The sequence below is a fragment of the Simochromis diagramma genome, unplaced genomic scaffold, assembly GCF_900408965.1.
Source record: "Simochromis diagramma unplaced genomic scaffold, fSimDia1.1 OVJJ01000585.1, whole genome shotgun sequence".
In the NCBI taxonomy this organism is placed as follows: Eukaryota; Metazoa; Chordata; class Actinopteri; order Cichliformes; family Cichlidae; genus Simochromis; species Simochromis diagramma.
Window position 1 is genome coordinate 7717305 of NW_024387398.1, and position 288181 is coordinate 8005485.

Consider the following 288181-nt stretch of genomic DNA (forward strand, 5'->3'; position numbering starts at 1 on the left):
ACAGGACCTGGAAAAACTAGTCCATGCATTCATCTTTAGTAGGCTTGATTACTGTAACAGCATCTTTACAGGTCTACCTAAAAAATCAGTCAGACAACTACAGCTCATTCAGAACTCTGCTGCTCGAGTCCTCACTAAGACCAAAAAAGCGGACCACATCAGTCCAGCTCTGAGGTCCTTACACTGGCTGCCTGTCCGTCAGAGGATAGACTTTAAAGTTCTGATGCTGGTCTATAAAGCTCTGAAAGGTTTAGGACCAAAATACATCAGTGACCTCCTGACCCAGTATGAACCTTCCAGATCCCTCAGGTCATCTGGATCCGGTCTTTTATCAGTTCCCAGAGTCAGAACCAGACACGGAGAAGCTGCATTCAGCTTTTATGCTCCTTATATCTGGAACAAACTCCCAGAAAGCCTCAGATCAGCTGAAACACTCAGTTTATTTAAATCCAGGTTGAAGACTCACCTGTTCTCAGCTGCATTTGAATAAAGCACCAAATCCACACTTTAAGCTTAAATTTCAAAACTTACATTTAACTACTGATTTTATCTACTGTTCTGATTTTATCTGTTTTGATTTTATATACTGTTGTTTGTTTGTTTGTTTGTTAATTAGTTAGTTAGTTTGTTTGCTTGTTTTAATCAATTTTAAATCATGCTTTTTATTTGTTCTTGTTTCTAATGTCTCTGTAAAGCACTTTGAATCACCTTGTTGTTGAATTGTGCTATACAAATAAACTTGCCTTGCCTTGCCTTGCCTTTAGAGCAACATTTTGGCGACAACCAAAAATGCGTACATTTTTGAAACATGGTGGACATCACAGTGGTTGTGTCACATGTATATTTATTATTGCGTATGGGTTCAACTGTGTTAATGACATTTGAGAGAATGGGATTAGCACACTATATATCTATAAAAATCCCTCTGCTTCACTTTTAACTCGCTGTAGTATCACAGTAATATTCAAATATCTACACGATTACCAAAATCAGACAACTAAAAAGCTGTTTCATTCAACACTCACTTAACAGTCTTGACATGCAATTGAAGCTTTGAAAAACTGGAAACAATGCACCAGGGGGCTGACTAAAACCTGCTAACACAGCACAGCAAACATGGCTCGTGTCCCAACATGAATACTTTTAGAATATAAAGATGAGCTTTCATGGCAAATCCTGAAAAATAAAGAGTGAATAATTCCCACCTCTGCATCTCTACTGCAGCTTAATCTGCATGGTTATTTTCTCAAGGCTTTCCCGCTATCATTTTTCAGAACATGGTGACTGACTGCTTTGAAAGCACCTGTCCAAGCATGACTAAAACCAAGGCACTCCTAACAGAAAAAAACTTTCCTTCTGCGTCATTATTATGTTTTTCTCTGCACTGCTGTTCTCTAATAAGCAGACACTGACTCATTTAGCAAACCAGCTATTGTGACGATCTTCCTACAAAGTAAAAACATCCTGATTTCAGATGATAGAAACTGTAAATACAGGCCTGATAAATGCTCCCATATCCTCAACACACAGCACGCAGAGTCTCTTGCGGTTCTATTTTTGGATTTTGATTAGACCCATAATTATGTGGTACTCTCACTGAAAAGCTTGCTGGGTGACTTTCCTGCACAAATACATGCAATCATGCAAAGCAGATCCCATTAGACTCTAAGAGTTTATATATATCCTTTAATACAGACATATATCCAGTATTCGTTTAAGCTTTCTGGACATCTACAGGCATGTTCAGTGTGCTTGAAGATACGGAGGCTCAGATTCACTTAAAATGAGGCTACAGGAAAAAAAATTTATTGTGAAAACATAATCTAAACCAAAGAGAGGAAGTGACCCCAATGTTCAATGTTTAACTTGCGTGAAGAAACCAAAGGAGATATCTGATAACCTGCAGGCCCTTGGGCTTAAAAAGCTGAGAAAGGCGAAATAAAGAAGGTGTTTCTTTGTTGTCTTTGTATCCATAAGATACAGATTCCAAAGAAGGATATGAGTTCTAGGAGTGAGCGTCCATGCACTGACTTCAGCTGTGCTTGTCAAGGAACTTTCAGGGTTTCCTCACAGTGTTACACGAAGCCAAGATAATGCCAGTCAGAGGAAGTATTTGGTGATGGCACTAATGCAAACCAAAACAGCCTTCAAAACAGATTATGTACAATTAGCACTAATTTTCCATGTCTGACTTGCAATTAAAATGGATTAAATGCACTATTTATTGAAAACAGACAAGAATGTTCCATCCATGCATCTTAACAATAAAATAATTGCCTTGCTAACCCTTCAGTCAACAGCTATATATCTCTAACGTCTATTTATCTAACAAATTTTGATCTCAAACAATAACAAAACTGTATTTCGCCTTGCTTTCTGAATAGGAGTTGAATTAGGCGCTTAGTTGAGGAGCTCAATAAGATGAGGGCTGTCGAGCTGGCAGAGAAAATGGGATGTTTTTTTTCTGTTAATGGGTTCCCAACAGTGCTTTAAATATGGTTAAAGATATGAAAGATATTGGACATTAACAACAGGTCCACACCAAAACACACCATTGTGCATGGAGATACTTTGATCTTCAGATGCATCATCAGGACTCAAGTTATAGATGATCAAAAGACACAAATGAGTATTTAAAGAGGAGGATACACCTTGAACTAAACAACTCAAAGACAGATATCCGGAAATGCACAAAGAATTCAAGGCTTTACTTTACACTGTTTACATTTGTCACACTGTTTATATCCTAATATATTAATGAAGCTTATGTGCAAGTTCAATCACTTCCACTTTCCCATGCTGTCAGACTCAGTGTTGACTTCGAGTTTGTTGTTGCCCCCGTCCTCCGAGACAATCGGCCTCCACTCTGCGTACTTTGAATCTGTCATTCTGCATTTCATATTCTCATTAATGCAACCCAGCTCCTCCCCATCTTTGCTTTATCCTGGTCACTCAGAGCTCCATCCAGCCTCCATCTTCATCTACACCACCACCAGTGTACAACTTTCCAAATTCCTATTACCCCTGGGAATCTGCTCTGTTATGATGGGTCACCACAGTCTAATCTCCAAACAGCTTAACTGAATTCTGTATCTGTAACTGTATCTCAATGAATCATGTTCAAAAAAAAATATGAGGAACTAAAGCATTTTTTAACACAATCAATTCATTTCAGGGACTTAAAATTAGTTGGACAAATTAAATAACTAAAAATAAAATGTTCATTTCTAATACTTGGCTGAAAACCCTTTGCTGACAAACTGAAGTCTTGAGCCCATCGTCATCAGCAGATGCTGGGTTTCCTCTTTTTTAATGCTCTGTGAACCCTCTGTGTTTACTTTCATGTAGCCTTCTCTTTATGGTAGACTTTGGATATCAATACTCATTCCTCCTGAAGAGTGCTGTTTGCTTGGTTGGCTGTTGTGGAGGGGTTTCTCCTCACCATGGAAATGATTCTGCGATCATCTGCCACTAGTTGTCTTCCGCAGACTTCCAGGTCTTTTTCCTTTGCTGAGTTCACCGATGCTTGCCTTCTTCCAGTATTGTAGCAATTTCTCAGATGGGTTTTTTCTGGTTTCGCAGCTTAAGGGTGGCTCGTTTCACTTGCACACAGAGCTCCTTTGACCACATGTTGCCTGTTCACAGCAAAATCTTCCAAATGCAAGCAGTACCCCTCAAATCAACTCCAGGCCTTTTATCTGCCTAATTAATAATGACATAACGAAGCCCATGAAATAACCTTTGAGTCAATTGTCTAATTACTTTAAGAGGGTGGCGCATGTTAAAAAGCTGAAACTCCTAAACCCTTTTTTCCAGTCTGAATGTGGATACCCTCAAATGAAAGCTCAGAGTCTACACATTATATCCATGTCCATTATATATGTATAACTGGAATATATTTCACTAAACAGGTAACAAAACAAAACTTGTGTCAGTTTCCAATTGGACATATATATGGTACAATTCTACGGGCTCAAAGATCAATATTTAGCATGACTACCTTTATTCTTTAAACCAGCTTTCTTTAACTGGTTTTTGGGAATAGTTCTTCATGCATCTTGGAAGACATTCAAGGCTCATCTTTGGATGTTGGCTGTCTTTTTTTCTAATGTCTATCAGCAGGACCCCACCCTGCTAATGTAATGTATGGGCTCTGGGGAAGCCAATCCATGACTGATAGAAAAATATACAGTGAAACACTATGAAGGTTGTTGTTCCTCTCTTGATCTTCTCCATATCTACTGAAGACAATTTCAACCAAACATTTCAAATTTAGATTCATGGCTAGATGTCAGGAAAACACTGCCAACCGACGGTTACTAAATGCTGAAATGTGTGCCTGAAAATGGCTTATAATTTTAACTGCTCACAACCACATCAATATTAGAGGGTTTCATTTTAGAGTAAAAAGTATTTCCAATAAATTTACTGACTATGAAGAGGAAAATCAGAGCAGCAGTCATTGATTCCAGTGACATGTTTCATAAGTAACATACCATGAATACTTGTCTCCACCCTGTTTGCTTGCTTTACTCAGATATTACTTTACTCTTTACTTAACTGCAGATAGGGCTGAACAAAATCAAACAACACTAAAAAATAAGAAAAGCTTTTGATACTGGACAACATATAGTGAGATACAAGTGACAGCCTAATAACAGAGAACTGGATCTTTGAATTTTAAAAAAATGTATGAAAGATCTTAACAAAAGCATTACAGAATAAACACAAAGCAGCACTGAAGTATCTCCTGCACGAGACTGGCACATGTGGAAACTGTCAGATTCCTTTTAAGAAGCAGATGCATGATCCTTGATTGTTATCCTTGCCTGACAGTAAAGCATATGATAAACCTGCTATCAAGGTTTATGATGGACAAACAGTATACAGATGTGTTGAAATGTCACTGTACATTATATAGTCAGAGATGATTGGCTGCTATTGATAGTGAAGGTTGTATTCAGTGATAAGAGAAGAAAATGGCAGCAGAGAGGTCCAAAGTTCGCTCTGAGTGCCTGTAAACGTGACCACCTGCCTCGGTTGTGTTTGAAAGTGATATAACCTGCAGCAGTACAAATAGTTATAAATAACAACCTTTGTCCAGTGTGATCAATTCAAGAAATTATACAGGGAAACGTGTGCATAGTATCTATGACTTGTTTGAAACCACATCTTGTTGTGTGTCGGCTGTGTGCAGGCAGGATAGGAGGAATGATGGACCTGAAAGTGCACTCAAAAACAAAGATTTATTACTAAATGACAAAAACAGAAAACTGGGAATACAGAAACTAAACTGGCAGGCAGCTGGACAGATGACACAGCATGGGATGACAACAGAGCACAACACAGACAATGGAAAACACAGGGCTTAAATACACAGAGGGAGCAATCAGTGAATGAGAGACAGAAGGGAAGCACAGCTGGGGCAAATCAGGGCTAACGAGACAGGGGAAGCAAAACCTGATACAAAAACCTGAGACACGGACTTCAAAGTAAAACAGGAAACATAACACAGAGACGCGGACTTAACAAGGGGATACAGCAGACAGGAGAGACAGAGCGACTAAGGAACACTAACAAAGAAACCAAAAGACTAGAAATGATAAATAATATCAAAATCAAAGTTCAATAATAATGCAAAAATGAAAACTCTGGGGAAAATGTCTGTAATTCCAAAACATTACATATAACACTTTTGTTAAACTCCTTGAATTAAAGCTGCAAGTCTCTACTTCACACACGTTGACTGTTTGATTTAAAATCCACAGTGATGGTGTACAAAAAATATCACAACACTTGAACCAGACTGTATCTATTTAAAATATATTTGATTAAAAGGGCAGATTTAAAAGATCTGGAAATATTTAGCACAATTTTTTTTTTAATGGTGAATTTATGGTTTATTTATCGTTAATTTATGATCAGGCGGTAATATGCTGAGAATTTGTGGATGTTTATTTTGAAAGGCTTGAAAGTTATTTTATTAATGATGTTATCTGCATTACAGTTTTGTTTGGAAATCCAGCATTAAATTACTTAAAGACTCAAATATTTCTTTTGTAGAGCTGCATCTAATAATATCAAGCTTATATTATCTTGAAAGAGTTAATTGGACAAACAAATGTTAATAACTGTAATATGCCAATTAATAATAATTGAGCCACTCTAACTGCACCAAAGTGAACTTACTCATCATCATGAATCGTGACTTATATTTCTATGTTAATAAAAGCTATAAATGTGAAAGAACATATTATTTTTGTTATGTTGTTACTGTTTGATCACACAGGAGTTCATTCCCCTACAAACAAATGTCCAAAAAGTTACTGAGGGCAAACAATACGGTGTAGGATAACAGGACTTACAAAGAGCTTAAAATAGAGCAACACTGTGATAAAAGTGAGTGGCTGTGAGTCTGTAACAGATATCAGACCAGCCAAAGCAAAAATATCACAGGTTGTCATGCTTTAATTTGGAGGCAGTGCAGATGACAGACAGTAGCTGTTAATGAGGGATGAACGGGTGCTGTAAAACCAAGAGCAGAAACATCAAGAGTATTTCATAAAATATTACATGCATTCACTTGGCAAGCCAAAGGTTGCTGGTTCAATTCCAGACACACAAATCCACTTTGGGGCTGCGTCAGGAAGGGTATATCCAAACTAAAACTCAGATTTTACTCAGTCTTTTTGCATAGTAAAAAGGATAACACCTGTGGTCAGCTGTTTTACAGATTTACTATCATGTACCCCTGAATTTGTTTGGGCTTAGATATTGGAAACAGTCAAAAAGTGAAGACTTGTCATTGACAACATGATAAGATCAAGACGCCAAGAGAAACTACAGCTTTAATGGATCATTGAGTTCATAGACAACCCTAAAGAGGACTAATAGGAACATGATCCCGTGAAATATACTCACAAAGAAACACTCACAGAAAGACAGAATTTTAAGGAAGTGTTTCGGAGGTTTATTTTTAAAAATTGGGTGGAAACATTTCGGGGATTTGGCAGCACGGTGGCACGGTGGTTAGCACTGTTGCCGCACAGCAAGAAGGTCCTGAGTTCAATTCCACCATCAGGCCGGGGTCTTTCTGTGTGGAGTTTGCATGTTCTCCCCGTGTTTGCGTGGGTTCCCTCCGGGTACTCCGGCTTCCTCCCACCGTCCAAAGACATGCAGCTTGTGGGGATAGGTTAATTGGATAATCCAAATTGCCACTAGGTGTGAATGTGAGTGTGAATGGTTGTCTGTCTCTGTGTGTTGGCCCTGCGACAGACTGGTGACCTGTCCAGGGTGTACCCTGCCTCTCGCCCTATGACAGCTGGGATAGGCTCCAGCGCCCCCCGCGACCCTGAAAAGGATAAGTGAATGGATGGACATTTTGGGGACTGTTTGCTGGTGTAGCGGTAGGAATTAAATTAATCATAGCTAATTAAACAACATTCAAATGCTGGTTTACTTTGCACTGAGAAAGCTGTGGCAGGCTGGAGCAAAGAAGTCTTCTTGACTAACTGTCCAGATAAGGCTCTGTACTGTACTCACAGCAGTCCAGGCTTCACTCATCACCTGCAGATAAGAAATGTTCTGAGTTATTTAGTATCTGGAAGTTTCTCTGCTTCAGAGTAGCATAACAAAGCTCAATAAAAGAACATCGGAGTTGGTTTTGTGTGGGTTTAAAGCTTTCTGTTGCTTCACAGTGGGATTAGCACTAGAAAAATAAAACAAACATGATGTAATGGTGCTCGTGACAAAAGTTGAATCATGACGCTCCGGTGAGGCATTCCCGCACCGAGACGTGGGACGACCTCCTCCCACTCTGTCAGTGAGACGGCTCATCGGAATCAGACAGACATGCAGTAAAATGTTGTTTTTACAACTTCGACACTTGTAATTAGAGTCAAACGTGTCAAGGTCCCAAAACAAATGCTTATCAAAGAGCTCCCTGATATGAGACACTGATATTCACAGCTGTTTGCTGCTGAGTCACAGGATGATGTCATCATAGAAGACAGACGACTGATTAAAGTATGATGGAGGGCATTGGAAAAAATTAATAAAGCAAAACAAAACAAAGACTTTCAAAGCTGAGAAATGGAGTATATCAGTGGTGTCAAACATAAGGCCTGGGGACCATAATTGGCCTGCCAAAAACTCCAATGCGGTCAACTGAACTGCATTGGAAAATGTGAAGGAGGGCATAAATTCTGGACTTTTTATGTGTTTTTATAAGTTTTACGGCTTTTCCTACTGAAAAACTGATTTATCATTTTATATTTTTCTAATAATAATAATAATAATAATAATAATAATAATGGATTGGATTTATATAGCGCTTTTCTAGGCACCCAAAGCGCTTTACAATACCACTATTCATTCACTCTCACATTCATACACATACATAATGAATTGCTCATCGTACAACACTAAAGTGAATATAGATGAACAACTGTGATTATCTGTATTATTTACACATTTATTTCTTAACCATTTAAGCCCAGAGTCATGCTGACAGATGTCTTTCATTTACCACAGAAACATCTCTTTATCATATGGAAAAAACTGAGCTGTGTTGTTGAAATTGCACTTCTTTTTCTTATATTAAAATATTTCACGGATTCAATGTGTAGCTAAGGTTCTTTAAAGCGTAGTTTCACTGGTCAAAGTTGGCTCTACGTGGCCCACCGTGTAAACTGAGTTTGTCGTACCTGCTCTAGATGGAAGTGACAGCTCCGATGTTGAATAATCATCATTTATGGAAATAAACTTGCTACGTCTAAATGATTTCTATCCAACATTCACACACCAACATTGATGAACACATCGGGAGCAACCCAGCAAAGCCAGAAGCTTCCTGTTGTGATGTAACCGAGGTTAGTGATGATGAAGGCTTATTGTGTCAGTCTATGAGTTGTTACAGAAGGCCGTGTGCCAAATAAGGCAGCAAAAATATATTGTGCTGACTATACTGATGAATTCTGAAAATGAAACCTTTAAAAAAATAGAACCTTTTATAAATGCTGTGCAATAAAGAAAGGATTACCTTTGTGTTAATTGAATTACGACTGGAGGAAATTAAGATCATATAAGTGCACATAGTGTCAAACTTATGAATGTGTTGAAATCATGATATGGTTAACACTGGTGGATACCACTGGTTAATTAGATGTAACAAATGTAACAAATGTTTTTATTGTGGAACCACATTTGAATGAAGATCTAAACTATGGATTCTTTCATTGAATGCTGAAACAGGGTACATATAGTAGCACTGTTTACACTTTAAATTCTCTTCCCTGTCAATTTTAAGCAACTTACATACAAGGAGGATGTTTAGTTCACTGTGAAGAAAGGGGAAAGGGACAAACACTTAGAAACGGAACCTCATCCTCCTCTTAAGACCGTTAATCCACAGAGAATCAGATATGTGCCGTGGATCAATCTTCGGACCCTGTGAGAAACAGGGAAACAGGGAAACCGATTCTCCTGTATTCTAAGCAGTCATGTCGTGTCCCAGCCTCACCTTTTGGCCCTCGTAATTCACGCTGCGTTGTTTTCATTAAAGGGAGGCTGCGAGTTATTACGGATGCTTGGAAGACAGCGTTTGTATGTAAGGCCACGTGGCCCTTACATAAGTCTGAGCTCCCACCCATTCGCTCCCTCATCAAACAGAAACATCTGGGAATAAAGAATCTAATTCACGCTGACCTGCGAGGGGCGGAAACATGGCACGTGTGCCGACGATGGATCATTAGATACACGGGGCTTGACTGATGATTTTCAGGAAATTGCACAGTTTGGGATACAAACATTTATCTGAGGAGCAAATATTTTTGAAGACCATTAACCCCAACTGACAAAACACTGACATACATGCAGTGTGATGGTTCAGGACACAACAGAGCAAATATCAATAACATAACACGATTGTTAAAATAGTCATTAAAGACAAAATGCGATTACTTGCAAGTCATCTAAAGCCTAAATTCAATTAAAAGTAGCACATTTTAAAAAACCTTTTTGAATGTAAAATGCTGGTTTTGAATCTCATGTCATTGGACATGTTTAAAAATAAAAAGTTGCAACACGGGCACGTTTGCCACTGTGTTGCATCACTTATTCTTTCAACAGCTCTCTGCTAACTTCAGGGAACTGAGAAGACCAGTTTCTGTGTTGAAAGAGATATGGTTTACCATTGTTGCTTAACATAATATTTCAGCAGTTTAACAGTTCAGGGCCTCCTTTTTCATTTTTCAAAAGTAACACTCCAAATGTTTTAGCGGCTGGTTTCAGGCCTGGGTAGGAGGAAAGCTGTGATTCGGCATCAACCTGCTAAGATTAACAAGGCCTTCCCTGAAAGAGATCATCATGCTAAAAAAAAAAAAATCTGGACATGTATTTTTAGAATTAGTGCCTGATAACAAGCAGGATGGTCCCTCTTCTTTAAAGCTCAGAGGATATAGTACCCAGCTTATCTTTAAAAAGCTTAGGCCCAGAGAAAGTAGTAATCCCATCGAATTTTGCAATCTATGGAGAATTTTAACTTGCAATTTGTGTTTTGTAGCAACAAGCTGTGCTGTAAGTTTTGTTGAGCACATACAGTGATTTCCACGACTGAAACAACCATTTCTTTTGCAGTTTTACTTTCTTCTTCTTCAGGGTGTCAAAAGCCTAGTGCCAGTCCCCAGTAGGGACAACAGGAAGGGCATCCATAAACATATTTGCAAAAATTAACTCATATTTTTCCAAACAAAGCAGAATTTTCCAGTTTCAACATTATATTAAATTGAATCTTAAATTAAATACAGGTTTGTAACCAAAACAAGCGCCTAAAAGAAGGGTGAAACTCTTCTGATACAAAAGTTGGAATCTATATAAACTACACTGATAAGAGAAATTGTGACCCGTGCATATGAAAGCTATCAGCAAGCTCGTGTCTGTGCATTAACCCTCATTAGCTGCTTTGCATTGACCACTTATGGCTGAATGGGAGCATGTCAAAAGCAGGATAAAGGATAAAAGTCTGATTCACATTTCCATGTGAGCTGTGATTTATTAAGGGAACATTGCTTGCAGATGTGAGCATGGCTTTATAAAATGGATTATTTTTTCAGCGCATAGCTTTTAGTTTTTGTATGGATCCTGCTTCCTTATCTGAGCTGGTTTCCAACAGAAGTTGTGGATACATTTTTAGCACTTGATTGCTGAAGCATGTCCCAAGTTGAGCATCAAGTTGAAGTCATACAGGCACATGGACGGCGACAGAGAGATTTCTATCAGGATATTTTTGGTTTGGTGCAGGGCCATTGTAGAGGAAGTGCTAAAGACATTTCAAACTGCCAGAAAGGGAAGCCAAGACATGACAGCAGGAAACAACTTCCTGAAGCAGAATGGAGATCCAACCATTACAGAGGAAGCAAAAGGCTTTGAGGAGCTGGACTTCAGGCAGAATAAGAGAAGCGCTTCTTACATAACTGGGTGGATTTTTTATGTTCTACATCAAACACTGGGGGCCCTCAGTAAGTAAATACTCTAGGGAAGGGGTTGAGTTTGAAACCCAACCGGTTTCCTTGGCCAAATACAACAGTCCAAAGGAGCAGACTGAAGAACTGCCACTTTCTATGGTTGAGTATTGAAGAGCTCAACTGTACTCAAAGCTTTTAAACTGGCTTTTTGTTCATTTTGGCTGTTTTGGAAGTGCAAATCCTCTGGAAACAGAAGATTTGCTCAGTGCTGAAAGGAACAAAGACAGACAGTTATTCACACCTACGGCCAGTTTAGACTCATCCAGCCTAATCTCACAGAGTTTCCAGTGAAAATGCACGCAAGCATTGGGAGAACATATGAAGTCCCCTGCTGGCTGGTGGATAACAACATTGGTAACCACTGCCCCACTGAGCTGCCTTAAAAAACAGTGAGAGAGAGAAAGAACATCTGTGTGCTCATAAATTAATGACTGTTAATTACGCTGATTGTGAGTCAGTGGCTGCAGCAGGATATCATCATTTTCACTTTACAACACTGGACCTTTAATAAAAGTGCCAGCAATACCTCCTTTCAACATTATGATCTGTTACGACAGCTGTTTTCTGGGGGAGTTTTTTGTATTAAGTTTAGGTTTGAGCCAGCCGTTAGACGATTAGCACCACCGCCTGCCTTCCTTCACGTCTTCCTTTCCCCCCTCTGAAATCAAAACGAGATAGTCAGACACATGCGCAGCTCCGGTCTGGTGTTCTCTGAGGTTATCTGCCCGTGATATGCGGCTCAGCAGTCTTTGGGACTTTTCTGTGGGGGTGCAGTCTTGGCTTCACTCAAAAGCAGTTTCTGTGGTTGTCCTGTAAGCAAACAATGGGGTATTGTGGTACCGGATATAGTTCAGATAGACTCATTCAGGAGTCAAAATAGAGAGAAAAGTTCTTTTTGTAGTCTGTGAGGGAAAACATTGGAGTGTAAGGCCTGATAAGGACCTCAAATGCCTTGTTTTTAGTCTCCTGCTAAGAACAGAGGTTTGCTCAAATATGCCTGCACTTTGAGTCTTTTTGAGGCAGATCTGTTTGATTTTCCAACGATTTATTTAGAAGAGTTCATTTTTCACAGTTGAAGGCCAGAGGATATTACAAATAACCACCAACAAAAGCCTGCTATCATTACACCTGTCTGTAAAAGCATCATCAATATTTTCGGCTGTCAACGCGTCTTTTTATGGCCACGCCGCTTTGGGACTCACAAACACTCACTGTTTGCTCAGCTTTCCGGGAGCTTGACACACCACCGTGCCAGCCCTCTGCAGGCTATCTGTCAGGCTTCTTAGCTGTCAGGGGGAAGAAAAAGGAGTTCAGCTGAGTTTATTATGATGAGCATTCCTCCTTAGACGGATCCTCAACTTGAACCACATGCACAACGACTGAAGAGAAAATGAATACAGTCTGTTAAAGCTGGTTAGACTTTCTCTCTGACAGTGAGCCTTAAACAGGTCATCTTTGGGCCTTGAAAAATCTTTAACACAGATTTGAGATCCTAAAATCTTTAATAAGCGTTTCAAGCCAACCATGGGATATATCAGAATTGGCATAAAAAACATGAAAGGGTGTATTTATCCCACCTCGTATTAACAGTTCAGGGTGGCAGTGGTGTAACGCTGTGGCAGCACACTTTGGGCTACTTAGTACCGCCGAGGATCGTTTAAACGTGCATTACCTGAGTAATGTTGCCGACCATCTCCATCCCTTTATGATCAGAGTGTACCCATCTGTTGATCGCTGCTTCCAGCAGAATAATCCATGTCACAAAGCTCAAATCATCTCATGTTTCCTTAACGTGACAGTGAGTTCACTGTACTCAAACAACCTCAACAATCAACAGATCTCAGTTCAACACCTTCGAGATCTGGTGAAATGGGGAGATTCCCATCATTGATGTGCAGCAAGTCTGAGACGCTGTCGTGTCAATATGGTCCAAAAATCAGAGAAATGTTTCCAGCAAGTTGTTAAATCTCTGCAATGAAGAACTGAGGCAGCTCTGAAGGCAAAAGGGGGGGGGGACCAAATCAGTAGCAGAAAGATGTTGCTAATGAAGTGACCATTGAAGATATCAGAGTGGCTGTAGCTCAGGAGGTAGAGCAGGTCATCTACTAATCGAAAGGTTAGTGGCTCAATTCCTGTCTGCTCCAGTCTGCAAGCCGAACATCCTTGAGCAAGATACTAGACCCAAGTTGCTCTCCAAGGTTACACAGAAAGCACTTATGTAGAAAAAGCATAGATAAAAGTGAATGAGGGGAGTAGTTTAATGTGCTTTGTGTGCTCAGGTAGAATAGAAAAGCCATATATAAGAAACAGTCCATTTACCCTGTTTTTTTTAAAGAACGTATTATTGTTAGGGATTATTCTATCATTGCTTTTTAACCTCCCTACGTGTCATTTCTGATAATAACTACTGTAGCAAAAGTAAAGGTACAGCTGTGAGGGGAAACTGTGACTTCATGGTTTTGAATATATCAAAGAGGGTCTGTTGTAAAAAAGGTGGGATGGAGCTGAAGCGGGGTTTAGAGGGGAGTGGGGTTGGACAGTTGGAGGTGGGCGTGTGAAAGGCTGGACCAGTCAAAGCTGGAGTTTAAATATAGGCATCAGAACAGCAGTCACTTGTTGTTTGGCTCTTTTTTTCCCCCCCAGCCACCAAACGGACCAGTTTGTGTTGTTGACTGGTTTAAAAACCTCTAGTTCTGAATGTTCATGGCGCAAAACAGCAAACATCTGGCATCACAAATCAAACTGCTTTTAGACTGACTAAAAAACCTATATAAAATACGGCTGCTTTGAAGTGCTCTACATGACTTTCCAACGCCCCTTTCCAGCCGGGTGTGGCCTTTTTTCTTCTTCCCAACAAGCTTTCTCATATCTTAGACTGAACTATGTTTTTTAAAAGTCAAAAACAAAAATGTGAGGCCACTTAAGACAACTTTTTCGACTTCTTCTGGTCTTAAAATATTTGAGATTTCCCGGGTCCAGTTTTCCATGAGAACAGCAGCAGTCAGACCATATGGGAGCCAGATCTGTTTGAGAACAGTTCACGGGCTGTTTGTGTGTTTGCTGCCAGCATTTCACAGCTCCGTCTAAAAGCACCTCACTTACGGAAAACAAATTCTCACACAGGGGCCCCTTTAATGGACTGACGAGGCTAAAAAAACAAGTGAAAACTGATTTGATATTTTCCAGCTCGGGAGAATAACAGCACAAGGAAAGCAGTGTTTGCCCATTCAGACGTAGTCTTGATTTAAATGCAGGTTGTTAACATCTCATGGGATTTACTCCAATTTCAACCCTGGTGCTAAAAATACAAAAAGACTGAAAATGGTCAAATTTAGAAATACTGAGTGCCAGCTGTTTGCATGACGTCCTTCATGTATAATAACTTTGTACATTTAATGAAGCAATGCAATATTTCACATTTATATAATTAAAATTATGTTTCAAGAGTACAGAGGTGTGAAATTAATGCTCTTTTTCAGCATTAGTTTATTAGTCCAAGACCTATTCACATGAAATTTTCAGGGTTCAAAAACACGTCAAATCTCTGTTCAAAACTGCAGAAAAATGAATTTTACTCCAACTCTGAAGCTAAAATCTGTTTTTTGTTTACTTAAAGTGCACATAGATGAGGATCGACACCCTGGATGTGTGATCGGAATTCTGATTTATTAGAGAGAAAGGATCATGAAATTCCAGATACCGTAAGTTTCTGGACACATGAGCCAAAACTCAGACCAAGAAACTCTACGACCTTCCTTGAACCACTCACACAGTAGAAAACTAGAAATCACAGATGCTCAATCTGTGATTGGATGGTTGCACATCTGTAAAGGAGACTGAACGTTGTATACAAGCTTTGGGCAAACAGACAGCTTCTTACTTATTTCAGGAAGACAAAGCCAAAAATGCATCGTGCACTTGTTCCAACAGCATGACTTCAAAGTAAAGGAACATCTAGAACTAAACTGATCAGTCTTCATTCCAGACTCGTCACCTACCAGAAAAACCTGGAGCATAACCAAAGAGGAAACCCAAGAGAGGACGCCCGGAACGGCGAAGCAGGTGAAATCATCAAGTAAGAATGGGGAAACACTCTGTTTTTCATGTTGCAACAGAGTGTTACACTTTGATAAATTTGCACCCATCTTCTTGTTCTTTCTTAAATAAACACGTTGTTGAGCAGATATTTAAAAGGCAATCACATTTTTCACCTCTCTGATTTTATTTGTTGTTTTGCACCCAGCGTTTCAGGAAACAGAGTCCACGGCATGATGCAGAGAAGAGATAAAAACTAAAGTTACACTGTGTTAGGCACACTGGGCATTTTGATGAAGGATGCTGCAAATAAAGCTTATAGGAAATCAAAATTAAAATGTCCATCACACAGACTTGGAAGCAAACACAGTCGAGCGTAAGCGGATTTGTAGCACAGGCTGTTTCTATATCAGAGCACAAAACGGAAATTTGTATCCTGTTGGGAATGGTGAGAAAGGAAAGACAACGCCAAAGTCAACCCCAAACCTCCACAAATAGCCTCTAAACGTATTAAGAGCTTGCTGTTTTTTGCTTTCTTTTTTAGAGATGATTTAATTTTATGTTTGCACGAGAGGAAATGCCCTGCTGCTCGGTGTTTGTAGCAAAAGAGTAAAATCAGTAAATACAAAAACCTGCCTCCAAACAACATTGTTTTAAAATAAAAGCTTGGACACATACAGTAAATATTGACTGTAAACCACAAGTTCAAATGTCCTGAAGGAAATCCTTTCATAACCGTTCCTACAAAAACATTGCTGCTTAAATCTAACACACTCAAAAGTTGAAGATGCAGTAAGAGCAAAAACATAGAAACAAAGCTTTTATCTGGTTACCTGCTGAAGTTTTTCCTCAGAAATATCACATCAGCCTAAACCAAGCGTGCCTCAAGAACACACTGATCCTGAAACCAATCATCTGTTTCATGACGAGCACAGACAAAGTGATTAACTAAAAAGAACAGTCTGTGGCCATTAAGGCCATTTTGTTCACATAAGAAAATAACTATCACTCTCATTTTTTTTTTTTAGATACCTACGACAAAATATTACTTCCTTTGTTTCCGAATCACTTCAGCTTCACCCCAGAAATAAAAGGTGCATCTTATTTCACCCCAGTTTGGTTAAATATGTGTACTTACTGTGTTGCTTCATGTAGATCACTTTAATAAGAGCCACTGGTGAAAAACATAACAGTGAACACAAATCTAAGTTCTTCACACGATTTATGGGACAACATTATTTCCTCTGCATTCACAAAGGACGGTTAAACTCGCTTTACATTATACAGCCTGCTTTGATCATAAGATATTCCACTTCCTGTCAGTGTGAAGAAGTTTAACCGAGACATCTTAATGTGAGAAAAGCACATCGCAGTATTTATAAATGATTAACACATGCTGCTAGAGTAAATGAAAGAAATCCTTCAGTGTGAGTAAATTAATGTGTAAAATTAGGTCTGGTAACTAATTTCGCAGACTTTGCAACAATTATAAAATCTCAGAAAGCTTTTATTTTATTCCACTTTTAGGCTAGTTTAGTATTTAAAAGAAAAAAGTAAAAAAAAGAATTACCTGTTTTGAAAAGCCCGGGAAGTCTTTATCATTACCAAAAGTTGTAAAACTTATGAAAACATAAAGTCCGACATTTATGGGGTCCAGATTGGAGTCTTCACCTGGCTAATTCTGTGGCTAACCCTGCTGTAATATTTCCATTTGACCACAAGGTCTGGGTTACTTCACCCAAATTCTTGAGAAAATTAGATGAAAGCTGTGGAAACACCAGCACAACCAGTCTGGAATGATATGAGATGCTGTCCAAAAAGGTTTTGCAACTCTGCCAAGAAAATAAATCTAAATTTTAAAACAGTGACCAATTTGAATTAGGCCTCTTCCTTATTCAAGGTCGTCTCCTTGTGTCATTTCAAGATCACGTCACTGGGTGACTTCTTCCTTTTCCCTTAAATGAAATTCATGTTGAAGGATCCCCTTTTTGAAGAAACCGAGTGCTTAGTCATTGGGCTGATGGGGTAATATCAATAATCACGTCACACGAAACAAGCAGAGTTCTGTTTTTGTCTTTATTTAATAAGCTGGTTCATAAATAATCACACATAAAAGATTCTTTCAGTAGTTACAAAGTGGGTAGCAACTTAGTTAGCGCCTGGAGAAAAAAAGATAAAACAAATGAAGAGAAGACTGCCGGCGGGGGGAGAGTTTATGGAGAGCGATCTCAACAACTCGGGAGTTCATAAAGCGGAGCAGAGAAGACTGAGCCGACGGGAGGGTTAAACATCCGACTGGTGTCCCATCACGTTCCCGGCAGCCGTCGCTCATCAGCAGACTAGCAGCAGACAAAAAGGCGGCATGCGTGTCGCCGTTCAAAGCACATGCCCGATTTTTGTTTCTGTTCTCCAGTGTTTTCAAAACAGTCTTGAAATGAAACAAAGGGAAGGGAATGTATCGGGAAATTTAAAAAAAAAAGGGGGGGGGGAAGAAAGAAAAAGCACAAGCTACATTTTAGGCTCACAAAACAAACTGAAATAAAAGATGTTGAAGTGGCATCTTCTTGGCTCGACTTTCTCCTCCTCCTCTCGGGAGCGATGGATTTACGAGAAGGTTAAAATGTTTGACAGTGGTTAAAGAAGCGGCAAGAGCCGCTGCAGGATGTTTGTTTTTTAGCAATTTCATTCGTTCATTCATTATTTTCGGTAACTCGTTATTCTTTTCTAAAACTACCTCTTCCCTCCCCTTCTGCTGGTCTAATCGCAGGTGACCAACAAGCTTTGATTTGAATGAGACCGTTTAAAAGAAGGGGAGGAAACTCGCCTCGCTAAAACTGGTCTGACGCAGCGATGGGTGTCCATTGCTGGCTAACACTAGCTTTCACTCTATCAGGTTACAAGTCCTTTCACGCTCTTGTTTAAGGAATCTAGTGGTCAAACTTTTTCTCAGCGTGATGGGAGTCTACTTGGACACTTGCTGCTGAATGTGCTGCAGGAATTCATGATAGGAAGAAGCCCACTCTGACCGGTCCTCCACCAGGTGCTGGAACAAAGTGGCTTTAGCCGAGGCATCATCTCTGCGGGAAGGGAGGGAAAAATGCATTAAAGGGAAAGAAGAAACTGGTTTGTACATTTTAATGCTCTGTAAGTCTAAGAAGTGTTGGAATCTATTCCACATAACTTGAAGCATTGCTGACATGTCAGCTCTTAAACACAACACTCTCCTGCATCTTCTACCTCACTGACTCTGAACTGACAGCTGTTCGTACAAATCCCCAGCATGAGAGTTTTTCTCTAAGAGAGTTTGCGGAGCCACCTCCTCAGGACCACCTATTCAGCAGTCAGAGCCAAAGCCCTCCCTGCCTGTTTTTTTCATCTTCTTTTTTTTTTTTTAAATGTCTGTCTTTAATTTCAAAAAGACATCCATGAAGGACGAGTTCCCAGGCTGGGCGAGACGTTGCTGGCTTCTCTAACCCGACTTACAAGAGCAGAAACTGAACGTCTGATCTGACGTCTGGTTTCTCTCTCAGAGCTCGCAACTGCTTGTAGTCAGACCTTGGCTTTACTTTGAGAAATATATTCCCAATGCAAAAAAAAAAAACAAAAAAAACAAAACAAAACTGAGATTTGCCAGAATGAAATGTTATAAAAGTGACAAAACAAGAGCTATTAAGGAGCCGCCTTGAGCTCTGGAGATAATGTGATGTGATATTTTTATTTATTTGACATTTAACAGGCTTTAGAAAGTCCCGCATAAACAATAAAGATGTAGCTCTCTGCTGCTTAGCCCTCTGCCTCTTTCGCCCCTTTGTTGGTATGCTTATAAACAGCTCATTGCGCACCTCTGCATTGTTTAACTGATACCTACAGTGTGTCTAAAAAAAACAGATGACGGTCTTACGAGTAAATGTCATTCTGCCACGTAAGCGCTCTGGCAGTAACAGGCACACAGCTTTGATGTCTGGACCAAAAAAGGGGGAAACACCATCAACAAGGCTCAGACGGAGCAGAACATGAGCTCAGTCACACCAGGACATACTTGTACATATACGCAGAAATACAGGGGTCGATGCTTTAAATGTACTTTTTATGCTGTAGTAATCTCTCTGAGCCAAAAGTTCAGGTTGCAAACGACCCTAAAAGCTGTTTTCTTCTACTCTTTGCTCTGTATGATCTCACAGAGAGCAGGATTGGCTAACAGTCACCTCAGGCAAAGTTCTGGCCAGTCAGAAAAAACTGGCTGAAAGGGAGAAAACCTTAAACAGTTTGTGTCCCCCTGGGAATAAACTGGGTGCATGTCCATGAGATGAAGTCTTTAAATGCTTTGTCCCTTCCTTCACGGAGCATCAAATAACACCAGGAGTCTTTCAGAAACATGGTGTTAATTCTTAAGGCTTTTAATCTGAAAAGTGACGTATTTTTTATGCCATTCTAGTGTCCGACTTCCTGTCCACATCATTCTGAATGATGTCGAGTTGAGAGCTGCTTCTGGGACACTTCTGAAATGTTGAAGTACAATCTGATAGAACTGCAAGCCATCATTTCATGTAGAACGGTGGATTATTGTGAACTATGACTCATGCAGAGCTACTCTAGCAGAGATCAAGTCCAAACACGGAGGTGGAAATGAGGAGAATAGATGCCCTTTAACTATACATCCATTGGCTTCTCTGTCAGGTGCCCATCCGCTTTTTCAAATATTCGAACATTGCTTCCTTGAATATTTTAGCCACTCTTTAAAGTTCTTGCACTTTTAATATCATTAAAAAAATAACAAATCAACAACTGAGAGGTTCGAGGTCACAGAGAACTTGAAACCACTTCAAGAGCCAATTTTAATTCTTTTGTCAAATCTCTCTCGTAGTTCCTGTCACTTCAGATCATTAAGTCCTGTCATCACGCAAACATCTGTTCAAATACCACTCAGTGCATTTTTACTAACATGTCATGTAAACATGTGGCTAAGCAACAATGCCGTACCACCAAGAGGAGGAGAGAGAGGAAACCGAAACAATGCGTTCCCTGCGGATGACTTTACCGCCGCTGTCAATCTGTGACCTCAATGCTCACTTTGTCTTTGTGTTTACACTTCGGAAATACTTTTCCGTCAACCTCGTGCCGATCTCTTCTATATGAAACTGTCCACACCTAGTTTCTGTTCAATGCCAATCAGAGCAGCTCACTATCTGGATTTACGAGATTCCAGGGAGGTGACGAAGCAGAAGGGCGAACTCGGAGAGGATGTGCAGTATCAGACAATCGTAATGTTCTTTATTTGCTTTATTTCCTCATGAACCTCAACAGAACGTCAGATTTAATTTGGCCAAGTAGCCGACAGATATAAAAAGGCACCTATCACATGACTGGAACATTAAACTTAACGCTGAACCCGGAGGTTCACAGGAATGAGAGATGATTCTTTTTAATTTGAAGTTTATTACTTCCAAAAATTATTAAATTGTCTACTTTTTTCTGTCAGTAATAAGCCAGCTCAGTGTCCAGTAGTAATGGCTCACTGTGCAGCTGTCCTGACACAGCATCCACAGAGCCTGTGCTCCAGTTTAAGTCAAGTTTTAGGATTTCGTCAGTCTGTTAGTTCGTACTCATTAGCAGGTGTCTTTGTGTACAGTTTAAAAACACAGGTTCAGGCTAACATGGCGGTGGCCAAAACACTAATGCTGAACCTTCAAAATGAGTCCAAAACCAGTGGTTGATGCCACGATAAGCTGCCCTGTTAGGAATTATATTTCAAATCAGGGATGTCAAAGTTATGTTGCAGTCATCAGATGGTGTGAGGCTCTGCATCAAGGTCTGTGTGCCTGCAATCTTTTATGACATGTGAGGCCCTGAGGCGACTTTAAACAAGTAAAACAGAAATGACTGCTCGCTTGGGGTCAGCAACTCTCTGTGTTCCCAACAGAGCACAATCCCTGCTTTACACTTCAAACCTCAGTTTTCTGCAGTTCCGTCTTTGGCGACAGAGCAACTCAACACTTTTTCCTTCAGTGACCTCAGATTTTGTATTAAAGCAATATGTGAGATCCATTTCACGCAATTAAAAAAAAAGAACAAAACAAGCTGTCTATGTATATCTGTGACTGCCCTGAAGAAGAAGCACAGTTTCCAGTGTGTTTGCAAACAGTCAGATATGAGTCCAGATGTGCGGCAGTGCTTACTTGACGACATGTATCGTGGAGCTGAACACTCGGTTGTCGTGGAGCCAGTCGAGGAAAGCTCGCACCCTCTCAGAGAGAGGAGTCTCCAGCTCCGGAATGTGACTCTAGGAACCAAAGAGGACAAGAGGGGAAACAAAACAACAACGCTGTTGTTAGTGGCGTGTTTCAGATAGCGCAGATTCACACAGTCAACCCCAGCCATACAATGTGGTTAACGGGAACATGCCTGTGGTGGGGAGTGTGGGCTTGTAGGTGGATCTATGAGGCACTGACCCCTTGCTAGAAAGATAAAATAAGCATAAACAAGTGCTGACTCGCCGTTTGCTCTGGGTGTTGCCATCACGCCCTCGGCGTGGTAATGACAGAACTTTCTAGGTGGCTGCACAGTTTGTTAAAAAAGCAGAAAAGCTACATCAGCAAGTCTGTTCTGCTGGACAAGTTGTTTTTTTCTAACTAAGTGAACAGAAACACAGCTCCTTCACTGTGGAGCTCAACTGTGAGTCATTTTCAGGGGAAACAAAATGTCGCATTGCATCATTCAGCCAGCAACTGGGCGGCGCACACACACACACACGTGTGTGTGTCAGTACAGACATTTCCCTAATCACACTTCTCTGTAACGTCCTGATGTGCTGGATGTAGAGGGAAAATAAAAGCTTCATTGTACTTCAAAAGATTAATCGTCTCTTTGAACTGTTTGCATGTGTACTTCTACTCAAATGAGTCTTACTGACCATGTTGGGGGGAATTGAAGCGTAGTTCGGGCAGCCCAAAACATCTCGGATGAACATTTCGTTGCAGCATTTGCCGATCCACAGATAAAACACCTGGACAGGCAGAAGAGAAGAGGAGCATTACCGCACAGTATACTTTCTACACACTCTGACATGTGTGCGTCTTAATCTGCCATAATTAAAGAGCCAGCAGGGCCAATGTTATTAATATCACCACTCTAAACTATGACAGTGAAGAAGAAGAAAAAAATAACAAAACAATTGTAACAATAATTTTCTCTTTTAGTTTTTTTCTAGGGTTTTTCCCATAAATTTCTATTTCTTATCAATTCCCCCCTTCATATGCATCCTCCCATAAATTTGACTGTTTTTCTCATAAATGTTTTTTCCTCATAGATTATAAATTTATAATTCTTTCTCTTAAGCTTGAGTTTTTTCTTGTAAGTTTTTTTTATTTTCAATAAATGTGTGGCTTTATGTTTTGCCTTGTTTGTTTGTTTTTTGTAATATTAAAACCCTCCCACCTTTTTAAAAAAAATCTTTATTGGCACCAAATACGCCATTGCACTAGTGAGAAGTTCACTCAGAAATTAGATTTGGTACCAAGTTTAAACTTCAAACATCTAACTACCCTCCATTTATTACTGATACTTTCCAGTGATAGTCTGAAGATTGGAGTGTTTCGGTTTCTTTCTGTATTTAATTTGCTGCAGTGGAAAATCCCTTTAAATTAAATTATGTGACATTAAACTTAATGAAAACTGGGCTCCAGTGCTGCTGCTGATGTTACTCCGAGGCAAATAATGAGACGATAAATCCCAACTCCAGTCCTCAAGCCATCACATATTATTTCGGGCAAAGACAACTTCTCTTTGATTTGCTCTAAATCATGACCTAAGGTTTATTGCATTTTATTAAAGGACTAGATGGTGAGAAGACAGAGACGTGAAAAATATAAACGAGGTGAAATAAAGACTTCTCGGAGCTTACGTTGCCACAGTCCATGAGGAAAGCTCCATCTCTGCTCAGCCTCTCAGCAGACAGGTGGAGCAGATGAGGCTGAGGGACTACGGTATCGTTCAGATGAAGCGCCCCCTGCAGGTCAGACAACTTGTGAGCAGAGTATAAAAACAGCTTTACTATATACATGTGCCGACAACATATACATAATAATTACATAGTGTCACAGGTAAAGCTCCCAAAGCTTCAAACAGAGAGCATACAAACATTAAAGTCTGATATTACCTCATTTAAAATATGTCTCCACTATAATATAATCTTCATAATTCTTGTTATTACAAGTGTTTAAAAGTAAATGTTACACGTGAGACTATTTTCACATTTTTAAATACAACTTTAAAAGAAACATTCAGTGAAAAAAAAGCTGATGCATATAATGCAAATTAAAAAATAAACACTAAAATAAAAGATTTAATCACGTTTATTATGACATTTCTGTCATTGAGTTAAATCCTTGTTGTTCTAAAAGATACCACAAGCTTAAAAACACAGTTTCCTCATAAACATTTCAAGTCATCTGTTTTAACTAGCAAAAGCAATCCCAATGATCCCAAACCAATTTTCACCAAACTTTTTGTGAATTTCCAGAGAAAACAAGCAGACTGGCTTTGCTCTTAGTCATCATAATGTTCAGGATTAAGGCTCTGATGTGACACCTTACCAGACGCTGGGATTCCAGTGTTTTTAGGCAAGACATCTAAGTTATCTAATGTATCTTATCAGCTCACTGTTACATTTAACCACTTCGCCAGGTATAAAAAACAACCTAAAAGAGTGAGTCAAGCCATTAAGCACAGGTTTAATAATAAAGTTGCACTGCATACAGAGATATACATGTTAACGATGTTATGTTAATGGCTTAAACAGTAGTCATTTTGTTTTTCCCTCTCTCTACTATTCTTTAGTGCACTGAGTTATGAGAAAAGCCATCTGCATCCCACCTGGTCAGAGATGTTGTCCAGTCGGTAGAGGTCAGGATGAACCATTCGCATCAGCTGCTGCAGCGGCTGAGTCTTGAATTCGCACATGGCAAAGACCCGCTCGTCCAGCCTCGTGCTGGTGCCCGTCCGCAGGGCTTTCTGAAAGCAAACGCACATCACATCAGCAGTGTTGGATTTGATTTCTCTGATTTATTACGTCAAGAATAAGAATAAAGTTCAAAGATCTATAAAAATTAAAAATGCAGAGTAAAGCTTTAGCCCCATTTGCAGAGTAAAACAAATCCTTTTGCTAAAAATGGAGAATTAAACTGCAACAAGTTCAGACAAAAACATTGTGGTAACAGTTTAACCTTTAATCACCAGGAATAATAGGCCATAATGTGCTTCTTTCAATTAAACAGTGATGTTTCCGAAGTTTATTCTCTGATTCATCAAAGGAACACACTGTTAGAGTCCCACAAACACCTACAGGGAGGATATGTCTCAGAAACAGGGTGTGTATGTGCTTCTGAACATACACACCCTGGATGTATGAATGCACACATGCCGGGTGGATTAATAGTCTTTAACCCAGGCATTGTGACTGTGAGCTCACACTTTTCTACTGTGTAACATTTGGTCAGAGGGTGTTTTGTTTTTAGGGTTTGTACTCAACTACATCTTAAAATGCGTAATAACGTTTTGCAGGTTTAGTCAGTAAAACAAAACTCTCTCCTTTTACCTCAAAGTGAATTTAAAAAATAAAAACTTTACAGAAGAAGTCTGCTAACAGGGAAAAGTGGAGGGCTGCATGCTTAAACACACATTCACAGCCTTTTCTTCTCTTTCTTTTTAGTGTATGTCATGCTGTGTGACGCGTGTGTGACGCGTGTGTGTTCATGTGCCGATGACAGTCAGGCAGCCGCACCTGTTTAAGGAGAGCAAGGATGTAGAGGGGGAAGAGACGCATGGCTGCAGGGAGGACAAGTCCAGACTGCTGAAGGTTGGAGACGTTGCTCTTGTAGGCGCTCCCCAAGTCCACCACCGCATTCACCAGTGCGTCCCGGGCGTCCGACAGGCTGGATGATATCGATCGATCGATGGCTGGATTGAAAAGACCAAATGAAGACTAGTTTACCTCCAAGACAGCATTTTAATCAGTTCTGAACACAAAGTTAAGTTAACAAAAGCCCAGAGTACGTCCTGATGAGACATGTTTACAAACTAGGGCTGTGCGATATGATGAAATATATCACATGACAAAGTGAAAACATCGTTTCAAATTATTCGCTATCATTTGTTTCGTGGTGGCGCAAACTACGCTGTTTTTCATTGTTGCACAGAGAATACCAGCATAGCCAGTGAAGATGAGGCAGAACCAGGTAGCTCCAAACAGAAGGACCAGTCAAAACAAATCCAGGACCTTATTCCTAAACGAGGTTCTACCTCTGTAGTATGGACATGGTTTGGTTACGGAAAGTCTGACACAGACTAGAAAATTGTACCATGCAAATTATGGCGCAAACCAGTCCCCACCACAGACTCAAACACAACAAACCTCTTCTACCACCTACACAATAACCACGTGAAAGAGTGTGGAGAGAGTTTGCAGATGAGAAGCAAAACAGAGCCGACAGGTGCACAAAATAAACCTTAGACTCAAATGTTAGAACAGGCTTTTCCCCGCAGCACGCCGTGTAATAAATACTCAAAGAAAATGGCGGCTGTTGCAACTTCTATCTAAAAATATATAGTTTTATGCATCGGTCAAAACACTCAACTCCAGGTACACGACGCCAAGCTGAAAACATTTCACACAAGTCGAGTTGCCCGAGTTCGAAAACGTAAAATTTTTGCGAGATATCTCGTTATCAGGATGAGAAATGTCTCATATTGGGATATGAGATTTTGGTCATATCGCACAGCCCTATTGCAAACATTTTCATATTTATGTGGACATTGTGTGTCTGTGGGACAGGCAAACTTTGCACTCTTCAGCTCCAATGCACAACCTCTAGGGAAACAGCGGTGGTCAACATGACCCATAAAGCCACTCTGCACAGACTGAATAAAACCTTTTAATCATTAATATAAAATGCAAATGTATACGAATGTGACTCTTGAAACAGGAAAGACCTGGCTTACAAAAAGCTCTCTGTGGGTTATATACCACCACACAGGTATCGCTACATTTCCACCCAGGGTTGATATTTAATTCCAACTGACTGCGTGTTTTATGAAACCCGATGGAAACTTATTCGATACATTTTGATGCACTTTTTTCTGCCAACTTTTCTGGAAAAAAACACTGACAATATCACTTTATCACTCTAATATTTTTAACATGTTATTGGATTTGTGTCAACCACGGGGAGGCTAGAGGCCAACTGTCATAAATGTGTAAAAAGTCTTAGGTTAAAGGTACTGCACATGAAAAGGCGTGAAAGCCAAGGATTTAAGCTACACACTTACCCATGTTGGCTAACAGACAAGTGATGGCTTGGACGTCAGCACCGGCATACACATCACTCAGCTGACTGACCACCGGCAGACACAGAGTGTGGACCCTGATACGTCTCTTTCCTACAGATGAATTAATAACAGTCCCGTTTTCAAGATCTTTAAAGAATTTCAACCTAAATGTGTTACCATGAAAATGAGTCATTCTTGTGTATACCTTTACTCGACGTGTACAGCAGAGCAGCCTGGAAGCAGGCCAGAGACGAGTCTGCCAGAGAGTCTTCGACTGACATCTGGACAGCGAAGGCAGAGTCTGGGTTCACATTGGCCAGGGACAGCAGGTCAGTGGAGCGCACAAAGAAGTTACCGTGAAACGTGTGGATGGATAAACCTGAAGAGGAAAAAGGCAGGGACAAAACTTGTGTTTGACACAGAAACATTAAAACGTGCATGAAGCTGCATCTAATCCGATTACCTTTAGTGCATCTTATTCTCATGACCGCCTCAAAGCCGATCTTCCTGGTGAGGTAGCGCTCGAGGTCTCTCTGGAACTTTTCCAGCTGGGCCGGGTTGTGGATGTAATGAAAGGAGGGGTAGTAAAAGACGCTGCCTGCTGAATACCTGGAGATACATGCTGAGAAATAAGAAAAACAGGAGAGGATCGACATTAAGAGAATTACATGTGATTATCTTCAGTCTGTGAAGACTGGGAAGAAGAGTTCAAATACATCATTATGTTGTGTGTGATTTGTAAATAATGCCTTAATCCCACACTGGACTGAATTAAAGATTAAATAATTCAATACACAGATAATATAATATTAAATATGACATAAAGATGAAGAAAGCAAATAGGTCGATGATGGCGAGAAAGCAGTTTAGAATAGGTTTCTCCTTTATTAGCCAGAAATAAGCTGTTAGGAGATTTGGTATCCGTGTCAACAGATGACCTGGTGTGTGGTTTAACAGATAAAACAAGGTTGATAACACTGGTAACACACTTTCTGGATGTTATCACTTGAGCCGAGGCCTCAGCTTCTGCAGGACATTTTCCTCGAGGCAAATTATTTCCAGTCTCCTGAACCACATGTTAGCTGCTACTACTACTACTACTACTACTACTACTACTACTACTACTGCAGCAACAGCAAAACAACAAGCTCTGACGATGATAAGCTGAAGAACCTGAGTGCAGCAGCAGTACACACTCAGAAATTTGAACCAAACCACAAAATGCTCCTACAGGGTTATTTTAAAGCGATCGGGTTTAAAGTCTACGTTTACAAATCTGCACAAAAAAGGAAATATATTATTAAAAAAAAAATAAAAATAGAATATAAAGAATACTGGGAGCCGATTCGCTCATTAGCATTCATAACATAAGCAAAAATGTTGACACTTTGGATACATGGACAACATGAAAGATGCCAACAGCTGACTCAATCATGCTCTCACCTAATGAGGCGAGGTCGGCGTACTGGGAGCTGAGGAGGAAGAGATCCACTCCTATCTGTTGTCCTGAGCAATCCAGTGCAAGTTTCTTGTAGAAGTCAGTGGCAGGACCGAGGTGGTGGGCTCCCTGAAAGATATGAGAGTTATTACCAGCAACTCCTCCTTTTGATCACAGGACTGAGGGAAGGGGGACCTTCCTGACAGCAAAAAAAGACAATATAATATCTTTTTCCCCCGAGCAAACCAAGCACATCTGTTATTTGTCATTTTCTTTTTGGAAACTCTTATCATGACTTGTTGGCAGTTTATTCAGAATAAAAAAAGAAGATGCTAAACTTGAATAAATCACAATCCTGGGATGACAATAACAGTGGTGTTTAATCTGAGATGAAATGTGAGACAACGTTGGGACAGGTAAGAAAAGTGAGCTGTTGCAGGAAAGTATAAATACAACTCAGCTGTGAAAATGCCAGGACACAAAGTACTAATCTTTGGCTGTACTTCATCTGTCATATGGTTCAATTTAAGCTTCACAAGTCACAATGCAGCCATGATTTAAAATTCCCATTTGAGGTGAAAAATATAAAAATTAAAATAGGGCACCCGCAGGCACTCCAACTTCATGATCATGAAACAAAGTCAAAAAATACGCATGAAAAACAAACACCATGAACATACCGCACAGAGGTAGGAAATAAGGATGTTTCTATTTATGTCTCACTTATCAATAAATATCTAAATAAATAAAATAAATATATAATTAAATAAGGATCTGGCAGTTCAGGGTGGTGATTATTAGCCGTTACAGATGAAGCACAGCAGCCCACTTTACACTAAAACAATCTGTTCATTAAACATTCGACGGCTTGCTGTGTCCAAACTTTTCACTGTTAACATCCAAATAAAGACAGAAATAAGAAAAAGGATGCTGTTTAACTCCAAATAAGGAAGATATGATAAAATCCTGCATCTGCTCTTGCTCCCACTTTCTCTGGATAGTTGTTTTTTCTCATTATAATCACAAATAAAAGAAAATATAATTACTTTGGAGCTCGAACGCTGATTGGGGTCTTCTCTCGACTGCAGCTTCCCGGCTCCCAGCGTCGGCAGCTGAGTCTGGAACACCGTGATGCGGCCTCCGGTGGGTGACATGAGCTTGAAAGCGGCCTGTAAGGCAGGACCGAGGGCGCTGTGGGTCTCTCTGTTCTGGCTGAACAGCGCCGGCAGAGACTTCAGCAAGTCCTTCACCAGCTGGAGGATGGAGAAACAATACATGAGAAAATTAAAAAGAAAACCGTTTCAGAAACATCAAGAAGCAGGCACGAACATGACAGAAGAGATGCAAGGGAACAAAGCAGCACGCTCTACCTCGTTGCTCTCCTTTAGATTCACCATCAGGCTGTCATGAGATGGTATGAAGACATCTGCAAAGAAAGCAGGAAAGACTATTAATGTGGCTATAGATGACACATTTCTATCAAATACACTGGAAAGGGTCATTGGTCACTCTAATAGACCACCACCTCTGGTCTTAACTGTGTGGCAACAACTTTTGATCGTGGGTCACTGCCACAGCTCTCATGTGTCATTTTGAAGTAACTTATATTTACCATCGATGTCTGACACCACCAGCATCTGTGGCTGGGACAGCCCCTCCTGGAGATTGTAAAAGTGGATGGTGCTATCAAAGGTGAGGAAGCCCACTCTGGTACGCGAGTCCCCAGGCAACCTGCAGCAGGAAACATTGTGTCAGCCTGGTTTCTGCCTGTGACAGACGTTAATAATCAGCTTGATTAAATAGCTAACTGACAAACTCATGAAGCAGCAACATCAGGACTCACTTATCCAAGTTCTCAAGAAGTGATTCACAGAAGTACTTCAGGTATCCTGCTTCCACAGCGTTGTGAGACACGTCGAGTACAAACAGGTAGGCCGCCGGCTGAGGAGGTCGCAACTGAAAAGGAACAAAAACATCAAAGATCCCTGAAGGTTTGAAAATAATAATAAATATCTGTTTTTATATGACCTTTGCAGGTGTCACTTCTTATGCATGAGCCTTCTTTTTTCCCCTCTGTTTACTAAACACAACACTGCCCTCTAGTGGACAGAGAAGCAAAGTACGTGTAATATGAATAAGAGGCGTGTTTACCATGTAGTCTGAGGAGGCGATGAACTCCACAGTGGAATTCTGGACCTCTGGCCTCTTGTGTGGTTCACCGTATGACCTTGTGACTGGATTGTACATGAACTCATCTGGTACTGAACAAGAATTAAAATGGCATAAAACATTAAGGCTGCAAAACATGATTCAGCAGTAAAGAAATTGCAGGGACAATATATAAATAGCTTGACTGGACTTGTACCATCATTGACCCGGTAACACAGGTTGCACTTCCACCTGCGCTGGTCCAGAAAGGTGACGAATGGATTGATGTAGGTGCGGCAGGAGCGACAGCGCACGATCGTGTTTGATGTGATCACCGGTAACTGCTGCAGAGAGGCAAACGGGGAAAAAAGGCTTAGAGAAAGATGGACTAACTTCCAATAAAAAAAAATACAAAAGACGTGTTTATGAACTTTTCATCTGTCATGCCTCAATTTTTTGGCCTCCACTTTCTTTCTCCATCCCATGACCCTTTCAAAACAATCTTCTATTTATATCTCAGCAGATGGCTGAATAGCACTTTGTTTCCTTTTCTGTGAGCGTGGTTGAAAAAAAAACCAAAAAAACAAAACTGCAGTTCTTTTCTCCTCTTTTTTTTTGGTGTCAATCCATTCTTATGACTTCCGCTGAAGCACCAGAGTCACCCAAAATTTCTCCACCTTTTCCTTAGAACAAAGTCTGTTTATCCTCGGGTACACCTGAAGGCCACAACGGAGGTTTTGGGACTACTTTCTTTCTCTGCAATTTACTAAAAACAGCTAAAAATTATTATCAGATCAAATGCTAACATAACTATAAAATAATTGACATCTATGTTGATAAACAGTTGAGTTGAGCTGCAGTAATTAAATAAAACATGACACTGATAGACAAGATTTTGAAAACTTGTAATTTCACACTTGGGTTGGATCGCAACAGTAATGTGTTACTTTCACAGGCGAAGTAAACACAGATGTCGAGAAAAACGCCTCAGTAGTGAAACCAAAATATCTTAATCACCTCTGTTTGCTGGTTCAGCTGTAAGGTTAAGCAAAAACTAAGAATTTCCACCTCTCTGGGTATTCGAGTAAATGGGTGCCAATGCTGCTGCTGTAGTGCAAAAAATTTAAATGTAGCTTCATTTTTCTTGTGCCATTTTCCATCATGATCAAATACATCCTCCCTTTCTTTCTTCTCATATCTGGATCCATGCAAAGAGACATCAGTCTAAGAAGAGATGCCCAAACCATCCCCGCTTCTCCCACTTCGTCTAGGTGGTGCTTTTCAAAACAGGCAATGAATGTTAATGTTAGAGCGCAGACAGCCTTTGGGGAAAGAACAATTTCTACTAGTTGGTTAGACCATTAAACTAGACGATACCAAAGTATCCTTGGGAGATCAGAGAAGACGAGGGACATGAAGTTCCTCATGATGGGGCATACACCCATATTTGGGCTGCATAAGAAGGGAGGACCTCGATGTAATACAGTCTCCTCAGAGACCACAAACAATGTCACAAGCTGAAGATTTAAATGCATCATAAAGCCTCACTAAACCACCTCCAAGAAGAAAAATTCTTTAAAACTATTCGTTGACAGTCAGGATGCTCTGACGTATCTGACACCAAACTGCAGGCTCACTCCAGACTACACCAAACAGCTCACAGCTGTTTACTGAGACACTGTAGACTTGACTGACTCAGAGGAAACGCCAAATTACATTCAAAATCAGGAAATACTGTGTAGGTGTAGCATATGATTCCAAAAATACATTTTCATAACATATCCTTAAACTATCAGAGTTGCCAAAATTAAAGCTGTAGGCAGAAACTGCAGAGGAGCATGAATGTCTGTTTCACACGTCCACAGGATCCACACACCTCTGCAGTCATCTACTGTAAAAGCAACACAGCCTGGGCAATTCTGAGATATCCTTTTGAAATACACACTCACAAAAACGACGAGCCAACAACTGACGCTCTGTCAAACATTCAGTTATTTAACCGTTAGTCCAGGAAGTCAGTGCCAGCCTGTCTTTCAAGCACTTTCCTATTGTCTGTCACTTCACATCTACTGACACGTCTTCACCTCACAGCTCTATAAATACCCTCCCTTATCTTTCCTGCACCTCTTCATCGTTGTCATTCTGCTCCTCCTGCTGACTGGTCACGAGTGGAAAAAGACAGCTACAAAGGACCCAGATAGTATTTAAACACTATGTTCCACCTTTCTTTAATGTAAAACTGTGTCGACTAATGTGAAATACCTCTGTCAGGGAAAAAACACCCTGCTCTGCACAACATATTTTGCATTTCACAGAATGAATCGATCACACCTGTTTGCTTTAACAAAAAAGTATCAGAATAAAATGACTCTTGATGAAGAAACTCAAACTATTGTCTGCTAAAAGGTACAGCAGCGTTTGTGCCCTAAACAAAGCTTTTGTATGTTCAATAAATAAATAAATAGCAGAACAGCTTCATGCAGTGTTTGAGAAGGCAATGAAAAAAAAAAAAAAAAAGACCACACACTGCTTAAAAACAGAACTAAACATTTGCCGACATCTTAACTCCATAATACCAAAATCTGAGAAAAATGTTCTTTGAGGGGAATTTTGATGTACCTGTAGATCTCTGAAGGGGTGGAGGAGGAGGCCCAGAGGGAGTCTGGCTTTGTTGAGTAAAGCCTGGGTCTGGGGAATGCTGGTCAGAGTACACCTGAATGTCCTGATTTAAAAAAAAAAAAAAAGAAGAAAAAAAAAGACAAACGAATGACAAAATATACTCACAGATAAAAATATACGAAATGAAAAAAGGTTGAAATAATGCAGTAAGAAAACAAAAACCATGAGCTTAGAAGTTGAAAAAAAAAAAAAAACAACAACCCATAATTGTATGCTACTGTTGTACTATTTTAAGAATTTATTTATTTTACTACTCTAAAGTTTCTGTGATACACTGAAAGTAAATGGCTAAATTTAAGGACTCAGCTGCCACTCAAAATTTCCCTACACCAGACTTACTGTGGACTGCAGTTGACTTTCTTAAGGTCGGGGCTGAGGTTGGGTTCTGGAGCTTCCAAAGGTCTGGGGGGCAGCAAGTTTCTCTCCTGCAGCAGGTTGATTGGCCTCAGGGCCTCGACCTCCAGCTCTGGCACACCACTCAGCCCGCCGAGGGCTGCGGACAGCTCAGAGAGACTAGGGAAGGGCTGCAGAGAGGGACGGATGGTTTCCACACCGCGAACAAACAAACAGCTCAGCTTACAGCCAAAATTCATCAGGTGGGCTATTTTATAAAATAATGTCTGTGTAGTGACACCTTAAACATTTATTTATTAAGTCTGACCAGTCAGTCAGTTGTGGATTATGATCAAGTCTAGAAGTCTGGCAAAGTCCAGGGTCAGAATCCTGAACAGGTCTCTGACTCTGTTATAAGCCAGCTCATAAAACTAGAGCCTATCACCAGAATTGGTCAAAGCATAGGTGAAATTTAAAAGCCTACATATGCTTACTTAAAATCTAGTGGGGGCAACAGACAGTCGCTCTAAGTGATGGGTATCAAACGCAGGTTGGGTTTGCCTTTATCCAAACTTTTTACACACGAAAAATTAGACAATTTAATATAAAATCTGAGAAAATAGCCTGAAAAAAACTTTCAAACAATCCATAGATGTGCAAAATATTAATCAACATTCCTGTTGCAGGCTCACCTGTGAGTACTGCTGGTAGTTTGACTGGCCATACAGGTCGTGGGAGGGGGAGGCGTCAGTGTGGGACGCTGGTCCCTGCCGATAACCTGACTGCATGCCAGGGTAACCGTAACTACCGTAGGGCTGAGCCTGGTTGGTCACATTGCTGGATGGTGGCATGGATTCTGGAAAGAGAGACAGTGCAGGAGTACAGTAGTGTGATGTTAAGAAGACAGAACATTTTTAAGGTGTTTTAACATGACCAGAAAAATAAGATCACTGTGTTAATGTTGATTTTAGAATAAGTGCAAAATTATCCCTAAACAACAAAAAAAAGCCTTTTCAAGTAGCATTTGCTGTCTCCATTAGCTTTGGTCAAACTACACAATATTGTTATCAGATTAGATGAATAAAGAGCCATAAGAGATGAGACGGTAGTATAAACATCAGGAACACTGTACCAGTAACAAACTAACAACAATCACATTTAAAGCGTTGTGAATGACACTGCTGTCTTCTGCTTAGAAAAGCTGGGTCGCATCAAAGGGAATATGTGGATTGTCTTAAAGCGCGTTTTTCCTCTCTCTGCTGTGAAAAGTTGTCACTAGATAACAGAAGACCCAAGTCTTTTTTGCCACATCAGCTGTCAGCAAATATAGCTGTGTTAACACTGCAGGAACCTTCCTCAGGGATAAGGAAAAGGATCTAAATTCAGTTCACGGAGAATTATTTTATCCTCTAAGAGTCCCTGCTTAGGAGGCAGCACTTTCTTTATATTCAAGAATATTTTCATCCGGTCATTCTCACATCTGTTTTCCAGCACTGACCTAAGACCCTAAAATTCAGCTTTAACAATTGATTAAGGTTTTATAACAGATTTCATTTTATGTAAATGCCAAGTTATAAAAATATTGTGCACTGTACATATTGTGAAAGAAAAGTTGATTTACAGTTTAGACAAAGCTGTGATTTTACTGAGAGTTGCATGAGGTGCATGAGGTGCAGTCTGTCTGTGATGAACACGTACCTGGATAGCTGCCACCTTCGAGGGAATCGTAGCTGTTGGGCACCGGAGAGGCACTGCCAGTAGAAGAAGAGGATGTGTCACCGCCTGCGAGAGGCAGAGAGGGGAAAAATGAAACTCAAAAGGCATTAAAAACTGTTATTATGAAGGAAAAGACAGCTTGCAAATATTACTCTGTTCAAATAAATAATGGCACAATAAAAAAAATCTAAAGACAAATGAAGTGAAACGGGGAGGAAGGACAGAGTGTTGGGATAAAAATGAAAGACAACATTAAAGTGAATAAAAATCAGATTTTCTGGTTTGGTCGTGCATGGACTCCCTTTGGCCTCACAGAAAGAAAACGAAAGAGAAGAGGCAGACTGAAAGATGGAAAGAAAACATAAAAAGGAAGCACTTAAGTTTTGAGTATATGCAAGTTGCTGTGTGGGGGAGAGGACGTCTGAGGACAGGACATGTGTAGAGAACTGGGGGGGGGGGAAAGAAGATATGGGTGTGTGCGATGGGTACAGAACGAAAGACATTTTCAGCATGTTCAATAAAACCAAACTGTAGTTAGCTACAGGCCATTAGTGAGGACAAACCACTGGAAGCTACAGGGTGGTGCCCTGATCAGAGAAAGGTGGTTTACCAGATGTGGATTAGTCAAGCCTTATCTTTTTTGTAATCTAAAAACCAAAATGAAATAAATTCTTTTTTGGAGAACTTTTATATTAACATCTACCATCCGAATTCAGCTTTCTGACAAAAAGGCTCCCAGTGTCCTCACAAACAGGCGGGTTAGAAAACACATGCCTCAGATTCCTCTGTTCAGCCAGCAAAACTAAAGAAATGCATTAAATTAATAGCAGAGTCATTTATATTTAACACCTGGAACAAGTTTATCACCATCATCAAAACTCTGAACTTGCTTTTTTTCCCCCCCTAGTAACCAAGTTTTTATTCCTTTTTACAATTTCTATATCTTTTCTAAACTTTTCATTTTATTACTGCCCATTTTATTTATTTTGTAGTACAGTACTCATTTAGTTTTATGCCCTTTTTAAAATGTTATCTTGTGACTGACTACTTTTTGTCATAAACTAATCTGTGTTCTCTTAAAGCACTTTGTGACTATGTCAAAGTATCTGGAAAAAAAAAAAATCACTACTACTACTACCATCATCATTTTCAGTTTAACTGTTTCAGTGATCAAACACTAGGCATGCCCAAATCACCCCACCTAGGAAGTGTCCAGGACACATTTTTCCTCAGAGGTCCGTGTCACGGCTCAACTCTGAGCTCCACCCAAATGACCGAGCTTCTCACCCAATCTAGGGAAACTCATTTCTTGTGTTTATGATGTCATTCTTTTCGTCTCTATCCACCGCTCATGGACATAGAGGAGGGTAAGGCTGGCAGCTAACTCGAAAGCTTCACGTTACGTTATTTAAAAAAAAAAAAAAAAAAAAAAAAAAAAAAAAAAAAAAAAAAAGCATGAAGGCTTTTAAAATTATTTTTCAAATCCCTCAGTAGGCTGCCATAACCTTTCAAGAATTAATGCTGCAGTCAAAATAGCGTGTGGATTCATTTAGTGCACTGCAACACTCCCGGTTCAAATCCAACATTGGTTGCATGTTATCCAACTCCATCATATCGCTTTTCTAATTTGCTTCAGTGCCTATGAGGTAAAATATCCACAAAATAATCTTAATAAAAAAAACAACAGCAAGCAAAAGGATCTTTTCGTTTTTGTCTGTTTATTCCTTGCATGTCATGTAATGAATAGGTTTTCCCCAAAGGATTACATGGGCAGTAATATTTGAATGGATCCACTAATCCATGTGTGCCAAAAGGAGGGATCAACAGCAGCAAACCAAGATGTGACAGGCCTCAGGGACAGAGCTCATTGGACAGGGCAAGATCCAATTATCTCAGACTAAATCGGACCAGCAGACTACTGGATTAAGCACTAGGGATGACGAAGACACCAGGAGAGCCAAGCCTTCTCCTCCTCCTTCAAGAAAATGGATACTACCAAGACTATATAGAGCTCATTGTAGCCACTGTTGATTTGCAGTTGATCTTAAAAGTTTTAATACGAGTCCAGTTTGGACTCCACATACATTTATATTCTATTACTGCACCAGTACATGTGTAACTTAATGGTTACTGAGCCGACTAAGGCCTATTTCAAACCAGGACAAACCTTGCATGTATTTGAATACTTGATTCACACTCAGCAGTAAGACTATGACAACAAGTGCATCTTATGTCATTCACTTGAGACAATTTTGGCACGAGTGCTGAGGTGACTCAGCAGCTCGGACAGAGATGACACAGCAACACAAACCAAAGAAACCAAAACGCCGTCCCTGACTCCAGAGACTTAATTAGTGATTAAACAAACAGCCAACTAAGTAACGCCTTAAACTCTAGTCGTGGACAACTTTTGTTATGTGAACAGTTACAAAATAAAGATAAATTGATCAAACATTTTGGCATATAATCAATAAGAAAAACTTGTCGTGTATCTGTATACAGATAACAAAAATGAATGGCCATACACAACTCTGAAATAAAACAGCTGTAAATAAATAAATATTAGGCAATCCATTTGTAAAGTAAGCAAGATTAAAATTCAGAACTACTACTGCTATTACAAATATTAGTGTTGCTGTTGGTTGTGGTTGCCATTAGCTGCGAGGCTGGTTGTTGCTGCTGGTGTTATAGTCGGTTATTTTGGTTGGCGACTGCTGTTGGCTACAGTTGTTGATAGTAGGTGATGGCAGTATTATCTAAATGTGACAGGTGATGAATTGATTCATCCTGATAACATACGTCTGCTGTTAGACTTGTGTTATAAATTAGTTTAATCAAGTTTTGCTTATAATGTTCATTTTTAAATGTATTTAAACTATTTTTCAACTAATAACTTGCAAGCTTTGTCCTACAAAAGTCTAAAATGCACTGGTTGTTTTCTGCTTTACTTGTGACTCTGAACCAATTTTGTTCGGGAAAATATTTTCAATATCATGATTCTGGTAAGCGTGGCTTCCTTGAATCAACAAGTGCTATTTTGCTGCAACAGACAACCTGTAAGACAGCAACACTGTGGGGAATTGATGACAGCACGAGGGATAAACAGAAAGCTAAACCAAGCTCCTCATTTTATTAGGCAGTGCGCTAATGAGTTGTAGCAGTGCTAACAATGCTCTCTTGTGAGAAGCAGGAGAGTCAGCAAACGCATGCATAGACAGCGGGACCTATCGGCAGGGGAGTGGTTATATTTAAACATCTGTTAACCTCTGGCTGATGACACACGTCTCAGAGGATCTTTAAAGCAGAACATCTGAGAGAGACATCACACAGGTGCATGACAACAATCAGTATCATGCTGACCGGACATTTAAATTATTAAATGTAAAATAAGTTATTTCAAAAAAAGTTACACCAAGCATTTTAGCCTTTTTAATACAATGCAAGGTTTTTTAGTACAGTGAGATTCAAGATTCAAGCGTGAGGGTCAATCAGTAGCCCCATGGACCAATAAACTTGTCAAAAAAAAAAATCAAACAGTGTACAAACAGCTAACTTCTCCGTAATAAACCAATGTTTTTTCTCCATGTAAAAACTTCCCCCTGCAAAACAAAACAAAATTACCAGGCATGTAATAAAAAAAAAAAAAAAAAAAAAATTATAATAAACCTATACTGACGTTTAACCTACTCACGCATGAAACACATTTCTGTTCATCAGCAATACTAAAAAGTTACTTCGTAACAGACCCCTTGCATGAACAAAGTATACTGGAGTCATTTTTTTAGTTATTTGCTTCTAAATGATTTAAAAGTCCCAAAACTCACCTGAATTAAATACAAAAACAAATCTAAAACATGCAGTACATAAACCAATCCCCCCTACATCTTAATGCTTTCCCTTTAATAGAGAATGAAAGAAAACTCTTGACATTTACGTTAGAAAATATATTTAAATTCACTTAGATTATTTAAAACCTTCATACCTTTTTCCAATTTTTAAACCCAAAGATATTAGATTATATTAATATTTCCTCTCAATACATTTTTATGTCATAAGTGCTCATCTTACATCTAGGACTCATGACCACATCTAATTCAAACTCATTCCCGAGGCTATCCAGTTTACTATCAAGAGCCGTGAACAGAGTGGAAAGAAAAACACAAAATATTGATTTTTTTTTTCCATCAGCATGGATAACTGCTGATAAGTGGAGGGTCCACTACAGCTGGACGATCACACCCTGAACATTACTGAGAGACAGCAAGAGCGCTGCTGAGAGCTAGACAGCAGGCAAAGAGGACGTCGTCCTGTATATGACAACGAGCACTACTTACCTGCCACCTTTCTGAGGGAAAAAAATTTCATGTTAGCTTTCAGTGATGGAACAACAGAACAGTGTGCACACAGACTGAGGAGATGAAATCAATATTTTGAAAGAGGACTGATGAATGCGAGGGGGGGAAATGTTGCGCGCAGCGAGTGAACTCTGCAAGGCTGGTGACGAGGACCAACAGGGAGAAATATGATTAGCCTATTAGAAAGGAGATGGTGCTGATGATGAGCAGTGAACTGATTACAAGCGTTGGCAGGTAGAGTAGACGTGACAGATGGTAGCCAGACAGGGAAGAGGAAAATGGCGGTTATCAGAAGTGATACCGGATAGGCGGGACAGTGGAGGTGTCTAAAGAGACGTGTACACTTTAGGTTTAAGATTACTAAAAAAATAAGGAGTGGATAAGGTAGTAGCAAAAAGGTTATGGGGGAGGTAAAAGCTAGAGCAGACCTGCTTCCTCATCCTCCTCCTCCTCCTCATCGTCATCATCAGAGCTGGATGATGAGGGGGCTGCTGCTGCTGGGCCTGAGGTGTTGGCAGAGGAAGAGCTAGCGCCACTATTAGCAACATATCCATACTGCATGCCTGTTGGAAGGGGGTGGAGTGGGAAAGGTACATAAGAGAACTGTCAGGATGAGATGCATGTCATCAGACAGGGCTGTGGTAATCAGGCAGCTGGCTTCCAGTCATGTGATACGTGTTTAAGCAAAGAACAGAGTTGCTGATGGCTGGCCGCATATTTTGTCAGGAAAAACAATTAATACTACACACAGGAAAATAGGTCAGGATGATAAAAATTTAAAGCCAATGATTACAAAGGTGGAAGTCAAAGAAGGAATTTTGTTTAGATGGAATTTAACATCTACATTTAGCCTTTCTCCACCGGAGGAACCAGCATCCAAATTATGGCCTCATCGAACTGTTTTCAGGGGAGTTTTTTAGGGTTTTGGTTAGATAATGTAAACAGTTTTGATGCATTAGAGACAGACATAAGTGAAACTACTACGCAGTTGGACATATTTGACTGACCATCCAGGAATAGAGCAGGAAACTGTCTGGTGAATTCACAGTTCCCAATAGTGAGAAATGCATCTGTTGCTGCATGCAGCAGCAGGAGAGAAAGGTCAACCTTGGACAATGTCCAAATTACAGAAGTCTGAATAGTCTAAAAGGCAGAAAATAGTCAAAACTGAGTGCAGTTTTTGACTATTTTCTGAAACGAAACATTAAGCCATCAAAACACTGTGTGTGTGTGTGTGTGTGTGTGTGTGTGTGTGTGTGTGTGTGTATTTAAAAGCAATATGAAACTGTTAAATTCATTCACTGATGATCAAACTTAATGTTGTTAAAATGTGTGACTGCTTGTGAGGTGTATAATACTGCACAAATGCAATGTTTGATTAGTTAGCAGAAACGCTCATTTTTCCATTAAGTACCATCTGTTTTAGACCAAGTGTTTACCTTTCACCTCGTTCATTTACTCGTATTAATCTTTTGAACTATCAGGTTACCGTCTGATGCTGTACTTTAATAAAATAGGAATAATTTGTTTAACAGAATAATATTTCTGATATGATCAAGGAAAGGTCTTTTAAACGTCTAGTCGACTGGTCACCCCCATCCTTCATCTTCAATTGTTTCACCTGACACTGTCCTTGGTTCATGTGTGACAACAGCTCAAGTCTCTCTGTGGATCTTGAGTTCACCTACACTGCACTGGAAGCAGAGAGAAAGGGCTGATGATTAGGGGAAACTTCCAGTAAAGGTTCACACCACATTGTGCTTGCCCAAAGTTCCTTCAGTGGAAGAATGTCTACTTTGAAATTAACGAGTCCCTAGAAATTTAAAACTTAAAAAAAACGCAACTAGGCGTCACAGTTCAGGGCAGAAAGTAAACTTGCAGGGGTAAAGGCACATTCAAGCCAATTAAAAACAACTGAACCTTCGTCAAAAGTTAGCTTGATGCTTGCTGTATTGCTAAAGCCTTTCCGCTACAATGTTCTCATAGAATCCATCGACAACTGGAGAGCATTTCCTTTGCCTTAATGTATTCCATGGTCTAACTGTGTGCTTTCATTTTAAAATCTCAAGCAGGTAAGATGATGCCGTAATTTTGCCAGAGGTTGTAACTGACCACAAAAGCGTGCAATCAAAAATATGTACTCGTTTTAATACCAGTTAACTGGTTGAAAACCAAAAATAAAACATGTCTCCATTGACTTTCTCAAACGAGAAAGCAACTCTTTGAAATGCTGTGTATTTGGTCTAAATGCATTGTAAATCTTTAAACATGGCTCAGTTGAAAAAGTGTTTGGATCAAAATTATATCAATTTATTCTGTCGAAGTAAGAGTCAAATTTTTGCAACCCAAATCAACATTACAGGAAAGAGTCTAATTATCCTGACCAGCCACTTAAAGTTAAGAGTGAAAAACATTCACAGGAAAAATAAACCAGCAGCACGTTGCTAAAAGCAAACCTGAAACCCCCAAATTTGTATACAGACCCACACCTGCACATCGGAAAGCGTGTGTGTGTTTGCAGCTAATTATGTGTGCTATATTCCCAAAGTGCAGCTGTAACCCATTCACGTGCAGTGTGCATCTAAACAAGCTGCATCAGAAGACACAAAAACAGTCACTATAGTACAGGAAAAAACCAAGATAAGAATGTTGTTCAAACATCGAATGCAGCAGGTGGAGAAAATAGGTCTCCAATCATAAAAAAAAAAAAAACCCAAAACATTTTAAAGAACACAGTTTTAATGTAAGGTACACAGTGTGGTGCTTCTTCTCCGAGCAGCGAAAAAATAAACAGGAAACTGATTTCATGCAGACTTTCAAACTACAAAACGCTTTCATCTTATTTTTTGGCAGGTTATCTGCACAGGCACAGATTTTCAGTTTTCAGCTTCCACACATACCATATTTTTCGGAACATAAGGCGCACTGTCGATGAGCTGGTCTGTTTTCATACATAAGGCACACCGGATTATAAGGCACACTGTCGATTTTTGAGAAAATTAAAGGATTTTAAGTGCGCCTTATAGTGCGAAAAATATGGTACACAAACATAAAAATCTTCATGTTTACAATACATAATGAAGATTTACTCTCATTCTTACCTTGACGGTGGCCCGGTGAGGAATGGACTGAAGCGGAAGGGGTTCCTGAGGGTGGTCCGTCTGCCTCAGCACCACCACTGCTTTGAGTGACCCCACCATAGGAGTTGTAGCTCAGAGAAGCCTGATTGGTTTGGCTGTAGTGGGAATGGACTGCGTTTTGGGCTGCAGTGGAAAAAAAACACAAACAGCCACTGAAACAGCACAAGGACAGTGCTTTCTAAGGATACTGAGGGATAGCTTTGGGTTCAAAAATGCAAACATGTTAATTTATTCCCTTCTTTAAACATAAAAATGCATACAATGCACAAACAGTCAAAATATGCTTTATTTTGGAAACTTACAGCAACAAAAAAACTATGCAGAAAAAATTTAATTTGCCCACCAAACACTGACAAAAAAAACACAAAGCATTTTCCGCCAACATCCACCAGATTTTCTTAGCCTATAAAACTCCACCTGCATTTTCAGAGAATTCACAATTGCAGAGTCTAGCAGCATTAAAGTGTGACTTCACTGGGTACCTGTGCTTCCTTGACCATTCACTGTTGGTGCCACTTGGCTGGGAGGAGCCATGCCATACCCAGAATGCCCTGATGCTGAGGAGGCTGGAGGCTCAGCACCGTACTGATGTAAAGGTGCGCCCATCTGGGTGGTGCTCTGGGAGGAACTCAGAGTGCCATACTGGCTGCTTCCTGGAGCAGACGGGTATGAAACAATGGGGTAGAGAGGACCTCCAGGCCCACTCGCCGCCATTGGGACCAAACTGGGTTGTTGTTGCTGCTGCTGAGACTGCTGTGCTGGAGAAGCATGGTATGACTGTGGTCCATAGTAGGATGCCGGAGTGGTGTAGGGTGGATGCTGCTGCTGGAATGGCTGTAGGTTGTACTGGGCATTTGACGGTGGAGGTGCTGAAGAAGGATGTGTGGCATATGGCTGAGAAGGAGGGGCAGAGCTCAGTGGAGCACTGTAAGGTGCTACATGATGCTGAGGGAGGTGGTGCTGTTGCAGCTGCTGTGGATGGTTGTTCTGGTAGTAGTTAGCACTGTGGGCACTGTTCGTGATGGGTGCTTTGCTGGAAACTGGGGTAGCTTGGGACGGGATGGTGGGGTAGCTCTGTTGCTGTTGAGCTGGAGCTCCATAGTAGCCTGTAATTGGATACATGGAAGGGTAGCTCTGTACCGGACCTGGAAGGAGGCGGGGCAAGATAGTAAAGCACATGGTTAATAAGCATAAATGTCGACTCTCACTATTATACTCCAATTACAGAGTAAAAATAAACAGAAACAAGAACAACTCCATTTAAGTTTTTAAGTTTTAGAGTTCTTCTTGCAGAGTGAAACATTTCCAATTTGCTCACCAGGCAGCGCTTTTTAAAATATTGACATCTGGCTCAGGATCATACTTTTATTTTGAAGGGCCAACTAGAACAGGATTGTGTGGTTTTAATGTCACAAAACACCATTTTAGATCTTAAGCCTCCCAGAAAGTTGGCATTTCAAAGACAAGGCACAAGAGTCAACTACAAGACCACGAGGATTCTAACTTCTCTCTGACATTTGTTTTCAATGGCTAAAAAGGTTTGGGGCACCAAACCCCTGAACTTCCACAATCACAGTTTGAACGAATATAGGGAATATCTCAGAAACACAAAACTACTGAATTATCTCCCTCTGTAGTAATTTAACAAATTAAAGTGTGGGCTCTAGAAAGAAAGACAGCTTCCAGAACTGCACCTCACATTCATATTTAGCTACAGAATGAATGCATTCTCACACATTTTTGAACATTCAACTTTAAAGACGACTAAAATGTAAAAAACATAAAAATAAAAAATAGAAATGATCTCTAAGAACACGCCCATTGTCCCCACCATCTTTAATACATAAATACACATGCAAAAATAGAATTAAGCTCTATTATCTCTATTTAAAAATGCAGTATAAAGCCTACGACATACCTCCACACACACTTTTCCAATATGCAAAATGAATATTGGCTAATGTCTACTTCATAGCTACGACAAATTAGAAATAATGGACCACAAAGTACAAAACACGCTTTATTTTGAGCCAAACTGCAGCCTGATTTTAAGATTTTATCCCCTCTTATTTGTTTACTTAAGAAGGAAATGAGTTGGTTGTATTCCTTCTCTTTTGAGATAAATATTTTTGCGAAGCTCTGTCCTGAAAACTGAACCATTTATTAGAGACGATTGTCTTTCCTACTTTACCCCCCACAAATTAGTTTGTTCACATGTGTTTAGATATTCTTGTGAAGCTTAATACACGTGCACGAATATATGTTAAATATGAAAATCTGATCACAGGTTATCATTTACTGCAAACACGCTTGAGCAGCCTTCCTTGAAAGGCTAACTCTCAGTTGAAATAAGCAGCCTTCTATTAATAGAAAGTAAATTGTTTTAACGCAACTTCTATTAAGTCGTTAGTTATTGGAGATTTAATAAAAACAAGAGGCTATGGAGAGGTGGTGCGCAATCTGTCAAACAGCTATTTTCATGCTAACAGTTAGCTACCGTTACCATCCGTTTTCAATACCCACATTAGCTTTTAAGTTAGCTACCTTTAGCAAGTGCTTAGCTTCAGCTAAAATCATCACAGTCTTTTAATAATTCATGCCCATAATTTACAGCTAATGCCAGCATCGCGACTGACAGTAAATGACAGTTCCAGTGTATAAAATGCAAAAAGTAAAGCGAAGGACCAACAAATAGCCCGCCAATGGGGTGTTAGCATGCTAACGAACCATTCTGATAGGGTGGCGCTGCTCCGCCGTTCGCCGCAGAGTTCTGGCTGTAGCTGACGGAGCTGTTCAGGTTAGTGAAACCGGGCGCAGACATCGCTCGGTCTTCCCGTCCTTATGCCCGCGAACACACAGCTGACCGAATATACATGAGCGTCACTTTCTCGGACCCAGCCTTCCCCGAGAGAAGCGATTCAGAGGCTGCTACTGCTCAGAAGAGACCCGGGCAGCCTGGCCAGGTCCGTTCGGCTGAAAGCTGAAGCCTCCAGTCGGGATGTTGAGGAGCTTAGCAGCCTCCAGGATGTTGTCCTCTCGCTCCCTCTGGTGGAGTTTCATTTTGCATGTTTCGTTTTCTATAATGTGCACTTTTGTTCTACAAGTATCTTGGCAAATAAAGTACACATGCTTTAATTTCTGTATAAACAGCTATTTTCCGACTGCTGTTCCTTCTCTTTTTGATGGATACCTCCACACATGTTAGTAATCTCACATACACCTTCAACAGTTATTTACAAATAAATACCTGAAACATGTTAACACCTGCAACCAGACTGGTCTCATCTCTATATTCTGTGTTTTTCTCTTCCTTAACGTCTGTCAACACTACCCCTGTATATCTGTAAAAAAAAATGTCTTGCTGCTGCAGTATCTCCCTATTCTCTGCTAGTGTACTTTCTCTTCCCCTTTGTTTTTTGGGGTTTTTTTTGGGGGGGGGGGGGGGGGGGGGTTGCGCCTGTCCCACTTGGTTCTTTAGCCATCATAACTGTTGTCTGATGCCATTGTGGCAGGATGAATGTTATTCCTCAGTTCAACCCACTTTCGGTCTGGCGCATTAGGGGGGCGCTAGTATAAATAGTGGCCATTTGAGCAGTCCTGGATCGCTTACCTGTGATCTCCTTTTTGGTCACCTGGCTGACTTCCCTTGGGGTTTATTAACCCCGATTCTTTTGTCCCCGTGATAGAACAGAGAAAACAGACTCATAGTGTGTTAAAACATTTATATTTCTTTTTATTCAATCATCTTCCGGAAGAGAGAGACCCCTGCACAGCCCAAACGCCAGTTGCAAGAGCTCTAACATTTTTAGCTCCACATATGTCTTATATGGTGTTATTTCTGTACTTTGCACGTCACACAGTTTCAAACATTGCTTATATGGCAAAGTTCCTCTTTTCTGTGTCTTATCTATTAATATGCCTGTGCACTAAAACTCCCTGTTTTTCAGTCTGGCTGAGCACTTAGTTTGTGAGTCAAAAGTGGCCTTGCTCTACAAGCCTTCATTATTAAAGTACATAAAACAATATAATAGGAAAATAAGGATACTAAGGATATTGATTTCATGACAGGTTGCAGAGATCATTTGCGGGTTACCCTTCTGAAGCCTCCATCGCGGCTGGTAGGTGTTTACTCATTGTAGTGTGTAATTTACCTTACTTGGTGGTAAACAGATGTTGTTTTTAGGTCGTAGCTGTAGAAGCCTCCTATGAGCCACTCTGCTCATGTTTCATGACGCGGTTTACTCGGTAATTCAATTTTGTTACGATCTCTGCCTTTTATTGTTCTTTTATACTTATTATGCTTTGCAGGAAGTGTGGGCCTTAGTTTTACGCAACGCTACGCTACGTGAAGTGCTGCTGCTTTGCTTTTACTGTCTGTTCCTGTTGCGAGGTTTTCTTTTCCTACTGCTGCCAGCCTTTAAAGTGGACAACGGCCATATGCATGCTACGCGAGTCGGCTGGCGTGCATATTGATTGGAAGAGTAACTTATAGTCGGGCAGACGGCAAGTTGGAGCAATACCAATTCCGTCTGCCCCATATTTTAAAGTTTTATTTAGGCTGTATGTTTGTTCTTTTTTCCGTCGTTTGATTTGTAGTTTGGGTTTTTGTTACGCCACTGGTGGGAGGCCTTTTTTCTAGATGCGGATCACCAGTGTGTTCCTGCAGTTGGGCTATCCCCAGCGTGTGAATATTAGTTTTGTTGTAATATATTAAAATTTTCTTTGTTTCTTTTATTCAGATGCGGAGTGCCGACGTGGAGGAGACTATGGGTGCCTTGGTGGTGGGATCCTTTGAGTGTACACCAGTGGCGGCTGGCCCATAGGGGGCGCTCGGGCTCCGCCCCCCCAAATGTGGAGGAGTAAAAATATATATTTTTAAAAAATTCATCAATGATAGTTTTACTATGTGTGTGCCCATATACAGCCAGGCGTATTTTAACATTTTCACCAGCTGACTCATTAAAGTTCAACCAACAAACGGTGTTTTTCTTCTTCTTGATATGCAGCGAAATAGCCTATCATTAAATGGTTGCCAGGGGAAAATAATAAATATTTGACCTATCAGCGTCGCTGAATTAAATGGTTTGGGGGCGCTTAAAATTGCGCCCCTGCAGAAAACGCGCGAAGATTTGTACACTGTACACACCTGCCTTTCTTAGTTTATTAGTGTGAGTGTGTGTTTTATCATTGAACCTCGTCTCTGTACTGAGTATAACAAACCTAACTGCCTTCTTGGTGATTAGTGTTACTTCCAGTATTCTCTGGGTGAAATTCCCAGGGTGGCGTTGTCTTTTAAACTGTGAAGAGTATTTACTTTATTCTCACCTCGTGCTGCTACACCAACAAAGATATCTAACGGGTTTACTTTGCCAAGTGGATCATCACGGCTTTGCCGTATTGGTCCGTTCGATCGACCTTTGTTGTTATTATTTATTTATTAATTTATTTTTTCAGCTGTTACAGACAAGAGAGACATGGCTGGGGGATGGAAAAGGGAGGGAAAAAAGATGAAAGAACAGAAAAATAAAGGGGAAGGGGGACAGTGAGAAAGAAGGGCACTTAAACAGAAAGAAAATCTCCCCGGATCACCTGTTGAGAGAGGAAAAAAAGAGAAAACAAGCAACAACAAAAAAAAGAGAGCCGCATAATAAACACAACACCATTGCATTCATCTAGCTAAGTGTAAATAAAATTAAATACTAAATACTGAATGTTGTTGTGCAGCACGCAGGACCGACAGCGCACAATGTGATTTGAGGTAGCAGCCAAGAAAGGTGTGGTTTGTGTCCATGAATAGAGAACACCCGTGTGCACACCGACCGAGCCACGGGCGCCAGGCCCCGCCAAGCAGCCACTGGGAGTGAGCCGATACATACCTGAGCGCCCAGCCCCTTACATTTACATAAAAAAAAAACTACCAACGCACCGACGCCTGAGGGCATCAACCACCGGCAGGGAGTATGGTGAGGGGAGATAGGCCTCCACACTTTGGAGGGCCTGAAATGTTCCCAGAGAGGTGGAGTCTAAGACCTGACCTGACAATATAGACACAAACGTGCATTCCCACCCTCATGCACGCATATACAAATACTCAGCACTTACCCAACGTAAAGACAGACACAAATGGACACTGTACACACACAATCACCCCCCCCCCCCCCAAACATACTCTATACCCCAGGTCCAGGTACCCTCACCCCCAGAGGGAAACCGCACCAAGACTCAGGAGATGTTACCCTTTCCCCGGGGTTTGAGGCAAGCAGACCGCCCCCGGCTCCGCAGCAGCAGGGAGGCTCCGCATCCCAGACCCCAAACGGACAGCCAGCACCTCCTTCCAGCCCCTCCGCCCCGATGGCTAACAGAGAACGGGGGTGTGTGAAGACCCCATACCTCCCTCCTCCCGCTCATGCACAGTGTTGTTCTAAAGTGCATTTAAAACACGGGAGGGCATGGTGCTTCCTGCCAGAGAGCAGCAGGTGTCAGCACGGCCCCTCCCGAGAACCCTCAGTGTCTACATGCATTTAAAATTGAGAGATGGGCACCGGCACCAGAGGTGAGGTTGAATACACAGACCGTCCTTCCTCTTCCCCCTTGAGAAACACGTCAACACCTGCAACCAAACTGTTCTCATCTCTTTATACTGTCTTATCTTCTTCCTTAATGTCTGTCAACACTACCCCTGTATATCTTTTTAAAAATGTCTTCACACTTTGACCTTGAAAGTTAGACTCTTAATTAAAGACACTTTTTGTCATTTCCCACTGTAGAATCGAACACTTTCACCACCAGGGGATGTGTTGAGATATTTTGGATGTCAACTTGTTTGAAATTTCTCTTTGTTTCTCAGCATTTCTTCAACAGACTTTGTCTTTTGCAGAATAGCATTATAAGAACATGCTCTTACATGCCTGACCACCTTCTGGTAGATATTAGTATTACACAGCACAAAAGCATAGTCTCAGATCATCTCCAGCTTGGGGTTTTGGAGAGAAATTTATACTGTAGTGGATGTTTCTGCATATCCTGCTGATGGTTTTAGTTTATTTTTGGAAAGGAATGATAGTGTAACCACACATGCTATGTCTCCTTGCACAGTCTTGAGAGTGTAGATACATCCTGTTCCAGTCTTGAGATACTGGGCCTTTATAGAGAGGAGAGTTGAACAGGTCCACATACAGGCATATACCCAGTAGAATCGATATCTGCTCCTTAGTCTGAGTAGGAACAGGGTGAAGAATACCTCCTCCATCTGCCTATTAATTTGCATGTCTCTGACCAAATTGTTAGAAAACAAAACATTCCCCAAGCATCAATTGGGCCCAGCCTCCTTTAATGAGACATGTCCTCACAGCCCAGCCCTGTGCAGCTTGACTAGCCTACCAGAACAGGCAGGTACCCCACTCCTTCATGTCTGTCACATCACGTTTTCTTAAAAGCTTTATTTTAGTTACTGCTTTCATTTACTGCTTCTGTTGCTGTAACTTTCATGCTATGACCTGCTAAACCTATTATGTAACTGCATACTTTGGCGCTGTTTTTGACATGCATCTATTATTACATATGTTAAAGGGACATTCTGCCACGAGGCAAACAGATGCACTACTGCTTGTGGTTTCTTTAAACAACACCTGCAGTCTCAGTGAGCTACACTAGCCAGAGTTTGCAGAGTTTGGAAAGCAAACGTGCATAGATCCTAGTAATGCATGCATATCTTGGCTACACACGGAGCACTAAATAATGATGCATCTGTTTGTTAAACAGCTTGAAAACACAAGAGACAAAATATATGTCACAGTTTAAAAGTACGAAACAGAAACATTTATACATACAATAAGTTGAAGTTGAGCTTTCATTAGTGACAAAATGTTCACAATATTCACATGATAAAAACAGATTCAGCAGATATTTTCTTCAATTTCTTCAATAGATTTTCATTAGTTAAAATGTATCTGACTTAATTTCCCACATACATAAGTATAAAAATTCCTATTTTGAAAATCTGTCACACACATTTTACACTATGTTTATGTTATTTTTAAGCACTGAAATCTGATCATTTTACACATCCTGAGGGATTCTGGGGCGTACGTCAGTGCACTCGCACTCCTCTTTGTGATGTGAGGTCTCCTCGGACTGAGCCTGACCTTTGGTCCGACATGTGGGGCAGCAAGCGGTGTGGCCGTCCTGTCTGCAGCTTGGACAGGACAGAACCAGCTGGCAGCAGTACTGGGTGGAGCAGAGCTTGTACTGGTCCCACGGATGGCCGCAGTACCTGCAATCTAAACAGAGTCTGTTATTTTATTTAAAAAATACATGTATATTAAGAGAATATTAGAGCTTATGGATGCTTTCTGGTACTTCTAACATGCAGAGAATGGGCTCTGTTTACACACTAACCTGAGATGATGTCACTGTTTGAGGAGATGGCGTAGCGTTCATCAAACACAAAAAGCTTTCCACGATAGAACCCCTCGGGGAAACGCTCCAGGTACTTATGAATTCCACCTTTCAGCTGGTAAACCTCCTTACACACATCCTGGTACCAGATTTAAGAGATAAATATGAACAAGAACTTAAAATATTTGATGCAAACATTTCAGAAATATGCATTTCTCAATACCTAAACTACTAGTACAAGGCTCCCCCTTGTGGAGAATCAGCAACCTGCAACAAGTGAGCGAGTGAACCCAGCTCCACTAAAAGCTTTCCAGACTGATGACTGAACAGCTTACTTTGGAGCGGAGGTAGGCGGAGCCACGCTCACAGCGGATCCCTCCTGTGCAGTACATCAGAACCTTCTTGTCTCTGAACAGCTCAAGGTTCTGGTCCACGTAGTCTGGGAAGTAGCTGAACTTACGGATATTTGGCGCCAGGCACTGAGTGAACTGCCCCTGAAGGCAAAAAAACCCAGCAATTATTAACTGTTACAGCCTTTGCACATTACTCTCTAATAGCACAACCTCAGTACCGCTGCTTCTGGCTAAAATATTGAGGCTTATGAAATTGATCCCAGTCATGCTTTTCTGTTTGGATACAGACTCATTATTTCCAGCTACAAATATCAGTGTTCTGCCCATCCTTACTATTTGCTCACGGTAGCTTGTGTAGATGGTGCACCACAAAAAACTTAAATTACAACATAAATCTCTGGGCATGTCACAAGTATGCCAAGATCATACATTACCCTGAAACCACCAAAATGATCAGATTACAGTTGAATGAAGTCAACAATCTCCTAAAGAAAACAAATTTACTACTCACAATTTTACTCTCATAATAGTTGCGGCAGTCCAGGAGGACCGTGTCATTGCATGAATCTCCTTTAGTCAGAAGAGCCTCCACTTCTTTATGAAACTCGTCGGGCTCCAGATGAACTCCTGAGAGGCAAAACAGACACATACCTGACATTATATACAAGCACAGCATAGAGTTTCTCATCAGCTGGTACAAGAGCACAGCTATGGCTGCAGAGCAGCAATCAAAGCAGACATTTTGCACCTTATTATGATAATAAAGGCAATGATATTAGTAAATCAGCTACAGGTGTCACTTACATTATTAATAATTTCTGTAGGCTTACAGTGTCAGTACAAATAGTACCTGCCAGCTGGTAAGATATAAGATCTGGGTCCACTCCCATTGGGACAATCTCCTTGTAGACCCCAACCTTCAACTCTGTAAAACACTCTGCGCCACCGTCACTGGTCTGAACAAACCCACAAAAACAGCACCATTAATATTCAAAGATTAACAAAAATAAATTAATAACTGCTTAAAGTCTGATTATGGACAAACCACACCCTGATGGAGCCTATAACAGAGTCCTATGATCCTATGAAGCAATATTAAGAGGGGGAGGTGACACTAGTATATAAAATTTCCCTTTATCTGATTCTGACCTTAAAATCCTCCTCAGCCATCTCGAACAGCAGATGTGAACGCATTGCTTCTATGTAAATGTCAGTGGCCAAGTTTGTGCCACCAACTGTTCCGTTGATGCCTTCAGTCGCCACCCTCACCTGAAGAAAAAGATCAACACATATTTTAATGGCACGGTTTCACTGAAATTAAGAGAAAAGCCTTTTTTCTTTGCTCTTTCATAGAAGTGTTCCTCAACCCAAGACTGGATGGGACAATTCATTCACCTTGCCCGTTAAGTGGAGCTTCTCACACAGAGCTTTCTGCCAAGCACAGATGACATGTGGCTCCTCGACGCGACAGTAGTGATAGTAAAGCAGAACCCTGCCTGGACCGCTGATGGAGAACGAGAGAACAAAGAACAAAAATAAAACATCAAATTCAAAAATTAAAACGGGACACATTAATAATCTACATATATAGATTAGAAATATAGAATATAGTGAAATAACTGTATTGAGATTGTCTTTACTTTTTAAGTTGCTCCTCAGAGATGTGGCTGATATCGGGAATCCACACAGAGACGTCCACCGTTTCTCCACTGTGCTCATTCACCTGCGCTGCTTCGGGCTCTTCTTCCAGTTGGCTAAACAAATGCTCATACTCGTCCTGTGCGAGCTGCTGTATTTCAGCATTGTGCACTCTGGCCACGTGTTTGTGAATGGCGGCGTGCTCGATGAACGTCTGGCCGCAGCAGCACCACAAAGGGCTTCCTTCCTCGTGACTACCGTCCTTCTTGGATGCCACAAAGGCAGCAAATGACTGAGGGGATAACATAAAAAACAATTAAAGAGTTAAATCTTTAACATGGTCAAACAGATGTTTAAGATTATAAGACAGTGGCTGTGTGATCGTATGCCACAGTTTGGTGCATATGTTGCCCAATATGCGATAATATTGAAATTTGTCCAGAGTAGTTTAGAAACTGTATCCGTTTCTAAAATAAATGACTCAAAAGTTGGTAAATAATGACCCTTCCTTCTTAACAATATATTACTATTGTATTATTATATATCAATTAGTGTGGGCCGAATAGCCTATCCGTACATTGAAGGTAGGTGCACACCCATCTTCCTAAGACGTTGGGAGCATATCAAGTACAAGGGTGGGGGGGTGGGAAGAAACTTACTCAAAAAGTACTTCCCCATAACCTTCTGTAAGACTGTGACCAGCCAATGTGGCCAAGAATAAGGGGGGGACATATGACCGAATTTTTAAATCTGTAGCCAGCCTCCGCGTAATTCAACAACAACAACAAAAGTGATAATATGGAACATATAGTGTTTTAGGAAGACACCATGCTATCCCAGCACACAGTAGAACCACTGATTAAAATCACGATGCAAACAATCAGACGTTTTTTTTAAAATATGTTGAAATTGTAACTGTCACCAATGGTGTTTGCAATTTGAAGTTTTTTTTCATGAGTGTGCTCAAATGTGTATGTATTTTCAGATTTTAAATAGAAAATACAGATTACAGATCAGATTCATTTACGATGCTTAGAGAGGCCAGGGACAATTTAAGGCTTTTATCTTTCTTAGATTTTGAGATATTAATGTTCAAACATTGCCTCAGACTTCAATGTGCGAAAAACAAAATTAAATATCTTGAAATTTCACAATAATCGTTATATATGTCCAACAATTGAACCATAAAACAGGGATTCCAGTCAGTGTGTCCTGATGCTCACCTTTCTCCTGCAGAAGCTGTAGTATCTCCTTTGTGGGGCAGAAAGTTGCTTCTCCTGTTTGAATCCATTACAAATTGAAGAGTCAACCTCCCAGTTTATAAACTCTGAGCAGGGTGTATCATCCGCCGCCATTGTGTTTTTAAAAGAGCTTTTAAAACAGTTGGCGACTAACCCGTCTCACCAGAATTAAAGATAAATTCTAACATATTATTTTAAGGAAACAAACAAACACATCCTCCAAACGTGCACCGGAAAACTCAGCACAAAACTCCGGACACCAAAGACGGGTGCACTTTCCGGGTTAGCCGGATGTGCTTCACTTGAATCAGACCGCTTTTATTTTTCTCTGAGCGGCTGGCTGCTGAATGATCCATAGATAAACTCGTTTAACGGACTCATTGTTTTGTTTCTCGTTCAACACATATTTTGGCTTTGTTACATTCACATCGAAGCGGGGTGAAACATGTCCAGGAGGCGGCACAGCGATGAGAACGACGGTGAGTCGGTGCACGTTAACGGCGTGTTATTCACACCGTTAGGCTAACCAGCGGTGGCTAGCTGGCGTTAGCGAGCTTTTCATGCGTCCCCTACGCACTGTTGGGAGGGTTATTTTACTAGTTTAATGTTTGGGTTTTATCAGCGAGATCCAAAAAGTTCAAAACCAGTGATGACCGCAGTATTCAGTCACATTGTGGCGCACTGAAAGCGAGAAAAGTGCTCAAACAGTCGCATGCAGCCGCAAAATGAACCGGTGCAGCTAGCTGCAGGATTAGCTGGCGTTAATCAGTGTAGTCAGCGACTATGGGGGCGGTAACCAAACACTTCAAAACATGCACGAGATTTAGTGTTAACATCTGATTGAAAGTTTAACTATGGATCTGGATTTATGGGCGGGGAAAATCACCTAAAAATATCAAATATTTTCCCGCAGAGTGCAAGATCCTGAAATTAAATGGGACCTGGTCTGTTTAAAGATTAAATCAGATCTCCTCTCTTAATCTGGGACTATGGTAACTTTGCATATGTACATGGGCAAAGCAAGTTTCTTAATATAGCACTTTTCAAATACTACAGTCAGTCAAGATGCTTTACAAGATTAAGATTAAAACAGAAAAGAAGGGAAATGCAGAAATAGTAGTAATATTCATAGCAACCACAATAATAGCAATGATGGTAATAAAAAGCAGAGATGTCAAAAGTTATTTTGTGTCATGGCTCACACACAGCCGCACATACAGTTTGAATTATAAAACAGTTTTTGTTAATTCACAGAAAATACTTTTTTTTTTTTGTCACGTCTCTCTTAAAAATTATACATTTGTACAGTAAACGGAAACATATCTGTCATTTAATTGTTCACCTGTTGCTTAATTACTTTGGCATAGGATCAGTGGCCATGGAGTTCTTTATCTGTATAAAAACCTATAAAAGTTATGAAAATACAATCAAGAAGCCAGAATTAATGCCCTCCTTCACACTTTTGAAAGCTGCCCATGGAGGCCAGACTGGAGTATTTCCTGGGCCGATTGTGGCCCCTGGCCCTTATGTTTGACACCCCTGGTTAACAGCATAGCAGCTAAGTGCTTTATTAGCCTGTTTTGTTTCAGATTCAAGCAGTATTAGGTGACCAGATCTTGCAAACCTTAGGGTTTGTATCTATAAAACAACTCAGATATATATTTAGGGCTGAAGCCCTTTAATGAGTTGTGTAGTGTGATGTGTAGTTTCTTTTCCAGGAAGGTGCACATCAGGTTAAGTCATCAGATTTCGAAGGAGTTTGCTAGTATGAAGTACCTACGCTGTGCACTTAAAACAAGTATAGAACTGCTGTTAGGTGTGGCAGTCTGCATGCGACACCAGGAAAATAACTTATTAATCCCAGAAAGAGAACGCTGTTGATACAGTGCTGTTTGGTTTGATAAGACATAACGAACAACCACTCGAGACTACATCCTTACTTTTAATATATTAACAGTGTTAATAAACCTTTATATAAATAACAGAAAATAAAGAAAAGAATAATGTAAAAATAATTTGGTCCCCTTTAAATGTTCAATTCAATTGCTGGATTCATGTTTTGTTAATGCTCTTATTCTTTAAATGACAGTGTAAGTGTGCTTTTCTGAACTTCACATAGCTTTATTTTATCAGACCATTGTTTAATTCATAGTCCTGTGCTGTCTGAAAACCACTGAACATGACATGACAGTGTAACTGATGAACACAGCGGAGAATTTATCATCCTAACTTTGAAAAGACTCATTGAGATTAAAAATCTCTTTTTAAGAGTGCACTAGCTAAGAGAAACTGACAGATAATTCCTACAGGAGCTGGTTGAGCCTCTTCTGGCTCTGATTATTGTGTTACTCTTTCACCTTTCCAGGAGGTCAAGCCCATAAGAGGAGGAGAACATCGGAGCCGATTGAGATCGAAGACCGTCTGGAGTCACTGATATGTCGTGTTGGGGAAAAGGTAAGGAGACTCTACAGGAAGGACACATTTTTATTTTTAGGATGAGTAGCTTCATTTTCCACTCTAGAGAGATGAGCCTCACAAGTTCAGTGCAAAACTTTGCTTCTAAAAGTAAATGCCAGAATGTTCTTTTTAGGTCTTCTTTGCTTTGTGTTAAATTGCTTTCTAGTGACAAATTGCTCTTGTGCGAAAATATTTCCTTACAGAGCACATCATCCCTCGAGAGCAACCTGGAGGGCCTCGCTGGCGTCTTAGAGGCAGACCTCCCAAACTACAAAAGCAAAATTCTGCGCATTTTATGTGCTGTGTACGTTCACACCTCTCACCCTTTGATTTCTAATAAATTTTCCAAGTGTGTTTTGTGTGGCGGCAGTCATTATATGTTGTCATTTGTTGACAGTGCCCGCCTCCTGCCCGAGAAGCTGACAGTTTATACGACCTTAGTCGGCCTCCTTAACGCCAGGAACTACAACTTTGGGGGCGAGTTCGTTGAGGCCATGATCAGGCAGTTGAAGGAGACGTTAAAAAACAACTTGTACAGTGAAGCTGTTTACTTGGTATGCTGGCTTTTATAATAATCCTTCAGATTGCTTTTAAACTAATTAACATGGCCACTTTGTATTTATTTTTCATAATGACATCTCTTTCTTTAGGTGCGTTTTCTGTCTGATTTGGTCAACTGCCACGTGATTGCTGCTCCCTCTATGGTGGCCATGTTTGAAAACTTTGTCAGTGTTACTCAGGAGGAAGATGTGCCACAGGTAGGCAGATGGTTTATGGTGTGAAACAAGCTGCATGGTACCCAAAAGCAATTTAAATAATTTGTAATGTTCACATTTGAGCCAGACCTTACATTAAAATAGTAATTATTTGATTTATCTGTTTCTTTCTTTCTTTTAATTTTGGTGAGTCTTTATCATTATGGAGCACATTTTGATCTTTTTTTCACTAGCCCATGGCTGTGTCACAGTCCACACTGTGGTGGATTATGATCCAGTCCTTTAACTGGTCTCTTTTTTTGTCAGGTTCGGTCAGACTGGTTTGTGTACGTCGTTCTGTCCTGTCTGCCCTGGGTCGGGAAGGAGCTCTATGAGAAGAAGGACGTGGAGATGGACCGGCTCCTCAGCCAGATCGAAGGCTACCTCAAGTACGTTCCCCGGTTTGGTTAGATTTTAATTAAGCAATCATCGTTTGCTGCCGTTGTTTCGTTTTTATTCTTGGCTACATCCACATTTTTCAGGAGGAGAGTAAAGACCCATGTCCCCATGCTGCAGGTGTGGACTGCAGATAAACCCCATCCACAAGAGGAGGTGAGAGTCTTGCAGTCGGTTAAACAACAGCAAATATGTGCAATGGTCAAAACAGTAAAAGTGTCTCCTTATGGCCTCATGTTTACTAGAGCTTGCTGTTTGAATACAGCAATGTTTGTTTTCGTCTGAGTAAACGGATCGTATCTTCCTTCCTCCAGTACCTGGACTGCCTTTGGGCTCAGATTCAGAAGCTGAAGAAAGACCGCTGGCAGGAGCGTCACATTCTTCGTCCCTACATCGCCTTTGACAGCGTGCTCTGCGAGGCGCTGCAACACAACCTGCCCCCCTTCACCCCACCGGGCCACATGCCCGACGCCCAGTACCCCATGCCCCGGGTCATCTTCCGCATGTTTGACTACACCGACGCCCCAGAGGTTCATTACAGATAAAACGCTGTCTGTCAAACTCTTCTTCTGCAACTTTTTACATATTCATCTCTTTCTGTTCAGGGACCTGTTATGCCCGGCAGCCATTCTGTGGAGAGATTTGTTATAGAGGAAAACCTGCACTGCATTATCAAAACTCACTGGAAAGAGAGGAAAACATGGTGAGCAATGAGGGCTTTTTGTTTTTTGTTTAAACCTGAATGTGTGAATAAATAGTCACTCGTATAATTTTTTTACTAAAATGCTTAAACAAATTTTTTGTTGTTCTATTCCTAACGCTCAGCGCTGCCCAGCTCCTCAGCTACCCAGGGAAAAATAAGATCCCACTCAACTATCATATCGTCGAGGTATATTTTCTTTCTTGTTTCTGGCATCAAAAAGTAGAAACAGTGCAGAGCTGTTTTAGTCTAATCTGCTGGCTTATTGGCTTTTTTTTTCTCTTTTAGGTGATCTTTGGGGAACTTTTCCAGCTGCCCTCGCCGCCTCACATCGATGTCATGTACACCACACTGCTGATCGAGCTCTGCAAACTGCAGCCCGGATCGTTGCCTCAAGTCGTATCCTTGATTATTTTATCTTAAAAAATAACCTTTAGCTGCTCCTTTGAAAAATTTGAACACTTGTTTGAATTAAATACACCAAACTGTTGCAAAAGGCAACCGTGGCCATCTTTAATTTAGATTAGTTTTAGAGATTAACAGGGCCTAAGTATTTTAGCAGTCGGTCTTATGTAATCCATGTTCAAACCCCAGGATTCAATACTGAGACGCTGAGAGTTTGGTGAAATAGTTTATCGTGGGTAACCTTGGCTGTGGGGCTAAAAGGTTAGCATTTGAGTCAAATGTGTGACTGGATTCTCCTCTCTGTTGTTCCTGTGACATTTTCTTCATAATAATTTAATACAGGCAGCAAAAATATGCACCAGATAATGCAAAAACACATATTTGCCATGTCGCGATCAAATTGAATAATTCTTCTAGGGCATCCATTCTCATCCGCTTATCCTTGTCAGGGTCACAGGGGGGCTGGAGCCTATCCCAGCTACCATACAGCGAGAGGTGGGGTACGCCCCGGGACAGGTTGCCAGCCTGATTAAGGGCTGGCAACAGAGAGACAGACAACCATTCACACACATTCACTCACACACATTCACTCCTATGGGCAGTTCAGTTAACTTGAACTCACTAACTGTAACACAACAAGGAGCTTAATGAGTAGAAGTGTCTGTGAAAGGACACAAATGGAGATCAGATTTGACTTGTCTTAATGAGCACATATGTAGAAAACACACTATAGTTGGAAAATTGTTAAAGGTTTAACAATTAGAAGTTGTTATTGGAGCCTTAACACCTGCCCGTTAGTTGGCCCAAGCCACAGAGATGCTTTACATGAGACTGGACACCATGAACACCACCTGCATAGACCGGTAATGTTTCTGTGTCTTAACTTTAACAGTACAAAGAGAAGGTTTCCTGACTCTCATTTAACTCTAATGTGATCACACTGCTAATTTTTGCAGACTAATCAACTGGTTTTCTCATCATTTGAGCAACTTCCAGTTCCGATGGAGCTGGGATGACTGGTGAGTGACTGACTGGGAGCATTTAAAGTGGCTGTATTTATGTTTTGCCTTTTTAATATTATAACCTAAATCATGCTCTGTCTTAAAGGTCTGACTGCTTGACCGTGGATCTAGAGAAACCCAAGCCCAAGTTTGTCAAAGAGGTTCTGGAGAAGTGCATGAGGTATTGGGGCACTATTTATGCTTTCTTTGAGTTTTCCAGTCCTGTAGAGGAGATCAGGACATGAGAGTCAGGTGTAGTAATATAGTTAGAGAGGGTTTATCTTCTTTATCTTGAGTGTTTGTGACGGTGTATCAGGGCCACTATAGGGAAGAAGTAAGGCTGGGAAGAGAGTACAATAACAAGAAAACATTTAAAAATCCCTTTGGATTAGAAAATTGTAGGGGAAAGAACGTCTGTGTTTTTGCTCATTTCTCTGCTGTTCTCTGTTGTGCTGCTTTAATCGCAGACTTTCATACCACCAGAGGATAGTGGACATCGTGCCTCCAACCTTTTCGGCCCTCATTCCTGCTGACCCCATCTTTACATATAAATATCCAGACGAGAGCGCCTGTAAGACTGCCAGACATGTTTTCTTGTTACTTAAAAACAAAAAGGAGCAGACTGATAACTAAATACTGGACTCTGCTGCTTCATAGCCTCGTTACCGGGTTACCCCATGTCCATCACCGTCAGTAACGCCATCAAGAACAGAGCATCTAACGAAGAGATCCTCACCGTCCTCAAAGAGGTCCCCAACCCCAACCAGGAAGATGATGATGGTTTGTTTCCTGTTTCGTTTTACTTGCTCCTGCATGAAAAGTTCATTTGTGCAGTGCTGTCTTTCTCCTACACTTCTCCCTTCTTTGATTACATTTCTTTCTCGGTCCCTCCAGACGAGGGCGAGAGCTTCAATCCTCTGAAGATCGACGTGTTCCTGCAGACTCTGCTCAACCTAGCAGCCAAATCCTTCAGCCACTCGTTCAGTGCACTCGGCAAGTAAGGAACATCTGTTGCCACCAAAATGTTGTATTGTATTCATCTATGATACAGAGAGATGTATCAGATGTTTTTCTGCTGTTATACAAAGTGCCAGAAACTATTATTTGTTAAGAGCTGAAATAAAAGGAAAATGATTTAATTTAGTTGCTTTTTATGCTCTGAATGCACATGCAGTGACTGGAGAGCTGCTGGCCTCACCTGCGTCTGATTGCTTTCAGGTTTCACGAGATCCTGAAGACTCTGGCCAACAGTGACGAGGGAAAGCTGCACCTCCTCAAAGTGTTGTATGAAGTGTGGAGGAACCACCCGCAGGTACAACAAACAGACCCACGAGCATGTAAATGAAGCCAGTTCTTTTTTTTTTTTTTTTTTTTTTTTTTTTTTTTTTGTGGTTCATGTCAACTCTGCTGATTGGCAGATGATCGCCGTGTTGGTGGACAAATTGATTCGGACGCAGGTTGTGGACTGTGCTGCAGTCGCCAACTGGCTCTTCTCTCAGGACATGGCCCACGAGTTCACCAGGTGGGACACGCAGATGTTTAGGTTTTAGCTGTCATGACGCAAGCGCAGCGTCTTCTCTGTAAACTGAAAGACTTTGTGCCTCATCTAGACTTTTCATCTGGGAGATCCTGCACTCGACCATCCGAAAGATGAACAAACACGTGCAGAAGATCCAGAAGGAGCTGGAGGAGGCCAAAGACAAACTGGAGAAACAGCAGCACAAGAGGGTAACCCTCCCCCCAATATGCAATCATCGTTATTTTAACGTTAAACTTAAAATAATGAACAAATTGTGTAAAATGAATTCAAATTTTTGTTCACTACTAGCGCGACAGCGGGGACGACGAGGATATGGACAAGAACAGTGAAGATGAGGAGGGTCAGCTGGAGGAGCAGATCGAGAGGCTCCAGGAGAAGGTGGAGTCTGCTCAGAGCGAGCAGAAAAACCTCTTCCTTGTCATCTTCCAGGTACGGAAGACTACAGTTTGTTCTTAACTACTTAACCAGTTTCAAGGTTGCAGCGCTGCTGGTGCCAGCTCTCCAACTTATGCAACTCCTGCAGGTGGAAGTAAACAAGGGATTTAATCATCTTTAGTGCCCTCTAGTGGCCCTGTGTCAGTGTTAAATCTGAGCAGATCCCCACATCACTGCAGCTGATTGCTCCTTAGAAGGTAAACATTGTGTGCTAACAGCACTGTAGAAAGGGTTAGATCTATATCATCACAAGTGAAGACACATGAAACAACTGCTGGGTTTGAATCTGACCTGCCTCCTCCGGCTCAGTCAAATGTCGGTGAAGGAAGAATGAGGGGACGGATTAAATTCTGGGATTAGACGACAAAAAAAAAAAAAAAAAATCTCAGAACAGAATTGATTTTCTACCAGGGTTGTGTTCCAGAAAGTGGAATCAGTAAAAACTGAGGTTCTCAGTTTCCCAACAACGGAAGTTAAACTCTGGTTCAGTTTCTGGTTTTGGCCTCCTCTCGTCACCAAAGCAGCTGACTGCCACTTTATTTCATTTCCTCATTAGAGAGACAAGGTCAAAGCTCATATCGGACCACAGTAACAGACGATGTTTTAAAAGATAAATGCGATCACTTAGAGTGAACACACTCAGAGCTGACTGATCAGTTTTTCTGGAACTGAAATCTCCAAGGTTGTTAAACTTCCTGGATTCGTGTAGGCTAAAATGGTTGCCAGCGTCATGACAGTCACCACTGCCGACTCCTTCTTCTTTCTCGAGCTGAAGAGATTAAAATGCAAAGATAAAAGCTTGCTCCATAAAAGCATTTTTAAATGAGGCTTTTCCCCATCCTTAGCGGTTCATCATGCTGTTGACGGAGCACCTGGTTCGCTGTGAAACGGGCAGCGTTGACATCAGCACGCCCTGGTACAAAAACTGCATCGAGCGGCTGCAGCAAATCTTCCTCATGGTAAAAGCACAAAACACTCTCTCTCTCACACACACACACACACACACACACACACACACACACACACACACACATCATTAGATTTCTTTTATTAATGCCCACTTAGTCTGATTTTAGTTTTCTTTGGATGAGTAAAAATTTTGACTTTCTTTACTCCTCTGGAAAAGGACAAGCAATTACTTTCTTTGTAGTTTTAAGACTTTTGAGACAAACACAAATTTCACACACATTATTAGGTTCAATGGGACTTACGGCATCCATAAAGCTACTTGGAAAATCAGAAAAATATAAATGACGAAGTTGTCTGCCACATTTTCATAAAAAAAAAAAAAAAAGAAAAACTAAATAAAAAAATTATGTAATTTCAAGCATGCATAGCACACTGCATGCAGGCCAGTAGTGCTTACATGCAAAGTGAGCCACTCTGACTCTAAAAATCTTAAATATCTGCTAGAGCAGAGAGGCTGGAATCTCATTTATAAAGGCTACTTTGTCTTCTATTATCCAATTTATTTTTTTCTTATTTAATTAACAACATAGGGGTTCCTTATATTATAAACCAGGGGTGGGCAACTCCAGGCCTCGAGGGCCGGTGTCCTGCAGGTTTTAGATCTCACCCTGGGTCTACACACCTGAATCAAATGATTAGTTCATTACCAGGCCTCTAGAGAACTTCAAGACATGCTGAGGAGGTAATTTAGCCATTTAAATCAGCTGTGTTGGATCAAGGACACATGGAAAACCTGCAGGACACCGGCCCTTGAGGCCTGGAGTTGCCCACCCCTGCTATAAACTAAAGGCCCTTCATTTTGAGGGACCTAGCAGCACTTGGCAAGTGGGGGAAGGAACAACTCTTAACAGGAAGAGATGTCCAGCAGAACCTCAGGCTCAGATGCATGCTTTAAGATGCTAAGAGTAGCACTGTAAACATGAGGCAAATACTGCTGTGCTGGACATGAGCCAATATAAACATGCCAGCTTTATGTAATTCACTCAGTTCCAGTTGGCTTTTGGTTCAACAGGAGAACGGGCTGGAACCCTTTACTACCAAAAGAGACATTTTGGGGGGGGGAGAAAAATCTTTCCACACACTGCTAAGTTCTGTACCTTTAATGTATCTGAATATGGAAACCAAGGCTAGCTTTACCTTAAACTCACTCTGTGAACTCTATTGTGACGTCTCCCCCTCGTTCTGCAGCACCACGCGACCATCCAGCAGTACATGGGAACCCTGGAGAACCTGCTGTTCACCGCCGAGCTCGACCACCACATCCTGGCCGTGTACCAGCAGTTCTGCGCCCTGCAGCTTTGAGACGCACGATCCCGATGAAATGTGTACTTGTGTTCACCCGATGTGATGAAGCGACACATTAGAAAAACCAGCTCTTGCATCAAGAATCTCCTCTTCAGTTTTATTTTTATTTTCCTGTCTGGTGCCATTCATTTCACTCATGTGCAGCCACATCAGAGGATGTCTGTTGAGAGAATCTTTAATTTGTGGTAGCGCTCCTTTTTTTTTTTTTTTTGGATGTATTTCTTTGTTTTCTCTTCAGTTTATTTTTACCTCCTGGCCGTATTGTTATGAATGGATCTTTTTAAAAACTGTATGAAGACGGAGCTACAGAAATAATCTTCATAGGAAGGGAGGTTCCAGGTCGGTTCTGACCGATTCTGAATCTAGAGAGTGCTCTACTTTTTTATATTTGTTTTATGTGGAATTGGGAAGTAATTAAAGCTCTACAGAGTCTTTATCCATCCACTCGTTTGTGTTATTGAGTCTTCATGAAAATACAGAATGGGGGGGAGCATCCAGTTTGAGGTTATCTGAACATACCAATGTAAATAAAAATTGAAATATTGTTATAAATGCCTAAAAAGGACAAGTAAACATTTACACAACATCTAGTGCTTAAGTGCATAAGTACAGCCTTACTGCTTTCATAGAACTTAAGAGGTACTGCTAATTTAATCCACTTCATTTATCATCAGCAAGCTTGAGCACCTCTATAAATGCAGAAGCTTTGTCAGTTTGCCGCTCTGGAGCAATTGGGTGTGTATTCAGACAATTCCACAATCATCACAGGAGCAGAAATTCACCCCAGAGATTTGAGCAAGCAGACCGAGTCAGTAACTCCAGAAAGCTCATGACTCCTCAGACTCTACAGGCCTCGGTTAGCATGTTATTTGATAACAGTACAATTAGACAAAGACTGATCAAGTATTGCGTGTTAGGAAGAGTTTGAGGACACAGCCTCTTGTCTCTAAAAAGAACATGGCAGTGCAGTTTAGTTTTGCAAAGCTGAATCTGAATAAACAATAAGAAACTGTTGTAGGACTTTAAGAGAACTGCATGAATTAATGCCATAAAACTTGATGAATCAAATGAATTTTATTGTAGAGACAGGGGATTCTGCAAGGTACTCAAACATAGTGTGTACTGCACAGTCCTGTCAACCTTTGCACAAAATGAGGCAAAGCATCAGTATCCTGTCCTGTTGCCTCTTAGCTCAAAGAAAGCATCAAATTTGAACTCAGTAACATGAACAAACTCAAGTAGGAAAGATTAACAAATTTAATGGTAAAAAAAATCAAATTTACATGATTTAGAAAAGTGTTCTTATTTACTGTGTACATGTTTTTTGTCATAAAGTGCCCCACAGCTGAAACACTGTTTTCTTTTATTGCACAAAGCCCACATGTCTCACCTGTGAGGTTTCAACATTATTCAAGGGTTTTAAAACATCTGCAGTCCTTAAGAAGGCCACACATTTACAAAAAGAAAGCATTAAAGTGGTTAAAACACTTTTTAGGGTTTTTTTTTTTATTTTTATTTTTTTTATTTCTAAATTTTATTTTTTACAGCGGTAGAAAGATATTGTTATATTTTTAACAACATTCAGGTAGTCATGTTTGAAAAACAGTTTTCAGAAACCTGCAGAAAACCCATTTAACACGTAAAGTTAAGACATGATATCTGGAGAATATTTGTGGTTTTTACAGTGATTTTTCAAAAATGTATGCAAGTTTCCTTCCTACGATCTATAAAGTCAAGTCTCACTGTAATAGGATGGCATCAGGAGTTATTTCAAGCAGCACGAGTGCTGACTGACGGCACAAAGTCAGTCCCTGAGAGGCAAAATGAATCTGCACACGAACGAGTGTGCTGAGTCATGTGACTCACAGTTTATGACCTTTACATGTTTGCTGTTCAAAGGAAGACTGTAAGACTAAAGTGGAGTGCACTGAAGGACAGTGGATACATGAATGCTGACACATGTGGTCTACATGTGAAATCTAACTTAATCCATAAAAGCAGGTTTTGTAACAAAGCACCGAACTCCCATTACCATTTACTCTACTGTACCTGGTCAGGTGTGGGTGGGTGTTTTATACCCGTGTACACAACGAACTTCATTTTGAGGTAACATTTCTTCACCTTTATATTAAATCTGAGAGAGTAAAAGTGCAGTGTCCTGTATTAAAATAGTTTCCTTCTTTTTCTTCTCATATTATTATTATTATTATTATTATTATTATTATTATTATTATTATTATTATTATTATTATTATTATTATTATTATTAGAAGAAGAAGAAAAAGAAGATGGAAATTATTTTAATGTATTGACACAGATTATTTACATGCCAAAGTGGCTGGAAAATAATAATTTAAACTTTCTTTTGAGGATTGGAAATTTGGATTATTTACTTGTTACATCCAACAATGTACCAAAAGTTTGTGACTTAATCAAACTACACACAAACATCTTTATTTAAAAAACAAAAACAAAACAAAAAAAGATCATCTGTTCGAGTACCTTTCTGCTCTCACTCATAGTGGCATGTTTCCTCTGTATTGTCAGCAGCTTTACGCCTCCACGGAGGGTGCTCATTCCTGTATAGATGCTGGCTCTCTCTGGTCCCGTAAGTCGCTTGTTCTTCGGCCTCCAGTCGCCTGTAGCGGGTGTTGAAGAAGACGAGGAAGCAGCAGGTGAACAGAGTGCACAGCCCTGCCATCACCATCATGGGCACTGAGGGTAGGAGACGACAGGAAGGTCGAGTTTTAGTCCAAACACTCTCCTCAAAGACACTACGCGTCTATTACAAAACATTTCCACTTTCATGGAGGCTTCTTGTGTACGTGGCTCTAGGTTCATACAGCTCCAAAGTCAAAACTGGCCCACCCAAGGGTTCAATGTGAGCATTATGTGTGAAAATTGGAGTAAAGTGCTTTAATGACTTTTTTTTTTTTTTTTTTTTTTTTAAATGTGCTGTAATTCCCACTGTGATTCCCACTCTTATTATTAATCTCTGGCTCTCTTCCACGGCGTGTCTTTTGCCCCGTCTTCCTCCCCTCACCGCCATTCGTTGCAGCAGATGGCCTCCTCCTGCCGGAGGTTTCTTCCTATTAAAAAGGGTGTTTGCTCATAGAATGGTCTTTCTAAGATTGCAGTCCCTATCATAGAGTATGAAGTGTCCTGTTGTGAAATCGGCGCTTTGTTAATAGAACTGAAATTTAATTTGATTATTTTTCTTCCGACAGCTCAGCTTGTTCTTTTATTTTTTTTTAAATGAATCCCTCATCAAATGAGAAAAATAATACTCTTCTTGTCTGGCAATATTTTTTTTTATTTTTTTTATTTTTTAAATTTAAACAGGAACTGATTAGTCTTATATAGTCTTATGGACTTCATACCCCTGATAATCTCTGAGCTACAAAAAGGAAATAAAAACTAAAAATATTTTCTGGATACATTTGTTTCTTAGAAATGAGTTTATCCCAATTATGAATGTTTTGAATTGTTGATCAAGTAAAATGACATTTAAAAGACTAAAAGACTTTAAAAAGAATTTCAGTCAGTAACAGAAAATTATCATTAAATGGATCATGATATTTGAAAGATGAGCTGGGACGTCAGCTTTGAACAGTGACTGCAGCAGGGTGGATCTGCTAAATATTAAAACTGGAAACTTGGTTTAACCTCCTAGGACCTTGTGTCCACATATGTGGACATCACATGTTGGGTTGTCTAGACCAAAATACTAAATTTTGCTCTACAAGGGCCTGATATCCACTTACAAGGACGTTATACTGTCACTGTTCTATCAAAATTTCAAGCGAATGTCCTCATATGTGGATCTCATTTTTCTCAGAAACCAACAAAATCAGGTACAAAAAACCCCCCAAAAAACCAAAATCAGGTAAATCTTTGTTTTTACATTCATCAGGTCGCAATCAGCCCAAATAGCAAAGAGAAATTAGAAATGCATGCCATGAAAGAGTTTGGGACTGACTCGATCCAGCACGGACCTCAGATTAAACTAATGCACATCAATAAACTTTAAACCGACCAGCAGCAGACAGAGGTTTGATGTAGCATCGTGCGACCTACCCTTCCAGCTCAAGGCTGCTTCCCCGCAGGTGGACAGGGGAGAGTCTGCGAGCCGTGTGGTCAGAGCTTGAAGGAGGACGATGTAGACAACAGATTGAACCTGTCTGGAAGAAGAAAACGGTCACATCAGTCTCAGTAATGCAACTTCACATTTTTCTATTTACTATCTAATCTCTGAGGCACATAGTCGACTACAGGCACACCTGATATAACATGATCTGTCAACAGCAGCACAAACTTTTTAAATGGGTCATGAAAAGCTGAAAGCCTTTGAGTGCATCTCCAGGTGACGTCAGGCTACATTTTACTTAAACACCTACAACAGTGACCCAAAACATTTTGCAGGTGACAGCACAAATATGAAAGCCATTTGTTATGATGTCAGCTAAGCAGCTGATTTTTACAGTAAGCAATGTCCTGCAAAATTAAAGCCAAAAAAAAAAAAAAAAAAAAAAAAAAAAAAAACTAGACAAAGATTTTCTAAGATGACTCTGTGCATCATTTGAAGATTTAGTGAAAATTTAGTTCCCCCCATTCTTTAATAAGACTTTAAGACACAATTAGATGATAAATACATTCCTCATATTGTCTCTGAAGTGGTTTTACAATCTTCAGGATAATTTACAGCAGAATTTTGCAAGAAGTCCAGTATTTTTAAAAAATGAGATAAAACCATAAGTATGTGTTGCTCAGACATTAGTACCCCGATACAAAGACGAGTCCAGCTGACGTGGCCTCTCCAACGGGATACGAACACTCCACCGACAGCTCCATGGCAACCGGGTAGATGGAAAAACCGAAAAAGCCGAAGAAAGAGCAGACGGCGGCCACGGCGACTTTCTGCTGCGGCATCAGAGACACCTGAGAGGCCGGGACCAGAAAGAAAGGGGGTCTTTTAGGCTTTGATACAATATAATATGTTTTTTCCACATATTAAAGTACATCAACAGAGTCACCTGAGTCTTTTTGTTTTAACGCTCAGGTGAAGGTTTACTATAATACTGGATGGCCACTCTTGGTCACTCTCAAGTGTTCTTAATATTCTGCCACCCTCGTGTATTTAAACAGGGGTTGTTTAACTGCGTTTACAATCAATAAACTACAGACTTGTTTATTTTGGGGCTCGCTGGCACCCACAGCTTTTTAATTTCTTTCTATTAAGTCAGACACATTAGAAGTGAGAGTCAGTGGGAGACGAATTAAAACCTGTGAGGGAAAAAGCTTTTTAAAACTTTTCATCACCTCTCACTGACGACACGCAGCCTTCTTGATGACCACTGACCGTCAATGCTTCAGAATAAATACCCAAATAAAGTCCTGGAGATTCTCGAAGCTTGTTTTCAAGTGTTTATAGGAGAGCTTTGATTAAATTCAGTCACTGATTCATACCAGTCGCTCGTCTTCTAGTGCCTAAATTTTAATGCATATCCAACTCTGTACATTTAGATGTATTTACATACAGGCTGTATTTATTATTATTTTTAAATATTTATATTTAATTTATAAGCTACACATTTCGTTGTTCCCTTCCTCGCACCTGCAAATGTGTGAGAGCATATGCCAGAGTCATTTTACTGATGAACCAAAGTGGCTCCTCAGTGGATTTTTCTAATGTTAGTTCAGTTTCCTGTGATGAAAACATGCCTTTCCATAAAATTTAAAATGTGAGCTCCAAGGAGGGCAAAAAACCCCCCAAAAAAAACAAAAAACAGACTACTATATTCATAACATAACATTTTCCTGACTTTCAAGTTTATTTTTTCAATTTATGTAACACACATTAGTTGGTGTGAGACTTTCACCTTCACATCACTGTTTTTTTGTCTTTTATACCAGTTAACGATCATTTTAAAAGTTCATTATTTTGTCCATAACACTGGAGAAGAAGGGTTTTGAGCATTTAAGAAAGTATATGGAGTAAATTATTTGTGTTTATTTGAGTTACTGTCTGCTGCATATAAATCCAGCGTCTGAAGACAGTTTTCTTTATGTAGTGGATGTCCTCTCAATAACCTGATATAGAATTTTAATTTATGCTGTATTTTACTGAAACACTGCATTAACATAACAGAGCTGTCAGCATAACCTGATAAAAAGACCAAACAAGCCTTCTCTTCAAAGTGTTTGCACATCAAACACTGACTCTTTCCATTTCCTTTAAGCGCCCTCAACTTCTGTCTGACATACACTTCACGCAAATATAAACGTCTGCCTGGAAAAAAAAACAAAACTGTACGTTAGTCTGCAAGAGGCGTTTACCAGTTTTAATATAGACAAAAAATTAACTTCAAGAATCTGCAGCACATTTCTGACAGCATGGTTTGTGTGTCAGCACACAAAAAATACTTTAGATTAAGAAATAATCATTACAATCTGTCGTGAAATGAATACAATCCTGCTGAAAAGAGTTCAGCATTAATGTTCATATTAAATATCAAAATCAGAGGAGAAAAAGGAAAATATCCATAATTTCCTAGATTTCCATTGCAGCAGTCTCTAAAACTCAGAACAACAGCAGAAGACTGGCGACTGACTCACCTTTGGAGCCAGCTTCAGTGGCGAATGGCCGTTTTGAGATCTATCAATCAGTCCAATGGTTTTTATGCCATAGATTATTCCTGCTCACTATGCGCCCGTCTTTATGGTCACAGTTTACACTCCATATCATAACGAAAGGCTTAATAGTTTCATAAACTTGACAGTCGCTTGATTTGATCCAGGACCAAGACTTTTTTTAGGATAAACAGTACCCAGTATTACGTCATTCTCACATTAGCCGATCTGTAGCATCCAAAGTCTAGTTTATATGCTGTGCCCGGGAACAGTTGTGTGAACTGGAAGAGGACTCTTAATCAATGACAGCTGTATCCATGAAAATCACTGTAAGTAATTAACAAATCTATACAGCATGTGAGAGGACAGCTTGTTACTGCTTCACAAATAAAGCCACAAAATGCTTACAAACAAGAACATCGTGCTCTGCAAGAGTGCTTTGTGCATGAAAGAGAAAATGAAGGAGGCTGAGGTGGAGCTGAAATGCTGAGATGGACTGAAACATACTTAAGCCAAGATCATCAGAGGTAGTATTAGCAGTGGTCAGTGGGAAAGCAGACAGGAGGGATGATCATGAAACACTGGCTAGTGTGAATACACTTGATAATTTATCAAAACACGTTATATAAAAATTCAAATGAAGACATCACATGCAAGCTTTAAATCTGCAGTTTATCAAACACCACTGAGCAGTCCTTGCCTTTAAATCTAACCTCTCGTCTTCCTCTCCTGTCCTCCTACATCTTTTTCCATCTCTAAGTTACCTCACTCTCGTTTCTCTCCGTGTGAAGTGCAGATACCTGAAAATTCTATTTAAGTAAAGTAACGAAGTATTTGTACTTCATTACTTTCTACCTTTGCCCCTCAGTGAGCGTGACTATCAAAAGTCTTAATGCAGAGCCTTCTTCCTGGCCTGACGAACAGTCAGGGACCAGCTACGTTTCTTTGTGTAATAAATGAATGTTCTCACCACTGAGAAGGCGATGCACGCCACAGCACAGAAGCTCATGTTGATCTTTGTGGCTTCCATGAACTTCTTGGTTTTGTCGACATAGAGACCCAGAATACCAGCGCCGATGATGCCAAACACAATGAAGAGGGCGCCGCACAACCCAGCAAAGTCCTGCAGTGGTCAGATTTGATAGGTTCAGTAGGTAAATAACTGTTATAAGTCATGTTTTCTACAGCAAATAGCATCTATGCAAGACTGGGAAAAGCTTTCTTTCACTTCGTTCAATAAGATGTTAGATTACTGTGCAAAGAAATTACACATTCATCAACCTTTTTCTTAATTTATTCAGTTTGAGAGCTGTAACATCACCACCATCTAGTCTCAAATATACTGTCTGGGTTGCTTTTTTTTTCCCCGTTTATCCTTCGATGACATTGATTTGGAGTCTTTCTCCTGGCATATACTTACGTTGGTGTATCCTTTTACACACAGGATCTGATCCAGCAGCGTGGAGAAGCAGGTGAAAACGGCGATCCCTGAGCCGAAGCAAAGCAGCAGGACGAGGTAGGCTCTGTTCGTCAGTAACTACAGAAGAAACAGACCGGACGATTTGTAAGAGAAGCCTCAGGGGAAAACAAGCGCACTGCGGCAACATCAACAAGGGAAACATGTGCAAAGAAAACGAAATGAAGCGGTGAAACAACAGCGTGCTGGCTGCTGTTTACTCTGCGACTCCACGCTCACCTGGCACAGGTAATGCAAACACATTTGTGCAGAGCCTGCAGACATAGCGCACAAACTGTGTTGTTGGGAAATAAGATGCTAAAATCAGCACTGTGCAACTCGCATTAATAACAAAAGCTGTGTACTGTATAGAGAGATAATCACAGCAGGTGCAGGGAACGTATGAGCGGCACGTTTGGGGGGAAATGTCACGGATGCAGAGAGAACATCCTCACTTCAGAGACACTCATCGCCGCCTCTGTTAGAGACGTCACTGCTGCCGATGGAAATGTCAGTTGCTGCAGGAAGAAACGGCATCAGTGCAGCCAGACGAGCGCTCGCAAATGTCACTGTCAGCGAAATCACTGCTGCTGCTGGAAATGTCAGTGGGGTTTGAAATTGATCGTTATTTTCATTATCATTTATTATTTATGTCAATGTCAGATGCCGCAAGTGTTGGTCATTAACTTTTGTCTTCTCTCCTGCAGTTTGTATTTTGTTGAGTTTGTTGTTCGTGGTCTCTCCATGCTCCTCTTAGATGCAGATGCCAACCCCCTCCCCAAGCCTGGTTTCTGCTGAAGGTCTCTTCCTGTTAAAATGGGGCTCTTCCTCTCCGCTATCGCTAAGCTCCTAGGTGTTTGCTCATGTGGAATAGTCTGATTGTTGGCTATTGTTATTAGTGCTATATAAATTAAGAAAATAAACTAAATTATGAGTTTTTCTATTAATTTATTTTGTGTTATCACCTCCAACCAGTCACGGCAGATGGCCCCGCCCCTCCCTGAGCCTGGTTCTGCTGCAGGTTTCTTCCTGTTAAAAGGGAGTTTTTCCTTCCCACTGTTGCCAAGAGCTCACCCAAAAGAGGGTGTTTGATTGTTTGGGTTTTCTTGCTGTTATTGAAGGTTCTTTACTTTATGACATACTACTCCTTGAGGTGAGTGCTGTTGTGTCTGGTGTTATATAAATCAAATTAAATAGAAATTTTTAAAAAAAAGGTATCAAAAAAGCAAAATTTGCTTTATCCGAGTTTATCATTACATTTGCTGAAGTGTACCAGTAATGACAGAGGTAGATACTTCAGGTTTTGTTGTCACGTCATTTAGGAGCTTGTTTGATTGGTTTTGACATTTTAGCTTAAAGAATAATATAACTCCAGTTTGGCGTCACTCTGTACAAAAATGACATGCAGAGAAATTAAGGCGAGTAATTACACTGCAGGAGCATGCAGGTGGATGCTGGAGTGGTGGTGGGGTTAAACCATCAGACGGAGATGCAGAACAGGCTAATGATCACTTATAATCGCTGTCTATTCTAAACACATGTATGGAAAGAATATTATATAGTTATGTAATTAAATATTTTAGACATTTGAGTTTTTAAAATTCATAATCACTTACAGCAAAAAAAGAAAAGAAAATCTCACATGAAGAGTGCTAAGCTACATTTTCACCAGAAATAAATCAGCCGAGCAGCTGAAGTTATAACATTTACCTGGATTGTGTTTTTTTAATATCTTTAATTCGACTCTTAACCTTTTCACGTTGTTTTTATCTGCTTAAATACTGACTAACTGTAACAGTAAGATAATTACAGGCAGGACTAGCTTAACAGTTGTAGGATATGTCTAAAAACATCTTAAACACCCCTCCATGGTTAGGCTCACAGGAAGCGGAGGTCTTTAGTTTGTTATTCATGATACTAGGCCAGTTTTGACCACACTAATAACAGATCCAAAGTGTGAAACAACAGTAAAGTTGAGGGCCAGAACTGAACAGAACTGTGAACTGAAATTCACTCTAAAGCCAAATGAATCTTCAGTTTCAGAGATTAGAATAACTGAAATATCAGTTAACCAGGAAATCAGTAAATATGGCTCGATGAGACACCTCAGGCTCTGTTTGCACTCAAATGTTTAGAAGTGTTTTTCTGCTTTGTGTTTTCTTACCAGCTTGATCCCTTGTACAAACGGCTCAGAGTTGGAGGTCTCTGCGCTGGCTGAGGGCGGCGTCGGGGGGGCACTGCTGCGTATCCCCACTGTTGCTAGGACACAGATGATGCATGTCGGTATTGCATAGGCTAGAAGCTGGAAGAGGAGAGAAACACACATAACGTAAAGAATAATGGGTGATTGCACCTTATCTGACACAATTTATCATCATTAGAAGGTGAGGAGATCAGAAGCAGAGTGCAGGGTGAGAAGGTGCAGTCACACAGTTCTCTGTAGCAATCACCTAAATCCAAAACAAGAGCTTTTTAAAGGTTTTAATAATTTCGCCCATACCAGACAGTTACCAGTCAAGAAGGGTTAGCGAAAGAAAAGGAAAAACAAATATTGTGATGATAAATGGGTGACTGCAGCTTAAATCAAACACCATTTATCATCGTTAGCAGCCGAGGTGACCAGAGCCATATTTCAGTTTTATGTACACTGACAAGCCACAACATTAAAAGCAGTGACAGGTGAAATGAATAACATTAATCATTTTCTATTAATACAATTTTATGCTTGGGACACAAACTGTATATAAATGATGGACATTTCGCATTTTTGATGACTCGAGCTGAGCGTTTTAGCCGTTGCCATCCAAGTTTTGATCTGAGAAACTGAAGAGTGGTTTACGCTTCTATGGTAACGATTCATGAATCACAACAATAAAGCTACCCCGTTTAATGCCTGCTTTGACTTAAATTTACAGAATGAACAGCCGTGTGTAACTACAAACTATAATAACCTATAAAATAACCTGGCTAGACTAGAGGACATGCCCCCTGCTGGCTATAGTGCATAATCCACGCTCTGGTTGCCTAATGTAACTGCCACCTGCATATATATATATATATATAAGTAGTCACTTCAATTTGCTCGCCTCAAAGCTGAGAAAAATGTAAATCAGGAACCCCCCACTCGCCGGCAGTTATGTTAACCATCGTCATTTGAAGTTGGTTGCCATCATTGACTTTCTGTTGTCTGAGTGGATGCTAGGAGGTTCCATCATCTTTAATATACAGTGTAGATCTGGGTTTTAAAAAAAAAAAAAAAAAAAAAAAAAAAAGCAGCACTCCCCGAGGACAGGAGTCTCTTTGAATGTTGTGGCTAATCAGTGTATTGGAGCACTTGTCTTGTAATATTCTGGGGATCTGTCACAACCACCAATGTCCTTCACACTCACAAATCTTTTTATGAACCAGCCAAACCCGGTTGTCCGATTACTGGTGTTCTCATTTATTATAAGCATCACAGACTACTCTGCTTTCTGAACACCAAAGGTTTCTTTGTTAAACTCACCAGCTTTGGGATCTGTGCAGATGTTTCAGCCATCACAGGAGAGATGATGTTAGCGAGGAGGATTCCCAGGGGATTAGCTGAGGACAAAAAAGAGAAGTGGAGTTTTACTGCTGTCCTATATCACTTTCTGTTCCCTGTTTAATTCACAACACAACATCTGAGCAACATATCTGACCTTTAATCACCCTTTAACATCAGCTTCCCATTTTAATGTCTTTAACAGGCATACATATCAATAGACCTTGTTAGCAGTCATTTTAATAATGTAACAGCTGCGTCCACACAGGAGTTTGCTGACATGCTAAAATGAAAGCGCTTTGTGTGCAAACCTTCAGGGAGCATAAGCACAACGCAAAAAATAAGAATGACCATGATGATCAAACCAGCCTTTATTTAACTACAGTAGTTTTACCCATTAAAACTCCAAAAGGATTAAGAAACATGACAACTTTTGAAGTCTCCCTGTCCTTAATTGTGTATTTTCTATTTATTGCATATTAAAATTTAAAAATAAATAAATAAAGAAAATAAAAAATGGTGGTGGTGGCTAGAATGTTACGTAGCCTTGTTCTCAAGTTCATGCATTCACAAGAGTTATGTTGAGTTATCGCAGTTACAAACTTGGGTGTCCTGCCCGCATCACATTACCCCATCGGCCGTTTACAGGTGAGGGGTAAAAACTCACCATCAGCAGCCCTCACATTTCTAAAACTGCCCAGTTAGCAGGTGGCCAACAAAGAAAAAATTAGCTCTGTTATTCCTGCTGTCAAGAAATTCCATGAAAGCTGGAAAAAAAATTCCCTCAGGAATAAATCATGTGAAAAGTAAAAGTGTTAATGATGAAAAATTATCACCCAACAAGTTAGAACAGATCCTAGGACCTGTTCTATGAGGAAATCTAGACTTTTTTTCTGTCTATATGCTGTGCTGTAACATAAAGCAATCCATTTAAATGCTGTATGAAGGTTTCATTTATATGTATTTACCACTAGAGCAAATGCATTTATCTCATTGCAGAAAACACACGAGGGTTGAGGTTGTTTAGTTTTGCTTTGTGAACATTAGAGCCCAGACTGAGATGTCCACAGCCCGGTTCTGGCCCTCGGGCCATAGTTTGCCCAAATGTTACATGAGAACACTAGAACCACCACAATCAGGAGCCACAACTCAGTGCCCACAGACTCCAGTGTTAAAGATCTGACCTTCATAGATAACTTCCAGCTTCATAACAGCTGTAGCCAGGGTTTGGTTCAAAAAGGCTCAAAGTTTGGTGTTTGGCTGCTTTGATTGATGTTTTTTTGGTAGTTATTTTAAGCATCCAAGAAGATTAGATTAGATTAGATTGTTACTCAGCATTTTTAACAGGTATTTATCAGTTTGATGCAGTCATTCAATTTATGCCGATCCATCATCAAAACTGGTCATTTTTATTCCAGAAAACCAACGTGGAGAGAAACATAAAAATAAAGTGGTTTCTAATTAAACCTCCATCTTTGTACAGACTATTATCCTTTATATTTCTATACCTTATATCTCTGTCTGTTTCCTTTTCACTGGCTTTATTTACACTCTAGAATTTCAAACTAACTTTGGAAAAAAGTCTACATTTATTTATCAAATTCAAAAATATTTGAATTTTTTTTTTTTTTTTGTGAATTTGCCTGAAAGTATAAACTTAAAAATGCTTCAAAAGCCAAATTCTGTGAACTCCTTAATTAAAACTGCCATAACAGATTTTTTTTGGCATAAAAATAAAATAAAAAAAGTATTGCTCCTTTGTTGTTTGACATGCACATGACTAACACACAGCAGAACATCTGCACAGGTTTGTAGGTGCTGTACTGAAGGTGTGAAAGGTAAAATCACTCACCCATCGAGGCGATCATGTTAGCTGTGGCCCGCTGATGGTCAGGGAACCACAGGGCTGCCAGCTTGGTGGGAGCGAAAACGATGAGGGGCTGAGCCAAGGCGCCGAGGGTCTGTCCCAACATCACTATCGGGTACTGGATTTTAAAACTCTCACCTGGAAGCGTGCCGAGGAACCGCAGCACGGCTCCGAGCATGTTCAGCCAGGCACCCAGGATCAGCTGTGACAGTCAGAGGACAGAAGGGTGAAAGTTTACGAGAAAATCCCTTCATATCTGGGAGTGAAATAACTGTCAGACAGTTTCAGAAGGTCTTCTCAAAGATCAGTCCAAGACAGTGGGAGGTCTTCATCTTTAAAAAGGTGCAATTAATCTCAGATTCACGAAGTAAAACTAGCTTGCATGGTGTGGTCAGAAGCAGGTGGGACAGGATGTCATGTGGGTGAAGTGACAAATATAAATGGTAGGGGTTTGCATGCCTTCTGGGCTAAAAACAGCAGTCCACAACATTTTCAATTACTCATAGTTTTATTAATCATGCCACTATAACTAACCGGTGTCAGAGTCATTGCACTCACTGGCGCTCAGTTGCAGCTCACCTACTCTGTATTATGTGTCACTAGATTCTGAGAAAAAGAATAAATTCCTTCATGAACACCTCGTCTCCAAAGTTTCCTGCAGTTTCTGCATAATCTCGTTATCAGACATGCTAACAAACATTACCGCTGCCAATGGCCTGCGTGCTTATTGGAGGTAGCGATCCATTTTTCCTGACTCAGAGGTCATCCGCCTCCTCTCCCTCTCCTATGGCTGGTTGAACTGGTTATTGGGAAGCTGAATCCGGTCTGACTGCTGCGTTTATCAGTTCACTTCATCTTCTGTTTACTTTAAACAAATCAAATTTGCAGGACAATTTCCTGTACAGCATTTTTCCTGGGAGATGACTCCAGGATGAAAGGAGCATATAATGGCCATATCTCAGTCTTCATTCATTTTTAACTTGTACCCATTTCCATCAAGCCTATGTTTATATGCACGCATACAGCACTAACTCTAAACTATTAAAATCCTCCCCTGGACGGTTTCTTCTCTCTTCTAAAATCATTCACTGCTCACTTAAAACTTTGTGTTCCAGAGTTTAGAATAAACCTCACACTGTGCTCTGATACTAAAACATATAATATTAAAAAAAAAAAAACCAAGCAGTTGGTACCGTTATCCTCAGTCCAAGAGTATCCAGCATCCAAGTGGTTGCAAAGCTGAGCGGTATGGCCACCACCATGTAGACCAGTGATAGCCAGTTGATCTCGTCCAGAGTAACTTTCAGGTACTGGGCAGACTGGTTCGCCACTGGTGCAAAGGTAAGCCATATCTGAGGAGACACCAATATTATTTCTTTTTTTGGCAGGCAGGCAGGCATCTATCTATCTATCTATATACATATATATATAGTCCCTCATCCTATTCATGTAGCCCCTTCCGCCGGGGTTACTTGCGTATGACAGCAATATCAGGAAGAAGGAACACGAGAAGCTGGAGAAACACCAAGGGCTCAGAGAAGAGCTCGAGAGGATGTGGAGGGTGAAGGTAACGGTGGTCCCCGTGGTAATCTGAGCACTAGGTGCGGTGACTCCAAGCTAGGCGAGTGGCTCCAGCAGATCCCGGGAATAACATCGGAGATCTCTGTCCAGAAGAGCGCAGTCCTGGGAACAGCTAAGATACTGCGCAGGACCCTCAAGCTCCCAGGCCTCTGGTAGAGGACCCGAGCTTGAAGGATAAACCGCCCGCAGGGGCGTGCTGGGTGTTATATTTGTGTGAGGACAGCAATACAAAAAAACAAAATCACTTAAATAAAAGAAGTGTATAAAAATACATATATACTTAAAGAAATTAAGGAGTAAATATAACTGATAATACATTAGACCTGATAGATCTGGCTGTGTTCCTGATATAAATATGATCAGTGCATTTCCATATATTCATATATGATAAGTATGGCATATGAGACCAGGCTGCGTGTTTAGATCCATCGTAGAAAAACCACAGCAGACGGGGCAAAGCCTGAACGACCTTTTGTAAATCTGCATTGTGTAAAGGTTTGCAGTGACTCCAGCCAGCAACTTAAAATGTCAGCTCTGTCAAAAAAGGTAAAACCGAAGGTTTACTTCAGCAGCGTGCCAACATGGATATTTCAGAAGCTGCTTTCCATTCAGTGCTGTCAGCTTAGTTTTGTGCAGGTGGACAATAATTACACTAAAGTGCTTTATCACAGTGCCAGTCAGGTACAAATCATTTAGGTGGATATTTAACAACCACTCTGTTAGACATCATCGATTACATGACATATACAAAGCATCCCTATTTCAGTACATCATCTTAGTGGTCACTCCTCCTAAAGCAGGTGCACTTTAGTGATCAGATTCCTGGAGCCTGTTTTAGTCTTGTGATCTGGACACAACTTTAGAAAAAGAAAGGAAGTGACAAGACACGCTCATCTCACATGAGAAGGAGATGATTTCTATTGTTTAGGTTCCTAGTGTCATGTGTCTGCCCTCACATGACACCACTTAGCATGCATGAGACAGGAAATAATAGGACACTTTCATCATACTCTACAAGCTGGACAAAGCTACAATTCTGTGCTGAGCTGGTGAAAAGACATGTTCAACAAAAAGACTTCAGCCTTTAGAAAATTCTCTCATATTTCACCTTGATTGTGGATGAATAAGAGTGAGTTTATCAATAGAGGCCTACAACATTTATTCAAGAACAATTTTGAAGCACTTACATTTGTGGAGAGAAGGTTATATATGCACCCATCATGGGCATGAATGTCATGTTCATTTTGGGCTGTCAGTGATTTCTCTGAACTGTTCTTTTTCCAGGATGAAATGATTCTACAGCATAAATATTTGATGGCTTTAAAAAATTATGAACTTGGTGCACAAGTTTGAATTTATTTTGGATTTTCTCTAATCTACACAGGCTCACATATACACTTATACTCACTCAAATCTTTTAATAAGTGGTGCTGAAGGTTTTACAATTTCGTTTAACTTGAACTTAACAATTGACTTCAACTGGTAGTTTCTATTTTCTCTACTTTTTTGACAACACTTATGGGATTGACCAACACTCAGAACAATGGCAAAGTCCAAGGAACTGAGTGAAGACCTGAGGTTTGTAACTTCTAGTTGAATGTAAAGTAGGTAAATTATATTAGTCTTTGCAGTTTTGCTGTCGATCAAAAGCGGAGACATGAGTGGGAAAATCCTCATGGATGAAAAATACTTCAAAAAAAGAGCTGCGGTTGTGTAAGCCGGTTATAAGCTACGACTAAAACCACATGCTGTGCTGACAAAAAGGAAACAACAGCTGCTCTCCTGCTAGATAGTAAACCAATGTAATAAATGTAATAAATAAACTCATTGTAAATGTAGGAGCTGTATGTATTCACATAATAATGACATCTTTGATTATTTAAAATTTTACTGTGAAAAGTCTTGAATGTGAATTTATCTGCAGAAGAAGAAGAAGCTGAAACTTTAATGTGCACACGTACTAAGCAGTAGGAGCTACCCACACTCCCGCTGAGATTTTGCCAGACTTGTGCGTCAGACTACACCGTGTTACATGACAAGAATTGTACCTGATAAACATCACCATGTTGTCACTGTAACTGATGATTTTCGTGTAGAGCAACTAAAAAGTGCACTAAAAATAGCTGAAATATCTCGAATCTAACCTGAATTTGTATAAAGAAGTCCTATTTTCATGACAAACATATAAAATACTTAATAATTGTAGCTTCTTAGGACAAACCAGGACATGTTTATACTTCTATTGCTTAAAAGGTTTAAATTATCCGTGTGTGTGTAACACCTTTTCAGACAGAATCCAATGTCACGCTTATTTAAACATGTTTAAAAAGGAACGTATCCATGATTTTTTTTTACTACACATATGACCTATAATTCACCTGGAAACAGGCAGCACATGTGTATGTGTGTATTTTTGGCCTGATGCACAAACAAACTGAATGAATTTGACCTGTAAACTCTACACCGAGACCACAAAGGCAGTACCAGTCCTGTCCTCTATTGTGTGGACGGTGAACAAATCCTAATTCATGCCGAGCTGGCGGGAGCTGGTCAGCTGATTTGAACACACAATGCTAGTCTTGTCCCCAGCAGGGAGGAATGCTTCTAGAAACGGTTTTCACACATGCCCCTGTTTTGTTATTTCACAGGTCGTATCAGATCAGAGTATCGCTTCCTCTCAATCCCACACGCTTCCATGTTTCAAACTGTGCTAAATTTAGATTTCATGCAGACTCAGACACCTAAAAAGCATCAAGGCGTGCACTATAACTGTAGGCAACATTAGGGGTGGGGGAAAAAAATCGATACTGTGTAGTATCGTGATATTTTGTTTGCTAATAATGTATCGATACAGGGACAGCAGAAATCGATATTTTGTTACAAAAAAGGTTTTTGTGCTCTGACTTCAGAGCATGTTGATCCTTTTTCTGAGCAAGAATCCTGACATTCCTTCACTGTCCAAATGTGTTTAACTTTTTTTTGGCAGCAATAAACATGACAGTTTACTTATTTTAATTTAAGACATGTTTTATTTTAATTAAGTTTAAAACTTTTTTTATTTTATGTAAAATTATATTTTGTTTTAATTTACTTTCAAATTCTTCAGTTGCTGAAGGGGCTGCATAGTTTTCATAAATTGCATAGTTCAGAATAGCTATAATTGTACCAGATGGTTGCATTCAGTTAAGTTGGACTAGACTGTAATACAAACCGTTCAGTTTGTCAACAATAAAACTGACTGAAATGAGAGAAAGACTGAGTGCGAGACTTTGTTATTAGATAAAATTAATATTGATAAAGTTTACCTTTATGTACAGAATCTGAATATCGCAAAATATTTTTAAAAAATTGCAATAATATCGTATCATGCGTTAAGTATTGTGATAATATCGTATCGTGGGATGTATGGCGATTCCCACCTCTAGGCAACATGCGATGCTAACACGCTAAAAATGAAAAATCCTAAATTATCTGCAGAGATTACAGTTAATGCAATCTTGTCACAAGTGAAACTTTAATTTCAATATTTAAAATGTTTTAATTTAAATATGTTAACAAATTTTTTATCTGCAATTTGTAAAAACTGTTAGATGATAAAATAAAATTGCTTAGATTTGTGATTATTCATGACTTGGGATTTTGTTTTTCCATGTTTGTAGCACCTTTTAAGGTCTGTTAGAATAAACTAACAAAACAGAAATAAACTGCATTAGAAGAACTGGTTTATGACCTTCTGTTTTCTAAGTATTATTATTAATATAATTTGAACTTTAACTTAAGAGGGACTTACTTTGCAGGCCCAGCACGTTGATATTTGATTGATCATTCTAGTAAGCTCTTAAGCAACAAACTCTATTCTTTGTCATGACACCGTGGGCAGAAACGTTCACCTGTTAACTCTGTAAAGACTCCAACAGCAGCTCCGTCAGGCTTACAGATCACTTCTCTTTCAGTACCTGCTTAAGAGAAGCCACAGCTTATGTGCACACTTTATGAATGACTGCAGGAAGACAACAACCGCTAACAGCTTTCACTTTTCTGTCACTGTGGAAACTTCGCTGACACGCTGAGTAAAAACTCACTTCCCACAATAAACCCACTAAGGTAGTCTGAGTCACAGCTGTTGTTATGTCGTGGAATAAAACACCAGACAAGGTTGTAAAATTAATTCTTAATGCAATTACAGATTTTCCATCTTCTCTACTTTAAAAAGAAACTGTGATATCGCACCCTGCACATTGACTCACAGGCTCCTTCTCTAGTTTGTTGCTGTTCTTTTCTTTATTATTTGTCTTATTAGGGACAATAATTAATTAATAAAGTTAAGAAAATGAAATAAATAATGTTAGGGAATATTAGGATTCCTAGTTTCATTTAATTTTATCAGATTTTTTATAGATACCACAACATATCATCAATTCTCATCTCCACTGTCATCATATAGGGAAAACATGATATAATGAAAATAGAAACATGGGAGCAAACATTTTTCTAACACATATAAATGCACTGGTCAGGGTCTGTAACATAAGTTTCAGGTGTACACTCTGCACAGATATGTGGATGCTTATATTAAAGGAAAAAGGGCTTTATGCAACATTTAATTACTGAAAACATGATTAACATTTTCAAACTCCCCTTTAATTACCGTGCAAGACTAAATGAAGACGTTGAAGTGGTTTGGGCATCTGATTAGTCCTTTATCCATGGTTGCATTGACGTGTGGTTGGGGTGGGGGTACAAAAGGATGTCAGTGCCACCCCATGTGTCCCTTTTAGCTCCGCCTCTGGCACACTGTACTTATAAATCTGTGCAACAGGGTTGACATCTTGTTTGCTTATCAGCCTTATTTATCAGCCACGGAATGACTCTCTATGGCCTGAGGGCCTTAAACGGGAAGTGGGGACACCTGTTCCTCGGAACAATAGCTCCCATAGGGAAGACGAGTCCCGTGGAAGCAGGAAGTAGGAGAACGATTGCGGGAGGAGCTCAGCACACCCTGTTTAACACTAACATCACCACCGGGGAGTTATACCAAGTCAAACAAACATATAGGGGGAACACCACATGTCCCGTGTCTACCTGTATTCATAAACACACCTGGTTTCACCTTTCACAGACTCACCGTTGCGTTGGAGCAGTTTAGGAGACACAACACCAGCAGCACAAACCACCTCCTCTTGTAAAGTTTGAAAAGCTGTCCATTCTTCAGGTCAGAGTTTGGTTCTCTGGATACAGCAGCGTAAACAGTCCGAATGTCGTTGGAGACTTCGCCGCTATTATCCATTATTATTATTATTATTATTATTATTACTAGTATTATGACAAGTTAACTGGTCAAGCCAAACAGCTGCTTAGCTCCCAGAAGTTGAACAAACACCGAAGTTTCGGTCGCTTTTGGTCAAAAAATCCCAGAAACCTGAGAAATGGTGTATGTCTACTAAAGTAAACAAGATATAAATCCATCCTGCTGTCTCCCGACAGACTGTAAGGACATTTTGTGTCTCACACAGAAGCCGGTAACTCAGTTTGAAGCCTGGAAAAAGTCAGCAATCGTCTGAACATTAATCAGGGAGCTACAAAGATCTTCGACTGAGAGGATGAACCACTCCGCCCTGAAGAAAGGCGCTGTCAGCATGCAGAACTTAAAAAAAGGTTCTTCAAACTGAATGAGTCTTGCCTTCATAAACGATAAATAAATAATAAATCACTTCTAATAATTTCGGAAACATTGATCTGTGTGTTTTTTTCTCAATACATTTCAAGTCTAGAAAAAATCTAAAAGATTCAATTAAGCAAAATTTTGGACTGCGTTTATCATTTAATAAAGGATAAACACAGATAAATTAAACGTTAATGTGTACTGGTGTAATAGACTAAACCAAGGGTGTCAAAGGCCAAGATCGGCCTGCCAAAGCGGCCAACCCAGCTCACCAAGTGGCTTTGCAAAATTTCCAAATTGCAGAGAAGTCATTAATAACTCAATGCAGTGTTACTTTTGCTGTGGGGTGTACTAGCATTCCACATCCATCCATCCACCCACCCTTCTTAAATACTTGTGCAGTTAGGGGTTGCAGGAGGAGCCTGTTCTAGATGGCATAGGGCAAAAGGTGGGGTGCACCTTGGGCAGGTAAGCAGTTCATCACAGGGCTAATACAGAGAGACAGTTAATCTGCATGTATGTTTGGACAGTATAAGGAAACTGTAGAAAACGCGTGCAGCCACAAGGAGAGCATGCAAACTAACTCCGAAAGGCCCCAAGTGGCCAGGTGGTTTAAACCAGTTAGTTGTTTTTGCTGTGATGAAACAGTGCTAAACTGCACCCTGCATCGGTGTTAAAATATATGTAAATTTAAGATATTTCCAGAGCTAAGGTTGAATCATAAGGAAGTAATGATGTTGTTCGTTACTGTTGAGGGTTTTGAGGGATTTTCTCCATCCTCTGTAATCCATACATTTTAGCATACATGTGCATGCAATGGTTTTGCTGGTCTCACCCATGGACTTGATCAGCTTGGCAGATGTGACCAGTCTACATGAACCACACTAAGTTTGTAGCCGGGGGGGACTATTAAGTGGCGACAGTTAAATTTGTGTCAACAAGATTAAAAAATGAGCATGCACACAACGATTCCACATATTGCACCACAGCATAAACTGGCAAAGGTCACTTCTTCAGGCTTCAAGTGTCGTTCACATTGCACCTGCGGAATGTGTAACACTTGCCATCAAAAAGCAGCGCTGACATGCAGATTATGTTATTTTATTATTTTATTTATGAGTGATCAGAAATATGACTAACATGACAGAAAAGAATGAATGCAGAACTAAAATGTAGTACTCTAATTTGTTATTCAAAGTGACAAAGACTGTCTTTTTTAGCTATTTATTCTAAAAAAAACTGATGTAAAAATCAAACAACACACAGTGAAAAAACTTCCATTCACTGAAAACATTTTTAAAATCATAGCACTGAAATTATAATGTATTTAACTCAGTCTTGAGATACAACTTATTGTCTTTTGTATGTTGATGAAGCGAATTAGACTAATCAAACTAATCAAAAGTGTTGTAAAATGTATGGTTGTCTTGGAGTCTTTGCCATTTACGTGTCTAAATGAAGGTGTAAAGCAGTTTTATATGAAGGTAAATTTGTAATTTCGGGGTTTTTTTTTGCATGCACAAAATAAATGTGCCGTGCTGTAACAAGTTTGTGTGCCCAGGAATGTCTTTGCGTCAGCAAATCAGTCGACGTGACTCACCATTGCACTACTGCAAACTTTTTTTCTTTTAGCAGGAGCAGAGTGAGAACTCTTCACTCTTTTGTCCTTATTGACGGCATATGACCACAGGCTCCGCCCTCTCTTTAACCCTCTGTGACTCAGTGTGGCAGTTCTGCAGCTCTGATTCACAGGAAAGTCGCGTGGAAAGAAAGTGAGAAATCAGATCAGATCAGTTCTGCTTTCATTTATTTCACCTGGTGTAAATTGCAGAGGTGTTATGTTATCCATTAACCTGAAGACATTTGTAAGTTCAGGGACAGTTTTGATCAGCTGTTATCATGACTAAAATGAAATGCAGTTAAAAATGTGGGTGAACCAATAATAAGTGTTTAGTTATATAAATGCAAATGGGCAATTTGTATGTTTATGACTTTGTTTGTTTTTTATAAATAATAAACAGCTATTTATGATCTTGTACAGATCATCGTTGAAGTCTGCTGTTGTAAATCTCAAGCGATTTGACAAACAGATTTTGATCCAGATTTCTGGTAGGTGTTTAAGAGAGCAGGTGGTCTCACTTATGAATTTAAAAACAAAAGGGCTGTAAAGAAGAAGGATTTTCCACAATTTGGCATCCCCAAAACTTATTCTTATTACTGGCTTATTTCCATGGCTGGATTAGCCTCTTTTTAGAGAAATGTGCAGGGTCCCTTTTGGCTTCCAGCTTCATCATTTCTGTGCTAGAAGAAGACGACCCTACATTAATCAACAGACAGAAAAAAAATTAAAACCATACAATATTTTAAAGAATTGTCTATTAAATTTTAATATGATGGAGGTTTATTTGTTTACATAGAGAAATTAAAGAACAATTTTACAACCTCAACAGATTTTCTACTGAGAACTGATTAGACTATTTTATATAGAACCCAAAATAAAGGAAGCTTCAAAAGTAATTTGACCAAGAACAATTGGAAAAATTGGTGGTTTGCTGCCCCGGAACCAGTTTTGGATGCTGGAGAACACAGGATGAGGGCCACTGCCTGATCCACATAGCACCTAACCTTCTGTGGGAAGAGGGCCCCCATAAAGATGGGCTCCTGTGCTTCACTTAAGGCCATATGAAGTCCTGGTGGAGTTTCCCTAAGGAGAACCTACCAGAAACAAATTGCTTTTGACAACACAGCTCATGGGAGCTGTCAAGTATCACAAACCCCTCTGATGCAATAAGGTGACAATCCAAAAGGAACCATTTTTCAGTTTGCTGATGATGCCTACATGGTGAGGTGATTTGGGCATATCTTAGCAGGAGGAGGCCCCCAAGCAGAACCAGGATACGCTGGAGAGAATATGTCTCTCAGCTGGTTTAGTTAATGTCCTGGTGTCCTTCCAAAAGAGCTGGAGGCAAACAAAATCTTCAAATTCAACTTACTGATTTATTGGTCAAAAACCTCTTATAACTTACAAACTATGAGTCTTAGAAGCGCAATGTGCATCAACAATACATAGAAATACATATATAAAGATTTAAAATATCACATGACTTCTGACCTCTCCTTAAAGGTCAAGAATTCACCTGATGGTCAAAGTGATAATGATGATAATAATGCTACATGGAGCTATTTATCTTTCTCACTGACCTTGTTTGTGCTGACAACAGAGAATGCTATATGAGGATGATAACGATTATGTTATTTTATTAGAATTTGTTATTTACATTACAGTAAGAGGTTATAATTGTTTAAATATTATAATAATAAATAAAAACATTTTTAATACACTCATAATTTTCCTGAACGATTGGAAAGTTTTAGAAAATACCCAAAACTGTGTCCTAAAGACTTTTGTCACTTAATAGTCATTACTAAATAATTAAATGAATGCGATGTATGTGCTACATAATGATTTAAAGTATATTAAAATAGATTTCAGCACATCAGATAACAAAAGCTTGGACTTTGCACTTGTTTTTACTGCACTGCTGACTTCTTAAATAAAAATAACATTAAAAATAAAAAATAAAAAGTGAACATATACAAAATTCTAAACTATTCCCACTTTTATCTTTTATCACTTTTATTATTTTTTAAGTGGAATGGACCACTGAAACTCTGCGTTCTGTCAATGTAAAGACATTAAACTATACATTTAATCCCCGTGATTTCTTATGATAAGAAAGAAGAAGTGTTTCAACAGCAGGTCTCAGTTTTTCTACATGATAAATGTGTCAGTTACAGAAAACGTTCTGTTAGCTCATTGACCAGACTATCTTGTATTTATAAACCATGAAGTTAGGTAATTCAAAGGAAATGTTCCTGTTTTTTAAACCGAAATTTCTAAAGCAGGTAGTGTAAAACATAATAATAAATGCCATAAAACTTAGAAGTCCAAAATCCATGCACTCCTTTACATTTTCAAAAGCCTTCCACTGACCCGCCTGTAGTCTTTGACGGACCGATTCTGGCCCCCGGTCCTTATGTTTGACACCTATGAAGTGCAACCTGGTGTTGCTATAAATTTTTATTGATTAATATGAAAGAATTCAAATAAATAAAGTATTTACAGCTTATAAACCCATAATAAAGAAAATGGTGCCAACTCGATAATCAATAACAGAATCAGCGGATCGATTTTCAGAAATTTGCCGCCCTCGTTCAACTCGCGCCCCTCTTCCCCCCCTCCCCCTCCCCCGACTCTACCGCCTCCGGCTCGGTCGCTTGGCCGCTCTGCGCATGCGTTCTGCCGCTTCGAGAGAACAGTTTCGGCCTGTTCCGCGACCGCTCGGTCATTTTCGCCTCTTTGTTTTACTGATAGTGGATTTAACTCGGATTCAACCTAACATCCAACGGACCGTGCTGCTCCCAAACAGGTTAGTTCGTCTACCTGCACTTCTCCTCCTCATATGTCCGTGCTCGGCGGGTGTGTGGCCGGTTTACGGTCCCGGTTTGCACCCCCTCCTCTACATTTTTCGCTTGTCTCTTTCCGCTTGGTGCTACGGGGCACGCTATACGTGTTGTGTTATGTGCCTGTGTGTGTGGTAGTGGTGGTGGTGTATGACCGGGCCCTGCAGTTGCAGACCGGGGATGGGGGTTATTTTTGAGGGGGTAAAGTGTGCCGTAAAGGTGGCTTTAATGCTATCCAGGATGCACACGGTTAGCCGTCCCGGAGTGGAGGCTCTGGCAGCAGCCTGTCTGCCTGTCTCGTCATGTTTAAATGCTGTTGTTCTTCTAAACCAAACACCAGTTTTTGCTTTCCAGTGAACTGGAATGTTCTTGAAGGAAACAGCTCATGGTCCACCATTAGGCTCACCACCTCCAACACCTCCTCCCTCTCCTTCTCCTTCTGCTGTTGTTGCTGTCCAAAGTTCAGAGGAGGATCTGTGTGAGGTTCGGATTAAATGGAGACACAAAGTTAATGCCTTTTCTTTTCCCTCTGGGTGGATGTCGCCCCTCACAACCCTGCTCCTCCTGTTCCTGCTGCAGCAAACCCTGGGTGACATTGTGAGGGGGAAGGCGTGCAGCCAACAAGTCTGTGCAGCGCTTTTATTTGTACGTACATATGTGTATGTGTGTGTAGGGGGAGATGCGGATAAAGATCAGCTTTACACAAGCCTTTTAGTATGGTGGAGTCAGTTGGACTGAATCCAGGTTTAGATGCGAGGGTTTCCCTTAACTTTACACCACGAGGGGAATCTGCAGCCTGGGAAGCATGCTGTGGGTGATTGCAGGTTGTGTCTAGGTGAGAAGTGGGTCCAGTTTTGTTAGGAATTAATATGCACGGTCACAGACAAAGTTTTTGTGTCAAAACCTGTCAAATCAAGCCGTTTTTAAGTGTAACCAACCATCTTATTGTCAGAAAATGTGCTCTTAAATTGGATGCTAGCAGTGAGATTTATGTGCACATGCCTGTTGTCAGAATTTGGTTGAAAAATCAAAAAGCATGATCACATTTTCTTACATACATATGCCATATTTAGTTACAGTTAAAAGTTTGGTTAGTATTTAAAAAGAATGGTAAATGGCCTGTATTTGTATAGCGCCTTACTAGTCCCTAAGGACCCCAAAGTGCTTTACACATCCAGTCAACCACCCATTCACACACTGGTGATGGCAAGCTACATTGTAGCCACAGCCACCCTGGGGTGCACTGACAGGCAAATTCATTTTGAGAAATCTGCTCATGGTTCGGATGTTTGAGCAGAAATGCACGTGCACATTCCAGTATTCACAGTTTAGATAAGGGTCAAAAAAAGGTTCAAAAGTCTGTGAAATCATGCCTTCGTTTTGTCTGCATTGGAGCCACCCTACTGTCAAAAAACCCACTCCTCACTTGCTGTTCGCACTAAGAGCTTTATGTGCACAAGCCTGTTGTCGTCTTCATCTGCTGGAGGGGAAACTTTGTCCTTTCTTACTTTAAATCTGAATTGAAAAGCAGGATTTTGCCTCTTTAAGAACAGATGAAGGCTGTCTTGGTCCAATATGCATCCTATGGCTAAGTGTAATGTAGTGTATAAAGTCTAGAATGGGAGAAATTGTTTATATTAAATTCTGAGAAGGTCATTTAACTTCTTTTTAAAACAGAAGTTATGAAAGACTGAATATTTGTTCATTTCTGTAAATGGTGTAAACAATCCTGTACAGCAGTCAGACGGAGAGTTTTGTAGTTTAACGTTTAAATGTGACGTCGCTGTCTCACAGTGGAATAAGGTCATCACAGAAACCACTGTTACACACAGCGGCACATTTTTAAAATCGCTAAACAAACAAAAGCCAAAAAACCAAATTCAGCCTCCCTCTTGCATCGACGTCTAGACATCTTTTGATCTGCAGGTTACCAAATCAATGCTCATGCTCACTGTAAACCACAGGCCGTCAGACTGAGCAGACTTTTGTTGCACGGAAACCAGGGTGCTCATCATGCCAGTGATGAATTCAAGCTGCACCTTACAGCAACAGAAAGTCGACCTCCATAACCTCACTGATGCCATTTGATTCAAAACGTTGCCTGATGTTGGATGGGTGAATAATTTCGCTGCTTTTCGGAGTCTCCATAGCTTTGATTCGCCTGAGATGTCTCTTCTAACCTGCAGCCAGCGTGCTTGTGTTTAAACAGCTGAGCTGCTTTCTGATGCTTTACATCATCACAGAGGGAAGAGATGCAGCATTTGGCAAGGCCAGGTTCTCCTTGATGGGGCTTTCACTCACTCTTTTTGTTTTTTTCTGCACTTCAGTTTAAAGTGAGTTGCTGCTATTGTCTGTCACAGCTCCAGCTTTTAATTTAGGTTGTAAAACACTTTGATTCACTTTAAATTAACTTCACTGAGCCTCTCAAACTGTGCTTGCATTTATCACATGGTATAGTTGCTTCATAGCACTCCACATATCCTCTTAGTGTCTACTTTCATATCGAGTTTCTGCTGACTTTGCAGGGGAACCCTAAATTACCTGCAGCTTTTCTTTAGCGCCGACCTCTGACCTGGATTCAATGACACCTAACGAGGTTTTCTAACGTTACAGTGAAATTTCTGCATTTTCATCAGTGGTTAATGGATACAAATGGCCAAAAGAACACGAAGCTTGACCTCTTTACCCCGAAACATGCATCTCTGCACTGTTTTAACAATGTTAATGGTCCCACTGGGCAGTCTGATAAAACTGTCCGCCCTGCAGGACAGGCGAGCAGTATACGACCTCTTAAAGCATAACGCTTCTTGATAATGAGAAAACTCAATAGTAAGTGAAGCTCCGGTAGATATAGCATTTGTCTCTTTCCTTGGACAGGAAATGATCTCGGGCAGCTCTCTAAATGAGCTGCTGAACGACCGTGGAGAATCCCTCGCCTGCAAATCATGCTGCAGCTCAGCGAGGCTGATCCCACCCGCTTCAGCGCTACTTTCGCTTTTTCCTCCTTCACACGGTTTCTTTGAACATTCAGTAATGGGAAATGGACACAGTATCACCCCTTTGGTTCAGTCCTTGCCCATCTTTACAGGTCATATACCGGCAGCAGTCCTAATAGTGTGTGTGTGCAAGGTTCTACAGATACTGATAAGATGATGTGATACTGTTGGAATTTCAGGAAAAATTAAATTAGCGGTATCAGATGGGTGCAAAGCAGGATTGTGTGATTAGTTGATGATTTTTGAAGTAGCAGAAGTTGAGGGAGGCTTACATTCTTTACAGGACAGCACCTCCTTTTTAGCTGCAGCTGTGTGCTTCATGGATGCCTCTGTGTCAAGGCAGAGGTGTCATTGAAATTAATGATCGCTGGGAGGGGAGCTGTCTTTTTATAATGCAGCAGTTGTCAGTCTGATGTGGCCTGAAGGCGCGGTCATGTCACCATTTAAACCTGCAAAATAACTTCCTAATTTTTAAGTTGAGAGAACGCTGATGTAGTCCATGAAATCCTTATGAATTTGTCACATTCTGCTGTGGTTAACATGCACATTGGAGCCACACTGAAGTCTTCTTGATTGTAGTACCAACTGGCGATTTTGCTCTTTAGGGAAAGGTGCAGAACGAGCTGGTTGACCTGCTGGCTCAGGATGTTTCTGGCAGCTCATTAATGTGGCACTGTCATTTTCCGGTGCAGCTGTCTAACTGGTGTTGTACATTAATGAAACAAGAATCAATTATTTAACTGACTGGTATTTTTGGTGCCTACTAGCAAGGGCAGCCAAATGTAAACTTGAGGTTGTTATTATGGCCTATAATTATTTTTTTTAAAGTAGTGCTGCCTCCTTGTAGTAGAGTGGAATTTGGGACAGGTCTAACCTGAGCAGTTTTCACTCATCAGCTTTGGGCTTTTTTCCAGGAATCAGGTTGGGATGCTTTTCCCAGTATCACATGTAGTATGCAGCAGGAAATAATCCACTTCAGCCATGCTCCATGCTCCATGTGGTTTAGGTGAGGGGAGGAGCCTGGATGGAGCATGCAGGTGACTGCTTACTTTTCACCCGCTTGCTAGTGGTGAATGTGCCGGTCTATTAGCTGTGCTTTTTGCACACTGACTCATCCCAATATGGACTATGTGGTAGGAAGCTGGCAGGTTAGATACCAGCTAATGTCCAACCCGACTGCACCGAACATCTGCGCTTTCACAACCACTCCAGTCATTAATTCCTGGAAAGACTCAGGGCTGCAGCGCATGTGTGCAAATGGCTCCAGAAAATTGAGTTTTCTAGTTTCTGTTTAATATTGAAAAACAGTACATTTAGCTTTAAACCAGGATTTCTTTGACCACAAGTCAAAACCAGTGTCTAGACACAAAAAATGAAACCAAATGAGATCGAAACTCAAGATGAAAGTTGAGGGTGTGTTTGTGCTTCAACTGCTTTATATTCTTCAACTAAGGGTTTTATTTTTCTCTTCTTTTATTGCTTTTTAAAAAGTCTTGCATAGGTCGTTTCACACAACAGGAGCTGTTGTTGTCACTTAATCACTAACAGCATCTTTTTCTAGTGTGATCAGATCTTAGAGTGATTACAAGCTGCTTTCACACATGAAGAGGAGGCACACACATCACACACATCAACAATCTCCTGCCAGGAATCTGCTGATATTTGTCAGTACTTATATTAATGCTATGATTTTTTTTGATTTTTTTTTACTCATACTGAGGCGATCATTGTTATTCTTTCGCTAATAAACTAAAAAGCTGAGACAAAAATGTAACGCGAAATCAACACGAGGAATTGATGGTGCTGAACAGGCCAATCATAATTGCTGTGGGCTTCTTGGGAGGTGCACGTCAGGGTACGATGTACAGTTCCTGCTGAAAATTGGACATGATGAGGAATGAGAATAGTAGTTTTGAATCCACATGTCTTGTCTCCTGGATACTCTACCCAGCAGAAGCCTCAAGTAAACCTAATGAGCTTTATAGTAGTGAGAAAGTCAGCTGTGACCAATAACCTGGCTATGTTCTCCTGACCTTGTCCAGATTTCAAGTCTGAAAGCAGCTTTATTGTAGCAACAGAATGGGACGCAGCGTCTGACATTCCCATGTTATTCTCCATAGATAACGTTAGCCAATGCAAACAGCAGCCAGATTCTTTGAAGAAAATTTAACATTTCCAACAAACCCAGGGTGGAACCAGGTGGAATTATCTATTTTGCAACACAATTTAGAAAGTAGTTTGTTTTCCTGTGTTGTTATTTACATAAGGGCACATAAAAAAATCTCAGTAGACTTTCTGGCAGACTTTTTCATTTATTGCATAAACACAGTGGGTTATCTGAAGCAGCCATAAGGCCAGAGGACAGAAGGAGACACTTAAAATCAGTACAGACTTGCAGTGAATGTTTTTGAAGCAGCTCGGTCTGCACTGGCTCTGCTGATAAGATTCATGGCTGTGCTCAGGCTTTCGCAGATCCTATCTGTTCTATGTCAACATCTCAAATAGCTGGTTGTCAACAGGTGGTGTGAATTTAAATGGTTTGCTCTGCCTTTGTGTTGACATTAAAAACATTCCCTGACATGCTAAGTGCTGCATTCAGGTGGATGAAACGGCAAACAAAAGACGGGGCGCCTGTGTTTCACGTCCTCATTCTCCTTTTTGTCTTTAGTTATCTGCTTAAATGTAGATGACACGATCGCAAGTTTGTTTGTGTTAGAATAATTGGTTAAGTCGTTTGTAGTATTTCAGGTTGCATGTAGCATAGTGACAGGGTAATAAACAAGCACAGCGTGGCTTCCAGACTCACTTGTTAGTTCAGCCAGTTTAATGAAGACAGGAAGACGGTGTACGTTAACAGCTCGGATGCACAGAGCTGCTCTGGAAAGGTTTCTCTTTCTGTGCTTTCAGTTGATGTCACCTTCCCTCTGGCAGCCATACTGCAGCTCTCCAGCTGCAGCTGACTGATTTTCAGAATATTTGGTAAATCTGCTGCACTTGTTTTCACTTGTAAATTATATTTTGGCACTCTGAGAGTGCAGACTTTGTATTGAGATCGAGTTCCTTTTGGATACGGGCTTGTGGCTCAAAGTTAGGAGTAACTAGCAAATGGTTTGCAAGGTTAGGCAGCCAAAAAATGCTAAACATTATATCCAACCAAGATCAATATTTGAGATGCTTGCTACACACCGAACAGGACTTTCTATGGTTAAAATATAAAGATGGCGATGCAGCTTTCCGGTTCACAAACCCAACTTTTATCTAAAGGTGCAGCCGTAAATCATTATGGTCATTATCCTCTGGAGTCCAGAGGCTCATTATTTAAACTCCTCGTAGCTGTATGCCATGAAGTTATGATCGGGAAAAATGCAATCAGTGGTCTTGCCAAGTAACCTTGAACACAGATATTTCTTAATATACACCAAAATATTCAGAGCAGCGATATCTGTATAGATAAAATACAGGTTCTCAAAGTATGCCCTGGGGGCCAGTGGTGGGACTTGGTAACGTTTTGTGTGGTCGGCAAGCTTGATGAGACTTTCTAACATTAACGTTACAGATGTTATCAAGCGATGCTAAAATAAAGGTACAAAGATGACAGTTAACTGCAAAAACCACAGCTTCTTTAACAGACACATTGGAAACACTGACTACATGCACTCAAAAGTTTCCCCATCCTCAAAGGTGAAGCTATAATTTATTTTTTTTGGCCTTTTAGCCTTTATTGGATTGAGATGGTGTAGATCAGCGGTCCCCAACCCCCGGGCCTCGGACCAGTACCGGGCCGCGAGAGTTGAGGCTCAGGTGTGAAATGTGTGGTTTTCAGGGTTTTTATCGGTTTTCAGCGTTATTTTGTTATCGTTTTTATCGTTAACTCGGTGTCCCTGGGTCTTTTCACGTGTGTTATGAATAAATCTTCTTTTTTTCGGTACCGGTACTAGTTTTATTTTGTTGTATTTATCCGCGACACCTTAAAGGCCGGTCCGTGAAAATATTGTCGGGCATAAACCGGTCCGTGGCGCAAAAAAGGTTGGAGACCGCTGGTGTAGATCACAGGTGTCGAGCTCCAGGCCTTGAGGGCCGCTGTCCTGCTTGTTTTCCAACTAACCTGACCTTGTAGCTTCTTATTGGCAAAGCACACCCGATTCAGGTAATCAGCAGCAGGCATGGCAGGGCTATCTCAAAAACTAGCAGGATGGTGGCCCTTGAGGACTGAGTTTTACACCGCCGGTGTAGATAGACAGGAAAGTGGGGAGAGAGAGGAGAAGACATGCAGCAAAGGGTCGTGGGTCAGACTCGAATTGGGGCCGACTGCTCTCTGGCCATTCGGCATATGGTCGCCTGCTCACCCACTGAGCTAAACCAGGACCCACAAAGCAATAATTTTGAGCAAAATGCAGCTGAAATATACAAAATCCAAGCACATTCATGAAAAGAGTCTCGTCAGTGCTCTGCGTGTAGCTTATTTGGCGAGTCTCAAGCAAACATCAGTGACAGCACTGATTAAAAATTTTCCAGTTTTTCTACTCTTTATGTTCACCACCACCATCTTAGATTGCTAACTTGGTTGGGCTGCTCTGACTTTCGAAGTAGTACGAGCTGAACGGGCGTCCCACATTAGCATGCAGGCTTCTGACGTAATCTGGAATGCAGCATAAGCCCAGTTCCAGACCGAAAGATTAAGACCTTCACCGAACCACTAGTCTTAATCCCTGTTTTGGCAATTGAGCACAAGTGTTTTTTTAAATTTTTAATAGCAGTTTCTAGTCAAAGATATTGTCTCTTATACGCTGTCAGCCAAAATAAAAAGTCTAATGCTGCTAAACAGCTGAATCCACATTCACAACAATGTGCTGTTTTTATGTGTGTTCTGTGGGAGAGCAGATTTTATTAACCCGCAGCTCTCGGTGATGCCAAGTTTGTGATTTAACTGCAAAGGCTGTAAAATCACCAAAATTCAATTATGTAGCTTCCCAAGCTGTCAACCTATCGCCATGCCCTAAGGACAAAGGCGGTTAATCCAGTGCTGAACATGTGACTTGTTAGCTCATCATAGACCACATGAGTTTGAAAGTAACAAATGAACAAAACTTTCAGTTAGTTTTGTGGGTGTTTTTTTTATTTTATTTTTTTTATTTTATTTTTTAGACTTGCCGCCCAGCTTTCAGTCGAAGGATCCATAAAGTTATGATGCATAAAGTTACTCAAGGACGTGTTTGAAAAAGGTTGTGACCACATCGAATCGCCACTGTTGTCTTGCCTGTTTTGATTTTCTCCCCTCAAACTAAGCTGCAGACAGACAATCTAACAGGTCAGCTTTTATTTAGTTGTCAGCTGTTTGATAAAATGCGGTCAAGGGTCAGCCAAGGTCTGACTTCTCCCTGAAGTCCAAAAAGAAGCGTGGCACAAGTGACATTACTGTTTAGCATCTCTGTCCTTTTAACAAGCCCAGAAAGCCTTTTCTAAGTGAACGTTGACACGCCAAATGAGGTATTAATTACTTGCTTGCCTTGTACTTTGGCCCAGCTCGTGCAGAGCTCGGATAATAACTCTCATCTCAGGATCTGTGTGTGACGCGCCCTGTCTTTTTCCCGCGGCCGCTAGCCCACAGTTTGTGGTTAAAACTGAGAAAAGCAAGACGGGACTACAATTCTGCCAGCCTGTTAACCAGCAAACCCACGTAATGGCTCATTGCATTCTTCCTGTTGCAGCAAGCTTCTTCTCCACCACACACTGACTGGTGCATTTGAATATTTTAATTTATGAAACTAAAACAGGAAGTTTTAAGTATATGGGTGTAAAAATTAACAGTGTGAAGCTGTGATTCTCCATCCTTCCTGTAAAGACTGCAGCGTGCCTACAAGCGGGCATATTTTTTGGGTTTAAATATGCTTTAATGGTGTCGGTGGAGGGTTTTATGTGTAAGTAGTTTGTGCCTTACATGGGTTGCTTTCACTTTGCTTCGTCTTGTTGCTTTGTATTGTTTGAACTGTTTGACAAATGTAAGGACTTTAAAGATATAAATTTGTGCTTTGTGAAGTTGTGACTTCACAGTCCGTCACCAATCACGTCAAACTACACAAACATACGTCTATTGCATTGATGCTAGTCTTTGGTTAAAGTCCTTCAGTTTTCCTTTATTATTCCCTTTATTAAAAGTAGAGATTAAAAGTAGTAGCACTCTTTTTAGTCTTAAGTCAGCTGGACTTTTTTGGGTTAAAGTGCTAACGACAGCCATGACTGGATAGAAAACGTTCAGACACAGTTCTCCTGAATCGACTTTATTTATCTTGCTGTCAGTCAGCTGTAAAAGCTCTGGACTTCAAAATAATTTTGTTTTGCCACTTATACCTTGCCTTCAACTATTTAAAGTGAAGTGGCCGATGTCTCAGTAAAGGTTGGTTGTCTCCTTCCCCTAATACCATCAGAAGAGGCACCTCTTTGACCTGGAGACCTTTTTCTCAGTAGGGTGTGGATGTTTATTTTCAGGTGTAAAGGGTATAAGACAGAAATTACAGTTTTAGGTCTTGTTAATTGGTGATACCGGTTAATAGGCTGTGAAACCATCAAGGTTAGAGCTTTAGGAAGATATGTATTAGAGATGGACCTATCCGATATCGGTATTGGTCCGATACTGACCTAAATTACTGGATCGGATATCGGAGAGAAATAAAAAAAATGTAATCCGATCCATTAAATATCAAAGAAGCACCTCACAAAACTTGGACATGGCGTAACTCGGCTCATAACAGTAGCACGTCAGAGCAGTATGCATCACGTGATAGAGTGGCTGTGGCGTGCGAGACCTGTCAGCGGTCTGGTTGTGTATTTGGAGCCTGGCTACCAAACCGCCATTTCATCTCCGAGAAAGTTATCCCAGAGAGAAGTAAAGCAAGTGTGTAAGTTCATCTCTGAATGTTTGTAAAGCATTCCAGCGTTAAGCTCAACAACCGATATATGGAGCGACTGCCTCTCTCTCCCTCTCCTGCTGCTACTTCAATCGTGAAACTGATCAATGATCAGCTGATCGGCTTTTCTGTCAAGAGTCGTCTCTCTTGTTTGTTTATCACCCACTTCGCGCCAGAAAGAGGGAACCACCGGCTGAACAACAGCAGCACGTTTAAGCTTGATAATCTGTTGTTAGAATTTATTTAATATTACTTTCTACACCAGGATCTTTTTCTGCGTAGCTGACGGCTGTAACTGTGCAGGGGCGGATCTAGCAAAGTTTAGCCAGGGGGGCCGATAGGGCATGAACAGGGGAAAGGGGGCACAACGACATGCTTTTCTTTCTTATTGTCATTAAAATGTCTAGCTTTTAATAAATAATTATCTGAATCTTACACCCAAAGTTTTAATCTGATGTAAAATGTATAGAAGTCCATTACTGTATATAGTAACTGTTAAGTCTAATATAGTAAGCTAGTACTTTTTCCTTCTGTGCAGCCTGCAGTTCTGTTTTAGAAAGATGTTAAATCTATTTAATTATTCTTGAAAGATAATTGATTTCTGTGTATTTTTTCCCCCACACTGTATCAAATTAAAGTTGATCACGTCGATTTAGCATCATGAGGTGGTTCCCTTTTTTTTTTTTTTTTTTTTTTTTTTTTCGCTGGGAGTTTGCAACCCTATTAGTTAGGTTGCTTAATATTTCTGCTAAGTACTCTTTAAAATACCAGAATAGGGAGGATTGAGTAGGTTTAGGTTTATTAGATTGATCAGTGTTGCTGAACTATGAAATATTTTGGGTGCAGTGTATTTTTTGCATACAGGTATAACAGAATAGCTTCAGTGTTTGTTTGTTTTTAAACTTGAGTATGAACTTATACAAAATGCAGCAAGATATTAAAAAAACAGTTTTATTGATTAAAAAATACACTATATCGGATTCATATCGGTATCGGCCGATATCCAAGTTTATGATATCGGTATCGGACATAAAAAAGTGGTATCGTGCCATCTCTAATATGTATATAAAATTCCCCATAGTTTCTGTCATTTTTCATGCAAACTCTGGTTTTTGGACTCTTTTTCTATTGGTTTTGGATTGTTGCTTGGATAAAATAAGAAACCCAAAACCACTCAGATTGACTTTGAGGGGCATTTTCCTCAATGATTTAAAAAAATTAAAGTGGCAGTAGACTCCTGTCTCTCCTCTGTGCCTCTTAGGGGTGGGGGAAAAAATCAATACTGTGTAGTATCGTGATATTTTGTTTGCTAATAATGTATCGATACAGGGACAGCAGAAATCGATATTTTGGTACAAAAAAAGTTTTTGTGGACTAGAACATGCTCTGACTTCAGAGCATGTTGATCCTTTTTCTGAGCAAGAATCCTGACATTCCTTCACTGTCCAAATGTGTTTAACTTGTTTTTTGGCAGCAATAAACATGACAGTTTACTTATTTTAATTTAAGACATGTTTTATTTTAATTAAGTTTAAAACTTTTTTATTTAATGTAAAATTATATTTTATTTTAAATTTACTTTCAAATTCTTCAGTTGCTGAAGGGGCTGCATAGTTTTCATAAATTGCATAGTTCAGAATAGCTATAATTGTACCAGATGGTTGCATTCAGTTAAGTTGGACTAGACTGTAATACAAACCGTTCAGTTTGTCAACAATAAAACTGACTGAAATGAGAGAAAGACTGAGTGCAGACTTTGATATTAGATAAAATGAATATTGATAAAGTTTACCTTTATGTACAGAATCTGAATATCGCAAAATATTTAAAAAATTGCAATAATATCGTATCGTGCGTTAAGTATTGTGATAATATCGTATCGAGGGATGTATGGTGATTCCCACCTCTAGTGCCTCTGTTGCAAAGATTGGTTCCATTTTAACCTGTTTGCATCTCCTGGTTGCATTACACTAGTAAGTAAACAAATTTGTTGCTTTAAGGTAATGTAAATAACCCAAATCGTTATTTCTCTATGGCGTGAACGGTCGACTGGGCTTTCAGTTTCTGCCAGTCTCTCCTTTCGCCTTCTGTACCATCTCTTTTCCTTTGCTGGGTCAAGTTTTTACATTTATTGTGGCTGTTTCACCGTCCAGTTTTTCAGCTACACAGAGCGTTTGATGGTGACCCTCTTCCTGTTGTGGTTATGAGGCTTCACTGGCAGACGGATGTGCAAAGTTACACAGAGGCTTACAGGAAATCAGCTGTAATCATGTCACTGTTGATTTAGTATTTACTGCATAAATGCAGTTTTAACATACAGATGTACTCCACTTCTTTGGGCCTAACTCAACCAAAACTAGCAGTTTGTTGGAGATAATTTGGATCAGTTGGATCTGTGACGGTTTGATTTGCAGCTCGTAACAGCAGTCGGTTTAGTTTAGACCCGAAAAGATCAATTTATTTTTTTTAGTCAATGATGAGAAAACCTGTATGAAGCTCAATGTCTCATTATTTGGCGTATAAAATGCAAGTTTTTTATTTATGACAGCAAATTAAATATTTATGGTTCTAGGCTTTCTTAAGAAATAATCAAAAGGTAAATTGATAATAAAAATAACCCTTGGTTGTAGCTCTATTTCACTTTATTCCATCTCAGTAGTCTTATTGAACGGTTGCAGTTTCTCAGTATGATGGGGGCCGTTACATTCAATTTCTGCTGCTGTAAAAAGGCAGATTAAGAAGGCCCCATCTTCTTTACTACCGGAAGAAATGCATTCGTAATTTGAAGAGCATAAAACTCAGCAAGCAGAGGAAATGGCTTAAAGTGCTCAGGGTTATCGATTCAAGCTGTAAGACGCGTTTATAATTCCTGGTGTAAGAATGGAAGCGGAGACATGGACAAGCAGTGCTGCTGTTAATGTGGCCTTAAGCAAAGTAGGCCACTCCCAGTCACACCACTGGTGCTGTTAAGTTGCAAATTGCAGGTGACTGTGGCTTAACTGGGTGTAACTGAAAATATGAAGCAAAATTATGAAGAAAGAAAATACATGTTCAGCAAACCCTCCCTGGGTAAATAAAGGTTTAAAATGCAGTATATCACTGAGGCATTGTCAGGATAAGTGGTAGGTGGAGGACTCCTGCACTGTGTCGGCTTGTTAGAGCAGTGGCATTTCTGACGGGGGCCTGAAAACGGACGGAGTGAGTTAAGTGAATTTTGACACTTGAGTCCTTTAGAAAAGAGACTGGTGTAAGGTAATTACAACACTTAAGAGCTAATTGTTTTATTTTATCCAAAGACAAATAAGCTGGCTAACTGGGAGAATATATATCACAGGTTTAATTCTCACAGCATTAAACTTGGAGATATGTCGTGTCTGTATATCAATTATCTTTTGATGGCCAGTACCAGTTTTTAGCAGAGATGGGCGATTACTATTACAAAAAAAGGGAATTAGATTACCGTTACTTTCCCGTAAGCCCGCTGCGATACTGCGTTACTAAAACCGTGATTCTTTTGTGATTGTCTCATGACAGTGACGTAAGCGAGTGCGACGTTCGTGGCAACAGCTGTGTGCAGATCAAGAATGGATAATATATCGAGTGCGGGAGAGAGTATGAGCGTGCAGCGTTTAAAGCGTGGAAGTACTGACCTTACTTTGAGTTTGATTCTGTAAAAAGTGACAAAAACATTTGCGTCCGCTGTCCACTGCATGGGAAGAAAACTTCTTCTTCTTCCACTGAGCGCTGCGGCACACCTGCACCAGGGCAAACCTCCGCCTGCCCCACTCGTGCTATACAGTTGAAAATAGAGCAACAGGACCGCTAGTCTTTGATTTTATTTATTTTCTGCTGTGTTTTACTTGCATCTATTTGACAGACTGAGTGTAAACACAAAAAATATTTTGTTTTATATGCCGGAATATGCAGAAAATAGGTTTAAATGTTAAACAAATGTCTTCCAGTCAGACAATGTTGCATATAATTTATTTTTTGCTAGATGCATAAAGTTAAAAGATTAAAACTAATAAAACACATTTTAAAGAGACTTTTCTATTTGATTACACTTTATATGATGGATTAGGCAGAAAGTAGAATTGGGCTGAAAGATCTATCGCTTTATCACCTATTCAGGTTGTAAATCATGTTTTTAAAAAGTAATTAAGTAGCTAATTACTTTTGAAAATAAGTAATCAGTAAAGTAACGGGATTACATTTTTGGGAAAGTAATCAGTAATTAGTTACTGATTACTTTTTTCAAGTAACTTGACCAACAGTGGTTATTAGTAATGAAGGAGATGCATAACTGATACTTGGAACTGATTTCCAGCAAAAGAATAAAACTTTGAAGTCAAAATTTTGACTAAAACACCAAAGTTATGGGAAGAAAGCTCTGCTTCAAATGATGTTACTCAATTCCTAAAATGTATCTTTTATAATGTGTTCATACTGTTGTAATCTGGATTATTTGTCCATGTAAATGTGCTTTTGGGTGCTTTCTTTACTGTTTTTAGATGCATGCATTGTTGTGGTATTCTGTTTTTCTGTGGTTATCAGTTTTTTCCTCTTTTTTTTTTTTTTTTTACAAAACCCTTACTGTGTCAGGGATTGTAGATGAAACTATTGTAGGTTCTTTAACTTGTAATATAAAGCACCTTGAGGCAACTGTTGTTTGTGATTTTGCACTATACATTGTATTTTCCGCATTATAAGGTATCTTTAAAATCCTTTAATTTGATCAAAAATCGACAGTGCGCCTTATGTATGAATTCTGGTTGTGCTTACAGACCTCGAACCAAATTTTATGTGGTACATGGCGCTCAAAAATCTGTAATCTGGGTCCAAAACTCCGTCTGCTTCAGGTCCCAAAGTCAAACGAACACTGCAGCATCACTAAGAGTTAAAAACTGTCTAAATTCTTTCATCTTTAACAAAATGATCAGCGTTGCTGCTTTACCAGGTGTAACAATTAAGTTTAACATCGAGACATCCATGAAAACAGAATTTATTAAATTAAACAGAGTTAGACGTTAGCAGGAAGTTAGCTCGCTAGTTTTTACCTAAACATGAAACCATGTTCTGACTGAGAGATTATTGAAAAAGTTAAAATGTACAGCTCTGTCATTAATCGTTAGTCATTAATATACTGTAACAACATGGGAATAGAGCAGCTGCAAGAGAATTCAGCATTAATGAATCAATGGTACGGAAGTGGAGGAAGCAAGAAGAATGACTTGAGTAAAGTTTGACTTACCTGACTGTTTTGTTTCGCTTAATGCAGCGACGTACGAAAGCTAAACCAGTTCCACATCACTGAAGTTGCAGCATTTTTACAAACCAATTCTGGTTCATCCGTTTCATTCAAAGATCCGCTTTCGCCCTTCTCATTCTCCGCCGCCGCCATGCTTTTTCCGCCATATGCGTATGAAAACAAAGGCACTGCGCATGCGTGTTTTACCCATATTCTATCGCGACATTTCATTTTCTTATCGTTGCCCAACATTATACCGGTATTACCGTGAACGATATGATATGGCCCAGCCCTAATGATGATGACGATGATGTCTCTGTAACAAAGCACATTATTCGGCACTGGAACTATGCTAGATAATAACTTAAGCGAAAAGGTTGATGATGTTTATTTCAGCCACAGTGATATCGGATGCCTTACTTTTGGGTAATTGAGTATTTGAGTAGTGTGTAAATGTGCCTGTCTGTGCTTGCTGATTGCTGATGAACTTTTACTCCTGATGAGTAACCAATCAGGTAGTTCTTCTGGAAGGCCATGGCTCTAGACCACAGAGAAGAGAGGGCAGAAAGAGCTAAATCAGCTGATTTAAATATATTTATTTAAGAGGGAAAAAAGATTGACAGTCCCTGCTGTGAGTAAATTCAGCTGCAGTTTAGTGCTGACCATGCACTTGCTGCTATTAATAAATTACATCTGCTGTCTTTTTGGTGCCACAAAAAGAATCACACTCACCTCTGTGGTGTAATAGTGTTATGATATTATTCAGTCTTAAGTGAAACGTGTGTGGCTTTTGCTCTTTGTTGAAACTGCATCTGAACTCAGTTTTATGCGATGAAAGCTAATCCTTTGATCTTATCTACCAGATGAATGCCTGTTTCGGTCCTAATTGTGCTTTCATACAGATTATTTTGAGCGGGGCAGAAGGCGGTGGGTGCTCAGAGCCAAGGACTCTGTCACAGAACGAGGGTGCCATGTAAAACTCAAACTTGTGGCAGGCAGTTAATTTAAGTGAGCATGTTTATGTAGCAGTAGATGTTTACCCAGCAACCGACAGTCTGAAGGCACCCTGCTAATACAGTCTGGGTTAATAGTGTTTTGGTATTTTTGCAGCCATTATCATAAACAAAATCTTTATTTAATGTGATGCCATGTTGATCCTGTACTGTAATCTGCCAACTTCTTATTCTGCCTCTCAGGAGCAGCTGGTGATAATCAAACTAAGCAACTGGGTTGTTTATCTCTACTTTTTCTAACAGCACAACTGTTCTATGACATTGTTCTGATTAATAACTTTATTTTAGCAGATGACTGATGGATTGATCCATCAGTCATCTGCCTATTTTTGTCTCATTAAAAAAAAAAAACCCTCACTCAGTAGTTGAAATGCTAAGCCTATTTGGTCTTATTTAGTTATAATATGTCACACAAATCACTAAAGATAAATGTAATTGTCCACTCGTGTTAGTATGGACCTCGTAAACATTCCAAAAGTTCAGGCTGAACAGAGTAAAAATAAGCAGCGTAAAGAATGTAAATAATGTTAATAACTTAATAACCTAAATGGGGCAAATTGTGCGTAGTTCCTTGTCTGTATTTGTGTTCAAGATTTACAGTTTGAAAACTCCTTATCAAAGGTCAACCTCTCTAATACAGCCGGATTATTTTAGAGTGGAAAATTACACCAGACTATACAAAAGCCGTGGAATCGATGCCGACTTGTGAGCATGCAAATGTAATTTCATTGGGGTTAGAAGAGGTAGCAGCTAATTAAGGTTTTAGAGCTTAAAGAAGACCTTTTATGTTATTTATTCATATACAGTCTTACAGTGGATGCTCATTATGTGGCTGTGGTCCAGGCGGTAAAGCAGTTTCGATTCCTGGCTTCTCCAGACTCTGTGCCAAAAGTATCGTGGGCAAGATGTTGAACGCTGAGTTGCTCCCGGTGGATTCATTAGAGTGTGAATGTTGGCTAGAAAGCACTTTAATGTAGACAAAAAAGTGCTTGTATGTTTTTGTGAATGAGACACGTTAATTAAAATGGTTTGAGTGCTCAAGTAGAGTAGAAAAGTACCACATAAGAACCAGCCCATGTACCGTTTATCTACAAGTAATCCATATGAGCCAAAAGCTCAGACTTTGCCTGCCCTAAATGTTTTGTTTTGGACAGTTTTTCTTCTAGTATTGCCTCTGTACAATGTCAAAAAGAGAGGATGTAACTAATACGGGCATATCGGACACACAGCTGTGATCATGTGGACCTGGTATTTAAACCTTTTGGTTTTAGGGGAAGACAATCAGAAAAAAGTTAAAGACAGTGGATGTATGAAGCCACAGTATAAGATAAGACAAAGCAGCTCTATTTAGACCTAGAATGGAAAATGAGGAGCTTGAAATTAGGTAGTGGGTCCCTGTTAACCCATGTAAGGTCTTTAATATGATAACTGTGATGGATAGGTTGTTGTCAGGGTTTAAGACCTCCGTATTTCATAAAGGGACTTTCGCATATTTCCTAAGCAGCAAAAGGAAGCAGAAGTTAACTGACAAATGGGAAATGTGCAGTTAGAACTGACTGGTGTGTGATATCACTTCTTTCCTTCCCCCAGCTTCTTGTCATGCATTGAAAATGATCATCTCCTGCCTCAAACTTGTCTGTAAGAGGCTCCAGCTATAAGTGCTTCCTCTCTTTGTCTGCACGGCTCGAGTCGGAGCTGCTGCAATTAGCAGAACCTACTCCTTTTCGTACATTAGAGGCAGTCTAAGCCACCCAGCGTTAAGTGTACAATTTGCATCTTAATGTGGATGTAATTTTCTTGCGTACGATAACCATACGTAACTTATAATTATATATTATTTACAGTTAAAAAGCTGTGAGAATTGGCACTTCCAATTCTGAGGTCATAGCTGTCAGCTAGAAAAGGCTGAATTGCCTGCTCTGGGTTTGGGATGAGTTTTTGGGTCAAGAAGAAAAGTTCAAGCACCGCTTCATTTTTCATGAGTCAAGGAAGATTGACAGGTGGAACAGTGCAGAAGGTGAAAAAGAAAATTGTGGATACAAGCAATGGAAACGAGCTTCCTGTGAAGGGTGTCTGTGCCCAGCCATCCAGGAATGACTCAGAGTAGAGCTGCTGTTCTCCTGCAACAGAATGACCTACTGAGGTGGTTCAGGCATTTGAATAGGATGCCTCTTTTGTGAGTTGATTAGGGCATGTTTAGCCCTTCAGGGGCCCCGGGTCACACTGGAAAGATTATATATCTCAGCTACTTTGGAAACCTCTCTCTCTATCCCCACAAAGAATTTGCAAGGGAGGTTTGAGTGTGCCAGATGCAGAACATGGATGGATATGTTATTTTTATTCAGAAAAGTCAAGCGAAGACAGGCAAACAGAATCGCTTTGTACATTTTATCGAAACATAAAATTCAGAGATGTTCATCTTAAATGCAAGAGAGCTGAATCCTTGCAGCTGTATATTTGGTCATATTTTTTTGCCAACCCCCCACAAACCCCAAAATGTTTAGTTGGCTGCTGGCGGTCCTCAGGATGAGTATCTGAGAGAGAGACGAGCTACTTCACAGCATGTAGCTAAGGTCACACTGTTATACCAGTGTGTATTTCTCATGCACACTCATTCTCTTAATAACCTTTCTAATTAATCCACTCCTCACAATTGGCTGTCAAGAGGACAATTATGGATTTTTGTCTTAAAGTCATTGATGTTTTCCGGCTTTTTGGAAGATATTGCTACATATCGGATTTTCATATTTTTGCTACAATTCATCACAAGACAAGTACAATGTTATCTGACATCTGAGTTCATTAAGCCTGTTATGCTCTTGTACTTGAGGAAAATTGAGCTGCACTGAGCGCTTTTTATTGAATACTTTATATGAATAGAAAATATTTATGTACTTTTTTTTTTTTAAAACAGCTGCTCTAGCTGCTGTCCTTTGATTTACCTCATTAGTTGTATTTATGACTTTGTTGATCTTCAGGATTTCTTGGAGTAAAAGTTTCTCACAGCCAGAAACTTCGACCTCTGTCTTCAGTCTCAAACCACAGTGCAGAAGTTCAGCAGAAGTTATCAGTGTTTGCAGCCAAGAATGGTTTCAGCCAAAAGGTGTGGTTGATGCAGAGCTCTGCTGTTATCTAGGGCTTAACAGTGTGGTGAAGTCTAATGAGCAACAGTTTGCCATTGTGAACCACTGGAGAAAGTCTTAATTATCTTACATGTGCACATGAAAAGAAATGCATATTTTTATTGATACAGCCTCGAGGCACGCCTGACTTTTAATGAATTAGATTATTAAGCTAGAAAAAAACAGTCATTTATAGTCATGTTTCTGACCATCTGATGAATGTAACTGCAATGCTTTTGGTCTGCTTTGGTCTGTGTCAACAGTGCACACAAACTATTTGCCAATATTGTAGCTGTGCATGTTAAGGAACCTCAGTCATTGTGATTTTTCTTTATTCGGTGTGTAAAGCGTGCATTGCATCTAAAATCAGTGGTCTCCAGAGATTTAGTTATATTAAAGGTACAAATAATTGTCAGCTAGTCCCTATCAGACCTTGCTGCTTTGGTTCTGTGATGTTTATACAGTGGCTTGCAAAAGTATTCGGCCCTCTTGAACTTTCCCACATTTTGTCACATTACAGCCACAAAGAGTGTGGCAGTCAGTTGCCCATAGACATTGCCTGATGAGTGCACCTGTGTGTAATCTAATGTCAGTACAAATACAGCTGCTCTGTGACGGCCTCAGAGGTTGTCTAAGAGAATATTGGGAGCAACAACACCATGAAGTCCAAAGAACACACCAGACAGGTCAGGGATTAAGTTATTGAGAAATTTAAAGCAGGCTTAGGCTACAAAAAGATTTCCCAAGCCTTGAACATCCCGCAGAGCACTGTTCAAGCGATCATTCAGAAATGGAAGGAGTATGGCACAACTGTAAACCTACCAAGACAAGGCCGTCCACCTAAACTCACAGGCCGAACAAGGAGAGCGCTGATCACAAATGCAGCCAAGAGGCCCGTGGTGACTCTGGGCGAGCTGCAGAGATCTACAGCTCAGGTGGGGGAATCTGTCCATAGGACAACTATTAGTCGTGCACTGCACAAAGTTGGCCTTTATGGAAGAGTGGCAAGAAGAAAGCCATTGTTAACAGAAAGCCATAAGAAGTCCCGTTTACAGTTTGCCATAAGCCATGTGGGAGACACAGCAAACATGTGGAGAAGGTGCTCTGGTCAGATGAGACCAAAATGGAACTTTTTGGCCAAAATGCAAAACGCTATGTGTGGCGGAAAACTAACACTGCACATCTCTCTGAACACACCATCCCCACTGTCAAATATGGTGGTGGCAGCATCATGCTCTGGGGGTGCTTCTCTTCAGCAGGGACAGGGAAGCTGGTCAGAGTTGATGGGAAGATGGATGGAGCCAAATACAGGGCAATCTTGGAAGAAAACCTCTTGGAGTCTGCAAAAGACTTGAGACTGGGGCGGAGGTTCACCTTCCAGCAGGACAACGACCCTAAACATAAAGCCAGGGCAACAATGGAAAGGTTCAAAACAAAACATATCCATGTGTTAGAATGGCCCAGTCAAAGTCCAGATCTAAATCCAATCGAGAATCTGTGGCAAGATCTGAAAACTGCTGTTCACAAACGCTGCCCATCTAATCTGACTGAGCTGGAGCTGTTTTGCAAAGAAGAATGGGCAAAGATTTCAGTCTCTAGATGTGCAAAGCTGGTAGAGACAGACCCTAAAAGACTGGCAGCTGTAATTGCAGCAAAAGGTGGTTCTACAAAGTATTGACTCAGGGGGCTGAATAATTACGCACACCCCACTTTTCAGTTATTTATTTGTAAAAAATGTTTGGAATCATGTCTGATTTTCGTTCCACTTCTCACGTGTACACCACTTTGTGTTGGTTTTTCACGTGGAATTCCAATAAGATCTTGCAAAGAAAAATCTTTGCAAGCCACTGTAACACCAGACCAGCAGCTAGCTGCTGAAAGACGATGGCTGCCCCTGACAGGAAGATTCAAACAAGGAAGGAGACAGCCGTGCAAATAAGCAACCCATCCGTTCCACCTCTGGAGTAATGTAGCAACACATCTCGTCGACACATACCACAACAACTCGAATGACGTGGAAGGTTGCAGTGTAGGGATGAATTTCCAGTTACTATGCCAGTTAGGATCTAGATTTCCAGCAGAAGTCTACATAGAGTTTTATGGTGTTTTTATGCTCACCATGCGCAGAGTTGGATATCATATCCTACAGTGTGTACCACTGTGTTTGTGATGCATAAGCAAAATCACACCAACGCGCGATCGTGTGCATGACAATTTTCGACAATTTTAATGATATTTCATGATAATCCAGTACAGAAACTCAGAGAGATAAAGAGCAACAGTTTGCGAACTTAAGACTTTTTGGGGAAAAAGCATAAATACATGCGAGTGCATGATGATTCTGAGAGAGTGCACTGGCAGATCACTGCTGTGGATCTGAACCTGCTGCTAGCACTGCTAATATTAGTCGCTGCGCGCATTATGTCGGCAAATATGCGTGGCTGCACATTTTGGCGTAATTTAAAATATGATTTTAAAGAATGCGCTTAAAGGTCAGGTGCTAGGTTTGCACAGTGTTTAACGTCATCCTTTTAGACTAAATTCTGTTTCATTTTGACTTTTAGATTACTTGATAATCCCCCCCCCCCCACCTCTTTAAACGCATAGTAAATTATGTGCCAGGAATATCCATAATTAAAGTCAGCATCTTAAATAACCCAACTGAACAGGTAATTCTCTTGACATTAGCTGATGTAAGATGATGTAAACACAAGAACTATTTTTTTTCTAAGCAAATGGGACAGAGAGAAGCAGGGAGTGGAAAGCATGATTTCTAAAGCCTCACTTGAAGCTTATCTGTTTTGTCTCGGTGCCGCCGGGGTGGGCTGTGTGTCCTCAGCCTCTGGATATTAAGACTGTTTACTCTTTGAAATCGTCTCCTTATGTAGGCCAGTGTCTGTGTCGCTGTCTCTGTCTGCACAGCGGGATCACTGCATGCTCCTCAGTAGCGCGTGTGTTTGATTACTTCAAGAAGCTAGATAATGAACCCATTTGGCAAAGTTAAATCGTTTAAACATTCTTCAGAAGCTCCCTGCAGGGGCATTAGTATACTTTGGTTTGTGCAAACCCTTAGTCATTGGTCTTTCTTCTTCCAATGGAGCTAGAGTCATAAAAAAACACAACCACCAGTCCAGTTAATGCTTCTACTGTAATCTACTTATTTCTCATTCTAGGATCCCAATTATAACTGTTGCATGCCATTAAAATACTGTGAGTCCACACAAGAAATAGTTGTTTATCTCCACACATGAAACTACTCCATCTAAATCTTTTCCAAAGCATGCCCTGACACAGATTTTTGGGTGGTTTGTCTCTCCCTGATATTGAATTTTGCAGAAACCATGTGAGGTCCTTCGTGTAAGTACAGAGGAGCTCTATGTTTGGCTTACCGATTGTTTCGCTTGCCCTCTCAGCTGAAAGCATCAGGTCCTACGATCAATAGCTGTATCACTCTGACCTTCTCAGACAGTTCCTCAAGCAAAGGAGGTTTTTGTTTTGTTTTGTTTTGTTTTTTTTAAGAAAAAAACAAGAAAAGGATGTTTTGCATCATTGCAGAAACCTAACAAGAACAAGAATAGGGGTGTACAAATTCATAGGCTGCATCCTCCTGAGGACCCGGCCTTCGCGGTCTACGTGGGCCAGGTCCTCCAAAGGTCGGGTAGGCTGTAAGTGAGCGGCTGTGAAATTGGACAGTCTAGCCTTCAGTTTTGCATCACCGCTGTCTCAGTGGAGTTTAATAAACTCAGCTGTCTGCTCCTTTCTATCTAAAATATAACAGGACATAAATTCCCGATCATCTCACACTTCTGTTTAATCAGTTCTCTGTTTGGCGTTTATTCAGCTGTGTGAAAACTATAACTTTAATCTCAGCCAAACCGATTTACTCACGAACAAATAAAACACTGAAAAAAGCCAAACAATAACATTAAATTATCTAAGTGACTTATATATCATGTTTAACCTGAGTAGCGAAAGACCACGGGGGTTGGGGTGGGGTGAAAACGATGTGCGGGGAGTTTGCTGCTATCGCCTCGGCTAGCTATCGCCCCGGTTAGCTATCGATTGAAGAATTGAAGATCACAATTTTTTTTATTTTTTTATTTATTTTTTTAAAAGAACATGGTTTATTCAGTAAGACTAACGACAAACTAGGACAAACTCACCAGTATTTACAGAGGCCACAGAAAACGGAGCTGATTTTCCCACATACTTCAATCCTGTCAGACCTATTTTTGCTTCCCGAGTAGTTACCCCCTGCTGGTCAATAAAGAGCATACAAATTTAACATACTTTTAAATTGGTTTTGTTTTTCAGACCTGGAAAGTCCATCGTTTATGTACAGTTCATTGGTTTTCCAGCTAATCCCAGACAGACACCCCAACTTTGGTTAAAAACTGGTTTCTAAAGTCAAAGATGGCCCAGAAAAAAAGATCAGATTGAAATGTTTATTTTGAAGATGGCTTCATGAAGAACCCCACACAATTTGTAAACCATACGACAAAAGGGCTTTTTTTTCAGCACAAGTTATGAATTTTGTTTCCCAAAAACAATTAATTTAGTAATTAGTCTCGTTTTAATGTTTTCATTAAATTAATCAGTAAAAGGTTGCCAGATTTCACAAAATGCTAACTTGTTTTCAGTTGAGCAGAACTGATCTGTATGTGAAAGGCTAACAGAACTGTTTTAGTTATGGTAGTTAATAACTACTACAGCTGCAACTAGGAGATCTGGATCAGTAGGTCTGCGTAATAATTTGCAGCTCTTTTAATAATGTGAATTGTTTATGTCATTTATAAAGGAGATTCTTTTGAAGTTACTCCACTATTAGCTTTTCCAGTGTTAAAAAGGAAAGTAGAAATGTGTATTGTGTGTGTTGCAGTAAAACCCATACTAAGTATCTTTCTGTTAGTTTTTTTTTTTTTTTTTTTTTTTTTTTTTTTAACTCATGAGATAATCGCCAGTTTGATCAATATTCATTAGATATAAGTTAATTCAAGTTGGTGTGTAGGTAGTGTCCAGGAACATTTTAGAAAGCAAGGTGAGAAATATCTTCTCCATGGCAAAGTGAATGATTGTGCCAGACCTGCTTAAAAGAAGCGGGATGCTGTAACCGCGATCAGACATGTGAATATCGGTTTCTTTTCCACGTTGCCTCTGGGAAAGACTTAGTGTACTCAGCCCCCCACATCTCACTCCTCGCTCTTTCCAGTCTGAAGTAAAAAGGAAGGATCTTCTCTGTGCTTAGGAAATTCAGAACAAGCGCATCTTTAAAAGCATAAACGTAAAATTTCTAAAACTTTCAGTAACTGTTTCGGATTACTCGAGCACCAGCTATTTCTGTTCTTAGGATCTGTTCTGTTTTGTGTCTGACCTGTGGGGCAAATTGCACATTAGCTTCAATAACTCCACCGCTGGCCCTCACAACCTCAACTCAGAGCTCAATTATTCAAGTGTTGCTGCTTCCTGGCAGCGCGTACAGCCTCCTGGCCTGCTGCAGTCTGCTTCTCTTTGGATCCCGTCTATTGTCTGACTGATTTCCCCAGGCACTGAGTACTGGCTGGAGGATTGAGGGCCATCAAACAGAATTAAGAGGAGACAATAAGTGTGTGTGTGACGGTGGATGTGTGTGCAAGTGTGTGAATACTCAGGCAAGAGTGCTTTTCCATTTTTGTGTAGTTTGTGTGGATTTTAGTCTCTGTGTATGTGTTTGTGTCTATGTGTGTGTATTGAAATGAGGCCCGAGCTTCCACAACAAGCAGAGGCCTCTCCTCCTGGCTCCGTCCACTGATGCAGGCCTTCAGTGTCCGTCGCTCCAGCTGGCGGCCAATTTATACCGAGGCCAAACACTCCAATACCCACAGGCAGGCCAACAGGGGCTCTTTGTGATGCCAGAGTGTGTGTGAGAGAGTGTGTGTGTCTCTCTGTGTACTTATCAGCTACTGAGCCAGTTGTTCGGCTCATGATTGACTGCAAACGTTGTTAATCTTAAGTCTTGGCTGCATTGCTGAGTGTGAATTGCATTATAATAGTGGCTCAAAATCAATGAGTGCGCTGGAAGCTGTAAAGCCGCTGTAGGGAGGAAGAAATGTCTCGTTGCAATTTAAAACAACGACAACAAAAAACAACAACGACAGCAACAAAAAAAAAAATCCTTGTGTGTAGATAAGAAAACAATGATCCCAAAGAGGGGATAAAATTACGTTCTTTACTAGTGACTTTGTTAAGGAAAGCCATTAAAGTCAAATAGATTCATCAAGTTTGCAGCGATGATTATTAATTACCTTATTGAAGCAACTAGTTTATCCCATCTGCCCAGAGCAACTGGTTTTAAAACGGCATCCACTAATACTCATCAGCTGGGCTGGGTGATTAATCAGATTTTATTTTCAGTTATGATTTTTCGCTTCCAGTAATCTTGAAAACAAAATAATCGGGATGAAATGATTATCCTTCTAACTTTTTATTACTACTCAGATCAAGTGCACCCCTTTCCCTAGAAGACCTCCCTGAAGCTCAACCTAACTTGCTGCTTAGTTCAGTTGAATCCAGGATGACATAAAAAGAGCTTTTGTTGGACAAGAAATATCTGGAGGAAGTAAAATCATGAGATTTTTCATAGATTTTACTGCATGCCCGTTGCATGATCTCTCTGAGTCTTTTGGGTTTTTCACTTGGGGACTGTTGGTTGTTGGGCTTTCTGTGGCTTTCTGTGACTTGTCCAATAGTTGCCATGCAGACAGCCCCACACTTCACTGGTGCCTAGATCTCTCTTTTTTTCTTTCTCTCTTTCTTTCTTTTTGTTTCTCTTTTTTATTTAGATGAGCTTTGTTTTGTTTGTTTTGTTTCTTTACTTGCCTTAGAAAACCTAGCTTATCTTTTCCCCCCGACCATTTGTTGTAGTGTTTGGGAATTGTCTTTGTCCCACTCAGATAATTCATCGAAGTATTTAGAGTCATGGTTTGCAATCTGAAAGAAAATTGTTCCCCTTATTACCTGGTTCCACATGAGCAGTTGGTGTGTTGTTTCTGAAACCCTCTGCAGATATTACACTAAGCTTTTGGAAACAGCGATGCAGCTGTAGACTGAGGATCACCCATTGTCATTGTGGTCACAACCAACGCCACTCGAATTTGAAATGCTGTGTCATAACACAGCTTTTCTCTGTGGTCTAGAGGTTGTTCAAAAGTAGCAGGAAAAATATTTCTCAACCTTTGACTCTTTTAATTTGATGGTCAGATCTGATTTGTTACTTTTACTGAGTAAGAATTGAAGATTTGCTGGTAGTAAACACATTTTAATGTCCAGAATAAAGCTGTCAAAGGAAAGAAATACCCCTTTCTTTGCTAAAAGTTCTATTTTCACTGCTAATCCCCTCTTCACATTATTTGCATGCAGCCACTGAAATCATCAAGGCCTTAATGGGCCTAGCAACCAGTTGACCGACCTATCTGGCCTGTTGTTCTGGTGTGTTTGGAGTGGTTCGCTTAATTCCTGGCTTTTGGGTAGTTTTTGGCCAGATGTTGGCTGTATCACTATGCAGGTTTCCACAAAGATGTGGTTTAAGTGCCTTGTTACTTATTTATTAATTTTACTTATTATTTTATTGAATAGTCTCCCAGTAGGTCACATTATGAGTTTTAAAACCATTTCTTATGATCTGTATGTCGACGACATTCAGCTGTACCGTTCTGTAAACCCAAACTGGATAATGGTTAGTTAATGGTTAGATAGTAAATAGCAGTGTGCCTGATTATCATTGATGCTCACATTAAATCTGACCTGCTCTCATTTTTTACAATTTAAAAAAATAATAAATAAAAATTGCTATTGCAAAATTGCAGACAGTTGTCTCAAAGAGTGAACTGGCGATGCCCATCATGTCTTCATCTCTTCCCACTTAAGTTATTGTAATGCACTATTTTCTTGTCTGTCTAGAGCATCAAGTAATCGCCTTCAATTTGTCCAAAATGGAAGATTTTTAACTCTCAAACTTTCTCTTATCACCTTTTTTTTTTTTTTTTTTTTTTTTTTCCTTTAAGCATCTGCAGTGGTTTCTGCTCAGGTTTAGATGTAAGGTTAAAATCTTGGAACTTGCTTTTATTACCTTAGGAATTGACTAGTGGGTGTTTTTGACTGCGAAACCCATCTCACAAGGGCACAAGTCCACTGCGAGATGTCTCGTGGTGCAACCCGAGCGACATGAGTGCTTCAGGAGACCTGCACGTTAACCACAGGGAGAAGGATGGAGAGCTGAAGCCAAACAAAAGCCAAAGCAGGCAGGTGATCTAGAAACAAAAGCTCCAGGCAACCTTTAAGAGCTTGACTTAATCTACTTGCATCTTTTTGAATAGTGTGAGTGAGTCTGGGTTTTTAGGAAAGAGTTGCACATGATTTATAATGCCTGGCAACAGTAATATCACTAAAGTGAATGAATGCAAACAAGAAAATCGTTCCATATATCTGTGTATATTTTTGAAATCGCTCTAAAAACATGTTTAGTTTGGATCATTTATGATGGTCGTCTTCCTCCTGACTCTGCTCAAGTTATTCATTCACCACATGACATAAAGGTGGCACTTGGCAGACTGTAACAAGTAACCTGCTGCAGTGAAATGTCATTTGGTCGGCTCAGTTTGTTTCTCTCAAGGGTCAAGAGGGTCAAAAAAAACCCTCTGACCTTCACCGAAAGTCGGCACACTGAAATTTCACCTGCATTGCTATTTCTGCCCTTTTGAGGCAGCTGGCTTTGCTTACAAGCTGTTACACAACAGCTCCAAAAATATGAAATGACTCCCTGAAATGTTTTGAATTGACTGTATTTTGCTTAGAGGAACAAATTTAAATTTAAGGAGCTTTAAAAAATATGTTTTGACATGAATTATAGGCGATGAAACTATATTTTGACAGTAATGTCTCTGTGGTGAGCTAAACATGCTTTTCAGACAGGCTCAAAGTCTTTCACCTCATTTTTCTCCTTTGTCTCATAACGCTCTCCTTGCCTCCCCTTCAGCTTCGCTGTCCCTCAGGGTAGGTTTACCTTGCAGTGTAAAGACCTCTGGGAGTGTGGTCTTTCTTTGAATAAATCTTTGTTTGTGGCGCCTCCTCACAGGAGATATTCTTACATGTTTGAGATTTATCATCAGAGATCATTTAAAATTGATCTCTGATAAAGACTGGAAGTGAACATACCAAGATGCCTTCATCGCAACAATACCTTTTTATTTAAGCTATAGATGAATATCGCCAGCACAAATTAAAACTGTTGCCTTGACGTCTGTTTTCAAGGGGGAGAAACAGTGCTGTGATCAGCCTCATGTGGTCGTTTCTGTGGCTAATGAAAAACCAGAGCGACTGGTTTCAGGAGAGTGCCGTTGGCGTGAATGTGAGTTTCTTGTGGCAAAAAGTTTCTGTTGGACAGGTTTGAGTGGGAGGCTGTGATGATGTTGATGGTCTCATCGTGAATCACTCCAAAAAGAAAATAAGAGTGGGAACGGAGCCACATAATTTACTACTTTTACTTTCATCTCACGTTCTTACTCAGTATCGGAGTTTCTTTAAGTAACAGAAGTGATTTCTACATAAAGAAAGATTTAGACTAACTATCATCTATCATTTTAGTTGTTTCAGTCATTTTTTTTTGTTTTTTTTAAAGATGAACTTTCTCAGATGTGATTGATGTTTCTTTGATTGATGTTTTTTAACTGTTTCTAAAATAAATTAGACAAACAGGCCTTTTCCACGAGTACTTTTAGTTTTAGGGTTTTCCATTAGGTGGTAGCACCTGGTACCAGGTACTTTTTAATACCTACTCAGACGGGGTTCCAAGCAATCTGAGGTGATCTGAAAAAGTGACACCAGCAGATTGCATGCCACCAATTGATGAGTCATAAGGGCGACTCCTTCATGAAAAATCAATACTGTCATATTTGAATTTGGCCAGTTCCACAAAAACCAACATTATGGTCTGACAAAAAGCCGTGCACCGAGCAGCAGCTATACCACCTCCATTGTTGTGTTTGGTTTGTGTCCCGTACAAATGATGTCATGGGGTGTGCATCACGTGGTACTGAATTCTAATGGATCTATTCTATTCAGTTTTATTTATACAGTGCCAAATCACAAAAACAGTTGCCTCAAGGTGCTTTAAATTGTAAGGTAGACCCTACAATAATACATAGAGAGAAAAACCCAACAATGATGTGACCCCTATGAGCAAGCACTTTGGTAATAGCGGGAAGGAAAAATTCCCTTTTGAGAGGAAGAAACCTCAGGCAGAACCAGATTGGGCGATTGGTGTGAGAGATTTCATTTTTAGTATTCTGAGATGCTGTATGAGCCAATACATTTATAAAATAGACTTTTTGAGCTCTGATGTGTTAAATTTAAAGTGCCAAAACATTTGAAGTCTTAAACGGTGTACCTGGTCTTGTCTGGTGAAGCACTTTTTGTTGCTGGGCTGAGACATCTGTGCACCGCAGCCTCTTGCAAATTGCATGTGGGGTCGTTTGACTGACAGCAGGAGAAAATAAAAGTGGGTAAGAGCAAAAAGTGCAATATTGGAAGTTATTTTCACATCTCTTTGTGAAAAAGCAGCAGGAATTTTGATGTGGCAAATCACAAGAACAATTACAGACTTCAGGAAATGAAGTTTGTAGATAAAATGCTGCCAAAGGAACAATTTCCCCCTGGTTAGCCTCTGTTGCTGTATTGTTTTACTTAAAAGTGGGATATCGTATGGCTCTTTGTGATTCTAGCAAATATAATGTGCAAATAAGCCTTTCAATATGACGGACAGAAAAAGTTATTTGCCTTTTTTCTCCTGGCAAAAAGGAAGCTGTTATTATTTGTGTTTATATCTACTGTGAATGTGTTGAAGCAGACTTTCTACACTATGAACAGAATACCGCTCTGAATCACTACTTCATGACTTCAGAATAATGAGGGTGAAGAAAAAAAGAAGTGAAGTTTCTTCTTTTTCAATACAGGTTAAGGGTTGAATGTCAAGCAGTCAGGAAAAGCTTTCAGAGCATCATTTAGGGATATGCCGCGCAGATATTTGGCTCATATCTGCCTGTTTATGCCTAAATAAAGCTAAAAGGAGTATAGTGATGAAGGAAGCCAACAGCAAAGAGTTGGCAATTAGGAGGCATTTCACACCTCTGATACCAACAGCTTTTCTTGGTATGTTTGCAGTATATTTATTTATTTATTCATTAAATTTAAACACAAACTGTGGTCATAGTGAGTCTTTCTGTGTTGGTGTTTCTTGCTCTCACTTTAGGGTTGTTGTAAAACAGGGCCTATAGTTTGTTGTGGACTCAGACCAGTTATTCCTGCTATACTTCTTTGAGGACTGCCATTAGGGCTGCACGATTTTGCATAAAATGAGAATCACGATTTTTTTTGCTTAGAATTGAGATCACGATTCTCTCACGATTTTCTTTTCCAGTATAAATATTTATTGCACTTATTAACTGCACATCAACTTCGTAACAGTTGAGACTGAACATAAAAACAATAAATAAACATAAAAACCACAAATGTCTCACATTTTGTTGTTGCCGCAAAATGTTGTACTGCTTGAAATTCCGTCTCCACCATTGCTCGACACTGCGTGTATAGAGCAGGTAGTGCAACAATAGAAAAATAGTTGCGGGACAGCACTGTGTAGCGTTTGTCTAGGGTGTTGATCATTTTCCTAAATCCCTCGTTTTGCACAGTGTTGATGGGAGCCATATCTTTGGTCATGTGATAAGTGATAGCCTCCGTAATTTCTTTGTGCCTGCGGGAGTTCGACGTGTATAGGGAAACGCTGTATAAGGTTCCCGTTATTGGTGTTTGGGTGGTTGACCGGGACGGATTTTCTCCTGTCACTTTCTCGTCATCCCTGACGTGCTCTCCGTTGTTTTTTCCCTGCTAATTTTAGCATCACACGGCACAGCTTCTGTACCACGTGGTATAAGGCTCCGCCCTTGCCACTTGTTGAGCAGGAAGAGTGAGCGCTTGTTCATGCAGATTACGTCCCGGATCAAAAAGCGGTACAGTTGTCATCGTCGTGTTTTTTTAAAAAAATTTATTTATTTATTTTTTTATCGTTGTCATTTGGAAATGAGATCGCACATAAGTATGAATTGAGATCGCGATTTTCTAACGATTAATCGTGCAGCCCTAACTGCCATGGTTGGTACGCTGTAGTGGTCAGTAAAACCTGGCAGGCATGCACAGAATCCTACTTTCACTACCTGATGACAACATTTTTGTCACTAAGACCCCGTGGAGCCCAGCAGATTTGCTCATAACCCTTGTCGGGAAGCATTGCAAGCACAATGGGCTGTATTGTGCTTGCAGTAATCTTAATGTGGTAATGTCAGCTTGATTTTTTGATTATTTCACTTCACCAGTCAGATTCACTCCACGTGAGATTTATGTGTGAGGACACATTGGAGTGAAACTGAGATGCAGGAAAGCTGAAATGAAACTATATTGCAAATAATTTAGGAGAATCACATTATACCTGCTGGCTGGGTAGAACCTTTCTATTTCTTTGCATATTCTCCTTGTGCCTGTGTGGGTTCTCTCCAGGTACTCTGGCCTCCTCCCAAGTCCAAGACATTAGCCTAACTGGTGACTTTAAATTGGCCTCAGGGGTGAGCAGTTGTTGTTCTGAGTACTAGATGGACTGGCGACCTGTCCAGGGTGTAACATATGTGTATCGCCCAATGTGACCTACAGCTCACCAAATTACCCCTAATATCAGATTGTTACTGTGTTGCCAGATGCCTGTAGTGTGGCACTAATTAATAAAGCTGATGCTTCGTTCAAACTGAACACCACTGGTGCACACACTGAAATAATGACGCGGTGAATAAATGCATAATTCAGCGGGCAATGTGAAATGATGGTATCAGATTGTAAGTCACTGTGATTCCCACCTCTGCTGCTGACAGGTGAGACGGGCAGGAAATGAGCTGAGACACAGAGGAGACTGAAATGCATCAGAGACCTTTCATGAATTTGATAATGGTAGTTGCAATTAAAAGCTGTGTGTCTTACCCACTTGTCCTCCAGGATGCTGCTTTTTATCTGATAGTTGACAATGGTGGAAGTGTCTCTACAGGGAGTGGAGAATTATTAGGCAAATGAGTATTTTGTCCACATCATCCTCTTCATGCATGTTGTCTTACTCCAAGCTGTATAGGCTCGAAAGCCTACTACCAATTAAGCATATTAGGTGATGTGCATCTCTGTAATGAGAAGGGGTGTGGTCTAATGACATCAACACCCTATATCAGGTGTGCATAATTATTAGGCAACTTCCTTTCCTTTGGCAAAATGGGTCAAAAGAAGGACTTGACAGGCTCAGAAAAGTCAAAAATAGTGAGATATCTTGCAGAGGGATGCAGCAGTCTCAAAATTGCAAAGCTTCTGAAGCGTGATCATCGAACAATCAAGCGTTTCATTCAAAATAGTCAACAGGGTCGCAAGAAGTGTGTGGAAAAACCAAGGCGCAAAATAACTGCCCATGAACTGAGAAAAGTCAAGCGTGCAGCTGCCAAGATGCCACTTGCCACCAGTTTGGCCATATTTCAGAGCTGCAACATCACTGGAGTGCCCAAAAGCACAAGGTGTGCAATACTCAGAGACATGGCCAAGGTAAGAAAGGCTGAAAGACGACCACCACTGAACAAGACACACAAGCTGAAACGTCAAGACTGGGCCAAGAAATATCTGAAGACTGATTTTTCTAAGGTTTTATGGACTGATGAAATGAGAGTGAGTCTTGATGGGCCAGATGGATGGGCCCGTGGCTGGATTGGTAAAGGGCAGAGAGCTCCAGTCCGACTCAGACGCCAGCAAGGTGGAGGTGGAGTACTGGTTTGGGCTGGTATCATCAAAGATGAGCTTGTGGGGCCTTTTCGGGTTGAGGATGGAGTCAAGCTCAACTCCCAGTCCTACTGCCAGTTTCTGGAAGACACCTTCTTCAAGCAGTGGTACAGGAAGAAGTCTGCATCCTTCAAGAAAAACATGATTTTCATGCAGGACAATGCTCCATCACACGCGTCCAAGTACTCCACAGCGTGTCTGGCAAGAAAGGGTATAAAAGAAGAAAAACTAATGACATGGCCTCCTTGTTCACCTGATCTGAACCCCATTGAGAACCTGTGGTCCATCATCAAATGTGAGATTTACAAGGAGGGAAAACAGGTACACCTCTCTGAACAGTGTCTGGGAGGCTGTGGTTGCTGCTGCACGCAATGTTGATGGTGAACAGATCAAAACACTGACAGAATCCATGGATGGCAGGCTTTTGAGTGTCCTTGCAAAGAAAGGTGGCTATATTGGTCGCTGATTTGTTTTTGTTTTGTTTTTGAATGTCAGAAATGTATATTTGTGAATGTGGAGATGTTATATTGGTTTCACTGGTAAAAATAAATAATTGAAATGGGTATATATTTGTTTTTTGTTAAGTTGCCTAATAATTATGCACAGTAATAGTCACCTGCACACACAGATATCCCCCTAAAATAGCTAAAACTAAAAACAAACTAAAAACTACTTCCAAAAACATTCAGCTTTGATATTAATGAGTCTTTTGGGTTCATTGGGAACATGGTTGTTGTTCAATAATAAAATTATTCCTCAAAAATCCAACTTTCCTAATAATTCTGCACTCCCTGTAATATAATGGTAGAAGCGCTGTGCCTTTTGTGCTGCTTTCTGCAGCTTTTAAATAGCTGGTATCCTTAAATGACCCTGAATGCAGCGGCCTCAAGTTGGCACTGAACTGAGCTGAGCTCAGTTGTGGTTTGTTATGTGGTACGCTATATATATATATATATATACTGTATATTTCATCTCTACTCCATCCCACAGACAGACATAGATGGTCAAATATGATTTAAAAGCAAAGCTCTGACAGCCTGAAGGTATTTTTTTCCCTATGCTGTCCAAATAAAGACGTGATCTCAGAACAGCGTGTTCATAAGGAATACAGATACAGTGCATGTGATAAAGATGAAAACCAATACGATGTGGAAGACTGACTTTGCTACAGGTTTGTAATTGTTTTGTTTAGAGGTTGCAAACTAATCTCACATGCACGCTGCAGTGCCAGAAGTTTGTGGACACTTCCTCTTCTGTTTTTAATCAGTTATGTCTTGATGCTTCAGCATACTAGAGCTGCTATGGGCCAATAATTGTTAAGTTTTAAATACCTAATTAGTCACTTAAGGTAAAGCAAGAAATGACAAATTTTAGAAAGTGTCGGAAGTGCGCATTCGGCTACAAAGAAGCAGTTTTTATCGGGCTTGTGTGGAAGAAATGACCAACACTACATCCAACACCTCTGGGAACATGATGGTTCAAAACTGGCAGGAAGCCTGTAATGTTATATAACATTACATTAAAGTGAGAGTCTCTTATGTTGAAATGTAAAGTTCAGGTGTACAAATGTGTATTTCAAAGCAGCTGACATGCTTCAAGGAGAGTTTTATTCCTATGTGTTTATTATTGGACTCAAAATGGGACAAATGAGCCTCATTTATCTGATAATGTTGCGTGATGGAGCCAGTCAGTCAGTCTTTCTGCTGAACAATTTGTTTTAGCTCCCTACTGCATCCCTTTAAATCAGCGTTGGGCAATTAATTTTCCCAGAGGCTGCATGAGAAACTAGGACTAGGGCTCCACCAATAATCTGAACTCAATTCTGCTTAATATATATCTCTTCATAAATTGGTGCCGGCAAGGCCAGGATTATAATTTCCGTATCCATGGAGCAGTAGGGACTGTGGGATACAAATTTCATCGTCAGATGTTTGCATGCCTGTCTCTATAGGCATGTATAGTATTACAGGAAGGACTACTAGGCCCTCGGGTCTGCAACAGAGTATAGTTGAGTCCCAATATAACTATAACCCACACCTGCCTTTAAGCCATCATTCTCCTAATTGGCTGCCCTTGAACTTGAAGCCGCAGCAATTTTTCTGAGGAAACCATATAAAGGATATCTCCACTCTGACGTAATAGATGAACAAAGAAGAAGAACAAAATGTCATGAACATGGTGTTTACAGCAGTCTTAAGTTTAAGCTTTTGGCTCACAGAGTTTATCGGTACCTCTACTGACCTAACTATTAAGTCTGAGCATCCACCACAGGAGTAGATACACAAGGCGCTGGTGGATTTTTACATTTAAAAGTCATCCACATATTGTGGCAAATGATGAGGCTAGGGTAAAATGATGTTTCATGCTGGTTCCTTTTTAAGCTCATTTCTATTTTTTTATTTTTTATTTTTTATTTTTTTTAAAGCTATTTTTATGTGTGTTCCCGGTGGGGGTCATCTCAGGCTTTGGAAACTCTGAACTCAACCCAACGTCTGAAGAAATATCAAAGATTACATCACAGAAAGGTTGCTGGATGTCATGTGACTGTAACATGTGTGTGAATCTCATCGACGTGCTGCCGATCTGTAACAGGCCGCCATACAGTGTGTGTGTGTGTGTGTGTGTGTCCTCAGCAACCGTCGCCGCATGTCATCTCTGTCAACTAACTGGGCTAATTTCATGGTCTGATGAGCAGACAGAGGAAGGCTGGCAGACTCACCGTTGAAGGCAGTTTCTTTTGAAGCTGTGAGTGTGTATGTGTGTGTTTGAAGGAGCGTTAGGGGTGGTGTGTGTTCGCCCATCGTGACTGGTGTGGTTGGACTCCTACAATTAGGTGATGAATCACACAGCGGCGGCAGAGCCAGTCACTGCAGCATGGCCGCTTTCCTTGTGTGGAGGACGACGGTGACGTTCACGAACGCTGTGCAATGTTAAACTAAAGCGGGGTTTCAGTCAATCCTGCTTTTGTGTGTGTGTGTGTGTGTGTGTGTGTGTGTGTGTGTGTGTGTGTGTTCTCCCTCTGGCCGAGCAGTCGTTGTGGCGTGTGGGTGGTACTGAGATGTGTAGTTTTCCAGAGTGTTTTGACTGTGGGTGGCTTTCTTTCTTTGGTTTTTCAGTAAAACACAACCAAATATGAAGCTGTTATTTTAATAATTAAAAATCTAAATAATTATTAGGTTAAATATCTGGTACTCTGGCTCTATGATTATGCAGAGCAGCTCAAGTTAACAGAAGGACGGATGCTTAAAATCTGACAGCAGATTTAGAGACCTGTAGGAACCACAGCCGTGCTGGTAGATGGTTGATGTTTTATTCACAGTTTTTTCATATATAAGACACTGATGATCTTTTAAACCATCAAAATCAGGTGAATTGATTCACAGATATTAAAGCAAGGCCCTGTTGCTATAATTACTTATTATTTACAATATTAAATCTGCTTCTTTCTGTGTTTGTAGGCTTTGATAAGAGGCTCTTCAGGATGAGCAGCTAACACTGACTGCCGCACAACCACAGGAAGAGACGTGGCTGCTGCACCACCCACAGTTGACGCATGGCGGTATTAGGGGTAAGAATCGCTCTGTGAGGTTTATCGGTGCTTGAAGAAGTTAGAATGTTTTCACAATAACAGGAAGCATCTTTTCCTTTCATCTTTTCAGTTTCTGTTTATGTATAACCTGTGATATTAACTGTCCTCTAAAAACGTTCTGTTTTGGTGTTATGATTCATAACAATGGTGAAATAATTGTTGAGCATTTGAGTGGTTTTCAAACATTTTATGTCCAAGGGAGACCGAAGAATGAGCCAAAATTTCAAGGGACGCTTATTGACATGTTTACAGAAAATAGCCTTCATTTAATTAAAATATCATAATTTCTTCTTTGAGCTATATACAGCAGTATGGTTTAAAAAAATGTACAGCTTTACTGCTAATAGGCAAGCAGCAGACAAATAAGTTTGATTAACTCATCGTCAGCGAGTGTGACCTCTAACCCCAGGTTGCTCTCCGATGCATCCATCAGAGTGTGAATGTGTGTATGAATGTTAGTTAGACAGCACTAAAAAACGCAGAAAAGTGCTTGTGTGAATGGGAATGAACGAGTTGTGTAAAGCGCTTTGAGTTTTCAGATAGAGAGCTATATAAGAACCAGTCCATTTACCATTTACGTTAACAAAAGCACATGTTAAATTAACTCGCAAAATTCTTCCCATGAGCGGATGTCCCAGCAAATTCCCCCCCACGGTCTGACTGTGCATTGCTCAGAGAAACTAGGAAAAAAATGGAGAGCTACATCTCAGACTGTACAGGCCTTGGTATCCTCCTAAAGGTTGAAGCAGATGATGGTACGATTAGAAAAAGTCTGAACAAGTATTGAAGGTTTGAAAGGAAAGCCTCTTCTCTCTAAAAAGAAAATGACAGTACGGCTTAGGTTTGCAAAGCTAAATTTTAACAAACTACAAGACTTCTGGACCAAAGTGGAGACGTTTGTCCATGATACACAAAACCAAAGACAGCATATCAGCACAAAGACACACCAGTCGTCTGCACGATGAGAGGGCTGAGGATTTGGGCACCTTGCAGTTATTGAGTCAACTTTGAACTCCTGTGTGTACCAAAGTATTCTAGAGTCAAATGTGAGCTCATCTTCCATTTGCTTGAAAGCTAAGGCTGAAAAGTTCACATTTTGGGAGGCAGCTAAAGAGTTGAATGGATAAATTAGCATCATATTTATTATTTAGTAATGAACTTAAACATTTGATTCTGCATCAAACTGCTTTTTTGCCTGAAAAATTGGTTTATTACTTATTTATTTTTTTCCCCCCAGAAGTAATTATAAATGACAGATGTTCAGTTTAATATTATGCTAGCTAAAATATAAAGTTTCAAATTTAGAAAAATTTTATTCAGTATTTACCTTTGATCAAAAATATTTTATTTATTATCTTACCACAAACTTCTTCTATCATTAGTAAGTGCTGTTCATTACGAACTCTTTAAATGTCTCTAAACTTGTGTGAAAACCTGATGTTTTGAGGAACATTTTTGATTGTTTTCCATCCTGGTGTGGAGACTCTTGAATCGGTCTGACACTCAGGAAGGATTTCTGAGCAGCTTTGAGCCTCTAAATAATGAATGTTGGCTGTCTCACTGTCTCCTTCACTGAGTGCAGCTGGCCATTATCTGAGGTATCCTTACTGGTTGTTGCACATCTGATCATTTGGCCTCAGCAGTCAGTCTGCTGTTGTCAACCTTTATGTCTCTGATTTATCTGTCAGGAAGGAAATATTGCAGCTTTTGCATATTAATTACATTTGATCCTTATGGTAAATTTACTAAACCATAAACACATGTATAGAGTGGTGGGTCTCCTCAGGGTGACTCTTCAAGGCTGAAGGGCTAGATCCAGTCACATAAAAGAGAAAGATGCCACTCAGACATCCTCTTCTAAAAATGATCTGTGACAGTGGAGATCAGAGCAAGTTTTAAAAAACAAAAATAAAGCTTTTCAGGTAGTTTTCCAGGTAGTTTTCCCCACTGTAATTCAGTTGTAACTAAGTCAGTACATCCGTCTCGATCTGAATGAGACTGACTAAAGCAGGGCGCTGAGGAAGGCCACACTGTGTCGGAACCACCAGAATATAAAAATGGATTTTGAATATGCCTTTTGCTCGTTGTTTGCACATGGAGGCAGCAAAACAGACAGTAGACAGAAGACCAAGACAGAGCTAAATGAAATTCAAGGTCAACTTAATGATTTATTTATCAGAAATTCACAAAAAGCCTTATAACTATGAAAGTGACCTATACAAGTGTGGTGTTTTGTCAACATATAGATAGTACCGTATAAAGACTTAAAATCTCAATCTCAAAATGAATATTTAGAAAATATTAATTTCCTTAAAAGATTTGAGCTCTCTGAGTGCTTCTTTTTTTGTAGTTTAAGGCTTTTTGTCTTTTTTTTTTTTAATTTTTATTATAAATAAATGATTAAGTTGACCTTAAGGACCACAATGGACGTAAGCCAAATTTGATTGACCCCATTCGACACACCTACACCTACCTAAGTGTAATCAGAATTCATTCTAAACCTTTCAAGCTATACTATTTACAGACAGACACACAAATGCTACAAAAAAGATTATCAGGTGGAGTTGATCAGATGGGGTCACCAGTGTTGCTTGATGTAATCAAAATAGGCTGAAGTTAAGTTTAAAAAAAAAAAAAATTAAATCAGAAGGAAAAATAAAAGCCATTTTCGCCTGTCGCCTTATCTTTGATTGAGCCTCAGTTCTGTTTATCAAGGCGACACTCTGTCAACTGTAAACTTAAGGTTTCCACCCAAAGCAAACGAACCAGTGAGTGTTGGTTTTCAGTCGTGTGTGTGTGTGTGTGTGTGTGTGTGTGTGTGTGTGTGTGTGTGAGTGTGAGAGCGGGGGCAGTGTGCATGTAGCACACAGCTGTTTGAGGCTTTATGCATGTGACGACTGTAGGAGATTACAGCAGTTTAACAGAGGACACACATTTAAACTGGAGTAGGAACAGTTGAGATTTTCTAGCCTAATTTTAAGCATTTATTAAAAAAAGATGAAACTCTAGTTATTTAGTACATAATTTTCAACTTTCCAGTAAGATCTGTGTTGTTTGTAATTTTATTTGTACTAATCTAAACAGATCTAAAAGGATTTAAAGCCACATTTTTAGCAGCCACTAAGTGAAGTTTCTGGTCTGACAGGTGAGTTGACCGTTAACACCCTCGCAGAGTTTCTGTGAGAACGGTCGACTCCCTAAAGATGCCCCTCGCAGAGTGAAACCACAGTTAGTCATGCTGTTACTCAACGCAAACTCAGCTCCTGTTTAGCAAATCACTGCTTTCAACATAGCTCCCGTGCAGCTCTGTTAAAGCATGAATCACCAGATGAGCAGCTCCCCCCGCAGCCTGTTCTGCCAGCCTGTCTGAGAGCGCCGCTACGCTCAGCTAAAGGCTCGGCCGATTTCGTCGTTAGTTCGAAGTCATTACTGCCAGCATTTGGTGATTCACCTGGATTGTCTCAGGTAGGAGGTAAATTGAAGGGAACAGCAGGGCTTAAATATCTGCAGTAGGCTATAAAACTTTTTCTTCAAAGGCATCAAAAGATTAAAAACCCTGTTCTGACGAAAGCGTGAAAGATGGCTAACTGCTAAATTTGTCTCCTCTTCCAGAACCCCGACATGCTGACGAGGAAGATAAAGCTGTGTCACATCAACGCCCACATCACATGTCGTCTGTGTGAGGGCTACCTGATTGACGCCACCACCGTCACAGAGTGCTTACACACCTGTAGGTCCTCCCCACCCCTCACTCTGTGATTTCAAGTACTCTCGCTTCTTCTTTCTCATCTGCTCGCTTCTGTTTTTAAGTTTTCTGTTGTGTGTCACTCACACACACACACACACACACACACACACACACACACACACACACACACACACACACACACACAGGCTGTTTTTGTCTCCCAGGATTTTTCTTGGCTCTTTGCCGTTCGGGGAAAAAAATCCTGGAGGCTGAGCGATGCTTCTGATATCTGTGCAGCGCCGCGTGTTGCTGTTTCTGTTGGTCAGGTTGACTGTTGCTTCTTCCTTTACTGTTTCTGCAGAGCATAATCTCAAAACAATCTTTATTTGTGCTGGTGTTTTCCAACAAATGGCTTTGAATATGAAGTAGATGCGCGTACAAAGACTCACAATAGGGCAGACCAGATATTCTGCACATTTATTAGTCTCATAAAAATATCAAACTAAGTCACCTCTTATGCATCAGCTGGGTGTTTTCAATAAAGCGCCATGATAACACCTGGTTCATGCTGCAGGTAGAGGCGTTATCTTGTCTGATCCAATGCCTTAACCCAGACACAAAGACTCATCTGGATCCATGAGCATCTTTAGAGTTCTCTTACAAATTCTATGAAAATAAGTAGTTTTTTTAGGACGTAACCTTAAAAACAGAGTTTAGTCAGCGTCTTCAGTAAAAATGATGAAAAACCCTCTCTTAATCAAAGCTGTGTCCACACTGGACGCGACCAGAAGTGACCATAGTGATAACCGCTGGTGACAGGAAGTGGGCGGGGCTTGAGAGAAACTTTTCTCAGTTTCCAGGCGAGCAACTGAAGAGACCAATAAGAGTGAAGAACACTATTAGTCGACATGTGGCCTGGTGGTATATACATTAGAGGATCGCCTAATTAGCTGGAGCCTGAAATGTTGCAAGCGATCGGCCACCAGCTTCAAAGCGATGCGTGAGCAGCCCACTGCTTCCAGTCGGGACGCAGCAATGGGACGCAGGTTTAAGCTCAACTCATACAGTGTAATTAAACGCGTTTACATGTTTGTGAAGGCAGGCTGTGCGAAGTCATTGCCACTGTCACTGATGTTAACTCAGCCAAAGAGGTTTTGTAAAAAGTTCAGTTTTGGCACAATGAAAATTGTGCCAGAGGTGATGATTGGGTCGACGTTTGATCTGGATCTGCATTCAGGATTTTTTTTTTCATCACTGTGAGGACTGTGGCTATTTCCCATCCTATCTGAAACTGAAAATTAGTCGAGTGGTTTTATTGTCATTCCAACCATGTGCAGCGGTACAGTGCAAAGTGAAATGAGACAATATTCCTCCAAGACCATGGTGCTAAATATGACATACAACAAACAATATAACAGACAATCAACACAGGACTACATAAAGTGCAATATACAAAAAATACAAAAAATAGCAAACCAAAAAAACAAAAACAAAGACTGCAACACCAGACACAAACACAATAGTGCAATAGAAATGTGCAAAAAGTCACTTTTAGGTTCTTTATCCATGCATTGGTCTTGTTTTCCACAAACACAAAACTTTAATCCCTCTTTTCCCTCCAAACACACACATTCTGATCTTGCCTTTAACTCCTAAAGTTTCCTGGACTTAAAAAGACTCTTTAACCAGTGTCTGAAGGACTGATTATAAAGGCGTTACGTTTGACTGCTCACATTTTGTTTGTCTCATGAAGAGGCTCCTCGTGGCTACACTTTCTTACCTTTTTATTTTTTTTTAATATTAGTAAGTCTTAACCTTAATTAATGTTAATTTTTTTTTTTTTTTTTTTTTTAACATGAGCTCCAGATATAAGGGCCACACTTACACCACCTGCTGGTTAGTACAGTTTTGGTGATAATAGGATTGGTTTTAGACAGTCTGTTGCTGAAATACAGAGTGACCACTTCATTAGTGCACAAAAAAAATCAGAGTTCACCTGTGATGATGACTGTAAGGTTTTTGTTATTGGGTAAATACATCAAATCTTAAGATACTTGGGGTCTTAGTCATGACATTGCATAACATAAAGAGCCATTTCTTAAAAGAAGGAACCAAAAAGAGAAGTCTTTGCAGAGGACTGGTTCATATTGGAGAACATGTGTATGCAAGGTACGTGTCGGAAAAATGCAACTGAAAATGGTTTTGGTTAAATCAGATTCAAAAACTGATATCAAAAACATTTTTAAAAAATTTCTTGGAACTTCTAAACCTTTTAAAGTCGTCTGTTTAGACACGGAAAACTGAGTTGCATAAAGGTAGAGCCTATTTTAATGTATTTTGCTGGTGTACTTAATAAAATGGCATGATCGGCATGTAAAAACAGAAGCAACGTCTGGCAGAGCTGCTTTAGAGGAAAAGAGTCAGATACGTTGCACTGGTTGTTGTTGGTTTGTGCTTTCTGGTGCGTGAAACCAGACGGCGCTCATGCAGAAAGTCTGATTCTGTGTGTTCACCGGCGTCTGATCGTAACGGCTGCAGAGTTCATAATAACTACTGCGTATGAGCTGATTGTGCTTTTGAAAAGTAAACAAACAAAGTAATCCAGGACTCCTCAAAGGCCAAGAGAAGCTAAAGTGCAGCGTCAGTTGCAGCGCTTCCGAAATTAAAATGTTTTCTGGTCTTACAAGATGAAACTGAATGGCTTTCATTTGGAGCATTGGAGGTAATTTACAGATTAAAGGCCTTTTTAATGGAGTTTGAAAGTTCGGTCAGCAGCCAATTTGATGGTGGATTTGATTAGTGGGCGAGTAACTGAGAGTTGCTCCGTGTATTGGCAGCAATAAGTAAGAAGTTGATGTTTTTAATGTAGAAGGAGCTTTGCAGAAGAAATGAAAACGACAAAAAACCAAGAACAAAGAGGAAATAAAAGGCTTGACGACATCAGGCGCTGAAACCTCAAAGGCGACGGAAATGTTGTTTTTGTTTTTTTTTTTGTGCTTTTTATAACTTTACAAGAAATCATGTTTACTCTGCTTCTGAATTTCTTTGATTTTTATTTTTTTATTTTTTTATTTTTTTGCTGATTTGTCACAGATCTGATCACACAAAGTTTAATATTAGACAAAGATAACTCGAGCATACAAAATGCAAACCAGACATGTAAAGCCAGGTGGCTGCGTCTTTACAGGGTTAAAACCTGCATCACTGCCATTATGTCAGTTTTTCCACAATCAAAGCTGAAAGAGAATGAAACAGTGCAGACTTCATATTTTCAGCAAATGAGATGGTTGAGTTTGAATAACTAGGCACCCGATGGGGTATTTTGTTTTATTTTTATTTTTTTTTAAATAAAGTTCTCAGTGGGTTTTAAACCTCTTGAGGGCGTCTGGCTTCACCTCCTCCAACATGTCACCAAACACTTCCTGAATACTGAGTGAGGCCTGGTTTATCCTGCAGTCTCACTTTTAATCAAGTCATCACGTGCTGAATGGTTGCATATTGTTTAGCATTTTATTGCTTTTTTTCCTCAACCTTGAATTTGACATTTCGTAATCCCCGCAGGGGTCTCAGAGTTGTCGAGGCCTTGGCCTGTTCTCCCCCCCCCCCCACAACCTTAAGTGCCCTCTAATGCTCACATGAGAGTCTTTAGATTGCCTAGCTAACCACATCAAGCTGCTCGTGTTGGCAGATTGAGATGGCTGCTTTTGTGAAATCACAATTTTCTGATAGTGCAGGATAATAAAAAGTGTCCAAGCATTCTGAGCTGGGGGGCGCTCTCACCCCCTGTGGAGCAGCTTAATTGAACTTGACACATTTATTTCAGGAACAACACACTCAGCATTTGGGGAGATTAAAAAATGATTTGATAAATTAGACACTGATTAGAGCAGAACAGTGAAAATAAACATAACCCTGTATCAGACATGTGCTGGAATATATGTTAAGATAACCACAGACATTTTAGTACCTCTCTTGCCCACCAGAGGGAGCTCTTCACTCACAGATGGAAGCCCCTCTGCCCACTTAAGGCGTCTGAGTCCAGACGTGACGCTTTGACTCTCCCTCTCACTTGGAGAAAGGCTCCACCATTGGAGAGTGGAGACAAAGAGATTCACATCACGTCACCACTGCAGCTGTTCTGACAGATCGAGCTCTATTGTCACAGAAACGGGAGGGGGAAAAAAAGTGTGGCTGAGATGGGTAAAGTGGTGAACCACGTGCTGCAAATTACAGTGCTGGGTTGTACACAACATGTGCTGTACACATGAAGGGATCCATAGGTGAGGGGTCAGTTTCTTTAAGCACAGGCATTGTTGGCAGTATGAGATTCATTAGACGCAGTTTGTGATCCAGTATGTCTTTTTTTTTTTTTTTTTTTTAAATTAGTGCATCCTTGGATTACTTGATTATCTCACTGTCTCGTGTATTAAATGGTAAGTGGCCTGTATTTATTTACAGCTATACACACAGTCGGTGATGTTTGCTTTTTTTTGGAGCTAAGACTCTTTCACATGCACTTGTGATTAGTGAGATGACCCGCTGTGCCACCTGAGCCACCTCTTACTCAAATCAGCCATTAAAAAAACTCATCAACCGTTTTAATGAGCAGAAATATTTCAATGTTTCCTTGGGTGATGCTTTTATTTACAACCATTTAATAAGAACTCAATGTGAATGAGCCGGGTCAGGAAATAAGGGCGCAGCCTGTCTGACTGGGAAAAGGAGACGAGATTATTAATGGAAACATTTGCAGGTTGTTGTTTGAGCTAATGCTCTTATCGTTCAACAGTGAGTGCAGCTAGGGAATCGGCTTCTATAATGACTTTAAAGTTGTAAGTTGTTGTTATTATTTTTTTAAATTGAGAAGATCCATAAAAATCCGTAAGATTTGAGGAGATTTTACAGTGAGGAAAAATAAATGTATGCTATATTTGAGATTAAAGAGAGAGGCTTTCTTTAATGCCTATGTAGTCTAGCAGAGAGCACTGATGCTTATCATTTCTGAACTACATCATCTTGTCACCGAACGCCTGCTTACATAAGCTGATGTCACTTTGACCATCAAATATCAGCTGGAGATGGTAAAATTCACCTTAGTTAAGTTTGCCAGCTTGCCCCTGAACTTTGCAGACAGACTGACTTTAATCACCTTCAAAAAATAAACTAAAGCTGTTAGCAATCAGTACTACCTTTGAAGTCTTGCTATATTGTGTTTAAGAGTTCTCCACTGGAGTTGAACTGGGGTCAGGCTGGTGAACCAGTACAGTGTAACCATTAAGGACACATTCTCCTTTACGCCCCGATGGTCTGGAAAAGCAAAGCCTGTTGAAGAAATGGGGATTGGACTAAAAAGACATTAAAAAGTTTAAGAATACTAACACACATCCAAAAACACCCGTTGGTAAAAATTCTGCCTCCTGGTGGTGAGAGTTTTAGTTGCATTTTAAAGAATCTAACTGATGCAGGGTGTAATGGTTGACCAAAAGATCAAATTGGCCAAGTGTGTTTGAACTTTAAGGTCATTCGTGGATGTACATGAAGAAAGAAAGAAAATAAAGGTACACAGCAAGTACAACAGCGCTGCACAGAGATCAACGAATGCAAACTCGAGTGTTAAAAAGCCGAGGAAAACAGTTTGCTTTTCATGTATTAAGCAGGGAAATCTAAAAATGTGTGGCAGATTCTTTTCTCTACAAATAAAGACCTTGAATGAAAGATGCTCTGTGTGCGTGTGCGCACAATGAAGAGTAACCGTACATTTCTGCTGTGCGTCTCCAGTCTGCAGAAGCTGCCTTGTGAAGTATCTGGAGGAAAACAACACGTGCCCCACGTGTAGGATTGTTATTCATCAGAGCCATCCACTGCAGTATATCGGGTGAGTGAGGAACCACCGCAAAGTGCACACACACAAACGCACACACACTCATTCACACTTTGAGTGCCATCAGCTGTGCTCTGCCAGTAAACAAACTGCCGAGGACCAAAGAGCCGGCGGTCCTTTTCCATTTGATTTCTGCTCTTCTGCAGGAAACAAAAAGCCTCTCGGGGTGGTCCGGCTGCTTTCTTTTGTAGATTTGCACCTCGCACAAAAACACTTAAAGCCCACACCCATTCACAGCTCTGTTTTCTGCACAAGAGTCTAGAAAATACATGCTCATTGTACAGTTAGTACAATCAATGTATTATTAAACTTTGACCATTTAAACATGGAGGGCTGAGAGTGAGCAGCTTCTCACATTAATCACACAAGTCGGTGTGATTTCATTGATTAGGTTTGCCTGTAATCTGTGGCTGGAACGATAACAGCTCTCCCCGTCTGTCTTACACGATAACATCGGTGCAGAAGGTTGTTACTGTTAGTGATGCAATTATTACTATGATTTTTACAATGATTTATTTATTTATTTTTGCCTGCATTGCTCACCTGAAATGTTATCAGACCAGGAAGGACGGCGGTTACATTTTTATTTCCCATGTTTTTCTCCTTTTTTGGATGTGCAGTAATACTTTTGAACACCCGTTAAAAAAAAAAAACCCAACTTTGGGATCTGTGGAGTTTCCCTCTACTCTTATTAAAGACTAGTAAAATACACGAGCTAAATTATATTTTTCTCTTTAACCAAAGCAAAGAGATCCCTTTATCCACACTGTACATTTAAAATGTAAAAAAACAGCTGTAGCCCACTGAGATCCAAAGATGCTCATTGTCTTATTTTTATGTTTTATTTGCGTACGCTCAAAAATCTTCAAAAGAACAAACATGTCTGTGTGCATTATAAAGCGCGGCTCAGTTGCTATAAAGTAGATATACAGTAGATGATCCTGCAGCTATGATCATAAACCGCTGCTGGGATTTTGCATCAAAGTGGCATCGCAGCTCGGCGTTCCCCACTGTTTCTTGATAACTAAATATGAAAAAGGAAAGTTGTACTTCAAGTCTGTTAATTGAGTAGAGATAAGTGCGTTGACTTTTGTAAATATCTTATTGCTTTTGGAAGCCGTCTCCGGCTGGTTAAATCCTGCTCTGCGAAGCATCGTGTGGTGTCTGCCCCTCTGAGCGCTCACGCATTAACGTCTGATAAATGTGGCACACAAACCTAATGTGCACCAGCAATTTAGTCATTACTGTGTAAACTGCGCTTTCTGCAGACTCATTGTTTTGCAGGAAATGCTCCATTTCAAACGCATTAGCTCTCTGCGCAGCTGTTTGGGTTTTTTTTTTCTTCCTCCCTTCATTGTTTGCAGGAAATTGGAGCTGATGGAAAACATCACAAGTGATTTGAAGGCAAAACGCCCAGCAGATGACAAGCAAAACCCCATCTGCTCATTGGGAAGATTGATCAAAGTTGATGTTTGAGATTTAGGCTTAAAAATCACAGTCAGATGTCTCTTCAGAGAATCAGCTGGGCAGAACAAATCCTGCCGCTCCGCCCGCCAAATGTGGCTTTCTTTGATTGTTTTAATCCATTTTGTTTTCACATACTTTAAATTGTTGCGGTTACATGCGTGCAAACAGCTTGGGAATCAGTAGCTCTGGGAAGGAAATGTGCACATATTGTTGCCACTTGGTCTCATTTAGTTACTTCAAAACATGGTGTTGATTCATGCCACTACTTTTTTTTTTTTAATGATATATTTGTTACATTTATATTTTGGTTTCTATGTGTGTTAACATTTAGAGACAGTTCAGGGCTGCTGGATCATTTTATTTAGAGTCAATGTGCACGTCACTCTGTTTTCATAGGCTTTTAAAACAGAGTCCATAGAAGGAGGAGAACAATGCCTGTAACTCAGTGTCCATGTGGAGTTGGCCACTGGTAGCCAAGGCTTATCTCTTCTTCAGGAAGGAGCTCATGTGATAAGGACATGGTGGCATGGGGGAGGGAAAGACATGCAGTGGCTCATAAGACCCAATCAGAGCAGCAGATGTGGGCGTGTGAGACTGCAGTCGTTTTAGTTGGCACAATCACATTTTAATTGTTGGGTTCTTTATGCTCTTATTTGCTTCTTTATCAGTGATAACTCAGGTGATTTGCACAGGGCTGGATGATGAACACACTCATTGTCCATTTTTTTTTAATGGGATATTTATTTGACCTTTTAAAGTCTCGTGATTCAGAAACTTTGAGGCGGGATCAGGAAATAAAAACACAGAAACACACAAAGTATTTGTGATTTTTGTCTACATTTCTCACAACTTGGACATTTTTAACGCCAGTAACAGATCTCAGGGCTATATTCAGTTTAGTCCAGCAGGGGTCAGTGTTTCCCTGCTTTTTTGCAGGGGATCAATCCTCAGCATTAGGTGGCTAATTTCGGTCCCTGATATGACTCCTCCTCAGTGGACAGCAGGGGAGACAAACATGTCACATTTTTATTTATTCATTTTTCTCCTCCGTAACCTTGCAACAAACAGCACACTTTGTCTGTTAGCTGGCTGTCAGCACTGGGTGTCAAAACACACCATCACACATAACGCGTACCCACTGTGCACCATGTCACCAGCACGGGGGAAGCGGCCATTTAACCATTTAACACTCTGACAGAGCGCATGCTGAACATCAGCCTTTGAGGGTGTCAGTTGGGGCTTTGTGAGATTATTTTCTTGCACGTCACCTTGAGATTTTCAGTCATTTAACAGGATAGTGTTTTACAGTGCAGGGTGGCAAGAACTTATAGTTTTACCTCGGGGCATTTGCAGCATGTCATAACAGGATGCGCAAAATCTACAGGTTCTCAATAGTTCAACCAAATGTTATTCCACCCTCTCAGACTGCTGCGTGCAGAGGCTGGACTGATTATGCAGCATTGCATACAAGAAAAGGAAAAAAATTAAGGGGAATTTTGATAAGAAAAGAAACAGCAGAATATTGTTTCCCACGTTCTCTCCTATCATGTTAATGATCTCATGACTTCAGACTGAGTTTTTTTTTTTTTTTTTGTGGATTCCAGTCCAGACTTGAAGGTAGGGATCCACTGCTGTGAGTTACAAAAACATGCAAATGTGTTATGAAATTGTACAAGTGCATCTTTACCTTGTTCGCTGTGAGTTTTTGAATCTCTGGGTTTGAAACTCAGTTGCTTTTCCCTTTTTATGATGTTAATTTTCACTGCGTGTTAAAGTAACTAATTATTTTCTTGTCCCTTATAGCCATGACAGAACAATGCAAGACATTGTCTATAAGTTGGTACCGGGACTACAAGAGGGTAAGTGTTGTGTATTTATTTCCTGGGATGCAACCTACAAGAGATCCTTCCTTAAAACGTAACTTTTTAGCTTTCCCTTGCATGCATGCATTGATAAACTGACTGAAAAATGCATCATTTTAATATTGTTTTTCCTCGCTGTTGTGCGTGAACCTCAGAACTCCTAAGGAACAAGCTCCCTGTAGTGCACACATGCTTCTCTAAATGTTAAAAAGATGACAGCATCAGCCTTGGCAAAAAGGACTTCTGTTTTTAACTCTTTTTTTTTTTTTTTTTTCCCTTTGGCTCTTGAGCAGCGGAGATAAAGAAACAAAGGGAATTCTATCAGAAGTTGGGGATGGAGGTGCCCGGAGACATTAAAGGAGAACTTTGCAACATGAAGACTCATCTAGATCAACGCAACGGTACGTTAGCCTCGCAGACTCGCGCTGTTTTCAGAACCACAGAAAATCTTTCTTATTGCTTCATCTAGTTTGGAGCTGGCTCTGCATTTAAACCTACACCTAACATGCACCTGTGACGGGTCTCTTATTTGTTTGACGTGAAGGATTTGACCTTTAGTCAACACAGCCTTAACGGTGGCACATAACAGTCTCAGTGAATGCAGCATACGAGAGGATGTTGTTTGGCTTTGTCACGTGATGCATGCTGTGAGTTGAAGGTCCTCCAAATAGCACCAGGGCTCAACCTGGCTGAAAAAAATACTGCAGGCATGAAAACAAATATTTCCTGCAGCCTCTTTGAAAAATGGTGTAAATAATGTTGTATTGATTGTCCGGGTGGATTTTACCTGTTGGCAACCTAAACAATCTAAGACACATGCACAATATGCATTCACATATTATCCTTAAATTATGCATGGTAACGTGCAGATATTGTATTTACATACTTGCACTCAGTATGTTAGTAGAATTCAATTTTCAATTCAAGTCAGTTATGTTTTTTTTCATATCTTCTCATACCATCTCAAAACTATTTATATTGTTAGACAAAGATCCTACAGTAATGCAGAGAAAACCCCAACAATTAGACGAACCCCTATTAGCACGAACTCAGCAACAGTAGGAAGGAAAAACTGAATTTTAACAGGAAGAAACCTCTGCAAGAATCTGGCTCAGGGAGGGGCAATCATCTGCTGTGGACCGGTTAGAAGTGACTGGATGGAGACGGGACAAAAGACGAGCTGTGATGGATGTAGATGAGTTTGTTTGTTTGTTCCCAAGTCTTTAAGAGTGTGGCATTTTGATTGTTTTGCTTTTTTTAAATGAATGTGACAAGTGAAGGGTAGAAACCTTACTGAGAAACCTGCCGGTCACAGATCCCTAAAGAACAGCCTGCTTATCATGTTTCATTCTAAACTATTCTATGCTAACGTCATGTTGTTATAAATGAGACTTCACCTCTGCAGTGTGGATGTCGTGCTGATAATGTGTAAAGAATGAAGTCTCTGGCCAGTAATGAGAAACATTAGAAGCACAACCAAGAGTAAGAGCAGAAGCCATTAAACAGTACAGATAAAGACAATTTAGCCAATCAGAACGAGCCTCTGGCCTGCTCTTTGTGCACAATGGCTTTTCCAAACCTGCTCGCTTCCAAGGGTTGGTGTAGATGTGTGCCCAGAGGGCTGTCATGCTGGCAGGCCTAATCGCTAGCTTAATCCCCCTCTCTGATTTTGGTAATTAAGGTTCAAATGGAAGTGGAACTGCTCTCTGGATTCTCGAGCTTTGTCGCTGGAAGTCAGGTTTAGCTATAGAATACACACACACACACACACACACACACACACACACACACACACACACACACACACACACACACACACACACACACACACACACACACACACACACCTCTAAATGTTCATACCCAAACACATTTTAAGGACCATTTGCACAGACGCCAACAGAAAAAGAAACAAAGCAACTCCTGGGCTCCATTTCACCATTGAACAAACAAATATGTCTCTAGCTTTGAGCGGTGATAAAAATAATCTTGACTTGAGGAAACTATAGAAAACCAAATGCATGTTATGGAAATAGAAATTCACTCTCTTTCGTGCGTTTCTGAAGATTTTAAAGCTACCAGCCTTTTAAGGAATTGAAAGCTTCCTTTTAACTCCAGTGAATTTCAGATAATTGGTTTACCATCTGGTCTCCCTCAAAGCTCGTCTCTATATACAATCACTGAAAACACAACAAAGAAAATGTCACACTGCACAACAAAATTTCTCTTTTCATTTCATCCATCTGGTTCAACAATGTAAGAAAAAGATCTTAGACTATTGAGCTGTTATAAGTTTATATTATTTAATCCATTCGTGCATGTGTGTTGAGCCAAATGGAAGTCTGAATAGAAAAAGGCATCGTGCATAACATCCATGTGTCAGGTAGCCGGCTAATGGCACACCATCTTGTGTGCAGTTCTCCGTAATGCATCCACGGTGAGTGGTCTTTTCAAATAGCCACTCTTGAAAAGACTCACCATGGTTGTACAACACCATTAGTGTTAGTTTTGCAAGTGCCACAAATTGAGCTAAAAATACAGCCACAGTTCCCCAGCCATGGTTTAGATTGCATAAAAAAGTTTCGACAACGCCAGCAAATGTTTGAGAGAGACAAGAAAGCCGAGGAGTGTCACAATATTACACATAGGTTAGATTGATCACAAAGTGGTGCTTAAGGGGTGGTTTAGCAGCAAAAATCCTACTAGGCTGAGTATGTAATATTACCATCATCTGTCTATACATACAGGCTAATGCAGTATGAGGCACTGTAAATAAAAACGCACATTGCTCAGAAGCGATAAAGTGCATCCTGGGTATGTGTTAGTCATCTGGTTGTGGTTGACTTGTTTTACAGGTTGTAAATTATCTGCATCCATCTTTAATCTGGACTCAGCGATTTGACATTGCATCCAGATTCTTTGAAGACCTGTCAGGACTTTCATTAAAGTTACAGAGATTCTGTTTGCATTGACTTGAATACATGTGGTATAAAAGCTTTAAAGTAGTAGGCAGTGATTTTATGTAGGCAGGCGGTGTTCGGTTGCAGCGATGGCTCATCTGAGTCATGCCCCACGTCCCACTCCAGGACACGGGGGTCAATGCCAACAATTCTTCGCCCCAACTGGAAAAATAATAATAATGAGGTTTTCTGGTTTTAAACTACTCAACAAAAAACTACTTTGTACTCTATTTTAAAATAGACAATACAAATCTAGTTTTAAATTGTGCAGCTGCTGGCCTCTAGAAGCTCTACTGTATTTCTATTTTCTTCTGTTTTGTAGCTCTTAAAGCTGGGTAGATTTCCCAAAACGGTGAAAAATATTAAGTCATAGTCAGAATTTGTTTATCCAGCATCACCGCGAGCAGGCTGGTTTGTTTACTTGAAATCTTTCTCTCCCACCTGAGAAAATGGACGCTCCTCATTAGGTTCCTATCTAAGAATAGCAAACCAAAGTTAACAGATGGTATCGCAGAGATCACACTGCACTAACAACAGGTGACAGTGGGCGCTCTGTAAATGTTTCTCCTGCCAGAGCTGAGCAGTTTTACACTTAATTAAAGGCTCATTTACCCAGAATCTCAAAATTAGGAACTTTTTTTTTTAGGTCCTTCTAATCAGCTGAATAAAGTTAACCTCTTCCACTTTATAGAAGACGGATCGACACTTTCTAATCCATGAGCACAGAAGTCACAACCAGAGGTTGTAATATTTGGAAGAAAGAGTGTGTTTTCAGGAAATAAATGACGCAATGTCTGTTAATTAAACAGAGCACATGTAGTACAGACCTGCATGTGGATCTGAATCAGGGACATTGTGAGTCATGTTGGGACCTTAATCCAAATGCTCCCTCAGTGCATTAATACCCTAAAGAGATGAACAATTACAGAACAAATCACATTTTATTGATTACAGGGGACCAATGGCAGTTCATAATTTGCCTATTTTCTTCCTTAAGTGTTGGCTCTAAGTATGACATATTTGCAGCTTGTTCCTTGACAATACATAATCCAGCTCTCTTATCAATATGTTCCAAACACTTTCCAAGGCGGCTTAACGGAGTACCTCCAAGCTCTGCATTCAGTCTCACAGTCTCTCACAGAAACTGCAATATTGAGTTATCTGTCAGTAATATGCTGATTGATTGGAATATACTAAACATGCAAAGCAATATTAGAGATGTTTCTGTGGACTTTCTTGCAAAAAGTGTGTGTTTTATTCCCAACTGAAGGTTTACTTACATTAAGACAAACGTGGCATGTGCAACAGGCCCAATATTTTAACCACTGATAACACTGCCATTAAGCTATAATACTGCACGATTTAAGCCTTCGCACAGTAGATCTAAGCCGTGTTAGCTGTGCTTTTAAGAGCATAAGCTGAGTTTTTTTTCCAAACACTGTTAAAAATCTGGCCTCCTCTAGTATACAGCAGACTCATTTCTCTAAATGACCTTCTTTTCTGAGCACTTTACACAAGAAAATAGGGAGACATGGGGCGATGATGAGTCTGTCGAGTGCCCTTTTCTACTTCATGACAATATAAACGCCCACTCACTAACACACAGTTTACTCCATCTCACTGCCATTACACAGCAGAATCACTCGAAAACGTTGTAGTACATGCCTTTGGGATTCGACTGTTTATAAGAGTTCCCACAAATCATAAACCTGTCAGAGTAGATGATTTTTCTGAAACAAAAAGAAATTTTGGAAGAGACAGACTGCTCAGTCTTTCTAATCCCCAGACCCAAGCAATCAACCCATTACACGATGCCCTCACCTCGAACAAAAGCCAGGACTTCATGTTTGAGTCACTCAGATGCTCAGGAGTTGTTTGAAGGTGAGGCACAACAATAAGAGCAAGACCCTGGTGATAAGCAATCAGTGAGGCACACTCTGGAGACAATCACCACAGAGACACCAGAGCAGCTCAATAATACTTGGTGGAATTGGTGACAGTCAGCCCAGACAGAAAATGGTCACAGAGGGGTGCTCCCAATAGCATCTACTGTCTGAGTAGGACTAAACTGTCCACACACACACACACACACACACACACACACACACACACACACACACACACACACACACACACACACACACACACACACACACACACACACACACACACACACGTTATTACATCCACTGAATCCAGGAAGAACAGACCGAATTTCTTTGTTTTTTAAAGGTTACAGAAAAGCAATACTTGCCCATGTGGCAATTTTGTCACTGCAATGCAATTTTGACTTTGATAACCAAGTTTCATATCTAAAAATTCAATACTACTACAATATCACAGCCAACAAGAAAATCCCTAGAGAAATATATAAACCTCAGCTGTCCCGGACAACTGTGGAGCATCTGTTTCACAGTGTGAGGTTTGAAATTATCGGGAAGTGTGTTAGATTTAGATATATATCTAAAAGTTTCTACAGCGAGACAGCATGTCATTTTTGAAAATCAAATACTTCGAATGAGACTTCATTTTTAGATGTACCTAAAGTCAAATGAACATCATAATTCTGCCTCACACCTGTAAATGTTTAACCTTTTAACATCCACCAGGTCACTGGCGATTCACTTAGGTTTAGGGTCAGGAGCGGGGTTCAGGTTTTGGACTCCACCGAGGCTGTCCTTTGTTAGCGCTTCTTTTCTTAATTTTCATGGACAGAATTTCTAAAGGAGTCAAAGGATGAATGGCGTCAGATTCCGAGATCTCAGGATCCTATCTCTGCTCTAGGCAGATGATATGGTTCCCTTGGCTTCAACAGGCAATGTTTGGTGACTACAAAAACAGGCTTCCTTCCAAAAATAGGGTGTCTAGACTGTCCATTAGAGAGCAGTGGAGAAGCGGAGTCATTTGGATGGGGGTCAGAGTAGAGCCATTACTCCTTCACACCATAAGGAACAGCTGAGGTGGTTTGGGCATCTTTCTACGATGCCTTCTGGTCTTGTCCTAGGGGAGGTGCTCTGAGCACTGGTGTAACCTTCCTGTATGTTTCTGGTTCGGCACACTGCTGTCTTCACTATTTGTCTTGACCACTTTAGTTTTCTGGGCTCGTGTGGATTCTCGCAACCACTGTGTGTGTTGGTGTTCAGGCTCTGCAGATTCAGGTGGCCCTGATGGGAGTTTGGGTGTTGTCACAGTGTGAACCATCACACCGTCTGTTGTTGTTTCTGCTTGTTTCTCTGTTCCTGCTTGAGTGTTTGGTTTTTGGGTTTCATTGCTGTGTATTTTGCACTCTTTGAAGGGAGGTGATTGTTGAGGGTGAGATGTTGGTGAGGGTGATGCACACATGTTCACAAGTAAAGGTTAGGTGTTCTAGGCAAGTCCTACCAGGAGGAGGGTCAAGGGCAAATCCAGGATGTGCTGGAGATATTATATCACCATTTCCTTGGTGTTCCCTTAGATAAGTTGCGGGAAGTAACCCAGGGGAGGGACGTCTGGGCTTAAAACTGCTGCCCAGCAGCACATGATTGATGGATGTTAGAATAGCAAAGCTCTGACATCATGAGTGCAGTGGGCTGCTGGATTGATGACAATCCATGTGTTAATGCAGATGTGTTCAGAGTTATTTGTTTGTCTTAATAAATTTCAGTTAATATACTAGTGAATGGAGGTAGTTAACTTTAACAGAATGAAAATGGGTGCAGATCAGTGCATCACGCATACATTTTATGTTATCCAGATGTAAAAGCAAAATTGCCACACTGGAATAAGATGACAAACCTGCCGTTTATATGACTTGTGATGCAGACCTGTGTTTTCAGAAAAGCTGCAGAAATGGTGCATCATAGCATAAGCATCCCTTGAGTTTAGCATGTATTCTTTCAAAGGAGTTCGCCAACATTATCTCAGGACAGACGTTGGCAATCAGTTCAGGATGTTGTCTGAAATTGCCCCTTGTCATGTGTAGAACACAGCAGGAGCCAGCCTGGGTCAAATGCATTCTCACCTTCAGAAATATGGTTTGCTTTAGGCGAGGGTGCTGTCTCCATAGAATACGGGGGAGGCAGGAAATGAGGCATTTACTTGCTCGCTGTGAACACTATGCGTTCAATCGGGCATCATGCAGAGTTTACACTAGGAAGCTGGCAGGTTGAAGACAACTTGATGTCCAATTTGGCTACATTTGAAATTTGCTGTAGCTTGTCTGGCTTATTTGGTTTTAGAAATTTGCAGTAATTGTTAGATCCCTTCCTGCCTACTTCTGGTAACGAACTGTATGTAAAGCAAGTGAAATTCGTATATTGATGCAGGTAACCTTGTTTTCTACTAGAATTAAGTTACAAAAAAAATCTCGTGTGTGTGTGTGTGTGTGTGTGTGTGTGTGTGTGTGTCAACTCCAAATATAGTTGACCCAGGGTCTTCAGACTTCTCCCAGCGCCAGACCAAAAGCTCTGTGTGATGCATTATTAAACACTACCTTACCTGCCTTGTAGCACTCTGAACACATTATCCTTCAGCAGTGCAGCCTGTGAGAAATGCCTTTTTCTTTCTATTTTACCTTAATGTTCACTAGACTGTGCTGCTCTCTCTGAAAACCAGCATATCCGAGAAAAGGAACAAAGAGCAAACTCAGACAGTGTTAAGTTCAGAGCTGAGGTCACTCCTCATGCAGACCAGAATAAGCGAGCGCTTTTTATTGATTAGAAGTTCACCTGTGCTAGAGACGTGCCTGCACAGACGATAAGTCATACAAAGGATGCTTTAACACCCTCAAAGAGTAGTTGGTTTATAAATGGGCTTCTGCAGGAGGTGTTTTCATGCTCCAACAGGCACAGTCTGTTTTAAATACTGCAGGGAGACAAACCTGCCTGTTTCCCTGACAAATCTGTTTTTAACACAGCCACAGTGCACATCAGTAACCCTCAAATCTCTTAACTTGCTAAACATAAAGAGAGAATCTGGATTGAGTCCTACAAACAGCATCTTTTTTTTTTTCTAACTCTTTGCTTGTTTGTTTGTTTGTCTTTTAAACAGGTGATGCCAAATCAGAAGACACGGCCAATAAGGAGGCAGGAGAGGAGAAACCAGAGGAGGACAACGACTATCACCGTAGTGACGAGCAGGTAAGCCTGACGGATGGCAACATTTGCTCCTTGTTTCCTGCCTCCGGGGCCTTCTCAAGTGGCAGCCTCTCTTCTACTTTGTTGCATTTCAGAAAGCCCCCCCCCCCCCCCCTTGCTTTGAGATATCGGCCTCCGTTCTGGCACAATCTTAATCCTCGGACCTTGCTGTCAACTGTTTTTTAATTCCAGATACTTTTTGCTGAAGAGAAAGTCTTTGTGAAAACTGTTGACAGCAAAGTCTGAGGATAATTCAAGCCATCGGGGACATTATGGTGTCCACGGCACCGGGAAAAACAGAAAACCCAAACATAATCCTGTCCTTTGCTTTATTAGTACAGAAACGGATCTAAGGAGATATCTGCTTTGTTAGATACCACAGCACTTGAGTTGTTTTCAGTCTAATTATGTTTTATATTTTGCACAAAAGTCCACAAGGCATGGAAGTATATATTTTTTTCCTTTGAGCAGATACTGGAAGTGAATCGGGTAAAATAATTATGGGTTACAAAGCATTGTGTCAGGAACAAAAGCACCAAGGAATAAAAATACTGTTTGTGATAATTGTTTGTACAATTGCCTTAAAAGCCTGAACATCAATTATTGCCTTTATAAAAGTGGCCCCCTTGTGGTTTACCAGGCTGTTTCACAATTACTGGGTTCTTTTGTCTTTCGGCTGTTTGATTTGCACGGAGCCACACAGACACCACAGACACACCACTGCTACCCACTGAACATATTTAAAATGAAAATGGGCCTTTTCTTGATTCCATTTGTATTCCGGCGCGTTCTTAAGCCCTGAAAAATGTCATTAATAATGCAGCGAGAGTGGAGTTTCTATTGTTGCCGGACAGACGCCATGTGGAAATAATGGCTCGCTGTTTGTTGTACAGGCTGAAAAATTAATCTTGTTCGAGTTTTAGCTGTTGCTTTTCTAAAGAATTGGATTTATATTTAAAAAAACAAAACAACCACTTCTTTGCTGCCATGTGGGGAAAACAGGCCGCCCTGATGAGGGTGAAGATCTTGCCCTTTGGATACTCGGCAGCAGTGCAGAATGCACTCGGAATAGCTAATACAGTGGGCTGCGTGAGCTGAATGCAGTGATGTCAGATGTAACTCAGAAGGGTGAGAAGGGAAAATAAGATGAGATGGAAAAGAGACAAAGTGTAGGAGAGAGAGGTGATGTCAGGTCACCATGCAGGGGGTGAGGTGATCATAAATACGATTCTCTGGGTTTTATGTCGGAGGGAAGTCTAATGTGAGATGATGGAAAAGTGAGCCTCATCAGAACATGCAGAAAGGAAATGGCTGAAATAAGAGGATGATGATGGTGCACACTCTTTTTTTTTTTTTTTTTTTTTTTTTTTTTTTTTTTTTTTTGTGTCCCGTTTGGATCTATAGCCATCAGAATTGTTGTCTTAAGGCCAAGAAAGATGCCAAGCGGATTTATTTTACCAAGTGGATCGTCATGGCCTTGCCATATTGGTCCATTTGATTGACCTTTATTATAATTATGAATTTATTTTATTTTCAGTTGCTACAAACGGGACAGACATGACTGGAGGATAGGACAGGGAGAAAGAATGAAAGAAAGAGAGGGAGAGAAAGAAAACCAAATGGGAGAAGAGACGGTGAGAAGGGGGGGAAGAAAGAAAAAAAAAAAAAAAAAAAAGAACAAAACTCCTGGGTCACCTGTATGGAGAAAAAAAACAGAAGAGAAAGCAAACAACAAAGAGCAACATAATAAATAAAAAAAACGGCACCATCACAATAAACTAGCTAGCAGTAGATATCAGTAGATACTAAATAATAAACGATATTGTGCAGCACGCAAGATAGACAGCACACAATGTGCTTTGAGGCAGCAGCCAAGAAAGCTGTAGTCCGCGTCTGTGAATACCCGTGTGTACACCTGTGTGCATACCTGTGTGGATCAGCATGCTTGCATTCCAAAGGTTTCTCCATGTAACGATCTGCTAGGGAGTGTGGGGGGGCCACAGCCCCGTCCTCCAGGGTATGAAGCAGGTATGGAGGAGATCAAAACTCCAGACATCCAGAGGCCCCCAGAACACAAGAGACCAAGGAAGACCAACAGAGGGGCAGCCGCGCCACTGTCCCAGTAAGAGCTGAGGAGAGTCCCAGATGAGGGGTCACTCAGCAGCCGCGGAGCAGAAGCCAGGGGGAGTTGCAGTGACGCGCCCGTGAGCTCCGCCGGCAGCCAGCTGTGCCTGAGTGACCGAGCCCCAGGCCGAGAGGCCGGGGGCACCCCACCTCCGAAGTGGTCCGAGCGAGCCCCAGGCTCCAGGCCCCGATAAGCGGCCGCCAAGGAGTGAGCCGGTGTGTACCCTGGACGCCCACCCCCAGACACAAAGAACCACCAACGCACCGACACCTGAGGGAGTCCGCCACTGGCAGGGGAAGTGGTGGTGGGTGGAGATAGGCCTCCAAACCTTGGAGGGCCTGAGATGTCCCCAGAGAGGTGGCGTCTGATACCCAACCTGACATATAGACACAGACATACAGGCACACACAGATACAAACATCCATTCCCACCCTCATGCTCTCATATGCACTTACTCCACACTCAACCAACATGGAGACAGACATAAAGAGACGCTGTACACACGGTCACACTCCCCAAGCGTACTCTACGAACCGGGTCTAGGATTTATATTTAAAAAAACCAAAACAACCACTTCTTTGCTGCCATGTGGGGAAAACAGGCCGCCCTGATGAGGGTGAAGATCTTGCCCTTTGGATACTCGGCAGCAGTGCAGAATGCACTCGGAATAGCTAATACAGTGGGCTGCGTGAGCTGAATGCAGTGATGTCAGATGTAACTCAGAAGGGTGGGAAGGGAAAATAAGATGAGAGATGGAAAAGAGACAAAGTGTAGGAGAGAGAGGTGATGTCAGGTCACCATGCAGGGGGTGAGGTGATCATAAATACGATTCTCTGGGTTTTATGTCGGAGGGAAGTCTAATGTGAGATGATGGAAAAGTGAGCCTCATCAGAACATGCAGAAAGGAAATGGCTGAAATAAGAGGATGATGATGGTGCACACTCTTAAAAGTAGGGAGCTTTTAGACCACCAGGGAGTGAAAAGAAGAAAAGGGGGGGAAAAAAGCCCTTTCACTCAAAAATACAACCTTGATTTCAGGAAGGCTGCTGCATTGATGAGAACGGCCGCTGACACAGATGTGATGTGGCAGGAAATCATAATACAGAGTGTCATCCTGCATACATTGACCAGTCGGATAAATGCAAGCACACGCTGCTGGCAGATCACATTATCACTGGAGTGGTGTTTTTCTGAAGTCACCTTTACAGTCATTTATACTTTGTGTGAAAAAGGGCTACTCCTGCTGTCAAATACTGCAGTTTGCTACTTATTCTATATATAGAGGTGATGTTTATGGAGGTGCCTGCTGTATCCAGGACTTCATATTTAGGCTGCCTTCGTGTAATATCATGTACTTTGATTGACAAACCAAGTTCCAAAAATGCTGAGATGATGTATAAGATGTAAATCAGTGCAGTACCGTATTTGCAAACAATTTTACCTTTTGTTTGGATTTTCTGGACAGCACGGAGAGAGTAAAACTCAAATATGCAGAGCTAGCTGTTGTGGTTGAGACCCTCGGGATAAAGGAGCAGCTAAAAGAAGCTTTATTGGGGTTTTTGGTCATATATATACATATTATTCTCGTTGAAGTAATTTGATGGCATGGCTCTGCAAAACGGGATGTTGCATCTCTGACCAGATGGAAGTGAAAACAGCAGTTTCAGTTGGGGGGAATGAAGATGAAGAGCAATTTTCTCCCAGAAATCGATCGCCCCTTCATCACTGAGATGTAACAACCAGCAGGCGTTGTGAGCATGCATGGAAGACTTCCAGAACGCTCCCCCGCTGTCTTCTGGACGACCTTTTAGAGTATAACCTTGGGGTGTTGCTAGGCGAGAAAGAAACTTGCAACAAGCTCATCTAAAAAGGGAGAAACTAAATTCCTGATAAAAGCTGCACTTAATCAGAGCAGCCTACTTTTGCAGCAAAGCATGAAGCTCGTTTCTGAGGTTAATGTTTCTAGACGAGGTATAAAGTCTCCAGATGGGGTCACCTTCAGGCTCATATCAAATTTTAATAGAGTCAGAACAGATTGTGTAAATTTAATAAACTACAGCTATTTTGGGTTTAAAGAGTCTACTTTGGAGACATTTGCGAGAGCAGCTTCGCTCTGAATTATTTATTGATGTCTCCAAATGTAATTTATCAGAGATCCAAATTCAAAACCCACACAGACAAACTTTTACTCCACACAGAAGAATGTGCAGATAGAAATGTTGCATCAGCGCTCTGCAAGCATTCGGGACTCGGCAACATGGTGTAAAGCTTTCGTTTCATGACTCCTGAAGGCTCGTGCGATATTTTCTTGATACGCCTCTCCCTTGCATCATCACGTCTGTGTGTTTAGCTGAAGCGGGAGTCCTCGGCTCTGTGAGCACGTCACTAATCTATTTTAATGTAATGAAACTGCCTTGCGGCCTGCTATCAAGCTGCCGTGGAGTCCAGATCACTGCTAAGGGTTTTATTTCACATTATGAGCCTCCCTCATTGCCAGCACCACTGGAAAGCAGATATATTATGAATCTGGGTTTTGCTTATTGAAGGGCAGGCTGCTCACTGAAGCGCTGCCAGTGTTTACTTGAGAGCAGAGATGATTTCCAAGTTTAAACAGAAACCAGGGTAATGTTAGCTCTCTCCGTCTCAAAAGAGAAAGATGAAAAGAGGAAGAGGAACACCCACAAATGAATAAATCCAACGCTTCTGCCTTTGTCTCTTGATATGTGCCGCTGGAGCCCAGTAGCAGTAATGCATTCTGACTCCCGCTACCATCCACTGCCAAAAACCACCTACCATGTTACCTCGGGGGGGTGGGGAGACAAATGAATGGGCCAATGGCATTAAGTGTCGGTCGCGTGAAAGAAGCCAATAAACAAAAAACCCCAAAAAACAGCAGCAGAGGTTCAGTGAGATGTTGTGAGGAAGCAGAAGAGGAAATCAACACCAGCTTCAGGTTGAGTTTTTATGAGAAGGTGGGTGAAACGAGCTACAAATCCACCTGAAGTCTTCGGTTTCTTCACACATACCGTGTGAGCTGAATCGATCCCTGCGGCCGGGCTTCTTGGTTTCATGTCTTTGCAAAAGAGATGCTGTAGAAAGGTGGAAATATGTTTGTCGAGGTGGGCAGGCTACAGTTCTGGTTACACAGCCAAAACTAAATTGTTGAATGGATTATAAATGGAAGGCAAACCAAATATTGTGGTTGTTCACAGCCTCAGTGACAACAAAAACTGACAAATGGGGCTTAAAGGCTGTTTAGTTATCCAGACTGAAAGCATTTCTGTCATTCTTTAAAAGCAGTATTGAAGATTGAAGCGGTTTTCACAATGTTGGTATAAATCAGGTTTGGCGATTGTCAGCCATCTCTGTCTTCACTGGACGGTTACCTGCTTTATACGTTTATAAGCACAATCAACGAAACCTCAGCTTTGTACCAAGCTTTAATGTCTACTTCAGCTGAGTTGGATAATTTTCTCACATTCAGCTCTGCTGGGTGAAAAGTTCACAGCTGCAGGACTTGTGAATTCTGCCATGAGGTTTTTGACCTTTGCGGAGGTGGGAATTTTGACCTTTAGGTGCTGCCAGGTGAAACTTTCTGGGCTTCTCAAAGTAAGAAGGTGGTTCTTATGAAGACTGCAGACGTCCAAGTTGTTCTGAACTTTTCTAAACCAAAGTGTTTATATATTTATTTATATTTAACTTTACACACATGACTACAGTTTGACTTTGAAACAGCTTGAGGCAGAGTTATAGGCTCTGTCAATCATGTAACACTAGATTTACGCTGACATTCAGAACAGGGCTCTGCAGTGGACACACTCCACATTGTCACTGATGCTAGCTCTAGCACTGCCCTACTACTTGCTCTTTAAAAGGAACCTTGCGATCCCTCGTGGCTTATATTTAAAAAAAAAAAAAAAAAAAAAAAACTCCACTTGTAGCACTTTAACATGAAACAGTTCTTAATGGCCTTATAAAATGATAAGATCATGTAACCACACTTCAGTGGACGTAGGATTTAAATCCTCATCTTCTGTCTCCTAACAGGTCAGCATCTGCTTGGAGTGCAACAGCAGCAAGCTTCGCGGTCTGAAGCGCAAGTGGATCCGCTGTTCAGCACAAGCCACGGTCCTCCACCTCAAGAAGTTCATTGCCAAAAAGCTTAACCTGACATCATTTAATGAGGTACAGATAATATCACGCTCCACCAGTCCAGGAAACACAATGATGACAGGGAAATGAGTCTGTCACGAACTAAATGTAGTTTTAGTGTAAAATTAAAGCTGTAAAGGAAGCGGTTCAAGAGGAAACACTTCCCCCCTCAGCGCTTGTTATCTCCATGTTGATAACCTTGAGAGTCTGCATCACTCTGATCCTTTTATTGCTCAAAGCTAGACTTAACCTGTACATTTGAAGCTTTCTACTAGCCTTAATTACAAAGGAACAGAAATGGCTTCATATGTTTGTTCTTGGAGTTTAAATTAATCCTCATTTTATCTGATGCTGAGCCTCAGTGAGACCCTTAAGGCCATTCTCGGTCTGAAAGGAGCTGTTTTTGCTACTCCCCCTCCCTTTAAACCAACTATATTGTCATTAGTTGCCCCTTGTAAACAGAAAGTTTGAACAGCAAGTGGGTGGGGCTTCTGGGCCCAGTCATATTAGGAATATCTTTGACATTGTTCAGAATCAGTAGTGGGTTAAAGCTAAAAAGCTGCTAGAAGCTGAGAATCACAACCTGACCAGCAGCTAGAGGCGTGACCCGCACCCTGACACCATCATTTCAAACATTATAAATCCAAACCTGAAAAACTCCACAAAACCCCACGACCATGACACTTACAGGCTTTCCCTCCAGGAAGTTTTACAATAATTCCTATAGTAGTTTGTGATTAAACATTGAGATTGCGGATTACTGCTTTTAGTCATTTTAATTCCTGTTCTTACAAAAACATTGTGTTTCTTTTTCCAGAAATGGATTTGTAGCAAATTGGAACAAATCTCTTAATTCTTGGCGCTTGTTTTAAGTTTTCGGAGCACCAGCTGGCCCGTGCGTATCAGAAAGTTTTAGTTAATTGCAAGAAATTGCATAAAAGGTCACTTTATTGTAATTCTTCTGTACTGACTCATACAATGCCTTTTGTGTTTGTTATATTTAGCAGGAAACAAGCCCATATGAGATCTAATTTTTCTATTAATTATCGTTACCACCCTGTTATAAGCAGCGGGGGATGGGAGGGTGGAGGGGAGTAGGCGATAATTTGACAGATGGATTTTTCGATTGAATCATCAGTCGCCTCCTTGTCGTCTATTTTTCTGTTTTCTCCGTGTCTTTTTTTTTTTTTTTTTTTTTTTTTTTTTTTTAAACTGGCTGTCACAGAGATGAGTGGGAAGGCTCCATCATATCGTCGGCCTCCATAACACAGCTTTGGCGAGGCGGATGCTCTCCCAGCCAGCCATTGTTGTCCTATCTACTGACTATCAAAAGATGTTGTTTGAAACGATTTCTGCTTTCAATGCAGAGCCGAGCGCAGAGCATTGTCGGGGAGCAGTACACCAGTTACTCATTGATCATGTTTGTAAACCCATCGTTGTGGCCACGTCAGCCATCTGAATGTCTCTGCAGGAAGTGTTTCCGTCGGATGAAACGAGGATAAAAGGAATGCCCAAAATGGAGGAAAATCAGGGATCGATTCCTGGAATCAAATAGATTTTCTTAGGTCTTCTTTGGTGACCATATAAAGACAATAAAGATGTTGTTCTTATTATTAAGCATTATAAATGTGCTACAAGAATAAGCACATTTTTGGCATTTAAAAGACTATATCTTGGAAAAAGCTAATCTTCCAATCTTAAAGTTTCACATATAGGAGATGCATGTTTAAAAAATCCTTTTTTTTTTTTCTTTTTACACACTCAGTTCTATAGCTGTGGAAACTAGTTCACAACAGCAGTCGCCTCAGAATGCTTTGAACTGTAAATTTAATAACAGAAAATGGACCAAGCACTTAACAGCTGTGGAGACGAAGAACTCCCTTTAAACAGGAAGAGACGTCCAGCCAGGCTTAGGCCCGGGCAGCAATCAATCACTGATCCATGCTGTAACTATAAGCTTTGTGAAAAGCCAAACTTAATTTTAAAAGTCCCAAATCCAACGTGGGAAACTGGTTCCACAGGAACACGGGAGCCTGAAAGATGAAGGCTCTGCCTCCCGCTCTACTTTAAGGAGCTCCGGGAAACACAAGCCAGGGGCTCTGAGAGGGATGAGTGCTCTACTGGGGGTCTTTAAGTTATGATGGGACCTGATTATTCAAGAATTTTAAATTAAATTGTGGTTTTAACAGGAAGGCAATGAAGAGAAACTAATATGGACGGGATGACTCTCTTACTCGTTCCTGTTAATACTCTCTGTGACATTTCAGGGAAACCTCGCTTGTCAGGAAGCTTTTAGAGCAACCTCATAAGGAATTACAACAATTCAGCCCTTTAAGTGGCAAATGAATGGACAAGTTTCCCAGCATCACTACAAATGATTCATTTAGTTTAAAATCTCATAGAACAAAATTCAGAAGATCACAGTTATGCTTTGATTGGTTTTGGTGTGCCAGACTCTGGTTTCCTTCTTAGATTGCTTTTTTTTTTTTTTTTTCATTCAGCATCTCATTTTTCTGATTTTCATTGTGAGCATCTCTGTTTAGATAATGATGATTTAATAAGTTTCTTCAGGGTTTAAGGGTAAAAAGCATCTCAGCTGTACAATTCAATTTCAGATTTATGGTTTTGTTTTGTCGGACAGAAAACCTGAAACCTGAGAATGAAATTCTTCCCCTGAATTGCATCCTCCAATCAGACCTGGACAGTTTCAACTCCTCCCAGCCTTAAAATGTGCTCTCTCTGAGAGCCAGCAGGTGGCGCTGTGGCAGTGTCCCTCCCCGGCCTTCACTTTCTCTCCCTCCCTGTGTGCCTCTCAGTATTGATTGGCAGATGCAGATGCGAGGAGCTGCTCAGAAGAATATCAATGCCGGCTTCACGGGGGAGCGGTAGATTTGGCGAGCCGGCATCGTGTTCAGTATCGAACTTTTGGATTCTCTGTGCGGGTGCTAGGGGCCACTCGATGTCAAAATGAGCCCCCCACTCACCCATCCACCCACCCAGCTACATCTCCAGGAAACACTGATGTTAGAATAGAAAGAAAGAGGGGAAAATAGTAGAGTTCCACTTTGTCCTCGCACTAACCAGCAGAGACCTCCAGCATACGCCGCTCATATTAACATCATGTTGTTAACTACTCTAACTACTCTTGCACAAATCGGGTCAGATATCGTTCAGTAATTTGTTTCTGTGCTTCTTTTCTCAGCTGGACATTTTATGCAACGAGGAAATCTTGGGGAAGGACCACACTTTGAAATTTGTTGTTGTTACAAGATGGAGATTTAAGGTAAAAGACAAATGAGTTGTGAGTTTGAGACTGGTATTACCAGTAATATCCAGTTGAATTGATTTCACTGAAATGTTTTTGCTATGTGGACACTTATCAACTGAAAACTAATCAGCTGACTACAGACTGTTCATGTATTGATATAATCAGTTAATATTGGCGACTTTTCCCCAGAAGTAAACTCCAATAGTCTGATGCATTTCCAGGTTATATTTTTACTGAGCAGCCATCAGGCAAGCATGCTTTCACCACATGCCATAGCTCCATTTGGTTAACTAGCACAAGCGACATGAGTAACAGTTAGCATCTCATTAGATAAAGCTAGTTATCAAAGCTGCTTGTTAGCTGCTGTTATTCCTTCTGCATATCATATTTAATTAAATTCAGTTTTACTTATATAGCACCAAACTACAACAGCAGTCACCTCAAGGCGCTTTATACTGTAAGGTAGACCCTACAATAATAGCAGTTACACAGATGGTGCTTAGATTTGTAAGAAAAACTGAATTTGAACACAGAGTTTGGCCAACATATCTACAGTGTTTGCTGCAGCAGTGAAGCAGTCCTTTGGTTTCTCTGGCTGATGTAATCTTCTCGTCTAGAGTCTATACCATATACCTGCCTTTATGAGTACCCAGTGAAATTTCAGTTGTGCAGCGTAGGTCACAAAAAACTTCCTAGAAGGACGTCTTCCCAATTGCTTTTCAAGCTTCTTTGGAAGTTATAGAGTACGTAAGTTTATTAGATCACCTATGATAAAAACAAAAACACACAGACTGTAAAAATCTGTCAAAAACTGGTTTAAAATTAAAAATAATGAAGTAATAAGTTCACCTTTTTGTACTCAAGACTTCTTTTAATTAATCGAGTGTAACATCTGGCTTCTTGAAAATGAGGACAAATTATGTTCTTAAAGCGACTTCCCCAAATTCAAGGACTTGTGTTCCAGTTAACAGTGGCGTAAACACAGACATGTGTTGATACATCACATCTCCACCTGTAACAGTTAATGTACAACTAGGTCTCTGCTGTAGGTGGAAACCTATTTAGTCTGTCATAAATCTGTTATTTCTCGTAGAAGAACCTAAACTATAGCACTTAAACATCAGCATCATATTTTCTAAGCCAATCCATGCTTCAGTGCAGTTAATAAGCTAATTGTGAATGGTTTAAGGCCTTTTGCTCGAGCTTGTGTTTTGCTTGTTCCTTGCAGAAATCCCCCCTCCTGCTCCATTACAGACCCAAGATGGATCTGCTGTAGCTACAACGGACACAGTGGTTGTTTTTTATTTTTCTTTCTGGCCCAGTGGCCGCGGACTGTGCCGAAACCTTTTTAATTTATGCAAAGACGATCAACCAACACCAAGCAAACGCCCGACGGTAAAAGTCAACACAAGCCAGCAAACGTCCATCTAACGGGGAGGGAAAGTGGGACAAACTGACACAAACTGGCCGCCTCTCCAGCACAGACACTGCAACACTGGCGTGTGTTTTTAGAAACTAAAACAACCATTTTTTTCCCTGGTCTGCTACATCCTACATATGTGAACGAAAAAAAAAAAATATGGAGAAAAAGCATATATTTATACTTTTGTACAGAAGAGACACACGGAACCAAGACACTACTGGTGCTCTGTTTACACGCAAACAAGATGTCGGGAATCGTGTGACCGTCTTTTCCAGCTCCATGCAGACTTCATCCTCCTGAGATGATGACTGAGCGGAGGACAGGATTATTTTTTTTTAATATAAAAAGGTGTTTTGTTCTTTTCACACCGCACTCGACACGTCTTGGGAGCACAGAAAGTATATGGAAAAATTTATATAACAGGCATCAAATTTAAGCTGTTTATCAAGTCTCTGATTTCCCTTCTTTTTTTTTTTTTCTTTGGTTTAAATTTCATTCTGTTGGCTTTGTCTAATTTGCTATTCGGTTCTCAATTGTCAATTGTGAATAGGTTAATTTTTTGTGTAGTTATTTATGTTCTATATACCAATATTGTACATAAAATGTCATTACAGAGAGAGAAAGAGATTGAAGAGAGACTTTAGACTGTTAAAAGAGAGTGGATCCCAGAAGTGCTATCTATATGTTGGGCAATAAATGTCCAGAGGTGATAAATTAGGATTTTTAAAGACAGACTCACTATCAGTATCAAATTATATAAATGCATTTTTATGTTGTCTGAGAAAGACACAAAACAGCTATATCAAATCCTCTGCCATTTATGTGTATGTGGGGTCTAAATGTGTTCCTTTGCCCCGATAGATGAACTTTTAGGGGGCCGATGAGGAGAAAGCTTCACCCCAACCTCATCCTTCCCATCTCACCTTCCTTCAGTGGAACACATTTATTGTTAATTTTAGTTATATTAACACATTTTAACATTACACAAAACACTCATGTCCGTAGATGCCTGGAAGATGTTTCATTTTTTAAACATTGTTTTCGGTACCCACCGTGCAGTCTTTTAATATCCGTCCCTGTGTTTCTGCAGTCTTTCAGTGGCAGCAGCACCAGGCAGGTGTATGCCCATACCACCCACATGTTTACAGCTTTTGGTTTGAGCTGCTAGCTGTAGATGTTTTTTGGCACCCTCCATCCTTCCAGACATTTCCTTCAGCTCCATTTTTACTGCAGAGCTACCGAAGCTGCAAGGTAGAAATGTAGAGATACAGACAACTCCCTCATCTTAACAGCCTCAGAGACGGTCTTATCCTAGTTTCTTTTTTATGGTGAACATGGAAGGGAAGTGACATTTATTATAAACTTCAAGCTCGTCTCTTCAGATGGATTCAAACGTCACAGATGTGCCAGTTCTGCAAACATGAGTGCAGGTTAGCGATGTCGCTATTTTCCATTTCTGGGTTATACTTTGGTTAGTTCTCACTGCCAGCTGGAGAGCAAAGGTGCAAAGTCTTTAAACGCATCAATACGACAGCATTTCTGAAAGATAAGTGAATATTTTTAGGCTTGTAATCACACACAAAACAAAAGAAAATCAGTATAAAACTTGGATTTTCCTTTTTTTCTTCTTCCTTTTTTGCAGAGTAGCCAGTGTTCAATATTGTTGACTTAACAAGACGATTTTATGAGTCTTTTTGAAAGAAATATCGTGCAAATTCAGGTTTCTCAGCGAGGAGGCTGAGGTTTTTTTTGAACATTTTGATAATGAAATGACTGCTGTTTGGTCATTTGGTGCTTATAGATGTGTGTTTCTGACCTTGAGGAGGATTGTTCCTCATGCGGGAGCATGCTGTTCTCAACTTTGTGACGCAGAAAACTGATGTTCTGTCAAAAGCAAAATGTCTTAACCCTAAAAATCCTGAACCGAACTGTCTTTGACCACAACTGGATCCCTGAGCAGCGTGTCAGACCTCAAGTAGTCTTACCTCACTGACTTCTCTTATCAGTAATTAAAAACGGCAGTTCAGCTTTTGCGTTGTATCGCCCCACAACAAGCCGTCTGTCTGTACGCTCATGTGCGGGGTTCCTATGCATCTTCAGATCTCAAAAGTCTGGCGGAGTGATTTGAAATTGGCCGACAAAGCAATGTGTAGGGACTCGTTAGGACCTATGACGTGTGTATTAAATGCATTATAGCCTACAGGTCTGTACAAAACCAGCTCTACCAAAACTCCTTCTGCATGCTTCATTCATGTGCTAACCTTTATGTTTCAAGGACCTTAATTCAGCTACCTTTTGTAGGGTGCTCATTGTTTATGGTTTTTATGTAAATCAGTATTTTATTTTATTATTATTATTTTAAAAAGGTGAAATTTGAATTGGCCTGTCCAGAAATACCTCTCCGGGTATTACTTCTCCTCCTCTTTGTTCTTCTTAATTTTTTTTACTTGGTCGGACTCTTGCTACAATAAATTTTCATGCATAGAAAGTGATTAAAAACCAAAAACAATGAGCCTGGCCATGTTCTCAGCTCGTGGAAGAGTGTTGTGTTTGTACTAATCCCTGCAAACGTAATGTAATATCTGTGTGATATTATGTCTTTGTAAGTGCAGACTTGGTGTTTTAAAGGCTTATACTGATTATTTCGTAGTACTCGGACGAGTGTCGAGTACGCTTCCCGGAGCTATCACTGACACTGAGATCTGTGTTTTAAGTCCTCTGGTTTGCAGTCCTAGATCGTAATCGTGTTTTCTGCCGTTCGGCTGTCACAACTCGTTTGGAGTTCTCGTCGTGTTTGGTTGTCACTGATTAAATCTCTTTACTGTAATTCAGCGATTGAGCTGTAAAACACTTGACAAGGTGCTACTGTACTCACGACTACAAACTGAAAAGATATAATGCAGGACACTGCTCCGGAAACGCCCCTGTGTTTCACATCCGCCTTCAAACGTTCACTTTTTCCCTGCTTTGATCGTTAGCGCTCTCATCCTGGTCATCGTTCGGCACGATCAAGTCTGTCCAAATGTTTCACTCTGAATCCTCTCTAAAGCCTTGAGTAGTTTACCTTCTGGATCTGTTGCATTTGTGTGTCGATGAAAACTAAAAATAAAATTTAATGAGCCCAAATAGAACAACTCCAAGGCGTTTTCTGTCACACAAAGAGCAAAATTCTTGAATATGACAATGGTGCGCAGCTTTTAAGTCAAAATTAGAATTGTTTACCCTCTCGTGCTTGTTTTGTCCTAAAAGCCCTGTGACCTGATGGAAAGGGCGAGGTCTTCGCCGCAGTGACGGTCAGGCTGCGTCTCTGCTGCTGGTGCTCTCTATGGTGCTAACAACTACTCGCTTCAAACTTCAGAGACAAAAAGGATCTGTGTCGCGAAGCTCTCGCTCTCCTGCCGCCGTACGTGCTCCAGTCCTTGGGCGTCTGATAAAGAAGACGCTCGATCCCCTCCCTACTTTCAGATTGGGTTTCCCTACTTGTCTAGGCTCGCTTTGGAAGTGAAACAGAGGGAGTTTTAAATAAGTCATAGACTGTGACGGGGCTGATGCTGTGACAAATAAAAGTGGTGAGAAATTGGGTGCACCTGCTGCAATTTCGTGCCTCAAAGAGAAACTCGCACTTATTACAGGCTTCACTGGTGAGATGTTTGCGCCTCCGAGTTCGATTGAGTCTCACTCCAATTTCTAACAGATAATTGGCTCTGAAAGACTAGAACATCCATGAATTTAAAGTCGTGTACAGCTGGTTGTGTTTTCGTCTACACGTTTCTCTCAGGAGGTTCGACCTTCTCGCCACCCGTGTGTAGATGATGCTGGGCCAGAACAGATCAGCGTTCGCCTTTTTATTAGGACTAACATCGAGACATCAGTGCTGCTATGCTGACAGGCAGGATGAGAGGCTTCCAGGAGGCCTGCAGATGGTGTTGCTATCTGCTCTGAAATGTCTCTGGCTCATCTCTGCTTTGACCCTGATCTCCTGTCAGCCTGTTTGTTAGCTCCTGCTGGGATCTCGGTGAAGCCCGGCCAAAGTTTAGCCGCTTCACGTGGACCGTCGAGTCTGAGCAGAGCGAGTTTGCTCCACCGCCATGACGGGAAGACGAGTAAACAGTTTATTCAGGCCGCTTTGAACAGTTTTCTGAGCTCGGAAACTTTCCTCCTCAGCGGCAGCCGCATTCATTTCAGCTTTCATTTCAGGCTTGTTGGCAGCAGAATTGTTTCTGGCAACTTCAAATGGCTCTCCTGTGTTTACTCTGCTGTAATAAGCGTCCACTCTGGGAGTCTGGTAGCTTTCTTTGTTACCCAGCTCTCTTTCTCCCTCGTTTGAGTTCTCTGCAAGGCGCAGCAATCTCACAGGCTGGCTTTGTGTGCAGCAGAGACTGAGACCTCACTCGTATGAACCACATGAGCCACGTGAACTGAAACGGTCCAAAAAATATAGATTTCGTTTGGCTGGGGTGTCTCTTCAGAGCATTTGAGCCGGCAGCCCTCGAGCACACAGCGTCACGCTGCCACAGGTGGTTCAGCTTGAAGAGCAAATGTCTGCTTAAATTATGGATTGTTTTGCCGCTTCGGGTGATTGTTCACTGCCGATCAGGGCAACAAAGTCTCATGTGCAAAGGCGCAGCAGTTGCGAACAACTCCAAACTATCGGCTTTAGCAATTCAGAACGAATCAGTCGTCATCTACTAAATCTCACAATGACATTCCCCTGATGTTATCGCCTGATCTGTCCAGTTTTGTATAAATATTTATTTATGCTGAAAAAGTGACCTCCGCAGTAGCTTTTAAGTGTTTGACATTTATGCTCTTGCTCATAATTTTGCAGTTTTTTCCCCCTTTTCTTTGTGAAACTGAGCAGACTCGTACAGGAAAAATGGCTTAAATTATGACTCATTCCCCCTCTTTTGTATTAAATAAAGTGTCGTCTTCGCAGTGTGTGACAAAACACATGGGTCATATTCATTAGGTCAAGTTTATTTAAAAAAAAAAAAGGTATGAATGTGGCAATGTGGTTATTGTACTGGCAAGGAAAAGGTGCAATATACAGTTCCCAGATGGTTCCAGCCTTTTTTTTTTTTTTTTAAATTTTGAAATGATTTTTCTTTTTCCAGTCAGGTCCTCAGGTCACTAAATGCCTTCTGGTCCTGAGGGTGACCAGGGAATCTCAGAACATACACTAATGCACCCAAAATTCAAACGACTGGATTTTACTTTAGTCTCTTCTTGTCACAAATACCCCAGACTGTTTTTTCTTTTTTCTTTTTGGGTTTTGGTTTGCTTTCAGATTAACACAGACTCTTATTCTGGTGTCCTTTTCCTTGCCTCCTTTTGTATTATTGTTATTTATTGCACATGTAATGAGTTGATCTCCACTGTCATTTAATTCAAGGAGTTTTGGGGCTGGAATTTCTTTCATACAAAACTACAGAAGCTTTTGTCAAAACCTAAGTGTGTATTTCATCAATAAATGCCTTTAAAAGTGCTTCTGGTGCCGTGTTGATTGGATTTCTTTGGATTTGGAAAGCTGCCATCGATTTTGTTTATTTAATGTAGACAAAAATTTTAAATGCACATTAGAATACACAGGCCATTAGATCAATCTGTACTCACCTGCCACTTTGTAAGGTGCTCCTCTTCAGCTGCCTGCAAACACATCTAATCAGCCAGTCACTTGGCAAGAGCGCTATGCATTTAGGCTTGTAGATATTTTAAGTGGTTTTGTAAACCTTAGGGATGCTTCTGCAGGAAAATCGCAGCAGACCAGCCTGTCTGCCATATCCAGAGGATGGCCTGAAAAAGAAAATCAGACCTTGTTGATGTTAGAGGTCAGAGGAGGATGTTTCAAGCTGAAGGGAAGGATTAGTTAAATGTAACCAAGGCATCTGTGAACATGCAGCAGCAGAAGACGCCGCATATTTGTACTATTGTTATGTTACCAGGAAGTCCATTGAGATGACTTTAACAAGCGAGACCTGATCAAAACGGCAGCGACCCAAAACATCTCAAATGTTACAAATACAACAAAATGTAACAATATTAAAACATCAAGTGACTTTTCAAAGTGAACATCCAGATATCTCCTTCACTGAATTCCTAATTTATGCTTTCGAACTCACCAGTAAATGGAGGCAGTTTAATGTTCGGGCTTTCTGTAAATTCTTCAAGATTACACAGCAGAAGATTCAAAAAATGCCGCCGGGTTTGACGAGTCTCGATTTTTACTGCAATATTCAGGAAGTAGAGTCAAAATGTAAACAACCATCCTGCTTTGTATCAACAGTTCAGGCTGTCATTCATGGTGTGGGGATATTTTCTTAGCACACTTTGGGCCCCTTAAGGCCATCGAGTTTACTGCACTCAAATGGATGTGGTGGAACGGGTAACTGTGTAACACTACATTATATGGCCAAAAGCATTTACTCACTCCTCTAAATCACTGAAATCAGGTCACTTCCAGAATTGGTTATTCTCTAGAGCGCAGTGAATTCCAGCATGGTACCGTGATAGGATGCCACAATGTTAAATGAAGGTGAACGTTGCTCAGTGTTCGTGGCTGCATGTTATTTAGTCCTTCTGCCAACTAGAGATTAAAAAAAATATAGAGACCTCTCTCAGGGAGAGTAGAAGACCACCCCCAACTTCTTATTCAAAATAAGAGCAAGAACTTTTGTCTTTGTACTTTAGTTCAGGATTTTCACATCCATGCTTGGAGCATCCGTTTTTATATGATTCTTCAGGTTTCCTTCAAAAGCTGCCTCAGAGTTTTTGTTTCACATTATTACTTTGAGGAGATATTTCACAGCAGCTAGAGAGCAACTGGTTTAACCAGGGGACGCTATAGTGAAGTAGACACAACTTTAACCTCTTTCCTGACAGCCGTGGGGAGAAAAAAGCAGCCTGTGAGCACTCTTTAGGTAAGATTTCCTGTTTTGTTACACCATATCGCTTTGTGTTGTGCGAGTACCACAACAAATAAACAATTTCTGTTTCATCCAGTGGTGGAACATACAAAAATCAAATATTACCAAAAAACACCCACAAAACTATCAATGAAAAGGCCAGTCGTCGCCAACAGCTGCCTTACAGCAAGGTGGCAGATGTTAAATGTCAGACACTCTGTGGAAGAGCCTCAGGTTTCCGTCTGCTCACGCCGCAGCTGCAGATTCATTCAGCCGGTGGCCACGATGGCTGCAGATGCATCACATTTGACTTGGGGGTGGCTGTGTTTGCATTGGCCATCTGCGAAATACAACAAATAGGGAAGAATCTCACATTAATACACAACTTTTTATCTGCCCTTGTTGAAATAACACGACAGAAACTCAAAAGATAAAACTGTGAGAATATTCTGTCTAATTAGCTACTGAACCAAATGGTAAATATGTTTATTTGTGGAGTAGCAAAAAACATCTTCAAATAATTAGTTTTACACCCACTCAAAGTGTCACAATCTAAAGCTGAAATCTTGTTTTTGTCAGCTGTTTCTTCTCTAACCAACTTTGAGCATTATTATTTTCACTTATTATCATCATCCTATATTTATCCTGGTAAAATGCAACAAATACAACCGATGTTTGGTACAGACAAACCTGAATCATAAAGCCTCTTGAATTCACTTGAGAAAAACCTTTGCAGTGCATCTTGGGTAAACTTAAGGGTCACATCACCTGTACCACACAGTGATGTGACCCTTAAACCTACATTTTGATGCACAAGATGCCCTTTGGGGCCTCGGTTCAACACACATAACAGGCCTGTCAGCATAAGGAGCTTGACAGAGGAGAGTTGATTGAGTCACAGGTTTCTCAGTCAGAAGACCACAGTTTGACTCCGGTTTGAATCTTGGTGCTTTGGTTTATTTGCAGATTAATTTAGTATTTGCTCACTTTTTGTTTTGTTGTTTTTGCTTTTGCTCGTTTTTGGGCACTTGAAAATAGTACTGTTTAGAAAAGATTGTGCTGGATTAAAACATGACCCTTCAGATGGAGAGCCCGGTGTGCTTAAATCAGAGAGCTCCACAGCAGGTTTTCGACTAGCTTTCCTCCCCTCACCCCAACCAGTCACAGCAGATGGCCGCTCCGCCCTGATCCTGGTTCTGATCGACGTTTCTCTGTTAAATGGGAATTTCTTCCTTTCCACTGTCTTCAAAGTGCTTGTTCAAAGGGAGGCGGAGGGAGGGTTCATGCACCATATAAATAATATAAATAAAACTGAAATAAGTTACCTTGTTTGTAAATCTGGCACAGCGATGGCTTTGAGAAAACTCCACTATCTGACATCCTGGGAATAAATATGGGCCAGAAAGTCAGAGGATCATCGTTACCCCGATGGGAGAATAAATGTCTGCATCAAATTTTATGACAATCCATTTAGTAATTGTGGAGAAATTTCACTCATAATAAGTTTTTTAAATTTCAGGCTTTGTCTCCAATCCTGGGCCACTGATTCTCCATTTGAAATGATGAATGTGACTTCATTTGGTGCAAATAGAGAGGCATGATGTTAGTCGCTGTACGCAGTTTGAAGAGAAATTGCTCTCCGAAGACGAGAGGATGCGCTGTGTTGTTTGTTTTCTCGGGACCATTAGATGGCAGCTATTTCAGTCGGTATGTGTGGGCGGAGTGCTCAGATGTGTGAAATGAGAAGAGGAAAACCACATTATTGACTCATTAACCAATTCCGTGGTGTGGAGACTGTGGGTCTGCCTTTTGTTTCCCACTGCTGGTTGTTGTTTTACCACAGAGAGTCAAAGGAGTCAAAATCACAGCCGTTAATCAGAACGAAACACCGGAAAGGTGTCTGAAATCACCGCATTACATCATCCAGACTCTAAGGTTATGACTTCATAGATTAAACACTTTTAGCTGCGCGTATTTGAATTTGCATATAAGTTTACTTTACAAACACAAATGCAGTGCGATGCATAACTAAACAAGGGAAGCCAGTTTGTTTTAAATACATAACCATATGCACTTCGAAGTATTTGGGGTTATCAGAGATGTTATTTTGATGCTTGCAGTCTCCACGGACTAAACCATCTAACGTTTCCAAATATCTTATATAGTCTGCAATGTCATGCTTCAGCACTTTTTGAATCTGTGAGATCAATATTTAATTATATTTTTAGGCTTCAACTTATGGATGTGTCACTGTGTAAAAGATTGCACACCACTTTGGGATTTTCACTCGAATACTGTGCACAGTCATGTTAAAAACAAGGTTTTCATAGGACTCTCTGCAGCCCTATGAAAAACTGAGTACACCATCAATGTGTATAAATAAAAAAAAAAAAGATTTAACCCTATCACCAACGTACATCTTTAGAAAAAAAAAAAAGGGTGGGGTGGGTGGGAGGTCATTTTCTACTGCTAACCCCCTCTCCAGAGGTTCAATATGATCTTCTTATGCTAAATTCCTGCAGGAACCATATGTGTAAACATAGGAACTCCCTGCCAAAGATGCAAAGGCAGTACTGGGGTCTACTGCATCCTTAAGTACATATTTGAAACCAAGGTACAAGTGAGTGGAATAATGAAAGTGAAAGATTTCTTATAAAGCTGCAGACGTGCATGTTCGCGGTTTAAGGGTGATCCTTGTTGGTATGATCCGTAAATGACCATTTTCTTGTGAACATGCTGAAAGTTGTGGGGTTTGCAACAAATCAGGGAAATGGAGCAACTCAGAGGATCTAGTTTGATGCTAGCAGGAGGCAAGTGAGGGAATCGATGACCGGCACAGCTGTTTAAGCTCCAGCGAGCCAGTTCTCTTGTTGTGTCCAGGCAGTCATGGTTGGAATGACAGCATAAGCAACCCCTCAGTTTTGACAGCAGCCCTCCCATCCCTCTGGCCTCGATGAAAAAGTCACAGCCTGCTGTTAGCAGCAGCAGCACCTACCGTGAATCTGTTTAATGTTCAACTTTCACAGTGTGCGAGTTCTTCTTTGAAAGAATGCACACACAAGGTTTGGTCATTGCAATTACAAAAACCATGTTGAAAATTTCATTCGGCTGCTGTCAGATTTCTCGCTGTAATCTTCACTCACAAAACTGAGCCTTTGGGGTTATATGATGATTGCACCTCAAAGATGAAAAACGTCTCAGGCTTATAGGAGTTTTATCTTTCCATCTTTTATAAATTCATTTTCTATTATTTATTTCTTTTCATTTTCTTCCAATTCTGCCCCTTTATGGGTTTGGCAATATTGTTGCTTCGGGTTATTACTGCTCTGTGACGAAACGGCCAGAGACACCGGTGGAGAAGGCAAAGGTCAATAATTCATCAACCAAGACCCAACATTGACACCGCAGAAATAATCTGAACTCGAAGAGGAAGAGATGTTTGAATGTTGCACTGATGTTGCATTTTGCAGAGATATTTCTCATAAATAGAAAATCTAAACAACACTAATATATATTTAGTTTGACTCAGTGCTTGCTTTAATGTGCTCAAAATGTGAGCAGTTACTACCCAGAAATAACCTTCATTTTTCTGCTGTGGCCAGCCTGTTAATTAACCTCCATAATAACTCAGTGAAATGTTGAAGACCTTTCCTCTGGGGGGCGATTCTTAAAACAAAATCCTGTAAAAGTGCACATCCCAGCAGGAAAATTAGCATAATCATCTGCTGATGATCGATGTGGAAGGAGCTTTGCAGGGTCTTACTGCTGTATCACTGCTTTACTGGGTAACTCAGAAGAAACAAACTGTGGTTTATTGTCCTACCAAAGCTGTCTACAATAAGTGTTTTATTGTGGAGGTATGTAAAGACGACTGGAGAGGTCTCAGTGTCTCACTCCAACTTTATTAACAGATTCACCAGAACTCCACATACAGAAAGCGCCAAAATCTCCACCCCAACACTTCCCTTAAACTTGGGTGTGAGTGGAGCCACCTGGTGGTCCGCCACATTATTGTTATTAATATGTAATTCTCTTTATCTATTAGAGGACTGGAAATAATCCCGATTTCTGTGGGTTTTTTAAAGTAGGTGCTCTCAGATAGCCAACAGTAAGTTCTTTCACAGTTGGCAGTGTTTAGATGTGTTTGTACCACTGCTGCCACATCTGCTTCATAATCTTCAACGAGGAGTCAGCAGATTGAATCACAATCAGGATTTCCAAGAATCAAGCATGTTAGGACACAGTTTTATCCCCCCAGTCGATCCATTTTAGTAGCTAGAAGTCACTTAACTTCAAATGCTAACAATCTGCTACTTAATAATCTAAGAAAAGAGAATCAATCAAGGGGCAACTTATGGAACAAAAAGTGATGCTAATATGGAAGTGCCAAAAACCAACACAAAGAGCCATCTCCAAAAGGGAGCCGTTCACCTGTTAAAATGGCCTGATACAATAAAAGAAGGAGAATTGTAGATTTACAAAGTTGGGAAAGTCTCTTGGAGCAATTTCTCTTCATCAGTTGTTGTGGGATTTCTCTTTAATATATTGTCCTTTAATGTATTGTCTTGATGAAATGCTTTCATGTTACTTAGTTTAGTACGTCTGGTTCACACCTCATTCACGCCGGAAAACAGACGGTGAGAAACTGGTGAATGTCTCCCAGGAGACGGAAGCCAGGAGACAGAAGCTCACACAGGAAGACTTGACCCCAGAGTGGGGGAGATTCACACAGGTGATAGAGAGTCTTCCTGTTTAGAGCCAAGGTGTGAACTGCAACTGTAAAAGCCTTTTGTTCTGCGACTGTGTTTAAAAAGGACTTGAATTGTTCATTGTCAGAGACGACTTTCAGTGCCCCCTGACTGACGTCCCTCCTTATGCATGAGATAGCTGAAATAAAGGTGTTGTTACAACTCATCGTGTCTGCAGGCTTTGGTAATTAAAATTTCCACAACAGTTTGGCGCTGTGAGCAGGGTGATCCAGTGTTCTCGCTGAAGGACGGCTCTGGGACGGCTGATCACCCCGAGGTAGCAAAACGCTTCGGTCCTGCCAGCTGTTTAAAGCAAGGAGAAAGGCAGAGTCACAGAGCCTGTGCTTCAGCGACCACCGAGATCACCTTGACGAATCGAGAGGAAACTCCTGCAGAACGGTGAGCTGTATCTACCTTTTTAACAAGTCACAAGAGTTTTGTGTCTAGCTGTGTGAGCGTGTTGCAGCCTTCGGAGAGCTCAAGAAGGTGAACGTGTTACGACCTTCCAGGGCAAGAGCTCCGAGGGAGTCTTCGTGTAGAATCACGGAGTGGCATCCCTAGCATCTTCTAAAAGATCCTAACTTCTTCAAAGGAGACTGGGGGTGGCGGTGTTCGTTCCTTGGTCCGTAGAAGGCAAGGAACCTCACGGGGGACGCCTCGTGTAGTAATATGGGATCTATCCAGTAAAGCAGCCAGCAGAGCCGGACTAGCGGCTCGAGAGGCGGCTGTGGCAAGCGCTCCACGAGGTGGCCAGGGACAAAACTCAATATTTGACTGTATGGTTAAGAAATGGGGAATTGGGTGTATGAAATATGTTGTTAAGTGGCAAAAAGTAAACGGGTTTCCTGAAAAGGGATCGCTAAGTGTTAACCAGTTAAAGAAAATAGAGGAACATTTGTGGGAGGAAGAAGCAAAATTATTGAAGAAAGGGAAAGTTAGAACCATAGATCTGTGTAGGGTAAGCGATGAGAAGGAATGTTTGAAAATGTGGATGGTGGAAGCAGAAAGGAGAGAAAACAAAGCAGCTCTGAAAGAACTACCTAGAGAAGTGCGTGGAAGGGAGGCTGACGCAGAATCTGCCTCAGCGCCTCTTCCACCTCTGTATAACACGGAGAACAAAACATAATTTCCCTGTTCACGCGCTGTTTGTGCTTCCCCAGTTCAGGCTGTTTTGCAGGGCCTGAAAGCCGATGCGGACCTGGACTCCTTTCCCTCCCTATCCCGCTCTGCACCACACGCCTCACCGCCAGAGGATGCCAGCGCCAATTCCGCAACTGAGGAGCGACAGCTCCGCCAGGATGAAGCGGAAAGAATGACACTCAGATCCGGCACAGCGCTCAGTCACACACGGAGTGCGTCGCGAGCTGAAAACGCGTCGCGAGCTGAAGCGACGAAAGAGAAAACACAACAACGGAGAGGAAAGAGCAGAAGTAAGGACAGCCGCCATGGATATTACGCCCTGCCTTTTGCCACGGATCAGCCTGAAAATTCTCACTGATGATGAGCGGGACGATACAGACAACGCAGACAGCAGCGAGGAGGTCGAAAAGTTCCAGACCGGGCAGAGAACGCGAAGACAGCGACAGGCGAAAGGACAACCCCTGCAGCTCCCGATGGTGGAAGTGGCGGGACCCGAGGGACCTATTTTAGTGCACAGACCGTGGACACAGTCAGACATCGCTGACACCACAAGCCATCTACCTGACCCTCTCGTGTCGGGTGCAAAGTTTGGTGAGCAGCTCCTATTTTTCTGCCAAGAATATCGTCCCACGGGTCAAGAAATTAGACGTGCACTGGCAGGCAAGCTGAAACCATGCGACCTGAGGAGAATATCACCTCACTTGCCTGATCCTACGCTGAGGATACGACACCTGACCTATGAACATGACCTGACCTATGAAAACCGTGAATATTGTACTGCAGTGACCCACCTGATAGATAAGCTAAAGGAGGTTTTCCCAGATAAGGTGGACATGTCAAAGATTCAGGCTTGCAAGCAAAGAAAGGATGAATCTGTGGATGATTTCATACATCGCATGACAACTGTGTTTGAAGCTAATGGGGGAATATCCAAAGATGACATGATGGGCGCCTCCGCCTCCACATATGAGCACCATCTCTGCGGCCATATTTTCCGGGGACTGAGATCAGATGTGGCAGCCGAGGTAAAGCATTCATACGTGGGGGGAGAAGATGAACCGCGGCTAACGGAGCTACGACACCATGCCCGCCACGCTCAGAGCCACCTGGATGAAAAGGAAAGCAAAAGAGAGGAAAAACAGAATGCCGACCTCCATAATGCAGCCCTAACACTGTATAAAGCCGTGGCAAACCCGCACGGAGGTTTCCACAACAGAGACAGTTGGCGTGGCCGAAGTGGGGAGAACAGACGAGACTGAGGACATTATCAACAACAACAACAAATGTTTTGAAATTCATCATAGAGACTCAAGGACAGCCACCAGATCATGTTCTGGACTCTGGCGTCTACACTGAAGACTATTTCATTGAAGACAACTACAACCAACATTTAAGACTGACCAACAATTTCAGTGTGAGACAGGATATGAGTCCCTGGAGACTCAATACATAAAACTTACGCATCTTGATGACCTCGAACAAGTAATGGTGTTTAGACGAGGACCTGAAAATGGCCAACGTTTATTTGTCAGCTTAATTAAAGGGATGTTGGCCTTGGATGCACACCAGCGGATAACACCCTCGGAGGTTCTCCGGCATCCCTTTTTCAAGCCTGGCCTCTCTAAGAGGTTCCCTTGTATTGACATTGAAAGACCATACAGAATCAATCTACAGCATGGCTTCCTCCACCTTGGACCAAAGTGACAAAAACACAAACTGGGGTTGGAAAAGGATATTAACAGCACTGGAAAAATTCATTAAGCTGCTCCAATAATGATCACTTTGGCTTTTTAAAAATTTTTTTTTTTTTCTTTAAATTTTCACTCCCCCCACCCCAACCAGTCGCGGCAGATGGCTGTCCCTTCCTGAGCCTGGTTCTGTCGAAGGTTTCTTCCTTTTAGAGGGGAGTTTTTCCTTCCCACTGTTGCTAAATGCCTGCTCATAGGGAATCGTCTGATTATTGGGGTGGCCAAAACTCTAGGGGAACTAGCAATTCTTGTGAAAATTAAAAAAAAAAAAAAAGCCTACCAATATTCAAAGCGGAGCAGCGGACACCTTACCATCACATCAGTCCTTCAATCAGACCAAAAACACCATGTTAACAGAAATAAATTCAATACAAATTGGAAATAAATAAATTGCCTAATAATTGTTGTTTTTGATTGTTTATAAATATATAGTGCTACCCTTCAGCCTCCTAGTAGACATACCTGTGTTATAAATGTGAAACTCCTCTGATTTTCAAAAAAGTTGGCCTCTGAGATTTAAGCTTCACAGAGATTTTCAGCAGATGCAACCATGATATTGATTTGAAAATTCTACACAATCACAAACTTGGGTGTCCACAGCGCCTCGCCATATACCAAAGATTAAGAGGTGGGTTTTTTTTTAAAGGTTTTTTATAAAGATTACAACACACAAATAACAATTTTTAAATTGAATTATCGGTTGAATTTTTTTGAATTTCGGTTGAATTTTCTCAGCAAGTATGCGTCCACACGTCAGCCAGCTCATCCTTCAACTCAGGTGAGCTTGAAATAGTTGAAGGGAGCATTTTGGGAAACCGCTACAAGGTAGAGGCTTTCCTCGGAGAAGGGGGCTTTGGTATTGTAGCTGTAATCGGGAAGGCTTTAGGACCCAGGGGACCCAATGGAGGGTATAAAAGAGGAAGTAGCAGCAGGTGCTCTTCATTTCCACTGATGAGCGGCTGTGAACAGTGGTTGTGTGAGTAGGTGAAGAGCCTCAGAAGTTTTAATTGTCTGCTACACAAACAGTTGTTTTAAACCTCTACAGCAGAGGGTCGAGGTACAGGCTGTTTTTCTTTTAGTGCTTTTTTAAAATTTGTTGAAATGTATTTGATGTTTATTTTATGTTTTTAGTAGTGATTTTAGAAGATAAGATAAGCCAGGTGTGCAGCAAACACAGTTGTCTGCTGGAGGTATGTTAACTTAATATATTTGACATTTAAAAAAAAGTATATTTATGCACTATAATCTAATTTATATTGTATTTCCTCTTGCAGGGCAGGCTGCACATGTGAATTTGTCACTGTTTTTTTCCTCCTTCTCCTTTTTGTTGTGTTTTTGGTTTTAGTAGGTTCACCTTTTAAAACTGTTTTTTATGCCGGGTTTGTTTTTATTTTCTACTGGGCTGGTGCAATATTAGTCGGGCAATGTGCAATCCCTGAGCTGGGCTCTTACCTTAGGGGAATTAGGTCTTTTAGAGGTGCTCCGTGTGGATTTGCAGTGAACATGTTTTATTAAGAGTGATTTTAGTGCCACCGATTATTGCCTGAACTAAAACACTTAGTGCATGCGATAAGTGTTCTGTTGGGCTCGTATTTATTTGGGGTGGATTTGTTTCTTTTAAAGCAACGAGCATCTGGGACCACCGGGGTAGAGCAAGCCCTCAGGTGATAGCTGCATTGCTGGCAGGTTGCACCAATAAGACTATCTTGTGGTCGTTAGTGACCCTTCCCATTTTGATGTTTTTAGGCCTTTTGACCCTCTTGTCCCGTTTATTCTGGGCTCGTTCCTGTAAGAGCTTTGGGCCTGAAAGTTTGCACAAGTAGTATAGAGGCCCTTAGCGGTTACTCGGTGACGTTTACTCGCTACATAGCCAAATGTCGTGATACCAAAACCAACCGTGCTGTGGCTATTAAAGTCAACAGGAACCGTCCTGATATTCTGCAACAGGCAAAACTGGAAATTTGCATCCTGGAGCAGCTGAGAAGGTTTGATCCAGATGGGCCATCAATGCTAACCAGGTAGCAGCGCTGCTGGATGCCATCCTCCTGCCTGCTCGCATTGCTGTAGTGAAGTGTGCAGCACACACAGGTAAAACTGATTCTGTCTCTCAAGGAAATGCCGCCGCCGATGCAGCAGCCAAAGCAGCAGCCGAAGCAGGCCTACCCTTCCAACTTGTCTTGGCACCACTGTCCACACCTAACCTCATTTGCCTCCCAGCCAGAGAAAACTCTCTGGCGCAAACGTGGCTGCGCACTGGTCGAATCTGTCTGGCGATCTCCTGATGGCTGCCCATGTCTACCTAAACACTTCTTCCCCTGGTTTCTAAAATGGACACATGGGTTAGACCATGCGTCCAAAGGGGGGATGCTACAAGTAGTAACATCGTTATGGTTCACCAAAGGGTTTTCCACAGCAGCTGAGAGGTATTGTAAAAGGTGTCTCATTTGCGCGACCAACAATGTGGGACGCCCAGTACAGGTAAACACTGCAGCACACCCCCCACCAGACATGCCTTTCGACCATCTAATGATGGATTTCATTGAATTGACACCAGCCGAGGGAAAGAAGTATTGTCTGGTAGTAGTGGACATGTTCTCTAAGTGGGTAGAAGCATTCCCCACTAAAAGTGCAGACAGTGCAGTGGCAAAAGCCCTCCTGTCAGAAATCATTCCCAGGTGGGGCATCCCAGGAAAAATCACAAGTGATAATGGTACTCACTTTGTGAACCAGGCATTGAAGGAGATTAGCGAGCAACTAGGTTTCAAATTGCAAACACACTGTGCATATCACCCACAATCTGGAGGTGCTGTGGAGAGAATGAACGGCTCCTTAAAATCCAAGCTGGTAAGAGTGCTGTGAAGAAACTGGCCTCACATGGCCAAAAGCACTTCCCCTCGTGCTGATGTATGTGTGCACGCGAACCAGACCTCCAGTACACCTCAGCCCTTATGAGGTGTTGTATGGACGACCCGCCAGAGTGGGAGCAGAACCCCCCCAAATGGACTGGCATGTCCACAGAGTTGTGCAACAGCGAAATGATTGTGTACTGTCAAAATCTCTCCAGGACTCTCTCGCAGGTACACTGAGCAGTGAAAGCAGCCCTGCCCAGGCCAGCAGTAGGACCCCTGCACCCGTTCAAACCAGGGAACTGGGTGCTAGTGAAGGATTTCAGGAGGAGCCACTGGAAGGCGAAGCGGTGGCTGGGCCCATTCCAAGTCCTACTGATCACACAAACAGCGGGGAAGGTTGGAGAACGAGTTACTTGGATCCACGCCAGCCACTGTAAACTCTTTGGAGGAGAACCACCCAGAATGGAGGAGCAACTGGAAAAGACAAACGGGGCAGAATAATCCCTGCACCTCATTCAGGCAGTAGGCAGTCTACCCTCTACCTGCAACAATGCGACGAGCCAGGAAGCAGCTCATCACTGGGGTAGCTCTGATGCTTTTCAGTGGGCTGATGATCACCCTCTGGTGGAGTCTCTGGAGAGATCAGCAGCTGGGCGCCAAGCCAACATCCAAGGAAGTTCATGCAACAGAAGGAGCAACCCATGAGATGAGAGACAAATGCCTTACTCAGTATGGCGGATACATTGAGCTACACTATACGTATGCGACTACCCAGACTTTCAGCTTTGATCTGTGCAATGTGATAGACTGTAAAGGCTATAATGAAAGCTGGAGAGGTTATGTTTATTTGTGCATATTTGGACATGGCGTTCCGGGATACCAGAAGTGGTGTCCAAGTTGGAGTTTTGTGTGGTGGCATTCCAGGCCGGGGTACTGGGGAGAACAGACAAAATCAACAGAGGGTAAGATGAAAAGTAAGAACAGTTTTTCCTTTGTTAGAGCCCAATTGGCGACTGGTACCGGCCTGAACCCATTACTGCTAACAATTAAGAACCTGAATTGGAACCCATTTTCCAGGAGACCAAACTTCCCAGGACAATGCCACGACTCCAAAGAAGACTAATCATAGGAGTGGACCAGGCCGGTGCAGACACAATGGGCATAATAAAGGTAAGACTACATCATGCATTAAGCCCAAACCACAGTATGACCCGTGCTAATGCAACAGAGGTCACCGCCACCATAGCCAAGCAAAGGTTCAGATCACTTGCGGACCCCTTTGTAAATTATCTGAATATCACCTCCCCAGAGGATGTCGTGCAAGTAGAGACGGGTTACATAGACAAAAATACTTGACTTGACTGGATAACATACACAGCCAGGTTAAACAACATGACAGACTGTGTGGCCTGCTCTGCAGCCCGCCCCACACTGTTCACTGTGCCTGCCCCTTTATTGTTTTGGGAGGACAGGCCAGGATTTGATTGCATGTTACAGCTCCACATGAGGGAGAGGGTGGACCATGATTGCGCTGTATTAAGTACTCCTTTCCCAGTGGTAAGGAAAAGTGTCACCCCCCCCCCGTGTTCTCCCCAAAGGCCGGAAATTATACGTGCCTAACCAGGATAAATACAACCCCCGTAGGAGCTCCTCGGAAGATCTTGATTTGGCTAAAAACTCCCCAACTTATATAGATGCTATAGGTGTCCCCAGAGGGTGTCCCTGATGAGCTTAAAATTGGCCAGCCAGGTTGCAGGGGGGTTTGAGTCCATCTTTTTATGGGTAACTCCGAATAAGAATGTGGACAGAATCAACTTTGTACATTACAATGTCCAACGACTGGCCAATCTGACATGGGATGCAGTGGGGGGCCTATCCGAACAGCTGGCTGCCGCATCCTTGATCGCCTGGCAGAATCGAATGGCTCTGGACATGCTGTTGGCTGAAAAAGGGGGGGGGGGGGTCTGCACTATGGTAGGTCCTCTGTGCTGCACTTTCATTCCAAACAACACAGCCCCAGATGGCACTGTAACCAGAGCCTTGGAAGGTTTGCGAACACTGTCATCCCAAATGACAGAGGACTCCGGTATTACTAACCCCTTAGACGGGTGGTTCAACAGACAGTTTGGGAAGTATAAGGCCATAGTAATGTCGTTGCTAATGTCCATAGCCACTTTTATTGCCATTCTCACATGCTGCGGTTGTTGTCTGATCCCATGCCTCCGTACCCTATTGAGTAGATTAATCACATTGGCACTGACAAGAGAAAGCGAGTCTCCCAAATTGCAGCTTCCCCTATTGCAGGCTGAAGGTTACATTGATGATAGCGAGAGCGAGGATGATTGTGATGAGTGAAATTATTTTCCTGACACTGTAAGAATGATGCATATTGTGAAACCTTTTGAGTGTGCAATATTGCTGATGTAATTAACAGAATGTTAGGAAGAGAAATCCTTGGTACTAGTGATTGAGATGCAATCAAGAGGGTGGGAACTGTTGTGGGATTTCTCTTTAATGTATTGTCCTTTAATGTATTGTCTTGATGAAATGCTTTCATGTTACTTAGTTTAGTACATCTGGTTCACACCTCATTCACGCCGGAAAACGGACGGTGAGAAACTGGTGAATGTCTCCCAGGAGACGGAAGCCAGGAGACAGAAGCTCACACAGGAAGACTTGACCCCAGAGTGGGGGAGATTCACACAGGTGATAGAGAGTCTTCCTGTTTAGAGCCAAGGTGTGAACTGCAACTGTAAAAGCCTTTTGTTCTGCGACTGTGTTTAAAAAGGACTTGAATTGGTCATTGTCAGAGACAACTTTCAGTGCCCCCTGACTGACGTCCCTCCTTATGCATGAGATAGCTGAAATAAAGGTGTTGTTACAACTCATCGTGTCTGCAGGCTTTGGTAATTAAAATTTCCACAACACGGTTCAAACAATTGTACATAAGTACAATGTTTTTCAGATGTGTCATCCCTTTGCCAAAGTCTAGAAGGAGGCTTAAACTGTCACCCTCAGATGAGAGGAGATTTCTAAGAAACCACCAAGGGTCAAGTCTGCCTTTACCATAGACTGTGACAGTGCGATCAAGAAAGAAGGCCCTGATCCAAAATCAACACCGTCAAACTTGACTGAGATCTGCAGCTGCCCACATGGACGAGCCAAATGTCTTCTGGTTTCATGGTCAGATGAGACAAAGGCTGAGCTTTTTGGCCACAATAGGTGTAAATAGGACAGAAGGTATGTTTGGAGGAGTAAAAGGTGAAGATTTCAAACCTAAGAAAATCATACTAACTTTCAAGTGTGGTGGTGGTAACATTATGCTCTGGGGTTGTTTTGCTGGTACTGATGTCTCACAGGGGTAGGTGGAATAATGGTGGATGGCCTCAAAATTGTCCAACTTCATTTAAAATCAACATCTAGACAGTTAAAAGAATGTTAAACAATGGATAAAGCAGCTTAACCATAAACTTTTGGAATAGCCTTTCCAAAACCCCGACCTTAACCTTACTGAAAATTTGTGGACTGTCTAAAAGCCGGTCTTTGCCAGGAAACCAACTAATTAAAATGAACTCCAGTAATTCTGTGAAAATTATGCCAGAAACTAGTCAAAATCCCAAATAAATAAAAATAAATCCCAAATAAATACATACATTTGTGCATCCAAGCCTTGGTTTTTTTTTTATTTTTTTAATTGAAAGTGAAAATATGTGCTGTACAATTATTCTGCTGCAAATTTCTGAACAGTCATTCAATTCACATTTAATACAAATTCATAAAGTCTTTTATTTTGAAGTAAATAATCAAAGCCTTCCATAATGAGGACGCTGGTACCTATTAGATAAGTTTGTTTCATGCAGTCTGGAAATGGGTGCAGTTTTGAACTTATTTCATTTGAAGGAATGCAAATTCATTCCACTCAAACCTGCAGTAACTTTCAGGACTGTTCAAGCCTCTTTATTTTTATAATAAAAGCCACTTGTTCTGGAACAAAACTTTCAAATATAATCTGCAATCAACCAAAGTAAACCTCACCTTAAGCATTCTTTAATGCCAACATGAGAAAAAGCCTATTTCAGTGATTAGCGGAACAACATATGGCTCCTGTCTCAGGAAATCAGCTATTCTTGTTTCAGAGAAGCAAAAAAGAAAAAGAAACAGCTTTGTGTGTGCTGATGATTTAAGGATTACAGACCCAAAATGTGCACACTGATCCGTGTAGGCTGGATATAAGACTACAGATGGTGTCAGCACAATGAACTGGGAGTAATGATACTCAGGAGCATCTCCCAAAGCCCTGTCCCCATGACAACAGCTGTCAACCTCCACCCCAAATATAGACTTATTTTTTTTACACACAAATCCAGTGCCATTCAAGGCTGTTATTTCAGGCATGCACACACGTGAAGCAGGAAGGACGCATTCATCTCTGTGCCAATTAGCAGCAACACAGAGTTGTTCACAGGGGCTAAGCTGTGGTGTAAACATTACAAACTCCCCCCAGACTGATGTAGACGGTGCTTACTTATGGGCACCATGACTGCAGAGCTGTTTGCTCATCTTAAAGCCAACATGTGGCAGCAATCACTGCAAGGAGAGAGTGACCGAAACACAGCATAAATTTGCTGCACCTGCAGATACTAGCTTACACTGCAGCATGGTGAGAACTTTATATTAGGAAAGAGTTGTTATGCTTTTATACTTTTAAATTAGTTTAAATGTTTTTGTTCTCAAACTACTTCCAGAGTCAGTCATAGAATAAAGCACTCTTTGTGGTACCCAGACTGCAAGCAATATTTACAGCACTTTATTCCGTGCACTTTTAACTACTTCTACTCACAAACATTTTACAGCATTTGCTTTCAAAGTAAAAGCTGTGCCTCACAGCTGTTACCACATGCACAAAGAGTACAGCTTACTCTGAAGGTGAAAAGCCTGTTTTTGGTTTGCGTCACAGTTTTTCCAAGTCATTGGAGCTCAAGTAATTTGCAACAGTGTGCAGACAAATTTGCACCTTCCATGCAAACTACAGGTAACGACAACAATTTGATAACGATTGAAGCAACCGCAGGTTTTTGGAGCAGCACTTTGACCAACGACTACCCACAACCAATCGTCAGCTGATCGAGGAATACACTGCTGCACCACTGCACACCAACCTCAAAAATATCAACTAAATATTCTCAGGTTTATTCTTTGTTTTCATTGGTTTGAAAATTGAGATTTTGAGCTGTAAAAATGAGGAGAAATTAATAACTGTGAAAAATCCCAGACTAAATTCCCTTTTCACTTTTCCCAGACTGCCTTTTTTGTTGATTTATTTGGGCTTTTGTCCCAGCTTCATTTGTCTTTAATGACTCTGAAAGACTCACTTTAAACAGACTTAAAAACACTTCCTTGCCAATCGATACTAAATCTATAAGCAACCCAAAACTTCTAGAAGTTAGAGCTTCCCATTCTCTAAAGTAATTTCTTCTAAGGCTTTTATAGTCTTACCCACAGCATGTGTTTTTCTAAGTACTGATACTGGCATGCAGCTTGCCACACAGTGTATTCCTGCTAGTCTTGAACATGTGGCTCTACCCAGCTGCCCAGCAGAATATAATCAAACCTGGCATTAGTTCTGGCTCTGCTTAAACTGAACCTCCATGGTGAGCAGAGAGTTTTGGAAGCGAGGCCATTTCTCATTCCAATTCTTCTGGGATTTCACTCTTTAACCTCCGTAACTGCCGTGTGTCTCGAAGTAACCTCCAGTCTATCGATGCCCCTGGAGGCAGACAGGAGGAAAAACTAAATGGCGTACACACTTGCAGTGCAGCGTTCCTGTGCGCTCCTCAAGTCCACATGCTGCAGCTTTCTCTGCCGTCAGCCTCCTGAGATTTGAATAAACTTTTTCTTTAGTACGAATGGGCTCATTAACTCTGCTCACCACAATGCAGTGAGACTGAGTGTGCTGTACCTGTGCAAGACACTGTGACAATGTAGTATATTATAATAATATGTAATCACAGTTTTAAAACAATCACTTTTGTTAAGCCAGTGAACACAACATGTGTACACTGCAGGTTATTAGTGGCTTAAACCTTCCTGTTTTGCAGCCAGTCATGGGAGCTGCTCTGATCCCATCTACATTAGCCTCAGTCTCACTCACAGCGTGTCAAATGCTGTTTTTTTTGTTAAGAGCCTTTTAGTGGTAACCTTATCTAGTACAGCGTGCTGTAAGAGAGTATCGAGAGAGGCACTGATTCATAGGACTCGATTAGGAGGATAAAAACCATATTCTTAAAAAAGTCCTTTACGTAGAAATTAAACGACAACTTATTCTAGACCGGGGTGTCCAACTCCAAGCCGGTGTCCTGGATGTTTTAGATGTGTCCTTGATCCAACACAGCTGATTTAAATGGCTAAATTACCTCCTCAACATGTCTTGAAGTTCCTGGTCTGGAAATGAACTAATCATTTGATTCAGGTGTGTTGATCCAAAACCTGCAGGACACCAGCCTTTGAGGCCGGGAGATGGACATCCCTGTTCTGTTTAAAAAGCCAAAAATAACCCCCAAAGTCTCATTTTTTCAAAGTCAAAGGTTATAGAAAAAATTTAAATAAATAAAAGGGTTTAATATTTCTATACAGAGAACCTGTAGAAATAAATCCCATCTCGAAAGAACAAAGGGTAACAGATCCACCCACCAACAATTATAACAAAAACATAGTCTGAGATTTAATACTTGACACTTTTTATAGCAGAACATTAAACTTTTTGTGTTGTGTATGGTGAGAACTGGCTCAGATGGTAAACATGGGTAGTGGGCACTTGTGCGGGATCCTGGCCAATACTGCACAAACATCCGGAGGCAAAACAGCTGGGAATTTTTCCATCTGCAGATATGATCCAAGTTGATGAGCAAACTGCCTTCAGATGTATAAAGAACACAGGATCAGTCATGTTGATTTCGTTTTCATTTGTCTTAAATTCATAATTTGGGCTTTTATCCATACTGTTGTCCTGCAGAACACATCGATTTACAATAAGCACATGTCGTGGGTCTAATCATCCAAGAGCTGATTGATATTTATAGCTGAAAGATGCAACCCCCCTCTGTAATAAAGGAGGCCCTTATGTACCAAACATACACTTCTGATGTGGGCACGAGTTATTGTTGTGGAGTGTTAACTTTTGTTTAGCTTCAAATTAAAAAGACAAAATGTGGTTTGTCCTTAAGTGCCCGGCTTAAAAAGGTAGCAGAGCTGCTATATTGCAGGGTAATGGGAAATTAGCAGTGGTAGTGGATTAGCATAGGAGCTCATATGCATTGATTGAAAACCCCTTTCTGCAGACAAACAGACACAATCGTGGTAGCATTTAAAGAACAAAAACTGGCCTTTTAAGTATAATAGAAAGTCCAGTTGTCACAGACAGCATGGAGAGGAAATTCTGTCAGATCTGCTGCATAGGTAAAAAGAAACAAAAACCAGAAAACCCCGAGACCCCTAACCCTCTCTGCCCATGCCTAAATCCAAATATAAAGTAGACATCTGGTGCCTACATGTTGCATGGCTCGGACTGGACTATCATAATATACAGGCTGCATACCCAAATACAGATTTAGGCAAAAGTAAATATATAAAAAAGGAAAACTAATAACCTTTTCTGATGTGAAAGCAAGTAATCCAAAAGGCAGCTAATAAACCTCCAAACAGGAAATCAAAATTGTGGTAAATAGATCTACAGAGCACACACAAGAAAATCCAGAATGATGTATAAAAAAAAAAAAAAAAAAAAAAAAAAAAAAAAAAAAAGGCTAACTGATGCTTTTAATAAACAAAGTAATCAGCAAGATGAGAAACACCAGCGTAACGGGACCAGCTGAAACTAATTAAAACAACAGAAAATAAAACTAATGGCAAAGCACAAGAGACAAGACTAACAGGACTAAACAAAAGGAGACTCAACTAAAATGGGACTTGTGCAACAGAGATGAAGACTCGACAAGATGCAAGAACACACAAAATCTGTAATCTCTCTCACACACACACCTGTTTAATATAAACTGACTCCAATCAAGCTTCAGAAGTTTGTGGAAGAATACTGATCGCTCACGTTGCTTCCTGTAATCATTGCTACTCTGTGGCACTCCTGTTTATTTAGAACCTTTTGGCTGAATATCAAATGACTCACATCACGTTTACTAAATCAGGAGAGGCTGTGACAAAATTGCAGCTCATATAAACACAGATATTGTGCTCCGTAATAGTCATGGCAAATTTAAAAATAATTAAAAAACACCAACAAATGACATAATGAAGTCAACAGCAAGCTTAGTTCACAGAAAAAAGTGAAGGGATGAAGATTTGCATTATTATACGCATTATGGTTACATGACAATTATTTTATCTACATAAAATGCATTGAAGTGGGCAATTTATCATAATGAGTTAAAGGTTTAACCCTAAAAAAGACAGATGATAATAAAAACAAAACAAACACCTTTGTTGCCCTTAGAGTTTTGGGTACATTTTCTTGGGAGTCGACAGACTTCTTATTTCCCATCAAAGAACACAACCACCACCTTTCAGCTCCATAATCCCCTCCAAGGCTGCTTCTTCAGGTTGTTCACATGAAGTCAAAGACATCAATACAAAGAATCAGGCTCTGCTTTATTGACTGTGTAATCTTAACATCTTTATCGACCTCTTACACACTTCTGCGTTAAACCAATTAAAGCACACCGCCTCCATGAACTTGAAAGTTTTTAGCTCAGGAGCAGTTTTGACAGCACTACTTTCTGTCCACACTCCATACCAGTGGTGGCGGTAATGCACCATGCAGTTGTTTGCCAACCGCCAATAATACGTAAAAGAAGAAGAAGGCAGCACTACTTCTTTAATCTTTTTTACAAGTAGATAACTAAATTAAGCTTTTTTTCCCCCACATACAAGAATTCTGTTAATGTCTCATAATTTATTTACTGCTGTGAATTCAGTTGGAGCAAGGTAAATCCAAGGAAACTGCACGGACTTCATCCAAACAAGAGCTCAGGAAGTCTGAGTCAACTTGTTGGCCTTAATGCCAAATCTAATTCTGAAACAAAGCTTGAGTTCAGCACCTTTATTCCCAAAATCCAGCTTAAAATGTTGTCACACAGGATTCATTTACTTCAATGCTCTGCTGCCTTTGGAGAGCTTTAGCCAGAGTATAAATGCATTATGCTTTGTACCTTAAATGTGACTGAATCTTTGTTCCTTCTCCTAACATGTCATTTGTCTTAAAACTGTATACACTCTTCTCCTTTGAGTAATTCAGGCAGCAGGAGGGGGCTGGCTGTATGAAGTGTCTGAAGAGTGATTGCTCTCAGCATGCCAAATGGCAAAATTTCACAAAAATAACAATAAAAAAAAAAAAAAAATCACCTAATCCTTGTGGATTCATGCATCTAGCTGCTTCTGCAGGTCGATTATTCTCCCTGCTGTGGCCTTTTTGGCATGTCGAGTCAAGATTTTGATGAAATGCTTTCCTTGGAAAGCAGCTGAAGTAATTTTCTCCACACTACAATTTGAGAGAGACAGAGATGCACAAACAATCTGAAGTGGAGAGGAAAAACAAAGAAATCTCGCTCTTGCTGTGATTTTGAGCTGGGAAATGTTCCCCCTGCTTAAACGAGGAGTGGAACACGAGTCTGCTACAGCCAAACGCTGCATCAGTGTCACATGAGGCTCCATTAAGCAGCAGTTTAATCACACAGGTGCAGAGTGAAGTCAAGCAGCTGCCTGTTGGGATCTCCAGAAAAAAACAAAAACGTCAGAGCGCCTCAGAGAGCTGAGAGTGTGGTCCTGTGGCGTGTGGTAATATGCAGTGCAAGGAACTCCAAACTCTCATTACACATAAACAGTGCTTTGGTTTCATTATGCACTGTCCACTTTGGATGGCTTTACCTGAGTATTTAGTATTTTGACCTTCACGACCTCAGCCCCTTGCAAGGTCATCTCTCCCGTCCTTAGCGCCACCCCTCCAGACTCTCTACTCTCATCACAGATCTTAAAGTCATCTGCAAACAGTATAATCTATGGACCTCATCTGTCATCCTGTCCATAACCACTATAAACATGGAGGACCCCGAAGCTGATCTCTGATGTAATCCCACCCCCAGATGTGAACCCTTTTCCATATAGTGTCTGTTAGTGACATGTGCTCAAGATCTAATCCAAATAAATCAATATAGTCACAAACATCAGAGATGCACTATAAAATGAAGAAACCGGTTCATCCAGTTAACGTCAGGAGTAAATTGTTTCCACCACATCTCTAGTTTGCTGTATTATCAATCATTTCTTTGACAATTATGTATAATTATGTATAAAGCTAGATACAATATGTTACCAAGAAATATACAGAGGATGTTCTATGACAGAGAAGGAGACTATGAACTAAGGGGTAAATTGAATCTGAAGATTCTTAAAGCACGGTCAAATGTTAAAACCTTTTGCGTAACTATTTATGGAGTAAAACTGTGGAATAGCTTTACTGCAGAATTACAGCAATGCTCAGGAATTGGCAAGTTCATAAAGACACTTCGAAAATTACTCTTGGAAGGATATGATATTGAAAAAGACAATCACCCATTGTATGTATAAATATGTCAACTCGTATTTAAATTATAAATATCGTGCCAGCCTTGTTGATATAAGTTTTCTTGTGTATTGTGTGGAATATGTGATGAGGAGAATTAGGTAAATATGTGGGATTAATAAGATGTTGAGCAGGGGTAGGAGTTAATAAGTATGTGCATACTTCTTCCTACTCCTTTTCAGACCAAACAACTGTTATCTCATGTTAGACGAATGTGTTTTATTTTATTATATTTTTCTTGTTTGTCTGTACAAATACGTGTGTGTGTGTGTGTGTGTGTGTGTGTGTGTGTGTGTGTGTGTGTGTGTGTGTGTGTGTGTGTGTGTGTGTGTGTATATATATCTACACATATATTCATATTCGTAAATGAAAATACATGTAGACGAGTATATATTGGTTTTTTTTTTGTTTGTTTTATTATGTCTGAAATAAATAAAGATACAAATACAAATACAAATACAATACTGAAACATCTCTATGAAACTAAGTCACTCAGTCTGAACTTTCTGTCTTTCCTTTCAGTATTATTAGAAACATCAATAATGCTCTCACCAGACAAACATCATGAATGTTTTTCTGTCCTGCTGGCTGCAAGCAATTTGTAATGTATTTCATTCTTCTATAAGCTACTGCATAGTGATATTATCCTAAACAGAGCACTAAAGCCTTTATGGATAACTGTTTGCCTTATGTAAGATTTGCAAATTCTTGTATTCACAGGTTTGACTCGTGTTTTGCGATCAGGAATTTCTCTCAACTCCACTTATATCAGATGCACGTATGGCAGTGTTAAAGAATTTGATGCAACTGGACTTGCAAGCAAATATTTAGGGTAAATTTCATGAGATTACTCTGGAAATTGGGACACAGATGTGAAAAAGTTTGACAGAACAGTATAAAAGTAAAACCCAGAGAGAGCCCAGATGCCGCTGGACACAGAAGCAGATGCTGTTTCACAGATTTATTCTCACATGGAGGCATGTTTTATTTTTTTTAACACAACAAAGCTCTGGAGACTAACTTTAAACCGTTACTGTGGTGTGTCAGAGATGCATGGCTGAAGAGTCGGACTGCAGAGCTTTGACAGGCAGGGCCCAGGTGCAGTCTATGAGACTAATGATCACAGGTGAAAGGCAAGGTAAGTTTATTTATATAGCACAATTCAACAGCAAGGTGATTCAAAGTGCTTTACAGAGACATTAAAAAACAAACAATTAAAAAGCAATATTTAAAATGAAAAAGAGAAAAAAAAAGAGATAAAGTAGATAAAATCAGTAGATCAATTTATAAAGCACTTTTCATACAAAAAAAAAAAAAAAAGTAGCACAAAGTGCTTTACATGGTTAAAAGCAGCCCACCCCACCCTCCAACTCACTCCCCACACTCTCATTAACATAAACGATGTTAAAATGTAAGTTTTGAAATGTAAGCTTAAAAGTGTGGATTTGGTGTTTTATTCAAATGCAGCTGAGAACAGGCGAGTCTTCAACCTGGATTTAAAGAAACTGAGTGCTTCAGCTGATCTGAGGCTTTCTGGGAGTTTGTTCCAGATATGGAGCATTAAAGCTGAATGCAGCTTCTCCGTGTCTGGTTCTGACTCTGGGAACTGATAAAAGACCGGATCCAGATGACCTGAGATATCTGGAAGGTTCATACTGGGTCAGGAGGTCACTGATGTATTTTGGTCCTAAACCATTCAGAGCTTTATAGGCCAGCATTAGAACTTTAAAGTCTATCCTCTGACGGACAGGCAGCCAGTGTAAAGACCTCAGAGCTGGACTGATGTGGTCCACTTTTTTGGTCTTAGTGAGGACTCGAGCAGCAGAGTTCTGAATGAGCTGTAGTTGTCTGACTGATTTTTTTAGGTAGACCTGTAAAGATGCTGTTACAGTAATCAAGCCTACTAAAGATGAATGCATGGACTAGTTTTTCCAGGTCCTGCTGAGACATCAGATCTTTTATCCTTGAAATATTTTTGAGGTGATAGTAAGCTGATTTTGTTATTGTCTTAATGTGTTTTTCTAAGTTTAGGTCTGCATCCATCACTACACCCAAATTTCTCGCCTGGTTTGTGGTTTTTAGGTGTATAGATTGAAGTTCTCTGGTGACCTGTAATCGTTTTTCTTTGGCACCAAAGACTATTACCTCAGTTTTGTTTTTGTTTAGCTGGAGAAAATTGTGCCACAACCAGTCATTAATTTCCTCAATGCATTTACTAAGAGCCTGTACAGGGCCTCTGTCTCCTGGTGACATTGTGATATATATTTGTGTGTCATCTGCATAGCTGTGATAGTTTGTTTTGTTGTTCTTTATAATCTGTGCCAGTGGGATCATGTAAATGTTAAACAGAAGGGGTCCCAAGATGGAACCTTGGGGAACTCCACATGTGATACTTGTCTGCTCAGATGTGAAGTTACCTATTGATACAAAGTATTTCCTGTTTTCTAAGTATGTTTTGAACCAGTTTAATACAGTTCCTGAAAGACCTGCCCAGTTCTCCAGTCGTTTGAGTAATATGTTGTGGTCAACTGTGTCAAATGCTGCACTGAGATCCAGTAAAACTAAGACTGACATTACAGTGAACTGTTGCTAGGAAGTGGAAACACTGTCTGTATTCAGACATATGTCATTGAACACTTTGGTCAGAGCGGTTTCAGTGCTGTGGTTCTGTCTAAAACCTGACTGGAAGGCATCATAGCAGTTATTCTGTGTTAAGAAGTAATTGAGCTGTTGAGAAACTGCTTTTTCAATGATCTTACTTAAAAATGGGAGATTTGAGATCGGCCTGTAGTTGTTCATTTGTGTCTTGTCAAGATTGTCCTTTTTCAGGTTAGGTTTAATTACAGCAGTTTTCAGTGGTTCTGGAAACACACCTGACATTAAAGAAAAGTTGACGATGTTTTCAACGCACTGATTAATGAGAGTCAAACCAGAAACCACCACACCAATCTTCTGACTTACTGAGAATTTGCTCAGACACAAAGCATATTCTCTCATATATGACACTTTTATGAATGTCAGTGGACTCTTGAAGTGACAAAACAAACATCTTCTCAATAAATGTGTAAAACGTGTCTGTGCTTGACATTTAAGCTTGAGTTTTTTCTCCAAACTTTCTGACTTTTGCTCCATTCTTTTGTATGAGATAAACACTCTGAATGTGACTCACGCACAGCTAATCTTTGCCTCAGTTTGTTCCGTCATACTGTCAGTCAGTGAAATATACTTATATACTTTTCATATTTGCATGGCTCTGTCTACGTCACAATATCCATTATCGGTTCATTAAACCTAAATATGTTAAAGAAGTTTCTACACCTTTTTGGCGGTATACTGAAGACCTGCTTTTGATTGTAAAAAATATAATTTCGCGTTGAATCCTAAGGTTTCTTTATAAACTGTAAGGAATGCACTACTAGATTTATTCTGGTGGAAAATCAGTGGTTTTTTTTTTATTTTATTCCTAGCAACAGTTCACATACCCGTCTAATAAACCTGCTCAGGTTTAGGGCCAGTGGAGGGAAATACAAACCTACAGGATGTCTGGGCTTTTGGGCAGTTTGTGAACCCCTTTGCACAAATGCAGTCCACCTGGTTCCAGGTAATTGCACTAAAAACACACCTGGTTCCAGTTCCAAACAGCTGGCGCCTGCACCCCTCATCACATCACCACAGCATTGCTGGGCCCAGAGTTGGAGCCAGTGATCTGAGTGTTTCTAGTAGGGATATCACAAGTATTTCACCAGCGACTGATGTAACAGATGTAGCCCAATGAGTCATTTCTGATTTCCTTCTCATTAAAATAATTCAATCATCTGTTAACACGACTGAATAACTGGTTCTCAAACTGTCAAAATTAGGGGTGGTTCTTAATATGCCCCCTAAGGCGCAGGACAAGCCCCACGCTGGCTTTTATTGGATCAATCTGTAATAATACAAAAAGTTGTGTCAGTGTTTGACGACCTAAGAAATGTTTTAAGTGGCACCTACCAGAATCACCTCATAGTCAAGCACTGGGTTTTGGTATAAACCCCTATACTTCTAGGAAATCAGCCAAAAACACCTATCCTGATGTTGCATGTGTATATGTGAGAGTCTTTAATATGAAAGAGCTTTATGTTAATTAAAAGCCGAAGCTACTGTGCATTTATTTCAATATATTCCTCCAAATCATCAGACATGAAATTCAACCACCCAAACAGCAATCTTTCTGCAATATTCACTTTTTAAATATTCTTCTACGTGTACGCACAGTTTGAATTTACGAATGATATCATGCACTCCTTTATGGAAAGTAATTTTCAGTATATGACAATAATATAAAGGCTACTTCAGATTGGAGCATCTATTATTAAAGAATTTCCTGTCAGCTACACCTAAACACTTCTTTCTCTCTAATAAATCTTGTTCTTCCATGCAGATCCCTTTATCTCATAATCTGTCTACAGCTTGTTGCTGTTTTCCAAAGCCTTCAAAGAGGTTAAGTGTTCAATAACTTGCTGACTTTTAGTGTACAAAGCTGTAAGGGATATCTGTGCTTTAAAGACAATTGACCTTTAACTGGTTAGTTAAAAGTCTGAAGTGTTCCGTCACAGTTTCTTGAAGGATGATGGATGATCAGTATGCAGATTTCTCTGGCACAGCTACTGTATTTGTAGCTTACATGGACATGCTATCACAGCCATCACACAGTTTCCCTCACTTAGCTCCTTTTTCACAGTGAGTGCCATCATTGTCTCATCACCCAGCAGTGCTTATCTCCTGGAAAGCCTTTTCTCTTTTAAAAAATGTTATTTACATGCAGACCTGCAGCTTTTCTTTCCACATATAGATGTGAGATAAATGCAGGAAGCTACAGCTGACAGAGTGCAGAGTACTAACGCAGGGGCAGGAAATAGCTTGCAGTTGGCAGATACTCTTACTCTGAGGCAGCAGAGAGAAGTGGAGTCCTGTTGCTGGCAACCAAGAGTCATTCATAGCCAATAAAACGTGAAATTAAAATGCTTTCATTTAGGGGAATTATCAGTGAGTTTCCATACACAACTGATCATTAGTGCAGTGCCATTTGTGATGTCAAAGGCACGTTAGCACCAGCAAAGGTGGCTGTCACACTCAGTGGAGTTATATTTATGAACTTTTTCAGTGCAATTCAGGTCTGTAAGGTAAAGATAGTATTTATAAAATATTCTGGTGGAAAACCCCAACAATCAAAGGAACACCTATGTGCATGATCCAGAAACCTCTGGCAGAAGGGCTGGGAAATGCTTTTGTTTCCAGAAATCACTGAAAAAAAAAGAAAAAGAAGTAACAATTATTATATTTTTGGGCACATGCACAACAACAAAGATCTGGATCTGAACCTTCAGGTAGCTGGGGTCCTGTGAGTTTGCATTTTCTAAGTTTGGTATTCTGGTTTCATTCCATAATCCAAAGAATCACACATCCATTTGTCCCAAAATGTCTCACCAAAGAGGCATCCAGTAGTCACCCTAGTCAATCTGGAGAAGTAAATCCTTTCCAAATGGCCAAGCAAATCACCCAACCTGTAAGGGAGAGCCCAGCCAGCCCCCAAAGCAAGCTAATTTCTGCAATTTCATTATTTTGTTCACTACCTACAACTTGTATTGGTGTGTGTATCCCAACAAACAAACACAGAAACACAAAATGACTGTAAATTTGAACATCCAAAACATTCCTTCATGGTTCTGCAGTGCTCCCAAAATAAATGTGCTGGCATCTGAGACAAAACCTGGATGTTTATGGTTGTTTTAGTGAGAAGAAGCAACAAAGACCACAGCAGCACACAGGAAATCTCTAATCTCAGCTAAAGATCATCAAGAGGTGATCAGTCATCCGAGTGATCAGTGCTGGAAAGGAACAGGCAAAAGACAATGTCCAGGCTAGGAGGACTAAGAAGAGTGCATGCCAAATTTCACAGTAAACCACAAAGTGACTAAGCATAAGCTCAAAAAACATGTATATAATTTATTCCTCTTACTGTCAACTCCAACTTTGACACTAGCAGACATCTTTAAACGAAGTGTCCTCCATTCCTCACAGTGATCACTAATGTAAAGAAAGCTTCAGAGCACATCCCACAACCTCTCTGCTGTTTCATCAAAACAACACAGACAGGAAATAGGTGGTGAATAGTGGTGCTTCAAAGGAATTAGCTGCCTGTTGTTATTAATGGAACGCATTCAGCAGCACCTGCTACTGCTGTATATATTACAACACCTGCAATGTGTCACTGGTTTTCATTTGTCACACCCACACACATACTGTTGGTAGAGCTTTGTAGATTTTTATTTTTGTGGATTTTTTTTTAATGTTGCCTAAAGGCAGCCAGGTGGTGGCTTATGCATCAACTTGTCACTTGGATTAAAAGAAAAGTTAAAAGATGGATGAGATTCAAAGGGGAAATTCCATTAAAACGTCCAATTTGATTTATATGAGTGGCAGAAAGACGGCTCCTGCACGGGTTTTAATGTAATTATATGCAGATAAGTTTTCGGATATGTGAAGTGCTGATGTGAATGTCATCTTTCATTGTGTGAATATCCTTCTAAAACTGTGCTGCTTCAAATTCTACCTTGATGTGAGCAGTGGTTATGAATTCATGAGTTTTGAATGGAATTAGTTTAGTGGATGTCTTTTTTTGAGGGGGGGGGTGTGGGTGTTAAATTTGACTCCAAAAGCGTCATCACATTGTGACAGACTCAGAGCCTTTAGCTGAGAACTGATTCTCCTGACATCATGAGATGTTTACTGTAGACTACCAAAGCAAATAAGTGGAGATCACACAGTATTTGATGTATTGAATGAGGCTTTCATCGGCTGTTTGGCTCCACATGCCATTCCAGAGTTATCATCGCAAAGACAGACTAAAGCCTGTTTACTTTATAGGTCTTCAGGCACCGATCGTGTCGTTGCATAGCAACCACTTGAAATCAAATGGAAAACAAGTTGACCCGTGCATCGTGAGCCTACAATCAGCCATCACGACTCCCACAATTCCGCTGGTTATACACGGAAAGCTTTTAGTCTACGTTATGTAACGAGTTCGGAGTGCTAAGATGGAAGGAAGTAAAAAGTACGACCACAAACTGGACACTTAAAGGCTGGAAAGCGGAAGTAACATCAGAAATCGACATGATAGTGCAACCACGCTGCTGAGAATTTCCAGTATGTGATCAACTGACTGAATCAACCTTGGACATACTAATTTACCATCTTTTTAAACATTTCAAAACTCATCCCGTCCCTTGTTTTGTCTCTGAAAGAAATCCCCTTAACTCACATTTTACAACCCACTGTCTCTGACCTGCACACAAAAACACACTAAAACACTTTAAAATGACATGCAGTGTATATAAAAGCAGATGTTTGTATGAAATTTAAATTTTGACATTCTTTAACAAGCGTACTATGGAAAAGAGATGTACAGGATATGATGTAATGTTTGAGGGTCTGGAAAAGGGTTTAGTTTTCTTCACTGGACTTGAATTACTGGGACTCATTCAAATGTTTTGTGTGGCCTTCTTCAAAGTCTCTTAAGGTTGTCTCCACCACCTCAGCATGCTTAAATGCGGTGACTTGCTGCCATGTGATATTTCTGTTAGCCTCAGAAAGCTAACATATCAGCTAGCTTAAAAAGCTTGTAACTAAATCACAAACTCTACTGGGAATTCTCCCAGAGATGTAAATTACTGATTCTTTGAGCGCTGTTTGTCTTTTATGAAGAGGGAGAGACCAGTGTTGGTGTGTGTGTATGTGTGTGTGTGTGTGTGTGTGTGTGTGTGTATGTATGTATGTATGTATGTATGTATGTATGTATGTATTATATATATATATATATATATATATATATATATATATATATATATATATATATATATATATATATATATATTACTACAAACAGGGCAATCGTAACAAGATGCAAAATGCATCTTGCCCTCAATCACAACTTGATGACATAAACTGCTATAGTATGCAGAGACATGTTAATGTGAACTTGTCCCCCCTCAAAAGTAGGCTACGGTTTATCCTGGCACATCGTCATCAAACCTCGTGCATTCGGATTGAATGAGTCTGAGCTCCTGAGGCAGCGAAGTAGACATAAACACACTAAGGATTTTCCACTTGACCGATTTTGTATAATGTATAACTGTAATTATCTCATCCATGTCTCCTCAGAATGGGTCACTGCTCAGATTTATCTAATGTGACACTTAGAGCCAACTCCGAATGTGATATACAGCAACACAACATGGACAACAAGCATTCAAACTGTTAGCAGGACCACAAAAAGAGTTCAGTTTTCAGTTTTCTCTCACCTGTGTTCTAATTTCATTTCTGCTTTTTGGTGCATGTCTTAGATTTTGGAGGCTTGACCACAGACTGTATGTTAAAGATGGATGTGATTACCATCTGTTAGAGTTTGTATTGTTGATTGTCATTTATGCTTAGAAATATTTAACCATGGATGTTTAGAGGTGTATAATTAATTGTGTAGTGATAAGTTGGGTGATCTTTAACAGGCTACAGAGGCTTGGTGTGTATTCCACACTAGAATGCACACCTACATCCTGGGAGCATGGGAAAGTTCATACCTTGTTTAATTGTTTTATGGTAGGATTAACGTAGTTACGTCTGTTCTAGTCTAAGTGCTTTTTGTGTATAAATGAACTGCTGGACTTCCTCACGGTGTTATCTAGGATGAGGGGGGGGTCTACCCTCTTCCTGACCAAGGATGTTTGCTTGTGTGCTTTTATGACCCTTTGATCAGCAGTACCCACACACACACACACGCACACACACACACACACATCCACCACATACGCCAACACACACAGGCAAGGTACTCTTTGTTTGTATGTAGACGTCATATGTTAATGAACCTATGCATATTCATGTAACGGTCACTTGCATAGTGTTATCCAATCGTCGGGGCTTTGTGAAGACTGTTCCAGAAGCTTAATGTTGATCTGTATTTGGGATCATTGTCTTGGGAACACCCAGCTGTGTCCAAGTTTCATCCACGTATTGATTTGAGGTGAAGTTGAGGAATTTGTCATTATCACATCCACTTTGTGTAATCTATCAGTACCCCTGGCAGCAAAACACCCCCTGAGCATGATGCTACCACCATGCTTGACAGTTTGCATAGTCTTCTTAGTTTACTCATCTTTGTGCGTCATTATGGCCAAACAGCTAAATCGTTGTCTCACCTGACCATAAAACTTTTGTCCAGACGACGTTTGGCTCGTCCCCGTGAGCAGCTGTGGATTTCAGTCGAGCTTGAAGGTGTTGGTTTTGTAGCAGTCATTAAAGATGCATGGTCTACAATCATTTAGTCCTGGTAAAGAACAGTTAAAGAAATCATTAAAAAAGAAAACACCAAGTCACCATGTCGTTCATGCTTTCATGAAGAGTGGATGGAAACTTTTGACCACAGCTGTATGCATTTATCACAGTCACAGTTGGTCATTAGTCTTTTTCAGTTAGTTTTGAGGAGGGGAACGATTTAAAATAAAAGCTTTTCTGCTTTTTTGTGATTGTGTAGTTTTCCCTGAAAGACCATTCAAATTATTTTTCCTTGTTTGAATCCTTCACCGTGTTTCACACAAGCAAATATTAAATCCAAAAAAAACATCTCTAATAGTAATGTTTGTGCATGCCTAGACAGCGTGAAGTAGAAAGCCTTTTACTTTTCTTAGGAGTATTGTGCAAGACCTCCTAGAGAATAAAACAAGAAATACTAACATTACTTCCTGCTTATCATCTAGCAGGAGTTCTACTAAATTACTCTATAGAATTTTCCAATATGCATTGAGCCAATACAATACAAGTTGAGTGGAAACTGAATACTATGTGCTAGAAAGGTTACTGGTTAACATTTTTTAGATGGTTCTTCTGGAACACATGCGAACCATTCGGCTGTTTGGCTCTTCATGTTTCTCCCCCATCTGTTGTCACTCTGTCTTTGAACTCTACTCTTATAATGACGCTAAAACATTAGTTGGCAGAAAAATAAATACAAGAGGGATGTGTAAAATGAAGGCTGTCAAAACATAATAACACAGATTCCTTTTTGAGGTAAATGGAACGCTGTATCTGAGTTACCAGAAAAATGGAGCCCAACGTCAAATCCATCCTATTTACCCAAAGGAGACAGAGCACTATTTCACCATGATGAGCAAATGACAAAACCCTTTGGGAGCAATGATTTCATGTGTTCTAAAAAAGTCGATAACAATATATAGAACAGCTTCAATAAGTCATTATCATTGCATTGCCTCCCACGTGTGCCCAATGCCTGCATGAAAACCATCTTTGAGTGTTAATCTTTGATCAAAGCAGCTACCTAGATTTCAAATAAACCAGGTCTCTCCTCACTTTATCTGTAATGTTGGTTGATTTTTATAAAACATTTTTTTGCCTCCTATAAACCTGTCTGCACCTTCCACACTTCTACATGACTCGGCTCACATCTTCTCCTATACATTCTTTGATTTTCCGTGCAGCTCTTGTGCTGGAAGTGTAAAACCCCGCATGATGATTAGCATAAGATGGAGGATTGGCACATGGATGTCTTTGATGTTCCGCCTGTCTCCTCCCACAGTAAGTCTCTGCTTTCATGATAATTTTGCATGCGTGCTTGCATGTTATGATGCACCATTGCTTTGAAAAATTAAATATTTTAAAATATTTAAATTGGCTAAGAATACATAAAATATTTGTTTTCATGGCTCACGCCAATGCTGTTGAACCGTTGGGAATAAAATGATTTATACTGATCGATGCTTCACTTCATGAGTTTGAGCTGTGGCAGTGAAGGTGAAAATTAAGCCTTGATGCTTGCACTGATATTTAAAGCTGCACTATCAAGTACCTGTCGAGCAGACACGGGAGTAACAGTAACGCGTTCAGGCCATTTTTCCACATGAACTCTGGACAACATTGTGATCGGGACTGTGATCTGCAGGTATTCTTACACTGGAACAAATCGGAATGACACCACCTTTGTACCGAAGCGCTTCCAGGTTACACATTCTTATTAAGAACATCCAGCCTTAGTTCACAAGCAGACCGCCAGGCAATGCAGACATTTATTTTTTCAGCTCATTATTACTTTTCCAAACCTACCGTGAGTGCATGAACTTGGACGTAGTCCAGATTGAAATGTATAAGATGACATTTTTCAGTCATAATCTTTCCACGTTTCTTTACGTTATCAGCCAAAATGAGCTGACAGGAAATAAACAGTCATTCAAAAAGTCAAAAATGGCTGCTGGATGGTTACTGTCCAACTCTTCTGCTTCTGACACCTTGTGCATTACTCTAATTTAATATTAGATATACAGTTAGAAACAGATGCCATTGCAATCAAATACATTGGGTTTTTTTTTTTTAGTATTTGTAGTGTGATAACATTTGTCAAAAGCTGCATTTTCATTTGTCTACCACAGTAGTAAAATTACGAGGCCCCTTTCCAAAGTCTCTGAATCCCATTTCCCCCTGAGGAGAACAAATTTAGTGTTGGTTTAAGCACTGTTTAAAAGTAAGATGGATTCAAGCATAAGTCTGATGCTGGAACAAGAGTGAAAGTAGCTCAGTGCCTTGAGGGTCTCTCAGGATGGTAGGAAGCCACGCACTGAGATGATATGTCAGCTCAGCAGGATCGAGGCAAATTATGTCTTTGAAGATTCAGATGCAAGAAATGGAGAATACAGAGTGGGGTTTGTTCTGCAGTGGAAAACTTGAGATTCCACTTGTTGTGGAATCTCAAATATATAATTCTGATAAACTCTTCACTTTTTCTGTTTATGGAAATTCCTGGCTGACCTTGGTGTAGTTTAAATTCCACGCAGATATAGACAACCTTATTGTTTTCCATAGCTTTAAAAGAAGTAAATACAAATTTAGTGGACAGCAGGTATTGTGTGTCTCATAAAAGGACGCTCGGTCAGCGGATGTCTCTTTGATTGAGTGGCAGAGGATGTGCCTTCATCACCTGTCAGGCTGGTGCTTTGGGTGCAGGGATTCGGACTATATTTAGAAAAAGGGTGACAGCCCAGAATGAATGAGCCGTCACTGTCACGGCAAGCTGACAGGTTTTAAATTTAAAATGGTAATGGGACTAAGCAATAAAGTGTAGTGGTTTACACTAGAGCAGGGCGATATGACCAAAAATATTTATCACGATATACATTTGAAAATTTGCGATAACAATATAACTGGCGATATAATTGACACTAGACAAAATACTTTACAACTCCACAACTTTATTAGTGCAAAAAAGGGTGTTTGACTCTGACAACGAGGATTTGTTTGGTTTTGTAAGTGACAACGAAGGAAAGAAGCTGAGAGTGGATGACGTAGCCATCCTGAGCCTGTTCGTATCCGACACTGGAGAAGAGGACTTTGGTGGTTTTAGTGTGCAGGAAGAAGAGAAAGATGGTGGTGAATGACTGACTTTTCTTCTTGTTAAAGCCGTGTCACTGCACCTGAGCCTAAAAGGTAGTCCGAATCTATTTTTCTGGTGTGCTGTAGATTATTGTTATGTACTACATTTGTTACTCGTTTATGAATCACAGTACACGTTTTGTACTTGTAATTACAGGTACTTGTACATATATCTAAAAAGTTATGCAAATATGTACCCATAACTTGTTTTTCAAAATATTAATAAAAGGGGTGTGTCTCCAAACAGCCATCTCTTTCCTGACAATTCCCTTTGTGCATATTCTCTTACATATGATAAGTCAACATTGAAACACCTGCGGCTTTTAGTCAGGTGCGGCTAATGTATGTACAAAACAGGATTTTCCCCTGATTTTAGCTTGTGCGGCTAATATTCAGGTGCGCTTTGTAGTCCGGGAAATACGGTAGTTATATAACAATGTAACAGTGCAAATGCAAATTCCTTGCTGACAGTTTAAGCAAAAGACATTTCCAGTGGAAATTGGCCGACATATCCTCAGCATAACCATGTATAATATCCAGTGTTGGGACTAACGTGTTATTAAGTAACGCGTTACAGTAACTACGTTATTATTGTGGTAACATGCACGGTAACTAGTTATTATGCCAAAATCAGGAACGCGTTACTCGTTACTGGGATTTAGATGGGCTCACTATTCGTTACTTCGTGTGGTGGCTATCGCAGAGCTTCCACAGATTCAGTAACATTAGCAAGTGGTGGAGGCCAGCAGGTGGATGAGAGAAAGGGGAGGCAGGAGGAGAGACCCGAAGCGGCCGCCCGTCTGAGTGTCAGGTGAACTGAACTTCAGGTAAGAAGTTATGACCTGCAGTCTATCTGGGTCAGATATAAACCAAGTTTAGGTGGAGTTTATTTTCGTTGTGTTGACTTTTTCGTATTGCGTACTAGCTAGCATGACGGGATTTCTATACAGCTGGGTGGGTGCTATGTTACTGATGTTGAACTTTATTTTGTTCATACGGTTAATTATTAGAGTTGCCAACCGTCCTGTAAAAAACGGAATCGTCTCATATTCAGAGAAATTATTACGCGTTTTGTATTTAGGTGAAAAGGAACACAGTTTGTCCCAGACTTCAGCTACAATGAAAAAGACACAAAGCTGGAGTTATTCTGTGTCTTTGCTGCACAGCTGCCTCTTCTTCTCTCATTCTCTCCCCTCCCTCTCCTGTTGCTACTTTAATCATGAAACTTGTCAATGATCAGCTGATCGGCTTTTCCCTCTTGTTTATTTATCGTCCGCTTTGTGCCAGAAAGAGGAAACCACCGGATGTCACGTTAAACAACAGCAGCACGTTTGATCAGCTGTTGTTAGAATTTATTTAATATTACTTTCTAGTATCAGCTGATGTTTGCTGGAGCCACAGCTGTAAAGCTGGATATGTGGTGGTTTTGTCCCAGTCTAGCCCTGTATGCAGCTCATCTGCAGTCTGGTGTTACCTACATCTTCCTATTCGGAAGGCAGAATTTCTGAGTTCTGAGTACAATCGAAAGCACCACGACTGCAGTTTTCGTGTTGGATGTAAAAAGCGCACATGACGCTGTGACGTAGGCTAGAATCATGGCGGTGGTCAACGACGGTCCAGGCGTGGGATTTCTCTCGTGGAAATATGCACATTATCTTTTCCTTTGGTAGGTGGCACAGTGCACTTATGGCAAGTAAGCAAGCTAGAAGAAGGCACTCTTGCTGGGTATCCAGTTAGCAACACATTAACAAGAGTAGTCTGAGTAAAAGCAAAGTTACTTTCCCTAGTAACTAGTTACTTTGAAAGTAACGAGTAACTTGAAGTAACTGAGTTAGTTACATTACTAGTTACTTCCATCAAAAGTAACTAGTAATGTAACTAAGTTACTAATTTAAAGTAACTTACCCAACACTGATAATATCCACAAAACTTAAAAAGAGGTTATACACACACAATACGGTAATATTATGTTGAAGCACAGTACGTATCACTCCGCGAGGCGCCTGCCTACGATAGCCGTGATGCTCCGACAATCCATCAAGCGGTGCGGCTTTGTAGCTTAGTAAAGTCGTACGATTTTATGTATTTTGAAGCTCCTGATGCTTCAAAGATGGCGCCGGTGTACGTGGCTGCTCGTCTGTCGCTGTCAGTTTTGTTTGTTTTTATATTGCTCCTGTCGTGTGTCACTCAAGAAATCGGGTCATTACTGGTGTACGATCGCCAATCGCTTCTGAACCTCCGAAGTTCTGGACAAAATACAGCTCCATTTTCTAACGGAGGTCAGAATTCATGGTGTCCGTTGCTGTCACATATCCCAACTTGCCCATGCCGTGCAGTCATGCTACCTCCCCGGCGAAGACGTAGGGGTAGGCGCAGTGGTCGGCTGGTTAAACTCAAGATCTCTTTAGCACACCATCCCACTACTGTCAAAGGAATATAGAGATTATTTCCTGGAGTTTTTGTGCACCGACGTTTCCTGGACCCCGTGGGTTCCTGCCTCATCCCCGTGGTCTGCCAGGATGATGCGCCGCTCCTCCGTGACCCCTGTCCTCCTCGGCTCAACGTGCGCCAGGTGAACCTCCGCAATCTGAGGCCGCTGTGTTGGACTCCCTGTGCCGCTGGGGCTTTTACCTCATCCCCGGCTCCTGTCAGGATTGGGCTGGTCAACGCCAGCTCGCTGGTGAACAAATCTTTTATTCTGAATGAGTTATTCACCTCCTGGAAACTAGACTTCATGTGTGTCACGGAGACTTGGCTTAATACTGGTGAGTCCAGTACTTTATCTGAACTCTTACCAGCGGGTTGTTCCTATTTTAACACACCAAGGACATCAGGGAGAGGAGGAGGTACGGCGGTTGTTTTTAAAAAGGATTTTAAATGTAAACAGTGTGTTTTCCAGCCCTCAGCTCATGTGTTTTGAAGTTAATCGCTCTAACTCTGTGCTCTTTGCTGTTATTTATCGTCCCCCTAAATACAATAAGAATTTCATAATTTCTAGCTGGGATTATGCCCAACTATGATCATGTTCTTATTGTGGGAGATTTTAATATCCATGTCTGTTGCCCTGATAAACCTCTGGTGAAGGAGTTTTTAAGCCTCATTGACTCTTTTAATCTGGTCCAGTCCGTACCTGGTCCCACACATGAACACGGACACACACTAGACCTGGTCTTGTCACGCAGTCTACCTGTGTCTAATGTGGAAGTGACTGACACTGCTTTCTCTGACCATATGGCTGTATTATTTGATACTGTGTTTTCACGCACTACAGCTCAAACCAGCGCTCCTGTTCGCCGCTGTCGGATTATTAACCCTTTCACTGCTGCCCAGTTCTCAACTGCTTTTAACCAGCTGTCTATCCCCGCCGATCGTACTCCCTTGGACACAGAGAACCTCAGCTCCTAGTTTCAATCTTTTTTTTTTTTTTCTTTCCATTAATTATTTATTCCTTTTTTAAAATCCTTTTGTGATCATGTAATTGATAAACTTCCAAGCAGATTACTGTGACAAATACTTGTTTCTATTTTAATATAGATAGTGTGATATTCATCTGCACAACCACACAAATTAGGGGCTCACTTTTTACAAAACAGCTGACAAACATTGGTCTTCTCTTCATTTTCAGATAAAAGGTGGTAACCAAAAAATAGGAAATTCTCAAATAACAGCATGCGTTGTTGTATATTTGGGTAAATGAATGCAATAAGGTAAATAACTTAAAAGAGAGGAGCAATTAGTCTCTTTTTTTTTTTAATATCCTGAGAAGGTTGAAATAAAAAACAGAACAATTAAATCACACAACATCCCTCTTCACCTCTCAAAAATAGCTCTCATTCACAGATTCATTGATGCAGCTGCTAATCACGCTTTCACGTTGCATTGTTTCACAGAAGAATCCCAATACTTACTTTGTTTTTTGCGTCTTTAGGTCAGGTGAAAGGATTTTAAAACAACACAGGAGCAGATAAATAAGCACCAAGTGCTTGTTCTATATTAACATTATGTAATATATTCAGAAATAAAATGACAGGCTGATGATAGAAGCATTAAAGGTTCGGTTCACTAACAAGCTAGCATTGTGGGTATGTGGCCATGGTGGTATGTTGGAGAAGATACCAGTGTGGAATGCGCTGAAAGCACTGGAACCAAGCCATCTATTTCACATGCCACGACTGTATTACGTAACCAGAAGCAGGAGACAGGGAGGAGTAGATTCCTTTGTCATAGTTCAAAGTGCACAGTGAAAAGATAATGGCCTCCTTTTATCAGTAGGCCATAGTAATGAGCTTGTTCATCACTTATGGGAGGAGAGCGTAGGGGAAGGGAAGGATGGGTGGGAGGTCAGAGGGTTGGCGGGTGGTTGCATGGAGTGGGGGCTGAGGAATGCCCATCCATCAGGCGCCATACCCAGAGTCTGGCTAGAGACCCAGCCCCCTCAAACCTCCAGACCTGTTCATCACCGTCTGTACAAGTGAAGAGAAAACTACCACATTATATATGGAGGAACAAAAGTGCCATAATGGTATTGCTTTCAACAAATATGTAGTCTGTTCTCTTTTTTCAAATAAAAAAACAGCCCCAAATATAATAAATTCACGAAATTGTCATATGGGATCTATTCAGTAGAGTTTTAAAACACTCAACTTGAAAAAACCTTCTAGACTAATGTTTTTTAAGTGGACATGCCTGTATTACATATTTTAGAGACTGCTCTGAGGGCACTCTTCACCTTTACAATGTAGAAAATTGAGTTTCCTAAAGTAGAATTTTAATACAAACCACTCTTTCTGCCTAAGTTAACCAAACAATGAATAAAACAAAAGCAAACAGAGAATGAAAATGAAACTTAAGTTTACATATAGCATGAAAAAAGCCTTGAAAACATTTGTCTTGAGTTCCACGTGGAACAAGTTTTTGTCAGGCTGTTTTCACTTTCATAAGGAATTTTGTAGTGTTTTTTTTTTCTTTTTTCTCCTTTCTCCTTTTTTTTCCTTTTGCCTGTCCCGTTTGGCTCTTTTGCCATCAGAATTGTTGTCTAAAGGCAAAGAAAGATGCCCAACGGATTTACTTTACCAAATTGACCATCCCAGCCTTGCCATAATGGTCCATTTGATTCACCTTTTATTGTTTATTTTATTTTCACTTGCTGAATACGGGACAGACTTGACTGGGGGAAAGAAGGGGAGAAAGAAAGAGGGAAAGAGAAACAGCTGAGAAGAGGGACGGGGGAGAAGGGCAAAAAACAAAAACCAACAGAATGGGCAGACAAAAAAAAAAAAAGCATATATCGATCACCTGGATCACCTGTTGAGAAAGAAAAAAGAAAACAAGCAGAAGAGAACAAGAGTAATAGAATAAACAACATCACAATGATATATGGGAATATGACAGTAAATACTAAATATTAAACATTATTGTGCAGCACATAAGATCAACATAACACAGTGTGCTTTGAGGTAGGAGCCAAAAAGGGTGTAGTTTGTGGGTGTGATCACCCGTGTGTACACCTGTGAGCATGGACGCGCTTGTTTTTTTTTTTTTAAAGGTTCCTTCATGTAATGATCTGCTATAGGGTGTGGGGGGGCCACAGCCCCGTCCTTCAGGGCATGAAGCAGGTATGGAGGAGATCAAAACTCCAGACATCCAGAGGCCCCCAGAACACAAGAGACCAAGGAAGACCAACAGAGGGGCAGCTGCGCCACTGTCCCAGAAAGAGCTGAGGGTTCACTCAGCAGCCGTGGAGCAGAAGCCAGGGGGAGTTGCAGTGACGCGCCCGTGAGCTCCGCCGGCAGCCAGCCGTGCCTGAGTGACCGAGCCCCAGGCCGAGAGGCCGGGGGCACCCCACCTCCGAAGTGGCCCGAGCGAGCCCCAGGCTCTGATAAGCGGCCGCCAAGGAGTGAGCCGGTGTGTACCTGGACGCCCATCCCCAGACACAAAGAACCACCAAAGCACCGATGTCTGAGGGAGTCCGCCACCGGCAGGGGAAGTGGTGGTGGGGGGAGATAGGCCTCCAAACCTTGGCAATCTTCTTGCCCAACCATTCTGGACTCTGTGGCACCATTAAAAACCAGGCAGCCCAAGGCTAAAACTGACCCTTGGTTTAATGACGCCACTCGGACTGTGAGGAGGGAGTGTCGTAGAGCTGAACGCAGATGGAAGAGGGACAAACTGCAGGTGTCTCTTCAAATCCTAAAGGACTGCTGGCGCCTCTATCAGGATGCAGGCTAAAAGAAAATACTTCTCTAAGATCATTTCCTCCAGCAGTCACAATCCACGTGTGTTATTTAAATCTATTGACTTATTCTTAAATGCTCCACAAAGTGGCTGTTTGGAGGCCTCTCATAAACTGTCTAATGATTTTATGTGTTTTTTCATTGAGAAGGTTGCAACCACGCGGGCTCTCATTTCTTCTCCTGAGTCTGACCCCTCTGTCTTGATCCCTTGCTCTGCTGTTTTTAACCAGTTTGAGCCTGTGTCTCTTTCTTATTTAGAGGATGTGGTTGGCCACCTGAGGCCCTCTGGTTCCCCAAATGATCCTGTCCCACCACAATTTTTTAAGGAGATTTTTCCTAGCATAGGCCAGGCTGTTCTTAGTGTTTTAAACAGCAGTTTAATATCTGGTGTAGTCCCTGCTAATTTTAAGCATGCGGTAGTACAACCCTTGCTTAAGAAACCTGCCCTGGACCACACTGTATTGGCTAACTACAGACCTATCTCCAAGTCGTCTTTTATGTCTAAAATCTTAGAGAAAATTGTACATTGCCAATTGATGGATTTTTTAAATGAGAATGGTATCCTGGAGGTCTTTCAATCAGGTTTTAAAAACCTTGCATAGCACGGAGTCAGCACTCTTAAAGGTTTTTAATGATATCCTCCTTTCCTGTGACTCTGGCAATCATGTTGTTCTTGTCCTCCTTGACCTAACAGCTGCCTTTGACACTGTAGACCACAACATTTTACTGTCTCGCTTGCACCATCTTGCAGGCATTCGTGGTACTGCTTTGAAATGGTTTAGGTCTTATCTTTGTGACAGAACTTTTAGTGTTAACTTTTTAGGGTATGAGTCTTCCTCTGCCACTTTTCAGTCTGGGGTCCCGCAGGGCTCAATTTTAGGGCCTCTGCTTTTTTCATTATATTTACAGCCCCTGGGAACCATCCTCAGAAGGCATGGAATATCCTTCCACTGCTATGCTGACGACTGTCAGATCTATCTGCCTCTGAAGCAGAAAGAGGCCTTCTCTATTAAGCCACTTTTAGCATGTCTAGAAGACATTAAATCTTGGATGTCCCTAAACTTTCTAAGATGCAATTCCAGCAAAACTGAGGTCATTCTGTTTGGTCCTAGTGGACCTTGTGAACCCTCCGCTATTGATTTGGGACCCCTGGCAGAGTATTTTAAATCTGTTGTTACAAACCTGGGTTTTAAGATGGACAGTGATTTTAAATTAGATAGTCAAATTAGGGGTACTGTCAAGTCCAGTTTTTATCATCTAAGGCACTTGGCAAAGATAAGACCTATTTTATCCAGGTCGCATCTTGAAACGGTAATCCATGCTTTTATTTCATGTCGTTTAGATTACTGTAATGCACTATATTGTGGAGTTAGTCAGCATCTTCTCTCTCGTCTGCAGCTGGTCCAAAATTCTGCTGCACGACTTTTAACCAGAACTCGTAAAAGAGAGCGCATAACTCCCATCCTGGCTTCACTCCATTGGCTGCCTGTATATCTTAGAGTTCATTTTAAAATTCTCATGTTTGTGTTTAAATGTTTAAATGGTCTTGCCCCAACTTACCTCTCTGAGCTTCTGCATCCTTACTCACCCCCCAGGTCTCTCAGGTCAGCTGACAAGCTGCTCCTGGAGGTACCCAGGTCCAAGAGAAAGCTCAGAGGGGATAGGGCCTTCTCTATTGTTGCTCCTAATCTGTGGAACAATCTTTCCCAGCACATTAGAGAGGCCCCTTCACTGTCCACTTTTAAAACACGTCTTAAAACCCATTTTTACTTTTTGGCTTATGACACAGTCTGACCCTGGTTTTATTGTTTTAATCTAATTCGCTGATTTTATTGTTTTAAATGTTGTTTTTTTTTGTTTTTTGTTTTTATACATATATTTTACTTATCTTATATTATTATTACTATTTTTCTCATTTTTTTTTAACATGCTCAATGTATCATGTTTGGCATGTCAAGTGTACAGCACTTTGTGTTCAGCTGGTGGCTGATCTGAAAGCGCTATATAAATAAATTGCTTGCTTGCTTGCTTACCACATAAAATCGTTTCGAGGTCAGGAAACACAACCAGAATTCATACATAAGGCACACGGGATTATAAGGGGCACTGTCGATTTTCCGGAAAACTCAAAGGATTGAGTTTAAGTGTGCCGTATTTTCCAAAAAACATGGTAATAACGACGGCCCGCTAGCATGTGCTACCAAAAAATGTGCTTTGTTGTGTATCTGACGGACGAAAGCTAAACCAGTTCCACATCACTGAAGTTGCAACATTTTAACAAACCAATTCTGGTTCATCTGTTTCATTCAATGATCCGCTTTCGCCCTTCTTATTCTCCGTCGCCGCTATGCTTTTTCCGCCATGTGTGTATGAAAACAAAGGCACTGCGCATGCGTGTTTTACCCATATTCTATCGCCATATTTCATTTTCTTATCGTTGCCCAACATTATACCAGTATTACCGTGAATGGTATGATATGGCCCAGCCCTAGTTTACACTTCACCTAACAGGCAAAAACTTACTGTTTTGATCACAGGAGGAGATAAAAATCCTTTGGGGGTCAAATCAGGAACAGCATCTAGCACAAAAATCTGCCAAATCAAACATCTACTGCGAACTAAAGAATATCAGAGGAGATTATATGAAACCAACTTCCACTGTCTTTCACATTATATCATGTCCACCGAGACGGACTCGGTAAGTGTGTGAATGGTGGAGAATTTTTGCATTATTGTATTGTTTTGGTAACTTCACTGAACAGAAACCAGCTCTAATTCGAGCTCATCAGCTAATGGCTTGTAAATGGTTTTGCATTGGCCCCACCCAGAACCTAATTTGTTGTAGCTATTTCCTGCCACCAGGGGGCAGGGCCACAAATGGTGTGTAGACTGCTCTTTCTCTGTTGTTGGTCCGTTAGTCAACCCCAAAGAAGAGCAATGCTACAAAGAGCTGAATGAAACTTTCCGATTACAAGACGAACTGCCAACTCTTGAGCCACAATCGCCCCAATACATGAAATACATGAAAATTATATTTATATTTTTCATTTTTCATTGTATTTAATACATGAAAACACGAGTATTAAATATAACCATTAGTATCAACTTTATAAATGAGTATAAATAGTGTGTAATGTGCATGGCTGTGTGCTTTTATGCAACAATTTCTTAAAAAAAAAAAAGAAGAAAAAGATATAGATTAAAACAGATCTCTACCACAATAGCAACTACACACAGTAATGGTAGTAAAGGGAGGTACTGGGGAAAGGAATGGAAAGATAAGCACCAGAGTGCTTATCTCTGGATCATCAGCAGTCCCATGGCAACTTAATAAGCCAAAGTCAACCGGATCAACCAATACATAATAAACTGAGCTTTTTTCTCAGCTAAATGCTTGGGGTAGTTGCTAACTGTAACTATCTGCTATTTGTACAGAGCTCATTTGCTGAAAACAGCTCCCGGCAGCTGGAAACAATACTGATGAGAGTGAACTCAAACACTGAAAAGCTTTGGGCCCTAAAAACTAAAACCACTGAGCTGAAAGACCCAGAAATGCTGGTAATAGATGAGGGACTGGCAAAGCTGGGCAATAATTTTGTTAGTGCACGTCTCCCATCCAGGTTAAACTGTAATTTGGTATCTGGATTTTTAAAAAAGAGGAATAGAAGCATTATATTTAATGCGGATGTCATTCGACCTTGTTTTGTGACCTTGTTTTTCAATGTCTGTGACGCTCACTTCACCTGTCCAGCTTTAAGGGGAGAATGAGACAAACTGCACATTCCAATCAAATAAATCGGTGCACTTCTGGTATGTATGCATGCTCCTCCCACAGTGTCCTTGAAACAAACAAAAGCTTTCACACCGAAGAGACAACCAAATGAGAGTAAAGAGGAAAATTTCCACATTTATTGATGGTGGCATTCAATTGATCTAGAATCAGGCTGGGTAATTGCACTTTCCTTTTATGTTGGGCTTGTTTGGATTGTGAGACCAGAGAGGATTACTCCGCCTCCAGCAGACACCCACACTTGGAAGGCTCACATGCAGCATTTAAAAGGAGAAAATAACTCTATAATAACACTGCTGTTCCTTGGACTGCACTTGCTCAGGGAAACAAGCAATGCCATTAAAGGTGGGAGGATCTATCAGAGCTGAATTTCTTTGTAAAGTTTCTACTTTCTTCTCGACTGAAGTTCATTCACAAAGATGTTCTGCCACTTCCATTTACATGGCAAACATACAGAGTTTATTCCAGAGTCCCTTCTGTATCATTGTGGCACAAGCATTTTAAGTTATATATGTTATATATGTTGTTCACGTTACAGAGATCCAGCTGGGCTCAAACATCCACAGTCTGCCAAAATTTCCTTGTGATGCATTATTTAAACTAGCTATAAATAATAAATAAATGAAACTAAAGTCATTTCAACGTTTTCTTTCTCAAAAGTAATTGTGTTTATACCCCTAGTACCCCAGTACTTATCATATAACAGTATCAACATTCATAATGGATAAACAGCATATCTAGAAACCTGATTAACTGTTCTAATTAAGGGTCTTAAAGTCATTAGTTTTTCCAGTTGTGACACTGCCCCAATTAGTGAAGAAGTTTAAGATGACTTGTTTCTGGCCTTAATTTTAATAAAAGCAGTGTTTAGAACTGGCCCATCAGTAGCCATCAATCATCTCAGCCATGATTGATGTGGTTGTTTCAGTGTATCAAAATTATGAATCTGGCAATGGTGCTAGGCTGTACGGGACATGCTAATGTATCAAACTGAACGAGTGAAAACAAAAGCAAAAAAAATCCTAAACATGTAACAAAATCAGAAACCCTGTATTAATCCACTATGTTTGTTTAAATACCAGATGGAGATGGATTGAAGATGGTTTTGTTACGTCCAGGAATAAAGAAATTTCAGTTCCATATCTGACTTTCAGTGGGAAGGAGGAAAGGCTCATTAACTAACACAGCATTTCATAAAAAGAACATCATTCCAACAAACACAGTGGTGTGATGTTCTGGGGCTTGTTTGCTGGATAACTTGCCGTATTTGATTAAAGCATGAATTCTGCTCCCTACCAAAAAAATCCTGCAGGAGAATATTAGTCTGTTCCCTGATGTTCCAGCATGTTTGGTTTATGGAGCAGGAGAATGATCTGAAGCACACCTGCAAGTCCACCTCTGAATGCCTCAAGAAAGGAAAAAAAATAATGAAGCTTTTGGAGTGACCTTTTCATCGTCTGGACTCAGATTGTAATGCTTTGGTGTGACATTAAACAGGCCGTTCATGCTCAAAAACCCTCCAATGTCGCTGAGTTAAAACAATTCTGCAAAGAAGAGCGGGCCAAAATCCTCCACAGCGATGTGATAGACTCACTGCCAGTTATCACAAATGCTTGATTGCAGTTCTTGTTGCCATGGGTGGCACAACCAAATATTAGGCTTGGAGGGTAATTACTTTCTCACACAGGGCGAGGTAGACTCGGATAGCTTTTTTCCCGTAAGAAATTAATCATCATTTAAAAACTGCATCTTGTGTTTACTCAGGTTATCTTTGTCTAACATTGAAATGTGTTTGATTATTGAAACATTTAAGTGTGGCAAATGTGGAAAAAACTAAGACTACACAAGGAATGCGCACTAATGTGCTGTCTTACAGTCAGCTGCACAGTTTTCTTACAACCATAAAATAAAAGAGGAGGACTACGTTTCCTTTTGGAGAATATAACATGTTCCTTTTCAGATAATGTGAAACACAATGACCTAAACAAAACTCAGAGAAAGGATCTAGGAGGGTAAAACAGTGGCAGGTGTCGTGAGGTTTCGCTTTATAAATCAATCCCCATCAAAGTGCAGCTCTATCAACCACAGTGTGAACTTCTTCACAATAAAACCTGAACTCTTAAAATGAGATTGACCTGCTGAAAGTCTGCACCTCACTCTATACCTCAGGAAAATCCAAACAACTAATATATGACTAATATCGCCACTGAAATAGGAGATTGGCTGAAAAGCTATGATATCATCTTGGCCAGAGATCCTCAGTCCAAGGATTACACAACCACATTCATATATTCCAAACTTCAGAATGTCCCACGTCTGCAATTAACCTTTGGCTTTTTGGTATAGTTACTCAAATGACCCCCATAATTCAAATCTTTAGCTTAGATTTCAATTGGACTGACTCTTTAAAAGACCGATTCCCTGTGGGAGAAATGACAAGATAGCAAACTACAAATTGGAAATTTGTTAAATGTTTCTTAAAGAGCAGTTTTCTACCTCTGCCTATTTTTTTTTAACTTGTATTAATTAGTTAATTAACTTATTCCTGACAAAATGTAAGAAGAAAGAAGTGCAAAAACTACCCCAAAACAAGATTAAAGGGCCAACTTCCCACTGATTGGATTGCTGCAGCAGCACAAGCGACTATAATTGATGCTTTATGCAACAAAATGCTTCTTGGGGGAGAGCAATTTAATTTAATTCGGCGCCACGAAAGGCTGGCACAGCATTTAACACAGACATGCTATGCTAAGGTCAATTTGCAATCCACAAAATAAAATAAAGAAACGCACTTAAAAAAAGTAAAAAAAAACCAAAAACTAAAGCAGACAAACGGGAAAATGAAGCCAACTGAGCAGCATTGGCAGCAATTATCTTCAATAGTAGAGTAATCATCTTGTTATATGTAATTTTCATGTTGCCACAAGAATACTTAAAGCAACATTACTGTATAACATGGACTGTGCAGCAGCTCAGATTGCCACAGCAGGTTCTCAACGTGGATCTCTGAAGCTGGACCAGAAAAGCTGCATGTATGCCCATTAAAACCACCTGTCACACCATAACCACAGAGGGAAAGCAGCATGCAGAAGGACACAGCCACTGCTTTACTGCTCACATGAATTAGGAATAAGGACGTGAAGGGTACTGCAAGCCATCTAGTCCAGGAGGGACATTTCACTCAAGGCTACATTTAGCACAAAGAAAGAGAATATCAAGTAAAAAAGGCTGTCATTTAAGATGATCCTTTTTTTGTATTGTAATGGCTCTTGGCCTCATGTTAGTGTTTTTTCTTGCTTGGTTCAGTATTTGTTTTCTTCTTTTGCAGGCCTAATCTGTAGCTTCTCATACTTTATAAAAGGAAGTCTTTCAGACAGTTTTCCAGACTGAAAGGAAAATTCAGACTGAAAAGATTAAATATCCTATTTATACTGACTACTGAATAATGAATGGGTCTCTCTGTGTGAATTCAAATTCAAATTCTATTTGTCACACACACACACACACACACAACCATACACAGTATGACATGGGGGTGAAATGCTTGTAGCTGTACAATGCCCGACCATTAAATGACAGAAAAAAAAGTTTTACAGTATTTGCAATTTACAGGTTACTACAAAATTTACAAATTAACTTAGGAATTTACAGTAAAAAATGTGCAAATAGCAGAAAGAGATTATAAAGATTATAAAGATTATAAATTATAGGATTATAGGAAATGTGTGGTGGTGCGTGTGGTGATGTGATGTGTGTGAGAGTCCAGTCCTACACCTGGTTCAGGGCCCGAATAGCCTGGGGGAAGAAGAATTAGAATTAGCCAAAGCCAGACTTTTTGGAGGATTCAACCACTGACCAGTCTTCTTTTCAGACTAGCAATTGTTGCAACTTGATGAAACAGAATTACAAGTTTTGCGATACATAAATTTAAATTAAATTAAATTAAATTAAATTAAATTAAATTAAATTAAATTAAATTAAATTAAATTAAATTTAAATGAAATGAAATTTAAATTCTTAGCAGTATCCAAAACACATCTTATAATTTTGATCTTCAGCTGGATTAATCTTTGAAAACACATTAAAAGTATCCATGTCTGAGAAGCATCTCTGGTTATGCAGCAGTCTCCCATCTCACTTGCAGATCAGTAAAGTCTCTTTTTAAGGAGCTCAAACCTGCTGAAGAAGGCCAGATGGTGCAATCAGCTGGCCTCCTCAGAGCTCGGCATGCATGTGGCTTGTCCTCATTCAGATCCCTTTGTCGTCTAATGCCTACTTGGATCCAAGTCAACCTGTGCCAGGCTGGCGGGATCAAAGAGAATATTTATATGGTGCTCTTGTGTGGGTTCGCCTTCGAGGAGAATCAGTGGATTTCTGCCTCTTCTGCACTTCTTTTTTCATCAGCAGGAGGGCTGGAGGCTAACCTTGCACTGCTCAGGTAATCTTCAGAATGGAAGAGGATGTAACAGAGCTGCTGATATGCGGAGCTTTGATCTTGGCATTGTTTCTTTCTTTGCTTTGGCATGGGTGATTAGCAGCTTGTGAGTTGTCACTCCGCATCGAGGTCCCTTGTGAGAGCTGATCGTGAGGATTTTTTTTTCTACAACGCCTTTGCTTTTCATAAATGGGTTACTCAGCTCCTTTTATTGTAAACTGTATATGGGACTGTGCTGGTTTTTATCAGTGTATGAAAGGATGAGGATTAAAATTTGGAGAGCCTCCACAGAGGGTCTCAGTATTTTTAGGTAATATAAATCATGACACATCTGTGAGAAAGAACTCCTCCTCATCTCAGTCTCTGCTGCAGCATTTAGACAGCAGAATTTGGTGTAAACATAAAAAGTATCAGGATCCATCATGCCTTGTATCAATGGTTCAGGCTGCTGGTGGTGCTGTAATGGTGTGGGGAATATTTTTGGGTACAATTTGGAGCCTTTGGTACCAACTCAGCATCATTTAAACACCACAGCCTACCTCGGTATTGTTACCAACCATCCTCATCCCTTTGTGACCACAGTGTACCCATCCTTTGATGGCTGCATAATTTCAAAAAAGCTCAGATTTTGTCAAACTGGTTTCTTGAACATGACGCTGAGTTCACCGTACTCAAACGGCCTCCACAGTCACCAGATCTCAATCTGCACCTTTGGGATGTGGTGCAAAAGGAGATTCACATCATGGATGTGGAGCACACAAATCAGTGGCAACTGTGTGATGATATCATGCCAATATGGAACAAAATCTTTAAGGAATGTCTCCAGCACCTCCAACCCCAAATGACTACTAAGGTCAACTGAAGCTCAGTGAGAACACATAAACAATGTATGGGCGACATTTCATTGTGAAGCGATGGCTTACTTCAAATCTTCGGAATAACAAAAGCAAAAGCTGGATCTTCCTCACCAACCAAACCTGACCAGTTGTTCTGAGGACAATACAGTTGAGTTGAAGTTGAGTTTTGAATTATTTATCAAAAAACAAAAGAATAAGAAACACAAAACACAAAGTCAAAGACCTGAAGAACAAAACAAAAATCAAAATCAGGAGCATGAGAAGTCTGAGTAGCAGAAACATGGAGTGGTACAATACTGTGGATGAGACACAGGTGGGAACGAACAGGTGAAATTAGTAAGAGTGGGACAGACAATTACAAAAGGTAGATGTTTTAAACTTTGACATTAAAAAGTAATGGAAGCCACAGGAAGCGTTACAGCTGGTTTCCTGTTAGATGGTGTCGTATTTCGTTAATCAGTGGGAAATAAATGTGTTTTAGCCAGCTTAGTGTAAATAATACTGGTCCTGAGACTGGTGCTCAAAGTTTTCATCAAATGTGTCCAACAGGTTTTTTAAGAAAACCTTTAAGACCAGTATTTTCACTGTTGTATACCTGTATGTATATCTATTTACTGTCTAACTAAGTATTTGGGAACCCAGTTTCATTCTTAGATTTGTAAATGGTAACAGTTATAATGACTTGCAGCTTAGAAACAAGCTTGTTTCACAGAGTGAATTTAAACAACGTGAACAAGAATCACACTGATGGTCTTTTTTTAGGAGTAAAACTTTAACCAAATGCATTTCCCCTCCAGTGTTTTTTTCTTACCTAACGGGCCTGCTTATTCACTTATCCAGATGGAAGTAGGTGACGTATGCTCAACATACTTGAGACCGATTCACTTTAAATTTAACCTTTACCCAGACATTCTGTTTTTACCTTGCCCACCGAAAATTGAAGATGTAGGGTCACAGCCTGTTTCCCTTATAAATACTTTCCTTTTTTCCCAGTATGCCCTCTCAAATTTGGAACTTGCTGTTAAAGGAGCTAATTCTTCTTTATTAGCAAAGAACTGAGACCTGTTGTGTAAAAGAGAGTAGAGATGTGTGCATATGCGCCTTTTCATTTTCCCATGAGGTACATGGGTGAGGCAGCACTGCCAACATGATTTATTAACACCAGTGATTAGAATTTGAGACTAAATCTACAAAGATGTGTACAGATGCACTTCTAACCTGCTGGCTGAGGGTTTGACTCTGACTTCTTCTCCTCCTCCATTTAAAAATAAAAAGGAAAGCTTAAAAGTGGCTACAAAAATGGGAGTACATTTCTATACTGCTTACCCAGCTGCTGTTAAAAACCTGAACTTAAAGGTGCCTCCAGTTGCTTTTGTTGGCTTTGTTTCTAACCTCTCCATGACAGTGAATATATAGAAACAGTTTGACCCAGCTGGCACAAATCAATACTTGAATTAATATTGATGGGGAAATGAAGATTGATTTTAAGGTGATCAAACTATTGTTTTACCTGTTCACACACTATGATCCACTACTCTCTCTCATAGTCCCCCCTCTCCACAATTTGACTTTTAATTACTAAATTATTATTATTTTTTTAAATAAATTTAATTTTATCTGGTGTCAACTCCAATTGCTCCACTATGAGCTCTCATAATCGTTTGAATCCATTTGAAGCTGTCCCTCCACAAGTTTTTAAATCTTCTCTACTCACAGGTAGAAATTTCTAAAGGCAGATATCTTGTTCGGCAATGAACTCTTCACACATGAAGTGAACAATCTTTGCTTTCAGCTCCGTGATCCCATCACGGCCTCGCCGGTCTCTCTGACTTGAGATGGGAACTAAGGAAACCTACACAGGCCAAGGATAATGACTTTTGTGCTATGAATAAATGACAGCAAGCTCTTTCTTCTACCTCCACTCGGGGGGATGTGAATCCTGTCACAGCTCTTGTCCTGGAGCACAGCCTGGGCTATAATGAGTGCTGGTCACTGGTGACGATGTTATCATCCGACTCCAAGGGAGTAAAAAACATTTAGGTCTGTGCCCACCCCTCCCTGCTCGCTTTCATTCTTACTGAAGGATAATTAGGCCCCAGAGGTGAGCAAATTACTAGGTATCTTAGGAGAAAGCAGGCACTGGCTGAAAACCTGAGGATATCAATCTAGCTGTGGCCTCTTTTTGACCTTTTACCGGTTGTTGTTCAGAATTGCACATCATCAGCTAATTTGTCCCTAAATGGGCGAGTCATGTATTTTTCACATGTGCCATGCTTCTCTCTCATTATCTCTGTTCTTGCAAACTCTAATTAGCTTGCAATAGGTCAGCTCACCTCTGTGGTGTAAAACAATGGAGGGATACACTTCATTGGTTCTGCTTTTACACACCAACACATCTAAAAAAACTGAATTTGCTCAGGATTGTTTTTATAGCTGCATATGCCTTTTTATATAAGATGTTTACAAGTCCAATCTTTACTGAATGCACACAATCTGGCTTCCTGCTGGAGTGTTAGTGTTTACTGTTTTTAAGGGAAAAAGACTTCCAATCAGATACAATATCTCCTTGGCCTTGCCTCTCTAACTTTGTCTCCAAACTGCTTGACCTAAGCTGTCCCTGTGATGTACTCATTTCTAAAATGCAATTTTTATACCCATGTGGGGGTATAAACAATGGGGTAACAATGGGGACGTGCACATCAGAAACTGAAGGTGGAATGGTTTGATCAATCACTTTTTTTTTTTTGCATGGACGTGGCATGTACATTGCTTACCTGAGGAACACCCAGTACCAGGTTGCTCTATGTGAAGAGGGACAATCGGTGGAGGCTGTTTGATGCTTTGGGCGATGTTCTTCTTGGAAACTGTGGGTCCAGCTGTCCATGTGGATGTTATTTTAACACATATTACCTACCTAAGCATTGCTCCAGAAAATGTACACACCCTTCCACGGAAATGGCATTCCCCGATGGCTGTGTCCTTTTTTAGCAGGTTAGCGCACCAGCCACAAAGCAAAGATGGACTAGGAACGATTTGAGGAGCACAACAATGAATTTGAGGTGTTGATTTGGCCTCTAAATTCCCCAGATCTCAATCCAATCAAGCATCTGTAGAATATGTTGGACAAACAAGCCTGAGCCATGGAGGCCCCACTGCACAACTTACAGGACTTACAGGATCTCTTGCTAAAATTTTGGTGCAAATACCACACAGATCTTCTAATCCACCAGAGAGACTAATCTTTTAAAACATGCAGGAGTAAGTCACCTGTGCACACCTGAGAGAACCATTAAAGCCAGACCAGAGCAACATGCTCGCTGGTTTCCGTGTCTGTCCCATGGGTGTATTCCTGTCAGAATCAAATGGGGCTCACTTGAGTGAATAAGACACACCTTCTTATCCCTCTTGGCCTTCTTTACTGTTGAGAACTCCTTAATTGCATAAGGACTTCTGCACTGCAGCAAGACTGAAACACCGGCAACACTATCGCGACTCAGCTAGTGACATCCTAATGATATTTTAATGAAGTTTTGCGATTATGGGACACACGGGAACTTTAACTGAAGTGAAATTTAAATACCTGGCGGCTTTAATCAAAGGGGTCCTATTTTGTAAAGGTTTCAGTCATTCCCACAGGATCCTGAGACCCCATAGGGACATAGCCTTACGTGTTGCTCACAAAGGACAGGACCACACTCCTTGTTAAATCTTTTTCTTTTACTTCTGCCCACTGACAAGCAGGAGCAAAGGCAAATTAAATTAAAGTTCTTTCTCTCCTCTGTGGGGTATTTGTAAAGGCAAGAAATACAGTTTCTTTTACTTTAATGAGTAATACTTGGATGGAGAGCTGAGAGCCGAATGATGAATGGCGCTCTGTATGAGAAACACCACCTCATCGTTAGTGTGGGTTTGTGGAGGAAACATTATCGGCCTTCTATGGCTTCTCCCTGTGACCCCATTACATTATGAAGCTATAATTTGAAATGAATAAAGAATAATCACCTCAGACAAGATGAAAGATTCAGTTGTCTGTCAGTGAAAAAGTGACTTTAGCTGATTTTGAAAGGATGATAATGATTGATAAAGAGGTCACTGTGAAAAAGATAAAAACGAGGGGTAGAGACACTTAGTGCACTTTCTTTGAATAACAGTGTCTATCTTTTAAAAGTGTAATTTTCACCAAAGTTTTTCAAGTGTATTGGAATATTTCTCACGTACTGCAGGTGATGATTTAATATTGCAGCCAAACCTGCTAAATAAAGGAGAATTTTTAGAGCACTTGGCAAATATTAGTTACTTTTGCCTTAAACCTTAATATAAGAAGAGTTGGGTGCAAAAAACTTCCATCTAACAGTAGGTTCACTTTAATTGTAATGTAAAGGTAATTTATTCAACAAATTAAATGTCTTATTTTCAAAAAAATGTAATTGAAGTCACAAATTTGATTATCTTTTGCTGCAAACCTTCAACATCCTCTTGTGTTTTTTTTTCTTTTTGCAGAAACTTTTAGTGATTTTTTGGCAACCATAATAAGCAAAGAGATGGACTCGAAGATGTAACTGGACACTTTACATGCAGAATTAGCTGTGACACACTGAACAAAGTGATCAGCAATAATTACACAGTACAACCACTTACAATGACACCAAAATGACAGCGCACTTCATAGCTAAACAATAACAGAAGAATAAAGTGAAGAGGTTCCAAAATAACTAGACCATACACTGTGGTCAAAATCAATGCGGATGTGAATTAAATTCATAGAAAAATATTATGATGTTTAAAAATAAATTAGAAATATAACCAGAAATAAATATCGGGAAAGTGGGTACTATCTTCATCCTGGACAGGGTTTCTGTCATGGTCCTGGGTCATTAGACCCAGCGTTTTGTGTTTACTGTTCCTATTATTATCTTGTGTTCTAGTTTATTCCGATTTTGGTATTTTGTTCAACAGTTCTTAGGGTTTTGTTATTCCTGCCTATGTGCTCTTCTGGTGCTGCGTTCGTCTTCCTGAGTTTGATTGTCAAACAGTTTGTGATTTCCTGTTTTAGTTTGAAGTTCTGTGTCTCGACATGCCCATTAGGTTCACCTGTGTGTTCCTCCTGTGTTTCATTTCCTGATTACCTTGTTTCTGTACTTATAGTGTGCGTCTATCTCTGCTTCTTGTGGGTTTGTCTGTGTAATCTGGTGTTCTCAGCGGCTCCCTGCTCCTCATCCCCGTGTGTCTCCGTATATTATGATTTCAGGTTTGACAGTTTCAAAAATCACCAGAAGTTGCATCTTTTCCCAACAAGCAGCTGTGCGTTCAGCTTCACAATAACTTTCATTCCTCTTCTATCTCGAGCACACCTTCACCTCTTGATGCTCTCTAACACCTGCTCTCTACTCTCTCTGCAGATCACAGTGTCATCTGCATACTCCGTCAGCCTGTCCATCACCATCACAACCAAGAAGGGACTCTGCAGATCCCTGATGTATCCCACCCCCACCTTGAACCCATATTCCACTCCTACCACACACCTGACCACTGTCTCTGTATATTCTTATGTCCTGCACCACCCTTGCATGCTTCTTTGCCTCTCCTAACTTCCTCATGCAATGCCACAGTTCAGTCTTGGCAACCAATTATATGACTTCTGATTCACAAAAACACAGAGAGGCTCCTTCTGACCTTCTCTGTGCTTCTCTATCAACAATCTCAAAGCAGACATTGGCTGATCCACTTTATGCCTCTCTAGTTATTGTAGTGAAAAGTAAAGTATGAACCTCTGTAAAGATACAAAGTTGGCAAACCTTATGAAGACAAACTGATAACTGGGACCGTGACCTGTTTGTCACATGATCGGATTTGTGTCTTCTGATTGGTGGTGCTGATGACAGAGTACAGTCTGCTGACATTGGGAGGTTAAGAGGAAACAAGTGTTAAGAGGCTCAACGTGGGATTTAGCCGGGCTCCCAACAAAAAGCATTTGATTATGGCATACTACACACTGAGAGCTTTCACTTGATAGCATTGTCTCATTTTTTTTTTACTGAGGTGGCATTTAGAGGCTTTTGCATCTGAACTCTTCATATATTTTGCTGCATTTATGATTCAACACATTATTGTCACATAAAATCAGAGAAAAGGGTCAAAACTATAAAAGTGCCAGATGATTCACTTGCTTTGAACACCACGTACCAACAATCCTCTCACAGGATTTCACATAAAAAATAGAGAGAATCAGACTCACTACACGGAAAAATGTGCATGTTCAAATTTGAAATTTTGTTTCAGAGTAAAAGGAAAATTTAATTTAGCTTTACTTCAGTAGATTGGCATTTATGCTTATTAGTGCATATTTGACATACTTTCTTCTGTTGCAGAGTTTACATGTTTTGAATATGCAAATAATAAATTAACTGTCTCAAAGTAATCATTGGTGGATTTTCCTGGTGACTCTAACTTGTTTTCATAACCCTAATAACGTGTTATAGCTCTCCTTAAATCAATGACAGCGAATGTGGACATTTTCATCCAGTTTATACTATTTTATTTAGATGGTTGTGTATGTTTCCTAATTTGTTTATCTTCTGAAAATAAGAGCTATTTCAGGCTCTTGCGTACCACTGAACAAGCACAGTTCCCACACTTGGGTCCAATTTTCTCACATAATGCATGTAATGATCTCATTAATCTGGTCCTTACCTTCACAGTATTAGTTTTGAATTCATGACCTTCGTGTTACTTCCGAGGAGCATCTACCAGACGACAACGACACATTAGAATCAGTGTAGAAAAACTGACTAATGCATGTTCTTCCTTTTTTAGCACGTAATTGCAGAGAGTATAAAATTGTCATCAGTTTAACATTATAGTGGAGAAAATGGGAAATTATGCACAGGGAAATGTTATTACAAACACATATTCTGTTGAAGGAGACTTTTTTTTTTTTTAAAGCAAAAGCATTGCAGCACATGTGTGAATATAAGGTGTTGTGGGGAGATAGTACTTATGAATTCTTAATGGCTATACTTTTGTACCACATATGAACCAAAGGACATATAAGAGCACATTCCTATTGGCCAGCTGTCTCATTTTTTTCCACTCCCCATGAGGAAATCCTGAGGGAGTGACTTAATGGCGTTTTCTTCAGATACAGTCTCGTATGTGGTGCAATGAATTTTCATGCAATTATGATGAAATGTGATACATTTGTCTCAATGTAAAGGACTAGCTTCACCACATGTAGTGGATATAATCCTTAAATCCTCTTAATGTTTTTCCTTTGACAAGAGAGATTAACAAGGAGGTCCAAACCACCGGTAACACCTTCCTGCAGTAAAAATCTCATAAATGAACTTATTAGATGCTGCTGGTGAGACTGAGATTCAGGGGATTTTGTCGCTATCAATATCCAGCCTTGTTATAGTTTATCTCTTGGTGCCAGAAGCTTTATTTCAGCCTAGAGTGTTGCTAACACTGTGCCTAAAAATTCATTTTATGTAACAATAATTAGTTGAATATGAGTGACTTAAATGCACTCAGGCATTTAGTTTATTTGATCTTAATGACTTATTGTGAAGTGTTAGCATGATGTTGATGTCTGTGTAAAGTATCTCCATGAAATATAGTTTGACTTTAATGAAACTCGGTGCTGGTATTAATGTTCCCTGACTGAAATAACAAACTAATGATCCCCTCATTATTCATCTAGAACAGTGGCTCTCAAACTTTGTTTTTTCTACTTTGGATATTTTCTTTTAATAAAAATGAACCAAGTTGAATTTGTGTTAGCAGGATAGGAGCAACAAGCTGTGCATTTGCCCAACAAAAGACATATTTAACCAAGACGCTGTTGCCCAATCACTGTTTGACAACCACGCATGCAGTGTCACCATTAGGCTAACATTTCAATTTGTAAACACTTGATTTACATGAAATACTTAAGTGTCAGTTATTTGAAAAAACTGGTTTACCATGGTAGCGACTGCTAATGAACACTTTTCAGGTGGGCTATATCCATAAAGTGAGTGCTTTGTCCCCTTTCCAATTTCTTCGTTTTTGGGGAATATTTGTTACATTTAAATGTTTCAGATAATCAAACTGATTTTATTATTATACAAGTTATACAAAAATACCCTAAATAATGATTTCATTTGTTAAGGGGGGAAATCTATCCAAACTATCCAAAGAAGTTGTGAAAAAATCTGTGGCGATGAGCCTTTGAGACAGCTGTGGAGGAATTTTGGCCTTTTTCTTACCCTTCCTGAATTAGATTGGAAGATTCTCATTGGCTGAATTTACTATCTTCAGTTTGCATTTTGCAGTAATTTCCATATTTGAAGTCCACATGAGACACCAAAGACTTGTAGAATGAATAATTTTTGAATGTTTATGAAAAGTAAAAAAGAAATTGGTCCCTATTGGCCAGTTTCACCTGATCTGTGTCAACTTTTTTTTTATTGTGTACTGTTAGCACCAGTAATTACAATTAAGTGCCAACATGGCTGTAGACTCTAGTTTTGTTTGTTTTGTATCACTTCTGTCCCGTGGGTCATGGTGTGCTTTAAAATGAGGATTGTCACGGCTGGCATTGCATTACATTTCAATTAAATATGTTGGATTAGCAAGTCAGAAGAAAATGTAAGAATGCCTAACAACTCTCAAAAATGTTGAGTGTGAAGGAAGGTTGTTTTTAAATTTTATTCTTGGTCTTTGCTAAAGTTTGTGCTGCATCCAAAAGAACTCAACAATGACATTTGTCTGTCTTGCATATTTAACAATGTAGATAAATGCTTACCAGCTGGTCCTGCAAAGTTACAGAGAACTATTATTCCGCCTTGGCAACCTATCTTTATGCCAAGGCAGCAATTACAGCATGATAAAGAGCATAGCATATAGAAAAGGTGCATGTGCAATTATACTTTTCTACTTTGCTCAACATGCACCGATCTGTGAGGTGACAAAGCTCAGTAATCACACAACGCAGAGATTTTCACATTCACAGCCTCTGAAGCAGAGCATCACTGGTAATGCTGCCATGAGAAGCATTGAGGTGATAATGTGACAAGAAAAATACAGGCTGGTGTGAAGCAGCTGTGACCTTTAGCTATGAAAAGCAATGCACCTGTATGAGCTAAATCTGTAATTTAGCATTCAGCTCATTGTGGGAAGATTATAAACAAGTGAGTGCGATGGCATCTTGGCTCCAAAATGAAAATCTAGTTGATAATTCTCATCTGTTTCATTGCACCTGTAAACAACAAGAATAGAAACAAGAACTGATTATTATTCTTTTGTATCACCAGAGTTAGAGTGAGTTATGCTGAAATCATCCATTAAACTCTTGTCAGTAAAGAAGACAAAGGGATTGTCAAGACACAGTGATGGTTAAACTCCAAAAACCACAGTTTTGCCCAGTTTCTTGCCATCTATCTATTTTCATATGCTCCACTGCAAACTATAAAATGAGCCCAAACTAGTGACATTAAAATAAAGATAAAAAATAAACAAATATGGGTTGTATCAAATATATCGATTACATTTGACTTTAGGTTTGACAGAACATGATTTATGTCACGGTACTGGGTCTGATTAAGTTATGTTCTCTGTTGTTTTTCATGGTTTTGATTCTCTTTATTGTTTTCTGCTTATGTTATTTATAGTTCCTGATCTTTAGGTTCTGTCTCCTTGTGTCACATCTAGTCAAGTTATGTTTTTATGTCTGTGCTTCTCATTGTTTGAGTCCGTGTCTCTGTGCCTGTCTCATGTTTCCTGTTTTACTTTGACGGTCTCACGTCCTGTCTTATTGTTTTCAGTTTTGTGTGTGACTACTCCCAGTTGTGCTCTTTTCCTGTGTCTCATTCCCTCATTATCCCTCTGTGTATTTAAGCCCTTTGTGTTCCTCTTTTTGTTGCCAGATTGTCTGCTTGTCATCTATTGCTAACTTCCCATGTCTCAGGTGTTCATGTATTTCCTAGTGTTCCTGGTTTTCGTGTATTTAGTTTTCCCAGTTTAGGTTTTGTGTGTCTATATTTCTCATTTATGTTTTTTTGTGTTTGGTTCATGTTTAGTTTTTTCGGCCTCCACTTTGTTATAATCAAGTTCCGTTTCCAAGTTTCGTTCATCTGTATTTGGGTCCATCACTTTCCACTCCACAGACTGTGTCGCACACTATTGGTCTTTGATGGTTTTTGTGCTTCTCCTGTTTATGATGAACTCGACTGTCTGTCTGTTCTGTCCCAGTTTTTAACCTCATCCACCTTGAGCTATGCGCTTTTTGTTTTATCAAGGACTGCACACAAGCATGTTGGTGCAGGTGGCAAAACCCTCTGTGTGGGTGAATACCTATGGAAATGGACATGTTTGCTGTACCATGAATTTGCTTTAAGATATGCCAGTATATAAGATATGCATATTACTGGTCAACTATAAATACGGTGTTGCACTAGTGAAGTCATTTAAACCTCACTGAAGCTTTTTTACATTTTTATTTTATCATAAAATATTTTCTTTCACCCATCTCAGTGAGTATTTTTGTCTGTGTTTCCCAGCTGTGGCATTTTGTGCTGCCCACGCTATCAGATTTAAAGGCCATCTCTCTGAAGGGAAGCAAACAGCACAAACAGCAGTGAGGACTACAGTGACAGTTAATGTATTGCAAAATCCCAAACTATTGTGCATCACCACCAACAGCTATTTAACTCATCAAGCAGCAGTAGGTGAAACGCTTTTTGCAGCAGACAATACGGCTTGATGAATGAGTCAGCAGCTTGTGAGCTGACAAAGCACCCTGTAATAAGAGCTGTAATCAAGTTCAAAGTAACTTTGCAGTGCATTTGGCTTGTTGTTCTGAATCCCAGAAGGGAACAAGGGTGCCTGGTCTGATCCATCTGTCCCTGCATCAGGTCGTCCAAAAAATCTGAGAGAAAGATGGGGGATGAGCTGACAGGAAAGTGGGAATGAGAGCCTTTGCTGGCTGCCAACTTGGCTAAACACAGCAGCACTGCAGCGAAACACATCTGTGTATCCATGTGGTCATTTCTCCGACTTCACTGACGAGGCAGCAGGAACGTAATCATTAATATTCAGGGTTTACTCCTCTGTTCTGCTCCATTTCTCACTAAAAAACAAAACCTGATTTTGTTGGACTACATCAAGGATTAGCAAAGCATTGAATATTAAATATAGATGAGATGATTAATGCATACGGTTGCTGTTTCTGAGCAAGGGCTCCATTAATTAACCCCCACCACCGTTAGCAAGTGTATTGGCTGCTGGTGGGTGTGTGGAGTTGCAGATGGCAGGGGAGCCTTCGGGAATCCGATGTGGGCTATTTGGAGCTGCTGTGTTGGCGAGGTTTCACTCCCACTTAGTTCCCAGGTCTTCATGAGAGCTGTAAATTTTCACAGGAAACTAGTAAAAGGGTGCTGATAATACTGCAAGAGCAGAAAAGGCTTGAAAAGTTTCTATGGAAACTAGAAGACATTTCTCAGCTGTATATTAAGGATTCATGTCGCTGCTCTAGAGAGCGTTAAAGCCAAAGCTGAGACTCTCCGAAGGTCTGCGTGGCTTTGAATCTCGATGTTCTTCAGGGAATCGATCTGCTCTATGGACACACTCGTGTGATATTGTCAGAGCCAGTTTTACAGTTGCTCCTTAAGTGACCAGCTGCCCCAGACATCACATTAAAAACTATGTCAGACCCTTCATAGATGGTGAGTAGCTTGAAAACAGCATACATACTTTTTTTTTTTTAAGTCTCTGTGCACAGTCGCACCTTCTTTGCCGTCCAAAAGGTGAGGAGCTTTTGAAGAAATCCCCACAACAAACGGCTCTGTGTTCTTTGATGCTTTGAGATTTTTAAGCCCAGAGAAAAGAAACTGAGAAAAATATATTGTGCTTCAAGTAAGAGCAATTGTTCCCATGGTCAGAAATTCCCACATGTGTCTGTGGATTGCTTTGAGCTATAAGAAAAAGGTTTCCACTGGTTTCAAGGTTTATTGAACTTCAGTGCTTGTCTCAGTTGAGCCAAGACTTAAAATATAGGTTTTGTACTTCTTTTGCTCTCACTGCTTTATATCTAGGGCCAAAAGCATGCAATAGTAATCTATTTAAAAACTGCTAATGATTTTTTAGGAATTAACAAATTTACAGGAAATCTGATGTGCATTTGTACAGTGATTCATGAAAAGTTATGAATTGTACTGAAAGCTTGTGAGGATATCATGGAGCCACTGATCTTTGGCATCCTTGGAGCTGGTCAGCAGGTCAGTGGTGCATAACACCATTAATGACTCATCTATGCCGCTTGTGCTCAGGAGTCCATAAGGGATGTTGTGTCGTGAACTTTGGCCTGCTTTAATGATGTTCAGTGTTAGATGGGTACATGCCCCGGTACTGCCGTTTGTACACACTCTTGTACCATCTGCCTCCATGTAACCTGATCAAAGGACTCAGTTTAAACAGGCTTTAGTGAGTGGATTTGTTTTATGGGAACACATAAGGGAACTAATAACAAACCTGAAGTCTTCCAAAGCTAAACAAACAACTAAAGGCACAGATAACAAAAACTCACAAGCATAAGAAAATACAAAGTAAGAATATTAAGAGAACACTGTCAATAATATAGAGGTTGAACATAGGTCGCATCTCAAAACCGAAAGAAATCCTTAATACACAAAAATGACACTAGCCACTTTTCCTTAGTGTGGCCACAGAGTCCAGACGTTTTAGGATGACGGGGATCTTTTTGCTTGTATCAAATCATTCACAGAAGCTGGCAGCTCGGTCAGTAGATGTTGAAACTTTTCATTAAAACAGATTAACTGCTTCAAATTCTCAGTGTGCTTTCTGTTGTAAATCAGTATTGGTGATAGACTGCCTTTTTAGGTCAAACATGCTGTAGACTTTAATATTAACATGCTGCAATCAACACTGAAAAAAGCTTTTTCCTTGCATTATTTTTAGTGGGTCTTGACCCTGAGTCTGTCAGTGGACAGTTTACACTCCTGGTGTTTTGTTCCCAGTCTTCTGTCGGAAGCGATCATCAGTGCAACTGTGCAAAGAGCAGTGATTCGCAAGCTGGGCGGTCTAAAAAATGAAGGGAAACATCTCCTGGCAATGTGTTGCTGGGCAGAATGGAATCAGAGACAAGGATGCTAAACATAATTGCGTGTGACAGATGTTAATGGCCTTTCATTTAGACAATTTGCGATCTACAGTCTACAGCTGGACATGCAGGCAGAAATCAGACTGGATGCTCTTGGAAAACAACAAGTCATTATGTCACTGAGTGAACGTCTGCTGCCAAACGTGTGTGAAATCGCAGCCAAGGAGCCCACGGCCTGATTACTCCCTTGCAAATATATGAGTTAGACTGCTATCTGTGCACCTGTGTCTCTGTCAAGGCTTGTCATCCGCATTATTTTAAAATGTAAAAGGGAGCAATCACTAAGAATTGCAGGCATACTTTGCTGTAGTAGGAGCAGCAGGGGTGTGATGAACGAGGAATGACTTTTACCGAATAAGCTGCCATGAGATTTCGTGAGTCGAAAATGACAGCAAATTATTTCAGTGCAGAAAAGCAGAGCAGCAAACAGGGAAGTCAGCTTAGATCCTTTCAAAGGGCATGTGAACTTTTCCACAGGTACAGAAAAAGCTGAGCAAGCAAAAGAATAAAAGGTGTGCAGCACGCAAAGCACAAAAATACATCACGAATTCTACACCGTGCTCCTCTCCGACAACAGGTTGGAGGAACTGAAACTCCTGCATAGAGCTGAAAAGGTGCCATCTGCTTTAAGATTCCTGCCATAGCAGTGATTCATCTCCATTCACGCTGTGCTGGAGAATTACGTCTGACCCCATGAGGTTCCCCGCATGGAAAACAACAATAAAGGCAGCCAGCCTTCGCAACTGACTCTGTCCACACAGGGAACACTGATCTCTATACAGAGATTTCGCACACTCTTATCTCCTGGATGTCATAGATGTTAGGCTTGTTCCTCCAGCAGAGTAGATCTCATTTGAGTCACACCGGTGGTTTTTGATTCAGCATAAAGCCGATTTGAAGAGTTAGAATAAGACCTCAGTGGATCTCTGAAGGCTGGGAGTGAACACAGAGATATAAGAGGAGTTATAAAAGTTACAGGCAGATTAAAAACATAAGGATATTCAACACAAAGATACTAATAATACTGGTTCTTCATCTTATTGACTGACTTTTATAAGATGCGTGGTGACATATATGCTTTCATTCTAAGCATATATCCAATATCCATATTGTTACAGACTGATTATAGTGAGGCTTTTACTGCTGATGTCTGCTGCAGTTAATATCTATTTAACCCAGTTAAAACATTTGTCATATCATTTATTATTATTTTTTTAAATTTACATTTCTCTCAATCCAATTCTCTCCGTCACATGTTGGGTAATAACCAGTGAATAACAAATGTCCATAAATCATGATATTTTCAACTGCAGCTGATATTCACATAAATATGCAACATGTGATTCAGTGGCTTGTTTTTTATTCCCCGGGTGTTTGTGCTTCCAAATTAAGCACAAGTGGTGCTGTGACGCACCACGATGAGACCGTGATGAGCGAGGTCTGTTGCTTGCATTGATTACAATTTTGCACTGTTGAGTTGTTGGACAAGCTAATAGCAGCACTTTAATGTTGAGGCTAAACAGGACCCCTCTACTGGGGTGACAGGATGTCTGTATAGGGCACCTTGGAAGCAAAACGTGATACCTTGTTTGTAGCACAGGATTGCCTGGGAGCATCCAATAGAGCAGGACCCAGGATGAACATGGCCACATTTCAAAAGCTCCAGGCATTATTAGCTCTGCAAAAATTACTTCAAAAACAAACAGCAGATGTCTGACTATCCCTAACACCTCCATTGCTCCACCTCTTCATTATCAAATTAATGGTTCATTAGGATGATTTATAGGTTTCTGTAGTGAATATACAGGGAGTGCAGAATTATTAGGCAAGTTGTATTTTTGAGGAATAATTTTATTATTGAACAACAACCATGTTCTCAACGAACCCAAAAAATCTCATTAATATCAAAGCTGAATGTTTTTGGAAGTAGTTTTTAGTTTGTTTTTAGTTTTAGCTATTTTAGGGGGATATCTGTGTGTGCAGGTGACTATTACTGTGCATAATTATTAGGCAACTTAACAAAAAACAAATATATACCCATTTCAATTATTTATTTTTACCAGTGACACCAATATAACATCTCCACATTCACAAATATACATTTCTGACATTCAAAAACAAAACAAAAACAAATCAGTGACCAATATAGCCACCTTTCTTTGCAAGGACACTCAAAAGCCTGCCATCCATGGATTCTGTCAGTGTTTTGATCTGTTCACCATCAACATTGCGTGCAGCAGCAACCACAGCCTCCCAGACACTGTTCAGAGAGGTGTACTGGTTTCCCTCCTTGTAAATCTCACATTTGATGATGGACCACAGGTTCTCAATGGAGTTCAGATCAGGTGAACAAGGTGGCCATGTCATTAGTTTTTCTTCTTTTATACCCTTTCTTGCCAGCCACGCTGTGGAGTACTTGGACGTGTGTGATGGAGCATTGTCCTGCATGAAAATCATGTTTTTCTTGAAGGATGCAGACTTCTTCCTGTACCACTGCTTGAAGAAGGTGTCTTCCAGAAACTGGCAGTAGGACTGGGAGTTGAGCTTGACTCCATCCTCAACCCGGAAAGGCCCCACAAGCTCATCTTTGATGATACCAGCCCAAACCAGTACTCCACCTCCACCTTGCTGGCGTCTGAGTCGGACTGGAGCTCTCTGCCCTTTACCAATCCAGCCACGGGCCCATCCATCTGGCCCATCAAGACTCACTCTCATCTCATCAGTCCATAAAACCTTAGAAAAACCAGTCTTGAGATATTTCTTGGCCCAGTCTTGACGTTTCCGCTTGTGTGTCTTGTTCAGTGGTGGTCGTCTTTCAGCCTTTCTTACCTTGGCCATGTCTCTGAGTATTGCACACCTTGTGCTTTTGGGCACTCCAGTGATGTTGCAGCTCTGAAATATGGCCAAACTGGTGGCAAGTGGCATCTTGGCAGCTGCACGCTTGACTTTTCTCAGTTCATGGGCAGTTATTTTGCGCCTTGGTTTTTCCACACGCTTCTTGCGACCCTGTTGACTATTTTGAATGAAACGCTTGATTGTTCGATGATCACGCTTCAGAAGCTTTGCAATTTTGAGACTGCTGCATCCCTCTGCGAGATATCTCACTATTTTTGACTTTTCTGAGCCTGTCAAGTCCTTCTTTTGACCCATTTTGCCAAAGGAAAGGACGTTGCCTAATAATTATGCACACCTGATATAGGGTGTTGATGTCATTAGACCACACCCCTTCTCATTACAGAGATGCACATCACCTAATATGCTTAATTGGTAGTAGGCTTTCGAGCCTATACAGCTTGGAGTAAGACAACATGCATGAAGAGGATGATGTGGACAAAATACTCATTTGCCTAATAATTCTGCACTCCCTGTATTTAACACACTGTTTTAAACTCCTTGAGTATAATTTAGTATATTGTCTCACTAAGTGTACCACTGCCTCTGTCACCAAGTGTGGAGTGCTTAATATAATCACAAGTGGCCCCGTTTGTCCTGGAAATGATGCCAACTCAATGTTGTTTTTGGAAGTTCACAATTCACAGAGCTCTCTCGATAGAGTGAACGCCGTTCTGAGGTTTATACAGACTGGCATTCGGTTTCTATCACTCTGCCTCCTTCGACAGCTGAGAATTCAGTTGTTCCATCATCTAACCTATGCCTGCCTTGCAAAACAAGAACTTCATTGTCTTCCTGCTTAGGTGCACGACTGAGGCCTTATCGTGCCAGACATACAGCAGTTTTGAGAAGAAAATGATCGATCTAAAAGTGGCAGTGTTGTCATTCTAGTGTGTGTTCTATTAGACTGTTGAATCCATATTTTCTTCATTAAAAATTAAAGTGAATAAAACTTTAATCTCTAGCAATCCCTCAGTCTCCAGGAGAGATACTGTACAGAATAGAGACATCACCATCTTTCTAATCCATTTAAGCCATTTGTCTGGATTTCACTAAAGTTATTACCATAAACTAGATAAAAGCTTTTTTTTTTTCTCCCTTTCTTTCATGGTCCTACTTACTGCACCACGTGGGACTGGTATAATCAGACAAACAATAAAGAAAGATCATTTAAAAATGATTACATAAAGATTTTTAGATACTGGCTTGTTTCTCTGAAGAGTTGCTGAAGAATATGCAAAAAGCATTTTTCTTACCCTCTGAGGAGTCCAAAATAGCAGGATAATTAACCAGAGAATTCTAACATTGTTAGCGAGTTATACAAGTTATGTTAGAAGTTCACTTTTACATAAACATTTTGGGTCTAATTAGATCTTAGAGAATATTTCAGAATGTATGTGTAAGAATTAAGAAGCTTTATGGGGAGATGGTAAATCGCATCACCAATAACTTTGAGCATCAGAAATATTCATTCTATGCCAAATATCTGTCCTCAACACGCCCTTCACCACACTTTCATTGGCTGATCAATGCTTAATTGAATATAATGAGTTTTGGGCACTGCCCCTATAGTGCTAATGTGCTGTCATAATCAAGTTCTCACCACTAGTGCCATGTTTATGAGTCGGGGCCAAATTGGTTTTTCTCTGCACAAGGACAAAAAAGGAGCAATTCTGAATGCTGCATCTCACAGTGTCTTAGATAACACAGCATAACAGCTGCTGTTTCCTGTCGCACCTGTGAGAAAAGTCCTTTCTAGAGTTTTGTACCACGCTTTTAAAACCAGAGCTCTGTGAAGCCTAGGCATGAAATATTCACATGAACCTGCACTTGAGGTTCAGGTAAAGAGAGCTAAATTTTTTTTCTTGGAACAAAAATGTCTTGTTCCAGGACTACCAGCTCAGTTTCATACCAGTGAAAATTATGCAATGAGTTCTGAGAAACTTCCTTAAAAGAAACATATTTAAAGCCATGCAGTAATAAAAAGAGCACAGATAGAAAATATTTCACAGAATAATGCAAAAATAATTAGAAGAATCCTTGAGGATTTGAATATAATACAGGTTAACTTATTTAGAAAGGTATCAAATATCATGGTTTTGTCTCTCTCAAGATAAAAATGTTAGAAACATGGTGTCTAACCAGATATTTGCCCTGGATGGCAATACCTTGCTCTCCGGTAACACTGTGCTCAATCTTGAAGTCATTTTGTGTTCATATTAAACAAATATGTCTGTCTTCTGTCATTTGTGCTATATCTCTAAAGATAGAAACATCCTGTCTCAGACGGATGCTAAAAAACTAGTTCATGCATATTTCTTCTAGTCTGGACTATTGTAATTCATTATTATCAGGATGGCCTAGAAACTCCCTGAAACACTGTCAGTTGATTCAAAATGCTGCAGCAAGAATACTGACAGGGACTAGAAAGAGAGAGCAGATTTCCCCAATACTGGCTTCTCTTCATTGGCTCCCTGTTAAATCCAGAAATGAATTTAAATTTTTCTCATCACATACAAGGTCTTGAATAATCAGGCCCCATCTTTTCTGACCTTATATAATACCCCCTTATATCACCCCATTAGAGCTCTTTGCTCTCAGACTGATGGTTTACTTGTGGTTTGAAAAGTAGAATGGGAGGCAGCTTTTAGGCCCCTCTTCTGCAGAACCAGCTCCCAGTTCAGGATTCAGGAGACAGACACTGTCTTTACTTTTAAGGGTAAGTTTAAAACCTTCCTTTCTCTGGCTCTCTTCCACAGTATTTCTTTGTGCTGTTTTCCTCCCCTCACCCCCAACCAGTCAGGGCAGATGGCCACCCCTCCCTGAGCCTGGTTCTGCTGGAGGTTTTTCCTGTTAAGTTTTCCTTCCCACCAAAGACTTGCTTATAGGTGGTTATAATGTAGCTTGCCAGTGTGTGAATGTGTGTGTGAATGGGTGGATGACTGGATATGTAAAACATTATAAAGTGCCTTGAGGCTACTGCTGTTGTGCTTTAGTGTTATAAAAATAAAATTAATATGGGAATAAAAAAAACAAACAAACAACAAAATGTTGTGATTGTCTTATTGGGGTTAAAGAGGGATTAATCAGGTGGGAGATCCTGGTACAGTGGTGCAGTTGGGAGAAATAATTCTCTTTATATAAAATCCCAGCTTGTACTGTGAGCTCCCCTGGATGTGTTTTCTGTGTGGTTAGCTGAGCTTTGTGACTGCTGCGGCCTTAAGATTTACAGATCTGCAGATTTAAAAACCATTTTCAAAGAAATTCTAAAACACACATTCACACAAAAGCAAAGAGATTTAACCTGATAACACAGAAGATGCAGAAGATCAAACAATTTTGTGATATTGCATTTCAGACCTTTAGGATATAAATTAACCTTTGTCAGAAACACTATAAATCATTGAGGATATGATTAGCTTTGACTGTCAAAGACTAAATAACTTTAAATTTGCATCCAAGGGAATGTTTCTGGCAAATCAGAAGAAATTTCCTGCAATAACAAGCTCATAACTCAGTTATATACAGTTTTAAAAATCTACTCAACAACAAGAGGACAGTAGTATGCAGGAGATATAACAAAACAGTTGTACTATCCCTGCATTTAGGAAAAATGAAAAATGCCCTCTTCATTAAGTCCTTCTGTTGCCTCTCTGCTTCAATTAGCTTGTGTAGGAGACTACTCTGCTGCACTAATGATGCTATAGTAGGCCCTGCCGGTCCGGTAGAGCACATAGTTCACCCAAAGCCCCTTAAAAACAGATCCATACTGGATTTACATCAGCAGCCTGAGGGAGAACAACCACATATTTGTTGGCTGTGCAGCTACATCACAGTTTGCGAGAGCGATAGGCAATAAGCACACGAGGCGCACGTTAAATACATCTGTGTGTTTCATGCTGGCTGCTTTGCATTAAAAATGATTACCAACGATGATTACTTTCTTCGACTTTTGTTCAACCCCAAGGTGTGCTGATTAGGCACAATGCTAAACAATAACCCTAAAGTGACTTAAGCCTGTAGAAGCAACTTCCTTGATAGCTTGCAGCCAAGGATTCAAAGGTGATAATGATTTTTTTCAGGTTACTTTTTAAAAAGGTCATTTATCTGCATGTAACAGGATATTAACTTAATGATGGTGTACTAATTAAAAACTATCCTAAGACTCCTCTACTGACAAAGTGATTCTTTTTTTCAGCTGATGAAAAGATGGCTATAACAGTGCTCCATCTCATCTGGTTGTGTAAATATGTAAAACTGACTTAAGAGCTCCATTCAGAGTTTAACATATTTATGTTACTCATTGCTAGGATGCAGCAGTCAGTGTTGCTAATTTATCCCGGCAAGTAAATAAATCACTGGAGCAACAACACTCATCTAGAGCTCTAAAGCTTGTGTAATTATTACAAAACAGACTCCGTAGATGTGCAAAACTCTATAAAACATATTCTAAGTGTCACATGGTTGTGTTAGTATCCTTGGGCAAGACATCAAGATGTGTGTTAACATAATGACGCAATTTTCCCACGAGTGGACAACCAAGCAAATTCCCCTTGAAGGTCAGACTGTGCAATGCTCAGAGAAGTTGCCAGTTAGCATGTTAAATGCTAAAGTTAATGACAGTAGAATTAGAAAATGACTGAACAAGTGTGGATTATTTTAAAGGAGAGTCTCTCCCTCTCTCTAAAACGAACATGACAGCACTGATTAGCTTTCCAAAGTTGCATCTAAACAACAACGGCCTCTGGAACAATGTCATTTTGGACAGACGAGACTAAAGTGGGGGTGTTTGTCTGTAGCACAGCACAGTGTTTGGAGAAAACCACACTGTCACGAGGGGCAGGACAGACTCACGTGCAGACTGCGAATCACAAATTAGAGTTCTTTACTCACACAACACCAGGTGCTCTATATACAAGTGGGGGGAGAGGGTGTCCAGGGGTTCCAAGGTTCACAGGAAGGGGAAACGGGGTCTCCACTCTTGCACACAGCTCCTCGCACTCGTTCCATTCGCTCCTCATGGGGGATGTTCCTCCATGCACACTGGTCAGGCAAACCCACGTACAGGCTCAGGGGGACGGGGTGAATCTATATGCAAAGACGAGATGTTAATACTAAGAAAACACGAAGGAATACTCTGAATAATACAATCCGGAATTTCACTAACGAGGGTTACTCAACAGTCCAGCAATGAGATGCTCACAGCCACTGCCTCAAGTAGTGATAAGCAGACAGGGTGATGAACCACAGGTGAGTGATTTCTTGCAGGTGCAAGGGCCGGGGGGGCCCCCACAATGAACAGGCAGCACGTAGTGAGTGCACAAATACCTCATAATAAATGTCAGCACTGTGGTGGAGGGGTGATGATTTGGGCATCTTACGGTCATCGAGTCAACCATGAGCTCTTTTAGAGTCAAACGTGAGGCCATCAGTCTTACAGCTAAAGCTTGACCCAACCTGGAAAATGATCATAATCACAACAGCAAAGTTTTTGTCATTAAAGGTGGTTGGATAAACATGAGTTTAATACATAATTTTTTACATATATCTTCTTCTACAGTTCTTGTTGTGGCAAAGCTTGGATTTTCAAAGCTGACCATGGATGGATGGACTGATGGACTTTTGTAGTCGGAATTTCCAGGTTTTAAAACTCAAGGTTACAAAGCTACAAGATTCAACGTATTCTTTTTTTTTTTTTTTTTTTTTTAATTTGATTCATTCTCTTCTGCCTTTCATTAATCATTCATCTTTATGATTAGATGGATGTCCTGTTTAAGAAAAGCCAACAAAATGAAACACAAGCACGAATTTTCTTGCCTAGGCAGTTTTTTTTATTTATTTTTTACTCCAGAGAGCTGGATTGGTGTGAAACAGGAAACCTGATCCTCTAATTATCAGCAAACACAGTGGGACTGCATTCTTCATGCTGTTTGACATTTTGATTTGAGACAAAATAATGGAAGCAATCAGAAGCTCAGCCCGGCTCTCCAACTGGGCTCACAACCCATTTGTGGCATGTTTACACTCGGCTTTGAAGACCTCCACACTTCTGCTCGTCTGCTCCTGGGTGTGTCCCCATCACCACCATCGTTTAGAAAAAAGCAAAAAGCCTGTAAATCATATGTGAAAAGAAAGTTATAACTTCCTGTGTGCTTGTTGTGTCTGTGTTAACAAAGTCATTAATGTCTATGTTATTAATTTAAAGACTGGTACCCTTTTCTACTCAATTTGAACACTCAAAGCCTGGATCGAATCACTGATATTCTGATTATTTAACAACCTGCTCTTTGTGATAATATAAAGTATAGTATATTACAAAAAAGTTAGAAAAGGGGAGTAAATGGCTGTCATTTTAAAACTTAGTCGCTTTGGTATTAAGCAAATGCAGTAAAATGTATTGCAAAAGTAGTGAAAACACAAATACAGTAATTTCTGATACAAAATACTCAAATTTGTTTAAAATGTCTTTAATTTATTCCATTTTATAAGCTGCTTCTTATGTTATGAAGTTGGTTTTATAGAAGCAGACATGCACTTAGACAGTATTGTATTAATGGAGAGGTATGAGATATGACTTCTTTGTTCTCTGTCCTCTTGCCAAAGGTTAAAAAATCCACAAGTACGAAAACATTTTTAGTCTGAACAATAGATTTCTTTTTTCTCATCCCAAAGGTGCATCAGTGGCTTTGATTTGGTCTTGATTATGGAACAAATGAGCCCTTCTGCTAATAAGACCAGTCCTTTCATGATGAACTGAGCATGTTTCTTCAGTTGTTTGTATTGTTTGCTCACCATGTATTGGTGTGTAGTAAATGTATTCTATTTTGATACCGAAAAAAAAAGCACGTGGTCCGGTTTTTCATTATTTTGAGTTTAAAGATGATTTCCAAACTGTGAAAGTCACTGCAGCACTTAAAAAGATGAACAAATTATGCGTTTTGTTACCGATGCAGCAAACTCTATTCCCAAAGGCTGATATTATTCTGAATGAACTGTTAAGTTCTCTGAGCTCGGTCTGCTCCATTTGAGTGACGCTGACATCAAATCTGCAGGTCGATATGACCTGACAGTACAACTGCTACCGCCGTCGCCTCAGACAGTAGTCGGTGTCCTCAGCTCACATCTGGTGTAGACTCATTCGTATAAATCCCCCAAATAACTGTGCAGGCAGGTTAGCAGAGCCCAGTCTTTCTCAGCTGCATATGTAGTTTTTTTTTGTTCTTTGAGTAACCTACATTAGGGAAACTAAGCTACTTTTCATAGTTAACCTAAAACCTAAATCTATCCTGTTGTTTTATTACAACAGAAGGTTTCTGATATTTTTTGATCCTGTATTGCTTCCACCTGTGCTTACTACAGATAGCACTCTTGATTTGAGGTTTTGACTTAAATTACCATATGCTTCGGTTATTGTGCATACATATTGTTAATGGGGAACAGTAGGACTGAGACCCAAACCGACACTGAACTTCATCCATCCATTCTCTTCTGCTTATCCTTATCAGGGTCTCAGAGGGGCTGGAGCCTATCCCAGCTACCGTAGGGCCAGAGGCAGGATACACCCTGAACAGGTGGCCAAAATAACACATAGAGACAGAAAACCATTCACAGCTATGATTAGAATCACCAGTTAACCTAACCCCATTAATTGCATGTCTTTGGTCTGTGGGAAGAAGCCAGATTACCGGACAGAATATTTCCAAAAGTATTTACTCACCCATCCTGAATTTAGGTGTTCCAATCACTTCCATGGCCACAGGCATAAAAAATCAAGCACATACGCATGCAGACTTCTACTTCTACAAACATTTGTGAAAGAATGGTTCACTCTCAGGTGCTCAGTGAATTCCAGCGTGGCACCTATGCAGTAAGCAGTGTTGGGGAGTAAAGGAATACATGTACCGGCAGTTTAAAATACAAAATATGAGTAACTGTATTCCGTTACAATTACCGTTTAAAAAGGTGGTATTCAGAATACAGTTACTTTTTTGAAATAAAGGGATTACACGGCGGTCTTTTCCTGTTTCATATGTTCGGCTATGCCCTCTCTATTTTTGGTAATTCCACGCCGGTGGAAACCCAAACAAAACACGCATTAAGAGGCTCAAATGTTTGTGTCTCCATCTCACGGCCCATGTCACCTCTACTTGCTGCCGCATAATGATGTGAAGAAATATTTTTTAAAAATTATTATTCAAAAAATGATTTAATATGCATAATAGGCAATAGGCAGGTGTTACAGGCATTGCCTTAAAGAATGTAGCCTCATGGGCAGTGTAGTCCGTGCTGCAGGGAGAATTGACTGCCCGTTATGTGTCTTTGAGCGCGAGGAGGGAGAAAAAGGAGAGTCGAAAAGTAGGAGTTGTCACCAACTAGAAACGGGAGATGGAAGCATGTAAATATAATAATAACCACTGCAGCCAAAAAGTTTTTGGCTACAAGCCCGACATGGTACCTGACGTATTAGCCAGAGGTCCCTTTACTACGGTTCAGAGCCACGGACCTGTTTTATATACGCGTGGAATAGTTTTCTATACAAGATCGCTGCAAAAAGTGCAGCCTTACCTAATGTCCAACATACTGTTACTCATTTTATATTAAAATTTGAAAATGTAGTTGGTATTGGTATGGCGAGTAACCTTCAGTAATAGTAATAAATCACATTCATGTAGTTGTAAAAAGCATGATAATATTTTAAGTAATCCAAAGTATTCAGAATACGTTACTCTCATTGAGTAATGTAACGGAATACGTTACAAAATACATTTTGGGGCATGTATTCTGTAATCTGTTGTGGAATACATTTTAAAAGTAACCTTCCCAACACTGCCCATAAGTCCAGTTGTGAAATTTCTCTGCTACTAAATATTTCACAGTCAACTGTTAGTGCAAAGTTTTGTATGCAGTGGTATAAAGCACACCGTCACTGGACTCTAGAGCCGTGCAGCCGTGTTCTCTGGAGTCATGTTTTTCCATCTGCCGATCTGATGATTGAGTCTGGGTTTGTTGGTTGTCAGGAGAATGGAGTAGAGTTGGTGGAGGGGGGATATGATTTTCAGGAGTTGGGCTCGGCCCCTTAATTCCATTAGAACACAGGTGTGGAACTCCAGGCCTCGAGGGCCGGTGTCCTGCAGGTTTTAGATGTGTCCTTAATCCCACACAGCTGATTTAAATGGCTAAAGTACCACCTCAACATGTCTCGAAGTTCTCCAAAGGCCTAGTAATGAACTAATCATTTGATTCACGTGTTGACCCACGGTGATATCTAAAACCTGCAGGACATCGGCCCTCGAGGCCTGGAGTTCGATACCCCTGCAGCAGAAGGAACACTTAACGCTCCACCATACCAAGACAGTTTGAATTTCATGCTCCCAACTTTGTAAGAACACTTTGGAGATGGCCTTGTTCCAACATGACTACTGATGAGTGAACAAAGCAAGGTCCATAAAGGCATAGACGAGTGAGTTTGATGTGGAAGAACTTGGTTGCCCTAACCATGACAGAACACCTTTAGGATGAATTACAGTGGAGATTGTCATTGATTTATGACTGTGTCAGGGGTTCAAGTGTTTAAAAAAAATCAAATCCAGCTAAGATTAAACCCATAACATGAATATTTTTTAAGATTTTACTTAAACCACACCACATCCACCTAATACAAAGGAGGACTCACAGGAAGTGAATCGCAGCGATGAGCCAACCCAGTTAAACTTCTCATTTCAAATCAAGTGATTGAAACAACTACCAAGGAAAGTGGAGCATACCAGTTACTGACATGAGACTGGGTGCTAAAAAAAACACTTATTAAGGGAATGGGAGCCAAAAGTGTCCAGTAGAGACCAGTACAAGTCAACTGCTTCCTGAGTGGACACCCTTTTAGAGACAACTAGTCCGTGACTCATCCGACTGTTTCCCAAGCTGTAACTAAACTTAAGATTATCACAATTCCAGACCTTTTCTTACCCTGCAGAGCTGTAAATCTAGTTATGCTATGGCTATGGTTAGCATGGACTGGTATGTACTGTAAAAACTAAAGATGATTATTCTGGTAAAAAGGTTCAGTACTGGAGGGTTGCAGATTAACATGAACCCTGTGACACTGCAATCAATTTAATATGTCTCTGGACACATATTACGCTTCAGCTGCCACCTTTCTTTGTCTCTTTGCTAATGTTAACCCAGGCTTTCAGCTGCAGGCTGTGCGTGAGCTCACTTAAAGTTAACTGGTACATATATTTATCTTAGCACTTCACACACTCTCACTGCTGCTTGAGAGTTGTTAACGTAAAAAAAAAAAGTAAAGGTGAGTGAGAAACCATTTGAACTCATTTTGTTTATTTAGATTTCAGCTCCTGTGTGAGTGACTGTAACCTTTTGTAAAGCACGATGTGTCACATCTTCTTCACTTCATCATAACTGTGTGAGTGTAGTTCAGTTCAGACACGTTTAGATTTTTGCACAATAATTGCAGTGTTTTAAAATCAAACCTCTCTGTCACATTGTGTTGTAAAAAGGCCCCAAACACATCACACTTGCAGACAAAATAAAAACAAAACAAAAAACCCAGCTGAGATTAAAATATTGAGGTTAAAATATCGAAAGACAAAATAGTCCAAAATTGACAAAAAGTCCTGAGATGAGGAGCAGCATGTGACACCACCATAAAACAAACAGATCAGAGCATCTTAAAAACAGAGTCTGGAATGTTTATAGAAAGAGGGCTGATGGGAGATTAGATTAGAAACAGGAAGGAAATGAGACACGTGCACTTATTTAATACAAGTGAGACATTCAGACAGACAGCAAACAAAACTGAAACAAGACACTTGAGATTAACCAGAATAAAAAAGAAATAACAAAGGAAGAAACACGAAACATGACTGAGGCAGGAGTAGAGACAAAACAGTGATGCACAGTAAAAAAACAAGAACAGTAAAGTAATCCAAACTGGAACCAAAAACACCCCGACTGTTACAACAGTAACCAGAACTCAAGCATTACAAGAAGAACTAAAGCTCTGCATTACTACACTAGAAAGTAAGACTGTCATCTTGGGTCTCGGGTTTGAATCCAGCAGCTGGTTCTGGCTTCCTTTGAGGATTTTGTATGTTCTCTTTGTGCCTGCCTGGGTTCTCTTCAGGTACTCCAGCCTCCTTCCACTTCCAAACACATGCATGTTTGGGTAACTGGTGATTCTAAACTGGCAGTAGGTCTAATGTGAGTGTGACTGGTGGTTTGTTACCCTGTTGGAGTGACAGACAGTTGAGCCTCACATCCATGGTTTGGTCAGTATTTGCAAAGTAGGTGACATATACATCGATGATGTTTCGGTGAAAGAAAAGTCTCAACTGTGGGGCTTGTTGCTGCAAATGTGTGCAGCTGTGTGACTGACTGGACCGTGCTACACACAAAAGGTCAACAGAAGAGCATTCCTATTACCCATTCTAGACGCTTAATAACCTCCTGAACACACAGCCGCTCTAGCAGCTGGTCACTGACTCCAGATGACGCATGCTTGGTGCAGAGCAGCACACAGACAATCAATCACATGCACATGCAGTTCAGAGAGGCATTTTCTGTGCTGTGCACATGCACACAGCAAGTTAATAGATGCATAAATTGTTATGGAAATTTCCCTGCATGTTCAAAATGACACAAAGATAGCTCTAGGGCTGTCCACATGACAAAGAAAGCAATTGCTCTGAGCTGGATAACATGTCAGACTGTCAGCTGATAAGAAATTTGTTTAGGAGGAGGTTGCTGAAAGATGAGCATTCTCCCTGTTTGGTGTCAGGATGAGATTTTATCCATTTGGCAGAGTTTTGCAGTCAAAATTTGTCTGCAATATAATAGAGAGGATTCAGATTGGTTCAAGGCACTTTCCGGACGTGTATAAACAGCGTGATTTATCACCATTAGTCCTTGATATTATCTGATGGTAATAGTTAATGCGCTAATTGTTCATATTATTGTGTACTGGGTTAGTTATTTAAAGACGAGCCCAAAAAGGCTTGGAGTGCAGCTCAGTGTGGACAATGTGGTTCTTCGAGTCCCTGATACCAAAGGCGACCGACGGGGAAGGTTTGAAAACAGCTCTCAAGAGCTCAGTGAGAGAGTGAACCCTTCAAGTGGAACTAAGCTCCCAAAATATGATTCATTGCCATGTCAGGAATCTTGTGAAAATAAGCCAATTCAATTATGATTATGAAGCCAATATCATGTTTTTACATCAGAGTGGGAGCACATGATTAATGCACTTCCATGTTTGCATTTATTTTTGTGAATCCTGGTTTGCACAATCAGTGGGAGTGCCTTCGGTCACAGTTCTCTTATTAATATGAGGATATTATGGGCATAACGTACTTACAGCCTAATTTTTAATAGAGACTTGGCATTTAATATGTGCAGAGTGGCTTCAAGTAGTTACAAGAGTCATGCAGCCATGATGATGGAGGAATAATAAAAAGTGTGGCAAAACGTCCAATAACAGCAGTGAAACAGCCTCCAGGGTTATACAAACAACCACTGTTTTTGCTGAACTTCGTCTAAGAGGCACTAATGTTGTGTTCACACATACAGAGTCAAAGCAGCAGCCTCTTTCTCTGTCACACGCTTTTAAGCTTACATACATGGCTGGTGTTGTGCATCTAATTTATATTCTCTCCTTGGGTTGTAATAGGTTTTTGTCTCCTTTTTCCACAATACTGGTACACATATTAGTCAGTTACTGTATGCACACATGCCATTCTGGTTCAGTTTGGACTTGCATCTTAATTTTAATTTTAAGGAGTTTTATTAAATGAAATTTTAGTTTTCAGATGGAAACAAGCCAGATAAACTGGGTGAATTATGCTCTCATGCATCTTTATCTTATATTTACATTTTCACAAATCGGAAAGCTCCTCAGTTTTGTTGAGACCCCACAGCTGGTGAGCTTTGAGCTGTTAGATTTCTGGGCTTTAATAGAAATATGTATAAATAGCCTCCATAACACAGGAAAAAATAAATCCATGCATATCCTCAGCACCATGTGGGGCAGTGCAGGCTAGAATTCCAATTTTCTTATTTATTGCATCTAGTTTATGATAATATGTATCGCTTGCAAGTATTTTACAGCTGTTTATCCTACAGAAAATGAGGTGATGATTGAATATTATTAGCATTGGTCACTCCTTATTTATTAGATGCAATAAATAAGGAAAGGGGAGTTCTCCAGTGTACGAACCATTAATTCTTTTTTATGCATAAAGAGCCATTTTTAAAATTTTCTCTCAAATGCAGACAGCTGGATCAGATAATATTTGTTTGGTAGGGTCTCATAAACTTTTGACTTGGAGGAGTTACAAGCATCCACCGCACCCGTGATCTGTATAGCCACCAGAAAATGTTCTGCAACTTCTTCACAGGACACTGTGAACTAACCTAATTGAACAACTTTCTTTGGTTTCTGCTACAAGACCACAGCTGTTAAGGTGCACCTGAGAAGATGGGAGTTGTGTTCTGGGCAGCTTCCTGTGAGTTTAATTACATAGATGTACAGCAGGATTATAAAAGAGATGAGAAGAGCACACTCAGCGGGTCTACACTCATAAAATTAAAGGCTGGAAAAAGAATAATAACTATTTGTAATAATGTTTAATGCAGATCATCCAGCATGAAAGAAACAAATGTATTTAATATGCACTTCGCACATTTATTCCCAAACGGTTTCGAGCGGCAACTCAATACAAAACTATCCAACCCAAACAGCAGTCCCCCCGCCCCCCACCCCCCATACTACTACAGAAAATAAGAGCTCTGTTTTAAAGGCTCTTCGGATTTATCAAAACAGCAGGAATTGCAGCACAGTCAGCACAGAGTCTCCTCCCTCCTGACTGAGCCTCTTCATCATTTAGTCTTTTCGTGACATAGTCTGTCAGAGCGGAAAATTCTATATTTGCCATAGACACGGCAAAGCAGACAAAGTTAGCAAGCACACTGGTTTATAAGCTAGGAGATTATTACTAATATTTGTGGTTAACAGGAATATGTTTGATCTGAAGGAAGGAAAATAGATATAAAACCTGAAAAGGAAGGAAATGTTAGCTTCTCCAACTTTCCCTATTCCCTCAGTGTCCCCTTTAGGGCCATTTCATATTCCCCGAGGAGCTGTTTCCCGTTCGCCATGGGAATAGGGAATAGCTATAAAATATTTATTTAAACAACCCAAATGCCCCTGTGTTGTATGGGGCAGATGGTTTACTGATTTAGAAACAAATAACCAAATAACTGAACCATGTTCATGTTGCTTTGTCACTGCTGTTTCCAAGGTCACAGATGAATCGTCAGTCTTCCATTAAATATCTGTTTATACAAAGTGCCAGATTCTTTCGTACAGTTTTACAATTTATATTAGCAGTTATATAAGTAAATAGGATTTTTGTGGTAATTATAAGCGCGTAAGGAAGTGCAGTTTCATTTGGCACCAGGTACAGACACACTAAGCTCTCACTATGGTGCAACGCGTCCATCCAAGATCATGAATGTCAATTAAGCCCATTTGATAGCGCTCCCATCATGTGGCGGAGCTGCATAATTAGTGGTTATAATTCAGAAACAATGATCTGGGCTCCAGCTGCCCACACTGGCCTCCAGGCACTGCACAGGATAAGATGAACGGCCCTGCTCACTGGCTTCACACAGCCAACAGCACCCATGGGTGAAGTCCAGAACCCTTGTGACAGGTTGACTTTGTCATTAAGTAGCAGCTAGTAACGAGCTCCGGGTCCCGTGAACAGATCCCGACACATCGTTACTCATTAGGTACGGGGTAGTGACTAATTAATATGCCTGGACATTAATCATTGTGTAATGAAGTGCAGTTTTTATTTTTATTTAATTTATTTAATTTTAAATTTGATTGCCACCAACATAGTGTGAAAAGCAACACAGTAACAATAATGCAGTGGAGTTTACATAAAATACCAGCAAATGTAAGACATTAAAGCACATGCCATAAGACTTTTACATTCCACATTATACCCTTTGTCAAGAATAACTGAAAAATGTGACTTGATTCTGGTCATTTTTGAGCCGGCAGGATATCTATACTGATATAAAGGGTTAGAAATAGAAGGATGCCACTTTGTTGGACTCCTCCAGATCACTTATTTTTATTGAAATGTCAGTGTCTCTGATCGGACATCAATGCTACACTTTAACTGTGTTTAACCTCCTTAAGTTGTGAGAGAGACCGTGTTTTCACTTGATTACCTGTTATTTTACTTACGTTGGGAACCTAAACGATCAAATCCTGCAAAGATTTTGGTTTGGGTTAAAATATTCCTCTTCAATATTGTGTAGACTGCACGTTGATGAATCACTGCTGTGTTTAAATATGATGCCAATCATTCACAAACAAACATGCATATACCAGGAGAGATATTGCCATAACCCAGTAAGGTACAGACACAAGCAGCAGTATTTAAAAGACCAGGACTGACAGTTAGCTGAAATACATCATTATCAGTGTGTGCTACTTGTACCAAATTAAAATGTCTGCTGAGAACTATTTTGTGTGTTTAGATCATGCTTGCAGGTTTCATCCACACCACTCCAATTGTTGAACTGTGAATACCAGCCAGCTCTGTGCAGTGACCTTTAAAAAACATAATGGTTGCATAAATTGATCACATAAATCTTTATCTGAACTCTCTGCCCCTTTCACAACTGGAAACATTGATTTAGAAAATTCGGTTTGTTGTAGTTTAGTAACCTGATCAGACATGCTTGATGCTTTACAGTAAAATGAAAATATGAGCTACTGCCTTTTTATTAATGCGCTTTATACAACACTTAAACTGCAGGTACTGGCTACATGCACAGATAAATATCCTTTTAACTGAAGCAGATCGTAGAGATCTTTTTGTCCGGCCTCTCTTTGTATCCTTGGTCACTCACAGACATCAGTCATCACTCAGGCGGCCCTCCCAAATGTTTTTGTTTACCTCGAGGAGGAAAATGCCGCAGTATTTTTCTTTGTCACGAAGGAAATACTGACGTGACAGAGTGACACCACTTCGACTGCAGCTCATCACTGAGATGACACTTCAGTCCTTTGCAGGATGCTTCAGTGTGTGTGTGTTTGTATAGTGTAGGAGGTGGTGGCGGGGTGTGGTATGTACAGACAGTTTTATCTGAACTACTGTTGCTAGGAGACATGAAAACCTTCTAGTAGAATGTTAATAAGTGAATCTTCTGATAGTTAAAGAAAACTTGTATCATTTATTACTTTCTTGGTTTACTATTCCCGCATAAGTAGACATACAAAATGTTTAGACTTTTACGAACAAGATTCATTTTTTAAATACATTTTTAATGATCACTAGATTTTTGGTTAATTTGGCTTTTCAGACAGAGATGTGCAGGCTAACGTGATTACTAAAAATACCAAAATGCAATTTCTCAGTTATTTCTACTTGTATCCAGACTCTATAGTTGCACCTGCTTTATTCAGTTGCATAACAATCCCTGTAAGGCCCAAAATAACTTGAGTTGCTTTGCTTGTTGTGGCGGCTAACTTCCAAATTTAAATTGAAAGCTTATGGTTTAGTCAAACTAGAATAACAATAGGACGGAAGTCTCCTTGCAACTAGGAAAAACAGTGGTTGCTCAATTACCTGACCGACCACTTTCAGTCAGGAGGTCACCTGGTGGAAGGTAACTTGTCTCCAAATAATTGCAGTTACATTGAACCTGACTGCAGTCACCTCTCAGACAGAGAAGTAAAGATTTGAAAATAACTGCTGTCTAATTAATAAATGCAGACAGAGACTGCAATCAGCATGACTCAGTCTGCAGTGATTAGGGACTCAACTGGTTCTATTCCTGTATAAAACCAAGGTTGCCATGTGTCTGTCATTTTGAAGTTAAATCGTCATCAGGCAGCAACTATCTGATCTGAATGGCAACAGATATTGCTGTATTATTGGGGCGACCGTGGCTCAGGGGGTTGGGAAGCGTATCTGTAACCGGGCTCTCTGTCCTGGTCGTTGTGTCCTTGGGCAAGACACTTTACCCTACCGCCTACTGGTGTTGGCCAGAGGGGCCGATGGCGCGATATGGCAGCCTCGCCTCTGTCAGTCTGCCATAGCTTGCCTCCACCAGTGTGTGAATGCGAGAGTGAATGAATAGTGGCATTGTAAAGTGCTTTGGGTGCCTTGAAAAGTGCTATATAAATCCAATCCATTATTATTATTACAAACACATTGTATGTAAATGCCAACATGACCCCCATTCAAATGCAAACTGACAACTGAAAGCAGACGACTCCATCTCATTGCTGTTCCAACACTGTATTGTCGTACCAAAGTTGCTTTGAACACGACGACCTGGTCCCTGCATGTTTCAAAAGCGATGATTGTTCACGGTGCACGCGGTGGAAACAGTTTTGGTTATGTCGCAGTCTCCAGCCACTTTTTGTCCTAGTGTGACCGTCGCATTAACAACACTTATTTCTATCCAGGCATTCTAGAAAGTCACAAAGGATGTCAAAATACAAAATTCTAGGCCTCTGGCACTGGAGCACCTACAAGATTCTTCCACTTTATTTTTTTTTACATTTGAGTTTTGACTAAATACACCTATGAAAATATCATCTGTGATACACGTAGTTTGTTTTAGTGATAATATGTTAATGATTTTCTCTTGGTTTCTTAAAGTACGAAAAACTCCCTTCTCTTGGACTATTCAGCAGGAAAACTAAAGGAAAGAGAAAAGAAGAGCTCGGGGAGTCCATTAGAAGACTTTTGAGTGACATTTAATTGAATCAGACAACATAAAAGAGAACACAATGCACTGACACGATAAAAGAATATCAGAAATGCTTAATTCTAGCTCCAGAGAGTGATTTACTACAGCTAGCACACATGGGTATTTAACGACATTCTAACACTGTCTTTAGATTTTGCAAGCTGCTGCATCCCACAAAGAGAGAAATGGTCCATATTATTGGTGCTTCTAATGGCTTCTATCTTCAATTTGAGGCCTTGTACACCCATGTATTTATTTCAACCAGTGCCTCAATAAGAAGTTTATATTGGTTATTTGGTTAGATTTGGGAACAAAAACTAACAATATAGCTTGTTTTGGGTTAAAATGTGACTTTGTTTCTATGGCGTTCTGTTGGCAGTTAGGTCAAAGCTTACGAGAACAAAAAGATGTAAGCTGGTTGTACCTTAACAGACAGATGAAGTAAAGCTAGCTGGAGGTTAAGGAGGTGTCAGTCTGTCACAGGAAAAATAATTAAATTGGCTGTTTCAAAGAAAAATGGTTAGAACCTTTGCTGTCAGCATTTAAAGTGGTTCAGTATTCATCTACGTGCTAAACAGCTTTTAAATCTCCAAGGAAGTGGTATTCTTTATCTTGGTGTTGAACTTGACAGATTCATAAATATTCAGGATGCAAAAAGATTAAGTAAGCTACTTGACAGCTTGAATTCATGACTCATTTTTCTCCACACTGTAATTATTTGCTTTATGGGTATTTATGTATTTATTATGGTTTGTGTCTATGACCCTAAAACCTCTATAGTCGTGGAAATTAGTTAAAAATGTATAAACTGCTTGGTATATCTTTGAAGGAAAATCATGTATATAGCATCAATAACAATGGTAAAACCATCATCATAATCTCATAATTACAGGACTGGATGTGGTTTGACAGAATGAGCCATTATAAAAAGAAGAAGAAATATCTGATGTTACCTTCATGCATCTTGTTTAGTGTCGAGGTTGTGTTTGAACAGCAGTCTGTGCTGATCAGCCAAATTCAATTAGGACCTTATCTCTTATTCACAGTCAATTAAAATGACAAAGAACTGTCACAACGCTGCAGACTGCCGCACCGGCTGCCTGCCGCACCAGCTGCCTGCCAGGTAACTTTTAAAGTCACTTTTACCAGAAAACAATGAACACAAGGCAACATTCACCACAGCACAGCAGAAGGGTTTGGTACTTGGGTTAAATGTGAGTCCATTTTTTTCCACACAAACAAATAAAACCTTTTAAAAACTTCTTTCTTCCTACTTTGGCCAAGTGTTTTGTTTTATTTTAAAGAGATCTCCTGATTGTTGGGGATTCTCTATTGTAATATCTTTATATTAGAGTACATAAAACATCTTGAGGGTATTTTTGTTGTGAATTGGCACAATATAAATACTGATTTGCATTGAGATGAATTAAATAGTCATTTTTCAGCTACAGTTTTTGCGTGGAGTTTATGACCACAATGGATGATGTACTTTTAACCTCATGGTATCTTGAAGAGCAACTTCAGAAAGATTTTTTGAAACTGAAAATGGCACAAAAAGAACATGCACAGAAAGGGAAAGTGAGTAAAAGGTAAAACAATTTACTGTTGTGCATTCAATGTTATAAAGCTTTGGCAGTCTCTGTAATTAGAAAGTATTACTGGCGATTGTATAAATAATAGGAGTGACAAATGGTAAAATAAACTCGTTGTGTCATCAGATTTTAATAAAATATAACACAGTTGGAAGATATTTTCCAAAATATTTGCAGTTACTTTTCAGAAGCTGCTTGGTGAGACATTCCCAGTGCAAAAGGCGTAGACAGTGTGTCGTCTTCTGTATGTTTTACTCTCAACTTAAATCGCCTTACAATGCGAACTTGAGAAATATTGAGCAGCAAACTTCCTATATATTTCCAGGCAAATGTTAGAACAAGTTAGAACAAAAGAGATGAATTCAGCTTGAAGTTCAGTCCCGCAGAGCTGTGGTGATGCAAGAACCTCATTTTAACAGAGCTTCTTTGAAATGGCACCGGCTTTGTGTGGTTTTGAAGTGAAAAAGAACAAACAGGCATGCATTCTGAGTTTTTTTTTCTGCACCTTGCAGAATGAGTTCATTGGCAAGTTGCTTTATTTAGAAACAAACAGACGTCTGCTCGCCTTGAGACCTCAGTTTCCCACAGAAAGCCCAGATGTAATATGCTAATGCAATCATGCACTTCTTCTGGCTCTCTGAGAAAGAAGTGCTGCACCCTTGTAACACTTCAGAACGATTTAAACTTGCCATTTGTATAAATCCCCCCATTCAAATCACTCACAACTCCAAATAATACTAATTTCTGATCCTCTTTTGAATTTTTAACCATTATAAATGTGGTATTTGCATCCAGATTTGTCTGCATTGATGCTTAGCCAAATGTTACAAAATTGTTTTGTGTTGCAGGGATTTGGGACACACTGAAGGTCCCGCTGGTGCTGATCCACAGCACACAGAACAAGCATGAATCATTAAAGGGAGGCTTTGCTTTGATGTTTATCAGTGGCTGTCTGAGTGTCTACGCATATTTCCCACAGGGATGGGGAATCTCTTCCCTTCCAGATGTGGCTGTAACCTGGAACAAACCTGTGCTTTTATGTGCTTGTAGCCAACAGATCTGCTAACTGTAGCCTGGGTCTTAGTGTGTCACTGATATGCTCAGGTAAATTCAGAAATGTGCCCGATCTTTAGATCTTAATATTAAATGTGATGGGCATTATACATTAACAATTTATATATTTATTTATATAGCTTGACGCTTATGGATCAATGGAATTGGGTTGAAATTGACATTTTACATCAGTGAGATTTTTAAATAAAAAAACAGCCCTTTAGCGGCAACTAGATTTTATACAACCTTTGCAACAGCAAATGTTACTGAAACCACTGTTTACACTAGATTATGTGTTCTTCTCGTGTTTTATTTTGATGAACTGCGAGAAATACCCTGTGCATTAAGGGACTGGGAACCCCCAGCAGTAAACAAGCTAGTGAATTACATGGTGATGGAATCACCTCACACTCTGCAAAGCATTAGATGTGAGTTGGGGTTTTTTTTTTTTTTTTTTGCTGGTTTTGGTTCTGACTTCAGTTAGGTGACCTACATTTACTTTCAAATTGTTAATTTATGGATGTGCAGTAATTTGTTTCGATGTTGCCGTAAAGTTAGATGCTAACTGCTGTGTACATCGGCTGTGTACAGTCCACCTGATGCCAACGTAAACACGGCGCTCTCTATCCTGCTGAAAACCATTAACGAACAGCAGCGGGCCCACCCGGACGGTGTTCACATAATTGCAGGTGACTTTAATAAGGCCAACATAAAGACTGTGCTCCCAAAGTTCTATCAGCATGTCAAATGTCCCACCAGAGGAGAAAACACTCTAGATCAGGGGTGTCAAACTCAAATACACAGTGGGCGAAAATTTAAAACTGGAACAAGGTCGCCGGCTAACATTAATATTTATTGAAAAAAAAAAATCTTCCTCCAGATTTAAGAATGAATCTCTTCTTATGCATGTTTTGCTGAAAAACTGAATATGGAACAAGCAAAGCTTAATACTAAACAATATATATATTAGCTGTATAATACCAGTAGGCCAGCTCTAATAATAATTTGGCGGGCCAAATGTAATTAGGCTGCGGGCCAGAGTTTGACACCTATGCTCTAGATCATGTTTACTCCAACATCAAGCATGCATATAGAGCCATACCCCTCCCCCACCTCGGTCAGTCCGACCATCTCTACCTCCTGCTCTCCCCAGCCTACACCCCCCTCAGGCGCAGTGCCAGTCCCACCACAAAGACTGTTACAACCTGGCCGGAAAATGCTCCCTCCAAACTACAGGACTGCTTCACAGAGACAGACTGGGACATATTTGAACACCAGGACCTAGAAACTTTCACAGCATCAGTACTGGACTACATCAAGTTCTGTACTGCAAATGTGACTGTGGACAAAAGCATTCGGGTTTTCCCAAACCAAAAACCCTGGATGACCAGCCAGGTCCGCTCACTCCTCAAAGCCCGCGATGCCGCCTTCAGGTCAGGTGACAGAGCTCTGTACAGGGCTGCTCGAGCTGACCTGAAAAGGGGGATTAAAAAAGCCAAGTCAGAGCACAAAAGAAACATCGAGTCCCACCTGTCCAGCAACAACACACGGGAGGTGTGGCAGGGAATGCAAGACATCATCAATCACAGAGGCAGCACTGCGAAAACAGAAAACCTGAGTGTTCAGCTGGCAGAAGAAAATAAACAGCTTCTTCGCCCGCTTTGAAACACTACAACTGCAGCACTCATCTGCCTCAGCCCTGCTCCCATCCTCATCCTCACCCTTACCTGGCTCCTGCAACGCTCCACTCACTGTAACGGAGCACGACGTCAGACGTGTGCTCCTAGCAGTGAACCCCAGGAAGGCGGCCGGTCCAGACGGAGTACCTGGCAAGGTACTAAGAGCATGCGCACACCAGCTCACCCTCATCTTCACCAGACTCTTCAACTTCTCACTGGATCAGGCAGCCATCCCATCCTGTCTAAAATCAGCCACAATCATCCCAGTGCCGAAGAAGTCTCCCATCTCCAGCCTGAATGATTACCGCCCTGTGGCCCTCACACCGGTTATAATGAAATGCTTTGAGAGACTAGTCCTTCAGCACATCAAGGATTACCTCCCCCCAGAATTCGACCCCCACCAGTTTGCATACCGTACAAACAGATCCACAGAGGACGCCATCGCCACAGCCCTCCACGCTGTGCTGAGTCACCTAGAGCAGCGGCAGAGCTACGTCCGAATGCTCTTCGTGGACTACAGCTCAGCCTTTAATACAATCATCCCAGACATCCTCATAACCAAACTGGTCCCTCTTGGCCTCCCTCCTCTCACATGTACCTGGATAAAGGATTTCCTCACAAATCGGCCCCAGACTGTAAGACTCGGCCCTCATCTCTCCTCCACTCGCACACTGAGCATCGGCTCCCCACAGGGCTGTGTGCTGAGCCCCCTCCTGTATTCTCTCTACACCCACGAATGCAGTTCGACCCACAACAACACTCTCATCATCAAGTTTGCTGATGACAGCACAGTAGTCGGACTCATCTCAAAGGGAGACGAGGCAGACTACAGAGAGGAAGTCCTGAAGCTGGCAGCCTGGTGTTCAGAAAACAACCTGGCACTGAACACTAAGAAAACCAAAGAGCTCATTGTTGACTTCAGGAGACACAGCACTGACTTGGCCCCCTGACTTTACATCAACGGGGAGTGTGTGGAGAGGGTCCACACCTTCCGGTTTCTTGGTGTCCTCATCTCTGCTGACATCTCCTGGACAGACAACATCTCAGCGGTCGTCAAGAAGGCCCAACAGCGGCTGCACTTCCTGAGAGTCCTCAGGAAGTACAAGCTGAACTCCAACCTGCTGCTGACCTTCTACCGCTCGTCCATTGAGAGCCTGCTAACCTACTGCATCACGGTATGGTACGGCAGCTGCACCAAGGCGGATAGAGTGAGGCTTCAGAGTGTGGTCAAGACAGCACAGAAGATCATCGGCTGCCCTCTCCCCTCCCTGATGGACATTTATTCCTCCCGCTGCCTCAGCAGAGCAGCAAACATTATCAAGGACAGCTCCCACCCTGGTTTCAACATGTTCAGCCTGCTTCCCTCCGGGAAGTGCTACAGGTGCATCAACACAAAAACCCACAGACTCAAAAACAGTTTCTTCCCCAAAGCCATAACCACCCTGACCTCACACATGCACCGATAACACAGCCCCCCCAATTTTTTTCTTCCTCTATGGACCACCATTGTACAATACCAATTCTATGTGCAATAACGCAACTGTATATACACACTATTTATTACATATTACTTTTTTTTTTTTTTTTTTAAACGGCTTGTATATTTGTACATTTTTTATATATATATATATATATATATATATATATATATATGTGTGTGTGTGTGTGTGTGTGTGTGTGTGTGTGTGTGTCTTTTTCTCTATGTTAATACTGTACATATGTACTGTATATAGCGCTGCAGAACTGTACCCCCCCCAGCATGTTTACACTGAGTAGGAGATGCTCTGTATCTCATTGTACAACTGTATAGTGACAATAAAGGCATTCTATTCTATTCTAATGTGTGATAGCTTTGTTGTGCTAGCTAAGAAAGATTTTAAGAGGCAGTTTCCTTTGATAAATTTTCACCTGTCAACATAAGTGTCAAGAAAGAAGGTATATGAAAATATGAGTTTGCCTCGCTATTGAACTGTATTTGATTCTGGGAACTTATTGTTTAATTTGCAAATATGAGTATTGAGCAGATTTCAAGTGGAAACCAGAAGGATTTCCTGAGAAGATGATTGTGCCCCTTGACAACAGATTCTACTCAGAGAGGTGAACACATCTTTGTGTAGAACACACAGCAGTAACACCAGAGTACAGCCTAACGTGTACAGTGTAAGTAATCTAATCCACAACTGCAGGTCCAAAGGAAAAGACTTACATTTTAAGGGAACAAATCAGATCCCGATCTGCTCTCATTATGAGCTATGTATAGCCATTACTGTAGGATACTTGCTGTGAGTTTGGGGGAAGATGGGATCATTGATTCTGTAACCATTATTATTCAGAGATTGTATTTTTAAATTAACATGGCCTACTTACCAGCACTGGAGGGGGAAAACACAAAATAACAAAGCAAAATGGGGGTAGGCAGAGGACAGAGGACACACTTCTTTTTATAGGTTTTGGGTTTTTGTTGTGTAACTAGAAGGGAATCTCAGTTTCTGAACACTTCATCAGCAAACTATTGTTTTGATGCTCATCTATGAGTCATATGAGCTCATCAATGATCCACAGGACATCTGAAAATACCCTGCCATCAGTGGCACACAGCCAATCATGAGAATAATAACTGTTGTAACATAGTGATTGTTCGCTTAATTTGAAGTGCTGTTTAATTTTGCTCAACAAAATGAACATAGTGCTTATGATTTTTGTATAATCTGTATTAAAACATCCCCCCCCCAAAATTAGTAAATGTGTGAATTTGATTGGACTACACTCATGGCTTAAATTGAAAATATTATGTTAGTCTATAAATGTTTTCATGGTGACTATAGAACTGCTGCTGGGTGAAGCCAAATCACGATAAGGTACAAGTGTTGACTCTAATGCAGGACTCCAAAATGTAATATATTCTTAATAAAACAAACTCACTAGGAAAAACGGCCCCATAAGGAATTGATTCCACATGACCAAAGGGGCAAAACAAGTATCCAAATGGTCCAGGAAATGGACCGTAAGGTAACGAGGGTTAAGAATTGGAAGGCAGAGACTCCAGAGAATTCCAGAGAAAACAAGGAACAAAGTACCTACAAAGTAGGTATCTATAGATACGTTAGATACGTTTATCCTACCATAAAACAATAAGACAAGGTATGACCTCTCCCATGCTCCCAGAATGTTGGTGTGAATGCCAGAACATTCTGGAATGCACACAAAGCCTTTGTAGACTATTAAGGATCACACATCCTATCACTACACAATCGATTATACACCTCTAAGCATATATGGTTAAATATTTCTAAGCATAAATGACAATAAACAATACAAATCTAACAAGAGCTGTTGCCACATTCACATGATAGGGTTATGTACCAACAGTTTGGGCTGCTGATGGTGGTGCTGGGGTGTTATCTTGGCACTGTTGAGAATAGATTCCTTAATGTACATCAACGTTAAAGAGAATATAGTTGTGATTGCTTGCAACATTATAATATTGTGGTAATGGGTGTAAGGATACAAAATAGAAAATAGGCCTGGGATGGGAACAAAGAACTGAGGTGCAGGGCAGAAGGACAATCAACCCCCACCCCCAGGGCATGAAGCAAGAGTTACTGAGGGTGAGGGGCAGACAAAGGGCAAACGGACACTACCTTAAAAGGAGGTGGGGGTCAGGGTGTCAGCACCCTTGGCCACTGTACTAGTGTATTTCCATTGTGGGGGTGTTTACTGTAGGGGGGAGGAGACCAGAGGTTATAACTGTAACTGTTGTGTGGAGTTCTTTAGATCAGCCTTTTAGCATAGGACTGAAAAAGAATGCAGTGTGCTGATCTCCAGATGCATCTGTAAGAATAATGGGTAATAAAAGGATTGTGTAAAACATGGAAACATCTCAGCGTGATCTCTACCAGGACCAAAAGAATCGCGTTGTCTCAACAGCACAAAGGAAGCTTTCCGGCATCTCCCTGAAAATTTTAAACAGCTCTGAAGACTAGAGGGTCAGAGTGAAAGTTCATTTTTGCTCTCAATTAGTATGTAACCATTCAACTTATTATCAAAATATTAAAAATTTCACATTGAAAAGAAAATACAAATGTACTAAGTTTCTGGAGCAGGACTTGTATTAAACCTCCTCTGACAGAACAGTCTGAACAGTTATTATATATTAATACATTTTTAAATTTGTTGCAGGCCATTTTTTGACAGTATGAGCAAAGTTTTACTGTGAATGGAAATCCAAGATTTAAAAGACGACAAAGCTGGCTGCCCTGTTGCCTCAGAATTCTTACAAATTATTTAGTCTGGCTCTGAAATGACCTGAAAGATGCTTTTCTTGAGCTGCACTGTTTCATGTTTTCCCAGTTAAATGCATTTTTAATGGAACAAAGGGTGAGTAAAACCCCTGCTAAGTAAAGACAGTTAAATACTTTTTTTGGCAGGCGTATTCATTCAAAGTCACTGATGTAAGTGTTCAACAATAAGCTTGCCACACGCCCACTCAGGTTTGCCTATGCTGATGAAAACACACTCTGTGTGACGCTTCAAGTTGATAGTATCTGTCATTTTCTATAAGACAAGAGGCACTGAACTGCTCCTGGGTTTCATTTCTGCTTCCATTGAAGTTTTTCTAAGCCCTGAAGCAGCTGTCAGCCAGTACAAATTTACGAAACCACATTGGTGGACTTAGTCTGCATATGGTGTGGTGATTCAGATCATTATTACTGACCCAGAGGAGCTAATACACATCCAGTGGTACTATAATTGATTAAAATAAAAAAGGCTTCCGGTTTACTACACATCTTATGAGTACGGAGCCTTTCAGTATACTCTGCTTCTTTATTAATATAATTATTTACATTTTTCTAAACTCAATAGGAAGTTTTTTGTGCACTGAGATTCATGCAAATATTTTGGTTTCTAATACAAAAGCTATAGAAATACATTTCATTGATATTGATGTTTAAATATACAATGATGCAGAATTCACATTTAGTCCAATTCTATACAAAGTCACAAAATTGAGACCTGGACGTAAGTTAGTTAAAGCACTTTTATTCAAAACTAACCAAGTCTGGCAGATCACATTGAATTTTGAATTTAATGACACTTGCTACGCCAGAGTCAGTTTGATGAAGGCAGAGCTGGATCCAGCTCAGGCATACAAAGATGTGGTCTGGTGGAAAAGTAGCCATACCAAAACCAGAACACGTCTGTATTGGTAGTGCTTGGATTCCACATAGTACACATCAGTCATAACTAATCTGGAAGCACCTTTAATAACAGGCCAATGTTATGGTCTCATTTGCATGTAAACGTGAATGCTTGGAGTAAAAAAGATGCTTTAGTGGCATCAATGTAATGAGCCTAGGAATTTTCCATATCAACCTCACATCTTGGTCTTCATTTAGACATGACCAGACCTCCCTCTGCCGGCCACTTCCTCCAACTCCCCCAGTGGGACACAGAGGAATTCTCAGACCAGCCAAGAGATGTAACCTCTCCAGCCTCCTCCCAGTAGGACATGCCCCAAATGGAGGCATCCCGGTCAGACGCTTAAACCACCTTTACTGCCTTCTTTCAATGTGGAGGAGTAGCAGCTCTACTCTAGGCTCAAGAAGGAGCTCGTTCATTTGGGAGAAGCTCAGACAACCTACAAAAAACCTTCATTCCTATAGAGATTGGCAGACCATGTGACTTTCGCGCATTGCATGCCGGGAACTCGTGGCAAAACAATCCACGTACCTGCATCAAATGCAAGCATTTGCAGCACCGCAAAACGTTCATTCTTCGGTTCCAATAAATTCTTGCTTTTTCTTTGCCCCCCAAAAAGGTATGTACAAAACGAAGGAGAACAATGCCGGTCCGTACAAAGACAGACTTGATGAAAAGTCAAAGAAAAGATACGAGGAAAAAAATCAAACCAGTGAAAGGGTTAGACCCTTATGAGCACACAGAGGGACAAAATACGTTAGCGTGCTGCCCAACTTTCACCACGCTCATATTTATAATTATACGCTTCTTGGAGTGAGCGCATACACTCGTGAAGTTTAGTAACTTCAGGTCACTGCAACAAGCCCAGGTACAGTTTACCGACGGATGGGTACAGGACCTTGAAATGCACCGTGTAGAAAGTAAAGACCATCGTACGTATCATAAGTTTACCAGTCTCACAAATCGTCGTCATAAATACACATTCGTTAACCGTTTATTAATATAAACCTTTGAGCTCAATGGTAATTAATTAGTAGTGGAAAAAATTTCTGGTACACATCACAGAAATGTAGCAGTGACAATAATATTGTATTCTGTAATCGCACTGGACAATTAGTGATACAAAACAACTGTTTTATCCTGTGAATAAAAGTATATGTTTTTGTCAATGTACCATGGTAATAACAAGCGAAACGCAATATTGTGTCAGGACAATTCACTATTTATGCACAATAAACAAAGGAGCATAGCGCGACAATTTCTGTTCAGCGCCAGACTTGCTTGTAACCTATATCACCAATTATGTTAAGAAAAATGACGCATTAACTACAACAGCAGACTGACCTTTGTGTAAATGCTTGGAGCAGACTAACCTGTGAGCTGGAGTGTTCTGGGACGTTATATTTTGTCTTTGAATGGCTGCAATCCAGTCGCCTCTTTGTTACTTCGGAAACATGGCTCGAACAATTTCTCTTCAATGACGTAATCCGATAACAACCGATCTCTTTACCCGTCGGCTTTCCGTGGCTGTCATGCGACCGGCTATTGCAGTTAATAATACAACAGCTTCTTGCCATTTTTTGGGTTTCTTTTTATTGCTCTATAACTGATTTCAATTGAAAGCCTGCGTGCACTAGTACCTCTTGCCACGAGTTCCCAGAATCCTTTGCGGTTTTACCCCCGAGTGACGTCACATTTTCAATCTCTATTGCTTGTATCTTCTGTATATTCTTTTGGTCACTAGATTGCGACTGCTCCACTCTCACCTCACTCATGAAGAAAACCAAAATAAGTAAATTCCCATCTGTGAGCACTGGGAGATGCTTAAGCTTGGGCTTTCAAATCATTAAAAGAAAAAAACCCCTCTAAACATACTGATGAAGATGATCATGGATTTTTTGCTGCTTTGTAGGTTGGAAGGGTTTGTTCGGTGACCTGCAGTTAGCCAATTAAAGCTCTCTCTCCACAGCTTTTGCTCTCTTCTTAAAAACATTTCCTCTACTAAACAAAAGAAAACCTGGAAATAAACACAATGCACTGACTGATTTTCTTTTCACAAAATAACTGCAGTAATTGGTTTTAGCTATAGGGCTGAAAAAGGTCAGAGATTGTTTAGTGCAACATTTATTTAAAAATGTTATGCAAATGTATTCATGGTTCTAGTTATGCTTTTCTGCTTACAACAGGGAATAACTGCTGTTGTACTTTCCTCTGATGGAGGTTTTTGTAACGTTTGATGTTACAACTTGGAGCCAAATTTGCAGCTTTAATGGAGGAAATGTACTGGAAGACTACACAATGGCTGCCAGGAGTCCAATAAAGTCCTTCCTCTCACTGTACAGACAAGCAAATTTCCTGTGTCTGCATACCTGACAAATGATAACAAAAATATTGTTTTGAAGACCATTTCCAAGCACACACATTTCTGTCAAAACAACTGGAGGCAATGAAGCTGAACAAAAAACAGCTTCTTGTTTTAATCAGCAATTCAAAGTAAAAAAAAAAAAATAAATGTCAGAGATTGTTTATAGGCCTTATATTTCATGCCAGCAGTCATTTTGGATAAAAGAAAGATACCCGTCTTTCTCCCCCCCAAGAGTGAACCCACATTTGCAGGGAATGAACCATAAAAGCTGGTGACATCCATGGGTTTTCATCCTGTTATAAGCAGCACAGGTGCATCATGGCTGTGGTATCACCTCCCGTCATTGGCTGCGCATCACATCGCCTGTCCATGAGCTGGTCGACAGAAAACGTGGCAGCAAAGTGAGGCGGTGGAAATCAAACAGGGAAAAAAAAAGTAAAATGGGGTTTACTGTGGCACAATGACAGTTCAATCGGCACACGGTCTTTGGAGTCTCCGATGGGTTACACAGCCTCAGTGTTTAGCTGTCCCTTTGTAAATGTCATAGACAAAGCAGAAATGCCAGGCTTTGTGTATTTTCTGGCTGTAGCATGTCCTGCAGCAGAACAAAAGGAGTTATTTACATAAACGCGGTGCAGATGTCCGTCACGCGTGTGATTTGGCAGCATTGGGCCTCACACAGAAAGGACTACGTGTGGCACGGGAAAATAACTGCTTTATGTGAGCTTCTTTTTTTTAAGGGTCTAAAAGGTACTGTGATTAGTAGGTAGATCTGCTGTGGCTGGTACAGCTTTGTCTCTAAAATATTTTCAGTAGGTTTATTATGCCTGGTTTAAGGGGGCTGAGATGCAAAATGAAAAGCATCCATTTTCCCAGAGCAGCCTCATGAACAGCTAACTAATGATGAATAAAGGTTTTATTTATTAATCAACACTTTTACAAACATAGGATTAAATTAGTGTTGGGGTAAGTTAGGGCCAGAATAACAAATCAGTCCACAAGTCCCAAACAAGATAAACCCAACTAAAACACGAAGACTTACCTTACCTTACCAAAATAAAAAGGCCTATGCCTGCTTTAAGTTTGAGCACAAAGCTCACAGCAGAAGTTGCAGAAAACCACTTGTGTTGCTGGTTGGGAGCTGGTTCCTTATGTATGGTGTGGTCATCAGGTTGGAACCAACATCTTTGAACTCAATATTGGCAGACCTTTGCACAAAAGGAGAAAACACCACCTTACCCCCAAATTAAGCATCTTACTGCAATGTTTAATTCAAGAATAAAGCCAATTTAATGAAAAGCAGGTGATTGGTTATAGGTTAATCTATACCCTGGTAGTCTAGTGGAAAAGCATGACTTACACCAAATCGATCGGTGTTAAGCTTAAGTTTAAAAGGAAGAGCAAAACTGGCAAGTCAAAGGACCAAACAAAGGGCTTCAATAAACTAATCAAAATTGTTAGATGAGTCACTAAATCACAGTCAGTCGTAAAACAAATCTAAGCTAACAACAATACTTTCCTATAAAACAGCCTTTCTCTCTGCATTTTTTATTCATTCATTTATTTTTCATTCCCTTGTCTTAATTTTTGGCACAGGGCCCGCATCCTTGCAGACATTCTGCTGAGCATTTTCAACAAGTTTCCGTTCACTTCTATTCAGTTTAAATTAATTTTTTTGTTATAAAACACCAAATCACAACAGCAGTTGCCTCAAGGCTCTTTATATTGCAAGATAAAAACATTATTCGCTATAATAGTCCACTAGATAGTGATATATTTTATTAGAACAGCACAGCAATTGCAAACATATGCATAAATAACAATGACAATGTTAATAAAAATCACACAGTATTGATAATACAAGATATTTTTAAAGGCAGTAGCACTCCAAGATAGTGTGTGTCTGTGGATACCTGTGTGTACACCTATGTGAACACTTGTGTACACCTCTGTGTGGGTGTGTGTGTGTGAACGTGCTTATGTTCATAAGGTTTCTCCATGTAGTGTCTCATAGTGGGTGTGGGGAGCCACAGCCCCGTCTCCCAGGACCTGAAGCAGGCATGGAGGAGACCCGGACCACAGTCATCCAAAGAGCTAAGACCCAGGAACACCATAGCCCCCAGCAGGGATCTGACAGAGCCAGGGGGCTGAGGCCCCGCCAAGCAGCTCCTGGGAGTGAGCCAGCACACAACAGAGCATCCACCCAGTGGGGAGTCTGACACTTGACCTGACACATAGACAAACAGGCACACACAGTCACAAGCATGCATTCCCACCCTCATGCACACATACACACCCAACATGAAGACACACAGCAGAGAGACATGCAGATGGCCCCTGCCCAGAACCCTCAATGTCCACATGCAATTTAAAATTGACAAGCGCGCACCGGCTCCAGAGGTGAGGCTGAATGAATAGATCCCCCTCTGGATGTCGTTCAGTGTGTCCACCCCTAAGATCCTATATGTATGTGTCTTGAGAATGTAATGAATGAGAGTGTCTAAGTTGTGAAATAAAATTGAGACACAGACGGCCATGGGGGCAGAGAGAAGGAGGACCTCCTCTGCACCTCAGTGATGCACCTGCATCCCAAGGTCCTGCATGAGTGGGCTGATGGAACGAGAGGAGGGATGTAATTAGGGATGGGGAGGAAAGGACCAGCTGGGCACAATACCGCTGTTACTCAGAGGTGTGGTGAGGGAAACATCAGTCTTCACTCTATCTTAACTGAAGTAATTGCTTTATTATCTCTCGCCAATATCATGCACATACAGACAGCATCTATACTTTAATTCTGTTGTTTGTTCTCAAATTCTGTTGTTTTCATTCAAATTCCATTGTTTGTTCTCAAATTCCGTTGTTTTCGTTCAAATTCTGTTGTTTTCATTCAAATTCCATTGTTTGTTCTGAAATTCCGTTGTTTTCATTCAAATGCATTTGTTTTCATTCTAATTCTACTCTTTTTATTCAAATTCTATTGTTTGTTTTGGAATTCTGTTGCTTTCATTCAAACTCTGTTCTACACATTCTAATTTCGTTGTTGTCATGCAAATTCTGTTGTTTTCATTCAAACTCTGTTCTGTACTTTAAATACTCTGAAGACCACGCCTTCTCAATTCAGACTGGCCTATAAAAGAGCTGCAGTTGAGGCAGGCCTCCTCTTTACTGGGAAAACAAGATGGCTGCCACAGAGGTAACCTGCAGAACACTTTGTTACATTAGTGCTTCCCAACATTACTCACTACCCCCCCTTCTGGTCGACACATATCTGGCAAACGGGAAAGATAGTCAGCAATAAGATTCTTCTTACCGGGACAATGCTGGATGGTGAACTGGTATGGCTGGAGGTCTAGGCACCAGCGCAGTATCCTCGCATTTGGATGTTGCTTGGAGTGCATCCACACCAGGGGTCTGTGATCTGTCTGAAGAATAAATTCTCTTCCAAGGAGATAATATTTCAACGAATCAATTGCCCACTTAATTGCCAGTCCTCCTTTTTATACTGTAGAATATTTGTTCAAACAGCTTTTTACTTAAGAAAAGCACAGGTTTTTCTTCACCAGCTTCTCCCTGAGCCAGTACTGCTCCAAGTCCAACATTACAGGCATCTACTTGTACAACAAATGGTTTGGAAAAATCAGGGCTTTGCAAAACAGGGGCTTCAGAAATCTGTCTCTTTAAAGATTGGAAGGCATGTTCACAGTCATCATTCCACATCACCTTAGAAGTGTGTTTTCTCGTGAGATCTTGTAACAGTCACAATGGTGTGGTGTCTCTTTAAGACAACACAAGTCGAGGGTTGATGGTGTCATCAGTTTGTGCCACTGCTCTCTCTCTCTGGGATTATGAGGACACGTGCCTGCACGCTTGTGCTTAACGAGGGACGGATTTATGTTTTCTTCTCCAGACCTTTTTTTTTTGTTTTGTTTGCAACGCTTGGGTTGTATGAACGCTGGGCGTTATGTTGTTGAGCCGCAGCCATTCAGCCGGGCTTTTATATGGTTGTTGAAGAAGGCGTATTAAAGAACCACCGTGGATTACCAATACCAGCATGGGTGTGTGTTCTTCCGACTAGCCTGCTGGTGTTTTGCCGCCTCCTCTCAACCACGCAACACAACCCAACGTTACAATCTGTAAGAGGGGCTGCCAAGGTTGAGAAATGGGGAATAAACCTCCGATACCAGCCAACCAAGCCCAGAAACGACCTCACTTGCTTCTTGGATTTGGGTCTGGAGATTGTTTGTATAGCCTTTACCTTTTCAACTTGTGGCTTTATTTGTCCATGACCAACAATGTATCCTAGATACTTCACTTCTTCTTGTGCCCAGGCACACTTGCTCACAGTCAAACCAGCCTTCTGGATTTTTGCCATCACAACCTTTAGATGCTGCAGGTGTTCCTCCCAAGACTCACTGTAAATCACCACATCATGCAGGTAGGCAAGCTGCAAACTTGGAACAACGATTAAGGATAATGTCCATCAAGCTTTGAAAAGTTGCAGGAGCCCCATGAAGACCAAAGGGCAACACAGTGTACTGAAATAAGCCCATTCCTGGAATTTGGAAGACTGATGTTTCCCTCACCACACCTCTCTGCGTAACAGACCACAATAGGCACCTCTGTTCCCCAAAATCTAGCCCAGGGCCCATTGCTTTTGCTCCATGGAGCAGCACAGAGCCCCACGGAGCACAGGGCAGTCCCCCCAACCCCACCGCAGAGGGAAAACTACACCCTTTCACGCATTCAGTCAACGACACCTGCACAGTGGTCTGCTCAAACGTAGAAAGCACCTGCAAACGATGGTAAAACTCATTTTCAGTGTGACAATTATGGACACACCACTACTTCAACAGATCCTTCCACTGGGGTCGAATGCAGGTGCACCATATGTGTGGGTGCTTTGAGTGCTACTGGGGCGATCGTGGCTCGAGAGTTGGCAGTTTGTCTTGTAATCGGAAGGTTGCTGGTTCGAGCCCCGGCTCCGACAGTCTTGGTCATTGTGTCTTTGGGCAAGACACTTCACCCGTTGCCTACTGGTGGTGGTCAGAGGGCCCGGTGGCGCCAGTGTCCGGCAGCCTCGCCTCTGTCAGTGCGCCCCAGGGCAGCTGTGGCCACAATGTAGCTTGTCATCACCAGTGTGTGAATGGGTGGATGACTGAATGTAGTTTAAAGCGCTTTGGGGTTCATAGGGACTAAGTAAAGCGCTATACAAATACAGGCCAGTTACCATTTACATCTTAACTCCCCCTACCAGCATGTTAGAGTTGAAGGAAGTCTTATAGAAAGCAGCAAAACAGAGCTCCACATGAACGAATTGTAAGTACCTGTCCCTCTGAGAACAGTGATTGGCACCAACTGTATGTGTGGAGAGAACGTGAGACCCCAGCTTATTTATTTATTTTGTTCTGATCTTCAATTACTGCTCACATCAATACACACAACTGGGGATCTCCAATGCAGCTGACTTGGAACTTAACACAGACCCTCAAAGATCAAATATTTGTCTGTCTCATGTCACTAAAAGTCTGTTATTCAGGGTAATTACACTCAAGTTTTCAGGATGTAGTGTTATTTGATCAAAGCACAATTTTAATTCAAGCACTGTCAGACAGCAGAGTCAAACAAGCAAATATTTCTCAGCTCGAATAAATTTACTAGGCCACATAAATTTTGTGGCCTGTCAGTTTAAAGCTCATCAACTTTTTAAGCTTTTACTTAAATTATGACATGTTTTTTGCTTTAAATAATTTGCAACAGGCACAGAAATGACTGCCTGTGAAGTGAATTTTGCAGTTTGTGTGACTGAAGCATAATGCTCTTTGTCACGGGCCTGGGTGACCCAGGGCTCATGTGTTATTTTTGGGAGTACTGAATATGATAAGTCTTATTAGACTATCTGATTGTTTATTGTTGTTTGTGGGTGTGATCTGCTCCTGGGGTCCGTTCTTCGTACCTCGCTAAGTAAGTTAGCTGGATTTGATTGTTGACGATTTCGCGTGATCTTGGATCGTTCGGTTCTCCGAAGCTCATCCGGGACTTGCTGTCATAGCAACAGATCTGTAAGCGTAAACCTGCTTGGGAGCAGGCTTACTTTATGTAAACAAGATTAGATCGCGGCCACTCAGGTATGTCCGCTTCATGTATACGAAAGCAACAGCGATATTTTACCAGTGTTTTTCCATAAATAAATATTATCAGTGTAACTAAAGATAATGCAGTATTTGATCCTTTTATTAATTCCATACAGATGCATACAGGTCATTTCCTAAAAAAAGGGAAATGTACTATTAATCATTCTATTTCATGTATTTGATTATTTCAGATGTAATTCATATTTTAGAGTAGTAATAGTAAATTACTCAGTGTAATCAAGATGAGAGACCACGGCTATAAAAGCGAAGGTGGATTTGGGAAGTCTGTCGCAGCCATGTCCTGTCCGTATACGCGAGCCAATCATTGCGGAAGGTGCAAGATTGATAAGGAGAGTTTTCAGAACTCAGCGTATATTGCGGGATAGACAGGATCCTTTAGCTCAGCGCGACAGTGTGCTCATAGAGAGATATCGATTTTCCCGTGAGGGTATTATTTACTTAACCAACTTGTTGACGAGGGGGTGCAGGACCACCACCTGTCTTTTTTTGTTCTGCCCTTTTCTTGGTTGCTGTTATAAACAAACAGATTATTTCAGGCTCTCTTTTCAAGAGACTAAAAGCAATATAAGTGGGCGATCGTGGCTCAAGAGTTGAGAGTTCGCCTTGTAATCGGAAGGTTGCCGGTTCGAGCCCCGGCTTGGACAGTCTCGGTCGTTGTGTCCTTGGGCAAGACACTTCACCCGTTGCCTACTGGTGGTGGTGCCAGTGTCCGGCAGCCTCGCCTCTGTCAATGCGCCCCAGGGTGGCTGTGGCTACAATGTAGCTTGCCATCACCAGTGTGTAAATGGGTGTGTGAATGGGTGGATGACTGGATATGTAAAGCGCTTTGGGGTCCTTAGGGACTAGTAAAGCGCTATATAAATACAGGCCATTTACCATTTACCAAATATTACCATTCTGTAGAATATTCTTATATTTCACTTTTACTTGTTCCCATGTTCTAGTGGGTCCTGTCATGGCTCTAATGTGAAAGAGGATATGATATAATATAATAAATTTACCCTACCGCCTACTGGTGTTGGCCAGAGGGGCCGATGGCGCGATATGGCAGCCTGGCTTCTGTCAGTCTGCCCCAGGGCAGCTGTGGCTACAACCGTAGCTGCTTCCACCAGTGTGTGAATGTGAGAGTGAATGAATAGTGGCATTGTAAAGCGCTTTGGGTGCCTTGACAAGCGCTATATAAATCCAATCCATTATTATTATTCTTATTAAATTACTTACGAGTTTAATTTGTCAGCAACTTTCTGCCAGCCCTCTCTCCTTGCTTTTGCAGCCTTTGCAGTGTTCCCTTGCGTTTTAATTAAACTCTGAAACTCCTGAAATCCCTCAATCAAGAGTTCTTGCTCTGCTGCCGAAAAATACCGAGCGCGCTCCTTCGACATTTTCGCCGACCAATCAAAGGGTTGTTTCAACTATCGATGCGTAGCCCCTGTTAAGCCACCCAGTGATCTCACATTACTTCATCCAGCTATACTAATCGTCAACAACAGGTGTGTTCGGAGAACCGGAATAGCGAGCTCAAAGTTAGCGCGATGATTTGATCTTGGATGTGTCATTTGATCTTGGATGTAGTAAGCGAGGTACGAAGAACGGACCCCTGGTCTCTCATTTCCCTGTGTACACGTTTGAGTGTGTGTGTGCTGTAGTGTGTGAGTTTTGCTGCCACACCAGGTATGGAGAGTCGTCTCACCTTTGAGCATTCCACACCTGGGAGTAATCACTCACCTGTTGCTGATCAGCCTAATCAAGGAAGCCCTACTTAAGAGTGTAGTGGAGCGGCAGACTGCGTGGCAGTGTTATAGAGGACTGTGGAAACATGTGGACGGAGCAGAACACTGATGTACACAGGCACCGAGGAGGACACAACACTGTGGATTGTTGGCACTGTTTTATATTTTTTTCTTTGTAAATAAACACACTGTCTTCATCCAGAAAGTCCTGTGTTTGGGTCCTACTTCAACCAACCCTGACACCTTATCATATCTAGTATTTTACTTCCCATTCTGTTGTCACCACTAAACTCTTGGGTAAAAAAGAGAACAACAGAAAAATAGTGCAAGGAAAAAAATGTCTCCTAACTGTCACACAACAAGATTTCAGTCTAAAATAGGACATAAATTAGGGCTTGCTTCAGTCATGATTTGAGACAGTCTGCATTTAAACCTGAAGATGTGTGTTATAAATGTAGCCCAGGTTCTGTTACACAATACTGCTTCTCCTCTTTAGTTTGATGAATCCAAAAACTCATCAGACTGAGACTGAAGAAGTCACTTGGATGAGTGACGAAACGTTTCTTCCACTGAAAACTTTACGTCCAGATGAGCAGAATTAAATTTTTAGGATTTCCTTGCCTGGATGATTGAGCGTACATCAAGACAAATCCATTAACACGTTCCCAAAAAGCCACTTGAAGAGCATGTGAGGCTTTGGAGACGAGAATTTTCAGAGAATGAGCGAGCCATATTCAACACTGCTGACAGAATCTTTTATCTACAGCGAGTGCGTAAGAGGTTACCTTGGAGAGAAGTGCACTTGTTAGAAGTCCTTCAGTTTTCCTGAAATCAGCCACGAGTTGGAACAGTACAAGTTCTTTAAATGTTCCATTTGAGTGAGGCTGTGAAATAACTCAAACGCTGCACTGTTATCGTTAATATTGAGCAGTCTAGGTGCACCGAACGGATCAATAAAGCAACCAGTGGCACAGGCTTCATTAGAAATATCCAGGCTAAATGTTGCAGAAGCTTTGGAACACTTTTGGAGTAGCACTCGTTTAATTTGTCTCAGGCGACAGAGGTCTTCAAATTAGAGTCAAACTGAAAATCTCCCAGAGACAAAAACATTTCTCTTTAAAACGCAGGAAGTGAAATGAATGAGAAATCTTTTCTCACCCCGTTCTCTCAGACATGATGGTTGAGCCTGTACTCAAAATAATAAAAATGTGTTATTGTTGATTTAAAAAACAAAACAACTCAATTATTACCTGGAGTAAAGCTTCATACCTCAACAAATGCACACTCATATAGCAGCGCTCATTGTCTCTCACCTTTATTTATTTTGAACAATTCATTACGTCTTTGCCCTCTGAGGCATAACCGATTCCTGCTGTAAGTATGTCAAGCTACTTTAACATACATTTTGAGTAATACATCACATGGGTTTATGAAATATTGAAATTTGACATTTGGATATGACAGTGATCATCAGTCATCAGTGTTTTTAGGGCAGTGTCTAAAATATCTACTAAAATGTGTGATAAATCATATCTGGGGCAATTCTTCCCACATGTACCTTTCTATCTGACATGACATGAATATTTCAGAATCAGCTCCTTTGTACCAATCTCTGTGTCAACATTGACTCTCTCCCTGTTGTTCAAAAGGAAGCAGAGCACTTACTCTGTTTTTGATTTGCTGCTTCACAGCTGATGATACTTTGCTTAAGCAGTTCATGGCACATCCCATCATTAAGGTACTTTTTCTGTAGGTGGTTGCTTATTTTTACCTGCACATATGTGTGCTCTGCTAAACCAAAACACTTAAAACACTGTGACAACACTTCCTCCTCTCAGGTAATGTCCCTCCCTCCTGGCTACAAAGTCAAAAGTTGAAATGGCTCCGCACACCCCGGCACTTCTTTCATCTCCCTCTTCCTGCTCTCTCCTTGAAGATGGTGGGCCTTTTCTTTGGGAAAGCCCCAAAGGCAGCCTGGCTTGTGGTCTTTGATGTTTTCTCCCTGTCTCCCATCTTAGAGACCCCAAGTGCTGAGAAAATGGCTGGAGAACTGACATCTGGGATACATGAAAAGACAAGTTAAAATGCCCATCAATTAGATATATTACTTGAAACTTAAGCATTACAAACACAAGCAGAAAACTTCTAATAAATTATTCATAGGGGCCCTCTAATTGGGCCTATTTTCTTAAAATGTGAACTTGGGAAATGTTAGATTAGTTCAAAAATTCCCCACCTGCTGGAAGAAAAAGATCCCAAGTGGTGTGGAAAGAAAGTCAGGCAAACTCTTAAAGCACTCTTACTAATAATGAAAAACTGAACTGACTCTGAGATATTTCCTTGAGGCCAAGGAGGTCAATATCCTGGGAGAAAAAGTGTTTCAGTTTTTCCCCTTTCTGAAGATAAATGTGTTTGTACCTGTTAATAATTGCCACACAGAGGAAAGGTGAAAAACCTGCCATCACAAACTCATCCTGGTATCATCACTCTTCCTCTGTGATCTTTCATAGCTATATGGCTTTGTTACACTAAAAACAGTGGACTGCGATGCACACATGTGGACGCTCTCAAGGAACTCATTAAGCAGCCTGAAAAGAAATTGCAGAAATTTTTTTTCAGTCAATTTACGATGAAACAAGACTTTATTATCTTAAACCAATTTCTTAAAAATGTTACCCAGAAAACAGCATCTTAACATTTTTTAAAGATTTAGTAGTAAATTTAAAACTTTAAGTCATCATTGTAATGCAGCTCACGCTTCAGTGGTTCAGGTAACATCATAAACATATCCCCAGTGTCACAGTGGGGAAAAATCCATAAATAAATAGCACAAACATGCATACCAGTTCTGTTCCTCAGTGAATTCATGACCATAAACAGTCAATCAATCATGTCTTCAATTCAGCTGAAGCCCCCTGGGAAATTTGTGGGGTTGCAGATGATCCCTCGTCGTGGTCTTAGAACCAACTCCCCCTCTGAGAATTACGTTTTTGTGTGACTGTGGGGAAATACTGCAATATGTGCAAAATAAAAGCAGGTGGATATTTTGATTTGAATACACCAACCAATAAAACCACAGATGGGTGACGTAAATAGCACTGATTACTTCATTCCGGTGCAAGTTTCTGCTGGAACACACTTGATACTGTGATCTATCCGGGTATTAGATTGATGTGTACCACTCATCCAAACAGACCTCACATACGGACAACCTCCACCAAGAGGATTAGTTAGTTTATTCTGCAATGTACAACATCACAGTGCATAAGAAAATTAAAATAGGCTCAAGTTTAGTTCAAAGAACATGACAAATGGCCCAAGACATTACGCAGCCTCCAAAATCATCACATCCCTGAGTGTACAGACTCTGCCAGGCACCAGAGGATACCCCGGGGGTTCTATGACCCTGCCGGCTAACCACGCCTCTGCTGTGCTGGAGGTGTTTTTGCCAGAGGGACCTATACAATGCTAGCCAGACCTTGTTTAAGTTGTGGTTTGTGTATGTGTGTTCAGTGTTGGTACAAAGTCTCATTTTTCTTGGTCTTTTGTCTTTGAAAATGAGCCGTTTTGTTCTCATTGTTTTTGTAGTCACTCATCCATCAGCAGTTTCCTACCTAATAATTAATATCTGCTGTTATTTCCATCAAATAACAGACAGCGATGCCTATTGATTTGTGAGCATTTGTACTATAAGCATCACACAGTGTTTGAAATAGTTTCTTGAGACATATTCCCTACATTTCTTATTCATTCATTAGGAAGAGTTATCCCCTCCTTTACCTCAAAGAAATAAGACTAGCAACTAAACAGAGACTAGATTAAAGTCCAGTGCTGTAGGTGTTTCAGGATCATGTAAAAAAAAAAAAAAAAAAAAAAAAAAAAAAAGCTCTTTCTTTACAATCCTGATTTAGCGATTTGGAATTTTAAAATGTAATTTGATGTGCCTTAATTATACCCAGATAAAAGTGTAACAGTTTTGTTTCTGTAACTCTATATTTACATCCTCACCAAATTAAAACAGCATCATCTAGCAGCGTGGTTGTTGTCCCACTTACATGTTGTGGGCAGAAGCGGGCAGCTCTGTGGAGAAGAACACTCTCAGCATGGAGGTGGCCAAAAGGCAGAACACTGTTTGGCAAGAACATAATGTGTCTGGGTCTATGCTTCATGGTCCTCGGCTATCAGTGGAGCAGCTTTTAGGTACGTACTGGAAAATAAAATATTTTTAGTCCAATTTTTTTTTTCTGAATACATCACACGAGGCAGTGGAAGCATATTTCAATATCACTGTTCAACACCAAAATGTCTTTTCAGAGATTATACACACACACACACACACACACACACACACACACACACTTGCTATTTTAAGGAGGGTTGATAGAGCCTTTACCCATTTAGCCATTTGTAGGAAGACCTGAGCTTGGCTAGCTGCTTGTTTGTTGTGTAAAACAACACTGAATGCTCTTTCCTGCAGGAGTAAGTGCATGTAGGCGCTGTGTGGAAACGTAAACCATGAAAAGGGGACGTTCACGCCTGCTGCTGATCTAGTCTGCTATGATAAAGTAACTTTTGATGGCTCCTTTTTTCATAAGGCATCACCACAGGAGGTTGCTCTGCATGTTTGATTTGGGAGGGTTGGCAAATCTCCCTCTTCAAATTTGGCAGATGTGTAAATCACTACACTTTGGAGCCTTCTCCTCTAATTGACATGAAGCACAAAAATATACATACATGCTCATCCTCCCAAACCTGGTCTGACCCACATTTTTTAAACATTTAGACAAAAAAAAATAGAGAAAACAAAAAGGTCTGCTACACAATCCTCCCCGAAATGATCCAAAAAGATGAACTGAAATAATTTATAGACTTAATTCCATGTGAAGGTTTCCCACTAGAGAAAAAAAAAGCTTAAATTTCAGTGATTTTCAGCCAATGTCAGGGTTTGTATCTTATTTGATATGAACATTTAAAACAGGCTGAATCCAATAGCACACTTTGGTTAAAGTAAAAACTCAAGCTTGGTAAATGTAGAAATCAATACATAATAAGATGTTGTAACACTCATTTAATACAGAACAGAGTTCAAGGTAGGATTTCAGCTATTTTACAACATAATACGTCTCGGAATGAATGTGGTCTTCATATGTAAATACACGGAGGTACACCATCTGCTGCTCTGAAGCTTTCTCTCTGCACTCTTGTTTCTTTTTAGGGGTTTTTCATTCAAGACTTCTTCATGAATATATTCCTCCTGAGCTGTTACTTTCATCTGCATACAGCTCAGACAGCGCACCCCATTCAGTACAATTTCTACTTCTTGTTGTCCCACTTTTTTCATCCCCCTGCGGAGGAGAATCTATAAAAGCAGCTGTGGCTTCAAACAAAACATACACACTGAGGAAAAAAACAGGGAGGTGGTTGAATGATGAAGAAAAAGGAACAACTCTTTAGGAGGGGGAACTATCAGTGCTGTTGCTGCTGATTAACCTTTAATTGTGAAATTTAAAAATGCTTTCATTGCTTCACCGCTAAATGCATCCAAACAGAAGACCTTAAAAGTAAAAGCTTATGTAAAACTGTCTCAGCTCTTTGCTTATCAGAAGCTTAAATAAGCTACTTTGCCTTGTTTGCAAGGCGTCTCCACAGTGGATAGCTCCACATGTTTGATTTGGCAGTGTTTTTTTTGCCCTGATGGCCTTCCTGACAACTCCAAAGGGGATTTGTCTTGAACCATGGATCTTTCTCTTGTTAGGCTAAAATAGGTCAAAAAAAGAAAAAGGTTACGGTTTGGCAGCAGTCAGCAAACATGGATGCGTGCTCAAACACCAATAGCACACACAAGTGCTGCTAAATGGCTGCAGCATAGCGCAATAATAACATTTGACATGTTGCAGGGATCGGTTGGTCGACTGAGGGTAATGGCTTCAGCAGTGCATAGAATCTGACCGTACCGCCGCTGGTAATCCTGTAGGGAATTGTGGCTATTATAGAGATGTAGGCGACAGCCACCTTGACCAGCTCTGCAATGTGGCGAGTGACCTCTAAGCGCAAGCAAGGCAATTAACAGCAAATTAAATCCATGGAAAAGACTTGATTGGATTATTTTGGTTGCCTCTGCAGTGAGTTTTTTTTCAGCATGGGGAAATGAGAAGTGAGCTGTAAAGCACATACCGGGAAACCTATTTTTGCCCCAATTACTGTGGTGTCTGTGTCTTTTACTAGACTGACAGAATGGAGTCTACCATGATACAGCTCTCAGGGTAAGCACAGTAGACCTCTTGTTGTGGTTCTTTAAGCTTTGGGCTACTGTTGCATCAAATATTGGACTTCAAAGGTTTGTGGCGTCATCAGAGAGAGTTCCCTACCAGGTGTGCTGACTCTAAAAAAGGGCCCAAGCATAGAAAATATTATTGCATGCTCTCTCAAACCTCAAATGCAACATATTCACCTATTATGGCTGAGACAAAAGCATCTCTGTGCACAAATGTAATGCTATCCTAGAAGCTTGGTGGTAGAATTATTAGGGTGAACACTTGTATCCTGCCTTTGCTATCCCATCTGTAGCCTCTGGCTCACATTTTTCTGATTACTTAGTTTAAAGATTTTACCTGTTTACTATGTATGGTGGATTTATTATAGGTGCACCTTCAGGCCATTTATTCAAAGCCTCACAGTTCTCTACTTCAAAAGCATGCATGCAAAGTATCTTCTTTACTTGGACAAACCTATTTGCGTCAGTTCTTTTGTATTTACATGGCATTAGGTCCCCATATGGCACCACATTTTGCATTTCATTACACCGATAGGGTTTTTTTGCTAAGCAGGAAGGCTGAGGGTACATGCACTGAATCATTTATCAGCTGAATGCTAATGTAAATGAGTGTATTTGTCTTTTTTTACTGTGCCAATCACACAGCGGTCGAAACCCAAACACACTGTTTAAATTTGCAGAGCAAGAGTGATGAGCAGAATGCTGTGCCAGGCATCAGGAGTGTCACAGGAGATTTACTTTATATGACGACCAACGTATTTAACACAGGCACTGCCATCAGTATATTGTTCTGTCATTTGTAAGATCCATGTTTAGATTGCCAGTTTGTCTGGCAAACATGCTTTTGAAATGGCAATTGCTTGAAAGAGCACTTTGAATCTTAATGTCATAAATTGCAAGACTGAATCCCACTGACATGAAAAAAATGACTAGCTTTCAAACAAACAAGAGACAGAACAAAGGTTTGGTTTTCTCATCTCTTTTAGTGAGCATCCAGAGCTTTACTCTCTCGGGAGAGTGACTCACAGCTTCTGCATGTATCAGTTCATCCAAGGATTCAAACTGTAGTGGTTCCAATTACAACCCTTTTTATGCTACCTTTACAGTACAGCTGACCTTTAAGTTGGTCAGGAGCTAAGTGACTATTCCTGTAGAAATCCCTGATGAGATTCTCAAAGACAGTGTCAATCAAGACTTGATAAAGTAGACCAAAATAAAAGAGTAGCCTTAATCATCATGCTGAAACAAGAATCCAAACTCAAACACACCACAGAACCCTGAGACCATAACATCATTATTTTAATCATCATGATCATAAAAAAGTTATGTTTATGCACAGTTCTTTCAACAAAGGCAGTGAAAAGTGAGCGCTGTTGGTTTAGTTGGTGAATGACCGTGGCACGTGCTTAATTTCTATGCATGAGCAATAGGGGGAGTGAATTGCGTAAAGCTGTTAATTCCATTTCAGGGAGAAAAAAAAAAACTATTGGAGAAGAATGTTGCACCAGTATGATTGGCTCTGTTCAAATTAGTTGCAGTCCTGTAAGGCTGAACTTGTGAAGTTGGAGGTGGAGGAGGAGGAGCATTTAAGCACATGCATCAGGGCTGTAATTATGTTTCTACAAGCCACCGGCACGCCACATATTGCCTTGGGAAGTAGATGTGAGAAACTGATAAACACGGTCCCTCCCCAGTCACTTGTTCACTGTATAAATTTGCATATGGAGCTTCTCCTACTCATTGTAACAGCTAAGTGTTTAGCCTCGCAGTTTCATCTTTGAAACTGCAGAAATTCACAAATGTAGCAGCAAATCATTCATTTGCCCTTAGGTTTGAAAACATATTTATATATTCTATGAATAATAAAAAATATTCAATGAATCACTTCAACATGTAATTAAAGTTTGAAAGGAAAGCATACCTCTTTCTTTTTACTTTGTTTTTTGTTGGTGGTTCAGCATTAGGCAACTGTAATAACATCTCCAGGAAAAAGTAAATAAATAAAATTGGATCAAAATTGGTTTTGAAGATTCTTGTTGTGCGGTGAAATAAATGTTTCTGTAAATTTTAGCAGGTTGAATCTTCCTTCCATTCCAAAAATGAGAATTTTTTTCTTTTTCCTTTTTGAGTTGCTCTTGTTTCTGTCTTATTTTCACAGGCCAGTGGTAATAGATCCTCCACTGTTTCTATTGTATTCTAAATACATTTGGAGTACAACACAATCTATAATTAGAGAATGCTTTGAGATTTGTAATAGCTTTAAATGGGCGTGTGAGAGGTGGAACCTAGACTCTCTTTGCTTGAACTGGGGCATTAAGTGCAGACTGGTGGTGTGACTGACTGTCTTGATTTTCCAAAGGTAGACTGAGTTGGATATTGTAGACCCCTGCCGACAGATTAGGCCATAGAAATTGATGTATTTTACTGTGTCAATGTGACGCTTAGTGTTAAGGGTTATGCTTAATCTTTAGGAGAAGACCCTATTTTTGATTCCAGTCAGAAGCTCACAGCAGACCTAACCACCTGTGAAAACTTAATCTTGGGTCTGGGAGCTTAAAACAGATGAAAATAGGACTGATATCCCCTCTGAGGTACCTTTTTTATTTGTTCCTTAACCATACTCATGCCCTACTCCAACTCAGATTTCCAGGATCGACTGCTGCTTTGCCTACATGAATCCCAGACGAGATGGCTGTGGCTACTGCACACATGCTGTTAAATGTATACCGTCTTAATTTATTTTATTTTTGGAGAGGTTCTTAATTCATTGTTTGCTTTTAGTAATTATGCACAGCATTGTATGTCATGGATATGACGCAGTATAGGAACACTCTTTACTTAAGTCTAATTACCAATTCATCTAAGATAGTTCTTGTAAAGTGTTGCTGATGGCTTTAACAAGTCATTCACTCAGGCTGAGCCTCCTACAGCCCCTGCTTGGCCCCTGCTTGGTGAAGATAACTTCTGGGGGAGAGAGCAAGATAAATAAAAGTTAATTTCCATTACTGGGTGTAATTTTTGCTTCACTCCTTCTGACAGCTGGACGAGAATTGAGAAGCAGAGGCCCATAAATCAATTCACTAGGGTGTTTGCCCCAAGACAATGCTTTCACAGCACACAGTAGTAACAATGCTAAATTGGTTGGATAAGGACAAAGGCATGAGGACAATTTAATAGTTTTCATGTAGCCTGGAGTCTGGAGCAAGAAAATGACAAAAGCTCTCGCAGAATAAAATATTTTAGAGTCAATATTCAAGAAGGGAGTAAGCTTCCACATCCAGATGAAGACATTTTGGAAGTTTAACCACATTACAGCAGCACCAGTGCCTCATCTCCAAGAGAATCAGGTACTGTTTTTAAAGCAGCTCATTCATCAGTCATCTGTGATTACACTGACCCAGTACACAGAGGCGCTTCATTCACCAAGCATGGGAAAATCAAAAACTCGCAATCATGACACGCGTTTGTTGTTATGAGACACAGATCATAAAAGGGACAACAGCAAGATACAATTAGGACTAACTACAATGAAATATTTTTACATTCCTTATAGCTGTAGGTGACTCTTGTCATATCCTTCTCCCAAAAAACAGAAAGAACATGCTGAGCTATCCACTGCAATAAAACAACAAAATATCCCTGTGGATGGTGTTTCTTCTTCAGGCTGTGATTACACTAAATAAGCATATAGATGTAAAACAGGATACAAATTTAATGCACTGGAAGCAAGAAAAAAATGTGTTCCAAGGCATCCCTAGTCAAGAAAAGTATAATTTTCTTATCTTTGTATCCAGGCCTCAGGGCAACAGACTACAAATCCCATGTGAGTCCCATGCTGGAAAGGTTAGGTAGCCTTTGCCTCCAGGGCCAAGCATGCAGGCAAAGGTATAAAAAAAGCTGCTGACCTGAAGCAGTGGAGCACATATCTCAGATGTTTAGTGCAGTTTTCCCTGGACAGATAAACTGTGTTAGTATGTAACATTACCTTCTCCCAGATGTTCCTGGGTTGATGCAAAATTTACCTGAAAAAGGTCACCTTTAAAAAAAAAAAAGATTTATAGACACAAGGGGAAATTAGCAATTTGTGGGTCTTTTCTTATGCTTCTACACATCTCATAGGTTTGATTTGTCATATTCCTGTCTACTGAAGAGTTTATAGTACAAACAGAAAAATCCAATTAACCAGCTCGTGTGATAAAGTTTCATTCACAGGAAGTGAATAATCTTGTACTGTTGTTACCTTCTGTAACTACGTGCTATGTTTCTTCATCTTCTTTTCCCACAGCAGCCAGCAGATACAAACACAACCACAAGCACATCTGTCAGAGAGCAATAAAACAGACAGCAATTCCAGCAGCGTCATTGATACAAACATAGACGCAAGCTGCAACTGAAGAGAACCAATACATCAACTCACTATGAGCCTATCACACAAGGATACGAGCCAGCTTGCCATCTTAAGGAGATATGATTATTCCTCCACAAGCTGTAGCTGACAGCACATTTGAAGAAATGAGACCTGACAAATTGAATGCCTTTAGATCTCATGTGTAGCAGGCCCTGACCTGGTAAACGATATCTAGTCAAATACGTATTTTCCCCATTTAAATCTTCATGAGTCATTTTAAATTGAAAAACTAAATTCTTCATATTCTGAAAGGGTTTTCCCCATTTTTTTTTTTTTTTTTACAACACAGAGCCTCTGGGATTTTTAAGAGCTTTTCCAAACTGTTTAAACATCCTTGATTTTTATTTTCAAAGCTTACATTTTTTATTTATTTATTTGTTTTTTTAACTTTGACCCTGGTATTTTGGGGTTTTTGTGAAAAAACGTGTTCTGTGTGCATAAATATTAGCTCCCCTGATAGTAATAGTGTCATGTACATCTCCCTAGAAATTGCAGCCTATTTTTCTTTTGGAATGTCTCAGGCTCCTCAGGCCTGTTTATGCCCTGTCCTGATCTCCAACGTCATGCTGCTCTGCTGTATCTTAATTGCCCCTTGGGGATAAATAAAGTCTTTCTGATTCTGAGCTTTGATGGTCTTCTAATATGGACCTTGGTCTTTAGTTCAGCCCACAGATTTTCAGAGGATTCAATTCAGGGTTTTGTGCGTGCCAGTCAGTAAAGTTCACTTTGGACCTTTGGAGGTAGTTCTTCACCAGAAGCAACATATTTTTGGCACCGTTGTTTTGGAAGACAACATAATCACCTAGACCCAGTTTTGCTGCTCACTGCTTGAAGCTTTCTTTCAAAATCTTCACATCTTTTTTTTCATGATTCTTCCCATCTTGACGAGATTTCCAGTTCCAGACTTACTGAAGTCCCCACAGTATAATACTCCCACCACCACCGTTACTGTGGGGGATGCTGTTCTTTGGTTCGTTAAAGTTAAAGAACATCATTGTTGTTTGTGCTATGGCTCAATAAAAATGTCAGCTTTTCAGGGGGCTGATAATATTGGTAATTATTGGAAATATTGGAAAAACGGAACAAAACTACTATGCTATACTGAAAATCACCTGCTCTGTTAAAAACTGTTATTTTTGTTAGCAGTGGTCTATGCATTTTATTGTAATTTCTGGCCATTTGATAAAGAAATTCTAGTTTGTTTGATTAAATATCTCCCTGCTTTTAAAAACATATAATCCTAACATCAGGGAGTTACCACTAAGTCTGAAACTGTTGGCCGTTGAATGGTTAGTCCAAGTTCTTCCTCACCCGTTTCATTTTTATTTATTTTTATTTTTTTGTTAGGGCTCCCATCTGCCTTCCTTATGTTGTTCTTTAGTAGTAATTATATTTCTACTATTAAAAGTGTGTTTAACTGCAACAGCATTGTGGCATCTTATGTTATGTTTCTTTGAGTCAGGGATTTAGGAAGAGTAATATAATTGGGGGAGCTGTGAGCTGGATTTGAACACAGGACCTCTCACACTATGGATAGAATGCCAGAGAGCAGAGATTGATGTGAAGTAAAAAAAACTGGCCACATTCATTTGCTGTGATTCCATCAACTGCATAAAGCAAAATAATAGCTAATGTGTTAGCTATTAACATCATAATTAAATATTTTAAAGAAAAAAAAAAGTTTTTTGGTTGGCTGGGAGACATTGTTCTTCACAGTTTGTGGCATTTCAATGATAGTTTTGTGTCTTTATTGTGCATCTTCCAGCACACTGTCTCCATTGCCTCCATCAGCATCGACATTATTCCTCAGTTGTTTTTGTTGTTGTTGTTGTTTTAATTATTATGTTCAGAGCTCAAACAGAACAGGTAGTCCTGCTTTCAGCTTAGTTTGCAAATATTAATTTAGGGTAGTGGTGAGCAATTCTGCATATTTTGGTTTCACCCTGTACTAAGTAAATAGTATTGTTGATACCTTTAACCTTTAAAGGCAGGTTATGCAATGTGTCATGATTGATGACATGAATCATCATTATGTAAACTGGTTAATGGGCTGGATCTTATGCAGCACTTTTCTACTCCGAACAGTCAAAGCACTTTTTTCCAACATATCTGATTCACAAGCATACAAGCACTTTTTTCTATGTTAAAATGCTTTTTTTTCCATCAACAATTTTTATTTATTTCATTTTAAACTTCAATAACAGAACTTAAGAATAACTACATAAATAAATAGTTTAAAAACAAACAAACAAACAAAAAAAAAAAGTTAAAATGCTTTTTAACATTCACAGGCATCACACTCCTATGGCTGCATCGGAGAGAAACTTGGGGTTATTATCTTGGCCGAGGATATTTGGCATACAGACTGGAGCAGCCAGGGACAGAACCACCAACCTTCTTATTAGTGGCTGATCTGCTCTACCTCCGGAGCGACAACCTGAACACATTTTAATGAGCACTACATCACTGTTATTTATACTTTCCACAATAATTAGTCAATACAGGAAAAAAAACCCAAACAACTCCACACATTACAGCTGACATTTTGAAACTGTTTTTTTGGAGACTTTTAATGTAAATCTTTCTGTCTCTAAAGCATGTTGCATCAACTTCTGTACTCTAAATATGCTATAATGTCTATAATGCAGAACTGAAATATAAAAGATTGAGAAGCCAGGTGTCTAATGCAGCCACACTTTGTGAGTACCAGTAATAAACATGCCAGTGTGTGTAAATTAAGGCTCGAAATACGTCAACACTCAGCTCTTCTTATATTGCCCTTCCCCCTGGGCTTTGTGATGGCTGTTGACAGGCACTGTGACTACTGATGTGCTGTAACTCCCGGTTCAAATCCACTTTTGAGCATTATTTGGAGGACAGCAGTGTTGGACTAGTCTTCCAGAAAAACTTAGGCTCTTTGAAAGCCCATGAGTTCATTCATTACTTTGGGAAAGTTTGAGGCAGGCTGATCAGATTCATCCTTTTTAAGGGAGAACCCAGGAGAGCTAATTTTGATTTATCTGTTTTCACACCTCATTACATTTTTATACTTCTGTGCCCTGAGGCAGAGATGCCTCCTTTCCTTCTTTTGTATCACAGTTTGATGGGAAGACCAAAATGTCCAAAAGAATAGAGAAAAAAACCAAAACGTCCAGCTTATCTTTGAGGCGATGACAAGTGGGGATTCAGGAAACAGTGAAGGCACAAAGAAGCGTTTCTAAAATGTCTTGGTGAGTGAAGACCACCTAACTCAGCAGCTTTCCAGCTCCAGCTTTCCTGGAGCCACACACTCACATTACCCATGAAGCTCAGGGCTCAAGCTGACAGCAGCGTGTACCATGCCAGGCACAGTTAGTGTTGAATTTAAGGTGGAATAGAAATGTCGGAATTTTGATTTGTTGTCTGTCTCCCTCACCAGAGACACTAACTCTACTTAAGAAAAAAACAAATATAAAAATAAAGCTGATGTATGAGTATATTTGCAAAAATTCATGAGAAAAGTCTCTGAGATGTAAAATGAAATTCTGGCCTCAGTTTGAGATCCCCATTAAGTTTTCCGCTGGCACCAGAGTATTGATCCAAAGTCCAGTGTCCCAGCGCCATCATTGCATCTTTATATTAGATTATTAAAACTTGCGAAGCATTAAATTAAATACAGAAACATGTGATTGCCCAAATATTCATCATTTGCTATGAAAGCTTAATTAAAAGGAGAGAAGTTAAAATCATATTTTTAATAATCTTTTTTCTTTATTTGGACATTTAGCATTGATATAACTAGGAGAAAAACATGCCTGTATTTGCTAAATGTAGATCCTCCTAAATAGCCATTATAACTGCATTATTCATCATTATTTTACACCACTGGTGGGTAAAAATATACACTTTATATAACTATTTGAGATGAATGATGGTCCAGATCTTCAAAGTTCAAGAAATTGTATTGATGAGCAAACAAGATGCCACAGCTAAGGAGCCATGCTTTAATGACACCATAAGAACTATGAATAGAAACAAAAACAGAAAGCAGTTATGCTTGAAGATCCTGACTATAACGGCTCAGCTTAACTTACCTTTTACTAATTTAAGTAAAGTTTACATTAATATTAACATTTAGCTTTCAACACAGCACTACAGTTTAACTGTTAACAGATAAATATGTCACAATGCATTTTAGGTCATGCTACGTGAGTAATGCAAAGGTAATAAAACAAGTAGTGTAATAACTATACTTTATCCTGTGAGTAATTATGTACTGCACAAATTAATGTTATGCAATACTTTGAGTAACTCCATCATTAATGGAGGAAATTATAAACAGTAGAGACACAACTGCCTGTACAGTGTTGAAACATGGCATTAGAACAATCTGCAGATTTGAGATAATGGCTTACCACTTAATACAGGAGCACAACACGGCAGCTGTGAAGTTTGACAAACTGACTTTAAAGAACCTAGATGTAAAACAAAGTGCAACTTGAAGAGTAAGAGGGGATAGAAATGCAGTGCAGGGCGTCAGTGCACAAAACTGTGACGCTTCCCTGTTTGTGCTTCAGTGCTCGCAGCTCTGGTGCTGAATGTTAGTGAAGCCAGAATGCTGTCAGAACCTCCCTCGCTGTTCTCATGAGAGGTTTACTCTTCAGTTAACAGTGCTTTTTGCAGCCCAGCAAGAGAGATGCTCGGTGATGGACTGGAATTTTTTCAATGGCATACTCGTTATTTATGTGTGTGGAAATCTGATATTTTCACATAACAGGTAATGAAAAAAAAATAATAATAAAATGAGACTCTTACTTGTCTGGGCTGTGTTACAGAATTATTAGGGAGACAGTTGATATTAACTTGTGCCATAATGTGCAGTTACTGTAATGGACACTAAAATTTCTCAAGAAAACAAAACAAAACAGTTTAACAGTAATTACAGCTTCAAGTCTTTTTGAATACAGTGGGATGCAAAAGTTATTAACCTTATTAATAGTCATTTTCCTGTATAAATCATTGGTTGTTACAATAAAAAATGTCAGTTAAATATATCATATAGGAGACACACAGTGATATTTGTGAAGTGAAATGAAGTTTATTGGATTTACGGTGCATAAATTTGGGCACTGTTGTCATTTTATTGATTCCAAAACCTGTAGAACTAATTATTGGAACTCAAATTGGCTTGGTAAGCAGTGTTGGGGAGTAACGGAATACATGTACCGCCGTTACGTATTTAAAATACAAAATATGAGTAACTGTATTCCGTTACAGTTACCGTTTAAAAAGGTGGTATTCAGAATACAGTTACTTTGTTGAAATAAATGGATTACACTGCGGTACTTTCCTGTTTCATTTTGTCGCGGGTCAGGACTGTTTGGGTTTTGTTTGACAGCTACGTTCTTTTGTTCCAGGCGGCAGCGTTACGGTTGCCATGGTTACAGGGCGACGCCCTCTCTCTCTGCGACTGTGTGTTTCCTGGGTGAGAGAGCGCCTTTTCGTTGTTGTTGTGCTAAGCTAACAGGCAGAATGCTACAAGCATAGCTCTAAAGAATGTAGCATCATGGGCAGTGTAGTCCGTGTTGCAGGGAGAATGGACTGCCATACACGTTATGTGTCTGTGAGCGCGAGGAGGGAGAAAAAGGGGAGTGGAAAGGTACGAGTTGTCATCGAGCAAAAACGGGAGCTGGAAGCATGTAAATATAATAATAACCACTTCAGCCAAGAAGAGAGCCTGACGAGCCCAGTTGTAAGTAAGCTATTAAGACTCGACTGTACACCGTGTTCGTGTTTTCCTCCGAAAACAATAAGTTCTGTTGGAGCAGCCTTTCAACGCCTCTCTCTGTCTCTCGCAAGAAAAGTTGACCCACACAACAAAGTAAAGCTATTTTTCGGCTATGAGCTGACAGGGACCCCGCCGTATTAGTCAGAGGTCCCTTTACTACAGTTCGGAGTCGCGGACCTTCAGTAATAGTAATAAATCACACAGCAATAGTACATTCACGTTGTTGTAAAAAGCATGATAATATATTAAGTAATCCAAAGTATTCAGAATACGTTACTGTCATTGAGTAACGTAACGGAATACGTTACAGAATACATTTTGGGGCATGTATTCTGTATTCTGTAATGGAATACATTTTAAAAGTAACCTTCCCAACACTGTTGGTAAGCTCAGTGACCCCTGACCTACATACACAGGTGAATCCAGTATTGAGAAGAGTGTATGTAAGGGGGTCAATTGTAAGTTTCCCTCCTCTTATAATTTTCTCTGAAGAATAGCAACATGGGGGTCTCAAAACAACTCTCAAATGACCTGAAGACAAAGATTGTTCACCATCATGGTTTAGGGGAAGGATACAGAAAGCTGTTTAAGAGATTTAAGCTGTCTGTTTCCACAGTTCGGAACATATTGAGAAAATGGAAGACCACGGGCTCAGTTCAAGTTAAGGCTCGAAGTGGCAGACCAAGAAAAATCTCGGATAGACAGAAGTGACGAATGGTGAGAACAGTAAGAGTCAACCTACAGACCAGCACCAAAGACCTACAACAGCATCTTGCAGCAGATGGAGTCACTGTGCATCGTTCAACCATTCGGCGCACTTTACGCAAGGAGATGCTGTATGTGAGAGTGATGCAGAGGAAGCCTTTTTTCTGCCCACAGCACAAACAGAGCCGCTTGAGGTTTGCTAAAGCACATTTGGACAAGCCAGCTTCATTCTGGAATAAGATGCTGTGGACTGATGAAACTGAAATTGAATTATTTGGGCATAACAAGGGGCGCTATGCATGGAGGAAAAAGAACACAGCATTCAAAGAAGAACACCTGCTACCTACAGTAAAATATGGTGGTGGTTCCATCATGCTGTGGGGCTTTGTGGCCAGTGCAGGGACTGGGAATCTTGTCAAAGTTGAGGGACACATGGATTCCACTCAGTATCAGCAGATTCTGGAGACCAGTGTCCAGGAATCAGTGACAAAGCTGAAACTGCGCCAGGGCTGGATCTTTCCACAAGACAACGGCCCGAAACACTGCTCAAAAATCCACTAAGGCATTCATGCAGAGGAACAAGTACAACGTTCTGGAATGGCCATCTCAGTCCCCAGACCTGAATATTATTGAAAATCTGTGGTGTGAGTTAAAGAGAGCTGTCCATGCTCGGAAGCCATCAAACCCTATTTTGAGCAGATTCTCCCTTTGCAGAACTTCTCTACCTCAATCAGGTTGGATGGAGAGTGTTGATGCACAGCCAGAGATGTTCAGTTGGGTTCAAACTATGGGCTCTGTCTAAGCCATTTAAGGACATTAAGAGTTTGCTCCCAAAGTTGCTCCTTTGTTATCTTGGCCTGTGCTTAGGGTCGCTGTCCTATAGGAAGATGAACCTTAACTGCAGTCTGAAATCCAAATCACTCTGGAGCAGGTTATCATCAAGGATGTCTCTATATGTTGCTGCATTCAACTTTTCCTTGACCCCGACTAGTCTCCCAGATTTGCTGCTGAAAAACATCCCCACAGGATTGTGCTGTCACCACCATGTTTCACTGTATGGATGTTATTGGCCAGGTGCCTGGTTTCCTCCAGACATGACAATTGGCATTAAGGCTAAAGAGTTCGATCGTCTAAATTCTCTAGTCTGAAGAAAAGAAACAAATGGTTTTCCTTCTGGGAGGTTCATCTCTTCGTAGAGCAATCCTGAAGCTCTGACAGAATGATCGAGTTTTTGGTCACCACCCTGACTAAGGCCCACTCTAATGCAATTGCTGAGATTGTCTGGGCGCCCAGATCTTGGAACAGTCCTGTTGGTTCCAAAATTTAGGCCACTGTGCTCATTGGGGCATTAAATTTGTCTTTGAACAAGTGAAGCAGTGAATACTTTCCAGATGCACTTTATTTGTAGAGTCTATTTTCACAACAGCTTAGGCAGATGCAAATCTTTTTTGATACAGCTTCACTGGCCAATTCATCAATTACAGGTTGATAGTCCTGGGTTGGAAGAACCCATGTGAAATGCATCTTCATAGAATCAATTCAAAAAGGTGAAACAACAAAAATGCTCCTGAGAGATTTTGGTTCACATTGAAACAATAGCATCAAACAGTTGCTGCAGATTTTTTGGTTGCACATCCATGAGAATCCATTGGATTGAGATCTGGTGACTATGAAGGCCATTAGACTACACTGAACTCATTTTTCTGTGCATGACTCATCCCTATGTGACCCATCTCTTTAAGGGATGGAAATGGATGACTTGACAATCAAGATTCAAAGTCTTAGTCTTTGCGGTACTGCTGCCCTTTTTGTCAGCACGCAGCAGTCTGGGCATTCTTCTCTAACCTCTGACATCAACAATGCATTTCCACAAAAAGAATTAAGCTCAATGTGTATTTTGTGCAGAAAATCACAGTAGGTCACCAGTTTCTGAGACACACACCTGCCTGTCTGGTACAAACAACCATGCCTTTCTTCCCAATTTTGATGCTCTGTTAGTTCGTGACCATGTCTCCATGCCAAAATGGGTTGCTGCAATGTGATTGGTTCATTATGTGTTAACAAACAGTTAAACAGGTATACCCAATGAAGTTGCCAGTGAGCGAAAGAAGGATACACAGACTCTGGTCCGGTCTGAAATGCAGTGTCATTTTTACTGCGCATGCTCTTTTCCTGACTGTCACATCCAAATATTCAATTAACTGGAGTTGTCATCCATGACCAGTAATGTCAGCTGATAGAGCAAATCTGTCGCACATAAATTAGTCTTCGAGATACCTCCGTGCTCCCTACATCAAACATGGCTCAACTAATTGGTAGTTTGAAAGTGAAAACACAAAGTTGAATGTCATTCCAAAGAAAATTAAAGTGCCTTAATGGAATACGAAACAGAAGCCCCAAGAGAGCCAGCTCGACCTGAATGCCTTCGTAGTAGCACATTTTTATTTTTTATTTTTTTATTAACCTTTATCACATCAACAGATGATGAACATGAACTTCTTGGGTGACCTTCCAGGGTTGTCTGTTAGGAAGTGGCGGGGGAAGAGAGAACACCGGCAAGCTTTGAGAATGCTGATGAGGAGGTCAAGAGTTGGAAGCGAGAAAGTTTGACACTTTTTAGCCATCTGGGCCTCAGGTGTGGATAATAGCATGATGCTAATCATCACAGCTTTGGCGGTATGTGACTGAAGTTAATGAGCCTTTTGCTGTGCACATCAAAGGAGGGTAAGACTGAGGTTTTGCTGTCCTTCATGTATCACTGACTCACACACCTGAGTAATAATCCTGCCAATCAAACCCCAAGCTGGACCACAGAGCACCTGCACACAGCTTTAAAATATTCACTATTGAGTTTCTTTGTCCCTCTGATGACTGCATTAATGTTCACTGCATTAATGTTCTGGTAACTGACTGATTTAGGGCACACATATGCTTTTCTATACAGTGTTTTTTGATATAGTTTCTCTTTTCTTTTTTTTTTTTTTTGAGCAACAGCCTTGAGATTTTAGGCTCTTGTAACAAAATTCTAGTGACGTGTCGAAATTAAAAGAAATTTTCAGTGAATAGCTACCATCAGGATGCCCTTCGACAAAGAATTTAATTGTTAATTGAATGCTATTTTTCAAATGATCTTTCTCGGTATGCATGAAAGGAATGGGGGATTCAGCACTGGTTGAATAGATCTCACATGAAAAAAAAAAGTTATGTAGTCTACTGTGTCCAAAGAAAAATCTCAATTAAAAAATAAATACAAAAACAAGATGATGAAAGGACATTTAATTTATGAAAAGACAGACTGCTTCATTATTGAAGTCAAGATGTTACACGTTATGCTATGAACCATCTTACATGCTCATGTCTGACCACATGAGCTTAACTGATGCAGTCAGCTGGCATGTTTTCTTTCTGTTACTTTCCTGGCTCCTCCACCTCCTCACTCTGTCTCATCGTATGTCTCCA

At 40.5% G+C, this 288181-nt stretch overlaps 5 protein-coding genes and 1 long non-coding RNA gene across 11 annotated transcripts; 2 read left to right on the plus strand and 4 right to left on the minus strand.

Annotated features, from left to right (window-relative positions):
• Positions 1-17615: 17615 nt before the first annotated feature.
• Positions 17616-45727, minus strand: sec24b (SEC24 homolog B, COPII coat complex component). Of its 2 annotated transcripts, XM_040010352.1 has the most exons (24): positions 45416-45727; positions 43171-43833; positions 42650-42811; positions 39977-40111; positions 35176-35259; positions 34170-34333; positions 33484-33668; positions 33085-33187; positions 30683-30809; positions 30469-30578; positions 30161-30273; positions 29930-30048; positions 29688-29743; positions 29364-29570; positions 28323-28446; positions 27343-27501; positions 27085-27258; positions 26880-26990; positions 25336-25511; positions 24429-24566; positions 23458-23562; positions 22468-22560; positions 21734-21837; positions 17616-18634 (listed from the first exon to the last, which is right to left on the minus strand). In XM_040010352.1, the coding sequence occupies exons 1-24, from the start codon at positions 45507-45509 to the stop codon at positions 18520-18522; spliced, it is 3621 nt and encodes a 1206-aa protein (XP_039866286.1). In that variant the 5' UTR covers positions 45510-45727; the 3' UTR covers positions 17616-18519. The 2 variants fall into 2 exon arrangements, with proteins under 2 accessions (XP_039866286.1, XP_039866287.1); XM_040010353.1 differs by lacking the exon at positions 39977-40111.
• Positions 45728-49488: 3761 nt separating this feature from the next.
• LOC120720656 (thiosulfate sulfurtransferase/rhodanese-like domain-containing protein 2) lies at positions 49489-54546 on the minus strand. 2 transcript variants are annotated; one of them, XM_040010414.1, is made up of 9 exons: positions 54300-54546; positions 53079-53368; positions 52834-52942; positions 52588-52707; positions 52289-52394; positions 51950-52065; positions 51421-51579; positions 51086-51224; positions 49489-50967 (listed from the first exon to the last, which is right to left on the minus strand). In XM_040010414.1, exons 1-9 carry the CDS (start codon positions 54429-54431, stop codon positions 50747-50749), a joined length of 1392 nt encoding a protein of 463 aa, XP_039866348.1. In that variant the 5' UTR covers positions 54432-54546; the 3' UTR covers positions 49489-50746. The 2 variants fall into 2 exon arrangements, with proteins under 2 accessions (XP_039866348.1, XP_039866349.1); XM_040010415.1 differs by having other exon boundaries at positions 50865-50978.
• Positions 54547-54633: 87 nt separating this feature from the next.
• On the plus strand, positions 54634-64720 carry LOC120720654 (nuclear cap-binding protein subunit 1). Its single transcript, XM_040010411.1, has 23 exons — positions 54634-54796; positions 56683-56771; positions 56978-57078; positions 57172-57328; positions 57425-57532; positions 57797-57918; positions 58012-58081; positions 58240-58455; positions 58531-58628; positions 58751-58814; positions 58914-59024; positions 59829-59893; positions 59987-60049; positions 60138-60212; positions 60499-60602; positions 60689-60811; positions 60926-61028; positions 61250-61343; positions 61450-61553; positions 61642-61759; positions 61860-62000; positions 62852-62965; positions 64164-64720. Exons 1-23 carry the CDS (start codon positions 54763-54765, stop codon positions 64275-64277), a joined length of 2388 nt encoding a protein of 795 aa, XP_039866345.1. The 5' UTR covers positions 54634-54762; the 3' UTR covers positions 64278-64720.
• A 619-nt stretch (positions 64721-65339) lies between these two features.
• slc49a3 (solute carrier family 49 member 3) lies at positions 65340-84925 on the minus strand. 2 transcript variants are annotated; one of them, XM_040010412.1, is made up of 10 exons: positions 84463-84924; positions 78950-79108; positions 77742-77958; positions 75872-75948; positions 74531-74668; positions 72331-72447; positions 71881-72033; positions 69061-69218; positions 68358-68461; positions 65340-66995 (listed from the first exon to the last, which is right to left on the minus strand). In XM_040010412.1, exons 1-10 carry the CDS (start codon positions 84622-84624, stop codon positions 66793-66795), a joined length of 1488 nt encoding a protein of 495 aa, XP_039866346.1. In that variant the 5' UTR covers positions 84625-84924; the 3' UTR covers positions 65340-66792. The 2 variants fall into 2 exon arrangements, with proteins under 2 accessions (XP_039866346.1, XP_039866347.1); XM_040010413.1 differs by lacking the exon at positions 69061-69218 and having other exon boundaries at positions 84463-84925.
• A 4367-nt stretch (positions 84926-89292) lies between these two features.
• Positions 89293-163645, plus strand: LOC120720657 (polycomb group RING finger protein 3). 3 transcript variants are annotated; one of them, XM_040010417.1, is made up of 10 exons: positions 89293-89429; positions 126090-126199; positions 129833-129950; positions 135687-135783; positions 139060-139115; positions 139412-139519; positions 147107-147195; positions 153365-153502; positions 156672-156752; positions 157966-163645. In XM_040010417.1, exons 2-10 carry the CDS (start codon positions 126185-126187, stop codon positions 158011-158013), a joined length of 750 nt encoding a protein of 249 aa, XP_039866351.1. In that variant the 5' UTR covers positions 89293-89429; positions 126090-126184; the 3' UTR covers positions 158014-163645. The 3 variants fall into 3 exon arrangements, with proteins under 3 accessions (XP_039866351.1, XP_039866352.1, XP_039866353.1); XM_040010418.1 differs by lacking the exon at positions 89293-89429 and adding an exon at positions 89445-90108; XM_040010419.1 differs by lacking the exons at positions 89293-89429; positions 126090-126199 and adding an exon at positions 128619-129685.
• Positions 163646-262651: 99006 nt separating this feature from the next.
• Positions 262652-270763, minus strand: LOC120720647. The gene is made up of 3 exons (XR_005693001.1): positions 270751-270763; positions 268128-268131; positions 262652-262765 (listed from the first exon to the last, which is right to left on the minus strand). It is a non-coding gene; the product is annotated as an uncharacterized LOC120720647 (long non-coding RNA).
• Between the last annotated feature and the right edge of the window lie 17418 nt (positions 270764-288181).

Excerpts from the sequence above, each read along its gene's own strand:
- sec24b (XM_040010352.1), bottom strand. The coding sequence starts at position 45,509 with ATGTCTGCGCCCGGTTTCACTAACCTGAACAGCTCCGTCAGCTACAGC. Across the intron at positions 40,112-42,649 it reads CTCACCGGGCCACCGTCAAG|GCATGCAGTATGGATATGTT; the intron begins GTAAGAATGAGA and ends CCCTTCCAACAG. Across the intron at positions 35,260-39,976 it reads GGAGGAGGATGAGGAAGCAG|GCGGTGACACATCCTCTTCT; the intron begins GTCTGCTCTAGC and ends TGCCTCTCGCAG.
- LOC120720656 (XM_040010414.1), bottom strand. The coding sequence starts at position 54,431 with ATGGCGGCGGATGATACACCCTGCTCAGAGTTTATAAACTGGGAGGTT. Across the intron at positions 53,369-54,299 it reads ACAGCTTCTGCAGGAGAAAG|TCATTTGCTGCCTTTGTGGC; the intron begins GTGAGCATCAGG and ends TTATCCCCTCAG. Across the intron at positions 50,968-51,085 it reads AAACAGTGACATCATCTCAG|ATTGCAGGTACTGCGGCCAT; the intron begins GTTAGTGTGTAA and ends GACTCTGTTTAG.
- LOC120720654 (XM_040010411.1), top strand. The coding sequence starts at position 54,763 with ATGTCCAGGAGGCGGCACAGCGATGAGAACGACG. Across the intron at positions 57,919-58,011 it reads CAGATCGAAGGCTACCTCAA|GAGGAGAGTAAAGACCCATG; the intron begins GTACGTTCCCCG and ends CACATTTTTCAG. Across the intron at positions 58,815-58,913 it reads TCAACTATCATATCGTCGAG|GTGATCTTTGGGGAACTTTT; the intron begins GTATATTTTCTT and ends TTTCTCTTTTAG.
- slc49a3 (XM_040010412.1), bottom strand. The coding sequence starts at position 84,624 with ATGGATAATAGCGGCGAAGTCTCCAACGACATTCGGACTGTTTACGCT. Across the intron at positions 75,949-77,741 it reads TAACATGATCGCCTCGATGG|CTAATCCCCTGGGAATCCTC; the intron begins GTGAGTGATTTT and ends TTTTGTCCTCAG. Across the intron at positions 66,996-68,357 it reads AGCAGCCTTGAGCTGGAAGG|TGCCCATGATGGTGATGGCA; the intron begins GTAGGTCGCACG and ends TCCTACCCTCAG.
- LOC120720657 (XM_040010417.1), top strand. Across the intron at positions 139,520-147,106 it reads TCATCTAGATCAACGCAACG|GTGATGCCAAATCAGAAGAC; the intron begins GTACGTTAGCCT and ends TCTTTTAAACAG. Across the intron at positions 153,503-156,671 it reads ACCTGACATCATTTAATGAG|CTGGACATTTTATGCAACGA; the intron begins GTACAGATAATA and ends TTCTTTTCTCAG.